Source organism: Enhydra lutris, unplaced genomic scaffold (genome assembly GCF_002288905.1).
Source record: "Enhydra lutris kenyoni isolate GAN:26980312 unplaced genomic scaffold, ASM228890v2 scaffoldscaffold13, whole genome shotgun sequence".
Taxonomy (NCBI): domain Eukaryota; kingdom Metazoa; phylum Chordata; class Mammalia; order Carnivora; family Mustelidae; genus Enhydra; species Enhydra lutris.
Genome location: NW_019154097.1, coordinates 19946108 through 20228348, shown reverse-complemented (window position 1 = coordinate 20228348; position 282241 = coordinate 19946108). Strand labels below are relative to the sequence as shown.

At 50.7% G+C, this 282241-nt stretch overlaps 7 protein-coding genes across 17 annotated transcripts; 4 read left to right on the top strand and 3 right to left on the bottom strand.

Moving 5' to 3' along the window:
- Positions 1-46484: 46484 nt before the first annotated feature.
- Positions 46485-164370, bottom strand: LOC111145677 (regulator of G protein signaling 3). Of its 6 annotated transcripts, XM_022500765.1 has the most exons (23): positions 164292-164364; positions 150314-150364; positions 148403-148461; positions 147065-147159; positions 146033-146101; positions 137272-137332; positions 135844-135937; positions 135172-135227; positions 128230-128311; positions 127351-127456; positions 126227-126578; positions 125355-125394; positions 120269-120465; positions 117985-118068; positions 112725-112836; positions 106885-106928; positions 100109-100231; positions 60581-61516; positions 52857-52921; positions 49463-49564; positions 49018-49079; positions 48235-48401; positions 46485-47433 (listed from the first exon to the last, which is right to left on the bottom strand). In XM_022500765.1, the coding sequence occupies exons 3-23, from the start codon at positions 148439-148441 to the stop codon at positions 47248-47250; spliced, it is 3072 nt and encodes a 1023-aa protein (XP_022356473.1). In that variant the 5' UTR covers positions 148442-148461; positions 150314-150364; positions 164292-164364; the 3' UTR covers positions 46485-47247. The 6 variants fall into 6 exon arrangements, with proteins under 6 accessions (XP_022356473.1, XP_022356475.1, XP_022356477.1 ...); XM_022500768.1 differs by lacking the exons at positions 46485-47433; positions 48235-48401; positions 49018-49079; ... (1 more) ...; positions 52857-52921; positions 60581-61516 and adding an exon at positions 95116-95779 and having other exon boundaries at positions 164292-164370; XM_022500767.1 differs by lacking the exons at positions 135172-135227; positions 135844-135937; positions 137272-137332; ... (3 more) ...; positions 150314-150364; positions 164292-164364 and adding an exon at positions 132261-132412.
- A 1765-nt stretch (positions 164371-166135) lies between these two features.
- Positions 166136-200377, bottom strand: LOC111145674 (chromosome unknown C9orf43 homolog). 3 transcript variants are annotated; one of them, XR_002640492.1, is made up of 14 exons: positions 196142-196292; positions 195889-196039; positions 192097-192154; positions 189966-190066; positions 188222-188288; positions 187341-187495; positions 186063-186213; positions 185628-185688; positions 185272-185342; positions 184957-185044; positions 182964-183043; positions 182214-182280; positions 178441-178566; positions 166136-166152 (listed from the first exon to the last, which is right to left on the bottom strand). XR_002640492.1 is itself a non-coding variant. In XM_022500761.1 (14 exons), the coding sequence occupies exons 3-14, from the start codon at positions 196008-196010 to the stop codon at positions 181791-181793; spliced, it is 1236 nt and encodes a 411-aa protein (XP_022356469.1). In that variant the 5' UTR covers positions 196011-196039; positions 197764-197871; positions 200352-200377; the 3' UTR covers positions 181548-181790. The 3 variants fall into 3 exon arrangements, 2 of the variants coding, with proteins under 2 accessions (XP_022356469.1, XP_022356470.1); XM_022500761.1 differs by lacking the exons at positions 166136-166152; positions 178441-178566; positions 196142-196292 and adding exons at positions 181548-182005; positions 197764-197871; positions 200352-200377; XM_022500762.1 differs by lacking the exons at positions 166136-166152; positions 178441-178566 and adding an exon at positions 181548-182005 and having other exon boundaries at positions 196142-196295.
- Positions 199964-202582, top strand: LOC111145676 (DNA polymerase epsilon 3, accessory subunit). Of its 2 annotated transcripts, none has more exons than XM_022500764.1 (4): positions 199964-200266; positions 200369-200439; positions 200668-200786; positions 201061-202582. In XM_022500764.1, the coding sequence occupies exons 1-4, from the start codon at positions 200201-200203 to the stop codon at positions 201231-201233; spliced, it is 429 nt and encodes a 142-aa protein (XP_022356472.1). In that variant the 5' UTR covers positions 199964-200200; the 3' UTR covers positions 201234-202582. The 2 variants fall into 2 exon arrangements, with proteins under 2 accessions (XP_022356472.1, XP_022356471.1); XM_022500763.1 differs by having other exon boundaries at positions 199968-200266; positions 200369-200454.
- Positions 202583-207049: 4467 nt separating this feature from the next.
- Positions 207050-222371, top strand: LOC111146046 (aminolevulinate dehydratase). 2 transcript variants are annotated; one of them, XM_022501422.1, is made up of 12 exons: positions 207050-207123; positions 212933-213118; positions 214030-214080; positions 214548-214644; positions 214980-215115; positions 215217-215300; positions 215390-215478; positions 215756-215811; positions 215910-215997; positions 216083-216169; positions 216701-216830; positions 217432-222371. In XM_022501422.1, exons 2-12 carry the CDS (start codon positions 213006-213008, stop codon positions 217491-217493), a joined length of 993 nt encoding a protein of 330 aa, XP_022357130.1. In that variant the 5' UTR covers positions 207050-207123; positions 212933-213005; the 3' UTR covers positions 217494-222371. The 2 variants fall into 2 exon arrangements, with proteins under 2 accessions (XP_022357130.1, XP_022357131.1); XM_022501423.1 differs by lacking the exons at positions 207050-207123; positions 214030-214080 and having other exon boundaries at positions 212944-213118.
- Positions 222372-227543: 5172 nt separating this feature from the next.
- LOC111146118 (haloacid dehalogenase like hydrolase domain containing 3) lies at positions 227544-230231 on the top strand. The gene is made up of 2 exons (XM_022501516.1): positions 227544-227667; positions 229000-230231. Exon 2 carries the CDS (start codon positions 229161-229163, stop codon positions 229914-229916), a length of 756 nt encoding a protein of 251 aa, XP_022357224.1. The 5' UTR covers positions 227544-227667; positions 229000-229160; the 3' UTR covers positions 229917-230231.
- A 2221-nt stretch (positions 230232-232452) lies between these two features.
- LOC111146320 (B-box and SPRY domain containing) lies at positions 232453-250984 on the bottom strand. Its single transcript, XM_022501825.1, has 6 exons — positions 250808-250984; positions 247169-247267; positions 238800-239030; positions 237644-237669; positions 234189-234313; positions 232453-232979 (listed from the first exon to the last, which is right to left on the bottom strand). The coding sequence occupies exons 1-6, from the start codon at positions 250982-250984 to the stop codon at positions 232453-232455; spliced, it is 1185 nt and encodes a 394-aa protein (XP_022357533.1).
- A 14840-nt stretch (positions 250985-265824) lies between these two features.
- LOC111146347 (WD repeat domain 31) lies at positions 265825-276478 on the top strand. 2 transcript variants are annotated; one of them, XM_022501866.1, is made up of 9 exons: positions 265825-265940; positions 266385-266514; positions 268194-268268; positions 269040-269184; positions 269902-270002; positions 271853-271920; positions 272926-273067; positions 274656-274818; positions 276318-276478. In XM_022501866.1, exons 1-9 carry the CDS (start codon positions 265825-265827, stop codon positions 276476-276478), a joined length of 1101 nt encoding a protein of 366 aa, XP_022357574.1. The 2 variants fall into 2 exon arrangements, with proteins under 2 accessions (XP_022357574.1, XP_022357573.1); XM_022501865.1 differs by having other exon boundaries at positions 266382-266514.
- The last annotated feature ends 5763 nt before the right edge of the window (positions 276479-282241 follow it).

Here is a 282241-nt window from a genome sequence, read left to right as displayed (position 1 = left end):
CCAGGGCCTCCCTGGGTCTCAGGGGCCTGGAGAGACGGCTGAGACCCAATTACGGGAGAGACAAAGGCCCGACAGGGCAGCACTTGCAATTCTCATAAGGCCCTCCCCACTCCCCCCAAAACCAGCAGCCAGGCCTGCCCTCGGCTCAGACTCAGGCAGCCAGCCGGGGCAGCCACTGAGTGACCGGGGGGCAGCTCATGGGGACAAGGAGATGCTAAGATAGGCCTCGAGTGGTTTACTCAGACACTGACCCTCAGGGCCAAGGCGCAGGGAAGGCAGGCAGGACCCAGAGGTCTGGTCCAGGCCCGGGGTGCCAGAGGGAGGACGGAGGGGCAACCTGGGCCTGGTGGTGGATGAGGGAATTGGCTACAGTGTTAGATGGACCTGAATTCAAATCTCTGAGATCTCAGATCTCAAACTAAGACCTCAGGCACACCCCTCACACTCTGTTTCCTCACCTGTAAAGCGGGATGGTGACGTCACCAAGTCATACAGCCACAGTGAGCCCCGAATAAGCCAAGATACACAAAATATCTTACACATAGAACAAGCCAAGTGAGTCGCAGTTGCTATTATTACTGCTTGTACTAGTTTTGACATTGACATTGCAGAGGACGAAGGTCCCGGTTCAACATCGCGCTTCTAACACGCTGCTCCAAATGGTGAGTTGGGCAGGCTCGCCCCTTAGGCTGCAACACAGTGGGGCGGAGCAGGAGGGCCCACAGGGACTCAGTGGGTAAAATCAGAGCTGGGAGGCAGGGGCCGGCCTGTTCCACTGATGTGCCCCCACCCGGTGGCCTCAGCCCACCAACCCTACACGGGTTCAGGACCCGCAGGCTCTGATCTTTCAGTTCTGAAACTCCAGAGGTCCTCCCTCACAAGGCGGCCTTTAAGCTATTTTAAGAGCGAATGACAATGGAGCAGAACTTGTGAATCCCCTGGGGCAGAATGGCCTGACCCGTGGGGCAGTGCATTGTGACTTCCAGGGGGAGTGTGGCCACAAGCTCTGTGAACCTCATTCCTAATGGCATTCCTAATGGCAGCCTTGGGGCTCTGGCCAAGTGTGTGGGAGCTACCTTCTATAGGACCCCCCCCCCCCGCCTCCTTTCTGGGATGTGGCACCTCAGGGAAGGGGACTGACCTCCCAGAAGCACAGTGTAACATGTTCTCCTTTCTCCAAGAAGCAGCCCTGATGGGTCATTAGTTGGTGCACAAATATTTTGAGCTGTTTCTATGTGCCAAGCCCTGGGCTGAGCCTGGAGGCACAAAGGGCACACAGCCATGGTTCCTGCCTCCCACCAAGCCCTACAACACCATTCATACACACACACAAACACACACACACATACATGAGGATTACAGGTTATGCTGGGAGCTGTTGAAGAAAGCTGACCAGGGCTGCCCCAAAAAAGAACTGGGGAAGGACTGTTGCCCCCCCGCCCCAGGATGGTCAGGGGAAGGTATCCAAGGAAAAGGCAGAGTAGAAGAAGATACTAGACAGAAAGAAGGGGCAGGGATGAAGATGCCCCCATTTTGCTCCTTTCTTTGCCCTGAAACCTTATGGCTCTTTTCACTCAAGAGACAAAAGTCTATTTCCCCACCCTTGAATCTGGGTGTGGCCACAGATTTGCTTTAGCCATAGCCATTAGGAGTCCTGACCAGAGCAGAGACTTGAAAACATGCCTGCAGGAGCCTACCTTCCTTTGGGCTTCTGCCTGCAACCCTAGCAAGCCTGCTGGAGAGATGGGAGAGGCACGTGGAGGAGAGCCGAGGTGTCTCAGCCATCCCAGCCAATGCCAGCCTCAACCAGCCAACAGTCCTTGGATCACCAATGTGTGAGGGAGCAAAACCAAGATCAGCAGAGACATCTGCTGATCCACAGCACACCAGACCCCCTGCTCATCCAAGATGCACGAGTGAGCCCGACCAAGATCAACCAAGTCCCACCCAGACCAGCAGCACCAGTTGGCTGACCCACTGGCTCCTACGAAATCATGAATGGTGGTTGTTTTAAGACACTAGGTTTGGGGGTGGTTTGTTACCCAGCAGCAGTTAACTGATACAAGGAAGAGCATTCCTGACAGCAGGAACAGCATTTGCAAAGGCTCAGAGGCAAGAGAGAGCTTTGTGGGCTAAGAGAAGGGGAAAAGGACAGCATGGTGGGAATGCAGTGAGAAACCAGGAGGGAGAGAGAAAATGAGATCCAGGAGGTGGACAGGTCTGGGTCAGGTGGGGCTCTGAAGGCTACTGGAGGTGCTTGCAATATTTTCATAAGCAGAGTGGGAGCCAGTGGAAGTTTTTAAGAACATGGGGGAGCAGGGGCAGGGCAGTCATCTGATGCATTTTCTATAAAAACTCCCTCTGGCCATCCTGGGGCAATGAATTGGAAGGAGCATTTGTGGAAGCAGAGGGCCATTTACATACACATTTGTCAAAACATACATTTAAATGGATACATTTTATTGCAGGTAAGCTATAATTCAACAAATCTTTTTAAAAGCATTCTTTATTTTTTTTTTAATATTTATTTATTTATTTGAGAGAGAGAGAGAACATGAGAGTGGTCAGTGGGAGAAGCAGACTCCCCGCTGAGCAGGGAGCCCAATGCGGGACTCGATCCCGGGACTCCAGGATCATGACCTAAGCCAAAGGCAGTCGCTCGACAAACTGAGCCACCCAGGGGCCCCTAAAAGCATTCTTTAAACAAACATTTGTTGAAGGAAGGGAGAACGGAAGAATCAACAGCATTTACCAATCATAACTCCAGCATTTACTGAGGACCTATGATGCCAAGGTCCTGTGGGAGGAACTCTGGGGGAAAGGCAGACAGACCATGCTATCAGGGAGCTTCCAAAATTGTGACCAGCAAGGTTTGTGTCATAGAGGTTAAGTAGGATCCTGTCATATATGAAAGTTGGTTCTACAGTCAGCACGTAAAAACACTGGGCATCATTAAAATCATCGTTGAAAATCCTTTACAGAGGTACGTTGAAGAACAACACTCTAGAACATCTCTCAGGACATGGACACAGCCAGCTTCCCTCCAGCAGGGATCTGACTGCAGTTTAATTGATCAAATGCAAGATGAGATAACTGGCTTGCCGGGGCTTTGTTGTACACGTTTTCAAACACTAGATTCACACCCAGCCTGGAAAGATGCTCAAGCCTTGAGTGGCTTACGAGAACTGATACCTTCAGGGAGAAACAGGGGTCAGGCCGGGGAAGTGGGGAGGGCAGACACATAAACATCTATAATCCAGGGCTAAGAGCTGTGAAGGACAGGTGCAGAAGTTCAGAAGGGTGTGTGTGTTAGCCGAATTTGAAAGGTTGATTCCAAAAAGTATATGAAGGTGCACCTGGGCGGCTCAGTCAGGTAAGCCTCTGCCTTCAGTTCAGGTCGTGATCCCAGGGTCCTGGGATTGAACTTCATGTTGTCAGGCTCCCTGCTCAGCAGGGAGTCTGCTTCTCCCACTCTTCTGCCTCTCCTCCCACTGGTTCTCTCTCTCTTTCTCTTTCTCGTACTCACACTCCCTCTCTCTCTCTCAAATAAATAAATAAAATATTAAAAAATAAAATGCATACAGAAATTCAAAGGGACAAGACACTCTTTTTTTAAGATTTTATTTTTAAGTAATCTCTACACCCAGTGTGGGGCTTGAGCTCATGACCCCAACATCAGTCACATGCTCTTCTGACTGAGCCTCCCAGGTACCCCAGGACAAGACACTCTTAGAGAAGAGTAACAAGATGGAAGACTCGCTGTACCAACTGTCAAGACTTAGTATAAAGCTACAGCACAGGGACACCTGGGTGGCATACTCAGTTAAGCGTCTGACTCCTGATTTTGGTTCAAGCACTCAGTCTCTCTCTCAAATAAATAAATACATATTTAAAAAAGAAAAAGAGGGGTGCCTGGGTGGCTCAGTCAGTTAGGCATCTGCCTTCAGCTTGGGTCATGATATTGGGATCCTGGGATCTAGCCCTGTGTCAGGATCCCTGCTCAGACCGTCTGACCCTCCTCCCTGCTTGTGCTCTCTCTGTCTCAAATAAATAAACAAAATGTGAAAGAAAGGGAGGAAGGCAGGGAGGGAGGGAGAGAGAGGGGGGAGGAAGGAAGGAAGGAAGAAAGAAAGAAAGGAAGGAAGGAAGGAAGGAAAGGAGGGAGAGAGGAAGGAAAAAAGAAAAAGGAAAAAGAAAATAAAGCTATTGCATAATAAAATACAGCTACAGGAAAATGTGATGTTGGTACAAAAATGGACACACAGTCAAATGAAATAGAATCTAGAAACAGACCCAAGCACAGGTGGACAACTGACTTATGACAAGGGGATGTAGTCAGGAAAGAACACTGTTTTCAACAAGTGATGCTGAGTCTACTGGATATTCCTGTGGAAGAAAAAAATGAACCTCGATCTCTACCTCACACCATACCGGGGTTGGGGGGGGGAACCCATCACAAAACAAAACACCCCAAGCCCATGTAGATTGCAGATCTAATCATGAAAAGCAACTATAACATTTTTAAAAGATGTTACAAACCCAATGTAGGGAAGGATTCCTTAAAAAGCACTAAACATAAAGGAAAAGTTTGATACATTTTATTACATTAAAATTTCCCATGTCTGGTCACCCAAACATGCAATTAAGGGAGTGAAAGAACAAAACTCAGGGTGGGAGAGGATATTCACAACACATATCTGACAAAGAACTCGTATCCAGAATAAATTCCAATAATCAATAAGAAAAGGAAACAACAAAAGTCTTGGAAAGGCACTTCCCAAAACAGGAAATCCACATGGCTAGCAACAATATGAAATGATGCTCAAGCTTACAGGCCAGGAGGGAAATGCACCTGAAGATCAGGAGAAGCAATAATCTACCCACCAGGTGGGCCAAAATACCCTAAAATTTGAAGGCATGTATGCTTTAGGAGACAAAAGAAAGAAAAAGTTTACAGAAGCACAGTTAAACTCTAATGGATAAATGGTGTCACACACAGAATATTCTGTCTACAGCAAAGGAAATGATCTGCCATTACACGCCCCACAAGAATGAGCCTCACATACATAATACTGAGCCAAAGAAGCCAAACACATATAAAAAAATATGTGCAGTATGATTCTGTGCACATAAATTTCCAAAAATGGGTAACATGAAACCCTGTGGTTTAGGAATGCCTATGGAGATAGCAGAACTATAAAATAAAGCAAGAAAATGATCAAAAAGCAAGGTCATGGCTAACTCTCGTGGGGACAGAAAGGCACACTGGAGGTTTGAGTTGCAGATTATGTTCTTTATCTTGACCTGGGTCAAGTGAAGTGGGTGTTTGCTTGAAAAATATTTTTTATTTTTTATTTTATTTTTCTAAAGATTTTATTTAATTATTTGACAGACAGAGATGACAAGTAGGCAGAGAGGCAGGCAGAGAGAGAGGAGGAAGCAGGCTCCCCGCTGAGCAGAGAGCCCAATGTGGGGCTTGATCCCAGGACTCTGGGATCATGACCCGAGCCGAAGGCAGAGGTTTTAACCCACTGAGCCACCCAGGCACCCCGAAAATTATTTTTTAAACTTTACACATACTTCATGTACTTCTCTACATGCATACAATATTTCAGAACAAACATTCATAAGCAAAATCAGACAAGAAAAAAAGCAAGAAGAGATGTGCAGATGAGAAAGAAGCTGTGCCTGAGAAAATCAGGGAAGACTTCATGGAAGAGGGGGTTCGCTCAGCAGATGCATACTGAGAGTTCTCCCTGTACTAGACCCTGAGATGACAAAAGTGACCAAACACACAGGCTCTCTGACCTTGTAGGATTTACATTCCAGGGAGGGAGGCAGAGAGAAATCAAACACACACTATAAATGCTTAATTTACAGACCATGGTAATGACCTTGAGGGTGAAGCCCTTACTCTATGTGAGGTGCCATCTGAGCTGAGATCTGAAGGGTGAGTATGCGTTGCTCAGGAAAGGTGGGTGAGAGGATTTGGAGGGAAGCAGGGCCAGTGAAGTTTCTCAAGTGGCAAGGCCAAAGTTTCTCAAGGCCAAAGAGCTCCTGAAAAGCTCTTGTGGCCACATGCAGAGAACCAGTAAGGAAGTGGCATGAGATGAATAGCCTGGAGAGGATATTTGAACTGGGCTTTTAAGGCTGAATAGGAGTTCATCAGGCAGAAACTGTAAAATCCTCAGAGGCTGGGATCCTATGGCTCGCTTACCTATGTCCAGTCCAAAGTTGCACTCAGTAAATATGTGATTTCTCTCGGAAAGTGAAAAGCCAGAGAACAGAAGAAGAATGCAGAGGTTACCAAGCTAAGGGCACAGAGAAATGGGGGTGCAGCGTATTCGGGGCTGGGGGAGGGAGTTTCCTTAGTATCCTGGCTTCTATCTCTTCCAGCAGCAGCATTAGTGGGCCCGTGAAGTCACTGACGGAGGAGGGAGCTGGAAAGGAAAGCTCCAAGAGAAAAGCCATCTGCTCCTGGAAGCAGCTGATGTCCCACCCCACCCCAAACCCCAGGGTCTCATGAGAGTGACAGCACCGGGGCCCTAGGACACTGGAGCCAGACACACTCAGACTGAGCAGCCGCGGCTGCGGTGGCCTCGGGAATCTGGTTGTTAGCGGGCAGCTAAGGGAGTCACGCTGTCTCCCCTGTGTTTACTTGGCTTCACTGAGGGGCTGGAAATTTGATCTCCATGAGGACTGTGCCTGGTCAGCCCCTGCCCAGAGTCTCCGCCAGAGCCCTGGCCTCTCAGAGCTGCTCTGAGAAGACGTCCTGTGATCTGGAGAAAAGGAGACCAGAGAGCAAAGCAGAGATGGGACTTGCCCAGTTGCAAACTGAATGAAAGCGGCCCCTGTTCCGTGGGGTGCTTGTGACATGCCAAGCGCTGGGCTAAATGCTCTACATCTAACATCCCTGCAAAGTGTTCTTCTTTAATAGTTGGGGAAAGGGAGCCTCAGAGAGGATAAGGAATTTGTCCAGGGTCACACAGACCTGGAGCTGGGGTGGTGTTCTGATGCGTCCAATTCCAAAGCCGGTGCTCCTACGTCCTACCCTCCTGCTTCCAGGGACATTCACTATACAACTGTGATGTGAAAGCCCAGGCACTCCAGCGAGGGACTTCGAAAGGATCCCCATCCCCTGCGAACTCCCTCTGTGACTGAACCTGGAGCTGGGGACATCAGTCCTCACCTGGCCTGACCCCCTTCCCACCTGTGAGTGCCCTCTCTGATCCCACCTTTCTCAAGCACCTGCATCCCTAACGAGGCTTCTTGCTGCCTTGAATGCCTCTGGAATGAGTCGATAGACTTTGGGTTTCCAGCAGCAGAAATTCCTCCTCTGAACCAGCCATCGAGAGTAAAACCAGGAGGATGGGGTCTGGCCTGTGGTCCCTAGAACCCCCACCATGAGGCACAGTGCCTGGCAGAGAAGGACGAGATAAGGCCCCAGTTCGGGCATCCAGCATGGATATCCGTAGCACACTGGGGAAAGCCAGGTCTACCCCTGACAGCTGTGTGGCCTTAAACATGGGATGCAGCCTCTCTGAACGTACCCCCTCTCCACAAAATAGGGAACTTAATACTATTTTCTCCAGTATTCCCTGATCTCTTGTAGACAACGTGCTTAGTGCCCAGCAAGCACTCAATAAATATTACATCCTGGATTTGAACTTTTATTGTTTTTACTTTTGACTGGTTTTCAGACCCATTCCAGTGATGTGCTGTAGGTTTCTGAGAAACAGACCATGTACCCATTGCCAGGACACCCAACACAGTACCAGGAACATGGCCAATACTAAGAACTCCACTGTTGATTTGAAAGCTTATCTTCCCTATTCTCTGTTTTTGCTCAGTTCCTGTGGATTTCTGTAAGCTGTGTTGAACCTGTTTACAACTTCCAACTGGATCGCAAATGGAGTAGACTAGAGATTGCTTTATCCGGTGGAACTGCGTGTCTAACCTGAATCCCTCTTGCTATAATTCCAGTCCATTTTCTCACACTCAGCTCTGAGGTGATGGAAACAGCTGTTCTTTTTCCTCCATGAGGTCACTGCCCTAAGCAGGAAGAAAGCACTCCCCACCCCCACCCAACCTCAAGAATGTCCCTGGTACCTTTCCTACCGGAAATTTCTGCACCGAATTGCTTTCCTTTTCTTTGATGCAATAATGTTTCTCTGGGCCCCTCATTCACCCACCAGGCCTTTTAGGGGAATACTCCTGCGCCTTCCCGGCTTGGGGAATTCCAAGGAATTCCAGTCAGGCCTCCAGGACCCTGCCCACCCTGCAGGAGCCTAGCCTAGGCCACTTCCAGATAGAAAGGAAAGAAAAGATGACGGAGAAGAAGGTCACCAATGAGTTAGTGGCACAGTGGCTTTGTGACTCATTGTCTCCTACTCCCAGGCCAATGGACCCACCTGCAGGGCTCACACTCCCCCTACCTCCTGAGGCTGGGAACCCTCTGGCGAGCCCCAGGGGACAGAAGTCAGGCGGGCTACATAAAGAATGTCAGGGACACAGTGGTCACCAAGCCTCCAGTCCTCCCCTGTCTACTTCCTCCTGGAATTTTGTGCCCATATCCTGTTGTTGACCTTGAATGCAGACTTGTGAGGTGACATCCCCAGGAAGTCTGGGGCTTTTAGTGAGGGAAAGCAATATTGATTCAGCACACACACACACACACACACACACACACACACGCACGCGCATGCGCGCACACCACCTCTGTGTGTGGTAAGGACCACGGTGGCCTTTTGGGTCTGCTTTCCCCCCGCCCTCAAACCTCATGATCCAGGCCTGGAAACTCACCCGTAAGCTCCCACAACCCTTCCCCAGGCCTGAAACTAGTCACAGAATTGACTCCTAGAGCGAGGACCACTCTGTGCTCCTGCCCAGGGCAGCAACCCCCTACCAGTTTGCCCAGGGACGGGGAACTCATGACCTGTCAAGGCACCTCACCCCACTGTCAGCCTCAGCCCCTGGAGGCTGCCCAGAGGAACAGCGGGAGCAGGGCTCTGGGGTCCGAGAGACCTGAGTTCAAACCCTGATTCCAGGGCTGGCTGGCTGTGTGGCCTCCAGGGAAGTTGCTTTCCCTCTCTGTGCCTCCACTTCTCATCTGCACAGCGGGGAGCTGAATATTTGCCTAATGGAACTGGGGTGAGAACAAATGGAGAGAACATATGGGAACCCAAATGTCAGCTGTGGTCTCCCTGTCCCTGAAGATACTGAGCAGAGTGACTATTGTCACAATAACCACTGGTATCTACCGAGAAATGTAGGTCATGGCCTGCACGCCACGCTTATGTGGATTATACGACCTACTCTTCACCACAAGCTCCGGGGGGAGCACGGACGATGCCCCCATTTTACAGATGAGCAAACCAACACTTAGAGAAGAGTGTGCCACTTGCCAAGGCCACACAGCTAACGGGAACGAATAACCTGCCTGTTTACCCCGTTATGTGCAACTCTCCACACCTGCTGTGTGTGGGTGAGCGGTCAATAAATTCCAGTCATCCTTGAATTTGAGTTACTGGATTGCCATGAGCCCCTCGATCCCAGTCTGAAGCCCTCCCCAGGATTTCGACATGAGAGGGATTCTTTCTCGCGGTTTCTCTGCTTGTCCTCTGTAACCCGCTCAGAGTTAACTCGGTGGGGATGATTCAGGAGCCCCAGAGGCACGTCTCAGGTCCCTGGTGCATCTGCTGGGCGTGACACCCAGCCCCTTCCTCTGCTACTAGGAAAAACCCCTTCCGCAGGGCATCTGTGGGTGTGCTCTCAGTTTAACTAAAGAAGGAATGTGGAAAAACGTTCACACTGCAGAACACAACTTTATATTGAACATGTGACATCCCTGTTTTAAAGCATCCCTTTCTCTCCAGTTACACATGCCCAAGAATTTTGCCCTGCTCAGTTTGCCTCGTGGGGCCCCCCGCCTCCCAAGGACCCAGCGTCCTGCCCCCTGGGAGTCTCTACCCCCCTCTTCCCCATCCTACCTCTCCTCCCGAGCCCCCAGCTCCAGCCAGTTAGGGACAGGAATGCTGCTGCCTCCCGCCCTTAATCCCAAAACTTCCCAAAAAGTGACACCCACCGAGGGGCCTTCCAATTAACTAGAGTCACCCTCTCACAGGGCACTGTGGCCTCTGATGGTTTCTTCATGCCTTGGCACCAGGCCTGATGTTCAGTGGGCTCAGTGATAACTACAATAGCTCGAGAAAAATTCTTCCTCGGATTAAACAGCCCCATGCTTTCTTCCCCCATTAATGATCCTAAAATCCAAAAGTCTCAAACCTTAACAATTACCTTAGCCAGAATTCCTCAATGAGATGTGCCCAGCGGTCATGATGTGGGACTGTCCCATGCATTGCAGGACGTTCAGAATCCCTGGCTTTCTCCCGCTCTGTTGCCAACAGCACCCCACCTCTGTCTCTGTGACAACCCAAAATGCCCCCCCATTTCCCAAGCCCCATCTCCCCCTCACACACACCTGTACATACAAGCACGTGTACACATCCACACATGCACACAGGGTGGAGAACCACTCCTCCCACTTCACATGACAGGCAGCAGAAAGGGCACCCCAGAATATGCCGCTTTGGTCTATCAATTATTTTGAGCTGTCAGCACCTGAAAAGCAGCAGCTGCAGGAAAGGCTTTCTCTGAACTTCCCTATTTACCCAAAGACAGGTCCTCCTAAGGGAACTCAACCATCCTAGGTCCCCTGGTATATGGGGGGGGGGGGGCAGGAGTGGACTCTGGGCCCAGGAGAGGATCCTAGAAAGTCAACGTCACACCCAGACACACACTGTCACAAACTGTCACACCTCCCAGCTAGTCTTCTAAGAGCCCCTTCATCTTCCCTAAAAACTGCTTCCTCTCCCCTAGAGGCCTCCATCTCCTTCCCCTCTTTCCCTACTAAGATGGTGCTTAAGCCCGAATTCTAAGATGGGGGGGTTACTCTTCCTGGAACTCCCCCCCATATCCAGGAGGTATAATATGGTAATAAACTGCTGCTTGGTTTTCTCTTGTTAATCAGTCTTTCATCTCAGCTAAGAGCTCAGGAGGGCAGAGGGAAAATTATGGGTCCTCCCTATATTCACATGGGCTCAGGAGACCCTGAGAGGCAGCCGGCTGTGCCTGAGATCACAGGGCAAGTGAGGCAAGGGCGCAGGACCCCTGCCTCTGGGGGTGGGAGGAGAGGGGGCCCCAGGAGAACTACCCCCTCACTTATCCCTAATTTCCTCGTGCGCCGGGTTTCTGCAAACCCAATTCCTTGGCTCTCCCTGGAAGGGCCGGGAGGGTGCCAGGCAGACACCCGCAGAAGAAACCTCAGCATCTCATATTTTGAGGACTCCACGGATTCTGCCTGGTTCCCAGTAAACCAGAAACATCGACGTCAAGTGAGGTTAGCATGGAGCTCTGCCTGAGAAAGGCTGAGCCAGCCAGACCTCCGCCTGCCAGCTCTTGGGAGAGGCAGCAAAGGCTTCCCAGAGCCTGGCCCTCTCTAGCCCGGCAGCGGGGGCTCCTGCTGTCAGCTGCTCGGAGATGGAGGGTGGCGGACAGAAGGGGGGATTTCCAGAATCTAAAAGCCAAACATGCCAGCAAGCCATGCTTTCCAGACATGAAGACCCACAGGCCAAACACAGCTCGAGTCCCTGCCAGAGACAGTGCCTGGGGCCGGGAGGAGGGTGGAGGGGCGGGGGTACAGAGCGCAGGCCCAAGGAGAAGGGCCTGATCTTAACTGCACACAGGGCACTTCTCCTCAATGCTCTAAAGGCTCTGAATGAATCGTTTGGAAAACCCTGCAGGGTAACCCACCACACCCCCATTCAGCAGACGGGGAGACAGAGACTCAAAGCAGGACCGTCCCTCACAGAGGCCCGCACATCTGCCACTTACTAGCTGTGTGACGGAGGACGCGCGCTCTAACAGCTCTGGGCTTTAGTTTCTCCTTCTGGATCACCAGGAGGGTGAGGCCTGCCTCTAGGAGCATCGTGAGGCTAAAGAAGGCGCACGTTCGTCCGTTGCGGTAGGCAAAGGCCTGGCTCATGGTGGCTGCTGACGATGAAGCCACTGGAGCCAGCAGGCGGAAGACACTGGGCAGGTGACGGAATCGAAAACACAGCTGGAGTTTTGTGTCTCCCCATCTCTTTGAAATGCATTCAGTGGGGGCGGCTCTGGGTTAGAGCGACTCTTCCACTTGGCCCTAGTAACCACAGTCCTTCTGAGACAATCATCAGAATGAGAATGCCCAGACCCAAGCAGAATTTTCTGGTCCAGAGACAGGGGCAGCACTTAGCGTCGTCTCCCCTCCCTGCCACAGCCCCTAGTCCAGGCTGCAGCTTGAACCCAGCCAGGGTCTGAGCGGCAGTGAGGGAAGACAGCAAAAGGAGGGAACAGGGAACTTCTTACGTGCTGCTTCTGTGTGAGGCTCTCTGAGCCCGCAGCTGCCTTTCTTCTGGGCAATCTTATGGGGGTTTCTGAGGCTCCCACTTGGGCCAGCATTCTCCCTCTCCCCACACAGAGTCTCCCACATGAAGGCTCCTCCCCATAAACACTCCCATATGAAGACCCCTCCCCTTTCTAGAAGATTCTCTTGGGCAGGTATTGGAAGGGCTGCAGGTCAGCTCTCCTGGCCCACAGCAGCTTCAGGGAACACCCTCTGGGAGCAGGGTCACTCATCCCTGATGCAGTGCCCCCCTTCCCTGACACAGGCTACTTGCACTTTCTCCAGTCCCCAGTGACCCCCAACTTCAGGGAACGCACGTCAAGCTCTCTTCAGCTGGTCCATTAAGGCGCAGGAGGGGGACGCCCCCTCACACCCCTGCCCCCCTTATGCCCCAGCCCCCACCACAAAACCTTCCTCCAAAGGAGTTTCTCACGAATCTTCTCTCCCTTTCCCTCTTCTCAAGAGTTTATAGTCAAGGGTCAGGGGATTCTCTGCCCAGTTTCTTGCAAATTCCATATTGAATGACCTAGCCCAGCCCTCCCGGGCTCTGATAGCTATTTTTTGTTGTCATTGTTTTTAATTTTATTTATTCTCTGTCAGAGAAAAATACAGAGAGAGCACAAGCAGGGGGAGCAACAGGCAGAGGGAGAAGCAGGCTGGCCGGTAAGCAGGGACCCCGATGTGGGACTCGATCCAAGGACCCTGGGATCATGACCTGAGCCGAAGGCAGACACTTAACCAACTGGGAGCTACCTAGGTGTCCCTCTGATAGCTATCGTTGAAAGAGGCATAAGGAATGGCATTTGAGCATCACTTCCTTTCACTGTGAGTGGACCTGGCCAGGGAAGGGGCAGGACTGAAGAGAGCCCGGCACTGTGGGGAGGAAAGTATGACCTTTTTTTTTTTTTTAAGATAGCAGATGGTTAAGATTTTTAAATCCTCTTTTATTTTTATTTTTTAAAAGATTTTATTTATTCATTTGAGAGTGAGGGAGACAAGAGAGAGCAGAAGCAGGGGGAGAGGCAGAGGGAGAGGGAGAAGAAGACTCCCTGCTAAACTGGGCTCAATCCCAGGACCCTGAGATCCTGACCCAGGCTGAAGTCAGATACTCAACACTCTGTGCCACTCAGGTGCCCTTAAATCCTATTTTAAACAATAAAGGAATATATGTTCATTGCAGAAAATTTAAACAAGTTTAAAGAAAAAGAATGAAAACCACCCACAGAGACAAATACTATTAAAATGTCAAGCCTTGTGCTAAGTGTCCTAGAGGAAGAGGGGTTAAGGGCTGGGGCTTGAGGACCAGAGAGGGAGGGGTAAGGAGGGGAATGGAGGTGAGCCTGGAGCAAGTACCTTTGAGGAGGTCCAGGGAGTCTGAACCCCAGACACACCCCAGTTCCCCAAACCCCCTCCACACCCCAAGGAAGCATCAGATAGGCTGGACTGAAGAGAACCTCAAAAGGCCCACCTCCCCCGCTGGTGAGGACAGAGAGGAGAGGAACGAACCCCAAAGTGACCGAGACTGAATTTCCCACAGGTCCAGGGGGCCAGAGTCTGAATCAGATCTGAGGTCATCTTAAAAATTGAGGGAGAAATGACATTTCTTACATGTTTGAGTTTCTGGTTGCATAGCTGTACCTCCTACTCTCTAATAATTTTTAGAAATTGTGGTCTGTATAAATTAATAGCACACACTGCAGCTAGACTGTGTACCTGGTGTTATCCCTTTAATTAATCATGAGCACTCTGTTCTCTCATTGAAGATGCTTTTAATTAATTTCCTGAGATGTAATTCACATAACATAAAATTCACCATTTAAAATATACATCTCAAGGGGTGCCTGGCTGTCTCAGTGGGTAGAGCATGTGACTCTTGATCTCCGGGTTGTGAGTTCGAGTCTCATGTTGGGGCTAGAGTTTATTTAAAAAAAAATTTTTTTTTAATAATGAAGTGTACAATTCAGTGGTTATATTCGCTAGGTTGTACAGCTACCACTACTAATTCCAAAACATTTCCATCTTCCCCCAAAGCAACTGGTACCTATTAGCAGTCAGTCCCTCTCCCTCCTGATAACCACCAATCTACTTCTATCTGTGGATCTGCCATTCTGAATACGTCATATCCATGGAAATAGGTCTGGCTTCTGTTTCTTAGCATGTTTTCAAGGCTCATCCGTGTTGCAGCAGGTACACTGGCTAAATATTATTCCACTGTGTGGATTTACCATGTTTCGTCTATCCCCTCCTTAGCTGATGGACACATGGAGGTTTCCCCTCTTCAGATACTATGCAGGACGCTGCTAGGAATATTCCTGTACGGGTTTTGGTGTGGACAAATGTTTTCATTTCTCTTGGCTCTATACCTAGGGGTTGAATTGCTGGGTCATATGGTAATTCTATGTTTAGCTCTTTGAGAAACTGCCAGACTGTTTTTCACAGCGGCCACACCATTTCACATTCCCATCAGCAGTGTTTGAGAATTCCAGTTTCTCCACATCCTCACCAACACTGCTTATTTCCCCTCACCCTTTTTTTTTTTTTTAAATTATAGCCATTCTAGTTGAGTGTGAAGTAGTATCTCATTATGGTTTTGATTTGGATTTCCCTAATGACTAATGATGTTGGGTATGACTATGCTTTTCAAGTGATTTTAGTGACCATGTAAATTCCATGGTAGATTACTAAATGTATTTTTCATTGGCTATTCTTTAATATTCAAGTTGTTTCATTTTCCTAATTCACTCGTAAGCCTTCGTATATTGTATTTATCTCTGATTGAACCTCATTCATTCATTCATTCATTCAGCAGCTATTACTAAGCCAGGCCTACTCTAGGAGCTTCTGCATGGCGCTGAACACAATTGGACCGATCCCTGCCTTCCTGGAGCTGAAGTCTAGTGATTTAGTGAACAATCCCACAGAGAAGTCTATCATTAGAAAGCCTAATGAGTATGATTAAGAAAATGCACAAGGGAGAAGTATGTCACTCAGAGTGAGAGGCCAGGTAGGGCCTGAGGAGGAGGACTTAGCCAGCAGTGGGGTGCAGGCAGAGAAGAGCTATTTTTTTAAAAAGATTTTTATATACAGATATATATATATATATATGAGAGAGAGAGAGAGAGCACGCGCATGTGCATGCACACACATAGGCAGGGGGAGGGGCAGGGGGAGAGGGAGAAGCAGACTTCTGCTGAGCAGGGAGGCCCAGGTGGGGCTTGATCCTGGGACACTGTGATCATGACCTGAGCTGAAGGCAGATGCCCAACTGACTGAGTCACCCAAGCGTGCGCATACACACACACACACACACACACACACACACACTATTTTTTTAAAGGAATCTCCATACTCAACATGGGGCTCAAACTACAACCCTGAGATCAAGAATCAGATCCTCTACCAGCTGCGCCAGCCAGGTACCCAAGAAGAATATTCTAGATAGAAAAGGTTTTGTTGGATTCCTGCCTCACATTTAGGTCTTTCATCCATTTTGAGTTTATCTTTGTGTTTGGTGTAAGAGAATGGTCCAGTTGCATTCTTCTGCATGTGGCTGTCCAATTTTCCCAGTACCGTTTCTTGAAGAGACTGTATTCTCTCCAACGGATATTCTTTCCTGCTTTGTTGAAGATCAGGTGACCGTAGAGCTCTCTATTCTGTTCCACTGATCTATTCTTCCATGTCTGTTCTTGTGCCAGGACCATACTGTCTTGAGGATCACAGCTTTGTAATAGAGCTTGAAGTCAGGCATTGTGATGCCCCAGCTTTGGTTTTTTTTTTCTCAATATTCTCCTGGCTATTTGGGGTCTTTTCTGGGACCATACAAATTTTAAGATTGTTTGTTCCAGCTCTGTGAACAATATCAATGGTATTTTGACAGGGATTTGACGCTGGGACACAAACTGAGGACTGCGGAAGGCGAGGTGAGGGGGCGGGATGGGGTTACTGGGTGATGGGCATTAAGGAGGGCACGGGATGGAATGAACACTGGATGTTATATGCAACTGATATATCATTGAACATCTGAATTATTTGAAACTAATGATATGCTGACTAACTGAATTTAAATTTTTAAAATTGGGACGCCTGGGTGGCTCAGTGGGTTAAAGCCTCTGCCTTCGGCACAGGTCGTGATCCCAGGGTCCTGGGATCCAGTCCCACATCAGGCTCTCTGCTCGCCGGGGAGCCTGCTTCCCCATCTCTCTCTCTCTGCCTACTTGTGATCTCTGTCAAATAAATAAATAAAAACCTTAAAAAAAATTTTTTTAAAGGCTTTGCTTATTTCAGGAACTAACAAAAGACCTGAGTAACTGGGTGGGTGTGAGGAGAGAAGGGGCTGGGGGTGAGGTGGAGCATGAACGTGGAGGGAGAATGGGCCTTTGATCCACAGGCAGCTGCAGGATGACTAAATCTGTAGACAATTGTTTTCTTTTCAATGTGTCATTTAAAATAGCAAAGAAGTGCCTGGGTGGCTCAGGTCATGATCCCAGGGTCCTGGGATCGAGCCCTGCATCGGGCTCTCTGCTCAGTGGGGAGCCTGGTTCTCCTACTCCCCCTGCTTGTGTTCCCTCTCTTGCTGTGTTTCTCTCTGTCAAAAAAAAACAAAAAAAAACAAAAAAACAAAAAAAAAAACTTAAAAAAATAAAATAGTTGGGACGCCTAGGTGGCTCAGTCGGTTAAGCCGCTGCCTTCGGCTCAGGTCATGATCCCAAAATCCTTGGATCAAGTCCTGCATCGGGCTCCTTGCTCTGCGGGGAGCCTGCTTCTCTCTCCGCCTCTGCCTGCCACTCTGCCTGCTTGCGTGCTTCTCTCTCAATCTCTCTGACAAATAAATAAATAAGTAAACAAAATCTTAAAAAAAATAAACAAAATAAAATAAAATAGCAAAGGAGAGGGGTGCCTAGCTGGCTTGGTCAGAGCATGTGACTCTTGATCTCAGGGTTGTGATTTTGAGCCCTGAATTGGGTGTAGAGATTACTTAAAACTAAAATCTTAAAAAAAAAATACAATATTGGGGGGCGTCTGGATGGCTCAGTCAGTTAAGCATCTGACTCTTGATTTTGACTCAGGTCGTGATCTCAGGACCATGAGATTGAGCCCCATGTCGGGCTCTGCTCTGGGCATGGAGCCTGCTTAAAATTCTCTCTCTCAGGGCACCTGGGTGGTTCAGCTTGTTGGGCGTCTGCCTAAAGCTCAGGTCATAATCCCAGAGTTCTGCGATCAAGCCCTGCGTCGGGCTCCCTGCTCAGTAGAGTCTGTTTCTCCCTCTCCCTCTCCCCTGCTCATGTTCTCTCTCACTCACTCCCTCTCAATTAAATAAAATTAAAAAATTCTCTCTCTCCCTCTCCCTCTGCCCCTCCCTGCCCCCAATCATACACCTGCACTCGCTCGCTCTCTCTCTCTCTCTCAAAAAACGGGGGGGGGGGTGCGCCTGGGTGGCTCAGTGGGTGAAAAACTTCTGCTTTCAGCTCAGGTCATGATCCATGGTCCTGGGATTGAGTCCCAGGTCGGGCTCTCTGCTCAACGGGGAGCCTGCTTCCTCCTCTCTCTCTCTGCCTGCCTCTCTGCCTACTTGTGATCTCTGTCAAATAAATAAATAAAATCTTTAAAGAAAAAAAAAAAAGTAAACATTCGGTCTTTGTTCCTGGTTCCTGGCACAGAGGTCCTAAATCCTTGGAGTTGATTGTCTTTTGTATGCTAATGAGATGACTTGCAGGGGGCCCCTGGATAGGTTCAGGTTGGGGGCTGGCTATTCCCACCACCACACCAACCTCCTGGGAGGGGAGAGAGGCTTGGGATGGAATTCAATCACCAATGGCCAGAGATGAAATCTGTCATGCCTACATAACGGAACTTTTCTAACAACCCCGAAACAGGGTTTGGAGAGCTTCTGGGTTGGTGAATATGAACTTGCTGGGAGAGTGGCGTGCCTGGAGAGGACAGGACACTGTGCCATCCCACCCAATCACCTCCATATTTCATCCCATCGCCTGCTTATAAGTTGCACTCTCTCTAATAAACCATTAATGCTAAGTAAAGCATGTTCTTGAGTTTTGTGAGTCGTTCCAGCAAATTAGAGAATCTCAAGACAGGTTTGTGGGAACCTCTGAATTCATAGCCAGTTGATCAGGAGTACAGATGGGCCCTGGGGCTTGGGACTGGCATCTGAGCGGGGACAGTCTTGTGGGACTGAGCCCTAAACCTTGGGGTCTACCCTAACGACGGGGTGTAGCCTCACGATTGAATTGTTGGACATCCTGTTGGTGTGATAGATGCAGAGCTCGTGTATAGGAGTGCATTTTTTTTTAATATTTTATTTATTTATTTGACAGACAAAGATCAGAAGTAGGCAGAGAGGCAGGCAGAGAGAGAAAGAGGAAGAAGCAGGCTCCCCACTGAGCAGGGAGCCCGATGCGGGGCTCGATCCCAGGACCCTGGGATCATGACCTGAGCCGAAGGCAGAGGCTTTAACCCACTGAGCCACCCAGGCGCCCCTAGGAGTGCATTTAATCCACAGCTTGTCCAGGTCAGGGACTTCCAAGCCAACCACGTCCTCTCTTTGGGGGACACTGAGTGTAAGTTGGGAGTGAGAGCTGGAGCTGAGAGATACAGGAAGGGAGGCAAAGGGAAGCCACAGGGCTGCAGAGGGCTTGGGCTGCAGAGGGCTTGAGCTCACAGGTGCCATGGGCAGCAGAAACCAGGGGGAGGCAGAGTCCACAAAGGAACAGAAACCCCGAGACAGCATGGAGAGGCCAGGAGGCAGGAGGCGACAGTGGCAGGGGAAGGATGCCGCAGAGAGGAACTGAGCAGCCTTCACCGGCTGACGCTATAGAAGGATGCAGGAGAAGACAAAGTACCCAGATCTGAACGGCTCTCCAGTTCTCCAATGAGTTTGCCAGCCCCGCGGCCCCGGCCCAGCTGCAACGGGGCTTGTTTCCCTGATATACCCGAGCATCCCACTTGCTGGAAGTGACCGAGGGGAGGGGGGTACCCCTGCTCCTTACACGCGTCTCACGTTCCAGGCACACAGGCCTGGGCCTGGCTCAAGAGTCGTGGCCCCATTTTGCAGAGCGGGAGTTTGGAAGTGGGAGAAAGCTCTGTGGAAAGGTACTGAAAATCCTCAACCAGAGTGACGGAGCAGCTACTGAGAACAAGGGTGCTAGCGGGGCGGTGCATGGGGAAGGCAGCGGGTGCCACTCGGACATGGGGGCTAGAAAGCCCAGATCTGACTCTGAATCACGGTAGGACCCTCAAGGGATCCTGCGCCCTCTCCCTCTTTTCCCTATCTGTGAAAGTAGCTGAATTCTACATCTTCTCCCAGAGAGAATATTTGGCGAGCCCAGGACATGAGAGGCAAAAATTATCTTAAAAACAAAAACAAAAAACAAAAAACTGGAATCTTAAAAATCCAGTAAGACAACAAATATTGCCATCAGTTGTTTAAGAAACACAGCATTACAAAATTTAAGATGATCCCTAGGATTTTATTTTTAAAATCTGAAACAAAAACTTGCATAAGATCAGGGTATTTGAAATACCCGCTCCAAGTGCTGGTGGGAGAAGACAGGCCATGTCTCCTGGTGACTGTCCATCCCTACACGCAAAGGGCATCTTCCACTCTAAGATCGAAAAAGCCCTTGGTTTAAATCCCACAACATCCCAGAATGTTCAGAAAAGTCCAAGATTCCAAAAGTGCTCCAGATTTTAACATTCCAAAGGTTACAAAATTTCTAAGATTTCAAGACTTCTGAAGATCCCGAAGGCTGTCATATCTCCAAGATTCTCAAAGTCCCAAAGGCCTCAACTTCCTGACTTCTAAAAGCTCCCCCCAAACCTACTTTGGACCCATGTGGGATCTGGCCTGAGGAACTTGAAAGGAGTAGGGCCGCCATCTTGATCTGCTCTTTCTCCAGCCAATGGGGATGGCCATCCCCTTTGGTTCATGGCTATCCCCGAGGATCAGGGGAGGACGGTGGTGTTTTCTGAGTTCAGAGGGGTCTCCATGACTCCTGAGCAACATGAGTTGGAAGGACCTTGGTCCTTCTCCACGTCCCTCTGAGCCCTTGCCATTCTTCCTGCCCTTGGGGTCCCTAATCCTTCTCTAGGAAAGGACAGTGTTGACTGGCCTAGGCCCCCAAGTCCCACCTCCTCATTTATTCCAAAGTGCTCTGCCCTCAGATGCTCATGCAGTAAGGAACACAGAAGGATTTTAGCAGTGCAGTGGCATGGTCTGGCTTGACTCCTTTTGGAGGGATCTGAGGTCCTGGCCTATCACTTACTGCCTCCCATCTTGCTAGCTGTACCCAGGTCCCATCAATCTCTGGTTCTTGCCACAGGAGGGAGATTCCTGGAGGGTCTAGTTAGCAGTAGGCTGGTGGGCACCCCAAGACTGTTGCCCACCTTGGCTTCCTACTTACCTGGACCTGTTGCTCTTTCTACCCACCCCAAGTCCAGTCATCCACCTCACGCCCTATCGGGGCATCTCCAACTCAACCTCAGCTCTGGTTCTGCTGCTCCCTGAACTGGACCCTCACTTCTGTCCCTGATCCTCAGGACATGACCACACCTCTCGGTCTCAGGGAGAGAAGAAAAGCTGTTCAGGCCAGCCCCTCACCGCCATCAGGACCTCCCCAAGGGGATGTCGCATGGCAGCAGCAGTGAAGGGAAGAGATCTGGAGAGAAGACACAGATCCAGAGCCCAAATTTGATTCTACACCCTCTGGCTGTGAACTCTGGAAACTTCCATCTCCTCCACCCAAAAGGGGATTTTCAATCTTACCTCACAAAGTTGTAGGGGAATTGGGCTCCTTGCTTGTTAAAGGACCCATCAGTGCACTCCACCCCTCCCCTCAGGCCCCCCTTCAAGGCACACAATCCCCCCCAACCCTGAGTCTCCCGTCAAGCAGCAGCGCGCTAAAGGGGCGGTGCTGAGGCCCAGGGGTGGAGAGCCAGAGGCTCGATTTTAACACAAACACTAATTGTGGGTCCCTGAATGGCCCTCCCTGGCTCCATTCATGAAAGTGGTATTTTTAGCTCAGGACTGGCCGCCTGCTGTCCCAGTGGGGGCAGCCAGGCCATGTGTCATGTCTGAGTGATCATGGACTCACTCTGCCCAGGAAACAGGCCCACGGGGACCAGCTGCTGGATCTCCGGGCTGCTGCTGCATCTGGGAAGAGGCAGAGGGTCAGCAGGACTGGAAGCTGAGACCTCCTCCCCCGCACGGGGTACCACAGGGCTCATTTAATCCTTGCTATGAGATAAACAGTATCGTGCTCAGTCCCATTTTATAGATGAGAAAATCAAGGCTGGAGTCATTCATGTAACATGCGTGAGCCCACAAGGTGGAGCAGGGCCATCAGCTCCAGAGTCTGTGCTCTTACTCTCTGGTCACTTAGACTCTGGACCATGGGTGGACAGCCAGCTACGGCCACTAGGTTCTCCTGCTCTAGGCTCTAGAGCCTGGCCCCACTCTCAGCTCACAGAGTTCTCTGGGACTGCAGCGAACATCCAGTCCAACCTTCCTTTGGAAGTGAGGACACGGAGGCCCAGAAAGGAGTCCAAGGCTATAGAGCCAGTTGCCTATGACGCTCAGGCCAGGACCCTTCTCTCTCAATGATTCCATCGGACCTGTTCATCTTGTAACTGCCCACCTCCTCAGCTTCTCTGTGGCTCCAAAACTCAGCACTTAGGCTCTCGAGAGCAAGGAGCCTGGATCTGGAAGTAGATCTTACTTGCTGTGTGACCTTGGGCAAGTCACCTCTCTGAGCTTCAGTTTCCTCCTGCAAAGTGGGAGGGACTGGGATATCTTCCTGACACTGTGTGGCAGGTATAGATTGCCTGGGGAGTCAACACAGGTGGATTTCCTTATCTTGGGCTTTTCAAACCATTAATCTTTCCTGTGAACAAGACACATAGTATTTACCTGCCCAGGGCTACTTCTGGAAATAGAAGAATTGTAGATGCTCTGACCAGCTTTGGGGGAGGCACTGGGAGCAAATCATGCCATGCAGGCACCTGCCTAGTCCTCAGATTCCCAGCTGATGAGACTATGGCAGAAGAGAGAGGAAACAGGGCCTGCCAGCCTCTCAGCCAGTTGCCCAAATAAGAAGCAGAGCAGGCACGGCAAGGTTCAGGTCCAGCTTAGCCACATCCCCTCTGGGTGACCTTGGGTCTGTCTCTGCCCCTCCCAGGGTCTCAGTCTCCTAAATGTAGAGAGGCTAGGGCTCTTTCAGGGCTTTCATGGCCCCAATTTTCTGTGACTTGATCCTTCACTTGTGTCTCGCCCCTCACCCCCTCCCCACTCCCCACCCCATCACCACCACACATCCTGCCCTGCATCTCTGCTCAAGGGGCTCCAGAGACTAGCTTCCGGGCTCACTCTGGGTTTGCCCATGAGCCATGAGGGCAGCTCCCCATGGCAGTCTCAACCCCTGAGTCACACAGCCTGCAAGTTCAGCTCCCCATGGGTGACTTTTTCCAGTTCTGAGTCCCAGTAGCCAATGTCCAGAGAACCTGATTGGCCCACATGAGATCGGGAGGCCAATGAGCTGGGTCTTGTATCATGTACTAGAGGTGGAGCAGTTTCTCTAAGAACAGGGTGTAGATGAGGAGGAAATGAAAGCATCTTTAATTCAGAAGCAACACAAATCCACCTGGAATGTAAATCCCTTAGGTGGAAAATCTTACCAGCACTAATTTCTCATTTATCCAGAAAATGATCAGAGGCCTTTGGGACTGGGCTTAAAATTAGAAAGACAAAAAGTGACCCTCTATTCCTAGCTGCCAAAATCAAAGTAAAAAGTCGATGCCCTCAACTCATCAGAGAATCTTCTGTTTCTGAACTCTTACCATACAAAGAATTCTAACGAGCGTGGGTTACCGTCTTGCCACTAGAGGGCGTCGTCATGAGCGTGGTAAGAAGTAACTGCCCAGGTGCTGGGAGGCAGAAATACTTCAATATAAAATAGTAATAGCAAAACAAACCTTTTATTTTATTTTTTTTTAAGATTTTATTTATTTATTTGACAGAGAGAGATCACAAGTAGGCAGAGAGGCAGGCAGAGAGAGAGAGAGAGAGGGAAGCAGGCTCCCTGCTGAGCAGAGAGCCCGATGCGGGACTTGATCCCAGGATCCTGAGATCATGACCTGAGCCGAAGGCAGTGGCTTAACCCACTGAGCCACCCAGGCGCCCCAAAACAAACCTTTTAAAAGCAAACACAGGAGTTAGCATCTTGGGGGGGGGTTATTCAGTGCCCAGAGACAGTGACCACACAGTTGAGGAGTCCCTAAAAGCATTGTGCATACAAGAGTTGAAGCTCACAATCACCATCTTTGGGCATCCAAAAGGAGTAAAATTATGTTCTCTGACCTCCATTTCAGATGATATAAATAGGTAACACATACTGAAAGACTTCCATTTAATAGAAAAAGATTTTTTTTTAAGTTTTTCACAGAAGGAACAGACCTCATCTGGAAAACGCGTTCTTGTGGAATAATGCAGTTATAAATGATGTATGACTATAGAAGGGTTTATAAGCCAATCCAACAAAAATAATAAATGGCACAATTTTGAAACCAAACTCTGTAACTAGCAGCTCGAGTTTCATCATTGGAGGAATAAAGTGCTTTACCAGTGACTTCAGTTGGATTGAGGACCTTGGCAACCCTGCCAAGAGCTTGAAAGCAGATGATTTTCAGGAGCAATGCCCAGTCCTGACCCACCACATAATTGCACTCCTCCCCTCAGCTGAGACCCTCACACTTGGTGATCAGATGGGAGACAGGAGACCCTGCAGAGCTCCAGGGTGTTCAAACTTGAGACCTGGAGGGGGAAACGTGGGGTTCTTCAGGCAGTAGATCCCCAAAGTTAAGCATACTGAAATCACTTAGATACTCATTCAAAGCTGTAGGATATCTAAGGGAGGAATCAGGAATGTGCATTTTAACTACATTCCTTAGAGGATTCTGATCCTGAGATCTGTGAACCACATGTTGAGAAACCCTGCTCCTCCTACTTCACAGATGGGGAAATTGAGGCCCAGAAAGGATCAGAGCAATGGCTCGAAGTCACACAGCAAGTCAGAAAATGAGCTGGCCTCTGGCTTGTCCCAGGGCTCCTTTCCACCAAATTCCGCCTGCCCACGGACTGCCTCCTGGGGCTGCTAACATTCCAAGCAACCTTGTAACAGGGAAGGAAATGTCAGCCTTGCCTGTTCCAATGTTCAAGCTCCCATCGTGACTCCAGGTTCCGCCAGACACAGCCCCTCAGAGCTCGGGCAGCCAAGCTCCGTGAGCCTGGTTTTTCCAGATGGGATTGGGGATGGGATTACAAGAACCAGCATTTATTTTTATTTCCCCAAGAAAGTAAAACGGCAGTTTTGCTCCAAGAAAAGTGGTCAGAGGAAGCAGTGTTCTTAGCCAGGAGGAGGTCCTGGACCCTGGCCAGTCCCCTCGTGGCCCCCTCCAGGGCCGCCTTCACATCCTGAGGGTGTCCATCATGGAGTCTAGTCCTCAGACAAAGCACCTTCAGGCTTCGGATTCCAGAACCCTCTCCTGCCTACAGCGGTGGCGAAAGGGCTGGGGAGGTGGAGGGATACTTTCTTCCTGGGGACAAAAGGAATTCTTCCCAGCCTCTCCTATTGCAACAAAGTCTATAAATGGAGGGTGGCAGAATATGCAGTTGCTGTCAGGTTCCCCAGCCATGGCACTGGTGCTCGAGGGCGGGCACTTTTGCTCTCTCCTGGGGTGGGAGGGGACATCTGGCAATAGCTGGATGTGTTTGTTGGTTGTCACAACATAGGGGAGGTGCTACTGTCATCTAGTGGGTAGAGGCCGGGGATGAGACTAAACATTCCATGGCCCATGGGACAGTCCCCACGGCACAGCCCCCTCTACCCAAAATGCTGAGAGTGCTGAGCCTGGGAGACCTTGAACTATGGGCTATTGGCCCAGGGTGTTAGGAGATGGGGTATGAGTCCAGGGTTTTTCCTCTAAATCCTGTGTGAGCTTGGGCCCAGCCCTGCCCTCTTTGGGTCTCACACTCCTATCTGCATAAAGAAGAGGAGGACAGGCTTCTCTCTGGGGGCCCTTGAGAAGGTCAAGGGGTCATTCATGGCTCTGGAAGCTCGGCCTTCTGCACCTCAGATGTGTCTTTCACGGTGTTTGTGGGGGGTGTCACCCAGCCTCCCCATGACTAAGGGGGGGTGGATAATCAGCCCTCAGGAACTCCTCCCCCACAGCGCAGTATCTGGAACTCCGGCTCCACCAGGAACGGAAAAACCATTATCTGCAGATGACATCACTTTGTAAAAATGCAGGCGGGTGGTTGCTGAGCAGAACTCCAGGGAAGGGGCGGGAAGAAAGGGCTCAGAGCGTACCAACCCCAGACAGCGCCAGCCTCCAGCACCTGTGTGCATCTCAGGACAGCCCAGGACCAGTCCCTCAACTTCTCTGCACTGCAGTCATCCCACCTCCGCCTGGAGGTGCTAGACAGGGGTTTGCCATCTTCCACTGGGGAGAGCCCAGGACCCTGTGACTCCCAGGTTAAGTCTCAGAGGGCCTCTGGGCTGCAGGTGCACACAGGGAGGCCCTCCAGGCACAGGGCGTGCAGAGTTGGGGGCTGAAAGGAGAGCAAAGCAGCCACCTTGCCCAATTGAGCCACAGAGAAGCCACTGGTGCCATCAAAGAGCTTGAAAACAGACTCCCCTCCCAGAGGGCTGGTTGCATGTCTTAGCCAACAGCCCAGTTTTTTTCTTGGTCTGGAGTTCGGAGGAACACCCTCAAACAGTAGAGTGCCAGGGGCCTGCTTCAACGGCTGCACGAGAACAATCCACAATCCACATCTTTGGGTCTTTCGGCTCCGAGGAGGTGAGCACCTGGCAGTGGGCTGCCTCTGGTGAGCACAGCAGGCTCAGCTACACTGAGGGACCCTGGGATGACAGGCAGGAGGCTGAGGGGCTAGTCCTAGTGGGGAGACGGGCCTCCATTTCTCCTCTGAACAAGGACAAGCTTGGTCCCGAGAACCTGCAGAGTCTCTCTTGGTTCTAGGATTTGGTGGCCCCAGGAACAGAAGAAGCCAAGGTCGGAGCCTCCTATAGGGGCAGAGCTCAGCAGAGCTGGATGTCTTCAGTGAGTGACAGGTCCCTCCCCTGCCCCCAGCCCCAACAAGAACAAAATTTGCCATCTAACCGGGTTGCTTTCTCAGTGCAAGAGGAAGGAGGGAGAAGGAGGCAGGTCAGCCTGGCCAAGTTCGAGGGTAGGGCTGGCACCGAGGCTGAAGGAGACCTTCCTACGCTGCGCGAGCACTGCGCACTGCCAGGAGACAGCACGGCCAGTGGCTAGAATATTCAGGCTGGCATCACCCAGACCAGTGTTCAAATCTTGGTCTGATGACCTCCAAGCTGTGTGGAATCTGACTCAGTTTCCTCAACTCTTAAAATGGAGTTAATGACAGACACCTCTTTCAGGGGTCATTCTGTTGGCCCTGCCCCTTGCCCACCAGATTCACTTCTCCCTGCCCTGCTTCCCCAGAGCCTGACCTCACCCAGGCTGGAGGTCTGAGGATGCCAGGAGGAGAGAGAGGTCAGGGAGTTTCCACACACCCTCGGCCACGCCATAGTTCTAGGGGCCAACACTCCTCAGCAGCCCCTATCCCACACCTCCTGCTCTGGGAGTTTCTGGCCAAACTGTGCCCACCTCTTGCCCCTTCATGCTGACATGTGCTTACAGCTTCCTGTTGGCACTAGTCTCTGGGTCATCCTCATCCCCAACTGGGTCCTTAACTGTTCACCACACTTCAATGAAAAATCCTTTCACTCATCTCCCAAGATGACAGAGAAATGCCTAACAAGCCTACAGAAAGATAAAGATGTTTCATGTCACTACTCATTACACGCACATCAAAACCCCAGTCGGGTAGCACCTTCTACAGGAAGGCCATTATCGAAAAAACAAAAACCAAAACAAAACAAAACAAAAAAACAGGAAATACCAAGTGCACGTGAGGATGTAGAGAAGCTGGAAGCCTTGCACCCTGAGGGTGGGAATGGAAGAGGGTGCAGCCTCTGTGGAAAACAGTATGGCGGTTCCTCAAAAAATTAAAAGTATAACTAGCCTATGATCCAGCTATCCCACACTGGGCCTCGAAAGCCGGGTATCAAAGAGATATTTGTACACCTGCGTTCATCGCAGCATTATGTACAGAAGCCAGGAAGATGTGGAAGCAACCCAAGCATCCATAAACGGACGAACAAATGAGCGCGATGTCGTTCACACCTATAACGGAACACGATCCGGTCTTAAAAAGGAAGGCTGTTCGGCACCTGCTGCAACACAGACGAACCCCGAGGACACTCTGCTAAGCAAAATAAGCCAATCACAAGACGACAAATACTATCTGAATTCCACTGGCATGAGGCCCCTGGAGTAGGCAAGTCACAGAGACAGAAAGTAGAAGGGTGGTCGCAGGGGAGGGAGGATGGGAAGAAGGAGAGTCCCTGCTTAACGGGCACACAATTTCAATTTTGTAGGATTAAAAAGTTCCGGAGACCCATTGCACAGCAATGTGAATGCACTTAACACTGCTGAACCATACACTTAAAAATGACTAAGATGGTGAAAAAAAAAATCCTCATCAAATCATATAGTTTAAGTAAGCCCAGTGGACTGTATGTTCACAATACCTCCATAAAGCTCTTTTAAAAAATCCCTTTATTACACTTTTCACAAAAGCCCGTGGTGCCCAAACTTTTCAGTACACTAGAATCTTCTGGGATCTTTTAAAAATTTCAAAACCCCAGGCCAACACCCCAGACCAATGACATCACAACCGCTGGGAGCAGGACACGAGCACTTGGATCCCAAGGCCCCCAGTGACTCAAGTCTGACACCCACTGAATCCATCCTTCGATTAGGCCCTGTGTTTCTTGTCGGGAGTCGGCACCATGAATTACTTCTCAGGCGCACCGTGAGGACTGAAGGCAAGAAAGGAGGCAAAAAGCATTTAGCACAGCCACCGGTACTTACTGCTCGATCAAATGCACCAAGAACATCTTTGGCTTTATGATTATCACATTATTCTAAAGCATTGTCATTTCTTCTCTGATTACTGTAGCTCTCCGGGAAGCTCCCGAGGAAGAGAGAGGGGGTGTTGGGACAAAAGCTAAAGTAAGACAGGCAAGCTCTCAGCAGGGAGGAGGGGTCCAGGTTGAGGCAGAGAAAAGTGGGGATTCCAAGGTGGCTGGGAGGTTTGGGGGCAAGACGGTGAGGATCCCCGAGTCAGGAAGAGGGTAGACTTGCCATGATGCCAGGAGGCACCTGCCTCTAGGGGCTGCTGCTGCTAGCAGCTGCCACCACTCAGAAGCTCCTGAAACTGAGCGGCATCTAAGACCAACGGGAGAGTTAGCCTAGGAAGCACCATGGCCTGCAGTGGGCACACATTTGCACACAAAACACACACACACCCCATAACGATGTTTAGCTCATCTGCCCCTGTGGGGCCCCTTCTAATTTTTCAGGGGTCACCAACCACTCCTGGCAGCCCCAGCAGCCTTAAGGTGACTACTGACAATCCCCTCCACTTACCAGTTTCTGCCCTGGTGTCCATGCACCTTACTGGGCTGGGCCTGGTGGGGGATGGGGGAGGAGCCCTCAGGCAGCCAGGCCTCCTTCAGTGGCTCATGGAAACTGGAGAGGACAGAAGGGCCATTGCACTGGGGCTGCCCGAAGAGGAGGCTTCTCTCCAGGCCGGGGAAGGACTCTGGCTGAGGAGGCTGGATTTCCCCCCAGGCCATCCAGCCATCCCATAATCGTTTCCTGGACCCTCCACTGTGTGGCCTTTCAGGGCCTGGGATCCCTTGATGGTTAGAGGGAGTAGGGGGTGACAGGAAGGAGAGGACGCCATGGCAGAAAAAGCTCAGGTCCTAGCTCTCCTCTGTAACTTCTGTAGGTCTTGGGGAAAGTCAATTTGCCTCTCTGGCCTCAGTTTTGTTTCCTGTGAAAGGGTGACAAACCTACCTTCACAGGTTCTGTGGGGGAATGAGACAGGATGACATGACTGTCCCTGTTAGACCTCACTTGAAGTCCTGTTCCCAGGAGGGAGGAACAGGCCTCCCCTGCTTTTCACCCGCAGCAAGGCTGATGGAGAGGCTGCTTTTTGGGGACAGCGAGCCCCAGTGGGCTCTCCAAACCACAAATCCACACCCAGAAGCCCTCCTCCAGAGGCTGGGTGCTCACCCTACTGGCTGTTGGTCTGCTGGGTGACGGAGGCCTGTCCCTTCCGCATCTGTCATCTGCCATGAGCTGGCCCACAACAGATCTTCCAGAGAAAGGGACAAATCTCATGATCTCATTTTGCAGGAAGCCTTCCTGTTCTCTATATAGGACAAGGCCTCTCGCTCTCCCTAGGCCACCAGAGGACTCTTTTAGTTTGGCTCTGGGTACGAGAGCCCATCTGCGTACCAGGAGTTGAGTACCTGGGGGCAGAATCCAAGTCACAGGTGACACCGGCCTCTCGTCATCTTGTCATCCTCGCACCGAGAGTTGAAAGAAGGGCTAAGTGACTCCCGGTGCCCTGAGCCCACACCAGGACAAACGAGTGGGGATTGTTCGGTACCCACTTGGGACACAACTCCAGGGCGGAGGTGGCTGGAGGCTGGGCCTGGCGCCCGGACACAGGCACGGACCCCGCCTCCAACGGCTGTTTTTGTTTTCCTTCTCCCTGGGCAAAAGCCGTGGGGGCCGTTCTAAGCCACAGCTGGCTTTTATTGCATCAAGGCTCAAAAAAGGTCTGAGCATATTTTTAGAGAGAAGGGGGAAAAAGAATATTTTCTTCCCTGACCCAAGAGGAGGGCTTGTTCCAATTTTCCATCTGCTCTCCCTTCTGGGTGGAGCTGACTGGGAAGTTCCTCTGCAGGAGGATCCTGGGGACAACGGTTCATGAGCTCAAAGATACGGGAGGACGAAGGCTGCCGGGCACGATGCCCACCTCCCTCCCCTGACACACACGCAAACGCAAATACACACACTCATGCACACAGCCTCGGGCCTGTGATGTGCAGAGAGAGAAGCCTGGCAATGGGATGAGGAGAGTGGAGGAGCAAGAGACGTGAAGTCCAAAGTCTCCCCAAGGGGGGCTCGAACCAGGGGCACCCCGCAGCCCTGGCATGTGTGGCCTCCCCACCGGGTGTCTAGATCCATATGACCTGGGCACTGTCTGAGACCAGAAAAAAGGTGTTTGGTGTAGCTCTGAATGGTTCATTTCCACTTGTCCAAAGACACTGTGTGGATGAATGAAGTGCCAAACCATTTTTTAGCATCATGGGGCCCCTGAAGCTTTTGTTATTTTTTTCAACAAAAGATACTAAATGGGGCCACCTGGGTGGCTCAGTCGGTTAAGCATCTGCCTTTGGCTCAGGTCATGATCTCAGGGTCCTAGGATCGAGCCCCACATCAGGCTCCCTGCTCAACGGGGAGCCCGCCTTCCCCTCTCCCTCTGCCCCTCTCTCCCCTCTTTCCCCGCTCATGCACGTGTGCTCTCTCTCAAATAAATAAAATATATTTTTTAAAAAGATGCTAAATATACTAGAGTTCTGCAGGCATCCGTGCGTGTGTGCAAATCTGTGTCTGATAGATGACTACGGCCCATGTATGGGACACGCATGGTGGAGTCTGTGTATGTATACTGTGTATGTGTATGTTTGTGTGTTTATGTGTGTTGTATGTGCAGTATGTGTTATGCACATGCGGTTCATTGGTTGTGGGCTCTGAAGAGGGCATGGTGTGTGTGTGTGTTATGTGTTTGATACCCTTCGTGTGTACAGTGGGTATTCGATGTATGCTGTGTGTGGATGCCATCATCAGGCCAGCAGCGTATCTGGAAGGGGGACTATGTTGAGGAGAGGGTCCCTGCTTCTCCCCTGGCACACTATCCAGAGTGACACCCTTTCAAGACACTTCCAGGGCAATTTGTTGGGGGAAATCACAACGGGTATAAAGGGAGAAAGACCACTGGACAGAGCTGTACCCCACGGGACACTGCCCTTCATGTCAGAACTGGACTTTGCCTCTGGGGACACCAGTCTTAAAATCCCCAGCCCAAAGGGTCACAGGCAACATGGCTGAAGTTCAGAGAAGCATGTTACCCACAGAACAGTAGCCGGAGCCTAGTCCCCTTGCCCCTCCTAACAATGGACTAGCCTTCGGTGCTGAAGAGCCAGCGAGCAAAGACACAGCCATCCCCAGGACGGTGCTCAGACTGGGCGTTCAGAGGCCTGGGGTCTCCACAAACATGGCCTCGCTTCTCTCTCACACCCACTCAGCCAGGGGGAATCACTGCCCCATTTTATCAAAGGAGAAAACAAAGCTCAGAGGGGAGATAGAGGTGAAGGCAGGCCCCTGGCAGCCACAAGGAGAGGAGAAGTCTCTGGAGCCAGGAGGACAGCCTCTTGGCTTTGGGGATCAGGCAGGGGAGTCAGTGGCAGTCACGGGATTATAGGGTTTAGCTCCATGAGGGATGCTGGCTTCTCTTCCCTGTCTGCAGAGACACAGACCCTGCCCATACGGGAGCCAGGAGGGGCACGCAGTGGCTGGACCTAGACGCAGCAGGGATATTGGCCTTCCCCCTGCCCACCTCTCCATCTGTCCCCATCCCAGAGGCTCAGCCAGGCCAAGCACCTCCCACCCATGTATCCCCTTGATCCTCAGGCAGCAAGGGTTGGTAGAAGCTCCTCCCTACTTCTTGAAACTGAGGCAACCTGGCTAGGGTGGGGCCAAGGGGATTTTCTTGGGAGATGGGCTTTTTGGATAGAAAGACCCAGATTCACGGCCTTTTGATAGGGCCCAGGTGCACTGGGCAAGTCCTCCTCCTCCCTCAGCCCTGGTTTCCTCCAGGGTAAGGTGGGGATAGCGCAGGAGCCGCCTCCTGGGATGGCTGGGGGAGCACACGCAGCTGTGTGAGGCACTGGGCCCAGGCCAGGCATGGGGGAGGCGCCTGACGCGTGCCCTCTGCCGGCCCAGCCACACTGGCCAGCGTGGGTTACAAGCGGGGCTTGCCTGGCTCAAAGGCCCGTTCCCTCCTGGCCCGAGAACAGGAGCTGCAGGGGAGAAAGAAACAGCAGTTCTTGGAAAGCCACCACCAAGCCCTCCTTGGAAGAGGCTGGCCATCCATCAAGATGCCATCCAGCAACCACACCAACTGCTGAGCCCAGAGTGGCCCTGTGCGACCTCTTGGTCCCCTCACACCGAGCTCCGGGGTCCCATTCACCACCCCCACGGCTACCCCGACACCAAGCATGCGGGATTCGGCAGAAGACATCGGGCCTTTCCCTCCCTGGGGTCACTGGACCAGCCCAGCTCAAAGCCTCTCCCACCTCCCCCAGTGCAGCGAAGCCTTCAGTCCCGACATTCCAGACCCCCTGGGGCGAGCCGGCACCCGCTCTGCTCTCCCCCGCACCTTCTCACCTGAGCCTGTACACCGGCCACTCCCCCGTGGCCACCTGCTTCATTACCTATGGGAAGAACTTAGTTGGTGGCCAGGCACGTGGGAAACAGCTCAGCAAGGGGGGTTCAGCGTCCGCAGACCACGGGCAGATGGCCTCACAGGACCCTCTGCCTGGAACGCCTTCGCCCTCCTCTGGCAATCTCTGATGCACAAAGGCTCACCTTAGTTTTGGGGCGCCTGGGTGGCGCAGTTGGTGAAGCGTCCCGCTGTTTGTTTCGGCCGGGGTCGTCATCGCAGCGTCGTTGGCTCAAGTCTTGTGTGCAGCTCCACACTTGTGGCACAGCCGGCTTGAAAATCTTTTTTCGGGCCCTCCCACCGCACTTACGCTTTCGCACGTACGCATGCGCCCTCGTGCGTGTGCATGCGCATTCGCGCTCTCTCAAATTAAAAAAAAACAAACAACCCACCCTAGTCTTCCTCCTTCAGGAAGCCTTCCCTGATGCCTACCGCTCCAGACCAAAGTAGGTGCCTTTTTCCCAAGGAGAACTGTCTGGGGTCCCCATATCCTCCTGTTATTGCTGTCCTACATGATAAGATAACTCCAGTGCCCACCCTCTGGCCTGGCATATCCTCCCCAGAGTTCCTGTGGATTTCGACAGACTTATGTCCTCATTGGTCCTCTTTGCTCTCTGCCCTCACAGCTGCCCTCTGCCCCAGTGGCCCACTGGGCACCAGTCTGAAAGACCCCAGCCCCCATCTTATCCCAAAGGCCGTGCAATGCAGACTGAATTTGGACAGCAGGGTTTACTGGCCTCCAGGAGATGGCGGAGAGCGATTCCAGTGCACCAAACAAACTGCCCTTCGGAGGCACCTCAACTCCTGGGCATTGGTCAACACTCCCTGACGCCAGAGAATCTCTAACCAGCTGGGGTGGGGGAGGGACTGCCCCCTGAGAATCTTCTGGAAACTCCTCCCTCTCCGAGTCCCTCCCCCTTCTCCTGTTCTGTTGGAGACCTTCCTAGGGCTGGCTCCTCAGAGACCCCAGGAGGGGCCTCACCAGAGACAGATTCGTTCTGCGCCAGTAAGGCAAAGCAGCTGCTGTCAGTTATTTTGAAGAGCCATTGTTCTGGGTTGAATTGTGTTCCCCACTCCCCAATCTTATCCTGAAGTCCTAACCCCCAGCCCCCAGAATGTGACTGTAGGCAAGATAGGGCCTTTGAAGAGGTAAGTCCAAATGAAGTCATTAGGGGACTGGTGTCCTTACACGAAGAGGAGATTTTGACAGAGACGTGCACAGAGGGACGATGGTGTGGACACCCAGGGAGAAGGTGACCACCTGCAAGTCAAGGAGAGAGGCATCCGGAGAAACAACTCGGTTAACACCTTGAACTCGGACTTCCGGTCTCTGGAACAGTGAGGAAATCACTTCTGTTGTCGAGGCCAGTGGTTCTGTGGCACTCAGGTATGGTGGCCCACGGAGGCTCGCCTAAGTGCTGCTGTTTTCCTGCGGGTGTCTCACTGCACTGCCATCACCGATTTATGGGCCAGCTGCCTCTTCCAGACCAAATTCCCTGAAGGCACTTGACAGAGCTGCTCTTCCCAGCCTTCAGAGCCGCAAAGCCGCCACACCTGGCCACACAATGCAGAGAGCATTTCCTGGGTGAACAGATCCTAACTTCGTGGCTCTTTAAATCATCGAATGCTGGAAAGGAGGGAGGCCCCATCAGTCACCACCACTCCCTATCTGTGGAGCACTGTCCCACGTGGCCTCTGGTTCCCCCCTCAGCAGCCCTGAGAGAGAGGCTGCCCCCAGTGTAAAGATGAGTAAACTGAGGCCCAGAGAAGGCAGGTGTGCCCAAGGGTTCATGGAGTCAGAGCCAGAAGCGAGGAAAGCCCACAAGTTCTAAGGAGGACCTGAGAGTGGGAGGCAGGGGCAGGAGAGCCTTGCAGTGTCCCGCCCACTGGAAGGAGACAGAGAGGACCTGGGTCTAAGCCCTATCTACGTCTCTTGCTTGCTGTGTGAGCCAGGGCCTCAGTTTCCACACCTGTACAATGAGGCTGATAAAGATGAGACAGCCTGTGTGGTGCTCAGCAGGGGGTCTGGCCCACACAAAGGGCTTAAGAAGTGTTCATGCTGTGGCTTCTGAGAACGGTCTTCTGGAGCACTCAGCTGGACCAGCACCTGGCCCCACAGGAAGTCTGACAAAGAGCGTTCAACAGAATCTCTTCCTGCCTGTGGGCTGGTTGGCGGGGGTGGGGGGGGGGGGGGAGGGTGGGAGGGGTGGGGAGGGTGGGGGGGTGGGAGGGGTGGGGAGGGTGGAAGGCAATTTCTGTCCTCTCCGGCCTCTGAGCCCTGCCCTTCCCCCACCACCATCCCCAGCACACACGCTGTCACTTGCCCTCCCGCAGGCCTCACCAGGCGCGGGGCTGGATAAAACTGAATGGCCCATTGTTCTCCCTCCAGGCCCAGAGCAGGCCTGGCCTGCCAGGAACCAGCCGCTGAAAATAGTCCCACCGGAGTGCTGGGGTCCAGCTGCTTATCTCACCGCAGGGCTCAGGAGCGGCCCTGCTCTTCCTGGCCACTACTCTGGGCCAAGTCCAGCTTGGCCAGCTCCCAGGTTACCCTCAGGGGAGAGTCCAAACTCACACCCGCAAAATACTTAGTGGAAAATTCGAGGCCAGTTATAATTCCCTGAGGGCAGACTCTTGGTACGGACTTTCAGACTCAGCCTGTGGCTGGTTTGGAGGAAAACCCTGGAAGAACAAGCTGTGACTGGCAAAGCAAAGAGAAAGAGGGAAGGACTCCAGGTGGTAGGAACAGCAGAAGCAAAGGGAAGAGAGATGAGGCCGCGCAGAACAGTGAGAGGCTGTGCCAAGGGAAACTTGAAGGGCAGCTCAGGCTCCATGGAGCAGGGTCTGAAATGCCAGGCAAGGCTTTCCTGACCGTCCAGGGTCTGTGGTCACCCTCACTTCTGGGGCTTCCTTTGAGCTCTTCCCTAAGGGGTAGTAGAAGTCCTGAAGGAGGAGCCCAGGGCTGAGGAGGACAGAAAGGTGCTCCTAGTAGCCCCCTCCAGCCCTGAGAAGAGGGCTGCCCACCAGAGACACATGAGGCAAACCCCAGAGGCTCTGTCTGTGGGGCTGTGGTCGCCACACTCAGCCTCCACACATTCAGGCCTTCAACTGTGAGCCTTCGAGCTCCTGCTGGGCCAGGGACCCAGACAGCCACTCTGTTCTAGCCTTTGAGGGTGTCACAGTTCAGAAAAGAAGCAGTAAGTGGAAACTCTAGGACTGAGTCACCTGAGCATTGTGCTAGGACAGCTCAGAGAAGGGTTTTCCTGATTTGGGACATTGGCAAAGAATCCCTGGAGGACATACCCTCCAAGCTGAGGTTGGAGGAGGTTAAGAAGGAGATGGCCAGGTAAAGAGGTGGCAGGAAAGCCATGAGAACAACATGTGCAAAGGTCCTGGGGTGGGGGGTTATATAGAGCAGAGATGGGTGTGCAGGTAACAGGTTGCAGAGGTCTTCGGGGACCAGATTTCATCCTTCTCTGAATTCCCCATGGATGCAAACACAGTACTTACCAACAGAAAGGCTGGCAAATGAAACAGTAAGTAGTTGGAAAAATGAGAATGGGACATTTGGGTGGCTCAGTCAGTTGGACGTCTGCCTTCAGCTTGGGTCATAATCTCGGGGCCCTGGAATTGAGCCCCACATCAGGCTCCCTGCTCAGCGGGGAGTCTGCTTCTCTTTCTTCCTCTGCTTCTCTGCCTGCTTGTGCTCTCTCTGTCTCTCAAATAAATAAATAAATTCTTAAAAAAAAAAAAAGAAATGGGAATAAACCAAATTGAGTGGATTAAATCCTGTTTTTGGAGCTCACTTACAGAGTCTGGGATTTTGATCACTGATTATTCTGTAAGGAAGGTCTTCTGTCATTTCCACACTGGGGATTTGATTTATAAGCTGTGCTTAAATTGGGAGTCCCTATATCACAGAGATAGCATCCACAAGCCCCTTCCGGGAGGTCCAGTCAGTCAGACGTGGAAGGTTCCGGGAAGGCTCCACATGCACGGGCATGTGGGTGCTTACAGCCTGGAATGAAGAGCTTTTTGGGGTGAAAATACCCCACAAGGAGGTGAGCTCCTCTGTGATTGCCCCGTTGGTCCCCGTTCTTCATCCCTCCCAGCACTCACTCCGTTTGCTGGCAGAGTTCCAGCTCTGCCTGCTGGAGGCTGACCATCCTTGCCACCCTCCACGTGGGGCAAGGCCATGTGACTTGTCTGGGCCGATGGGACAATAGCAGAGAAGTTTCAAACAGAGGCCTAACATATGCTTGCATCTGAAAGGAAAACACCCATTCTATACAATCTGTCCCAGAAAACCGAAGAGGAGGGAACACTTCCCAATTCATTTTAGGAAGCCAGTATTACCTTGATACCAAAACCAAAGACAGTACAAAAAAGAAAAACCACAGACCAATAGTTCTCCTGTAGGTGAAGTACAAATCCTTAACAAAATATTAGCAAAGACAATTCAGCAAAGTATTTAAAAAACAGATATCATTACCAAATGAAGTTTATTTCAGGGATGCAAGACCAGTTTGATACTTGAAAATGTAATCCACCATATCTACAGGCTAACCAAGAAAAGTTGTGTGATCATGCCAATTGATGCAAAAAAAGTTTTTAACAAAATTCAACACCTACGCAGGGAAAATTTTTTCAGAAGATTAGGAATAGAGAGCAATTTGCCTATAAAAAATGTCCTCTATAAATATATGTAAATATAAATACATATAAACATGCTACATAAATAAACCAGCTTAGTAAATAACATTTAAAAAACACCCACTGCTCATATCATTCTTACTGATGAAAGACTGAAACCCAACAAGATGAGAAGAAAAGTAAGTAAAAGATATATGGATCAGAAAAGAAAAAATAAAACTGTATCTATTTGCAGATGACATGATTGTTTGTGCAGAAAACTCAAAGACATCTACAAAAAAACCTCCCAGAACTACTGAATTCAGCAAGGTCACAAGCTACAAGGTCAACGTACAAAAATCCACTGCATTCCAATGTGCAAGCAATGAACATGGAAACTGAAACTTATATTCTTTACAATCATTAAAAAAAGAACGAGACACTTAGGTTTAGATCTAACAAAATGGGACTTGTATGCTGGGAACGACAGTATGCTGATGGAAAGAAATCGAAGCAGACTTAAATAAATGGAGAGACATGGCAGGCTCGTGAATTGGAATATTGCACAAATTGAAATACAGGTTTAACACAATTACTCTCAAGCTCTCAGGAAGACTGGGGCGCCTGGGTGGTTCAGTGGGTTAAAGCCTCTGCCTTCGGCTCGGGTCGTGATCTCGGGGTCCTGGGATCGAGCCCCGCATCGGGCTCTCTGCTCAGCGGGGAGCCTGCTTCTTTCTCTCTCTCTGCCTGCCTCTCTGCCTACTTGTGATGTCTGTCAAATACATAAATAAAAATCTTCAAAAAAAAAAAAAAAAGATCTCAGGAAGACTTTTTGTAGACGAGGCAAGATTACCCTAAAATTCATATGGAAAGGCAAAGGAACTAGAAGAGGTAAAACAATTAAAAAAAAAAAAAGAATAAAATGGGAAAATCAGTCTACTGATTTCAAGACTTATTATATAGCTACAGTAATCAAGACCATACAGCATTGGGGGAAGGGCAGAAACACTGATCAACGGAACAGAATAGAGAAGCAAGAAATAGACCCCTAGAAGTATAGCCAACCGATTTTTTGCAAAAGCAAGTTAATGATAACACTTTACGCACACAAGGTGGCTGAAATAAAAAAGACATTATAACAAGCATTTACTAAAAATGTGGAGAGATCAGAGGCCTCACATACTGCTGGTGGGAGTACACGGTGAAGGCTGGAACGCAGTTCCTCCAAAGGTTAAGCATATAGGGTTTGTTTACAACTTGGCAATGTGTTTAGGACTCTACACCTACATATACACCCGAGAGAACTGAAAACATACAAGGTCCACCCAAAACCTTCCACATGGACGTTCATAGCAGCACTATTCATAATAACCAAAGAGCAGAAATGACTTGAAGGCCCATCAACCGATGAATGGATAAATACAGTGTGGTCTATGATTACATGTGGTCTGTTACATCGATACAATAGAATATTACCAGGCAGTACAGAGAAAAGAAGGACTGGTCCATATCACAGGACAAACCTTGAAAATGTTAAGCCAAGTCAAAGAAGCCAGACAGAAAAGACCACATATTGTATGATTTCATTTACATGAAATGTCCAGAATAGGCAAATTGTAGAGACAGAAAGTAGGTTAGTGGTTGCCCAAAGCTGGGAAGGTAGGGATAGAGAGAAGGGAGTGACCACTAATAGGTATGGAGATTTTTTAGGGGGTGATAAAAATGTTCTAAAATTGATTGTGGTGATGGTTGAACAGCTCTGTGAAAATACTAAAAACCATTGAGTTGCACACTTTAAATAGGTAGATTACATGATGTGTGGTTACATCTCAATAAAGCTGGGTTTTTAAAAAAACAACTCAGTAGATGAAGGATAGACTTTTCAACAAATGGTGCTAAAGCAAATGGACATCCCTGTGCCCCCCCCAAAAAAACCCCAAAACAAGAAACAAACCAAGAATCTCAATTTCAGCTTCACATCTTCCACAAGAATTAATGGGGGACTATAGATTAAAAGGTAAAACTATAAAATGTGTGGGAGAAATCCTTTTTTTTTTTAAAGATTTTATTTATTTATTTGACAGAGAGAGATCACAAGTAGGCAGATAGGCAGGCAGAGAGAGGAGGAAGCTGGCTCCCTGCCGAGCAGAGAGCCCAATGCAGGGCTCGATCCCAGGACCCTGGGATCAGGACCTAAGCCGAAGGCAGAGGCTTAACCCACTGAGGTACCCAGGCACCCCAGAGAAAATCTTTAGACCTAGGGATTGGTGAAAAGTTCTGAGACATAACACCCAAAACATGATCTAAAAGAAAAAAAAAGTGAGAAAACTATAATCTCAACAACAAAATAAAGAAAGAGAAAAGAAAGAGAAGAGAAGAGAAAAAAAAAGAAATGGAAAGAAAACAAAGAAAACCTGCTGACTCAGTTGGAGGAGCATGTGACTCTTGATCTCAGTGTTGTGAGTTCAAGCCCCACGATGGGTGTAGAGATTACCTAAAATTAAAAACTTTAAAAAACTAAAAAAAAAAAAAAAAAAAGAGAGAGAGAGAGAGAGAGAAAGAAAGAAAGAAAAAGAAAAAGTGATAAATCGAACTTGGTCAACATTAAAAAACTTTTGCTTGCAAAAGATGCATTAGGAACATGGAAAGACAAGCTGCAGACCCAGAGAAATGATTTGCAAATCACATACATGACAAAGGATTCATTCACCGAATATATAAAGTGCCTTCAAACTCAAAACGGTAAAAAAAGCAAACACTCTAGAAAATGAGCCAGAGACTTAAAGACATTTCACCAAAGAGGATATGCAGATGGAGAGTACACGGGGAGATGCCCAATGTCACTAGTCATACTAGTCATTAGGGAAACACAAATTAAAACCTGAAGAGGGGGCGCCTGGGTGGCTCGGTGGGTTAGGTCGCTGCCTTCGGCTCGGGTCGTGATCTCAGGGTCCTGGGATCGAGCCCCGCGTCGGGCTCTCTGCTCAGCAGGGAGCCTGCTTCCTCCTCTCTCTCTGCCTGCCTCTCTGCCTGCTTGTGATCTCTCTCTGTCAAATAAATAAATAAAATCTTTAAAAAAAAAATAAAAAATAAAACCTGAAGAGATCGCACCCCACACCTATTGGAACAGCTACAGTAAAAAACATAGAAGCAACATTAAATGCTGGCAAGGTGGCTGAGAAACTGTATCTCTTACTGTGCAGCTCCTCGGGAAGACAGTGAGGCAGTTCTTACAATTCAACTGACACTTCCTGTACGACCCAGCAATTGCACTCCTGGACATTTATTCCAGAGAAATGAAAACTCGTGTCCGCACAAAACTCTCTACACCGCTTCCCATGGCAGTTTCATATGGAAACTGGGAACAACCAAAATGTCCTTCTATAAGTGATTGGTTGGGGCACCTGGGTGGCTCAGTCAGTTAGGCACCTGCCTTCGGCTCAGGTCATAATCCCAGAGTCCTGGGATCGAGTCCTGCATCGGCCTCCTTGCTCAGCAGGGAGCCTGCTTTTCCCTCTGCCTACCGTTCCCCCTGCTCATGCTCTCTCCCTCTCTCTTTGACAAATAAATAAGTAAAATCTAAAAAATAATAATAATAATAAACTTGAAAAAAAAATAAGTGAATGGTGAAGCGAGCTGCGGTACCTCCACACCACACAGAACACAACTCAGCAATAAACAGGATCGAACCGTTGGCCCACACTACAACTTGGACGGATCTCGAGGGTATTATGATGCGTGCAGAAAGACAATCTCGAAAGGTCACATAGTGCATGCTTCCATTTATATAACATTCTTAAAATGACAAAATTATAGAGCTGGAGAGGAGATGAGTGGTTGCAAAGACACAGGGATGGGGGGGCATGGGGGATGGGTGTGACTAAACGAGTATCCAGGGAGATCTTTGTGGTGACACGGTTCTGTGTTTCCATTTCCATAGCGGTTCCATAATCGACACATGTAACAAAATAACATAGAAACACACACTGTTCCAATGTCCGATTTTGGTTTTGAGATTGTATTATAACTATGGGAGACGTAGCTACTGGGGGAAACTAGGTGAAGGGGACATGGGACATTTCTTTGCAGTTTCCTGTGAACATATAATTATTTCGAAATTAAAAATGAAACAGAAAACCCAAACCGCTTCCATTTCAGTGAGACCTTTCCCTGGGGAGACGCTGACCCTTCTGCCCAGAGCATATCTGACCCCAGGGAGGGAGCGTGGTGCATTGAAGGACCTGAACACGGACCAGGCAGGGAGCTCACAGCCTGTTTTCATTCTCTGCAATGACCCTACTAGTGGGAACCGTTAGTATCCCCTCTTTCTCGATAAGGACACAGTGGCTCAGAGAGACGAAGTGACTTGTCCACAGCCACACGGTGAGTAAGTGTCTGAGCCTGGATTCGAGCTCTGGTCCATCAGCCTCTGAAGCCCCGTGCTCCTCGTCACCATCCCCCACTGCGTTGCAAGGGACAGATTCCAGGGAGCAAGCCAGTCCTTGCAGCAAGGGCGCTCGAGAGGGAGCAGTGAATGCAACCTAAGCTGTCATAGCCAAAAGGCTCCTCGAGAGAACCTGGAAAGCTCCCCCCCCCATCACCCATTTCGCAGATGGGCCAAGTGAGGCCCAGTGAGGGAAGGGACTTACTACATATTGGCAACAGAAGCAGACGATGGGTGTGGGTTTCCTTCCCACAAGTCCAGGGATGGTCATCTTTGCCTTTGCAAACTGAGCTCCGCGCCTGGAAGGGGCTGCTCAGCCTGGGCTTGGTCGGGGGGTGGTTTGTAGCAGAGGTCAGGGAGGTGCGGGCTTTACCTCAGAGCAACAAGTATGTGAATAACCGGCACATCCTTCCTATGTTCAGCCTGGCGAAGGGACAGGGAAGGCCGTGTCCCGAGGCCCCTCCAGTCATTTGGGGAAGTAGCTGAAACTCTCTTTTTAGTCCTAACAACACACAACACACACACACACACACACACACACACGCACACACACACACACACACACACACACGCATATGCAGACACACCTGGCCTGGATCCTAGCCCCTCACATCACACAAAGCACCATCTGCCCTTTCGGAAGGTCCTCAGACAGAAAGCAAGCTTGGTTCTCCTTGTTTTCCAGAAGAAACCAACAAGAGAAGGGAGGGGCCTCATCCAAGATCACACGCAGGTTTGGGACGAATCTGAGAGCTAGGCAGCTGCCTGACAGCATGGGGGCTATGTTCAGGCGTCCCTAAAACAGCAAGCAGGACTCTGCTGAAACCCCTGAGGCCTGGAGCTCAATCCCACCATCCTAGGGACCCGCCCTTGTCCTTGAGCCCCTGGTGGCCTTGTCTTAGAAACTGGCCCTGGAGCCGATGCGGGGGCGGCTTCCTCTGGCCAGCTGCTGGCTTGGCCTGAACTCACCTCTTGGATGCTCGGTGGTAGCCCCAGACCTCCCTGTCTGCCCCTCCATGGGGCACCCCCTCTGGGGCTGGCCCTGTGCTGAGGTTTACACCTATTTCTTATCTCACTGAGTCTACCTGAGACCTAGCAGGTGGGATTATTCCCGTTCTATAGGTGACATGACTGAGGCTCGGATAAGTAAGGCAATTTATCAAAAGCTACTGAGAACTGAGATTTGGCCCAGGAACAGACATCCCTGCACGCTGAAGTTCATGACCTTCCTTAGAAAAGCTCATCCTGGAGATCCAGGAGAACCTGTGCTCTCCACTAATTCCCTCTGAGTGGCTGGAAGGGAGGCTGCCTGGATGTTAGGGATTGGAGTCCCAGTCTCTGCTCAGCCACAGCATACTTTTCCACTTTCCCTGAACGTGAACTTTCTCACTGGTAAAGGGAGAACAACACTCAGCACCCCTCCAGGCCTGCTGCGAGGACTGATGGAGATAAGGCATGGAATGCCCTTGGTGTGTGCCTTTGTGTGGCTGTAGCAACAATCTTTTTTTTTTTTTTTTTTTTTAAGATTTTATTTATTTATAACAGAGAGAGATAAAGAGAGGGAACACAAGCACAGGGGAGCTGGAGAGGGAGAAGCAGGCTCCCCGCTGAGCAGGGAGCCCAAGGTGGGGCTCGATCTCAGCACACTGAGATCATGACCTGAACTGAAGGCAGGTGCCTAACGACAGAGCCACCCTGATTCCCCGGTAACACAGATCTTTTATCAGCAGCTGGCCCTTCCCTCCCCAGAGCGACACTCCCATCTCTGCAGAGCAGGCCTGGACCAGCCCTGAAGTTCTTCCTCATCCCCACTGTTTCCTCCGACCCAAGGAAGGAGTACCCTGGCAGCAGGGGGCCCAAGGTACCCCCTTTCCTCCTGTCCAGCCCTGCCAGGAAGAGGCTAGGCAGAGTCAGATGTTTTACAGATGTTGCTGATGGTAAGCAAAACAAGAGCCCTTGTGTGCGGCCCTGGGATTTGTTTCCTGAGGGCTAGAGAGCCCTGAGGGAGAGGCTGGGGCAGAGGGGTGAATCAGGGAGACTTTCTAGAGTAGGATGTCAGTGAGAGGGACCTACGGAGGGGACAGTAGGCAAAGGGAGCAGAGGAGCCAGGCAGGGACATGGGGGTGAGGAGCACAGAGGAGTCTGGGGTGGGTAGGGGGAGAAGAGAGGAGTGAAACCAGAGAATCAGGGAGCCTGTAGGGGGCTACCTAGGTGGGAGACCCATAGGGGCTACCGCTAATCTGTCCCCCTCACCCTACCCCACTCCAGGATCCTGATTTCACAGGGAAAGAGTTTTAGAACCCCCAGAGGCTCCCAGGCCCTCCTGAGATACCTTGGGAGAGAATGACCTTCCTGTCACAGGAGAAATGCAAGCAGGAACCCAAGAAGGGACCCAAGCACAAGACAGAAGTTTAGATCAGGTGGTCTCTTCCAGGCTAGAGAGTCTGGGATCCCATATCTGCCCCAAGCCAAGCCAAGAGGCCAAGAGCGTGAGGGACTGGACCAGCCCAGCTAACAAGGAGTCAGACAAAGTTTGGCACAGGCAGGCCAGTGCTGAGTCCCCTCCCACTGGCATCCAACCGAGCGCCACAGCCGTGCCCTCTCCCCTTTCCACCCTTCACACCCTATTTGCAAGCTGACCCCAACTGCTCCCAGCCAGGCTGACTGGGCAGTGGTGCAAGGACAGGCTGTTTCTGACACTCCCTGAAACAGGCTGGCTTTGTCCTCTAGCGAAATGTTCCTGGAAGGACAGGGAGCTGGGGACTGAGTCTAGAGGCTCCCTGCTCTCCAGCTGCTCAGCACAGCCAAAGCCACTCTGGGCCAGGGGACCCAGTGTGAGTAATGGAAACCAGGCAGTGGGGGCCTTCCAAAATGGGAATTCCATCCGCCTGACTTGGCTCTGCAAGACTGGTTTCTGTGGCAACGTGGGGGGCGGGAAGGTGGAGGGCTTGGCCCAAGGCTAAATCCCTCGCACCTGAAGAAAGGGCAAGGTGAGCCTCTTCAGGCCCACAGTGTCTCCTCGGAGGGGAAGATACCACAGAGAGGCCGGGCCAGGCTGGGACTCAAGTCCTGAGCTCCACCGCCTTCTCTGCCACTAGCCATTTTGGAAGGAACAGGAATGGTATTGTGGTCCCCTCTGGGTCCGTTTTCCCAGCTCTCAGGTCCCCACTTCTCAGGCCTAGATGACCCCTGCGAGGTGCCCTTGTTTCTGAATTAGGGGCACTTCTCTGCCCCTCGCTGTCCCTCTAGCCTCATCGAGGCTCGGGTGGCTCCGTGGTGGGAAAGTCCTTCACTGATTACAAGGCCCAACAGGGCTCAGGCCAGGTGCAGCGCCAGACCCAGCCCCACTCCTGGAAGAGCTCACACTCCAGTGTTAACAAAAAAGGCTGTAACACATACTGAGCACCTACTGTATGCCTGGCCCTAGGTTGGGCCTCCAGGGCAAACAGTGAGGGGAGGCACAGAGGAGAGCGTCTACAAAGCCCCATGTCCTTTGCATTTCCAAGTCATCGCGGGTGGACCCGAACCCAGGACCCCAGGTAAAGAATAAGATCCAGGGAGACGGAGCCCAGCCCCTCCTGCACCAACTCCATCTGGCGTCACGGAAGTCAGCCCAGCTGGGTCAGGCCCCACTCCAGGCGGCACCCAGGCCCCTGACCCCCAGACCCTGGCAGGCTGCATGTGGGGGCGGGGGGCAGGGGTCTAGCTCTGGGTCCAGCTCTGGCATCAGCTTGGCCCAGGCTCCAGGCTCTCTTCTACGCCCTCCAGGTCAGTGGTCCAGGGCCTCCTGGGAAACACGGCTTTGGACCAGGCCTTGCCTAAATTTGCATCTCCAGTTAGGCACAGAGTGGGGAGCCTTCTCCAGGGAGAGAGAGGGATTCTCTGTAAGCCCTACTCCTTGTCACCTGCCCCGCTCTTCCTTCCTTCTGACCGGCATCCATGGGCCCATCCGCAGCCTGAGAGGCTGGCCTTGTCCACCTCCACCAACCAGTCCTGTGTCACCTGAAAGTTCTGCTAGAATCTCAGGGTTCCATGGGCAGAAGAATGAAAGGGATGGAGCCAGCTGGAAGCCAAGCTAGGACTCCGTCCTGTGGCAAGCAGGGGACAGCAATCCAGAGTACAGGCTTGGAAGCTAGCGGGGGCTTAGGCAGAACCCTGTCTCTGCCACTTGCCAGTCATATGACCCTGGCCGAGTCACCCACCCTGTCTGTGCTTCGCTCTCCCAATCTGTGAAATGGGCATAACCCCCACCTCCCAGGCTGGTGGAGAAGATAAGAGGCTACACGGAACAAGCACGGCAGAGTGCCTAGGAGCCCAAGCCCCGGGATATCGATGTGTGTAGCTCCGGGTTGGGAGGCGGGAGACGGCAAGAGCGAAGAAGCCGCCCACTGACCCCCACCCCGCGCCCCAGTCCACCTTGGGAAAGCTCAAACCCAGGAACACACAGAAAGGGTCAACAATGAGAAATAACACAGGCCTTTTATTTGCTCCAGAGCTCGGCTACTGTGTGGTCTGAGGGGGCCACGCTTTCCCAGGGCCCCCGAGGGACACCTCCCTCAGTGGGGGTGCGGGATTTCTGTGCGAGGTCACACGCAGCACCCGCCCATCCAGGCCTCATCAGTCTGGAAGGCCCAGCTACCCGCCCCTGGTGCCTGGGACCAGCAAATCCCCTGAAACTGCAAAGTGGTGTCCACCCTCTTGGCGAGGTGGCTTTTCACAAGGCGTTGGTTAAAATATTGCACTTGTAAATTAGGAAAACCGATGAGGCAAAAATTTCCTATTACAGGATGACGTGCCAAGCATCCGACTACTGTTTAAATAAATAAAACTCAAGGTGGGGGTGGGTCTGAGCTGCGAGCCCCAGTGCACTCCCCACCCCGGAGAGCCCTGGAGCCCACAGCTAGGCCTCCTGCCCCATCAGCCAGTTCTTTAAGGAACTTGGTCATTGCTGAGTCTACGCAGCACGGAGCAGCAGCTCCAGATCCGGCTCAGCCGGGGCCCCTGACCTGCCAGGGCCCTCGGGTCCCCTCGTACCAGGGCAGTGGGGACCCAACAGGGCCAGTCCTTTTCCTCCAGGCTGCTCATCCGAATGTCCGTCTGTCCGTCCGTCCGGAGACGCAGCCTCCAGGGGCTCGCTGCCCCCTCCGTCGCAGAGGGAGAGAGGCAGGTGGGAAGGGGGCCCAGCCCACTTGGTGTGAACACGGAACTCTACCCCAGCAGCCCCTAGAGTGGGGGACTCATCTTCTTCTGGTTAATGAGGTCCAGGTAGAGGTCAGAGCGGAGGAAGCGCGGATAGGAGTCCTTTTCCATGAGCCCGAAGATGCGCTTCTGTGCCAGATCGAAGCAGCCGCGGGTGACACTCTGCAGGTTGACCTTGGTGTGCTCCCGCGTGTAGGAGTCCAGGTTGACCTGTGGGGGGCAGAGGGCAGTACGGGTCAGGTTCACCTGCAGGGGGGCTGACCTGGGGGTGGGGGGGTGGCAGGAATGGGGCCCTTCACTTCTGAGCCCTTCTGCTCCCCATCTTAAGTCGTCGAGTGGAGACCCTCGGGGCAGCGGTTCGAGTCCTGGCTCGGTCCCTCACTGGAGGGTGGAGAGTTTACAGGGCCTGGAAAGACCACCTCTGCCTGGTTGGAATCCCAGCAGGGCTGGACGGAGGCATGTAGCCCCAAGCAGACCGCCTAAGTGCTCTGAGGCCCACTGTCATATCTGTAGGCTAGGAAGGATGGTATACTCTTCTAAGAGTGCCACAGACTACACAAGGTCATCCATGGTAAGCAGACAGGGAGTCAGTCCATAGGTCATCCCCTGCAACTCGGTCTCCAGGGACTGGCCCTCAGTAAGCACTCCCTAGATGGTAGCGACTCCGACCTGGGCTCTCAGAGACCGTCTCCTCGTTTTTAAAATGCAGATAATAATAAGCCCATTTTACAGGCTGTCGTGAGGATTCAATAAAAGAGTGCATCCATGAAGGGCTTGGTGGGTGCCCAGCATCCCATGCCTCGATGGCGGCCATTTCTGTTACTGACGGATTTCTGTTCTTCCCGGGCCCAGCTTGCTTCCTCTCCACCCTAGACACACAGTCCCCAAGAGTCACTCTGGCCTCGCCCCTTCCTGGGCTCCTCGTTGAGGCTGCCACGTACCTGTGGTATGAGAGGCCACTGGAGCTGGGGGCGGGGCTGGGGGACCTGAGGGCCCAGCCCGTGGCCTTACCTCCTTGCAGGCCTGGATGGCAATGTACTCAGCGAAGATCTTCTTGGCCTTGGCTGTCATCTTGGACTGTGACTTGACCTTCTTGAAGTCCTCACAAGCCAGCCAGAATTCGAGGTTCTCCTCACTAAACTCGGTGCGAAGGAAGGCCTGGAACACTGCTAAGCCATCTGTGACAGAAGCCCAGGCCTTGGGATGAGAGGCAGAACCAGCCCCTTCTGCCCTCTGGACCCCCCCCCCAGCCTCCCCTCTAGGGGCCTTTTAGGGTGCAGATGTGGGGACCTTAGTAAAATTAACCACTTCGGAGAGCCAGGAGCCCCGGGATGTGGACCCACCCCCTGCACGGCCTCTCCGTGGGCCTTGGCCATGTCTCGCCCATGTCTGTGCCTCAGTTCCCCTATCTGTAAAAGGGGGTCATGAGACTATCTCCTGAAGCCCTGTGAGGACCAGAGGGATCCTGCCCATGAGACGCAGGGCACATTTGACCCAGTGGAAGCCCTCAGTACGTGGAAATGTTTATTGTTATTTCTGGGTCTGAGCACACAGGTCCCAGCGGCCTCCTGCAGGCAGTGCCAGCTCCCAGGGACAGGGAGGGGCTGGCAGAAGCCAGCTCCAAGGCCAGCCCAAGGGCCCCAGCCTCTCCCAACAGAGGGACACCTGATGGGACCCAGGAAAGAGGGAAAGGCGAGCTCTCTGGGACCAGCCACGCTCTCTGGGTCTGGGAGAGAAGGAAAGGGAAGGGGGAGAGGGGAGATCACACAGGGAGGGGAGCCGGCCCCCACTTACATTTGTGAAGCAGCAGCTTCTCCAAGGACTCACCCCATTTGAGGGCTTCCTCTGAGGTGGGCCTGAGGGGCGAGGGAAGGGGCAGAGTGAGGCACTGTGAGGTTCGGGGAAGTGCGGTGGCTGGGGCTAGAGGGGTGGGGGTCTCTGTTAGCTGCCCTTGGCCTGGGCAGTGGCTGAGCCCAGTGGAGGGGGTGCCCAGAAGGGGGCCCAGCCTCTCTCTCTGGGCCAGCATCCCTTCTGGGTCCCACCTCTGCCCCTGCTCGGCAACCGCTCCCCATGAGGGCTGCTGCTTGCCAGGTACCAACCTCCCTCAAAGCCTCCGTCTAACCCACAGCCGGAACAAGCCAAAAAACCCCCCACCTTTCCATTTAACCCCACCACCAGCCCTGCTCCCCTGGGGACCAGTGGGTGCCTGAGGGGTCCCAGGGATGCAGAAAGGACCTACTTGAATGACTTCACCATTTTGTCTGCCTTGCCCGCTGATTGGGCCCCGGGGGACTCGTTCCTTCGCCTGAAGATGCCCAGCTTGTTCTTCATGTCCTTGGCTCTGGGGGTAGAAGCAGAGAAGGGGGGTCGGTCAGCCTGGCACGCTCGGCCCCTGCAACCTCAGGGTGGGAAGGGTGCGCGCAGTGGAGGGGAGACACCTACTCCTTCATCGTGTGCCGCCTCTGTAGGTTTCCGTTGCGCGTGAGGTACATGCCTCGGAGCATCTCTGTAGGGCCCCCCACCTTGGGGCCCGGGACGGTCTGCAGGGAGCACCCCCAGCTCCTCACCCTGCGTCCCGGGGTGGCAGGCAGCAGCCGGCGTGTGCTGCAGCCCAGCGATCGCCGGGATCCCCACCGGATGACTGGGGCTCCCAGGCACAAGCTGGGCTGGGACTCAGACAGGAGGAGCCAGGAAATGGGAGGGACCAGGATGGGGGGGGTTGAAGGGGGAGGGAGGAGGAAAATATCCCTTCTGGCCAACCCAGAGAGGGAGCCCGTGAAAGGGGCAAGTGTCCGCAAGGGGCGGCCTCTGGGGCCTGCCCGACAAAAAGCCGGGCCCAGTTATTTGTGACCGGCCTCCCCGTTGCCATGGCAGCGCCAGGGGGAGGAGGAGAAAACAAGTCAGCAAATTGCTGGAAGGGAAGGGGGGAGGGCTCTGCCCACCAGGGTGGCAGGAGTGGCTATTTTTAGCTAGGAAGCATTTTTAGCCTTGCCACTCCCCCAGGAGGCAGCCCTTTTCAGGACTGGGCAAAGCTGGTGGCGAGAAAGGGGTTGAATGCCCCATGGACACGTTTGCCCCCCTTGTCTCTAGACCCCCTACCCTGGGCAGCTCCAGGATAGCTCCTGGCAGTAGGCCTGGGCCTGTCATTGGCTTTGGATACACGCATCCATGAATGTGTATGGTGTCCCACAAGTCTGAGTACGGTTCGAGCTCAGATAACTGCAGGAGTACAAGTCCTATAACCTTTCCAAAACGTCATTTGGAATTTTAATTATGTAATTTTTTAATGCACACTGAGTTTTGTGGTTTTTGAATGACACATTTTTTTATTCTTAAGTTTTGCTCTCTGTTCTTCCGATTAAAGATAAAAACCGCTGACTGTAACCAAAGTTAAAAATCCAAAATGTGTTGGCAAAAATCACAAAGCTAAGCAAGTGTAAAAGAAATCTGAATAATTCAACTTTAACATGGGTGTTTGTTGAATTTGTAGTATTTATGCTTCTGAAGTTATTCGGGCTTAAAGCTGCATTAAGACCTCTGGGATGCCCTGGGTGAGTCAGTGAAGGAGGTGGTACCCCGTGGAGGTTAAGTGTGAGGCTCTGGAGCCACACAGCCTGGAGTTCAAATCCCAGCTCCAGCAGTAGCCAACTGTGTGCTCCTGGTCTAGCCACCTCACCTCTCAGAACCAACCAACCATCCAACCCCTCCTGGGGCTGTTTTGAGAAGCAAGGAGAAAATGCGCATAAAGTGTTAGCACATTGCCTGGGGCAAAAGTGCCCAGATATCCTGTCCTGCATGTCTGGGGCAGCTTCCCAGGGATGGGGACCCTGCTCTAGAAGGTCCAAGCTAATGAGCTAAGGCTGAGGAGACCAGGGATGGGCAGTCCTCTGGGTGAGGACTGCCCCCCCCACTCCACTCCCCACCCCCCAATGCCCGGTGGCGGGGGGGGGGGGGGGGGGGGGCCTGGACTGCCAGCATCGGACTTCCTGGGGCTTAGTGGTCTGACAGGGTGGCAGAGCTCAGACAGGCCCCGGGTGTTCCCCTGTGGGTCCAGAAGGCAGAACAGCGACCCACAAGAGGAAGCTAAAGGAGCACGTTCGTTCCTCCAATCAGAGCCATGAAGAGATGGAATGAGTGGCTTCTGGGGAAAGGACTCTCATCACTAGGGGCTCAAAGCCTGCCTAGCAGGGCTTCTGTAAACCTCCTTCAGAATAGCCTACACTGAGCTTCAACAGAACAGGCTCTGAGAGAAAAAATACATATATGCATATTTATACTTTCAGAGCCAGCACTCCAGGTATCCGATCTCCACTCCGCCGCGTACTTGCTGCGCGACCTGAGACAAGTAACTTCTTTCTGCTTCGGTTTACTCATTGGGCAAACAGGGTACGTGAGAGAAAAAAGGAAATGTAAAATAAAATAACGGTAAAGATTAAATTATACAATTTATGGAATGCACATAGAACAGTGCCTGGCACAACAAATGTTAGTTATTTTTATTATCATCCCAGATTCTAAGGGTCCTTGATGAAGCTTTTAAGAATGTGAGCTTTGGGCATTCGAAAGGCCGAACCCATCCTGAAGAGAGGCTAGAGTTGGGACCGGCCAGGGAGAGCTCCAGCTTCCCAGGTGCCACCCTCCACGGCCCCCCACTGCTGCACCCCTGGGAGTGACCGCTTTGGTGATACCTGGACCCAGCGATAGTGCAAAGGGCTATTTTTGGAGCATGTCACCTTCCCTAGAAGGCGGGATGGTTCCTGGCTGCAGAGTGCGAGCAGCCTAGAGTTGCCGCAGGAACCTGGAGAAGGGCAGAGGAGATGGGGGAGAAAGAGCTTCTAGAGTAGTGGATGCTAGCCAAAGCAGGGGCCAGGGAAGTGGCTGCAGGAGGCATCTGGGAAGACTCCTGTCCTCTTCCCCCAGGCCCAACTGGCAAGTAATGATGGGCACTACACAACCACCTGGAGGGGAGGGGGGCTCCCCATGGACTCCTCTCCATCCGGTCCCTAGTCTCCAGGGCCTTGGGCCCAGGTGTACAAGGACACCCAAGGAGAACCCACACACGCTCTGTTCATTGAATTGGCACCTCTAACGAACCTCCAAACCAAATGCATAAGGCCCCAGACTCAGGGCCAAAAAGGCTGGGGAGGGTGGGATGCACTACCCGGACTAGCAGTGCCACCTCCTGGCAATGCCAAAGACTGCGAGCCTTCGAGAGCTCAAGAGGAGAAAGGGGGAATCCCGTGTCCTTCCCCAGAGGGCGCAAAGCACTCGTCAAGGTCATTTAGCCACTGCTTGGCTCAAGAGGCTGGGCCAGGGCCAAGACAACCTGGCTGGTGGCCTCTGCTTGGTTCCCTGGGGCTTCCAGGTACTCAATCAGCACGTTGCCTCGCTCTGCATGAATGCTGAGGGCAGGGCTGGATGCCCAGGACCCTAGTGACCCCACCCTGGGGCCATGGGCAAGTCTTAAAAGATCTTGCTGTTCACTGGTGTCTGTCTAGGGCAGGACTGACACAGCCCCTTCTCCCCACCCGTACCCCTGGAGGAGAGACAAGCCCGAGGACCGAGGAGGAAGGGTGGGTTCATGGGGTGCCTCCCTGACTGCAAGGTTGAGGACAGGGAACTTTCCAACGTACAGGTTTTTGCTTTTTCTCTTCTGAGAGGCTTCATCGTCATCTCCAACTGCGTCAGCCCCACTCATCTGTGGAAGAAAGACAGACACTTTACAGCCTGGGCATCGAAGGCTGCTGCCTGAACGAAGAGGGGCTTAGGGATCCAACGGTGCCTCCAAACAGCCCCACCCCCTTTCCTGCATAGCTCCTACCCTTCAGGCGAGGGACAGGGAGGCCTGTTACTGGGAAAAGTCTGTCCATGAAGTGTGGTTGGCTTGGCAGATCCTCCAGCCAAAGGGGTATCCTCCCCGTGCAACGAGGAGACTGGTTTGCAAGGGAGAAGCCGAAGACAGAGCAGAGACGGCTGATCTGGAGACAGATCGTTGCAGGCAGGAGGGCAGACTGGAGCGCGGGGTTCCAGGAGGGGTTCTGCCGTGTGACTCAGCCAGTCACCATCCCTCGGTGAGCCTCGATTTCTTAATTCCGAAATCAAGATCCTAATGACTAACTCAGGCTTCTGAAGTTTGGCAGAGACCTGGGATTGGTCAGCAGGGTGGACAGTGAATTGTCCTACAGGCCAGAGAGAACCTCTCCTGCCTAAAGTCTTCCATGGCTCCCCAGTGCCCCCAGGGTAACACCCAAACTCCGTGACATGATACATAGGGTCTGCTATCTTAGGATCTGGGCAGAAAGTTGCATTTGAAAATCAGTTACAACTCCTTCATGTATCTCTTGGCCTGACCCCTGCTCCAGCACCCTCCTTGACCCTGCCCCCCAGCCAAATGGAAGGTCTTTGCCTGACCTGCCTTGTCACCTTAGGCCTTTACCTGTGCTAGACCTTCCACGGGGGATGCTTTTTTGACCCTCCCATCTCCCTTTACAACCCAGCCTCAGGTAAGGCACTTTAATTCCTCCTCACCTAGGGAGCACTCCCAGACCCTTAGATAAAGGCCGTGCCCCCTACACCTCTTTGGAAGTCCCCACCACATTCGAAAGAGCTTTTTCTAAATCTGTCCCCTCTGCTTGACTGTGAGATCTCATGAGCAAGGCCTCTGTCTGCCTGCGTCATCCTCATAGGGTGAGCATCTCACTCTCATGACTAAAGCAAATATTTGTCAAATGAATGGAAGCGTCAAGAGAGGGAAAGCAGACTGGGAACAATGAGTCTGGAGGCCCTCGCTGCCTGAATCCCAGCTTGCGGCTGGATCCCCCCCCCCCTCCCTTGAGGTGCAGACTGCACCTCCCCCACCTCTCTCTCCCCTCCCCTTTCCTGGTGCCATGTCCCCTTCCTGGAATGCCCTCTCTCCTCTTCCCCCCAGTCTGCCACTCCTGTTCTCCAGACCACTCCAGATTCCCACCGTCTCTACCAGGGCTGTCCTCTGTTTCCCTTGCCCTGCTGGTGCTTGTCCCCTTCCTCCAGTGGAAATCCAAGGTCCCAATAGTGCCACCCTAGAGCAGGAGCCCAGGAAATGCTCCAAGATGGGAGAGGTATGGACACTACGCCCCAAGACAAGACAAAATACCACCCGGTGTGGATCTCAGCTCTGACTCCTCATGAGCCCCACCATGGGCCTCGGGTTTCCTCATTCGTAAAATAAAGATGGGCTAATTCTTAAGGTGGCCTTAATTCTGGAAAGAAAAGTCGCCTTATTCCAGATATAGTCAGCAGGGGGAGCTACTAGCATCGGTGGAATACACACCCATGCAAGAATGGATGGATGGATGGATGGAAGGAAGGATGAATTCGTACTGTAGACCAGACCCCGGGATGGGCATTATCCAGATACTATCTCATTAATCTTCAGCGTAAGTCCATATAGCAAACGGAGGTTCAGAGAAGTTAAGGCACTTGCCCAAAGATACCCTGAGTTGAAGTGACAGTGGGACTCTAGGGGTGTGTGCATTTAAAGCCCGCATCTCTCCACCAGAGGATGCTGCTACTCCAATGTAAGGATCGGGCACATTTTGAATGTTTTCAGTAAAAGACTCGGGGAAGTGCCACCTCCTTCCTGAGAAGACTGCCCTGCCAGGGTTGTAAACACGGGTGTGTACGTGCACACACAGGCACACACCCATCTATGGTGGGGACTCCAGAGCTCGGGTTTGCAGGAAGCAGGTACTGGTCCTATTTCCGCTGACTCTGGAGGAGTTCCTTAGCCTCCTAGCTTCAGCTTCATTAGCTACAGCATAGGTGGGGTGACAGCCCCCTGGCTGTCGGGAGAGTTACCACTATCAAGTCTTGGCCCCTGGGGCACAATGCTGGGGCCCTCTGTAACGAGGGCTGCCCAGGTCATTGCTCAGTGAGTCTTCCCACTGCGGCCTCAGTGTGCATACTGGCTGCGTTTACTCCGGCGGGCTAGGCAGTGCCCGAAGCCCCCACCCGTGGGAAAGGGCCACAGGCGCTGGGCTTCCTCCCATTCTAACCTCAGCTTCCGTACTTTATCGAGCCCACACAATGGGCCTGGGGGCCACTCCCGCCCCGCCCACACCCCCAGCCTCTGCACTGTTGGGAAATGGGCTCTTCCTTCCACTGCTGGGAGGGGGTCATCTTCGGCCGGGACCAACCCACACCAATCAGCCCGATAGCCCAGGCCCTGGGCGCTGACCCCCAGAGCATCTGGGGAAACCCAGGCATTGGAGGGGGGGGGCTGCAGTCTAGACAGAGAAAAAACTGAGCCAGAAAGTCAGGGTTCTGATTCCCAGCCCTATAGTGGCCCCCAAGGCTTCCCTCTCCCGGAGCAACAGCAAGGCCTGCCCAGTACCCAGCACACTAAAGACCTCTCCTTTTCATCTGCTCCCCACCGCCTTGCTACTCTATGGGGCCCTCCCTGCTGAAAGGGAAATGGAGGGGAGCCTCCCTTCACTCCAGGTAGGAATCCCTGGGGCCCACCTGGCCCCCACCCGGCCACTCCAGGCACTGGGAGCTCCCTGCCCCCTGGAATAATAACTATAATTCTTACTGTAATTATAACTATAATAATAGTTGTGGTTAAGAGTGTCACTTCTAAACTGCCTGGATTGGAATCCTACCTCAGTGATTTCTGAGCTCATTGACTTCAGCTGAGTTATAACCTCCCTCTGTGCTTCAGTCTCTGTATCCGTAAAATGAGGATAATAACCAGACCCAGCGCATCGGGGTGTGGTGCAAATTAACCAAGTGAACACACAGGAAGAGCCTAGCCCAGTGCCTGGTATGCACCAGTACTCGCTGACCTCCAACTGCAGTGGGTATGGTGCCTGGTTACTGAGCCCCCACTATGTGCCAGCGTCTGCAATGAAGGGCTTTAACGTTTTGATCTCATTTCATCTTCACCACCGTTCTGAGAACTATCTGTTGTCATCTGCCCCCATTCGCAGGGGAGGAAACAGGCCCCAGGCTCCACGAGCTGGCAAGAGGCCAGGCATTTCAGGCCTAGCTCCAAAGCCCACCCACGACCAAGGGCTCCTGTCAGCTGGGGCCTCACCTGGTTCCTCTCACTGGTCTCGACCCAACTTCTGGGGCTCCCCAGCTATGCCTGGCACCAGTCTCCCACACCCCGCCCCTCTCTGACCTGGCCCAGCCTGGTGGACCCTGTAGAACCTTGTGGAAACACTGGGTCTAAATGCAACACGTATTTGTCTAGACATTGGCAATAATTCTTCTCTAAGCATTTTGTAAATAGGGGGCTAGATGGTACTGTCACAGCTTGAAGCTGGAAGGCATCTTAGGGGTGCTCTGGTCTGACCTCCCGCCCAGGTGGGGAGCTTGTTGTGGCAGTTAGCCTCTGCCCAAGCCAGTCCCTGCAGGAGGAGGGGAGAAGGAAGTGTGGCCAGGGAGGGGCTGCAGCCTCTGTCTCCTCACTGTCAAAGGACGACCCACGACCCTGGGCCATGCCAGGCCAGGCTGAGGCGGAACTGAAGGGCAGCAACCTGGGCCCAGACACAGCTGTGCTCAGGGCTTCTCTGGCTCCCAGGAAAAGGGCAGATGAAGGCTCTGCCTGAGGGGAGCCAAGGGGCAGCCAGCAAGGCAGGGGTCTGGCAGCAGAGGGCGCTGTGAGACAACTCAACTCAGCATCCGGAGGCAGGCCCAGGGGATAGCCCAGGAGTTAACCTTGGTGGGGAAGGTCTTCTCCTCTCTGGACCTCAGGCAGCCCATTTGTAAAATGACCAGAGCGAGTTGGCCGTCTCTCAGATCTGTCTGTTTCAGATGTTCCTGCTCCCAGTAGAAAGAAATCGCTCCACGCCCAACAGGGCAAGGTGACAGGTGCGGGGAGCGGTAACGCAGGGACTGTTGCCCCGTGACAGGCAGACAGCCCTCCGGGCAGCTCAGCTTAGCCACACAGCAGCACAACCACCAGCCCAGGGCCACATCAGCTCTGTCGGGCCCTCCTAGGTTTCACATCGTGACAGGATCCCTGCCACGAGCACAGAGCTTTCCATATACTGCAATCTTCTCGAATCCCTGGGACAAATCCAAGGAAGATTTAACACTCTCACTTTATAAGAGAAAATGAAAAGCTCAAAGAAAGACATAACTTGGCCAAGGTCTTACTTGGGACCAGGAAGGAGGAGGCAGAACTGAGATTTGAACTCAGGTCTGTCTGACTTCCCCTAAAGACTTCGTCCCTCTCCTCTTCGCCTCCTGCCTGGCACAGCCTAGAAACAGTGGCCTGTAAGTAGCAGCTGACCTTCCCGAGAAAGCCAGGCCCATACCAGACCCAAGCCAGGGAGATGGAAGTCATGAGAGAGCCCACTGCCTCCCCCCTGCCACAGCCCCCCCACATCCAGTCCCTCACCAGCCTGAGATATGCAGGGTCTGGGGTCGAGCCAGGGAGGACTGGGCAGGGGGAGGCCACAGCCCCGTTCCGGCAGTACTTGCCGTGTGGCCTGGGACAAGACACTTCTCCCCCAGCCTCAGTCTCCCCACTGGAGGACGAGGACAAGGGCGCCCACCCAGTAGTGGTGCTGTGCACGCCAGGAAAGGGAGCTGGAGGCACTCTGTGAACGTTGGCATACCTGCTGTCACACTTGCCACCGCTCTCCTCCTCCTCAGCATCAACACGATTCCCATTTATGGAGCACCCACTGAGTGCCGAGAACTGGCACGGCCCGAAACGCTCCACTCACGTGGGGCTACTTAACCTTCCCTGTAGTCCCACAAAGGAGGTATCATTACCATACCCATTTCACTGATGAAGAAACTGAGGCTCAGAGAAAGGGCAGGGACTTGCCCCAGGCCCATGGGCCATGAGGGGTGGTAAAGGATCAGGCACTGGTCCAGCCTCGACCTCCAGGGCAGGGCGGGGCTCTCGGCGAAGCCAGATGGCCTCAGTGAGCGGGATGTCCACGAGGATGGACTGGCAGCTGGGCCACTGGAAACCATGGGGGCACAGCCTCTGAAGCCCCTGCCAACACTATGGCTCAAGCCCAAGAAAGGAACCGAGAGGCCCAGAGAGGGTGGGGGAGGCCAGTGAAAACCCAGGGCTCCCAGAGGAGGAAGTTGAAACCCGACAGAGCTGGTCCAGGCATATCTGCCCCCAAACAGCCCTTAGATCAGCCAGGTGGGGGGAACTAGAAGGGTGTGCGTGAAGGTGTGGGCGTGTCTGCATATAGGTGTTTGTATTTACGGACAGAACAGAACATGGAAGGGTCTTGGGGAGCAGGTGTGGAGTCAGGATCGGGAGGCCTGGTGGGTAGTGAGCCCTGGGATCTCAGTGCCCACCGGACAGGAATGGCTGGGTCTGGTCTGAGTGAGCCTGAGGCCTCACCTGGGTAGGGCAGAGTTCTAGACTTTCTCTAGTTGTATCAAGAAATGGCCAAAGATGGTGATATTCCCACTGTGGGGAACAGCACAGTCCCTGGGGGGCTGGTCTAAAATGCAAGGTTCTGAGCACCACCTGCTGGAAATCCTGATTCTAGGAGCCTGGGGCTGGAGACTCAGAAATCTATGTATTAATAAGCTCCTCCTGGTCATTACGGAGCACATTAAATTTAGAACCACACGTGTTTGCAGATAAGGAAACTGAGATCCACTGCCAGTTCTTTAGATTTATCCAATTTCTAGGCCCAAAGTTTAAGGCCTTTTTTGGTGGGGGTAGGGTGGGGTCTCCCAGCCTGTCCTTCCAGTCCAAACACCCTGCAGCAGTGAAGTCAGCCTTCTCACTAGTGCCTGAGGTGAAGAAGGCCTCTGAAGCCATGGCCCAGCTCAGAGGGAAAATGCACTGGAATCCATTAGTCATGTCTGCCCTGGGTGTGGAGGCGGGAAGGACAGCATGCGTGCCATGTCTCTGCCATCCTTGCATTTTAGGAATCCCCTGTTCTAGCCAAACACTTCTACAGACGGTATGCCCAGGTCACGTCCACTTTCACAGAACGCCTGTCTCATCTGCTCTTTATTCCAAACCTGCTCAACCGTCAAGCCCCAGCCAAGCGGCCTCTTGCTCCAGAAACTCTCCCTGATGGCCTGAGGCCCTGAGGTCTCTCCTCCATAAAATCCCAGGTCCCTGCCCTAGCCCCCCACCCCTGCCCCATGCACCTGGCCTTGGGCCAGAACTAAGGTCACCAGGCAACAGGCTCTTCCAGTTCATCCTCGACCCCCCTGGCACATAGGTGTAATTCATCTCTTTTTTTACAGAAGAACACTAAGGCTCAGAGGAGCTGTGTGACTCACCTAAGGTCACACAGTAAGTGAGAGATGGAGCCTGGGCTCAAGCTGGCCAGCAGGCTTTGGGGCCATGACGCAATCTTTTCACTGCTGGGCCAGCGTCTCCCCCCAGAGACAGCTCACTGCTCGCAGGCTGAGAGCCACTGCACACATTCCTGCGGCCTCGCAGTGGCACAGAGCACAGGGCCTGGCACATGGCAGGGAATCAATAAACACTTATTCATCTATTTATAAATATTTGTGAGAGGCAAATAGCATGGAGGGGATGCGCTCCAGCCCTGGAGCCAGAATCCAGTGCTGGGGCAGACATTTATAAACCGCGTGGCCTGGGGTGAGTGAGATAACCCCAGAGTGCCTCGGTCTCCTCATTCGTGGGGAACTACAACAGTCTCTCCTTCATAGGACTTTCGTGAACGTCAGTGAGGTCAGCTCAACTGCTTAGAATTGGGGCGCCTGGGGGCTCAGTCAGTTAAGTGTCAAACTCTTGATTTCAGCTCTGGTCATGATCTCAGGGTCGTGAGATCGAGCCCCGCATCAGGGTGGCAGGGGGCGCTCCATGCTGGGCGTGGTACCTGCTTGGGATTCTCTCCTCTCTCCCTCTGCCCCCACCCCCAAGTCATGTGCTCACTCTCTGTGTCAAAAAATTAAAAACAATAAAAAATAAGTTGCGTAGCATACTGCCAGCCCAGGGTAGATGTGTGCTATCACTGTTGGCTGATGGATTTCTAGTCTGGTTAGGCCTGGACGGAGTCTAAATTGTTCTACTACAGAAGACAGTCCTCCAGCCAAGGACTCAGACCTTTCAGATCCAAAGACCATGTCCTGGGCAAGGCCACACCTGCTCTACTTCGGTGGGGACCCCCAGTCCGAGGGAGCTGTAAGAACACAGCTGCTGGAGTCAGAGTCACAGGCTTAACACAGGCATGGCCTTCTCGGTCTCTCTGTGCCTCGGCTGGATCCTCTGTCAAATGGGTAGAAGTCTCCCTGGGAGGCTTCAGGAGGCGCCGGGGTGGGACGGCATTGTCCCCTGCAGCTCCCAGACCCACCCCCTTCCTCTCTACCTCCCCATTTATTACCCGCTCCCAGCCACCCTCAGCCTTCTTACCTTCCTGTGTCCTGTGAAGAAGAGGGAAAGGTGGTGCATGGAGCCCCCATTGCGGCCCAGTTCCTTCTTGAGCGTGCGGGGCGAAGGCATGGCCCAGGAGGACGTGGTGCCCTCCCCGTCCGAGCAGTGCAGGGTGGTGTCAGAGGCGAAGCAGGGCCCGCGGGTATCCTGCAGCAGGCTACCCTCGCTGTGCGTCCGCCGCCGCAGGGAGTTCTGCACCCGCAGGGAGAGGCCACCCTCAGCCTGGCCCGCCTCGATCATGCTGCTGCGCTTGGCCTCATGGTGCTCCCCATAGTTGTCATCGCTCGTGTCCTCCTCCTCCTCTTCCTCACCCTCGTCCCCCTCCTCAGCCTCCTCCCCATCCTCCTCATCGGCCAGGCCGTCCCCCTCGGCCCCCGCCTTCTGGCTGTAGGCACTGTCCAGCCGGACCTCAGGGATCACGAAGGTTGGCCTGGAGGCCGCAGGCGGGTCCCCGGTGGCTGCTGGGGGCTCCCCAGAGCTTTCTGTCTCCTCAGCTGGCTGGGGGACCTGGCCAGGGGGCAGGTCTTGACAGGGAGCAAGCTCCTGAGCAGGGGCGTCCTGGATGACAGGGAGGTCTTGGCTGGGAGGGGGCTCTGGCCCAAGAGGAAGGTCCTGGCAGGGAGGGAGGGCCAGGGCTGCAGGGGGTTCCTGGCATGGTGGGGAGTCCTTGCTTGGCTGCGGCTCCTGGCCTGGAGGACGTTCCTTGCAGGAAGGTGAGTCTTTGCTAGATGGTAACTCTTGGCCAGGCGAAGGTTCCTGGCCAGCAGAGGGGTCCTTGTTGGGTGGCAAGTCTTGTCCTGAAGGAGGCTCCTGGCCCGGAGAGGGGTCCTTGCTCGGTGGTGGGTCCTCGGCACCCAGCCCCTTCCCTTCCTCCAAGGGCATCTCTCGCTTCTCATCCGCCTCTGGCTCAGACATCTGGGAAACAAGAAGCAAACAAGAAAGGTTCGAGGGAACAGAACAGAGGGCTATGAGATGTTCTGGCACTGTGCGTGAGCCAACATCCTGGAGGCTGAAATAAATCAGGCAATGGCCTGAACCCCACATCCGACACCCCACAGTCTGAAAGCTGAAGTGAGAGATGGAAACAGAAGACCCCCTTGGGCTTTGCTACACATGGGTTCCCACCCTTGTCTTCTGGCTTGAATCTTCTTTCTGTTCCATCAAGAGCACGGTTGGTCATTTAGGGGAAGAAGGAAAGGTAACCACTATTATCTGGATCCTATCGCCTGCCAGGACCGCACCAAATTAAACACTCCTCGTATGATCTTCTTAAGAGCCCTCTGGTGTCTCCAGGAGTGAAGCAGGGGCTAGGCAGTCTCTGCCTTCGTGGACCAGAACCAAAGCCAGTCCCAAGCCTGAGCAATCACAAACTGATAGAACCTTGGACCTGGCCAAAGGGTATCTTCTACCTGAACTAAAGTTCTAAAAAATCCTCAAACAAGAACTTGCTCTGAAACTTAAGCATCTCTTTGAAACCAGCAAACTAGAATGAAACCAGAACTTCAAAATACTGCCCACCCTTGGGTAATACCGATGTCCCGGCACATGGGGACCTCACTGAGGGATGATCCACCCAGGGTTTTTTTTTTTTTTGTTTTGTTTTTTAAGATTTTATTTATTTATTTGACAGAGAGAGATCACAAGTAGACAGAGAGGCAGGCGGAGAGAGAGAGAGGGAAGCAGGCTCCCTGCTGAGCAGAGAGCCGGACGCAGGACTCGATCCCAGGACCCTGAGATCATGACCTGAGCCGAAGGCAGTGGCTTAACCCACTGAGCCACCCAGGCGCCCCACCCAGGGGGTTTTAAACTGGGTTTGGACGAACCTCAGGGGCTCCAGACAGAAGAAAGCCTTTCCTGCCTGACACGCAACCCTCTGAACCTCGGCGTTGTTGCTGGATTCCCACAGATTTCGTTTGCAAAGGGAAAAATAGTGCCCTTGATGAAGTCTGAGAGGGAGCTTGCTCACAGGAAGACCGGGGCTCAGAGAAGGAGGCAGGAGTATCTACAGGGCTGCAACCACATGGGGGGAAGCAGGTCTCAAGCCGGGACTGGGCCCCTCATTGCACCCAAGGACTCAGAATGCTGGGGCAAGAACTATCTGGAGTCCGGGCTATGCCCATTAAGAGGCCGTGGCCACCTAGAACTCACCAAGGGAAAAGTGGCCACAAGTCTCTGGGGATCATAGAGATGTATAGGAATGCGTGCCTGGGACTGAAAGCCTGGGCCCATAGCTGAGACTTCCTTTCAGGCCTGGGGAGCCCCAGCCGGGCTCCTATCTGAGAGTCTGCAGCCCAGCCATGGCTCAAGGCAGCAGCAGGGAGCTGCCCATATGGGGCAAGGTTCCCACTGGCATCTGGGAGCACCAGAGTGGATATCAAAGCATGGTATGGGTAAAGGCCACGGGCTGGGAGCATGAAAGGGAAAGGGGACCCCCCCCCACCCCAGCGGAGAGGATGGTTGAGTGAGGCAGCAGAGTGGGCCTTAGAGGACTCTAGGATGATCTGGCCAGAGTTCTGTTCTCAGGCGCAGACGAAGACAGGTGTCCACCCGCAAGTACTCCCTGCTCTATAAATCGTACCCGCAGGTGGGAGATGACTCCACCCAGGGACCCCGCACACCTCACAGTCTCAGCCCCTCAAACATCCATGATCCCAAATCCCCCGTGCACAGAGGGGAAGGCTGAGGCCCAGAGAGGGCCAGGAGCCAAGGGCAAATCACACAGCGGGGGAGGCAGGGAAAGCCAGTCACTAAACTCTCTGGGTCTCAAGGTCCCCACCTATTAAATGAGATAACCAACAAGCACAAGTGACAAACCAGGAGAATAAACACAGAAGGCATGAAGCTCTTTTTTTTTTTTCTTAAGTAGGCCCTACACCCAATGGGGGGCTTGAACTCACGATCCCCAGATCAAGAGGCACACGTTCTCCTGACTGAGTCAGCCAAGTGCCCTGAAAGTCTCTAAGTTCTTGAACTGGATGCTGGTGGTGGTGGCAGTTGTGGTGACTGGAACAATGGGTCTAGAGGGAAGAGCCCCAAACCTCCAACAGCAGCCCATCCTTCCCATGGACCCTTGGAAGCAAGGTGTGCCACATACCGAGAATCAAAGTTCGTGACTGTGATGGTGGGCCTCTCAATGCAGAATTCTCGTTTAGAAGCCAAGGTCTGAGCTTTAACTCCAACAGACTGTTCTCAGGGAGAGGGACAGCTCCCTTGCTAATGGACAGACAGCAAGGCTGAGGCCCAGCCTGAAGAGGGACCTAGAGACCTGCCCCAGAGCACTAGCACCAAATGGGGGTTCAGCTGGGTTTGGAGCAGGGCCTCTGGCTCCTTCTTCCAAGGCCTGCTTCTGATCTCATTCCTGAGCAGCCCAGTCCTCCGCCCCTCACCCCACCCGCCAGGGAGCATTCTCCTCTAGGAAAACAAACAGCCAGCTCCCTGGCCCCACATTCAATCACCCTCCCTCCTTAGCCAGACCCCTGACCTGGAAGAACAGACAGAAGGAAGCAGTGTAACTGGTGCCCTGGGGGCCTGGCACAGAGTGGCCCAGAGGGGAGCAGGCGGCATTTCCCCTTTCCTGGGGGGTGGGGGTGGGGCAGGGCCTGTCCCTGCAGGGACTGAGCCTGAGCCCGCCTCCCCCACTCTCTGGAAAGTGCAGCCACAGACCCAAAACCAGAAATGCAAGTCAGCCTGCCTCTGCCAATCCTGCCCCAAACTGAGGCCAAACCAAACAAAGCCAGGAGGGGAAGTGCTGCTGTCCCCAGAGGGCCCCCGCCCTGCGGCAGCTGAGAAACCACCCAGGACCCACGGGCCCTGAGAGTGCCGGGGGATCAGTGTTCAGATTTCAGTGGTGTCGCTTTCCAGCTGTGCGACTCTGGCCAGCCTCCCAAACTCTCAGTCCAGTCCCCTCACCAGGAACAGGGCCATCATATCACACCGCACTCACAGGGACCATTCTCAGTGCTCCCCACAGGGCCTGGTCCAGGCGAAACATTTGGTAACATGGTGGCTATCATTAGTCTGGTCTTATTTTACAGATGGGGAAACTGAGGTCCCGGAAGCTCAGAGAGTTACCTAAGAAATTGCAGGCTGACTTAGTATCAGCACTCATGTCTGCCGGCCAGGGGTATCTCCTGGCTTCGTTGGGCCTTTCCACACAATATGATGGACCCAGGAGTATAGAGGAAGGGGGGGTAGGGGGAGGCTGGGCACTACCTGAGGTTCCCTCATGGACCTAGGGCAGATACAGGCAAGAAGGACCCGCCAGAGCTCTTTGGCTCTTCCCTGTGCTCCAGGATCAGGCTCATGCAAGTGCCCACGTGGGTTTGGTCCGGCCAGTGTTCCTGGGTGAGCTGGGGTTGGGAGTGCCCTGGGGGGAGGGGGCTTCTGGAGCAAATACAGGAAACCTCAGAAATCTGCGGGGAGGGGTGGCCAGGGAAGGAATTAGGACAGGAAAAGAGATAAAGATGAGACTATGTCACAAGGGATGCCAGAGCACGGGATTGTCCTATGAAGAACAGAATGACACGCGCATGGCCCCACTGTGTCGACACGGCTCTGTGAACAGGATGTGGGGGCAGGGGAAGGACTACGGGGACACACATATGTCCTAACCTACATGCATTCATTCCGGCTCCAGGCACTGAGGGAAACCCTGCAGGGACAGAAGGAGACAAGTCAGACATGATCTCTGTCCTCTATTGAGCAGAAAAAACCAGAAGCTGGACAACTGGTCTTCAGGCCAGGACCCAGATGCCCATCAAGAGGCCGTGGCCTCTTGAAGCGGGTCCGGGCAGCTGACGGGCAACACCCAGCCCGACAGCTGTGCCACAGGTGGGGGTGATAAGAATCCAGCCACAGAGGCCCAGAGAGATCCGCCTGCTGGCCCAGGGCCTCTGTCCCCTTGCTGGGGGAGTCTGCATCTCTCCTGTCCATCCATTGCTTCTCTGGCTTGGCAGGCCAGTGTTAATTCTGTCCATGTCTTGCTGGCTAGGAGCACACCGGAAATGAGCCAGGCCTTCTCTATGGAGCTGCTGCGTAGGATCTAATCAAATTCTGCCCCCAGTGCAATCACGGGCTCAGAAGAGGCCGGGGAGGGGGGCAGGTGGGACTCCCAGAGCAGCTCCTGAGCCCTGCTGCCCTGTGTTGGGGGAGAGGGGATGGGCAATAAGCTGCTGGAAGTGACTTGCCCAATGTCACACAGCTACTAAATGTGGAGCCAGGTCTGCTGACCCCGGGTCATCCTGCAGCTCTCACCCCAAGATGACTCATCACACCCACCACAGATGCTGGGCTCTGCATCGGCCCTCAAAAACCACTTCCTGCACTGCAGCGGGGGGGCGGGGAGTATGAACTGAGGTTCACCGTTGTCTCTCGTCTCTTGGGGTGGCCCTCACACAGCTCAGATCTCACGGCCAGAACACCGGACAGACACACCAGAAGACCTCCGCTGGAATCCTCACTCCATCCTCTGTTGGCTGTGGGACAGGCTGTCACTTCTAGTCTCCTCCACCGTGGAAATGGGACCGTGAAGTGAGGACACTTCCTGCTGCCACCACCTCCCCTCCTCCAGAGGGTTGAGGGGACCAAGTCCAAGAAAGGACAGGAAAGTTCTCTGTGAGCTGGAATGCTGTTGGAGAGAGGCAGAGACTCTGAGAATCCCTGACCTCCGGGCTTGACTTTCGAGGTGGGGTGGCTCCTTTGAGTTTGGCATGCTCTGGGTTCCTGAGCAGCTCCTTGGCTCCCAAGTCCCTGGTGTGAGGCTGGCTTCCAGGAACCTCAGCGGCCGGGCCTGCGCTTCGTTCCCCCAGCCCAGCCTTGGTCCTGCTCCTCAGCCTCATTCCTTGACACTCAGAGGCTGGAGCCACCACCTGCCTCTGCCGCCAGCTCAGAGCCTCCAGGCTGCTCTCCTCCCCGCCCCCACAGCCCCGTCCCCAGCACGACAGGTCTGACACAGAACACGGGGCATAGGGCCAGCACTTTCCAGTGGAGAGTGCTCTGGAGACTGACCCCCTCCTCGTGCACCGGCTGGGTGATCTCAGGCAGTTCCATCAGCCACAACACAGGATTCCTAACAGCTCCTCAGTACAGTGGGAGGAGGGCGGAGCTGACGTGCCCCTGAGCCAGGAACCGTGAGGGCACATGAAGCCCCTGAATGGCAGCCACGGCCACCATGGGACAACCCAACCTCGACATCTCTCTCCCTGGATCTCCCCTCACCCGTCTGATGACCCCTGTTTCACCAGGTCCAGGGCCTCCTGGCCCAAGCATGGGAACCCATCCCAGGCCCTCGACCATCTCAGTCCTGCACACTCCCTTGTGCCCCCATCCCCTCCCCAGGTGACCATCGACACCACCTGGCCACCACCCAGCCCACACTGCCAGCCCTGACCTGTCTCCTGAGTCTAGATCCCAGGGGCAGGGGTTCACCAAGTACTCATGCGACAGCGCTGCCCCCAAACACTGTCCTAGGCTCTGCTGAGTATGACAGGAGATGAAAAAGACACGAGCCCTGTGCTGGCGGAGTTTCGAGGCCAGAGAGGAAGGACTGACACGAGCCACGACGTTGCCCACAGAAACACGTAATGGATACAGAGGGTGGTGGTGACGGACAGGAAAACCACAAGTTGCGTCGGGAGGGAACGCAGTGGCAGGTGGGAAAGGCCACTCTGTGATGACACTGAGCCCTGGGTCTGCTGGGTGGGCAGGGAGGCCAGCACCCTGGTGGATCAGAGGACACCTGTGTGGCTAGAGCCCAGACCACGAGACAGAGACCCCCTCTACACATCCCACCAGTGCCCCCAACTCAATGCGCCCAAGCCAAACATGAGTCCACTCCCTCGAGGACGCCATCACCAGCTGCCCAAGCCAGGGACCCAGGTATCATCCTCTCTCACTGTCCCTTCACCACCATCCTCCCCGCCAACTCACCAAAACCTCCTGCTTGTCCCTTGGAAAATCTTCAGAATCATTCCATTGGGGTAGGGGATGCAGGAAAGGGGACAGGGAATATATGGGAACTCCATATACTTTCCTCTCAATCCCTAAAACTGCTCTAAAAACAAAGTTGATTAACTTAGGGACAAAAAAAAAAATCTCTCCACTCCCTCCATCTCCACTACCACCACCTCCCTCCCGACGCAGTCATCTCCCACTGGAACTGATGGGGACCTCTCAGCGGTAGCCCCTCCAGTTGAAGTTCCAACTCCATAGCCCTGAGTGAGTCTGGGCTCTCTCTCCCTTTGGCTTTGCCTTCCACCATTCCCCATCTCAAGTGTTTGACGAGGGATGAATGAATGAATGAATGAATGGACAATCCAGGGAATGTCACAGGGCCATCTTGTACCTAAAATGGGGCCCCTGAGACAGCAGCAGTAGCAGCACCTGGAAGCCCACATGAAATATGGGATCTTAGCCCTCAACCCACAGCTGCTGGGTCAGAATCTGCATTTTACCAAGATTCCAAGAGACTAATTTGCACATTAAAAATAGCACTCATCCAGACTATTGGTTCTCAAAAGAGAGGTACACTTTAGAATCACCGGTGGAGCATCTTAAAAATACCCTGTATCTGGGCCCAATTCCAGGCCTTACTGGATAAGATTCCCTAAGAGTAGGGTTGGCGTCTTGACTTTTTTCTGATTTCCCAGATAATTCTGGGGAGCAGCCCCAGTTAACAGAGAGGGTGAATGAGGCCCAGAGAAGAAAGGTGATGTACCCAAGGTCATATAAAAGAATCAGGCCATGCACGCAGACCAGAACCTGGTGTGGGACCAGTTCCAGCACACAGCACTCCATCTCATGGGGAGCCCATGCAGAAGAGGCTGGACCTCGGCCGCCCCTTGTCCCCAGATGCAGAGCTAGCAAACTCACTGGAGGCAGCTACCCACTCATGTGCCCCATTCACGGAGGCCCAACTGCAGGAGAGAAAGGAAGGAGGAATTTGAATGTAGACCGAAAATTCTCTATTCCTAAAAGATCCCACGACTCCTCCTGGGTCTGCCGGGGACTCGGAAGGGCAATGCCCCACAGCAGGGAACACACCATCCATACCCCTGGACTGAAAGCAATACTGAGGCATAGAGAAGTAGCTTTTCCAGTTCAGAAACTGTCAGGACCAAGCCAGTACGCAGGGAAGAAGGATCCTTAAGGAATAGGAAGTGAGGAGACCCCTTTTAGAGGCTTCCCTACTCTTGGCACTGCCACCTGGGTAAGCCAGAAGGCTGTGTTCTCGGGCCTGGCCTTTGGAGCTTACTGTGGTGCCCTAATATCACCCTGGAGGCCCAGCTTCTCGCCAGATAGGAAAAGTAGCTCCCAACGTGTGAGTTTCCAGGACCAAGTATCCCCATCACCATCTTGCTAAGCCACTCCTCTCGGGACCCAGACACCACTGCTTCAATGTGTGTGTGGGAGCCTGGTTTGGGAGCCCCCACAACCCAAAGACCCCTTCTATACCTCAGCTCTCTTCTCTTCTGAAAGGCGTGAAAGTGGAGAGCAGTACTGTCCCAGCTGCTTCCTGTCCCCACAGGGACTGTAGCCTCCATCAGAAGGAGAACGCCAGGTCCCAGGGCCTCTCCTGCCCCAGCTGTGGGCTTTCTGCTCAGAACCAGCCCCCTGCGGGCTCTGCCACCATTCCCCTTCCCACCTGGCACCCCCTTTCTCTGCCTGATCCACTCACTGTCTCACTTCCCTATTGTCTGAACCTCTCAAGTCCACCTCCCCCGCCCCCCAGAGCCCAGCTAAATGCTCCCTGGGATGCCCTGGCTAGAGGGCTCTCTGCTCTCCTGCCAATGTCCAGCCCGCCCTGCTCTCATGGCCCTGGGCAGTCCCTGTTTGGCTCATCAGGATTGTGTCCCTGGCTCACTTATTCCCCCCACCAACCCCCAGTGTTACTCAGCAAATACCGACAGAGCCCCAATCATGTGCCAGGACCCGTGCAAGAAAAACAGTGGTAAGACACCTTCCCTTCCCTGAAGGTGCTGGTCTATGGGGCAGAGAAGCAGGCGAGGGGCCCATGTCACTCTCCCACTATACTCCCCCCCACCCCAGGGGCTATGGAAGTACAGGAGGAGGTAATGGGGACAGGGATGGGAGAGGATACCCAGGCCAAAGCCAGAGACAGCATGGAACATTCCAGGAAGTGTGGGTGGTTCCACAAGCAGAAGCATGGGTACATTCAGGAATTTGGACTTCACTCTGAGAGCTGTGTCTGCATGATGCTGTCGAGATAGGGAAGGTGGAGCCAGAGATGATGGAAACAGAAAACAGTGATAATGACGGGGGGCGGGGGCGGGGAGGAAGAGAGAAATCATGAACTGAGGGTCTCCCAGACACCAGGCACCATGACAGTTGCTCTCCATACACTCTCTCAATCCCAGCAGCCCTGTATGGTCGGTACCACAGGCCCCATTTGGCAAATAAGGAAAGCGGGACTGGGACTCAGAGAGGGTCAGCAACGTGCGGGATCACCAAGCAAGAAAGTAGAGGAGTCACATGAAAACCACAGTCAGCAGAGCTCCAAAGCCCTGCTCTTTCTACTACCCCATGGCCTCCTTTCTGGCCCCCTCACCACCTTTCCTCACCCCTGTCCCTCCCTTCCTTCAAAAGACCCCACCCAGCACCCCCCTGGGGCAGGTGCCGAGAGGCACGGTGAGCCATCCCAGACACAGGGGACCCTGCTCATAGCCCAAACTGATGGACACTGAGGGGCAGGTGTCGGACTCACCTGGTGGGGGGCAGGGGTGGTGATTGCCTACAGCTGGTGATCTTTCCAGACTGTCTCCCTCCAGGGGCCACTTCATGTGCGGGAGAGCCAGAAGCGTGTGGCTTCTCTGTGACATCCTATGCTAGACTGATCAATCAGAAAAGCTCTGCCAAGCTAGATGGACCCCAGGGAAGGGCACAAATAGCACAGTGGTCATGAGGCCGGGATTTGGAATCAGGAGGGCCTGGGGTTGCATCTCACTTCCTAAACCTGTGGCTGACTTAGTGTGACACCCCCCACCCAGTGGGGCAGGAGGCAGGGCCTGGTATACAGCAGTGCTCAGCCCGCTGAGGTGCCTCTCCTCTCCACCACCTGTCTTCCTCTCACGGCAGGTACCAGGGACCAGCCCCAAATCGAAAGCTTCACTCCATGCAACAGCTCGGGAACAGAAAGCGCCTTCAGAGCTGGGGGTGGTGGAGGGAAGCCGAATGCTGGCGAAGAACTGAGATCTGGAGACAGGGTTAGGTTCAAATCCTGCCTCTGCCACTTCCTCCCTTGGTGCCCTTTATCTCTGGGCAGGCTGCTTACGTTCTAGGTTCAATTTTCTCATCTGTAAATAGTGATGTAAGTAGCTAGTACCTACACACCACAGCCTTGTTGGGAGAGAATCTACACAAAGCGGCCTGGCACATAGCAGGTGCTCAAGAAACATTTCTAGTTCCTGTCCTCGTACTTATTACTATCATCAGAGTCATCATTATCAATCCCTCCCTGCGTCCCACCCTGGGAGACGACCCTTGGCACGTTCTGACCACAGCCCTAAGACAGGGGCACTGTTATCTGTACATTTCAAGAGGAAGAAACTGAGGCCCATACCAAAGGCCCCGGAGGCTGGAGAGGCAGCAGAGCCTGCGCTCAGTTTCCCCTAGGCTGGGTCAGTCTGGCTCCCTTGGCCTGGGCCAAATTACTCCCCTCTCTAGACCACATCTTCTGGAGGAGTCTGCCCAGCTCTGAGTCTCAGCCAGCCCAAGGTATGGCCAGGTCTCTCTCTGGGTACATCTAGGGCAGGAAAAGCAGAAAGCACCCCCTCTCCCAGGAGCCCCAACCTTTGTCTGTGTGCCCCAGTTCCTAAAATATTCTTCTGTCGGGACCTGCAGTGCTGGAAGTCTGGGGGGGTGGGGGCTCTTCCATCCCAGGACACTAGAATGGCTATCTGCCCACTGGACTCAGCCACCACCCTGTAGCCAAAGGTTACCTCCAATGCCCCAGGCATGCTGATCCATCTACCACCGCCTCCCTGAAGCAGACAAGCTCTCTGCTAGGGGGTGATGTTGAGGCTGGGGTCGTCTGGGTTTGTAGTCTGCTCCTAAGCCATCCTCCTGCCTCCTCCTGTCATGGGACTTTCTCTCATCTCCCTCATAAGAACCTGATTATATTCCTCTCTCCCTGAAAACCATTCTTTCCCTCTGGGATAGTCCCCACTCCTTATGCTGTGTGCTCTGTCCCGGCCAGCTGACCTCCCCACCACACCATTTCTCTTCCCTTCCCTCCAGCTGGTCTAAATTGTTTGAAGCTTCCCGAACACACTCTACTCTCAGGCGCCTTGAAAACTCTGCTCACTGTTCCTACTGAAAACACCCTCCCCTCTCTTGTCCATGGGACAAACTCCTACTCGTCCTTCCAAATTCAAATCAACCACACGTGTATTGACTGTTGATTTCTGACAAAGACGATGACCCATGACCCCTTACAGAAAGAAAGGATCTGGGGCGCCTGGGTGGCTCAGTGGGTTAAAGCCTCTGCCTTCGCCTCAGGTCATGATTCCGAGGTCCTGGGATCGAGCCCCATATCGGGCTCTCTGCTCAGCAGGGAGCCTGCTTCCCTTCCTCTCTGTCTGCCTCTCTGCCTACTTGTGATCTCTGTCTGTCAAATAAACAAAATCTTAAAAAAAAAAAAAAAAAGAAAGAAAGGATCTTTTTTTTAATGAATTGGATAATGACCCCGAGAAAATGAGAATTGACCTCTACATCCACCAGACATAAGAATCTATTTCAAGTGGATTTGAGACCGGAATATGAAACATAAAACAATGGAACTTCTGGGGGCACCTGGGTGGCTCAGTGGGTTAAAGCCTCTGCCTTTGGCTCAGGTCATGATCCCAGGGTCCTGGGATCGAGCCCCATGTCAGGCTCTCTGCTCAGTGGGGAGCCTGCTTCCCCCTCTCTCTCTGCCTGCCTCTCTGCCTACTTGTGATCTCTGTCAAATAAATAAAATCTTGAAAAAAAAAATTAAAACAATGGAACTTCTGGAAGATAACAAAGAATATAGCCACAACTTTGTAATAGGCAAAAAAACAGGATTCAGTGGGCACTCTCCATAGAGAAAAAGACTGACAGGTTGGGCTTCATTAAGAACTTGCCTTCTTCAGAGGATACCCTCCTCAGAAGAATGAAAAGGCAAGACACAGAACGGGAGGAGATATTTGCAATGTGTACATCCCACAGTGAAAAAACAAGCGGAATATTTTTTAAGCTCCCACAAACCAGTAAGAAAAAGACAGACAACCCAGGAGAAAGCTGAGAGGGGAGAAGCTTGAAGAGGCGTTTCACTAAGAGGTGGCCAATCAACACGGGGAAAAGTCCTGAAACTCATTAGTCACCCAGGAAATGCAAATTAAACCCACATTTAGTTATCGTAATATCTAATACCAATAACGTGGGTGAGGATGTGGAGTAACAGAGGCTCTTGTACAAAGCTCACAGACCGTGCACTGGTGTCACACTTTGGAAGATTATATGACACTATCTGCTAAAGCTAATTATATACTGCTTTATGACTCAGCAATTGTAAACCTTACATATTTACCCAACAGAAAAGTATGTACGGTGCATCAAAAGACATCTATGGGACCATTCACAGCAGTGCTCTTCATGATAACCTCCAACTGGCAACAACCCAAAGGTTCCACGGTAGAATGGATAAGTTGCAGGATATTCACACGGCAAAATACAACAGTGAGAACGAACAAAATAAAGCTTCGTACAGGAATGCTGACCATTCTCCTCATCTATCTGTGGACCTAGAGAAGTCAGCGTGAAGGAGTAGATGCTCAGTGATTCCAGGGACACTAAGTTCAAAATCAGGCAAGGCTGATCAATGAGAGAAGTCAAGATAGGGGTCACTTTTAGGGCGGTGGTGACTAAAAGAGAGTGTGGGGTATTTCTGGGGTACTCGAATGTTCTATTTCTTTCTTTCTTTCTTTCTTTCTTTCTTTTTTTAAAGATTTTATTTATTTATTTGAGAGAGAGAGAGAGAGAGCACACGCGGGGGAGGAGCAGGCAGAAGGAGAAGCAGGTTCCCCGCTGAGAAAAGAGCCTGATGCCGGCCTCGATCCCAGGACCCTGGGATCATGACCTGAGCCAAAGGCAGCCGCTTAACCGACTGAGATACCCAGGCACCCCAAGAATGTTCAATTTCTTGACCTGCAGAGTTTGTTCACTTTGTGAAAACTCATCAGCTGGATAGTTCTAATCTTTCTCTAAGGATGTTGCATTTCAACTGAAGTTTATTTAAAAGACAAACAAAAGCCCTCATCTCAGGGTCCACCCCCCCTTCCCTCCTTCCACCATGAGCCCCCATCCCCCGCCATCTCCGAGCACATCTCAGAGGCATGTGCCAAGAAGCTGCCGCACCACCTCCTGGAAAGCCGGCTCTACGTCAGACCCTGTGCCAAGTGCCTTGCTTCGCCCAGATCACCTTGTTCAATAATAGCCACAGTGAGGTAAGGTGCTAGCGGCCCTCAGCGGCTGCCTTGAGTCAGCCTCAGTGCCCAGGAAGCCCTCATGCACACACATCCTCTCCTATAACCCAATGAGGCCGGGCCCGCTGCCTGAAGAGATGGAGGCAAGGGGAGCATCAGTGTTTTGCCCAAGGGCGCCCAGCTGTCAAGCTCCAGTCCAGAGCCCACACCCCTACACAACACACACTAGGAAGCCTCCCCTGGGATTAGAACAGCACCTGGACACACACAGGTGATTTCTCCGGTGGGGCAGGAATCACATCTACGCTATGCAAGTGTGGGCAGACGGGGATAGAGACCTGCTCCTTCCACGGCTAAGCACCCATGCATCCAGACTCCACCTCACCTCCTGCAGGAAGCTCTGCTGAGGCTCCCAGGCTCGGTTAGAAGCTTCCCCAGGGTTCCCCCTCCCTGAGTCTCCCCATCAGAGCTGTGCTGTTACCATTCATCACGTGCCCATCTTTAGCCCCAGGCCCTTTTTGCCTACACCTCCAGTCCTCGGCCAGTGCGTGGTACACAGCCGGTATTTAACGCCTTTGGAAGGAAGGGAGGGAGGCAGAGAGGGCAAGTTCAGAGCTGCTATTGAGATCAGCTGGGAACTCCGTCAATCAATGTCTGAGCAGTGAAGCTTTCCGTGTCCAGGATGGGCATCGCTTGCGACCCCGACCTAAGGAGCTGCAGGGCCACACCCCCTCCCATTCCATGGTCCTCCCACTGGCGGCCCCTAGCCTTTGTCCAAGGTTATGGCCAGCCACTTGGCTCCCAGAAATCCTGCCCAGCTTCTTCTCTCCCCCCACCCTCTGCCACCTTGCCCCGAATGCCTGGGTCCTGCTAGTAGCCCGAGGCTAACCCTACCAAGAGGTAACCGAGGAGACCATAGAAAGCCTGGCTACATGGGGAAAAGCATGCCCGGTTCCAAGGAACTTACTACACCCCCTGCCTTTCTAAGTTGGGAGCCCACTGACAGTTCTCCGGCAGCAGCCTGATGTCACGGTGCCAGGTGCGTGCAGGCTGGCCCATGGCAGGCAGGGAAAGGGGACAAGCCCCAGGCCACCTGGAACAGAGAGCACACCTGGCAGCTATCCATACATCTGGAGTGATGACAGAGGCCCACTGCCAGAGCAAGAAGGAATCCTGGGACAACACCCACCCCTGCACCGCCCCACCCTCTCCTCTGTGCCTGGAGACTCTGATCTCCCCAGCGGGTCATGCATGCAGCACCCCTGTCCCCAATCCCGCCCCACCCCCACCCCCACCCCAGATGCCTGGGCGCAGCTGGCTGTGCAGGGGAAGGTGGCAGCTCCCTGGGGCTGAGCCTGGCTGGCCTGCTGTGAGTGGCTCCAGCCTCTCTGGGCTTAGCGGGCTGAGCCATAAGCAGCCTTGTTTATCCCTGGGAGGAATGACGGTTTTCCCTGGGCAATGACATCTTGGAAACGGCCTGGCTCTGCGAACAACAAAGCTCCCAGCCCTGGCCGGGGCTCCAGCTTACCGGAGAAAGCCTCTGACCAAAAATGCCCGAGTAACAGGTTAGGGGCTGCCTCCCTGTTCCGCCAGACCCTCGCCCTGACCGGTGACTCACAGAACCCAGGAAGAGAAGAGTCCACAGAGAACCAAAGAACTGGATCCCTACAAGGGACCTGGTCCAGTTCCCAGTTGCTCCAAACAGGAAACTGAGCCACGGCGTGGGGGTGGGGGACATGTTTGCCTGAGATCAGCCAGTGAGTGGGAGCTAGAATGGGTCTCAGTCTCTGGCCCGTTGACCAAGCAAGGGCTTTCCCTACAGATTTTCAGAGGAGAGCCAGGCTCTAGCTGGCAAGCCAGGGGGTTCTAGATGTCAATGTGTCACTGGGGAGCACAAAAAAGAGGGAACATCAAGATGAAAGCTAGGTGCTTTGAGTCATCTAGTTGGGGTGATAGAGCGGACTTTGGGATGGAAAATTGGAGACCTGGGTTCTCGTCCCCACTTGGCTGCTGAGTTGAATGTTCCCTCAGGCAAGTCCTTCCTCTCTGGCCTTAGTCCCCTATCTGTCCAGAAGGCAAATGGACTCAGCCCTCTCCAGGCCCTTGAGTTAGTAAATGGGAAGAAGCTCTAAGGGCCTCCAGGAGCCCAGCTGGGCAAAGGTACTCCCTCCTCAACTGTGCCCCTTCTGAGAAAGCCAGGCAGCCCAGTGGCTGAGACCCAGCCCCACACAAAACCCCGGATCCTCCTCCATGGTTGGCAGCATCTCAAGGGGGCCCAAGATGGGTTCTAAGCCACTGTAGTCCGTGAAAAGGACCATGAACATTGCATTCAAAGCAGCCGGAGTTGCCCCTTCCATCTCGATGTTGGTGTGAACACCACCCAGCCCAGCATGACCCCTGAGTAGGCTCCCCTGTGACTTCACACAGGCTGAAGCTAACTTTCTCCTTGTTTCACCTCCTGTCAAATCCCCCCCCCTCAAACACTTGGCCCTATGGGAGCAAAATAGCCTCTCGGCCCCACGCAGAAACTAGGGCTCCTCCAAAGAGACTCCTCTCTAGGCCCGCGAGTTGGTAGAGACCACTGTCTGCCGCACAGAGCTAGGAGACAGACAGAAAGAGCTGACTGGGACATCAGGGTTTATCCTTAAGGAAAGCCCATCCTGGCCCTTTCCCACCACGGCCTGGGTCCCAGGCTAGACCCTGGAGACCCAGAGATGAATAAGGCCCAGATCCCATGTAAATAAGACATCAAGGAACCACCCGGGTGCCACCACCAGAGGACAGACAGGTCCCCATGGCCGTATTTGCTCTAGCTGTAGAAGTTTGGGCTCTCCAGCATTAAGACCTGAAGAGAAGAAATGGGTTTTCTGGGCAGTGGGAACATGTGCAAAGGCAAGCAAGCTGGGGGTGGGGTGAGGGGGTAGTTGCCCTGATACCAAGTACTAGAATCAGCAGTCCCATCAAGGATGTTGGATGGTTCAAGGCGCTGGAGACTTCCCAACGGTGGGGTGGGGTGGGGTGGGGAGGGTCCCTTGCCTCAGCTGCCTCCATCTTCACCATCCCCCTGGCTGTTTTAGATGCCAGGCTGGGCCTTTGCAAGCCCTGTGGTGGAACTTGGCTCCCTGAAGGGCCCGCCCTGGGCTAAGCCATGCAACATGCTAGGGCTGGGGAAGAAAGGAGGTGCCCTTGGCTGGCCACGGAGGACTCAAGGGGCCCTGGTGGAAACTCTGACTATGGCCTCAGAGTGATTTTATGGTTTTATGATCCCTGGCTGGGATCCGCAGGCACTGCAGCTCCTTCCTTCTGAGAGATACACCCACTTTAGCCTCCTGGACAGAGGAGCCTGACAGTAGCCCCCAGCCATGGGCCTGAGGGCAGCAGAGTGTGCAAAGTTTTCAGTGAGGTGCCTGGTGGCTCTGGGCTCCACCAGGCATCTCAAGCCAGGAGTGCCAGATTCAGAGTTGAACTATGAGACTCAGGTAAGGTAATGGGACCCATGTACCCTGTCCTCACTGCTCCAGGGAGCGTAAGTCCTCCATCCTGGTCCTGGCCAAACACCTGCTGTGTGGACACAGCCCCTTCCCAACCTGGACCATGGCTCTTCCACGACACAAATGTCCCAGGGCGCCAAGGGTCTTCCCAGACAGCTTAGGATAAGAGTAGAAATGTGGGGCTTCCAAGTCGAAAAAAGAATTGGCTTCTATGCCCTCACTGTGGTTAGCTCTGTGGGGTGAGCAAGTCCCTAACATTCACCCCCCCCCCCTACAGTTCTCATCTGGAGCCAAGGGAGCAGGTGCAGGACGCTCCTCAAAGGGCTCAGGGGGCAGAGCACTCCTGCCTGTGCTTCCTGTGGACATTTCAGCAGAAGTCTCTGGAATCAGAGGCAAACACTCCCCCTGCCCTCCCCCCCCCCTGCTGGCTAAGACCCGCCTCCCCCCCCCCCCACCCCACCCCCACCCCAGACCACCTCCTTGCCTGACCCGGAACTAGGCGAGAGAGCAGCCGCCCCTGGTGTCTGGAGTAGAGTCAGCATCCCTGACATGATCGCTAGCACGGCTGGCTGAGCGCGCCTTCCCCATGCAATGTCCCAACTCGTGGTCACTAAACATTCCTTTCTCCCAGAAAGAAAAACCAGCTGACCAGCCTAGAAGTGGAGAGCAGCACACGGCGGTAGCGTGCCCCTGGCCCTGTGGGTCCCCACCCTGAGAAAGACCGACAGACAGACTGATACACACACAACAGCTATCTCAGCGTAACACACAAGATTTAGTTGCAGCGTGCCTATCAATGGCTGCCCTGGGGAAGAAACAATAGGAACAGGGGCATGGGGTGGCCTGGATAAGAGCCCCCCCACCCCCGCCTACCACACACCCACCCCGTCACCAAGGCACCTACCCAGCACACTCCAGCAGGGACCCAGGAGACTCCTGGCTGCCGCTGCCACCAGCCAGCCCGCCAGCCCGGTCTCCACCGGGCTCCTCCCGCAGGCAGGCGGGCGGGCAGGCGGGCGGGCGGCCGTGGCTGTGGCAGCTCCTGGCCGCCCGTGTCAAGCGGCCGCCGTCCCCAGACAGAGCTTCTTTGTGTCAGCAGACTATTTATGGACTTACCCAAGTTCCCCAGGGGAGCGATACCTGCTGGGAAAAGCAGAACCAAATGACCAGGTTCCACCTCCCACATCTAGGTAGCGTTTTCAAAACCCTTGCATCACTCGCCCCTCCTCCTCTTCCTCCTCCTCCTCCTCTTTGCCCTCCTCCTCTTCCTCCTCCTCCTCTTCCTCCTTTCCAAATACACACCCTGTCCAGCCAGCCACCGCGCTGCTGCTCTGGATTTCTTTCTTCCATCAAAGAAAACTCTGATTCCCCAAGTCACTTTCATCGGAGGAGGAGGAGAGCGCGATGTCTCAGGAAGCGTCCCCGTTCTCCAGCAGCCAGTCCTCAGTCCTTCCGCCGGCAAGGAGCCCCCACTGCTCTGTTACATGCTCACACTCACACGCATGCATGCACAGGTCCTGGCTCCCCCGTGCCCGGTCCCCGGGGCTGGCCTGGCCCCTCAAGAGCCGCTCTGGAGGGAGAGGCAGCCATCGCTGACGGTGGCAGCCCCTGGCGCTGGGATCCCTGAGCTGTGCACCCCATAGGCATGCTGAGGGCTCCCCACCCAGGCTGGGGCAGTGCAAAGCCACTGGCTCCTGCTCGGGGCAGGATGGAGCCAATCACCCGCCTGGGCTTCCCATCACACCCCCACCCCCATGCTGCTCACATCCCTGCTATTTAACCCAGGGTCCTGCAGCCCAGGAGCCGCTGACTGAGAATGTCACCGCCTCGGGATGGGGGAGCAGCACAGCAGCACCATCCAGTGTTGCTGGAGCTTAGCACTTGAGTGTGTCAAACTCTTGGGAATCAGATAGGCAGAGAGCGCGGGGCTTCCTCCCCCACAATATGATGGCTGGGAGGAGCACAATACAACAGCTCAAGGGTTAGAGCCGTAAGTGAAAGAGACATCCCTACCGAGGGACAGTGGAGGGGGCAGAAGAAAGAGCCCTGGACTCGGAGGCAAGAGCCCCCAGTTCCAGTTCCAGCTCCAGCACTGGGTGGCTGGGCACTCCCGATCAAGTCCCTGCCTACCTCTGAGCCCGGGTTTCCTCATCTGTAAAATGGGGCTGACAACTCTTGTTCAGGGATCCCATGCCAGGCATTATTCCCAGAATCTGCCCTTCGTAAATCCACTGTATCCCCACCAGCACCTTGTGAGGCAGGGGCTCTGACTGCCCTATTCACAGATGGAGAATCTCAGGTACAGAATGGTCGTGTCACACAGCTAGCTGGCTGTGAAGCCAGGACTGAAGACCAGTTGGACCAACAGCAGGGTGGCCACTCCTCACTCCAGCATAGCCTCTCCCCGGCCCCAGAGGCTGCTTTGCCAGCGCCAAGCTGTCTGACGTTGTGGCTATGGCTGCTGCAGTTTGTTGTCTGATCAACAAAGGCAGCCTCGGTTGTGCCTTGGGCCCAAGCTGGGGTGCCCATCCAACAGCAGCTCCAGCCCCAAACTGCTTACTACTGGAGCAGTGGGCACCCTGGGATGTCACACGGGGGAAGTGATGGGCAAAAGGAGACCCTGTGCCCCTTTCCCACCTTACCCCACCCTGGGCTGAAGTGCTTTCCTCCACATCTTAGTCTCCCTGTGTCAGTCTCACTGTCTCTGAATGTCTCTTGCTGCCCATCTCCCTGCCCCTGACGGTCATCCTGCAGGCTCCTGGGAAGCAGGGTCCATATTATCCTGGGAAACTAAGAAGATGCTGGGGTGCCTGGGTGGCTCAGTCGGTTAAGCAGCTGCCTTCAGCTCAGGTCATGATCCCAGAGTTCTGGGATTGAGTCCCACATTGGGCTCCTTGCTCTGCAGGGAGCCTGCTTCTCCCTCTGCCTCTGCCTGCCACTCTGCCTGCCTGTACTCTCTCTATCTCTCTGACAAATAAATAAATAAAATCTTAAAAAAAAAAAAAACAACTAAGAAGATGAGTCTGAAGACAGTCCAGTTCTAATGGGGCTGACCGTTTTCTAGTAGAGCTGACTGGTTCCTGGGATGGAATTTCTGCTGCTTGGGATAAGATTGCTTAGGGTGGAGAGCCTGAATGGAGGGTTTCTTGACATGAGAAGAAGCCCTAAGTTTCAGCTGGGTCTTCACCTCTCCATCAACAAATGGTTCTAGAGTGTCAACTACATGCCAGGCTTTGTGCTGGGCCCTCGGGATGTAATAGAGAATGGACAGACCTGGGCCCTGTACTCACAAAGTTCCTGAGGGAGACAGACATCAGCCACACAGCCAGAATAGCGAGTCTGTAATTAGACACTGTGCCACGATGGGCAGAGCAGCTCTGCCAGTCTGTGGGGCGGGGTCCAGAACAGATCCAGAATGCATTCATCATTGCTCTGGAGCACAAGGATAAAGAGCAAAAGGGCCCAGCAGTTCAGCGCCCTGAGGCCCAGGAGCCTGCCAGGCCAGGTCAGGAGAACACTTCGTGCCTGGGGGAGCCCACACAGCCACCGCCCTCTGCCTCTCCATAGCTCCAGACGCAAATCAGCAACGCAGGTGGGTCTCCCACTGTACTGGGGCAGGAGGTGGAGTTGCAGACACTCAGGCTATCTAAGCCAAAAGGGCCCCTGGAGATCTCTCACTGCTGTCTCCCATATATAGACAGTGAATCTGAGGCCCAGAGAGAGAAAGTGACTTTCCCAAGGACACAGAGCAACTGAGTGGCAGGGCTGGGACCCAGGATTTGCTCACTCCCAGTCTAGCGCTCCTTCCACTACACCCCAGTGCTCTTCGGACCTACATAAATGATAACACTGTTCAGCAAGAGGGAGCTGGGATCAGAGGACAGTGAGATCTAGATGGCCCACCGGCCACAGGGATCGGCACTGGGCACTCAAGGCCCGGGCCGCATTTACCAATCTACCTAATTCACTCGACACACACTTATTTGACACTTCCTATGTCCCAGCACTGGTCAAAGCACTTCCCAATCATTGACTCATGAAACCTTCACAGCCCCATCAGATATGATGTCTAATGTCCCCACTTTACAAATGAGTAAACAGAGGCAGAAAGATGATGAAACATTGTCAAGGTCACGTACTAGTGAGGGCAGAGCTATGGGTCAAGGCCAGTCCACTCTCCACTGTGCCCTGCACCACTGCGCAGGGCAGCCCGTGTATCAGACGCGCCCCGCCCCCCACCCCCACCCTCGCTGGTCCCAGCCCTGGGAGCCGCTGCTGGCTGCCTGTGTGACTGGACCACAGAGCCAGACAGCTTCCCAGGCTAGCAGGCAGCGGGGGTCAGCAGGGAACCAGTCTGTACACAACTCCCATTTCTGGGGGCAGCACCCCCAGCCAGAGCCCAAGGCTCCAGAGAGGCCCCTAGGGAGATCGGCAGAAGCAGGAGCTAGCCCAGGCAACTGGACACACCATTCCATGGCAACGTATCCATCACTCTCCCTTACTGCCCACCCCGGTGCCCCCAAGCCCCCATCACGAGCCCCGCACACACAGGAACCCACTCACCATCCTTCTTCCTGCACACTCTACCTGAGGAAGGCCACATGCTGGCAATGCCCTCAAGGAAAGGGGGGGTACTTGCCAAAGGCTAATACTTAGTAAGTTTCCCCGTCCTGCCTTCTGATCCCAAGTCCACTGGGATTTTGTCCCAGGTTGGGGAGGAGGGTGATGCTGCTAGGGCAGAAACTGGGCACAAGCCAGGGAGAGGCATGGTCTCAGGAATCCCAGAGCATGTGACAGGCTGAGACCACCGCAGTCCCCACCAGCAGCTGCTCGGGCTTTCCTTCTCCCTAGAACATTCTCCCTGGAGGATGAAAGAGCCAGGTCTGTACTTGGGTGGCAGGCAGTGAAAGCCTGAGCCCAGGGATGCTTCTCCCGACCTTCTCCAAAGCCCAGCCCCTGCTCCAACCTTCTATAGAAGAGTATGATGAGCCTGGGTTTAGGAGACTAGAATGATCTGCACATACCCACCGCAGCCCAAGCTTTAAATCTGCTAAGACACTTAGGAATTTCTGGGTCTTTACTCACTGGGTCTCACATCCCTGGTTTAGAGGTCTGCAGACTCCATTCAGGAAGGGCCTCCCCACAGAAGAGTCAGTCAAGACAGATTTATTTGTTACTTCAATAAACACTGAATCGCTACATGTGCTGGAGCCTGTGCTCAGAGCTGTGGACACAGCTATGGACACAGGAAGACGTGGAAGTAGCCCACTCCCGAGATCTGACCTTGGCATGGACACTGCAGGCAGGGGCTGTCCTGCCGTGTTCTGGCTTCCATGATCCTAATGCCAGGGTAGGGGACCTGTTCCCCCACTGCTTGCTAAGGCATGTACCTGGCTCTTCCTGGTGGCACTAGCCTTGTTCTTGGGGCACGGTCTACAGGTGGTGAGGTGGGACAGGACACAGCAGGTATCCTCAAGTTCCAGTCCATGGGAGGCTCTGGCGTCCCTTCCCCCTTACTGGTCTCTCTTTCATCCCTAAAACGAGGCCAGAGAGGGGTATCCAGTGGGTCCAGCCCTGCTCCCTTGCTTTCATTGGCCAGTCCCAGGCCCTTCCAGGCTCTCTCACTAGAGGAATTCTGTGGAATTCAGTCAGTGGAATTTAGAAAGAGCACAGGCTTTGGAATAAAAAAATAAAAAATAAAAACTCAGAGTGTGAGTTACCTTGGGCAAGTCATTTTAATGTTTCTGAGTCTCAGGTGCCTCATCTATAAAATGGCCCCACAGCCTATACTCTTCCCCTGGATGCTCTGCCCCCCCCGGCTCCTGCTCCCTAAGCACTTGTCCTCTTGCATCTTCCCGTTCTTCAGCAACTTCAGATACGATACTTAATCTTAGCCAAAGAGCCAAGAAGCGATTCCCTCCTCAGCAACTTCAGGCAGCGAGGCCGAGTCCCAGTCTGCTCCCGGGAACTAGATCTCCCAACCACAATGAGGAAAAGCCCATGGGCAGTGAAATCCAGAACATCAAATGTTCACCTGCAGAGCTGTCCCTGCGAACTGCCCCTGGCTGGCTTCTGCCCACAACCTGGGCACACACCGCTGCCGCCTCAGTGACATCAATCTGACCTCAGGCGGCTACCGAGGTACAGGGGGGCCAAGGGCTGAGACCGTCTCCCTTCCCAGCTGCAGTCCAACTGGCCACATGCTGGCCTAGGATTTCAGGCTTCGGGAGCAATCCCCAACCCCACTATGCTTATGCCAGCTTCAGGGTCAGGCTGGGTCCTGACTTCCCAAGTTCTTGGCCAGCTTCAGCACAGACCCACCAACTCAGACACATGGAGGCCAGCCCCGTGACCTTGGCTGCTAGATACAGGGCCTCCTGAGTCTACTTGCTGCTTGGCCTGCTGGACTTGGGCCCAGGCCACCACAAGAGAGGGTCAGCGGAGGAAAGACCAGACTGAGATGCTGATTTTGCTGCGGTCGTCTGTGAGATCTAGGGCAAGGCCAGTCTCCTCTCTGGGTCTCAGCTTCCTTGTTTCTAAAATGGACGCCGGGGTTTGACAAGGTCAGTGTTACTCAGCGTGGTCTGCAGAATCGTACTGATCCACGAACTTCTTGTTGGATGAGCAGCAAAATCAAGTGTTTAGAAATGTTTGTAGCCACTTGACATTGACGTGGTACACAAGCCCAAGACCGGTGTACTGGTCTTACTGAATAGGGATTGGATACAAGGCCGGTTTGAGCGTTAGCAAACCAGCAGGGGAAATCACATGCAGTGTGAGTTTTATAAAAGCATAAGGCCCTTCACCATGGGTGGTTTAAGATGCCCTGGTCTAAATGTTCTTGTTGCCATGAGAAACCACTAACTAGTCCTCCCATCACAATACCTATACTGCAGTGGGATTCTTGACCCTGTCACCCAAACTGGTCCCTCTTTACTGTTTCTGCCTTCGAGAATGGACACCACAATTCACCTGCTTGCCGGAGCCAGCATAAGCTGAAAGAGCTTGCCGGCTTGGTACCAGGAAAAACTACCCATAGAGAACAAAGAGCTCAGTAATGATCTGGTAACATTTCCAAGTTCCAAAGACTAGAAAGAGAAATGCTGCTTGTTTCCATAAAGAAACTTTAGAGAATCAACTGAGGACTGTGCTTCTTACAGCATAAACGCTGGGATGACAGAGCATCTCCCTCAAGTATCTGGAGAAGAAGGATTGCTAGCCTAGAATTCTCGACGTCGGAAAACGATGACTCAAACATGACGGCAAATATTTTCAGACTTTGAAAGGTTAAGAAATTATGCCACCCATAGACACTTTATGGAAAAATTACTCAAGAGAGCTCTCCAGAAAAAAAAGAATGAGTCCAAGCCAAGGAGTCAAGAACGAGATGGTGTGGTATCCAGGAGACGGGCGAGCAATGAATCCGGAAACATACATACACTGAACTACTGATAACATAATTGAGGAGCTGAATGCAACTTAAATAAATGACACTTAAAACAGGACGGATAGTTTAAAAATGATAATAATCAGAAACTAAAATTCCAGATGATTTCAACTATCCCTGGGAGGTGCGGAGGAAAGCAAAGAGAAGTATGGGTCAGCTGACACATTCATTGTGGGTAGTAAGAGGTGAGGACAAACTATTCTAGATCTGGTGTCATGCCCAATACGGAAATATGTCTATGGAAAAGGTAAGGGTAAAACCCCGGCAGACTAGAATGAGGGTACAGCATTCCAGAGGAAATTTTGCGGAATACTGGGAGGGCAGCCTTGGGATGACTACGGCCACTTACCATAAAGCTAAAATTATTAAGTCTCAACCTGCTGTAGGAATAGACAGTTAATGAGGAGGGGGGTAAAACTACAAAAATAAACCATACAGTTCAAGGTGGGGGGGGGGTGAATATTATATAATCCTGTGGTGAATACCACAACCCCAAAGGCAAAAAAAATTAAAAATTTATAGCTATATTAGTCATCAGAAAAATGCAATTCAAAACCACAGCAAGATACGACATCAGACCCACGAGGATGGCTATTGTTTTTAAAAATGGGAAAATAACAAGTGTTATCCGATAGAAAGTGGAACCCTCATACACTGATGGTGGGGAGGAGAAATCATGCAGCCCCTCTGGAAAACAGTCTAGGGGGTCCTCCAAAAGTTACACAGAAAGTTGCCATTTGAACCCGGGGGAGGCACATATTGCTGAGAAGTGGATACATATGTCTGCACAAAAACCTGCACACAAGTATTTACAGCAGACTTATCCACAGTAGCTGCAAGGCAGAAACAACTCAAACGTTCATTGATGGATGACCGGGTAAATGAAATGCGGCATAGCCATAGATCCACCCGTCCATGAAATATCAGACAGCCGTACAGAGAAACGAAGCATGGTCACGTGCTACCCTATGGATGAACCCTGGAAAAATGACATGAAGTGAAAGAAGCCGGCCACCAAACCCCAAATATTACAGGATTCCACTTATATGAACTGTCCAGAAGAGGCAAGTCTATACAGACAAGAAAGTGTCTCAGTGGTTGCCTTGGGTTGGAGGAGGTGGAGGCTGACAGCTGCAGGGTCTGCTTTCTTCTGGAGATTCTAATATTGATTGTGGTGATTGTTGCAAAAGTCTGGGGGATACACCAAAAAACCACAATGAATGAATGAATTCTATGACATATAAATAATATCTCAAAAAGTGGCTACTTAGGGGCACCTGGGTGGCTCAGTCATTGGGCATCTGCCTTCGGCTTGGGTCATGATCCCAGCCAGGGCCCTAGGATTGAGTCCTGAGTCGGGGTTCCTGCTCAGTGGGAAGCCTGCTTCTCCCTCCCCGACTCCCCCTGCGTATGTTCCCTCTCTCGCTGTCTCTTGCTCTGTCAAATAAATAAATAAAATCTAAAAAAAAAAAAAAGATGTACCAAAACAATTTATAGACATGACTGACTACCTATCAATTGGAAACAACAACAGTTTTAAAGAATAATAAAAAATAAACACGAATATCTTTATTATATAGAGAGCTCTTGTCAGCTAATAAACTGTAAGCAGCCCAATTTTTTAAATGTGTGAAAGGACTCACAAAAGAGGCAACGCAAGTGACTAAAGGCATATAAACAAATATTCAACATCTCTAGAAATCAAAGGCATTAACCCCCATCGAAGAGCAACAATGCAGTGTTGGTGAGGGTGCGGGGAAATGGGCATTCTCTCACCCAGACTCTCAGTTTGCTTGGGACAAAAGGGGTTTCTCAACAAGCAGGACTTTCTGTGTTAAAAAGGGAAAGTCCTGGGGCGCCTGAATGGCTCAGTCACTTAGGTGTCCAACTCTTGGTTTTGGCTCTGGTCATGACCTCAGGGTCTTGAGATCGAGCCTTTCATTGGGCTCCACTCTCAGCCCAGAGTCTGCTTCAGGTTCTCTCCCTCTCCCTTTGCCCCTCCCCTCTGCTCCTGCACTCTCTCTCACTCTCCACCCCCCTCACCAAATAAAGTAAATAAATAAAATCTTTAAAGTACAGATCATAAGTCCATACAGCCATTCCAGGGAGTCATTTAGAAATAGGTATCAAGAAGCTTTTTTACAAATATATACCTTCTGGCTCGGAATTCTACTACCTGGAATTTATTCTGATAAAATTCATTCAACAAATATTTGTAGGGGGTCAAACATGTATACTGGATGATGCTGGGGGATACCAAGATATGCCTATAAGTATTTTTATCTCAGGGTTTTGTAACAATGAAAAGTTGGAGGGGTGCTTGGGTGGCTCAGTCAGTTGGGCTCCAGGCTCTTGGTTTTAGCTCAGGTCATGATCTCATGGGTCATGAGGTCAAGCCTCTCTTGGGCTCCCTGCTCATCGGGGAGTCTGCTTGAGATTCTCTCCCTCTCCCTCTGCCCCTCCTCCCATTCATGCTCGCTCTTTCTCAAATAAATAAATCTTTAAAAAAAAGAAAAAGCAAAGAAGAATTGGAAACAAACTACATGTTGAACTATTCGAGATCATTTAGATAAACACAATGAAATACTCCCCAAGTGCTAAAAATGATGCTGTAGAAGAATATTTATTGACATGGAAATATGGATACACCACACATTGCTGAATGGAAAAAAAAACAAGTTAGAAAGTTGTGTGCACCAGTAACCCCAATTTGCAAAGTAGATACTCATGTGTATAAAAAAATGCCTGACAGGATACACCCCAAAATGTTAACAGTGATTGTCTCTGGGTATTGGGATTAAAAGTGAACTCCATTTCCTTCTTCTGCTTCAACTGTATTAAATGTTTTCATCATAATAAACACGAATCGCTTTTGTGACAACACGACAGAAGTCAACTGCCTTTAAAAAACAAAAGAACACCTGTCATGCGTCCATTGGTAGAAGCCCCAAGGAGAGGGGTTCAGAAAGTCAAGTCTGTGTGTATGACAGCTACCATGACTGAGTACCTTCTGCATGCCAGGACTTCACACAGCCCATCCCCTCAAGTGCTCCCAAGAATCCAGCGAGATAGGGGTCCTCATCTCATTTGACAGATGCTACCTACCACTAGGTAGACACACAGATGACACCTACCACTAATTGCACAGCTACTGAGAAGCAAAACTGGGTTTGGGCCCAGGCCCCTGCCTCTACCTTAGCTAGGTGTCCTTGTTCCTAAGGAAGGGCAGAGAAAGGTCCTGAGCTAGTACATCCTCCGTCCTGTAAGCCCTTGTCTGCCGTCCCCGCAGACCGTTCAGGAGGCAACAGAAGAACAAGTTAGCAAGGGTGGGGACACCAGCAAAGGGAAGGCGTGGCGCTAGAAGGCCCACTGGCAGAGGTCAGGGCTCTGGGCAGACTGGCCAGTACTCCTCGCCTGCTGGGCGACTCTCAGGAAGCCCAACCACATCCGGCCTCAGGAGTTCCCAGGCTCTGTGCACACCCTGAGGCGGTGAGAGAAAGCCTCCCAAAGCCTGCAGCTTCCCTGCTGAAACAGCAGGGAGAAAAGAACCTGCCAGCGGAGACTTTCTCCCTGGGCCCAGCCACTGCTGGCCAGTCCATTCCCCTCTTGGGGCCCGCGGGGCCTCCTCTTCTGTGCATGAACAGGGTGTGAAGGATGATGGCTCCAGGACCCTCCCAGACTTAAATTCTCTGAACCTACGGCCCTTCCTCACATAGAGCCTGGCAGGAAGAGGAAGGGGGGGAGGCGCCCCACCCAGCTCCCAAAGGATCCCCCCCTCCTCTTCCCCTCAGCTCCATTCCCACCACTATTTTTAGAACAGAGCACAGGGAGCATCTCCACCAGTCCTGCCAAGCTCAGAGCCCCAGGTAGAACAGCAGCCCCATTCATTCTGCTCCAGCAGGAACACACCAGGAATTTATAGACCAACCAGCCGACTAGACAACCTCTCCCCACACCATTAGCCAGGCCGTTTCTCAATATTTCCATTACAGCCCAAAGTGGTGACTTACTTTTTCTAATGACAACACAGCTGAGTGAGACAAGGAGGGCGTCTCTAGGACATCTGTGCCCTCTCCCACCCCCAACCTGGCCAACTATTCAAAAGTCACGGAAGAGGAACACTGTACTAGAAGCTTAAGTTACGGGGCCTAGTTTCAGTTCTAACACCAACTGCTTGGCCCTTGGCCAGGTTCTTGCCCCTCTCTTGGTCTTGGTTTCTATAAATCAGCTTGTTCATCAACCCATCTTGGTGTAGGAGGAGGGAGGATATTCAGTTCCCCATTCAAAGGTTCAGTGGTTCCATCAAAACTCTAGTCATTCAAAAAATAAACACTGCACTCATTGGCTCCTGGGTATGTATTGAGTTGTGTTCCCAAGGTCTATCTGAGAGTTGATGACAGGTCTCAGAATGCACTCTCCCACTGAAAACTCTGTTATAAATGGTGGTCAGCTTCTTGGGCTAGCCTACTTAACCTTAATGTTCTTCCACGAGGAGCAACAGCCGAAAGCTATCAGAGAAAGTCATTCCCATTTGAAAGACACTGTTTTAGGAAATTTACCTGGAATAGTGTTTGAGTAAAAGAAGATATACATTAAAGGCAATGAAAAATGTCAGGGGTGACTTCTGGGGAAGAGTCTGAAGGAGATTTCTGACTACACGAGAAATGAAAGGTACTGAGTATTGATTACCACAAATTCCACTTGAAAGTCAGCATAGGCCATAGACCCAGTCGTGGGAAAGGTTAAAGAACACATATATGTGAAGTTCAAACAGGAGTCTGGTGAGTAGAAAGGAAGAAGGAAGGGGTGAGGATTTGGGGTTGGAAGCTCTTTGTACTGGCTTCCCGGGGGCCAGCCTGGAAGGAGGTACCTTTGGGTGGGAGGAGGCAGGTGTGTGTTCATAATTTGTGTACCTATGATAGGGATCCCTTCCAGTACGAAATCTGTAAGTATATCGTGAGTACATGATGAATATTAACCACATATTAATGTGAATATTAACCACATGATGAATATTAACCACACATTTGCATATACCCACCATGCATACACTCTTGTTCCAATGTGAAGACCATATTGTCTGTTTTCTTTCTCCCTTTAACCTGCTACTAAGAGTTCTGAGGCTTTGAAGATGACTCCTGGAGCTCATCTAGTCTCAACTGCCTCATTTTTCTTGGTAAAGAAGCAGATAATCAGAGAGAGAGAGAGTAATTTGCCCAAAGTCCACAGTGAGTTACCGGCAACATCAGGATTTGAACTAAGATCTTCAGAATCCTATTCTGGTTTTCTCTGAGGGCAAGAGTTTCAGTGAAAGGGGAGCCCCACAAATCTGGGGACGAGAACCATGGGAGCAGCTCTGGTCAGTTCTCCTTTGTCTCTGAGGATGCCAGGAGTCAGCATAGACTATGGTAGTATCCATGACCCTGAAGTGAACCTGGCCAGATTGTTTAGTAAAACACGTGGGGATCCAGGCTCTGCTCTCACCAAATGGAGGCACAACAGAGAAAGCTCTCAGCCAAGACAGTCAGGAGATTTGGCTTGGCCACTAACTTGCCCATGACTATGGCCAGGTCACTTCCCTGGTTTGAGACTCAGTTTCCTTATTTAAATTCTAGAACACGAGAGTCTCAAACCATAGGACCCAATTCAATTCTACAACATCTCCTGAGTGCGTACCAAGAATAGGGCAGTAACAGAAAAAGAAACAGACAAGATAGGATGGCTACTGGCTGCCAAGGAGCTCACAGTCTTGCAGAAGAGACATACCTGCCTAACGCACTGTTAAGGGTGAATGCCATGGGGGCACAGAGAAGGAAGCAAGGACTTCTGATGCACTTCTGACGCACGTCCGAGAACAGTGTCTCAGGAGTGGGGCTGAGCCCTAAAGGTTGAGGACTGCAGGGGCCACAAAGGGAGGCAGGCAACCCTAGGCGGAATGGCCGAAATACGAATGCACAGAGTTCGGAGAAGGGTTGAAATAATCCAGGGCGGCCAGACTGGAGCCACACAATGAGAGTAGAGCGTTCCCAGTGAGAGCCTTGAGAGCCGAGCGGAGACCCGGCCTTTATTCTAACAACAGCCTCCCTCATGGTCTGAGGCTGCTTGGCTGGTCTGTGATGGCCGGAAAGCAGTAATGCAGAGCGATCCAAGAGGCCCTGGCACTGGGCCACCACGGTCCAATCCTTGCCACCCCAGCTGTGTGAACTTGCGCAAGTTTCTTAACTTCTCTGAGACTCGGCGTCTTTCTCTACCAGTTGGGTGTAAGGAGAGTAGATGTGTAATGGGGATAATGAACCTCATGAGGGCCAGAGTGAGGATTAAAGAGACAACACAGGTCACAGTGTACATGCTCACCCGACCACCCCATGTTATCATTCTGCCCTTAAGCCAGGAATCTGGGAACAAGGGCAGGATGGTGGCCCTGTTCGGAGAAAGGCTGGAGGGAAGATAAGGTCAAGACAGTATGGAGGGTCAGGTTGTGCTGTCTTCCTTAAGAGCTAAAACAAGGGGACGCTTCGGTGGCTCAGTGGGTTAAAGCCTCTGCCTTCGGCTCAGGTCCTGGGATCGAGCCCCACATCGGGCTCTCTGCTCAGTAGGGAGCCTGCCTCCCCCTCTCTGCCTACTTGTGATTTCTGTCTGTCAAATAAATAAATAAAATCTTAAAAAAAAAAAGAGCTAAAACAAGAAGACCACCATGGCAGAGGAGAAGAGCAAGATGGTGAAGACGGCAGTCTGTCCAGAGCCAGATGGGCAGCAAGAGGGGGAGAGGAGAAGGCTGCAGAGACTGGAAAACACTTGAGCCGTTTAGGGAAAAGAGCCTGCTTCCTAGGGGGAGTGTCTGAAATCCAGTCCAGCTGATTCCCAGTCACTTGGCGTTGAGATTTAGAACTAGTCAATTAGCAAAATCTGGGCCCAGAGTGCAGAGCCGACTCTCTCCCTGCCCTTGACAGGGCCCGGGCCAAAAGCCTATTTCCAGGACTCAGGTCCTAAACCTGCAGCTATCCCCTTCTGCCTTTGGCCCCAGTTCCATTGCTGCTGGGTACCCAGTACTGTGTCTGCTGATCCTCTAGAATGCCAGAGTCGAAAGGGAAAGGGCCATTCAGCGACCGTTCCAGCGCTCCCTGACAGCCTGCCTTTAGGAACTCTCCCTTGTCCTTCATATCAAATCTGGTGTGAAGCTCTTGCGTTTTTCTGGGCTACCCCTCGGACACATGAACTCTGGGAGCTTAGTCTCCACTGTGCGGAGAACAAGACATTCATTTATCCTAAGGCATCTCCTCTAGAGCTGAAAGGGCCACGGCTTCCGCACGCACGATATCATCCTCCTCCCTCTTCCAGAAGGAGATGATTGATTTCTCTGCTTCCGCCCGCAAAGAGCAAGCCTCTGCATCTGGGACGAGCAGTGGGTCAGATGGAAAGGCCCTGGCTTGAAGACCAGCTCAGCCTCTTGTCAGCCATGTGACCTGGGATTAATCATTTAGCTTCTCTGAGTCCCAGGCCCTTTTACCCGTACAGCGAGGCTGCTGGTGGTCTGGGGAGATAATGCCTGGGACCCTGGCTGCCACCCCGGAAGGCTCCGCTGTCCCTGTGAGGAACCCTCCCAGAGATGGCCTCCACCCTCACTCTGCAAACCCCACCTGGGGCTATGTGTGAGAAAGGCGGGCTTTGGTGGATGAAAAATGTTTAAATAAAAGATTAAAAAAAAATAAACAGACAAGACATACATGAAGAAATGTCCTTATTTCCAACAGGTCCCAGCTCCCAAAGGGTCAAAAGGCCAGGCCAGCTGAGACCCGGCATGGCTCCTTCCAGGAGAGACAGAGTTTCAAAAGACCCAGCGCCTGAGAACTCAGAAAACACGGGATCTGAGGGTGTGAGGAGAACTTAAAGGATCACTTTGTATTCAAATCGCACAGATGGCCTTTTTAACAATAAATGGTTTGCTCCCATCCTCCCGGCTCCCAGGCCCCAGACACCAAACGAAGACAATTGGACCATCAGGAAAGAGACCATTGTGTAGGCTTCTTAGCATGATTTATGTGGAGGGCGGGGCCCAGCCGTGTTTCCCGTGATTATGCCTCTCAGATGCCATTTCCATAGCATGTCCATCATCCCGCGCTGGGACGGCCAGGGACACTGAAGAGCGGCAGCCGCTCGGTCATGTTTCATCTTCTCGAGCCCGTGGAGCCCAGGGCATTGTTTCATCCATCTGAGAGGCAGAGCCTCAGTGGTGCTGTGGCTCCCCACGGTCCCCGGATGGACGGGCCCAGGCCCTCCAGGAGCTGATGTTCGCTCCCCCAGCGGCCGGCTGGGCCTAGGACCCCAACGGGAGCACCAGTCAAGTCGGCAGGTTGTCGGGGACAAGCTGGGAGGAAAGCCCTGTCCCCAGGGCTCCAGGTTGTGTTCTGATTCTCCATTTTCTGGTAGCCAGAGCTCCTGTCCTCGGCAACAGTCTGGGGACGGAGGTTGGTCACCAGGTCCTGGAGAGTCAAGCTTGCTGCCTTTCCAGACAGGCGATCCTCCCGGGCCTCGCATTCCCCTTAATGTCATTTTATAAGGGAATCAAATGAAATCCAAGCGCAGCTTGCTGTCTCTGCCGAGGCAGCTGCTCAGCCTCTCAGAATGAACCCTGCGGGCGGAGTCTAGGCCCCCAGACACGGGTATCGCCAGGCTGCGAGGCCCAGCCTGTTCCCCTGCTGGGCTGGGACATCGGCACGGTCACTGGCAGATACATGCCGTTCCCTCTTCAGGAGGTGTCTGATCTTGCCTACATGGGAGGTGAGGGACATAGCATTCCCTTCTGGGCCATCCTTCGTGAAGTTCAAGTGGCCACGGCAGCTAAATAACCTCACCAGGCATAAGAGCCCTCTCTAAAGACACTGAGTTCTTATAGGACACGAGGCAGAGACCATCCAAGGTCCAGGGGCTTCTCTGGCCTGAGCCATCTCTCCAGCCTCTTTGATCCCCTTTTTCTATGCAAGTGACTGTGGTCCTACATATACCTCTTGTGTCTGACCTGTGTTACTCAGACCTGTGACCTCTGGCTTCCCTCCCTCTAGGTCTTGGCAGTTAGAGAAGGGTAGGAGAGCTGTCCAAGCCTGAACTCCAGGCCGTGACCAGGCTGGGCTCTAATCACTCTCCCCCAATTGGTCTTCCTTTAGCTGAGCCACACCTAGCCCCAGTCCCTGAATCTTGGGAGCTCTGCAGAAAGCAAACCAATCTGTTTCTAGAGGACTATGTCCCAACTTCCTGTTGGGCCATTCAGCACAGGATGGGCAATCTCTACTGAGGCCTGGGGGCTGTGAACTTTCCCACCTGGGCCAGGCGAAGCCCCAGCTGTTCCCACCTTCCAGGGCCATTGCTAGAACTCAGCACTTTGCCCACCCAGGCACAGCCAGGAGGAGGCTCTGTGAAGAAGGCTCCAGGGCTCACTTGCATCACTGAGAGAACAAGACAAAGTGGAGAACAAAGGCGGATGGGGGCCAGGGAATTCTCTCCTCTCAGCCCAGAGCCTCTACTGTATCCCAAGGTCTGGAAAGTCACATATCTACCTCCCCAGATTATCCAGGACAGGCCACCACAGCTATTCACCCAGAAGACTGAACGGACCCCTTAACTGATCCCTTTACACCCACTTGGGTGCCTCCTTGGGCTCTCTGCTCTTCTAGAAATGTACCTGAGGCTGTCCCTCTCTTGAAAGCCTTCAGTGGCTTCCCACTGTATCTAGAGTGACATCAGCAAAACATTAACCACCGTGGCCCTGCGTGATCTGGCCCCAACCACCCTCCTGGTCTGCCTCCTCACGCAGTTCCAGCCACACTAGCCTTTGCCAGCCCCAGCAGGCCAAGGTCTTTCCCATCTCAGGTACTGTCCCCAGGCTGTTCCATTTGCCTGGAACACTGCTTCCAAAATCCTTGACTGGCTAACTCCTTTCTGGCCTGCAGGTCTCAACTTTAAAGTTATTATATTCCCTACCCACTGACCCCACCCCCCATAGCAATCTAAATAATATTCTCTCTTAAAGGAATCCTTTTCTTCATGGATGATCAGTTGGTCATCTTGTGCGTGTGTGTGTGTGTGTGTGTGTGTGTGTGTGTGTGTGTGTGTGTATCTATTTAACGCTCACTCCCCCACTAGGACTGGTATCTTGATAAGAGCAGAGACCATATCCACCTCCTTCTCCACAGAATCCCCAGCTCCTAGCCTAGAGCCTGGCATAAAATATCTGCTGGATGAAGGAATGAGTGAATGAGAATGGATGAAGAAGTGATTGCGTAGAGATGTCTTCTGGCAGCGGAGGCCGATGACATTGCTCTCCAGCAGGGCTGACCTCCGCCAACCTCTCCTGTGCCCCCAAAGCAGGCACTGGCACCACGGGAAGCCCAGATGCTCTTTCTTCTCCTTTCTCCTCGTAGAGAAAAAGTTGGGAGTCTTCTCCATCTGGGGCTTTCTGATGCCAGTTGGCACGTGCCCACAGAGCCTCTCACACCACTGTGGTCCTTCTGAAGCCAGTCCACACACACACACCCGTGGGGCCACTCCCTTCAGATGACCCTAGGCCCACCATCTTGGTCCTCCGTTTTGGGTCCAGTTGAGGTGAGGTTACTGTGTGGTAGGGGATGCCCAAGAAAGGGTTAAGTTGCCAGAAGCAGAGTCCCGCCCTTGGGTTTGCTCAGCCAATCAGAGTCTGTCCTGATGAGGTAAAGCTTCTATCCTGGGTAGCATTGGTTGAGTTGGCCGCCCCCATCTCCTGCTGGAGGGAGCCATAGGGGTGGAGTTTCTGTGGAACCAGACAGAACTGGAATTAGCTCGCTGCCTACTCAGGCCAGGGCTGCCTGTCTCCAAGACCTGCCCCTGTTCCTTCCTAAGGTGCTCGGACAGACCCTGGCATCTCCCGGGTCCCGCCTCTAGCTGACCAGTGGAGATGACAAGGCGTCCCATCTGGGAGAAGGCTCAGAGCCAGAGGAGACTCGGGAGGCCTCAGTTTCCCTGCCTGGGCCCCAGAATACAGCAGCTGGTTAGCAGGCAGTGACCTGGAGCACGCATCCCATGTGCTCAGAGCAGCAGCGTTCAGCTTCAATAAGCAAGGCCACTAGATGAATCTTCCTATATAAACATAGCTTTCAAGTGATAACAAGAGCGGCTAGTTCACAGAGCTCTTCTTGTGTGCACATGACACGAGCTTAATCGTCCTGAGAACCCCGTCAATCCGTCCACTTTCCTGATGAAAACACTGAGTCTCAGCGAGGCTCGGTGCCTCTCCTGAGCTCATAGGGTGGTCAGAGTTTACGCCTCCCATATCACTTGCCGGATTATTTCTGAGCAGTCTGTTGGCATATCTGTCTCTGCCCCTGGACTGCGATCTTGCAAGGCAAGAGCGTGGCGGATCCATCTGTGCATTCCTACCGTGGAGTCCGGGGTGCACCCTAAGAACGGAGCTGTTCCTGCTGTCCTGCACCCCTCTCCTACCTGACGGCCATCAGCAGCCTGCTCTCCTCAGAAGCTTCCCCTGGCCCAGGCCCGTGCCGTGCAAGTGGTGGGGGCTCAGAGGAGGTTCCCAGAGTGGACGGTGAATGTGCGGCCCAGACCCAGCCAGACGGCTCTCAGGACCCCAACAGGCTCACCTTTAAACTGTGGCTTACCATTCCTAGTCGCCTCTGCCCAGTGAAAGGAAAGTTCCATAGGATAGGTCCCATCCATCTCTGGGACCCCAAAGGACCTAACCCAGTGTCTGGCACAGAGGAGTCATCTGTTTTGTGTGTTTGATTGAATAACCAAAGAAAGATGCACCTATTTGCCCCCGTTGGCCCCAGGCAGGACTACCTGTGAGTTATTCTAGATTAGAAGCATCCCAGCTTCCCTCCCCATGGGGGGCAGTCTAGTGAAAGTTATCCAAGGCAGAAGAAAGGCAGGTTCCCTCTAGGAATCCATACTGAAGTAAGGAGGGAGAGTTCTGATGAGAAAGAAGGGTGTGGGGAGCGGAAGGAAGCTGGGTCTTAACTGTACAGAGAGAAGGAGAATTCACGTGGGTGACCCAGGGCAGCCTCTTCCCTAACCGCGGGCAGCTCCAAGGGAGCTGGAGAAAGGCAAAGGAGCCCCCAGAGAAGGGGTACATGCTGGACACTGCCTGCCTCGTTGTGTCCACACTGCCCCAGTGGAGGGCCCCAACCCCAGCTGCAACCCACAGGTGCTCCAGGGACAGCACAGAAAGCCTGTGACTGCCCCAACAGACCTGGCCCCTACAGGCATTAGAGTTCACGGGCAATCCAGTCCTATGGAAATCTGTAGGACAGGGTTCCCTCATGGAGACTGCATACTCCCAGGTCCTCCATGATAATCTTCCCTGGGAAGCTTTCAAGACCATCCCAAAGTTCAAAGAGCTAGAAAGAGCCACCTGACCAATGCATGAGTAGGACCACTGAGGAAACTGCTGCAGAGGTCACACACAGGTGGTGGCCCATCTGTCTCTCTGTTGTTCTTGGAATCCATCTTCTTCCACCACCCTCTGCTTTTCCCAACAAGCATTTCATGTTCAGGGCGTCCCGTTTACGGTTTACAAGCTTGGGAAGAAGAACTTTGCGTTCCTTGAGGTATATGAAGGGTCCCCCCCTTCCAAGGGATCAGCAAACACGGTTGAACAGGGTGGAGAAGGGGCAGCATGGGACTCCGGGGAGTACCCCCTGCAAACCCTTCTCTCCCCAGAGAGGCATCTGGGGTGGGGCAGGGAGCAGCCTGGGCAAAGCCTTCCCTTTTGCCGGCAGAAGGCGGAGCATTCTCAGAAAGAACAAGGAAAAGGCATTTAAAATAAATAAATAAATAAATAAATAAAGGCATGCTACTCAGGACAAATTAATGAAGCAGGACTCTTTCTGCCTGAAAAGCAAGAAGCTGGGGCCTGAGCTCTGCCTGGCCTTCCCTCTTCTCTCTCCCTGGAGGTCAGCAACCTTAGCAGAAAGGCTGTGGCCTAGCCCTTGGCAAAGACGTTCCTGGTCACCTCTGAGGCTGCCAGGACCTGGTGGACCTGAGTGCAGGTGGTTGACCAGTCGGCTGGATGGCCACCAGGCCAAGTTGTTAAGGTTGCTAGAACGCTCCTGGAACTCCATGGGCCTGGAGAAAAATCATATTTACCAGAATTTTTCTCAAGGAGCTTTTTATAATGGACCAGAAGGAGTAAGTTGCTAAGACTCTTGAAGTGTGTGTGGTGGGGGAGGTTGGGCCTGAGACCCCAAGGGGGCTCGCCTGCCTAACAGAAGGTGCTTCCATAAGTCCCTTCTTAGGATGGTGGGTATGGGGTTGTGCAGGGCCACTGTAGGGTTTAGTTCTCAGGCAAGGGGGCAGTTCTGAGGTTGTCCCAGTGCTCTTTCTTTACCCTTCTCCCCCCAACACACAGCTGCTCCAGTAAACACACATTTAAAGAGCTTTGATTTGAAGAGTTACCTAACTGTTGCCAGCCCAGGGCGCCCATAGGTCTGGGCATGGCCCCAAAGCCGGGCCCCAAACTCTGGGGTCCTTCCAGTGTCCGCCAGCCAAATCCACAGCCGGCAGGGCCCAGAGCCTGTCTCGGAAACTCGGACTACCTTCAGCCACTCACACTGCCCTCCCAACCGGAGATGGAGAGACCACCCCAGGCACCGAGAAGACATTTGTCAACACACTCCAGAGCCTGAAAACACTGAAGTTGAAGCAGAAAGAATTCTTCCCCATCACCCACCAGAAGGAGCTAAACCCAAAATATAAGAAAGCTGGGGGAGGGGGGCATGAGTTCAACCATGAATCATCCCAGGGACCGCCCCAGTGCAGAGAATGGCCTGGTTTCTGACCATGACCAAGTCGGGATCAAGGATACCAGGCAGCCTACAGTGTCAGCGACAGGTCTCGGGTCAGCAGAAGAGCCTGACAATGGGAGAGTAGCAACAAGGAGCTGGCGGGTGTGGGGGGTGCGGCAGTGCAGTCCCCACCGCTGTGGTTGAGCAAGCGTCCAGTGCATGCCAGGCACTGTGCCAGGAACTGCGTCTGTACCATCTCATTTCCCGCTCCCAGTAACCCTTTGAAGGAGGAACTGTTGTTCCCAGATGGGGACACCAAAGCGTTGAGCAGCAGTGAGACTTGCCTAAGGTCAAGTGACTTGTCAGCCAGTGGCAGAGCGTGAGTCAAAGTCCATGCTCTTCCCACTGTCCTCCTTCATCAAGTTACTCTTGTCTCTGGCTGGTATAAAACAAAATAACTTCCAAGTCTGAGATGACCAAATTCTCAGACTGTTACTCCCTTCATGAGGGAATAGTCGCGGGGCTGCTATCTGCCACCACACCAGGCGCGGCTGCCCAGAAGTCCCCTGTCCTCGGCAGGCCCGTCCCGGCAGCCCCCACCGTAAGCCTGCCAAACGTATGGGGAAGAAGACCTGGCCACCAGCTTTATTGGCTCAATCTCTCGCCGCGAGCCAGCTTACCTGCATGACTCACAAATGGGAAATACAGCTGTGCCCAGTGGCTGGCCTCCGGCTGACAAAGGGGAAGGCCATGACCTGGCTCCCATCCCCTCCACAGGCGCTGGACCAGCTTCGGGGCACCCATCTCCAGTCAGGCCCAGCAGGGAGGCTCTAATCTTCCCCGATGCTCCAGCTGGCTGGCCCCCCATCCCCAGCCAACTCTACTTGGCTCCACTTGGCCATGGCCTGCATCAAACCAGAACAGCTTCCACTGCGGACATTGCCTCCCAATGGTACCAGCCCTCGGCCAGTGTCAAACATCCAGTGCGCTACCCCTAGGCACGACCTACCCCGTGGCAGAGGGCGCCTCCCTGCCAGGCGGCAACAAAAGGCCAACCCCAATTCAACCTGGCCAGAGGCAAACCATCTAATGGAGCCGAGAAGCGATGGCCATGCTCCCTTAGGCACCGTCGCTCTACCTGAGCCAAGCAAACCCACTCAGTGGACCCCGTGACATGCCGAGAGGGAGAGACATTCAAGCACGGGCTTCCCTGCCAAGAGCTTGTTGCTCAGGTCCAAGTCCTAAGCTGGAGCTGGTCCCAGGCTCAATGCGGAGGCTTGAGGGTCCGGGCTGGGGAAGGGAAGCCGGGCAGCCAGGGCCACGGCCGCCAGCAAGGCCCTTACCTTGCGCTCCAGGGGCGAAGCCGTGAGCTGTTGCTGCTTAGCGATGTTCTCCGACAGGCACCAGCACACTCTCTTCTTCTGCTCCTGTGAGTGCGCTTCCAAAGTGAATAAGCACTCTGCCTTCTGACGTCAGGGCAAACAGAGGAGAGGATGGTCAGGGCTGCTCCCTGGTTCAGGGGGCTCCCAGGCCCAAGCCCGTCCCCGGATTCCAGAGGGTGAGGCTGCAGAGGGAGGGGAGGGCCAGGTGAAAGCCACAAATGCACACTAATCCCCAGTGACATCGAGGCAGCCCGAGGAGCAGGGAAGCTGGATCGGGGGCCAGCTGGCGAGCGCGCGGTGTGTGCCCGCGGGTTGTGTGCGGGGGGAGGCGTTAGTTCCCAACACAGTGGAGGCCTGTGGAGAGCCACAGGACAGAAACGGTGAGGTCACCCCCGGGGACAGGCAGCACAAGGCGGCAGCTGGGGGAACACATGGGGGACCCAGAGGGCCACGGTCTCCAGCCCTCTGATGCCCTATGGAGTCAGGACCCCACCTCCCGCTCACAAACCCCCTCCCCCCGACCATGGCGCAGGATCTGATCACAAAGCCCAGGTTAGATGGGCAGTTGGACAGACATAACAACAGAACTCAAACAGAAACTCAGGTCCCTTCAGGAAGTCTTTGGCAGGCGTAGTCACGTGGCCACACCAGTGCCTGGCACAGGAGCTGGGTCTGACCAGACCTGGGGTCTTTCAGCCCAGCCAAGTGCAAGGACAGACACCAGCACGGCCACTGCTGTCATTCCCATCCCGCTTTGCCATCTAACTTCGTCAAGTGCCATCTTGTCCCCCCAACTAGACTAGAAAATCCTTCCAGGAAGGCCTTTTCCATCTGCACCCAGCACAGTCCTTGGCAAGTAATGGCCTCGGTAAGTTCTGGCTCCTGGAGAGACTTCCGGGACGAGGTCAAAGCCAGGCCAGCTGTGGCACAAGCATCAGGGCACTGCCAAGACCCAGGGAGGTGGCCCTGGGGAGCTGGAACATGTTGGGGGGGAAGGGCAGGGGTGGGTTTGGAGGTAGTCGAGCAGGCCCAGGGCTATCATGCACTCTAGAACACTCTGGTCAGGGGACTGCAGGCTCTTTCCGACTCCGCTGGAATTTGATTATAACCTCACAGGGCTGTGATTACATGAGCTCAGCCAGGGAGCTGAGAGCAGGAGCTGGATGGCTTGGAACTGAGAAAAAGACAGTGTTTCTATGCAGTCCTTCCTTGTTTTGCAGTTGGACAGGCCTGGCTTGAATTCCAGCTTTGCCACTTCCTACCTGTAGACCTCAGGAAAGGCTGTCAAGTGGGAACGGTAACGACATCACCCCCTCTCAGAGCTCGTGAGCGGGTAAGTCAGGAGAACAATCGGAGGCCTCAACAGACAGCAGCTACCGTTGTTATCACTCCACACTTTGCTCATTTAATAAATATTTATTGAGTGCCTGCTACATGTCAGGGACTCTACTAGGTCAGGGATGAAGAAGCAAATAAGAGAGACTGAGCTCTGGCACTCAGGTTGGGGCAGAGACAATAAACCAATAAACAACGAAATAATATAATTACTAATTGGGAAAAGGCCAAAAGGCAGAGGTGCTGCTTGATTGAACCTGGTGGTCAGAGAAGGCCTTTCTACAGGGCCAGCTCTTGGGTGAAGGCTGGAATACTAAAGGCCAGCAAGGCAAGTGCTTGGGAGAAAATCTTCCAGGCAGAAGGAACAGCACATGTGAGGGCTCTGAGCCGAGATGGTTACCAGCATCATCAACTACCACATGCAACAGTCTCAATTCTGCCACTACCCCGCCAGCCTTCAGGGATGCCACTCTTGGGGCGGGGCCGGCTCCCATGCTAAGTGTTCCCAGAGCACCAGCCACTCCTCTCCTGCCCCAAAGTGCTCAGAAGCTGATCTTCCTAAACGCGCCGGTGGGAATAAATTGCCTCCTCTTAGCTTCAGGGAACTGGGCGGATATGGGGAGGAAATCCTCCCACTTAACAACAGATTCCTCCACTTCTCAGAACCCCCAGCCCACTGCAGGGGAAGGACAAGCTCAGCAAAAAAGACCCCAAGATTCCCCGGAGGGAAGCCAGCTAGGGTAGGAGCTGACCGGAGGGTCCTGTGTTCCGTCTCATCATGTTCCCCTGCCAGGTGAGGGGAAAGGCAAGGACCCTGGTCCTTTCCAGCTTAGAAAGGCCATTTCTCCACAAAGCTGGCCCTGCCTTTACCTAGCTCTTTTGGCTTCAGCAAATCCCTTAATCTCCCGGAGCCAGACCTCCTCTTCCCTTTCTGTGCCAAAGCAGGAATTCTGCCTTAATAACAATTCATTTTATCTAACTCATTTTAAAGAGTATTTTCACACCCATCCATGCTCTCATTTTGACCTTGACAATCCCACGAAGAGTTAGGGAGGGCTTAGATGGTTACTCCCAATCCAAGGAAGAGGAAAACCAAGGCTCGGAGTGGCTGAGGGCTTCCTCCAGCTCTTAACGTCAGTGAGCAGTGGAAGGAAGGCTCAGAGCCTTGCAGAAACACCCATTGAGATTTGATTCCCCCAAACCGAGGAGGCCCCCTCAGAGGCTGCTGGGCTGCTGAGGGCTGGCAGGAATGCTCCCCCTTGGCCCTAAGCAACCCGAACACGAAGGCCTTCAAAGAGCAATGCCAGCCAGCGGCTCTCAGAGCAGCTACAGAGCTCGCTGGAACCGTTTTGTACTATTCCACATTGCTCTGTGTTCGAGGACAGTGGCCCCTTCCTACAAGACAGCAGGAGAGCCTCCCCTCACAGTGACAGGGCTGCCAGGGTCCTCATCTTGAGACACCCCCCGACATGCCATACCCCTCACAGCACTAAGTGCTTCACCAGTGCAGTCTCAGCCCTTCTTCCAACAACCTTGCCAAGTAGAGGCTGTGATTCTGTCCATTTTACTGACACCCACAAGAACCACTTCCTCTTCCCTGCCCTGTGGATAATCTCTTTTTAGAAAATCATACTTCCCTCTGCCTGGGATGATGACCATATGACCTGATTCAGCAGGAGAGTTCGGGGCTGAATCTCTGGCCCTGAGAGCTTGAAGCGGAAAGCCTCCTAAGTCTAGGGAATCCAGAAGCCTTCTGAGCTAACAAAGACCTAAACCCAGGCCTGGCCAAGGGTTAAGGGTTGGCTGTCCTAGATGGGCAAACATCTGAGGGGCTCCTTGCTCCCCAGGCTCCTCTCTAGGTGCTTTGGAGGTTGGTCTGGTAAAGAGAGAACGCACAGAACCAACTCCCTCCAGAAGCTGAACTCCCATCTGCATACATCTGTCCAAATCAGGGACCCCACTGCCTGCCTGGGGGCTCAATATGAATGTTTTCTCTTAATCCCCACGTGATTTAACTCACTGCTTCTGATGCCACTGCACACTGAGCCCTCACATCCCAGAATCCAGGGCTGTGGCCCTAAGCAGCCTTGAAGGCATCCTCACGTCACTCACCCAGAGAGAGGGCTCCTGATGGGGCAGTACTGGGCCTGGGCCTCTGCATTCAAACATCCTCAAATCCAACCAGAAACCCAGGTCCTCCTGGCCTCCTTAAAAACCCTGTCTTGCCTTACCTCCTCGTTCTTGAATGAGTATTATCTTTGTAGGAACCAAAACCCCTTCTGCTACTGTTTGTTCACTCGCCTTGACAAGCCTCTCTTTTAGTTCTAATGACCTGACGACCCAGGTAGGACGGAAAGGCACAGCTGTTAACCATTTTTCAGACGAGAACACTGGGGCTTGGAGAGGCTAAGTCAGCGGCCCCAGGAGACCTCAGGAAAGGAGAGTCAAAGTCTGCCTTCTGCCTCCTCCAGAGCCTGTAATCTGACCACATTTGTATAACTCTGTGTGTACATTACAAGGAACATGAGATATTCCTCTTAGCTTTCTTTTTAAAAGGTCAATAAATCATTAGTGATGTCTCTAATGGAGAACAAATGAATACGAAAAGCTCTCCCCCCGTTATGAAGCTGACAATAATAATAACTCCCATTTACGGAGCACTCACCGTGTGCCAGACTCTGTGCTAAGTGCTTTGGTCAGGGTATCTTATTGAATCTCATTTAATCATTACGACAACCCTGCCAGGTAGGCCCTGTTTCAGCCTTGTTTCAGAGAGGCGTATGTGACTTGCCCAGATCACTCAGTTAGGAAATGGCAGAGCCGGATTCAAGTCTAGGACTTCCTAACCCCAGAGCACAGACTCTTCAATGAATGGAGCGCGGGATCGGATTCTAAGCGAACGGTCCTTGACCAACATGCCCTTTGTCCCAGGGACCCCAGTGCCCTCAAGCTAGCAGGGGGCTGCATCGGTCCCCTGGGTTTGCAGGCGCTGAGGGACACCTGTCCAGGAGAACAGAGGCCCCAGGGCCGAGCATGCCTAGGACAATCACACCCAAGACCTACTGCGGGGAAACACCCAAAGCTGGGGCCAGCCAGGCAACTGAGGCTTTCTGGATTCCATGGAAAACCCTTCAAACTCCTGACTCTCCTGCCACACTTTCTTTTCCAGGAGCCAACTGCGTGTTAGACAATGAAGATACACCACTTGTCAGAAGGTCCCGTGAAGACGTGAGTTTGGGGCTCCCCATGGGATCCAAAACCACAGGACAAGCAGGCACCCTGGCTTCCTGTTCCAGACGTGCCTCTCCCCACAGCTTCTATGGAGAAAAGAGAGGCCTCTGGCTGCCTGTGAGCTCGCATCTTCCAGCCCCTCTGGCTCAGAACTCCTGGCACTTTAACTGAACTAAAAGGCCGGGGATCAATACCCTTCGGCAGTCTTTGGAGAGCCAGGAGGTCCCAGGTCCCTGGAAGCCAATGAGCAGAAGTGCTTTTCTCTGGGCCGCACAAACCAGCTGGCAGGAAGGCCCCCCCCCCCCGGCATTAAAGAACCTGGAGCTTCATCTCAGGCCCTGCCAGGGACAACTGGAAGCCGGAGGGGCAAGGCCGAGGGGCCAAAGCTCTGGCTTTCCCCAGCCTTGTTCACAGCTGCTAGGCTGTTTGCAGAGCTCCACGGACTTGAATCCCCACCAGCTCTGCAGTGCCTCTGCTGGCTGCTTCCTGGGCCTGGTAGAGGAGTGCCAACATGGGGCAGGGGGAGACAACCAATGCCTTCCTGGCCCTTGGGTCAGGGGGCAGCCAAGGTCCCCAGCTCAGCTCCGACAATGCCTGCTGCCCTTTGGAACTCTCTGCCCTCCCGTGAAGCTAACTGGTCAACTCTGTCTTCTCCCCCAGGTGTCTGGTCCCCGCAGGGGACTCTCTCGGAGGCCTGCATCTCTTTTCATGGCCAGGAACCAGAGGAATGATTTTCAGTCACAAGCGACATACACACTCCTTCTCGAAAGGGTGTATTCCTCTTGGCCAGCTAGTGTAGACCATGCCCTGCCCAGAGCGTCTTGTCCCAAAAGACTGGCCGGTTCCCAGGACTGTTATGAGGGATGGATGTAAGCAGAAGCAGAGGACAGAAACGGGGTTAATGAATCCTTGCTTGGAACAGATACTGCCCCTGCTCCTAGGAGCAGACATGAGATTGGGAACAGAAAATCTGCTGAAAATATAAGAGTCTAGATGGCTCAGTGGCTCTCAGCCTTGTCATCACCACAGACTTCTGTGATCAAACCCTTGATCTGACAATACGCATCTCCCAAACTGTATCAGGCAGTAAGTGGTTTGCCTGATTTTGTTCAACAAAGGCATAGCACTGCCCATATGTGTTTCTGATCAGACCAAGACAAGCAGGAATACCAGTCACACTGAGTGGGCGTCCTTGCAGCCCAAAATACAGACGCTTAATGTTTTCTTTAGCCTGCGTTAGCGGGCCCAGGTAAAGGTGCAATTACCTTCCGACACTTTAAAATACTTACAAGGGGCGCCTGGGTGGCTGAATGGATTAAGCCTCTGCCTTGCGCATTCGTTCGGGTCATGATCCCTGGGTCCTGGGATCGAGCCCCGAGTGGGGCTCTCTGCTTAGCAGGGAGCCTGCTTCCCCCTCTCTCTCTCTGCCTGCCCCTCTGCCTACTTGTGATCTCTCTCTCTCTCTGTCAAATAAATAAATAAAAATCTTAAAAAAAAAAAAAACAATAAAATAAAATACTGACAAGATGCTGTAGGAGGGGTCATGGGTGGGACTACCTGGAAAAAGAGGAAGAAAGGCCGGCACAAGAATCAGGGCAATTTCCAGAAGAAAGACTACCAACCAAGTAAATCAGGTGAGGCATGGGTGTCAGGCCACACCCTCAGGATGACCCTGCCAGGTGCTGGAGACCAGGGTGTCCCGAGTAGGGGATCACAGTGTCCTTCTGTCCTCTCTAGGCACTTTTTAAAAGATTTTTAAAATTTATTTATTTGGCAGAAAGAGAGAGAGAGAGAGCATGCGCACAAGCAGGGGGAGCAGCAGGCAGAGGGACAGGGAGACGCAGGCTCCATGCTGAGCAGGGAGTCTGACACAGGCTCGATCCCAGGACCCCAAGATCATGACCTGAGCCAAAGGCAGACGCTTCATTGACTGAGCCACCCAGGCATCCCCCCTTCTAGACACTTCTGTGCCCACTGCTCCTCCACACAGAGGTGAGAGGCACTGAGGCAGGGACTGCTATCCCCATTTCACAGGGCAGCAACCCTGCCCAGGACTGCGGTATGAGATGCTACGGAGCCTGGCCCCAGAGCCCCGGACTATACCCAGACCAATGTCTTCTCACCAGTGCCAGGCCACAGAGCTCTCTGTGGATCTAGAGGCAAGGACTCACCTCTGCTAGATACAGCACACAGAACTTCAGGTCTTCTGAAGAACCTTGGAGGGAACAAAAGTGAGACTTGAGTTAGCGTCGGCCCCAGAGACCAAGCAGCTTGCCCTAGCACCGCCAGCTGCCTCATCCAGAAGCCCATATGTGGTACCTCCTGGAAGGAGAAGGAAGAGCCAGGCACAGGGGATGGGGAAATCGCTGGAGGAAAGCCCACTAAGTAACTAAGCAGATGGAGACATGGCAATAGGGCCTTGGCACGCAGGTCAGTGTCACCCAAGGAATGCTGTGGTCCCACCCCCAGGACAGGTATCCAGGAGCACCTCGGGGCCTCAAACCACCAGGGGCAGGGAAGCTGTCGTCCATCTCAGGAGGCCTCCCTCTTTCCATGCTCCCTGTATTAAGGGACCCAGAGGGACACAGATTCAAGATCTCCCTCCAGTCATGGGCTGGATGTTGCCCCCAGACGGCTTCCCAGCCCAGGCCCGGCTCCTTGGTGTGTCTTCCTAGAGCCCCGGTCTCGAATCCCAAATTCACCCATTCTTCACACCTCCCACCTGGGAGGCCGCTGGGTGGGAGCGTCAGGCTCCCCGCTCCTCCCGCAGAGGAGTGAAGGCGGAAGAGCTACAGAAGCTGTATTTGCTCAGACTGCTTCGGAAACACACAGACCAAGAGATGACCTTGGCTGCCGGAGAAGGCTTCTTGCAGGAGGATCCTTTTGAACTTGAATGCAGGATGGGAAGAAAGGAGGAGGGCATGGGCACAGCATGGGCACAGGCAACGAAGTACAGAAGCACAAGGTGTGGCTCGACGGCTAGCAAGCATGTGGAAGAAGCCCTGAACCTCCTCTGACTACTGCGGGCTGCTCCTGGGAACCTGACATCCCTCCCCACCGGGCTTCATTCTTCTGGGCACAGACCAGGGACGGTTAGGGACTTCCTGAGTTTCAAGCAGTTGACCTCACTGGGCAGGTAGTCCTTTTCAAGACCACTCCACCTGTAGAAAACCCCACATGCTTACTGTGCCCCGTGCTGTCCGTGCATAAGCCCAGCCCTTGCCACAACCCCTAGGACACAGGGGCTGTTATCGTCCATGATTCATGTGAGGAAATAGGCTCAACACACACTGGAATCAAAGAAATGGTCCAATAAACCAAAATGTGTTGCCAAGTAAAGGTGACAAAGTAACAGAGACAGTGGGTCAAGCCAATTCCTAAGAAAAGTCGTGAGTGAGGACCCTCGTGTGGGTGACAGCCAGGCCCCCCACCTGGAGCAAGCACGTGGGCAGTTCCCTGGGCAAAACGAGGGCCAGAGGTGCCGGCAAGATCCAGAGACAAAGAGGCCAATAGTAAGTTGGGGGGCGGGGTGTACGCTCTGGACTTAGAAGAAATCCTTCTACTTCTCCCCACCTACAGGAGGGTTGGGAGGGAGAAGTCCCCACCTACGAAGTCCATCATGTTTGAGAAACTCTGACTTGGAGGTTTCTGCCAACTTCTTGGCTTGCTGAGGGTAGAGACAAGGGGAGGTGGTTTCTTTTGTTTAAGAAAACGTACTGGATGTCTCCTTGACTTTCCAGAACCAGATCTTAGTGCCAAGGGAGAAACAAAAAGATCTATGTGAGAAAATAACAGAAATGTGGGTTTTAGAAGCTGGCAGTGACAGAATAGAAGGCTCTAGAAGGGGTGGGGGGAAGCCAAGGAGAGGGGAGCCTCAGGGAGACAGGAGGCCGAGGTTGGGGGGAAACTCAGACATATTCCCTACGGCGAGGGGTGGTTGACGACTGCTTGACAACTTTCTTGGGCCGTGACACCCCCTGCCCACCACATTACCCCGAACCACCCCTGAAATCGGCTCCGTGTCACAGCCTTGTGCTGGCCGCACTTGAGAGAAGGACGGAATGGGGGCAGTGCTCAGCATGGCTTGGAGCCTCATAAAGGGACAGCAAGCCTCGGGAGCCCAGGATGCCAGGAAGGAGCCACAGCTGCAGAGCAGCAGGCCACGAGGTGGCTGAGCCAGGCAAGCAACCTCACCCTTTTAGGAGCCCTTCTGGGACACAAGTCTGGGCTCTGGGCTTTCCAGAGTGTGGAAATGTGGGGTGAGTAAAAAGGGACACAGAGGTAGCCCACATTTGGGTTTTCCATCCAACAGTCCAACTGCCGTCACCATTTTGAAATTCCACAGAAGTCACCGGCCCCTGGGTGAACCCTGCTTCCTACCAAGGACTGTGGGCTGTGCAGAGAGAGTCCCAGAGGCACAGAGATGTTTTTCCCCTCCTAAGTCTGACTCCTCTGTCATGTTCCCAGAGCCCCCTCCAGCCTAGTCTGAGGTCCCAAACTCAACCATCGGCCAAGCCTTCCCTATGCTGTGTGACAAGCCAGGAGGCATGTTGTTCCCATTTTCCAGTTGCAGAAACTGAGACCCCGGGAGAGAAAACAAGCTGTACAGGCATGCAGTGAGTGAGGGGCAGAGCTGAGATTTGAACCCAGGATGGCTGCCTCTAAAGCCCGTGTTCCGACCCCTGTGTCCCATTTCTGCTCCCCCTCCCTCGCACCAGTTTACACATCTGCACGCCCCCAGAGGTGGGACCGTGACTCTCCCCCTGCTATCACCTGGCAGCCAGCTCTCAGGTGGGCGCTGAGAATGCACTCAGCACATGTCAACTGACTAAATTTAACTCCAAGCGTTCCAGCAGCTGGGACCTAAGCCGCTGGGTTTCCAAGCCTGCGCACCTGGCTCCCCAGGGTGGATGGAGAGCCCAAGAATCAGCTGGACATCTCCAGGCCATCCTGAGAGACCAGAGCAGGCCAGAAAGACACCCTGTGGGCGGGATGCTGGCCACCCAGGGAGGGAGAAACAAAAAGACCAGCAAAGCCAGTGGGCGACAGAGACAGGAAGAGGTCACAATGGGCCCCGGACAACCAGAAATGTCCCAATTGTTAGTGCGAGCTCTCCGCCTGTTCCCATTACACTGCCGTTCAGACCTGCTGAAGCTGGGGGGATGCTGGGCAGGAGGAGGGCCGGCTTAAGGTTTAAGTGGCCACCAGCAGCTGGGAGCTTTGGAGAAGGGTGCTTTCCAGCCCCCAAGCTGGGCAGCGCTTCTAGTCTCCTAGTCAGTTACACATTCACTCAGTCAAGCAACATTCACTGGGCACCGGCAATGTTCTGAGCCTCGTGCTAGACCCTAGGAGGACGCTTGGCCGGGAGAGCCAAGCTCCATTCAGGCAAGTCACACACAGGAGTCATCGGTCCTTGGGTGGGGTAGATTCTCGCCTTCCGGGGAAAAGCCCTCACCAGCCCTAGCCCACAGGAAAGGCCACGTGTGCTCCTCATTCCCATCCTCTTTGCCCCAGACTGAACTTTTCCCACATGCTGACTTGAAAGGGACATCGCTGGGAGGCATGAGCCACATTCATCAGGTACCATTCTGCCACGAGAAGCTCCAGTGGAGGCCCCACGTGGACCTCTTAAAACCCTCACTCAGGTGCTGGCTGCGGCGGCAGGTGTCTGTGGGGGCCAGGGACATGGGCCAGAAGACGGGCACCAGGACTCAGGACACTGGGTTCCACCACTCCAACTCTGACTGCAGGAGAGGGGGACACTGGACCCACAAGCCTGTCTCAGGGGAGGAGGCAGGGCCTGGAGCAAAATCTCAGGGATGGGACGTGCACCTGACTGCTCAGTGTCACTGAGCCATGTCCCCGAGGAGCCACGTTCACTGTTGGCTGGCTGACACTGACCGGGAAGGGCATGACAATGTATCCGCACCCAACTGTCCCAACAAGCCCAGGACACGCGCCTACTCGCACACATGCCCCAACACCCGTGTCAGTCCAGGAGGCTCAGGTGGCCGTGGTCATCCCTCCTGAGGAGAGCGGGCCTGGGCCACCCTCACCCCACCATTGGCCCAGAGAGGATGTGGCCCCCACCTCCAGGAAGCCATGCCTGCCCAAGGCTATTGCTCACATAAGCTCAGCATCTGGAAGGTTTCTCTGCAACACCTCAGGCCCCGCACCACCCACTCTGACCAGCTGCTACCCAGTGGAAGACCGAGCTCACGCTGACTCTAACTTCAAGGCTTGGGTCTGAGGGCTCCAGGAGGGGAAGATCCAGCTAATTCCCAGCCAAGCACCCCCAACCGCACTCCAAGGGGTGGAGGTAGGACATTTGGGCACCGTCCAGCATCTCACAGCAACCTCAGGGTCCATGTGGAGGTGTCAGAGCTGGGAAAGAACATCAAGGGCTCGTCCAAACCAACTTCCACAGTCCAAGACACCAGAGCCCAGAAAAGGGAGAGAACAGCTGAAGTCACCCAGCGCGTTAGCTGCAGAGCTGAGCCCAGAGTCCCAGCTACTACCCTCAGCTCTTCCACTGCCCTCTTTCCCCCCCCAAACCCCCCCAGCAAAGCATAGCCAGGTGGAGCCCCTCTTCTTTCCCCTCCCTCCTTCTAGCAGGAGGCTGAGCAGATGAGGGTCCTGGGCTTGTGGCCCTAGACTGGGCGATGAGCACAACTGGGTAAGGGTTCGGTTCTCATAATCAGTCAGGACTTGTTACCGATCAGCCCACCCCTGCCTGGGTCCTGACTGTCTGAGCTGGGGTGAGCAGGCCACAGAGGAAGGGGCTACACCGCATGAGTGTGCATGTGAGGACACGTGCAGGGGTGCAGCAGAGACAGGGGATCGGCAGCTGCAGGGGAATCTGGGTCTGAGGGAAACTGGGAGGGGCAGTGAAACCCAGGGAAGAGTCGCTCTAGCTCTCACCTGCCCCCCACTCCCCGGGTGGGCACCGGGGAGCCAGGGTCAGAGCCGCATCTGCTCAAAGGGCTGCTCCCCGCCGCCCTGTGGGAGGGGCCAGCTCCAAGAGAGATGACTGGCTTTTTCCCCTCAGGAGCCGCCCTGGTCAGTGGGCAGGAGAAAGTTTGAGGCAGAGAAGGAGAAGTTATAAGTGACTTCCTGTGGGGCAGCCAGAGTGGAGGTTCTCACACTCCCTGGGCTTCTGAGGAGGAAGAACAGCGGGGGCGCCCAACACTCAGGAACCCGGGACGGGTCCGCAAACAGGCAGGAAGTTTTCCTGGAGCAAAACCCGTCAAAACAGAATTCTTTCACTGGGTAATATTTTCCTCTCTGCCCCTGTTGCCCGTGCTTAAACAGGTCTGTTGTTGTTTTCATAATATGGGAGAGGAAATCAAGCCCCTTTCGGCAGAGACTTCAGGCGCCAAACCAAACCGCTCAGCAGATACTCCCAGCAGGCTTCCCCGGTCCCCGGCCGAGGAGGCACTGTGGAAAGTCTGCAGGGGACATCGGCTTCAGGCTCCCCCTGCCCCTGCTCCCTGGGGCTCTGGCCTGGGCGACACAGCTGGGAGGAATACGAGCGGTGCTCTCGGGTCCTGGCTGTGTGTGGTAAGTGGGGTTGGGGACCTGGCGTGGCCCAGGCCCTCTGCACACGACCTTCCCAAATCTGTACAACTGTCTTCCCCACACTGGGAGCCCTGCTTACACGTAAGCAAAGGCAAAGGGGTTAAATCAGATGTGCCTAAGGTCACAGATGGGGGGGGGCAGGGCCAAGATGGAGACATGGGTCTGTCGGAAGCCAGAGCTCAGCCGGCTCCACCCCACCACCTCCCTGAAACATTGTCTGGACCAGAAGCCTCCAGCGAAGCTCAGATTGCACAGCCTAGCATGGAGCTGGCCTCCAAGAGCCCCACAGCCCCAGGAGCTGGACATGACCCCACAGCATATGCTCAGACGCCCCACTGATGGCTGGAAGCCCCGGGGCATCCATGCCACTGGGAGGAGTGGGACTCGGGGCAAGTAGGCAGGAGCCCAGGGTGTCCCTGGGGCACACACTTACCTTCCTGCAGCTTCACGCTCTGGAGGTAGAGGGGGTTCCTCAGGACGTCGCAGCGGCCCGGCTCGTCCTCCTTGGTGAAGAGCAGCAGGTCGGAGTAGGCAAAGAGCGTCACCTGCATCACCACGGAGCACACTGAACTGGCTGCTCTGCTGGCCCAGAGCCCAGCGGCCACAACCTCCCCGGGAGGTCTGGGTAAGGGGACCTCGTCATCTCGGGCAGAACGAGGATCAGACTCTCTGTGTGGCCTCCGCCAAGGACAGAGACACGATGTGCAACCAGGACTTCCCTATTGCTCTAGTATTTTCTACACTTTCACAGTGGGCGGGAGGAGGGGCGGGGAGATGGATAAAATCCGACCCTCACCTCCCGTGGCACATGGCCCCTGCAGGCCTCTCCACCGCCCACCTCCCGCCAGGCCATCTTTCTGACTTCCCAGAGCCGCTGGCTGGGCGCCACCCTCGAGCTGCGGGGTGTTGGCACATTTGCTTGTATTCTCCTCTACACGGCTGGCTGAAAGAGCACTGCCCTTGGAGCCAGAAGTCCTGAGGCTCCCCACACCGGAGCCATGAACACTTGGTTAGGGACCCCGAACCCTCAGCTTTGGTTTTCTCGTCTATAGAGATAGGGGAGTGTCGCTGTCTCGGTCCCTCACAGGCTTCTGTCACCAGCCCTGGGCAGACTGAATGGAAGCATTGAGCAGTATAAGGTCTTCTTATCACATTCCTCGAGGATAATTTTAACTGCATTAATGCATGATCAGCCTGAGAAAAAGCCAGTTACTTACACTCCAAAACGGACATGTATGTGACTTTTATCTCTTTTATTCACTAGCTGCTCCAAAAATAAAAGGCAAATGCTATTTTTAGACATTATAGGTAAACCAACAGGCATGCTTAGCATAGTTTCAGGCCAAAAAAAAAATCTGCTTGATCCCGTAATGCCACTGAAGATCACACTGTTCTTTGTTTTGTAAATCCTGCAGTGGCCTTTATCTAAAAGCAATAAAATCCAATTTTAGAGTCTCCAAAGAAAACAAAATGTTATTAATTCTGTGGACTTCCCTTTGAGGTGTCAAAACCTGACACTTCATCTCCTCTGAGGTAAGAGTCAGAGCCAGAGGGCTCGGCGTGCACCCCCAAAGGCCACAACGAGCGTGTGCGGGATGGTTGCTGCAGTTTCGAAAGTTAACATGGTGACATTTAGCTCTCCGACTGTTCCAGGTGACCTAAGAAGTCCACCTCTAATGTTCTACTTACAAGGATATGTAATATGAATTGCACATGAAATTAATATGAAACTATAAGGATGTTCTCAACAGCATCTCATCAGCATCTACAACCAAAGAGCGCAATGTGCCAAAATGCCTACAGCTCAATCCAATTTTGCCTAATAAAACTGTAAATGTGTACATTTTTTACATGTCTATGATACCACTCTTCACGAGTACAATTTCACTTCCTACATTTCTGTTTCATTTGCATCGTATGACAAGAGAGTCTATTACTTTTGTAATTTAAAAATATATAAATTTTTTTCAAAGGACCCCTTGGCTTCTTGAGCACAGTGCAAACAGAGAGGTTTGAAGGAAGCTGGGCCCCAGAGACAACAGGGGTGTCGTTGAGCAGGAGGCTCTCAGGAACTCTAGCTTCTCCAATGGGGACCAAACACAAGAGCTCCGAAACTGGGGGCTCGGAGGGATCTTGGCAGTGACTCTCTCTGGACCTCTTCCAAACCACAGTCCTGTCCCAACACGGACTAAAAGAAGCCCCCATCTGTTAAGTTCTTTCTTTCTGCTCAGTGGGTTCTTACTTATAAATAACATCGCTGCCTTCATTTATAGATGTGGGTCCTGCAGCTCAGAGAGGTTAAGTGACCTGTCCAAGGGCACACAGCCAGGGACCATTGCCCAGGTCTGGCTGACCCTTAACCTCTCCCAATATGAAGGGGTAGCAAGATGCCTACAGCCGTCCTGCCGTGAAACAATCTGAGCAGGGACCAAAATAGGAACACAAAGGAGACCCAAAGTGAAGCTAAGGGAAGAAGCTAAGGGTAGAAAATGATCTAAGAGCTGAGAAGGATCTCAGGGGTTGATTCTCTACGCAAACCTGTAGGCTTTCCCACTCAAAAGAAACCTGGCAGTCACCTCTAGACTCATAGGGAAGCTGGCAGGGGGCGGGGCGGGGCGGGGCACAGTCTGCCAGGAACCTAAAATGTCAAAAAATGTCCCAGGCTCAAAGAGAGCTAGGTGGACAGCCATTGGGGAAGAGGCATGGGCAAGGTGAGAAAAGCTCTAGGCCCCTCTGGCCCCGATTCCCAGAGCTGAGAATGTGGTCTAGACAGGAAGTGATTAAGGCCTGAATGGAGAATTTCCCCAAGGGTCGGGTCAGGGAAAGGACAGAGCTGGCACACAGATGGAGGCAGGGCAGAGGGGCAAGCGTGCCAGGGGGGCCCCTCTCCTGTGTCACCAGCATCCTGCTGGCCTTCCTCCACAAAGAGCTGTAGCAGCCCACAATGGCGTGACGCCCTTCTCCACCACCCAGTTATGTGCTGTCTTCCCCAACAGACCACGGGAGCCACCAGGTGTCTTCCCCACATCTGCTCCTAGGATACATCTGCTTTCGCAGAGGGTCAAGGGTTTTGCTTGGTTAGGAAATCTTTGCAACTTGGAGGTTCACCTCTCCCAAGTAGCCCTAACCAAGCTTCCTCTGGAGATCTTGCCTAAAGGCAGAGTTTGCAGAAAAGACCTTGGTGCCTTAGTTAATGGTAAACTCAGTGAGTCAGTGCATAAAGTAAGGGTGTGTCCATCTTATGCCCCATAATGCCCCTGTGACCGTGAGTTCAGGGCCTGGCTACCCTGAAGATACTCAACAGCTATTGTTTGAACATGTAAGCGAGGGTAGGCCATAATCCTGTGATCTTAGGGCATGTTACTCAAGTGTGGTACTTCTGGGAGGGGGTGACGTGGGGCAGCTCATGGTGAGACTGCATCTGCTCGCAGACATGAGCCAACTGGAGCACGCTCGGAGAAGAGAGGGGAAGAATAAGTGGGGAACATTCCAGGAATAAAGGTTTCTGTTACAGGTAAGGGAAAACTGACAATTTAGCACTCTCTAGTAACAAAACCCGTGCCTGGAGGGGCTGCCTCTTCCAGATCAAAACCTGGCTGGAACCATCATCTAGAAAGTTACAGGAACACAGGACTTCAGAGGTCCCAACTAATGCTGTGGTTCTACAAACTTCTCCAAGCCCCTCCTGAACTGGTTCATGTTTTTGACCTGAAGGCCCCAAGATCCATGCCTTGGCTTCCTAGCATATCTCATGAAAAAGAAATATATTTACTTGGTTTTCTTTTTTCTTTTTTTTTTTTTAAAGATTTTTATTTATTTATTTGACAGAGAGAGATCACAAGCAGGCAGAGAGGCAGGCAGAGAGAGAGAGGAAGGGGGAAACAGGCTCCCCGCTGAGCAGAGAGCCCGATGCAGGACTCGATCCCAGGACCCCGAGATCATGACCTGAGCCGAAGGCAGCGGCTTAACCCACTGAGCCACCCAGGCTCCCCTATTTACTTGGTTTTCAAATCACTTCTTTCAGTCCTCAAAAAGGATATCTTATTTCTAAGACTCCGAAGAGCCCCTAAACAAAGATTTGGGGGATGGATTATAAATGTAATCAGGCTATGGCTCCAGTCTGGGCTTGCCAGGCCGTTTTTCAACAAACATGCCAGAGGCAGCATGGGAGAGCAACTCCAAGCCAAAGAGCCAACTGCTAAGGCTGGCCCCGCCACTAATGAGCCGGGAGGCCCTGGGGTTCCAGCCAATCTCAACAGAGCCTCAGCTTCCTCATCTGTAGAATGGGGACAACTGGGCCTCTCGTGAGGATGCCGTGGGAGCGAAGTGAAGATCTGCTCTGTAAAGTGCACACATTATGAGAACACACAGTGTGTGCGGAGTGTCTGAGCACCCAACGGTGAGAGGATAAACGAAAGAGCAAATTTAGACAGACGTGTGTATTTCGGAGAGCTGCCATTTCTGCCTTCCTCTCGGTCTTGGGAATTAGCAGCCACACCTCACTCTCTGACCCTTGGCCACCTGACTTAGCTCCATCACACACTGACTCATCAAGCACCGCTCCAAGAAACTTTTCCTTCCTAAAACTCAAATGCTCCGCACCAAGATGAAGTCTTTCTCTCTCAGTAACATATGCCAAGGTTCCTAAGAAAGCTCCTCAAGAGGACGTCCAGAAATGTAGTGAGCAATGCCAGCGTGGTGGGAATAAGCATGCGGTCTCTCCAGGGAGAAAGAGAGATTTCTGGTCCCCTTTTTGAGAAAAAACACAAGCAGCCTCCCGCTTAGCCACCACTACACATAGGGCCCCAGAAGGCTGAGGCTGAACAGGCTCTTAGTGATCCACTAACCTCAGCTACCTCAAAGACACGCACCCCCGCTGGCTCAGATGAGAGCACTGAGGAAGGACAGGGACGTCACAGTGAGCCAGCAGCAGAGCAGAAACTGGCTGTATGCTTCCTGCCTCCAGGTTTCCCGATCATTCCTCTACCCCCAAGCTGCCACTCAGCTCTGCCAAGCCTCACAGCTGACCTGATCAGCAGCAAGCCCCCAGATAGGCCACTCAGATTCCTGGGCTCCAGCTTCTGCGCCAAGAAGATTTCACAGGCCTGAGCCAGCTCTGGGGCTTGTGTGGGTGAGGGAAATTCCCCTAGTTAGAGATAAGCAGAGGCCAGCTCCCAGGCAGATCGGCGTGATCTCCACACCCAGGCCTCTGCTGGCAGAATGAGAGCCCAGAAGAAATCACAGGCTTATTCCTCAGAAGAGGATTTGGGATTTGGTTTAATACAGACCCGGAAAAACCTGAGTAACTGATGCTCCTTCAAAAAATTCTCTTTGGCTTACAGCTCCAATCTTCTTATCTACAAAGTCATTCCTCACAGCCGGGGTGAACTACCACCTCTCCTGCTCCTTAGGGGAAGTTGGGACAAACAATGGGATGTCTTGCAGGGCTGGGCAAATGTCCTAACCATCAGAGGTGGACTAAACAGCTTTGAGAGGTGGTGAGTTCCCCATCACTGGGAATGTACAAGAATAAGCTGGATAGCCAATCGGTAAAGAGGGGGATGGCAGGGGAGGGAGGGGGAAGACTTCAGGATTTTTCTACCCTGAGACTGTACAATTCTAAGACCACAAGGAAGAGAGAAGGCAGGGGCCTGGCGGATGCTGGTGAAGCCACATGTGTAAGTAAGCCTTACCTCGATGGCCTTGTTCCTCCCCTCGTACAGCAGCAGCTCCTCGGACAACAGGAGAGTCCGGGCAGGGTTACAGAGATCTAAAGGCTGAAAACAGTGCGGGCAGTTCAGAGAGGCCAGGGGGAAATGAGGTGTGGGGCAGAGGCAAGCTTGCCAGAGCCAGCCACAGAGAACCTTCTCAACCGATGGAGAGAAGCCTCCAGCCTCCCCCCAGCCCGAGAGCCCACACGCCCCCTCACACACAGGTGGAAACAGAAAGACAGATGCTCTTGTGCTGGGTGGAACTGTGGCTGCCACCTTCCCCACCAAGCCCTCCGTAAGAGCCATGTTCTGGCAGGAAGAACAACCACACGTTTAGGTCTTGCAGTCCGACTCCACTGGGCCCTGGGGCCCTCCAGCCCCCACTCTCCTCCATCTGTCCCATTCTGGCCTCATGGGGAAAGTCCCTACTGCCAGGGATCCTGAGAGCCTCGTGACAGATTTGGTCTCTCCCGTCCCTTCAGAGCCAGGCCGGTCCCTGCTCTCCATGCAGAACACGATTGCATTAAGGGACTCCTTCCTGGCAAGCAGTCCCCAGGGACCGATTTTCACCCCAACTTCTCACCCACCCCATCACCCTACCCTGTGTCTGCTCTGGAGGCCCTGCCCCCTGCCCAGCCCAGAGAAAGCTCCCTAGGATCTGGATGGCCCAGCAGGGCTTATCCTGGGGCATGCGTATTTATAACACGGCTTCTAGGAACCCAACACCAAGCAGGTTCTGGAAGAAAGATAATGAAACAATGTCCACTATGCGCAACCCCCTGGGTGGATATCACCAAGGATGTGAGGCTAAAGAAGCAAGGCCCCAGAAGAGACCGAGAAAATATGTTCCCCAGGAAAGCACATGGAGGCGGTCAAAGTAAAGGGAAGCAAGGAGATGACCATCCAGGAGTCGGGCTCATGGGGAGGCCCGGAGCTGGGGGAGGGCGCTGGGATCAGGAGGAAACGTGGCCTCCGGAGGGGCAGCGCGGCCTATGGCTTTATCTCAGCGGATACAATGACTGGTTCACCTTTACAATGAATGGTTCACCTGTACATCCATTAGGCCATTTCGGGTTTACATATGCTGCAATTTAAATGTTGTTATAACTTTCTGAAAACAAATTTTCATTTTGTGTAAAGATTTTAAAAGGAAAATGAAAAACAGCCCCCGTGAATGCCAAGAGTTTCGCGGTCCTGTCCTGAGAAAGAGAAGAGACTAAAAGAAAGGCAGGAGCCGTCCAGGGCAAAGGGTGTCACCCACCAAAGTTTCATGGAGAAGGAAGGTGTGGTCAGAAATGAAGCCCCTGGGACCATGTCTCCTCTATGTAGCTGATGAGAGGACCAACCAACATGGTCTTTCTGGAAAGCCATTTGTCAATATATATAAAGAGCCTTTGACATGTTTATGACCCATGACCCTGTCATGTCAGTTCCAGGGCTCTCTTCCAAGGAAAATAATCAAAGGGGCAATTCATGCACAAGGATTTTCATCACAGAGCTGTTTGCAGTAGCAAAGGAAGTAGCCAGAAGTCTATCTGAACAGAGAGCTAGTTAAATAAATACATGTCCGTGAGCTAGAGCCGTGTGTGGCCGCTACAGATCAAAGGCTGGAAGAGTATTTAGTGACGCAGGGAACGTTCCTGTTGCAACTCCAATTTGAAAAAGGAAAAAGGATAGAAAATGTACAACAGGGGGCTGTTTGGTTTTCCTTCTGAAGTGTGTACACGCACACAGACAAGACACCTGTATGTTCACACCGATGGCATCTGGGGGTGGAAGACACAGAGGTTTGGAAACGGGGAGGAAGGGAAGGGAGGAGCAGAGGGAGGCATAGGAGAGGGGCATCGAAATGAATCTCAGGCACCAGCTCATACTGGCCAGACTTGCTGGCTAAGACCAAGGAGAACACACAAGACGTCAGGCTTCAAGGCTCTCCCTCGGTCATTTACAAACAGCAAACCACTGGACGAGCCACGAAGCAGGAGCCTCAGCAAGCAGGCCCCGTGGCAGTGCCAACAAGTAGCTGTATCATGCCTGCCCTGTCCCCAGAGAAAGGGAAAATTGAGAAAGGTGTCGGGAAGAAGAGCCCCTCATTCTCCTGGTCCTCACCCTGGGAACCTCTGCTCCCTCAGGATAACCCCCAGAAGCCTGTGCACCTGAAGTCATTTCTTTCCCCAAAGGGAAATCTTCTGGAATGATCCTGGGGCAAAGGACTTTCCTCTGTCTCATCTCCCAAGGGAGCCCTTGGGACCAGCCACTAGCTCACCTGAACAAAGACCGGGAACACCAGGACCTTGGGGGCCAGAGTGACATAGGTCCCATAGCTTGAATGTGGGGTGTGCGGCCTCATGACCGGGCAGTTCTGGTAGTTGGCGTGGCCCTTCACGGTCTGCACTGTCTTCATCAGCCGGGACTTCTTCCCCAGGCCTGTGTAGGACTTCCCTTTACTGGGACTGCCAGATTCTGTGGAACAGAAATGGGGGACCATGATGCATTTCCATGCAAAGGCAGCCCCTCTGCAGAAACAGAACATGGACGCTGCCGGTCCCTCACTACTTACTGAGCGTTTGCCACGTGCCGGGCCCTGCGGGAGGTGCTGAACAGGGAAGGGGGCCTCAGGAGGGTCTCAGGCTGCAGGGAAATCCCTCACACTCTGGTGGGAGGTACTGACCCATAGAGAAGCAACTCTGGGACTCAGAAGGAGCCGGGAACCACCAGCTGGTGGAGGCAGCAGTCCCCGCCTCCTGTCCAGAGCCCAGATCAGACCTATCAGTTTGGCCTCATACTTTTCAAAATCAGAAAATCTCTCACGTTCGAAAAATCAGAAGATCTGACGTCACCGGACCTACAGTCCCACATAGAACATCAGTCAGCTGGGCGGCCCTGGGTGTCAGACATGCCGCCACCAGCCCCACGGCTCCCTCTGCAAGCCCAGCGCAGCTCACTGGTTCCCTCGCCTTCCGGGTCCCACAAACAGAGGGACTGGAGGTCCGGTGGTAGCGGAGACAGGGGGCTTTCCTAGGCTGTTTTGGAGACTGCCCTCTATTAGCGGTGGGAGGTGGGGCAGCCTGGCTCACCTGTGTCGGTCTAAAATAAGGAGCGGCGCCTACTGGGCCAGTTCCCAGGAAAGAACCCCAGCTCTGAGGCCATGTGGCTGTGCCCAGATTCCACTCCTCTGCTTACTAGCTTGGTGACCTTCAGCTACTCCCTTCGCCCTCTTAGAGTCTTGGTTTCCTCAACTGCAGTAACAGAACCGAGTTCAGTGGGTTGCCGTGAGAATTCAGTGAGACGTTCCAAGCAAAGCCCTAGAACAATTCCTTGGGACCTGCTATGAGCACAACAAAGGTTAGCTGCTAACTTATTGTGGCACTTGTTGTGGTGGCTCCTCTACTCGGAAAAGCAAGTGAATCGGGCACCCCGCAGAGTCTGAAAATCCCAGGCTTCACTGCCAGCCAGAAGGCACTCTGGTCAGCCACCAACTCACACATTATTCTAATCAGAAAAAGGAGAGAGAGAGAGAAATGCTTCAGGGAAGAGAGCAGAAGGCTGCACGGCAGGGGCTCCTCTATCAGGGGACACTGCTGGACACACCCCCCACGCTGAACAAGAGATAGCGTGCAGGTCTTCATCGGGTCCTGTCCACTGGGCAGAGGAGCAAAACACAGAGTAGCTAAAGCGTCAGGGATTCTTGGGTGTAAGCAGGTAGGAGGCCAAGTGCATCGCATTCAGGCTCGGCAAATACCTGGATGGCCTTGGCTGGAGGGTGGGGAGGGTGGGGAGGTGGGGGGGGTGGGTGGAGGGAGGCGCTGCTGCCAGGTGGGCAATTGGCCCACATCCTAGGACCTAGGCCTCCTTCCACCACCACCACCAACCCCAGTCCCGGCAGCCAGGGGTGAACAGGTGGTCCGAGCCCAGCAACATCTCTGGGAAGCTCCCCACCAACGCGAGGTCCTGGCCTCAGAGGAAAAACTCAGCTCAGAAGATCTCACACTTACTTCCTCCGCCCACGCCCACCGCATGCCCCTTCTCACCAAGCCGGGTGAGAAAAACAAGTCAGATCCCCATCACAAGTGACCACTGATCACAGCCATATCTTGGGGCAAGACTCAAACCACTTCCTGCCTCTTCAAGGAGTGGCTTAGAGTAGAAAGAATGTGAGCCCCGGGGCTGGGGGAGAGAGCAGGGACAGAGGGACAGATGGATGGAAGCAGTTCCACAGCCCCTCCTCTGATCTGGCCCCTGACCCCAGCCCCAGAGAGGGGTATCTGCTGCCAGGCCCTCTCCCCTTTGCTGAAAGAACCCATCTTGGGTCTCCAGACCTGCCCTGGATTTCAGCTAGACAAGACACATGAACGGGAGCACTGGCTCCCCCAGACGCTGGCTATGTAACCCTGAACAGGTGCCTTCCCACTATGAGCCAGACTTTCCCCCACTGTTAAGTGGAGACAACACACAGTGCCACCTTGTCTGCCCTGGGGCTTATAAGAGTGGAGTGAATAAGGGATTATCACAAACCCAAGCTAACAGACCATCCACCCAGCAGGGCCAGTGTGAGGACAGGGCTGCTGGGGCTCAAACCATACCATGAGTGAGGTCACAGGGTCCAGCTGAAACTAAATAGTCTAACGGAACATGACCAAGCCTAGACCAGAGAAGGCAAAACCACACAGGACTGACAAGTAGGGGACTGCGACAGACCAAAATTAAAGGGCACCATTTGCCGAGGCCAAAATCTGGGGCCTGTGCATTCAGTCTCAGACTTGGAAAAGAATCCCCATCTTCCCTTCCCCTAGCCCAGCGGCATGGGGCTGTCACAGCCTCTACGTCTTGGGCCTGCAGAGCCATAAATAAGCTGTACGACATACCTGTGCCTTCAGGCAGGAAAAGTGTGCTTAACCCCATTTTATAGACCAGACAACTGAGGCCTAGACTGGCTGGGTGACCTGCCCAAGGACACTCAACCAATGTCAGGTATAAAGTAAGATCAATCCAACCCATGCAGTGGTCATGCCTGAGAGCCCCATCTCCACGCAGCCCTGGATAACTTGCGGCAAGTGGGCGTGGCCCTCCAAAACGGATTTTCTGCAAGTATCTTTTTTTAAAACCAGCCCAGGTTGCAACCCGGCTACTGAGCTCTGGGAAGTCAAACTCCTTGGCTTCCCACCTGCTACCTCTTAACATCCTCCGGTCCAAACCCCCACGTCAACCCTTTTGCTACAACACCTGCTCCACTGACCAAACACAGTAATTGCTCAGCTTTGCTCTGGCTCCCGAGGTGAGCCCTGGCAGCCATCCCGGTCTGGCACTGGAAAATCTGAGGCTGGGCTCCTTAGCAGGGCAGGGGACAATTATGAGGGGACCAGCAGCCCCAGAGAACATGCCAACTACAAGCAGCAAACGCCCGAGGCCTCAGAAGGGCACCAGACCCCAGACAACTCTGGATGGCTCAACTCACCCTTCCCTGCCAGAAGCCAGGCGGCCCAGCCAGAGGAGGCAGAAGTCAGCACTGCGGTGACAGCCCCAGACTCTGGAACCCCAAGTGTGTTTAAGAGAAGGTTCAGTTCCACCCCTTCCTCTGAACTCCAGGACTGGGAGCTGTGAAGACTTGATCACTGATAAAGACCCAAGCGACACTTGCATACCGAAGAAAGCCATTACCAATGAAGAATAAACAAAGGAAAGTCAAGTTCTTCGTACAATGCCTTCAAAAAGCTACCACTGTTATTAACCCAGTCACATCTCCTCACTTGTCCCTCTCTCCACAGCTTAGATGACTGTGTCCTTGGTCCACTTAATACTATATTCTCAGGGCGCCTGGGTGGCTCCGTGGGTTAAAGCCTCTGTCTTCAGCTCAGGTCATGATCCCAGGGTCCTGGGATCAAGTCCCGCATCAGGCTCTCTGCTCAGCAGAGATCTCTGTCAAATAAATAAATAAAATAAAATTTAAAAAAAATACTATATTCTCAGAGGGGAATCAAAACATGGATCCAGGATGGGCAGACTTCTGGAAGCATCTGTCAGGCCAAGAAGGGCTCAATCTCACTCCACTAGCCCACCAAAAATGGTGCCCTCTCCAGCTCTGGGGCTCCTCAACAGACCTGCAGACCCCAGCAGCAACCAGCCAGGGTCATTTTCCTTCACTCGGTCACTCGGCTGAAGTTCTGAGTACCCGCTGCCTGCCACACCCCAGGCCCAGCACCGGATGGGCAGAGAGGAGCCAGCCTAGGCCCTGCCTTAATGAAGTCACCATTTAGCAGAGACACCCCGCTCTACCCTAATGCGCTGACTAAAAGCTTTTTAAGAACTCAGTGTTGAATAACTATCAGACTCCTCTCCAGAAGGAGCACAGACGCATTGCCAAAAGACCAGGCTCACCCATCCAAATGGCCTACCCTGGAGAGAATGAAGATGCCTTCCATCAGCAGCTCTGAGCCTGATGGGAGCCCTTCTCCCCCCAAAGGCATAGGCGCTCTTCCAAGTCTCCGCTCGAAGCCAGCATCGACTTCACACTATGGATGGGGAGGATGGCAAGGAAGCGAGTCTGCCAGCGGCTGGGAAAAGGCCCCTCTCAAGGAAGGAAGTCCCCAGGCATTCTGTAGGCATTGGAGAAAGGGCTCGAGCATGGGACCACCAGGCAAGGCTGGTGGCCGCCTTCCAGATACCAGTGGGACTTGAGTCGGCTGGACCCCGCCAGGCACGTGGAGGGCCTTCTGGAATGCCCCACCAGCTCCAGCAACCAAGACTGGGATCTCGGGCATCCTGGGAGGAGGCCCTGGTTTTAAGCTCAGCTTCTCTCCCTGGCTCTTAAAACATAGGGCTAGGATTCAAAAGCCAAAGAAGAACCAGTCCAGAGACACCCTTGCAGGTCGAAAATTAACTATCTTCTGCGTAGCCTCCCTCAGTAGACACGCTCTTGCTCACAGCCTGTCTCTCCTTTAACCCTCCTGACAACTCTCTGAGGTGAGAACTGTCAGCCCCATTTTATAGATGAACTGAGGTTCAGTGAGGGGACAAGGATAGTTCACCATCATGCAGCTCCGATTTGAGCCCTCCACGCCCCTCTTCTGGGCGGGCCTGACTGGGTGGCCTATGGCACCTAACATTTTGGTTTCTCAGTAAAACGGAATGAGTCCCAATCGAATGCCGGAATCCTGAACACCATGTCCTAGACTGCTGTGGGAAGGTTCCTTTTTCCTTCTCAGTTCAGGCTCCCAGGAGGAGAGACACTGGTTCAGGGAGGGACAGCAGGCATGGAGGGGAAAGAGAGTCTGTGTCAATGCGCTGGGGATCCTGACAGCTGAGCTCACATCTCTCTGGGGCTTGGCGGGGACGGCAGCAGAGGACAGACCCACCTTCGGGGATGGCATCCTCCTGGTACACAGGCCGCAGCAGCTGCAAAAGAAGACAAGAATCACCTCAGCTCCAGGAATGGGGAGGGATAACCAGGCAGGAAGGGAGCACCTCAGGGCACAAAACCCAGCCACCCAGGCTAAGGAGCAGAGGGAAGTGCTTGGAGGGATTACACAATCCAGAATCTTCTAGAATGTTAGAGTTGAATAGAGCCTTAACGTTCATCTAGTGTAACCCCTAGTCGGTGTCCCCAACTTTCTTGACGGCGGCTTGTTCCAAAGTGCATTCGGGGGATCCGTGGCACTGTGGGACCCTACCAGCCCGGCCACGAAGCGGGCGCCATCAAGGTAATTGGGGAAATGCTGGCTTAAACCACCCTCTCCCATAAGACACCCTCAGAGCCTCGAGAAGGCCACTATGCGCTGGGAATCTCCCAGAAGAGGAGGAGAGTTTGGGGTATTTCTCAAACTTATTTGACCTCGGGACACTTTTTCCCCAGAGTGTCCCATGGGACTAACGTTTTGGTGCACGCACTCCTTGACCCACCATGCCGTCATATCTGTCGGCGTTCCCACCCGTGACAGGGGCCGCACCCCTCTCACCACAGCTCATGCCCCTCTGTAAACAAAGCACAGACCTGCAGGAAGCTCTTCCTCCTTTTGAGGTGAAGTTTTCCTCCCTGTGACATCCTGTGGGCCTGGAGCTGTGCCCTGGGCCGCAGAGACCCATCTGCTCTCTCTCCCCAAAGCAGCCAAAGCTAACACATACCCGGCCTCCTCCCTGAACCCTTCCAGCCCGGTGCAGGCTCCTCCCTACGCAGCTTTGTGCAAGGCTGGGGACCCATACCCTTCACCTTCCTCCAGCCAGTCCATACCTGGCTCCCAGGGTTCAGTGGGGCCAGGATGATGTAGTTGGGGTCAGTGGAGGTGGTGGCACGGGACAGCGCGGGCAGGGTATGCTGGCCCCCATGCTTGGCCACCTCTGTGTAGCGTTCCCAGCCCCCGAGGAGCAGCCCGTCGGAGCTGTCACACACCAGGTGGCAGCTGTGGCGCTGCTCGGGCCGTGCCTGGGCCCCATGGGTGCAGTTCTTCTCCCGCTTGTTGGGGGGTGACTGGAGGTCATGTGTCGACTTGCAGGAGGCCCGCCGCAGGACCCCGCCGTCTGGTCCAGGTTTGACCTGGGGGACCATGCGCCACACGAGCAGAATGATCTCACTGGGACAGCTCCTGCAGTGGTGGGGGGTGACACCAAGAGGTTGAGTTTGGGCCAAGTCAGCCAGGGCAGGGGCCTACAGAGCAGAGAAGAGGGGTGGGGAAGGGGAGAGAACCCCTAGCGGGTGGGCAGGAAGGGAGATAAGGGGCCGTCTCAAGCTGAGACAGCAGAAGTGTCCCTCACTTAACCAGTCAAGTCTAGCTGACTGGCAGTGGCTGAGAAAGACCCCAAGGCCAAGGCCAGGTTAAACAAGAGTACCAAACTCAACTAGTTATGTGGGCCACGGGCAGAGTCTAAGCAAGGATGAGCAAGCCAGCCACCTCCGTGCAACCCCACGGTCCAGTCATTCTAGAAGTATACCTAAAATGGTCAGGAGAGTTTCATCCCAGGGGGCCAAACTTAGGGGACCCAAACATTCTAAAGAATAATTTTTCAAGTATGCACTTGAAACATTTGCAACATCTATCCGCCCTTTAAAAACAACGGGGCTGAGCTCTGAAGTCACAGAGACAATGAGCTGGAGTAGAAAGGGCGGCCGCTGGAGCTGCAACGGGAACCACAGGATCCGCAGGACCCCCGTGAGAGTGTCTTGCCCACTGTCTGCTCTGGGATGCAGAAGTGCTTGGAGCCTGCACCTTCCATTTGCAGGCTGAGACATGGTTCCCTGCAGAGCAGAGTGAATTGCTCACAGCCCAGTGGAGGAGGGGAGGGTGAGGCCTTGTGCCCGGGGCTGGGGGGAGGCGTGCCATTAGCCCGAGGCCCGAAGCCCCCCACGGCCCCTGTCACCGGATCTCATGGGCCAGCTCCACGCATTTCCAGTGTTCCACAGGCCTCTCGTTGAGCTGGAGCACCGTGTCCAGCTGTTGCAGGCCTGCCCGCTCCGCCGGACCTCCTGCGGGGACAGAGAAAGGCCACACAAGAGCTCCCGTGGGCCTAGAGTCAAGGCTTCCACAGTGACCTCACTACGGGGCAGACCGGCCTCTTCATTTCCTCATCTGTGAAATGCCAACCTCGGTGGCTCTCAGGGACCTTGGAGGAAGGCACCCCTTCGCCCTCTCATTTGCTTTGCCTGCTCACTCCTCAGCTGTTCGCCCTTCCAGCCTGGTCCTGCCTTGGTCTCCCCAGGGCCTCCCGTCCCCTGGAGAACCCCTTCTGGTTGCCCCATACTTCATTCATTCCTTCAACACTGTTCACTGAGCACCAGTCCTGAGCCCGTCCACATGCAGGCACGGGGGGGCAGGGGGGGCACCCAGATCACCAAGCTCTGACTTCTCCACAAAAAGGAGAAGTCTTTGTGAAAAATAACAGACGGAATACCTATTTTTAAGTGCTAATCAGGCTGGGAATAGAGTAAAATACCAATTCCCCCTTAAGTCCATAAATGACTCTCATTTTCCCATGCAACCTTTACTGAAAATATAGGTTTAGTTCCCATTTAATGTGAATGGGAAACAAAACATAAAAATCTATTTTCATTTTGATAAAAAGAAAAAAAATGTGGATATATTTTCATAAACCTCAGTTTCTTCTGTGGTCATTTAAAAATATTATTCTTTTGTTTTGAAAAACCAGAACACCACTCCAGTTTGGGGCTCCCCTTTTAGGTCCCACATGAAACCAGGCGCGCCGTGGGCAAGCGGGGCTGGCATCCGCGGATACACTTACCAGAATCCACAGCCTGGACTCGAACCGGAGAGTCACAGCAGATGGTGAAGCCGAAGCCGTCCTTCCCCCTTGGGATGGTGATCTAGGACACAGCCCTGCACAGTTACTCCCAGAAGCCACAAGGCTGCTGCCTCTGCTCCAAGGTCGGGAAGCCCACAGGCCCTGCTCAGACCCACCCTCCTTTCCAAGGGAGCTGGAGCCAAGAAGGAGGTTGGCCAGCCCTTGCTGTCCCCATCTTGGCCCAGGCATCCTAAGCACTGGGTTGTGGGCCAAGCAGGAAGGCTGGGAGCTCAGGAGGTAAATCCAGGCTGAGGCAGAAGGGTCCAGGACAGACAGAGACTTGGCGGGGCAAACCTCGTCTTCCTCAGACCCCGTAGACACATGGTCCAGTCCAAAGAGCCCCCTGGACCTGCCTACCTCCACCTTGCCAATACCCACTGCCTCCTTGGTCCCTTCCTTCTTTCCCCCAAGCGTTCACAGAGTATCAGCCCAGGGCTGGCCCTGCGCCGAGGTCCCAGGGACAAGGCCCACCAGGGTGCTGCCCTCCCGGAGCACAAGGGAGGGAAGACGGAGATGCACATACAACCTCAGGACAAGGGTCAGGGAACAAGTGCTAGGTTCTTGGGGCAGTCCATTGCTGGGGCCTCAAGGCATCCAGTGAGGGAGGACTCCCAGGGGAGGGGGCAGGCAAGGGCACAGACAGGCCCCCTGGTGGAATCTAAACTAGCCACCGGCCTTGCAGTGTCTGCTGCACGGCAGATCCGCAACGCTACTTCCAGAAATTCCCTGAAAGAGCCCTGCCACCTGGATCTCTTTTCCAAGTAACACGCAATTATCGAGCCCCTACTGCATGCATGCCACGTTCTGCTGAGGTATAGAGGCACAAGGTCTTGATCTCTGGTTCCTAGAGGGCCACAAGAATCTGCAGCTCTCTCCGAGACAAAGGATGCAACATGCACTGGAGCAAAGTACGAGAACTGAGCTGGAAACAGTTCTTCGTGTCTGACTTTGGATGGCAGGCTTGGAAACGAGCAAGTGCTTCGCACCGTCCCACCAGCAGCAGGAAACAGCAGGGCGCAGTGCCGTCTGCTGGCTCAGTTCAGTTCAGCCTTGTTACACTGGCCCTCTGTGCACTGCCTTTCAGGCTGTGGGTGAGGTACAGAAGGCCCAGGCCCTGCCTGCCCGACGAGGGATTCTAGGCTGCTCAGAGCAGGTGTATGAGAGCGACAGACCTAGGGGAGGGAAAGTCAGAAGAAGGGTTCACTGGGGTCCCAAGAGACTCCATAGGAGAAGTGGACACAGAGGGGACCCTGGTGAGGCACGAGGGAGGGTGTCCCAGTTAGGTTGTGGAAGAAGACAGCTCAGCAAGCTGGAAAAGGTCAAAGGCCATTGGCCTTGTCAGGAGACTCCTTCCTCTAGAGGTTGTCTTCAAGGCTGGGCACCTGGCATTCAACTACCAGTTGTCCCAGAGGCCGGGCATGAGGAAGGGGAGGGCCGGGGGACGCAGGGTGACCAAGGCCCTCAGAGGCTGTCGGGGAGGCCCCTGAGGCCCTGCTTCCCACCAGCCCTGGGCCTGGATTCAAAGCGAGTTTGTAAAACAGGAAATCTGACAGACAAGGGGAAGGGGGAGGGGGCAGGAAAATACCCTGTTCCCATAAGAATTCTGGGAAAACATGCGGCTAAGACAGGAAGTGAAAAAAATGGAAAGAAAGAAAGAAAAACAAACTGTGGAGTGACTGTGGAAAGCCCAGGCTGAGGCCGAGGGAAGCTGTCAGGAGCCCCGTCCACTACATGTGACCAGGGAGGACTTCATGGGGCCTCTCAACCCACCCTTAGCCCAGGCAGAAGCTGGGACTCCAGAAGCTTTCTAGACCTCTCCCCATCCTACCCCAGCAGGGGCCACAGCCCCCCTGCCTGGGGTGCCAGCTCCACAAACCAGGCCCTGGCACCCATGGGCTCAGTGCTAGCAGTTTGGGGACTGGCTCCCAGAGTTGAATCTGGAGAGAAGAGATGTGCTCCCACAAAACAGCCTCCTCCTCCTACACCCTGGTCCCCTTATCCAGGTGGGACTGTGGCCTTGAGCTCCCTCTGCCTTCCAAGGCACCAGCCTCATTAAGAACCAGCCCAGACAACGGTCCAAGTCAGCTGGGGGCTAGGAAGGAAGGGAAGAGGAAAGGGTGCCAGGAAGCAAGCTCCCCTTCTGGCTCCATGTGAGGGCTGGGACCACATAAAGGAAGGAGACTACATTCTGTCCATCACAGCACTCACTGCATTGAGAGGAGAGTGCCCAAAGAACTGGACCATCGCTGCCGCCCTGAGTGGAATGCAGGACTGGTTTTAATACACCCATTTCACAGAGAAGGAAGCCGAGGCCTGAAGAGAGGAAGTGGAAGCCCCCAGCTCTCAGTCCTCCTCTGTGACCCAGGGCGTCAGTGTCAGGAGGTGAGGGGAGCAGCCCAGCCCAGACTCTGGGACCTCGGCAGCTCCTGGCAGAGGCCGTCCTTCCTGGGGGTGGTCCCTGCTCTTTCCTGTCCAGGGCAGGGACGGTCACTGCTCCCAGATCTCACCCAGGCCAGTACCTCACCTCCGCCCTCATGCCTGCTTTCTGCTCCTCTGTCACACCCAGGCTTCCATCCCCCTCCCTACCTGAGCCTGTCCTATATGTATGTCCCAGACCCTGCACCAGGCACTTTTTACACAGTGTTCCATGCCCTCCAGAGCACTCTGGCTGGACACCGCCGTCCCTTCTCTTCCGACGAGGATACTGAGGCTCAAAGAGATCTAGTGACGAGCTCAAGGGCACAGCTCAAGAAGGCCCAAAAGCCGGTGCTCAAAACCCAGGGCGGGTTCCTAGACTAGGATCTGTCTTGAACTTCAGCCCCAGGCCCCGCCCGGACCCATGCCTGGAGGCCCACAGGCCCAAGGTGACCAAATATTTCCCCACCTCCCAAACAGAGCCCTCCACCCCATTTCCCTGCAACCAGCTGCTGGTGTCCTGGGAGCTGTTCTGCCAGGCTCCAGGGGGGCGGGGAGCACAGGCGGGGTCCCGAGGACTAGGGAGGATGCCAGGGAGAACAGGTGGGGGTCCCAGGGCCCCAGGGTCCAATGGCAGCAAGCCGAGGTGCAGGAGGCCACTCTGGGCATCTCCCTAGGACCTAAGGCTGCCTGTCTGCAGGAGTTAGGACCCATCTTCCAGTCTGGCCATTACAATACACAGAGGGGTTTCTTCATACTTTTAAAATCAGAACCATTCCTAAGCTCCCATCAGCTTGGACACTCCCCAAATCTGGGCATCCCTTGCCTTCACCCTCCCTGACCCCCTTCCTTATTTATAAGAAAAAGTGCCCAACACAGTTCCAGAAAAGCCTTGAAGCCAAGAGATGGTCACTCCCCTCCCCCCACACCCCACATCCCAGCACTGGAGACTGAGAGCCGAGCCCCCTCTGTGAGGATGGGCTACGGAGCCGAGGGCTCCAGCCGAGGGCTCCCTCACAGCTACCGAGGAGGAAGTCATATGTACACACACACGCAGAAACACCCCATCTTCACATGTACGTGCACACCAGCACACGTGGGAACACATGCTCCCACACAAACGGTGCAGGACAAGGCATTCCTGTCCCATCCGGTGGAGAGAAAGTTCATGGAAGTATAAAGTTAGGAGAAACACAAAACCCAGCTGCTCAGCCATTTCCAATCTCAGGCTTGAGATGCTTGTTTTAAAACCCACACTGCCCCCAGATAAAAATAACAGAAAATCAACTAGATAATCTCCCCAAGGACACCACCATGTCCACGGTTAGGATGAGGCTGGGCGGGGCCTGGGCCCCCCTAGAGAAGGTCCGTGGGTAAAGGGTGGACCTCCGGGCCCACTCTGGCCTCTAGCCTCCCCGCCAGGTTGCAGTTAACCTACAAGGAGCAGGAAGAAGCAAGGAAGGCCTCATGGGAAGAGAAGGCCTGCTCAGGTGAGCCCCTACCCCGACCCCCCCCCCCGGGCACCCCCGGGTACCCCCAGAGGGCTGAGCACCCACCTGTCGGTAGCGGCGCTCCGAGCACACCTTGCAGAGCCCACTGAGGCGGCTCATGGCTGCGGGTCCCGCCTCGGCTGCCGCCCCATGAAACCCCAGCTCTCCCCCGGCAGTGGGAGCCCGCACTGCGCCCCGTCAGCCTGGCATGACCGCCCTGGGAAGCCCGCCCCGCAGAAGAATGGCAGGAAATCACCTCTCACCTCCCCAGGCCCTGTCTGTACTGTGTGCCTCTGCACGATAAGCCCGAAGGCTTCCTGAAACCTCAGAATGACAAGGAAGAGGCAGAGTTTTATATTAAAATTCCTGTCAACTAGTTAGTATTCCCCCGGCCCCCGGCGGGGAGAGGGCGCCTTTGTTCTGGCTGCATTCTCCGCAGTGGGCCACTTTGTGATTCCAGTGTTCTCACAAACACCCCTGCCTGGAAGAGAACCCAGGCAGAAAACACGGCCCCCTCTAGAACAGCGCCACCTCCCCCCTGCAAATCCCAGCATCCCCCGGGAGCAAATCCAGGGGACGAACACCGTCTGAAGAATCCACGGATGCCTTAAGGGGTCACATTTACAGACATCCCATCTCAAAACAGAGACCATAAAACTTGTGGGGTCTGAGGAACAGCCTGCCATTCACAAGCTACTTAAAAGTCAGTTTCCTTGGCCATGCAGTGGCCATCTGATGAGGTATTTGATGACACGCAGACCTTAAAGGCCCATCAAAGAGGGAATTCCAATCACCATCTACCCTTCAAGAAGCTGGGGACCACGGTGGTTAAGGTCACACAGCGGGGTACAGTGGAGCTGGGACCAGAGAGCCCCAGTCTTGTTCCCTGCCTCATAGAGCAGTTCCTGGTGAGCCCAGCACCCCTTATACCCACCTCACCGTCCCTCGGGAAACCCACCCAGCCGCTCGTGTCCTTGGGGCCACAGACACAGAGTGTCCCTCAGTACAGCCCAGCTTTGGTTGCTGTGACAGTGGGCAGGTCATGCAGGTTTCTGGGCCTCCCTCTGCCCATGGGCTCAATGGGGGAGTTGAGCAAGGGATCTCGAGAGGCTCTCCCCCAGCTCGACCAAGCCTCAGACAAGCACTCCCACTGTGCTGGGTCCTATGGACATCTCCAAGTGTGTAAGCCCAGGAAGATCAAACGGGCCTCAGAACAACACGCCCATAGGTCCGGGCCTGTGTGCAGATCCAGAATGAAGCCACCTGGAAACTAGTGGTGTTAATGTCCATGTCATGTCATGTCATAACCAAAAATCACCAGTAATGCTCTCTGGTCACTGTCCTCCCTGTGCTCGGTAAGCAGGGAGAGAGGGAGCAAGGTCTTTGTAGCTCCTCCAGTGAAGCTAGAAGATTCTTTAAAAGATGTATTTCTTGGGTGCCTGGGTGGCTCAGTGGGTTGAGCCTATGCCTTCAGCTCAGGTCGTGATCTCAGGGTCCTGGGATTGAGTCCTGCATCAGGCTCTCTGCTTGGCAGGGAGCCTGCTTCCTCCTCTCTCTCTCCGCCTGCCTCTCTGCCTACTTGTGCTCTCTCTCTATTGGATAAATAAATAAAATCTTTATAAAAAAATAAAATAAATAAAAATAAAAATAAAAGGTGTATTTCTTCATTTGAGAGAGAGAGAGAGAGGTGCATGCGTTTGCAAACAGACAGAGGGCGACAGAGAGAGAGAGACTCTCAACCAGGTTCCACGCTGCAGGTGGGGCCTGATGCGGGGCTTGAGTCCATGACCCCAAGATCATGACCTGAGCCGAAACAGAGTTCGATGTTTAACCCACTGAGCCACCCAGGTGCCCTTGAAACAAGGTTTTAAGCTTCTAATGAAGCCACAGAACACAGTAACCAGCAAGTTATTTTAACAACTTAATAACCGTGCTATCCAACAAGGTAGTGACAAGACACATGTGCAAGGTAAATCGAATTAATTCAAGTGGAATAAAATGAAAAAGTCAGGCCCTCAGTCACACCAGCCACATCTGAAGGGCTCAGTGGCCACAGGTGGCTAGTGGCCATCACACTGCCCAGAGCGGGCCCCGCCGACTTGCTCACAGCTATACCCCCCTCACCCGGCACAGGGTCTGGCCCAGGAGAACGTTCAGTAAACACTGAGTGGGTGGGCGAATGAATGAACGGAGTAGATGAGAGGGAGAACACTTTGTAGGATATACGACACCTCACGGAAGATATCATAGGGAAATAGCACTATCGCATCTTCCCAAGCAGACCTCATGCAGGAGGCTCTGTGGCTCAGGGTACTCAGGAGAGTGAGCTAACCTCTCTGAACCTGACCTCTGTGAGATGGGGAAGTAACGACTGCCTCGGGGGTGGCAGTGAGGGTTAAAGAGGGGACCAGCAGGACTTGGCACAGGGGTGTCTCAGTCACGGGGAGTTCGCGTCTCCCTCTCTTGGTCCCGCAAAGAGACAGAATGAACTTGGGGGAGCGCCCCTAAATCCCTTCCTGAAGGTTCCTCTCTCGATTCAAAGCCCTAGTGGAGTACGAACCCATGGGTCTCAGGTTCTGACTCACGGCTGTTCCCTGACATCCAGCAGGCCTAAGCTGAGGGCGATTCAGCCACAGTGTAAGAAGCAAGCGGTCCGAGGGGGCCTGGAGGGAAGGGGGGGCTTGGATTCGAGAGACTGAAAGTCAGTAAGATTCAGACTCTTCCATCTCCAGAGGCCGGGGCCCGGCTCTCTCCTCACTGCTGCCCTAACTATGAGTAACCTGAGAAAAGCATAAAAAATAATCCCTTAAAAATGCATGACTTGCTGAGTTTCCGAGCTCCGAGTGAACCTGAGTCTTGGGCACCAAAAACAGTCCTGTTTAGGGATCTCCTGGGCCAAAGGATGGACCAGGAGCAAGTTAGAGTCCAGGGCAAGGCCCAGGTCCTGTCAGTCCTGCCGGAGCCTGTCCCCACCTACCTTGAGTTTCTCCCCATTCTCAGTGTCCCCACCTCCTGGTGTTCTCAGCAGTGGGTCTGAAAGATGACAGATCAGAGTCAGAAAATTTCTGTTGGCACATAAGAGTCCATTCCAGAGACCACCCAGAGGACAAGGCCAGGGTGCCGGACCCATGTGTCTGTCCAGATCACTGCCAGCCTCCAAGATGTGGGCGTGGCCGAGCTCAGGCTCAGCAGGGAATCCGGAGCCCGGTCTGTGTGTGAGAAGGACAGAACAGAAGGGAACCCAAAATCCAAGCAGGGCCCCCTTGCCCTACCTATCAAGGTGGACACCCCAAGGCCAGCGAGGCAACCCAGGGAGGATCCTGATCACAGAGGAGCCATGCAGAAAGCTCCTGAAACCCAGTTCTCCATAAGCTAGAGTGGAGGGAGCTGAATCACATAGGGTCAGGCCTCTAGTTCTCTCGTGGGAAAATCCAACCACGAAAACAAGGTATGGTGGGCAAATGCTGCCTGCAGCCTGCATTCCAGCAGGGGCTCGTGAGAAGCCCCTGGACCCCTGACCTGAATGCAGCCAGTGGTGACAGACGCCACAAAACACAGGGGTGGTGCCACTACTCAGGAAGGGAGGGAAGGGAGAACGCAAGGGTAGAACAGCGTGTCCAGGCAGAAGATGAAGGTGATGTCCACGCACCTCTCAGGGGCCGCAGCCGCCGCCGCCGGGCCACCTTCAGGTGCTTGGTCCGGCCCAGGTCTTCCCCCAGAAGGTAGTACCAGCCGCTGACTTCCTGTCACAAGGGAAGGCATGACATGCTCAGACAGAGGAGGCAGAGGCCCCAGGTCAGACTGTCACCAGTCCCCACCACCACCAAAAAAAAGCAGCACCTGGAGAGCCTCTGTCAGGAGCATCATCTCAGCAGAGACAGACACTCCAGCCGCACTGACCCAGAGGGAGCTGTCATCCCTACACCTCCAGGAAGCTCTCCCTGATGCTCCAAGCGGAGCTGGTCTTCCTCCCTGCTGAATCCCCACAGCCTCTTGTCCCTGGAGGACTACGGTCGACTTGCCTGCCTGCCTCCATACTGGGCTGTGCAGAGGCTCTCTGATGGGACTAGCCCTGTGCCTTGTATACAGTAGGAGCCCAATGAATGTTGACAGAACAGAAAGGTGGCAGTGAAAGAAGGATGGAGAGGCCAGAAAGTAGGCATCCTGAGGATCCTGAGCAGTCCCCATGGGGGGTACTTCATTCCCAAGAGGGAATGAAGCCAGCGCTGCCGTCAAGAGAAGATATTTGGGACCTACATGCAGTAAAGGGTCCTCAGCCACCTGCCCCAGACTCCACTCCAGGACACAAAGTAGCAGGGCCACCACATCTCTCTGCCTCCCCTGCTCAAAAGCCTCCAGTTTGGGGTTGGGGGCAGGGATTGCAGGGGTGGATAAGGAACTGGGTACCCAGAGGAAGGGTCTTAAGATTCCACAGTCCTCACACAGCCAGAAGGAAAGCTCCACAGACGATGGTGCTGCTCCCTCCCTCCCTGACACTTGCTCGACCCAAAAATATGAGAGCCAGTAGATAACGTTAAAAGATTGAGAAAATTGGAAGGGGAGGTGAACAATGAGAGACTATGGACTCTGAAAAAATAATCTGAAGGGTTTGAAGAGGTGGGGGTGTGGGAGGTTGGGGGAACCAGGTGGTGGGTATTAGAGAGGGCACGGACTGCATGGAGCACTGGGTGTGGTACAAAAACAATGAATACTGTTATGCTGAAAATAAATTTTAAAAAATGACTAAAAAAAAATAATAAAAGATTGAGAACCCCCTAGCCTTCCTCCTCCAGGGTAAGCCCAGGAGGGCTCAGAACTCCAAGGGATCTGCCAGCGTCCTGGTGTAGCAGACTCCAGGCCCAGAGCCCCCTGGAACGCTTTGAAGCTGCCTGACAACTGATCTCTGACAAGCACCAACCAAGAAGAGGACCCAAAGCCTGGTGGGAGGAGCGATCAACAGTGTTGTTATTCAGGCCGTGTCAGAAGCTCCACCCAAGGGCTTCCAGACAAAGAGCTCTGGCCGTGCTAGCCCTGACCTTGATGGGATGATCCTTCCAGAAGCTTCCCTGGGGCTCACCTTGTCCGGAGTCAGGAGGGACTTCACCCCAAAGCTCATGCAGCCAATGAGTCCGCTCTGTCTGGGAGAACAACGGAGGCTTGAGTCAGCACCTTCTCGAAGGGTTCTATCAGGAGACCAATTATCGCATGCAACATAGGTCTGCCTGATTCCCTGTGAGCACTTTGACCCACGTCATCTCATCTGATCCTTCCAACTTTGTGAGTTAGGTTGGAGAGGGCTGAGTCTCCCCATTTCACAGAGGAAAAGGCCGAGAGGCTCAGAGCTGGTCCCCTTCCCAGGGTCACAAAACAAGTGAGTAGTCAGGTCCTGCGGGAAAGCCATGCACCCTAGCTTGGAAAGCCATACTCCCTCTACCAACCACAGAAGCTCAAGGCTACTGGGCTTTAGGGACTTTTTTTTTCTTTAATTTTAGTAGAATTAACATACTGTATTATATTAGTTTCAAGAGTACAGTATAATGATTCAACAACTCCATGTCTCCCAGTGCTCATGAAGATAGGGCACGGTCTCCCCTCCCCCTCCCCCACCTCTCCCCTGGCAACCAGTTTGTTCTCTGTACTTAAGAGTCCAGGTTTTTTGTCCTTTTTTTTTTTTTCATTTGCTCATTTGTATTGTCTCTTAATTCCACATAGGGTGAAATCGTACAGTATTTGTCTATCTCTGCCTGACTCATTTCACTCAGCATGAACTATTCTGGTACTGAGGAGATCTGAAGAGCCATGCCTCACCGGGAATTTCAGCACCCAACTCAGCAGACTGACGCTCAACTGAAAAGCTGTGGGACCTCAAGTTCAAGAAGGTTTTCTCAGGTACAGGCAGGACCTTAGCAGTTCCAGGACAGGTTCAGGTCACGGTCCCAGTCAACACAAAAATTGTTGAGACTAACCTGACCTGGAAAAGTAGGCGTGAGCCAGGGTCAGGCCATGTGGGCGGGGTCACACTGTGGCCAGAGGCTGAGTTCAGTCAGTTCCTCCATGGCTAAGAGTAATTCAAAGTTCTGGAAGACCGATCACCATTGAGTCCCAACGTCCAATCAGGGACTGACTGATAGAAGGCCTCTTCCAGTAATGATGGCATACGCTAATGCTAATGAAATTCAAAAAATAATCTTGCTGGGTGCCTGGGTGGCTCAGTTGGTTAAGCAACTGTCTTCCGCTCATGTCATGATCCTGGAGTCCCGGGATCGAGTCCCACATCGGGCTCCCAGCTCCACGGGGTGTCTGGTTCTCCCTCTGACCTTCTTCCCTCTCATGGTCTCTCTCACTGTCTTTCTCTCAAATAAATAAAATCTTAAAAAAATAATAATCTTGTCACTGGGAGAGAAAATGAAATAGTTGACAAATCTGTAGTTTAATGAGAGGGACACCCACAAAAATATTAACAATGGTTGTCTCCGGTAGATGGGGTTAGAAAGGTTTTTGTCTTCTTTGGGTTTTCAGTGTTTTCAAATTTTCATAGGGAACAAGCACTACTTTTGTAATCAGAAAAGAAAAACAATATAAAAGCATTTGAAAATACTTCTACTCTCCCATATCTTTCTCTAGCCTAGCACGAGAGTCACTTTTTCATTTTTCTGTTCTCCTCTTTCTTAGCGCATCCCCAACTCAGACTGCCCCAGAGACTGGTTTGATAGCTGTTAATCAAGAAATGACATGAGTATTTAGATGGAAGCATAATCAACCCTTCAACATTGGAGGGACCCACAGAGAGGAGGGACTGAGCAAATACTGTGGAAGACACAAGAACAAAGCCAAAGATGGAAGAAGACGCCCAGACGGATAGTGAACTCCCTGGAGACATGCCTCCCAGAACCTGCTCTAGGGCAGCCTAAGTGAGGCCAGGGGATCTAGCCGAGGGTTCAGCCTAGAACCCTCTGAAGAGCCCACCCAAGTCCTGTGCACCAGAGCCTACTCCCGGGGACCAGACACAGCAAGTCCAAGGTGGGATCCGGACATGCAAGTCTAGAGGAAGCTATCCTGGACTCCTGCAGGGCTCCTGCCCATGCCTGCTCCAGTCTAGGACCAGTGGGCCAGGTCTCAATGAATACATACTGTTTGCATTCTCTGGAAAGGGTAGCAACTCATCACCAGACTGTCCCAGGCAGAATAAAACTAACGGCTTCTCACAGGCAGCCAGGTCAAGTGGGGGCGGGGCTGCCAAAAGGCAAGGGCTGATCCTTGGAACCGGTGTCCCTGCCCAACAGAGGCACACTCTGCCCCGACCCATGCCTCCCCACCTCCTGTTACTTGGCTACTCCCCCTGCTCCCTCTCCCTGGCCTCATTTCCTGCGGCCTGGGCACCATGGTTCCCCTTCTTCCTTGCCCCCTCCCATCAGAAAAGATCAGATTAATAATCTACCCAAAGAGGACAGTGCACACACCCCCAGTAAAGGGACCCTTCCACATCCCTCTCCCCAGCCCACCCCCAGAAGCAAGCACTCCTCCCTCCTGGGAAGTGGCCAAGTAGGCACTACCAGCCATAGGGACCATCACCAGCAGCAGACACTAGTCTGAGTTGCCATTCCAGAAAAGCCTTTTCAAGGCTTCGCCAAAGTCCTCACCACGAATTTAATTCTATTTATCAACACATTCAAGGGCAGCCTGGCTGGTATCTAGGTGCTCACACCTCCTTGGTGCACACTTTCCTATCACACTGGGTATGGCTCTAACTTTCTTTTTTTTTTTTTTTTTTTTTTAAAGATTTTTTTTATTTATTTGACAGATCACAAGTAGGCAGAGAGGCAGGCAGAGAGAGAGAGGAGGAGGAGGCAGGCTCCCTGCTGAGCAGAGAGCCCGATGTGAGGCTCGATCCCAGGACCCTGGGATCATGACCTGAGCTGAAGGCAGAGGCTTTAACCACTGAGCCACCCAGGCACCCTGGCTCTAACTTTCTAAACGTCCAAGCACGATGCTTTAGCTGTAATAAAGGCTGCCTCTCCCCTCTGCTCTTCAGTAAGTGGAATTTCATTCCCTGAGGCTTAGAGAATGCTACATGGTTAATAGCTTCCCATGAGCTTTGCTTCCTGTTAAGGGGCCTCCAATGAGTTCATGCTAATTCAGGCCAAGTAAATTGTCACAATTAATGTCCATAAGCAGGAAACTCTCTCTAAGTGTTCTTCAATTAGCTACTCCTTAAGCCCGCTTTTGAAAAATCTTTGGAGGAAGAAAGCCTTCTTTTACATGTAATCTGACCTGCAATGTAGTGGTCGGTCAGCTTATAAACTTGGGAACAGGTGCTTACCCTGGAGACTGCCTGAAAACTTCACGAGCACCAAGTCTCAGGGCCCAAGCCTTGGTGACTTCTGAATGCTGAACCCTGAGCTCAGGGCTCTGTGCACTCAGTGAAAGCTTGACGAATGAATGAATCCATCATGCCTGTGGTTGGTTGGCAGGCACTGGGCAAGGAGCCGCAGCATTAAGGAAAGAAGACAAACATGCAGGGATTGAAATAGCATTTCAAGACAGCAATACAAGGCCTCTCACTGACAGGGCGAGATTGACAGACAGATGAACAGTGCAGGCAACAAATGCTGAAAGCTCTGGGAGGGCTGAGATCCTGGAAGAAGGCCTGAAGAGCTGAGCCAGGTAGAGGAAGAGGAAGGGCAGAGGGAACAGCCAGTACAAAGACTCAGAGGTAAGGCTTCATGGAACTCTCATGGGAAAGAGTATTTGGCTCAGTTACCTTTTGAGCAGAGGGCACAAGACCCCTGCAAAATGAAAACGCATTATTTTCAGGGAATGCTTTTCCATTCTCTCTGCAGGGGCCTTAAACTATTTCTGTTGCCGGGTTAGAGCATTTAATCTCCATTTATTTTTACTTTGGTGGCTTAAATTGAACACATATTTTTCCATTCATTTTTTTTCTTCATTCCCCGTGTCTGGTCACAAGCTTTCTAACATGATGGCACTGTGCTTGGCACTGAGATCCTGTTTGGGAAGTAGATTAAAGGTGGGAGAACAGGACAGGGTATGACACACAGCAAAGAGACTCTCCATAAATATTCCTACTCTTTGCATAAAGGATTATGTGTTTAGAGCCTATGTGTGTTTTGTTCTTTTTTTAGCGCGGTGCGTGACCTTACAATCCTAAGACTGTTCTCTGGCCACTGGTTCTGAAAGCGCTATGACTGATACTAGAAGCTTCAGCGTGGCCTTCACCGTATCATCAAACAAAACTTTTAAATAGCTGAGTTCCAGAGTCAGTGATATCAAGGAGTTACTGTCAATTGTCAAGCATGATAATGGCACTGTGGTTGTTTTCTTAAGCCATCTTTTAGAGAGATATGTAGAGAGGACATGAGATGATGTCTGGGATTGGCTTTTAAAAAATCCACTGGAGGGACGCCTGGGTGGCTCAGTTGGTTAAGCAGCTGCCTTCGGCTCAGGTCATGATCCCAGCATTCTGGGATCAAGTCCCGCATCGGGCTCCTTGCTCATCAGGGAGCCTGCTTCTCCCCCTGCCTCTGCCTGCCATTCTGTCTGCCTGTGCTTGCTCTCTCTCCCTCTCTCTCTCTGACAAATAATTAAATAAAATCTTTAAAAAAAAAAAAATCCACTGGAGGAGGGAGAATGTGTGGGGGCAGAGAGGGAATTAGAATCGCCATATAGTGCTGATTGATGAAGCTGGACTATGACTCTATGAGGGCTTATTATATGATATTTCCTACCTTTGTGTATGTTTGAAAATGTCTATAATTTCTTGAAAATTCACAGAACTTGAAAGCTGAAAAAATCTTAGCGTCTTTCACTGAATTTCACAGTTAAAACTGGGGCCCAGAGTGGGGAAGGGACTTACCCAAGGTCTCCCAGTGATGCTGGCATGAAGCCAGATCACCTGCCCTCAGGCCTGTTTCCCCTCAGCACCCACTTTGTCACCACGATGAGGTGACATCACCCAGCATTTCCCCCAGAACGTCTTTGTAGACCATCTCATCCCCCTAAAATGAGTTCACAGCCGTCACTGGCAGGATCGTGAGAAGTCATGAACAGAGGCTTCCCTTTTATCTCTTATCAGTTGCAAAGTGCAGCTGCCACAAATTCATCTGGATGATTTATGTAAAACCACACGACAAATGCCGTGGGAAACAGCCCAGGCCCCAAGGAACAAGGGTACCGACACAGTGTGTCACAGAAAGAGTACAGCTTTGGAGCCATTTACCGCCTGCATGAGACGGTCACTGGGGCTGTAACATGGTTATAATTACACAGGTTTGGCACCAAGCTGCCTGAATTTGAATCCTGTTTCCACCACCTCCCGGCTGTGCTAGCGTGGGCAAGTTACTTGATCTCTCTGTGCCTCTGTGTCCTCACCTGTCAGAGAGCGACAATACCATTACCTATTTAGACAGCGTTGTGAGGATTAAATTAGACAACGCGTGGAGCAGGCTGTGCAATGTCCACACACAGTGGACATTCGGTGTCTAAAAACCTCACACAAGCTCCTTCGCCTTCTTCTTCTCTGAAGGGAGGGACGGTAAGAATTCCTGCCTCCCGGGGTTGTGATGAGGATTAAATGAGATAATGTATGTCGAGTGCCTGGCACAGAGAAGAGTTCAGTCAATGTTTGTTTCCTTCCTTCTGTGATGGTCTTTGATGTTGCTAAGTCGCATGTCTGTCCTTCGTCCTTCAGAGAAGCACAATGCGGTGTGAGTGTTCCGCAGGGCAGAAGTTTCCTGCAATTGCTTGGTCTGCCTCCCCCAGCTCAGAGGCCTTCTGGCTCGGAGACGGATCAACACCACGCCTCCCCATGGCCCAGGGGCCTCTGTGGTGCTGGCAGCTTCGGAGGGGCCATCTGTCCCCCAGTGGGCCTGCCTGTGCCTGCTCTGTCCCTCTTGAGCTTTGGGTTGGGACCGTGACCACGAGTTCCACTCTGTTTGGTTTAATAAGGAATCTCACTTTCCCAAAATAGGCAACAAGTGGAGACACGGCCTCTGTCACGCTGCCCCGCTGGGTGCTGACTCACTTTCCCCCCAACCTCACTTTCTTTTCCAAAAACCGTGAACTGCCCTCTGCTGGGCTCGCCCTGGTCTCACAGGAGGGCAGACCTCTGTGGCAGATCCCTACATGGCGCCCGCCTCTAGCACCTGCTCTCCTCCTTGCCTCCATCCTGTGGGCTCCCCCGATGCCCTCCTCTGTCTTCTTCAGGTTTTCCTGTCAAGATGGGATTCTCACCCTTGAGCCTGGTCACTCACATCCTGGGCAGTACCCCCTACCTCACCTACCACCTTGGTGGTCGTGGCTCCCATATTCTTGTCACGGACCTCTCTCCCTCTGGGCTCTGTGTCAGCAAGGCTCCCCCCACCGCCACAGCTCCATCTGGCTGCTCTCCAGCCCCTCCTTCCCAGGGGGCCCAAAGCTGGTTCCCTTCCCCTCCATGGCATGCTGGTTTGCTTGGGGACACCACCTGATACTGGGAATGACCCCTGACTTCACCTGCTGATCTCACAGCCAAACCACCACTAAGTACTATTAATCTCATCTCCTAAATCTGTCCTAGGTCTGTTTCTCTCCTCTCCATCCCTAAAGCATCTCTCTCACAGATCACTCCAAGATCTCCTAGCTCCTCCCCAGCCTTCCAAAGCCCTACCAGATGACAGATCTAGAACACGCATCTGCCTCTCCCCTGCTCAACACCCATCAGTATCTCTCCACCGCCAACTTCCCAAACACCAAGCTGGCGGCATGAGGGTCCCCTGAGAACTTGCCCTGCCCATGAAGATCAGACTGAATCCATCTGACGTGGCCCCTAGGAACCTGTGTTCTCTGCAAGCATCCCAGGGAATCTGATGCAAATCTAGGACTGAGAACCACCAGCCTTAGGAGGCAACCCACACGCCAAAGAACACCTACAGAATCATCTGATTTGGCTTACACCAACCTCTTCATCTTATCTCTAACTGGTCCGTACTTTGTACTTGACCCTCCTGCCACACCGGGTAGTTTGGAGACCCCTCCCCATTCCCGCCCTGTCCTGCATGCTATACTCTGCTGGTTCTTTCTTCTGTCCTTCTGCGTGCACCCCAGGAGGCAATATAGTGAGAGTGAGACTCTGGGGCCTAAGTGCCTGGATCCCCAGCCCAGCTCTACTGCCCACTGGCCATGTGACCTCCCTTTCTTACCTTCCATTTCCTCTTCTGAAAACTCAGTCAAAACCCTACTCCTCTTAAGAGTTAAGAATTAAATGAGATAACGCACTGTCAACCCCTGGCTTGTGGTCAACCCCCAATAAACTGTTGTTCTTATTATCAACGTGATGTCCTCTTCCTCACCCACACCTCTAAGTCCCTATCAGTGATCCTCTCCAGAGCAGTATTGTCTCTGATTGACCCCACGTGTCCCCAGCATCTAGAACAACGTAGTCACGTGGGTACCCAGGAAATGGCAGCTGAATGAATGGAGCCTACAGCACCATCACTTCCATGAGACAAAGCATATGCTCCATTAAAAGAAATATCCTTCCTTATGAAGGCTGAATAAGGCTCAATTTTAAAAAGCATATCAGCTATAACATTTAAGATACTAAAAAGCAACCCCAAAATGTCTTCCCAGTCCAAGCTGATGAATGGAGCTGATTTTCATTCACTGAGGCATTTTTCCAGTTACCACTTGGTTCTATGATGGTTCAACAAAAGTATGACCACAGGGTCTCCCAGATCCCTTTGGCTGCACCAGGGGAAAGAGCTCCTGCTGCTCACGGTAGGCAAGGCACTCAGCCCAGCTGCTCTGACCCCTCTGCCGGACAGCCGATTCTCTCCCTCGCCCCACACTCCTCGCCTGTGCTGGACTAAACCCCACACTAAGGACCACGTCTGGCCTCCCACCTCCTGGGCAGCCCCCAGACCCACCTGTTTGGCTCCTCCCACAAAAGACCTCTGCACCTGCCATGCAGCCTCCTCATGGCAGCCTGAGCCCAGTATGCATAACCCTGCCTCTTGCCTTTGCTCATGCAAAACCTTCTCTCCTTGTCTTTTTTTTCTTTTCTAAGATTTTATTTATTTGACAGACAGAGATCACAAGTAGGCAGAGAGGCAGGCAGAGAGAGAGAGAGAGGAGGAAGCAGGCTCCCTGCTAAGCAGAGAGCCTGATGCGGGGCTCGATCCCAGGACCCCGGAATCATGACCTGAGTCGAAGGCAGAGGCTTTAACCCACTGAGCCACCCCGGCACCCCCTTCTCTCCTTGTCTTATTCTTGATCTCTGCCCCAAGTACACAATCCCATTTCTTTCGTGAAGCCTTCCTTGATCACAGTGGCCCACGAGGAACTTCCCTCTTCCTATACTTATTGTCCTTATTACTCATTCAGCCTTGTATCCATTCAAGCAATATTTACAGAACATCTATGTGCTAGATATTGAGTATAGTGATGTCTAGGAAAGAAATGGGCCTATTTTTCTAGGAGCTTCCACTCGTATGGAACTGAGCCTGTTTATATGTTACTGTAATCAGTGTCTACGCAGCACCTAGTATCCCTTCCTGCAAGTGGGCACCTTGAGAACAGAATCCACAGGCAGGCTGGCTGGTGTCCCCAGAGACCAACGCAGTGCCTTGTTGATACCAAGGGTACAGCAAATACTACTTGGTAACACGGTCCTTGGCATTGTCTGGTGCTATGGGGACTCAGGGAAGGGCTAGTCTCTCAGGTTGAGTGTGGCCACTACTACTCAGTCATCTCACAAGATTTAACTGTTGCCTGCTGGCCGCCTGTCTGCCACCTGCAGGCCAAGAGCAGGCTCTCCCCTCCAGCTCAGCGCTTCCCCTCACCTGGAGTCACACGCCCTATTCCACACAGTGACCAGAAGGCGCTTCTGTTCATCTTCCTCTTGGACAGGACTGCAAAGCAAACCAAATGATCAGGGTGTTAGTAGGGCCGAGCTCCGGGCTGGACCTCCAGAATCCATCATAGTTGCAAAGTTTAGAAATAACTTAAACAACCATAAGGAGCTGGTTAAAGAAACTCCCAACAGGGTGGGAGGTGAGTATTCACACACACAGAAGAGCTTACATCACCTTGTTTAGGACAAAAGGGAGCTTACCGCACACTATTATAGAACAATCCCATTTTTGTAAACACCTGCACGAACGCACACACATACACACCCACACAAATCAAAGACCCAAAAAGAAATAACCCGAGGCATGTAGGGCTCAAGGGGTTTTCTCTTTTCTTCTCTTTGCTGATCTATTTTTCTACAATAAACAAAATTAGTTTGGGGAAAAAAAAAAAGTGTACTTCATTTTCAGTAACAGAATACCAAACGGCCATTCCTTCCCATTGGTCCAGGGTTCAGGGAGGGGGGAACAAATAATAACAATACTACTACTACTTCTACTACTAATAATAATAATAAACAACTGACCATGCATTACATGGTCTCAGTCATAGGTCAGCTCTCCGAGGTCGGTACTCTCATCAGCCCGTTTTACAACTATGAAAGTTGTGGCCCGGGGAGGGTAGCAAGTTTTACAAAGCGGAGGGATTCCTCCACTTGGAAAATTTCTTCTACCCAAAGAAAAGCCTTGGCCTGAGGCACGGTGGGAAAATGCCTACTTGTCAGGGGCTGCCAGCCTCAGGCTGGGCACTTGTTGTGAGAACCAGCCAAGAGGCACCTTATCACCATGGACCTCGCAGCCGGGCCCGGAGCCAGCGATGCAAGGACACAAGTGAACGGGAAAACACAGACATCCTTCAGAAGTCACTGTTTTTCTGCTCAGATCCACTTCTAGATTTGACAGACAGAGCTGTTTCCAGATAAACACTCCTTCCCTCTCCCCTTGAGGCCCCCAGACTCTTACAAGAAGAAGTGCTCGCGGAAGACCGGCTCTCTGCAGTCTGGGACGGTCTGTGTCTTCTGGCGACGAAGTCGGTTATCTTCAGGGATCAGAGAAATCTTGAATTGGAGAAAAGCAAGCATGAGAAGAGGGCTCATGGCCTCCTAAACACCGAAGCCCAACAGCGGACTTTGCCCATCTCCCAGGGGAAAGGCTTCCCGGGTGTCCTTCAAACCGGCCTCTGCGGAGGAGGACAGGGTGCTGTCCTCAGTCAGAGGCCAGGAGACAAACAGAAGCTACTGCCGAGGCACTAGAGTCAGAGGCGGGGACAGGGAGCGGGGAAAGGTCCCCACAGCGTGACACCACCAAGGCAGCCACAGGCTTGGCCGTAGATGGGGTGTACTTCGGCCATCTCCGGTCTTCCTCTCAGCACTGGCCTCTCTCCTGAGTTCCCCGCAGCTGCTCAGTGCTCCCTTCCCCAGAGGCTCTAGGTCAGTCTCCGCTTAAGGTCGCAAATCCATGTTCTCGCCCTCGAGCTGCTCCCGCCCTGCTCCTGACCAAGTCCTCACCGACAGGTACCTCTGACCAGCCTGGGGGCTTTGGGAGAGAAGAGAGGGGTACATCCCAGCTGCCACACTCTGGGAGGTGGCTGGCCTTCGGCTCTGGCTGGAAGTAGGCCCTCCGCCCTGTGGGGCCTCTGTCTTCACGACAAAGGCCCCACTCATTTGGATCTTCTAGGCCTCAGAGACACTCCCTCTCCTCCACCACCCAGACCTGGCCATCTTGCTTCTGGTTTTGCCAGGGAGAGGACTGAGAATACTGCTTTTCATGAGAGGGTTTGGGATTATCTGTGGGTTTCTGTCACACACACATTCACGGTGCTCACTCATGGGGATGACCGAGCTCACCCATAAGAGACCAGCTCTTGGGGTGCCTGGCTGGCTCAGTGGGTTGAGGCCTCTGCCTTCAGCTCAGGTCATGATCCCAGGGTCCTAGAATCGAGCCCCACATCGGGCTCTCTGCTCAGCAGGGAGCCTGCTTCCTCCTCCCTCTGCCTGCCTCTCTGCCTACTTGTAATCCCTAGCTGTCAAATAAATAAAATAAAATCTTAAAAAAAAAAAGAGTCCAGCTCTTGCAGGAAGCCATAGGAACCAAGCTGGGCTAAGGGAAGGGCCTATCCTAGCTCAGCGTCTCATCATTGGACCTAATTAATCCCTAAGGACCAAATTAGGAGGTGGTCCCTGCCACCTCGAATGGCCCCAGGCCCACAGATGTGCTGAGACCTTGGGACACAGTCTAGTGTCATGGCTCCCCACTACCCCCCACCCCACCCAAACATACCCCCCCCAGCTCATCAAATACCTTCACGTAGGGATCACAGATGCCAGGGTCTCTGCTCATCAGGCCTTTTCCTTCTATAACTAAAGAGAGAATGAAAATGTTGGGGTAGGTAGCTAGGTGGGAAGGATTATCACTAGCCCCTAATGTGTGTGACAGACATTGGTTATTAACCCCCTCCGGTCCAGTCCATTCCCACCATCTCCCACATGCAGACAGCACTCTCACTGAGACGATGCACGATCCCTTCAATTCCTTGAATCTTACAGCTGAAAGAGAACCTCAAATTTATCAAGTTGAACCCCTCATTTAAAAGGAAAGATGAGACTATCAGGGGACCCAGAAATAGTGAGAAACCTGCCCAAAGTCACAGAGCAATCAGAGCGATGGGAATGCCAGAGCCGGGTTTGGATCCCTATCTCCTGACTCCCAGTCCAGTGCTCCTTCCTCCACACAAGACTGGAGAACTCATTCTGAGCGGTCTGCCGCGCTGGGGCTGCTGGACGGTATAGCACGGCAGGCAAAAGTCCAGGTCCAGAGACGGGCCCCGGGCCCTGGGTCTGCAGACCAGCACCAGTGCCAGTCCCACTGCTTACTAGATGGGAGAGCTTGAGCAAGTGGCTTTGTCTCTCTGCAGCTGAATTCGCTGTTTTTCAGTGGAGGAGTGATCATAATGGGTTAGGGATCACGACATCCTCTCCACATGGTAGGTCTGCTGCATAAAGGCAATAATGTGTCTAAAGTGCTTAGGAGAGGGTCTGGCAAGCAAGTAATTGCTCCAGGGGCGTTTGCTAGAGAAAAAAATAATAATAAATAAAGGCAAGGGACAGGTGGCGGGTGAGGCACAGGCTTGATCCTGACATAAGCCCCTCCCGTTTGCCTGAGGTCTGCAGAGACCGGGCAGCCTCTTGGCTCTTTTTTTTTTTTAATGTTCAGTGGATGGAGCCCTAGGGTTTGGCTTGGACGGGGCTCCCATAGTCTGAGGCATGAAGCCTGAGAAGCCAAAGGAGAGAGAGAACAGGCTGGAAGGGATGAAGAGCCCCAAGACTGGGGCGAAGCCAAAGCAAACTGTGCAGGACAAATGAAGTGGTGGAGGCCAAGATGCATTTTGCAAAATCTGTTTGCACAGCTGGAGTCTGGCTCTGGCCCACAAAGAAATCCCCTCTGCTGGTCCTTGGGAACGTCACCCGGGCCCCCCCGCCCCGAGGCCAGGACCGGAGGACCCCAGGCGCCTGCTGGTCTATGCTGCCTGGTGTCCTAGCTACCGTTCCTGTGTGCATCCTTCCTCTTGAGGGCGTGGTCATAGGGAGTGGGGCAGGCTCCCGGCCTGAGGAAACCCTGGGTCTCCCTGCCCCGCCCCCTCCTGACCCTGTGCAGGTGCAGCAGACATGGCTGCTGTCCCACTGTACTCCCGGGGCAACCCAGAGAGAACCCATGTAGTCAGGGCCGTGAGAAGGACACAGAGGAGGAAACAACATACTCAGGTAGGTCACGGGGGTGATTCCTGGAGGGGAAAAGGTAAAGCAAAATGAGCCTTCCTTCGCGAGTCTTAATGATGATGAAGGCAGGCATGTTTCTTGCAAAATCAGAGGGAAGGAAAGTTATTTTTCAAAAGGAATTCAAAAACAAGGCAGGCGACTCCAGGCATAAGAGACCTTGGGAGCAGAGGCTCAGAGGCATGGCAAGCATGATGCCCTCAAGGGGGTACAGGTAACTGGCCAGAAAAGGGGGTACAGGGAGATATTAACAGCAAGAGCCACGCAGGCTGGAGAGATAGGCAGGGCCTGCTGGGATAAACAGAAGAGTCCAGGCAGCAAAGGCCATGGCAGAAGTTCAGGAACTACGTGTGTGCTGGGTGGAAGGACAAACAGATGATTAATGGACAGGTAAAGTGTGAGATCCTCTGGGTGGCACCTTCATCACCCGGATACTCACTGTGGAGCAGCAGAACCCGGTCCTGGGCGTCAATCGACAGCTTCAGCTGACCTAAGGAAACAACAGAAGCAACTTCACTTTGACTCCTTGTTGGCTGAAAGACAGGGTAGCAGTGACAGGGCTGCTCTTTTGTTCATGTGAAGTGATTCAGACACCCAAACACTCTCTGGGTTGGAAGAGAGCCCAGAAGCCACCTAGTGCAGCCTCTTCACAACATCAGGAGTCCTTCTTTCTGCAATACCTCCGCAATGGTTCTCTATTCTGGGCTTGCACCCCTCTGGTGATGGGGAGTTCACTACTTTACAGGGCAGCGCAGGTTAACGCCGCAGAACTCTCTCTGTTGGACAGCTGCAAAAGTTGCTGTATCCACATCAAGACAAGCCCAGATTGGAGAGTTAAGGATCCTGGGCCTTGGTCAGAAGTCCATGGGAGTCAAGGGGTCAAGGGGGAGGACAGGGAAAGCCCACCACTGTGACAGACAGCTAGCTGTGTTCTGGAAAGGCAATAACAACACAAGGACAAGGAACAAATGATCGGAGGAAAAGCAAAAAAAAAAAAAAAAAAAAAAAATATCAGGGCAGAGAGATCCTTCAAAGTCAATGCTACCAGCCTCCACCGTTGCACAGGATCCTGATCTCCCTAAAAAAAAAAAACTGGCATGGGGCGCCTGGGTGGCTCAGTGGGTTAAGCCTCTGCCTTCGGCTCAGGTCATGATCTCAGGGTCCTGGGATGGACTCCCACATCGGGCTCTCTGCTTGGCAGGGAGCCTGCTTCCTCCTCTCTCTGTGTTTGCCTCTCTGCCTACTTGTGATCTCTCTCTGTCAAATAAATAAATAAAGTCTTAAAAAAGAAAAGAAAAGAAAAGAAAAGCTGGCATAGAGCCATGCTACCTGTGGTCTGAGAACCTCCAGCATCAGAAGCATCTGGATGAGAGCTAGAAATGCAGAATCGTGGGCCCCCATCCCAGGCATGCTGAATCAGAATCTGCAATTTAACCAACTCCCCAGAGAGGAAGTAAAAGTTGAGGAGCCCTGGACTAGAACACGCTGGAGGGCCTCTGAGTGTGTTTATAAGCTTGGAAAAGGCCTTCTGAGCAAGGCACAAATGCAGGGACACCAAGGGAAAAGATAGACAACTCTAACTCCATACGGTTTTTAAATGTCTACTACAATTAAAGATATCATAAACAAGGTTATGAGACAACACAATAGAAAAATAGACAAAGGTCATAAACTGCAAATTCAGAGAAGACAAAACAGCCAATAAATGTACGAGATGATGCTCGACCTCACAGAGACCTGGGACATGCAAATTGGCCACAAAATACCATTTTCTATCAATCTGCTTGGCAGATCGTTTAAAGATCATGTTGGGGTCCCTGGCTGGCTCAGTGACTCTTGATCTCAGGGTTGGAAGTTTGAGCCCCACCTTAGGTGTAGCGATTACTTAAAAATAAAATCTTTAGGGGTGCCTGGGGGACTCAGTCAGTGGGGCGTCCAACTCTCGATCTCAGCTCAGGTCTTGATCTCCAGGGCCATTGAGTTCAGGCCCTGTGTTGGGCTCCACACCACTTAAAAAACAATAATAAAATAAAATCTTTTAAAAAAGAGATGGATAATGTCAAATATTGGTTAAAAATGTAAGAAAACAGGTACTCTCAAACCCTGTGGGAGGAAGCATAACAAAGGGAAATTTCTGGTAGCAGTATCTATCAGAATTCAATTGTGCATGTCCTTCAACCCAGCAATTCTACTTTGACGTAACTATCACAGACAAAAACCCACACACCTGAGCTGAAGGCTGGAGCTCCAGCACTGTTTAAAACAAGAACAAAGTGGAAACACCTGAAAAGTCCGTTAATATGAAAATGGTTAAATGAGCCATCACTAGCTGTGCTTAGAATGGTAGGGGCTATTAAAAATAAAAATAATAATAATAATAACTGGGATGCCTGGGTGGCTCAGTTGGTTGGGCAGCTGCCTTTGGCTCTGGTCGTGATCCCGGGGTTCTGGGATCGAGTCCCGCATCGGGCTCCTTGCTCGGCAGGGAGCCTGCTTCTCCCTCTGCCTCTGCCTGCTACTCTATCTGCCTGTGCTCACTCACTCTCTCTCTCTCTCTCTCTCTCTCTCTCTGACAAATAAATAAATAAGATCTTTTAAAAAATAATAAATAATAATAATAATAATAATGGGGATGACTGGGTGGCTCAGTTGGTTAAGCGACTGCCTTTGGCTCAGGTCATGATCCTGGAGTCCTGGGATCGAGTCCCGAATCGGGCTCCCTGCTTGGCAAGGAGTCTGCTTCTCCCTCTGACTCTCCCCCTTCTAATGCTCTTTCTCTCTCTCTCTCTCAAATAAATAAATAAATAAAATCTTTTAAAAAAATAATAAAAAAAATTTTTAAATGGGGGAATTCTGTATGTCCTGGCAGAGGGAACGCTGTGATAAGTTTTTAAGAGAAACAAGAAAATTGCAGAACAATACAGATGACATATATTTCTACGCGTGTGTGTGTGTGTGTGTGTGTGTGTTGTAAAAGGGTACCAAATGAAAAACAGGGATTGTGTCTAGGATTGGAGGAAGGGAAGTCAAGAGAAATTTAATTCTATCACTTGTTGTTTCAACAATACAAATTATATGAACTATAGCATTTCTATAAAAAAAAAAAAATAAGAAGAGGAGGCATGCCTGGGTGTCTCAGTCAGCTAAACATCCAACTCTAGATTTTGGCTCAGGTCACGATCTTGTTGTCATGAGATGGAGCCCTGAGTCTGGCTCCGTGCTCAGTGGGGAGTCTGCTTGAGATTCTCTCTCTCCCTCCCTCCCTCTGCCCCTCCCCTCTGCTCTCACTTTATTTATTGATAAATAAAATATTTTAAAAATACAAATTAAATTAAAAATATGAAGAGGAAATGAAAAAAGAAGGGAAGAGGTGAGAAAGAGGAAGAAGAGAGGGAGGGAGGGGTCCTTCATAACAGAAGGACCAGGGCTGGAAAGCAGGTGAAGAACAAAGAGTTGGTTTTTCCCCTGGCTTTTCTAATTTTTTCAAAGACAACATAAAAACAAAACAAAACATCAAGCCATCCTCACAGATGCCCAGTAGCCCTTCAGCAAGGACAGAAGAGAGAAGGATCATACTCCTCTTCCTCAATGACATGCTCAAAATTTTTCCTCACTCCAGTGGACTCTTTCTGGAACTTTAAGAAACCACTGAACTCAATCCACCTGGTGGACAAATACTGGGGAGACAAGGAGGATAGGGCAGGGCCTCCCAGCCTGCAGCAACCCCACACAGCAACCAGAAAGCCCTTGCATCCATGACAACCCTGTCTTATAGTCATCTGCCTCGCTTGATTACCTCTAGTGATGGGGAGCTCACTTTCTGTAATGGGAGCCCTTTTTCTTTTGCAATGACTCTGATTGTTCAATACTCCGTCTTATATTGAACCAGAAGTGGCCTCTCGATAGCTTTTATTGCCCAGACATGGTTCTGCTGTCAGTCTCCGGGCTCTCTTCTTCCACCCCTCCTCATGGCACAGTGAGACATCCCTTCATCATCCCAACTATTTATCTCTGGACATGCCCCCATGAAATTGGGACTGTGGCTGGGGCTTGTGCATTGCTGCTGGCTGGAGGAAGGCCAGGCAGGGGTCAGAGAACAGAAAGGAGGGGGAAATTCTGAGCAGCTCACCAACCCCTGGGACCTGGAAACCACTTGCTCTTCACACTTTGGGGGTGTTTAAACTGCAAATTCAGGTAACCCAGACTCCAGCAAACCCTTGTCCAGCTCTTCACCCACCAGAAATTCCTGCTGTTCTGCTGCCCAGAACACAGATCTCAGAACCCTGGAGGCCTGTTCCAGTTCCAGCCCTGACTACTGTCCTCTCTCTCAGAGCCACTTTGTTCCTCAGCTGCCAGGTGGAGCTAATAACAGGGGCTACTGCACTCGCCAAGTTGTGTTTAGATCAGATAATGCTGGAGGGTGAGGAGGTCCTTGCATGAAAGGCGCCAAGAGAATCCGTGGCATTATAAGCTCAAGATCTGAACAATTACCACTTTGGGGCCCTCTAGACCTGAAAAATCTACAAAAAAATGTGCCGGACCCAGTGTCGGGTAGGAGAAGGCTTTGAAACAGACAAAAATGGCCAGCAGTCACGATCCCATCTCATGAACCCAAAGCCGACTGTGTTTAATGCCAAACATCTTTTCTGAAACTATTACCAGTGCAAAGGCAGCTTTAGCCCAAACATATCTGGCTTTCCAAAGCTGTGGGAGCCAGTGAGCTGCATGACACCATCACCTACCCAATGGACTGTTCACAGAAATCAGGATGGACAGGGCAATACAAATCAAAACCACAGCGAGATACCACCTCACACCAGCCAGAATGGCTCAAATCAACAAGTTGGGAAACAACAGATGTTGGTGAGAATGCGGAGAAAAGGGAACCCTCCCACACCACTGGAGGGAATGCAAGCTGGTGCAGCCACTCTGGGAAACAGCATGGAGGTTCCTCAAAAAGTTGAAAATAGGACTACCCTACGACCCAGCAATCGCACTACTGGGTATTTACTCCAAAGATACAGATGTAGTGATCTGAAGGGGCACATGCACCTCAAAGTTTATAGCAGCAATGTCCACAATAGCCAAACTATGGAAAGAGCCCAGATGTCTATCAACAGATGAATGGATAAAGAAGATGTGGTGTGTATATATACATATGTATATACATACATACATACATACCATGGAATATTACTCAGCCATCAAAAAAGAAATAAAATCTTGCTGTTTATAACAATGTGGATGGAACTAGAGGGTATTACGCTAAACAAAATAAGTCAATCAAAGAAAGACAATTATCATATGATCTCACTGATATGTGGAATTTAAGAAACAAAACAGAGGATCATAGGGGAAAAAAAATAAGACAAGACCAGAGAGGGAGACAAACCATAAGAGACTCTTGGTCATAGGAAACAAACTGAGGGTTGCTGGAAGGGAGAGAGGTGGAGGGATGGGTTACCTGGGTGATGGACATTAAGGAGGGCACGTGATGTAATGAGCACTGGGTTATATAAAACCAACGAATCACAGACCTGAACCTCTGAAACCAATAATACATTATATGTTAATTAGAAAAAAAAAAAAGAAAAGAAATCAGGATGGAGACATCTCCCAGCACAAATGGTCACTAGTTCCACTTGACAAACATTAGCCAGGCACCTGCACAGGGCCGAGTCAGAAAGGACAGATCTGAATGCCCGGGTGTTCAATGGCAGGGAACCGGCAGCCCAGTGACCACCAGCGCAGGAGCGTGAGCAAAGCTCAAAAGTGGAGCTGGAGCACAGGATGGGCCTGGAGCAAAGACTGACTCGGAAATCAGAGAAGTCTGCCTAGCTCCCCTTGCAGGCCTTGCCATGCGGGCCCTCTGGGGGACAGCAAGAGAAACCAAGCCCGGCAGACCAGATTCAGCGCCCCCCTCAAGGGACACACGCTCCCCCAGCCCATCCGTGGGCTCACAGACAAGGGCAAAAAGAAGAATGTGTCTCCCCCCCACCCCCCTTGACCACGCTTGTCCCTCCCCTCTTAGCCCATCCCATCCAATGAATGCATCTCCAGGGCCCTGGAGTCATCTTGTCCCACCTCCTCAATTGGAGAATAGTCACGCCCAGATATGGAAGGTGACTTGCCCTGGGCCCAGAGTGACATGGGTAAGACAGACCAGAACGAGAGACCAGAATGCTGGCCTCAACTCCAGAACTCTGGCCTGTGCTCTGAGCTGGTCTTCCAGAGCCATTAATATGCACCACTGCATTTGCCAGTGCCACCCTGGGCTTCAGGAGCCCAGAAAGCCATCAGGCACAGGACCATGGCCACAGCTTTGCTTCGGAAGCCAGGAGGAAACCAAAAAGAGGGCAGGTTCGAAGAAATGTCCCCAAGACACCACTGGCACAGGACCTAGGGGGATTCAGACTCCCTGGGACCTGCAGGAAAAAAGGGCATGGAAGCTGGCTAAAGAAATTCAATCTGGCAGACCTTACTCTGTGGAGGGCCACGGGAAGATGAACTCGGACTCTCAGGACACAGCCAGGGAGAGACACACTCAGAACACGAAACAAGAAGACGGGGGCTGCCCACCACAGCTGGCCTCAGGGGTCAGCAGAAGCCTGTCCTAGAGGGAGCTCATGGCACCCTGGGGTGTGCAGGGGATACATCTCTGAGGGACTTGCCTGGCTGGCAGGAAGGAGTAGTCATCCCAAAACCCAGTTCACCTCAAAAACAATTCCCCACTTAGGAGCTATCATGTGTTGAAAGCCACAGGAAGGGGTAGGATGTCAGGACAAACATACAAAGGAGGCTGGATCTCTGCAGAGCCTGGCTGGCCACCAGCACTCACAGATTTCCCCTGAATTTGTGGGGACGAGTCTGTACCTCAAAGCTGTGTGTGCAGGAGAGAGGGAGGGAGACAACCAGCTGCTGGCACCCCTCTCTCTGGGATCCTGGGCCTCCTGACCCACAGGGCAGCCTGACCGAGGCTCCAAGAGGGGTACACCTGTTTACCAATTTTGCTTTCTCCCCTCTAAAGGGCAAATGGCAGGCTGCAGGGGTCTTTCAAGTGTCTGTTCTTTTGAAGAGGGAGAATCTTGAGTTCCCTTTGGAGAAACAGCCTGGCTTATACTGGTGCCTGCTGGCGGGAGGAGGCCTGCAGAGCCCAGGCAGGGTAGGTTGGGGGCTGAGTGGTGAGATAGAAATGATGGCGGGTCAGTGTGACTCTTCTCTTCTGACTCTCCACTTCCTTTGCAACCTGATATTAATGGGGCCTCCCAAGCTGCTTTTCCTTCCAGGAATACGTTGCTCTCGCCAGCATATATCAGCTAAACTCTTGGCCGCAGAGACCCTGAGCAAAATCCAGCCAGTAAAGCCATTCCCAATTCCTGACTCACAGGAATGGGGAGATACCAAATATTTGGGTTTTTTAAGCCAACAGGTATTGGGATACTTTGTTATGAAGCAATAGATAATTAATACACCCCCATATTGCCTCCACAGCCAGGGGACATAAACTTGATCTCAATTCTGGGACAATTTTTCAATTTTTAAAATTGTTAAGAAAATATGGTTCTAAGATAAATATGACTAAGGGAACAAAAGGCCCTCCATTCGTGAGGTCCCTGATTGTTCTCCCTAAAGAATTTTGATAGATTCAAACCATACTCGTTACCAATTCAACTATAAAATCTGGAATTGCCCCATATTAACCCACCAACGGCCCAGCATGTTCATGAACATGCTTCACCCGCAGAGCAAATGGTTTTCTTTTACACACATTCATGTGTCCCGTACCACAATATATAGAAAATTCACATTCTTCTTTCCTTTCACAATCTCCCTTTTAGTTGACTTTAGTTCCAAAATTGTCAGTTTCACATTTTATATTTTATATTTTATAAATGACTCGCCACCCTTAACTATGTTATATTATTACAGACTTTTTCTCCATAGTTACATATCTTATAATGATGAGCACCTACGACATCCTTACCGATGGCTTGAAGCCACACCACGAAGTCAGTGATTTATTTTCATCATGTCTTACAGTGTGTTATTTTTTTCACTACCAAAGTTTTCCAGCAGAACAAGTCTAATATGGAAAACACAAGGGTGGAAGCCAGAAGGAACCATGAGCAAAGCACAGGTTTTGGAGTCAGTAAGACCTGGCTTGGATCCTGGGTCCACCACCGATGGTGCTGAATCACTGCACCTCTGTCTCTTCATCTGTGCAATGGAAAGAAGAAGAATCATACCATTCCGGTGGGGGCGGGGAGGGGCTCTTGTAAAACTGAGCTCTAACGTACATGGAGAGCCTGGCAAATAGTAGGCACTCCCACTGATAGGACAAAAAGAAGGATGGAGGGAAGTAAAAGGGAAGGAAGGATGGAAGGGTGGAAGGAAAGGAGAGAGGGAGGAAAGGAGAGGAAATGAAAAGAGTAAAAAACAACTCAGAAAAATTAGAAAACACGCATAGGGTCTATTTCTGAGATGACAGACCCACTGAGGAAATCTAGAAGAGCTGGGCAAAATATTTAAAAGCAGCTTCGTGGGGACGCCTGGGTGGTCCAGTCAGTTAAGCATCTGCCTTTAGCTCAGGTCATGATTCCAGGGTCCTGGGATCGAGTCCTGAATTGGGCTCCTTGCTCAGTGAGGAGCCTGCTTCCCCCTCTGCCTGCCACTCCCCCTGCTTATGCTCTCTCTCTGACAAATAAATAAATAAAATTAAAAAGTTAAAAAAATACTCTCTGTCAAATAAATAAATAAAATTTAAAAAAAAAAAAAAGGGGGCGCCTGGGTGGCTCAGTGGGTTAAGCCGCTGCCTTCGGCTCAGGTCATGATCTCAGAGTCCTGGGATCGAGCCCCACATCGGGCTCTCTGCTCTCTAGGGGAGCCTGCTTCCTCCTCTCTCTCTGCCTGCCTCTCTGCCTGCTTGTGATCTCTCTGTCAAATAAATAAATAAAATTAAAAAAAAAAAAGTTAAAAAAATAATGTTTAAAAGCAGCTTCTTAGAGATACAAGAAGACAGAGAGGAACTATAGAGCAGGATCTCGGGAGAGGGAGGTTCATGGAACGAAGTTTAATGTTTTCCTGGGCTAATTCTCTCCTTGGGGTGTTTTCAAATTCCAGAGAGATGACGGAGAAGCTGAGAGGCTGAGCAGAGTTTCTGTCTGCCTCACAGAGCAAGAGGAACAGGAGTTGGAGACCAGAGCCTGTCAAGAGTGGGGTCCTTCTGAGCCCTGACCTTTTGGATCAGAACCCCAAAGAGTTGTTCCTCAGGAATATGTGAGCCGCAATGAAATGCAGTTCCTCAAGGGCCTGCAGCTTAACCTCAAATAATCCCAATCCCTAACATTAGGATTATTCCAGAACACTAGTGACTTCAAGCACCTAACAGAAGCAAGTATCTTTTTTTTAATAAATTTTGAAGATTTTACTTATCTATCTGACAGAGAAAGAGAGAGAGAGAGCATAAGCAGGCAGAGAAACAGGCAGAAGGAGAGGGAGAGGCAGGCTCCCCGATGAGCAAGGAGCCGGATGCGGGGCTCGATTACAGGACCCTGGGATCATGACCCAAGCATGACAGACAGACACTCAACCAACAGAGCCACCCAGGCTCCTGAAGCAAATATCTTTTTGAAGGAAGACATCATCCTAGGTCTGCACCAACAAACAGAACAACTCTGCTCATGGCATTTGTAAGGGACACAGTACACCCAGAACATAAAGAAACAGAAAGATTGACAGAAATAAGATGGGAAAAGATACGCCAGGCAATTCACTATTAATCAAAAGAAGGCTGGGTGGCTATGTTAACGTCAGGAAAAGTAGACTTTCTCTCCACTAAAAATAAAGAGAAAGTTTAATAATAGTTTCAATTCACTACTAAGGTAACAGTTGTAAATTTGTATGCTCTAGCACTTCAAAATATATAAAAGAAAGACAACTCTAATGACAAAAAGACAAATGTACAACCACAGGAGGAAATTTAACACAACTTGTCTTGATAACTGATAGCACAGATGGGGGAGGGCGGAATCAGCAAGGATGTAGAACATTTGGACAACATAATTAGCAAACTTGACCAAAATCTGACACATACAAAGAACACTACACTCAACCACTGCAGAACTTTTCAAGGACACACGGAACATTTATAAAAAACTGACTGTATCCTGGGCCATCAAAGGAGGGAAAGGATGGGGGTGCCTGGGTGGCTCAGTGGGTTAAGCCTCTGCCTTCGGCTCAGGTCATGATCTCAGGGTCCTGAGATCGAGCCCCACAATGGGCTCTCTGCTCAGCAGGAAGCCTGCTTCCCCTCTGCCTGCCTCTCTGCCTACTTGTGATCTCTCTCTCTGTCAAATAAATAAAAATAAAATCTTTAAGGAAAAAAAAAAAGGAGGGAAAGGATGCATAGTATATCCACTGATCAAAATATAAAACAAAGAATAAACATATTACCAGAAAATCCCCACTGTTGGGGAATTAAGAAACACACTTCCAAATCATTTAAATTCTTGAGAAAGTAGGACTATGAAAATTACAAACTATTTCGAATTGAATGATAAAGAAAAAATCTGCATGTTGAACATGAGGTCTCTGGATACTGGTCATCTTGACTGCCCGCCCCCTACCCTGTGAAAGTCACACAGATATTTGCTTTGTGATGAGTCACTCAGCTGCACGTCATTTGGGGGGACACTTTTCTGTCAGTGTGTTATATTTCAAAATAAAAAGTTTTTTTTTAAAATTGAACAGAATTGGAAAAGAGAACAAAAGGACTCTCGATAGGCCAGAAACTGAGAATTTCTGAATGCTCCCAAGCAAACAGATCCCCAGATGACAGGAAAGCCAATGAATGCTGAGGACCCCAACCAGCAAATCATAAGCCCCTGAGAAATTGTTGGAGGGGCTTCCTGGCTAAGCCCAGGGCCTGGCCCAGGGTCTGAGCAGCACAGCCAGCCAGGGGCAGCTGGCCGGGCTGGTCACAGCCTCGGGTTCAGGGCCTCTCTCACCACTCTCCAACATGCCAAGCAGCAGGCTGGCATCTGTTCTATAGAAAATACACTTGTCATCTCTGGAGGAGCTGGGTTCTAGGACCGGTTTACATTCTCCCCTCTCCTGGAGCCAGAACACCTCCTTAGAAGGCAGCGTGTGGACAACTAATAATGTTACTTGAATGTGTCTCTTACTGGGGGACAAGGTGGTGTACCCATATACTTGCGCACGCGTGCGCGCGCGCACACACACACACACACACACACACAATACATAAACCTCAACAGTACTCTCCCTGGAAGGAAAACAATTTTGTCTCTTTAGAATTCCAGAGATCCTGGAAATTTAGCTCCCTTTAAATGTTTGTGCTCGGGGTAAACCACCACACCAGCTAGGCAGGACTTTCATCTGGTTCTACCAGGGCAAAGCCCACTCCTGAAGGCCAGGGGCTACCTGCTATGCTGGGGAAAGGCCAGCAAACCAGAGTAAACTCAGCAAAGACCTTCATGTTAAGGGAGTTCACACTGGCTACCGAAGCTGCCTAAATTCATAGCTTCCAAACCAGGCTAATCACCAAAATACTTCTGTGGCTTCTTATAATTATAGATTCTCAGGCTCCAGGCTAGACTTATCAAGATCCTAGGAATCTATGGTAGGTTTTTTTTTTTTTTTAATTTATTTACTTACTTTGAGGGAAAGAGAGAAAAAGAGAGCTGGGAGGAAGGGGAAGAGGGAGAGGGAGTCTTTTTTTTTTTTTTTTTTAGATTTTATTTATTTATTTGAGAGAGAGAGAGCATGAGAGGAGAGAGGTCAGCGGGAGAAGCAGACCCCCTGCCAAGCAGGGAGCCTGATGAGGGACCCAATCCTGGGACTCCAGGATCATGACCTGAGTGGAAGGCAGTTGCTTAACCAACTGAGCCACCCAGGTGCCCCGGGAGAGGGAGTCTTAAGCAGACTCCATACTGAGCAAAGAGCCCCATACAGGGCTCAATCTCCCAACTCTGAGATCACCACCTGAGCCAAAACCAAGAGTCGGACGCCTAACCGACTCCAGGCACCCCAGGAATCTGTGTTTTCAATGGACTTGCCAGGTGCTTCTGCCAAGTGACCAAGTCTGGTAACCACTGATACGAATCTTCATTCATGAGCAGACAAGCAAAGACCACTCCATGTATGAAAAAAATCAGCAGCCTCAAAGAGGGGCAGCATTTGTCAAGGAAATAGGATTTAAGCAGGAAACAGGGCAGAACTTTCCAGTGTCGATCTGTGTCCTCCCTCAGAGAAATCTGAAAGGAGACTGTAAGAGCAGGAGGCTCCCCACCCCACCAGGTTCCTCCCTGTCCGCTGCACACTCAGGTCACAGTCACTGGTTCAAGAAACAACCTTCCCAGATAACCATCCGACCCACCCCTGAGGCCACCGTGGGGCCAAGGATCCAGTCCCTGCTGGTCTGGACACTCCCGACTTCCCAGATCTGGCAAGATGATTAATTCAATAGAGAACATAGAGTGATGTTAGGAAACAGTCACACTATACCAGTAAGGAAAAGTAATAAGTTCTAAAACTGTACAGATAATATGATCTTGATACTTTTCAAATCATTAATGCACCACTACACACACACACACACACACACACACACACACACACACACACAGAAGTAAGTCTGGAAGGATATAAACTGTTAACTGACAACTATCTTTACTAGGAGTCAGAGAACAGGGGATTTTTTGCTTTCTTCTTTTCACTAAGTTTTCAACAATGAAGCCATCTTACAGTGATAATAAGGAGGAAAAAACAATGAGCTATATTTTTAGCTTTTTTCAAAAAAGATTTTATTTATTCATTTGAGAGAGTGAGCAAGTGAGCATGCAAGAGAGCATAAGCAGAAGAGGGAAAGGGAGAAGCAGACTCCCCGCTGAGCAGGGAGCCAGAAGTGGGGCTGGATCCCAGGACCCCAGGACCATGACCTGAGCCGAAGGCAGACGCTTCACCAACTGGCCACCCAGGTGCCCCGATATTTTTACTTTTAAATCAGGACACAGCTAAAGTAACAGAACCTCAAAGCTCCCGAACATTCTTTCCCGACGACCCCAGCCCCACCAATTTAGGTCACCCCAGAAGCCTCCTTGGTCTGGTAGGCTCCCACATCCCAGCGGGATTAACAGGAACTGCCTGCAAGGGTCAGGGAGATTAAAGGACATAAAAAACTTGACATAAGGCACGGCACATGGTAAATGCTCAACAAACGGCAGCGGCTTCATTCCTCCCACTGTGGCGCTTCACCTGTGCCCGGGTGTGGGGGGCAGGCTGTCCCTCCAGTGACTTCCAGGATGCCACACCACAGGCCACTGCTGGGGTGAAGCCACTGCTTTTCTACCACTCCCTCTGCTCCTAGAGAAAAAGGGAGTTTGTGTGGGACCAAGTGTGCTGATAGAGGTAAGCTTGAGAACAGAAGAGCCAGAACCCCAGGGAGGGCCTAACTTCTGGGCTGTTCTGTCAGTGAAACCTGGGCAAAGTCCTGCGTGTTGCAGTAACGACCCCAACTTTTATAAAGAAAATGGTATACAAATTTAAGGAAGGATTAAAAAAAAAAGCAGTGCTGGCCAAATCCTCTCAGAAGGCTTGAGCTCAGGTACCAAGTCTGGCCCTGGCTCCCTGGGATCTGGAGGATCCTCCACGGAGGAACGGTTACCCGCTCTCCATACGGAGTGCCAGAACCAGGGAGGACACACACAGCCGTGAAGGCGGCGGGGATCCCCGACAGGGCTTTCAGCCTTATCATGGCTTCCTGGGAGGCTGGACTTGCCCAGACCGTTGGGGCAGCTGCTGCCCGGTTGCTATTGGGGGAACGGAGGTGAGCTAGCAAGGGGTTTGGGAGCAGGGGCCTACTGACCATTTCTTTCTACCTCAAGCCCTCCAGGGCAGGCCTGTGACCCTCCTGAGAGGCTGGTCACTCCTGGAGAAGAGAATTCTCCTATATCTGCTGTGGGTCAGTGATCCACGGTGCAGTCGCCAAGGTGCGCCCCGCACCTGTCCTAAAGGGAAAGAGGATGGAGGAAATCTCCAGATGTAGTAACAAGACGGTGATTCAACCATGAGCTGCTGGCTAATGGGAAACCAGTGGGGCAAACCGGGTCTCTGAAAGACGGATGGAGCTTTGGTGATTCCAGCCCAGTGAGGCAGGAGCGGCTGCACTTGGCACCACTGGCCAGGCAGCAGGTGGTGGCCCGCGGCTTGCTCAGCCTGCCCCGCCCCCCCCCCCGGGGCACCCCTAGAGGAAGGGGCCAGAGGAGGCAGCCACTGCTGCTAGCCCCACATATCAGGAAGGCGGGGGGGCGGGGGGGGGGGCGGGGGGGGAAGGGGGCTTTCCGGGCGCTGGGAGTAGGGTGAGGCAGCGCTGGCAGCCAGCTGTCTCGGGCACTTACCAAAGGTGGTGAGGTAGAAGGACAAGTCTGGGTGGGCACGCCGGCTCCCGAGGGAGACACGGTGCAGGGAGCGCTCCATGGCCGCCCCGCCGCAGCCGGCCAGGACCGCCTGCAACCCGAGGCGGCTGTGTTGCTCCCCTGTAACCGAGGCAGCAGGTTCACCCGCCCCCGCCCCGCGCCGGTGTCCCGGAGGCGGGAGCGGGAGGCTGGCTGCGGCGAGCGTTTGAATGAATGAGCCGGTGCGCCGGGCCCTGATTGGCCCGCGCCGGTTTGAATGCGGAGGTTTCCACCTGACCGATCCGACGCCGGCCCCGGGGGAGGAGGCGGCAGCGCCCCGACCGCGAGGGCAAGGGCCGCAGCTGCAGCCCGGGTGGCCCCTCCTCCGAGCTCCCTACCGTACGTCTCCCGGAGGAGCCAGAAGGAACCGGGCAGCCACATCAGGGCTCCCGGCTCCAGGCCGGAAGTCCCAGCCCCAGGTGAGGCCCGCGGCCCCTGGCGTGTCCACGCAGGTGGGCTGGCCTGCTCGCCCAGCTCCCACAGGCCAGCAATTAGCCAGGTTTGTAACACGCTTTGAAGCTCAGACCTGTAATCACCAGACTCAAGCAAGCGCAAAGGAGCATCTTCCTGGCCTGGCACAGTAGGGTTTGGAAAAGTGTTTTCCGTGCTTGGACTGGCTGCCCCCACCAGGCTGCAGCCCCTTCCCAAACTCTGCCTCCTCTTGGATGGGAGCAGCCTGGCACAGGTCCAGGCCAAAGCAGCTTGCTCCAGCCAACCTCACAGGCCCCCATCTGCAGCCTGGCCCCGTGGAACAGGAGCACAGGCCCGCAGCGTCCGAGGGGACCAAAAGCACGGGATGCAGGGAGGGTAGGTGCTTTCAGTCTCCAGAGCAGGTGCCAGGAGGCAGAGCTGGAAGGAAGGTCAGTCCCTACATGTTTCTGTCAGCAAACATTCGTGGGACACCTCCTGGGAACAGTTTCACACCAAGACATCTGCTCTGCAAATCTCTGACTGTTGCTGCTGTGGGAGGGAAAGCTGCTGGTCTTATGTAAATCTAAAAATGGGAGGTGTTGGAAGTTGCCAGATGGATATCTGGCCCAGGGATCCACTCCAGACAAGGTTGGAGGATGCAAGAGAGAAAGTGGGGAGAAAAGTTATATGTATTGTGTACCAGGTGCCAGGGGCTGAGCTGGGCAGTTTACACATATCATCTCATTTCATCTTCACAGTGATCCTAGGAAGTATCAACCCCAGTATACCAGAGATAAATCTGAACCTCAGGCAGAGAGGGTAGGTGACTTGTCCACGGTTGGTAGAGCTTAAATTTGAACCCAGGCCTGCCTGCCCCAAATGCCATCCTCCATCCGTTCTTCTTTGGCCTCTATCCTGCCTCATGGCCAACAGCAAGTACGGGCTGCAGACTTGCCTCCTTGAGGCAGGTAAGGAAACTTGAAGCCACAGGGCCAGCTGGCTACCAGCAGGGAGCAGAAGCTAGAGAAGGAGCCCCCAGATCAGCAAACTGGTGGTCAAGTGCAAAGGAGCCACATAAAGGCCAGTGGACTGTTTGAAAGCTGGCACGTTGTGAAGCCCTGTTCTGCCCTTTTCCCAACCCCCATTCCATGAGCAATGCCCATAGCAGGGGCAAGCCTACTCCCCTGGCCCTAACCAATGACAGGGGACATACCTGCGTGCTCGACTTGAACGTGCCTGATTCTCCTCCTGGCTGGGGGAATCTGCATCCAGGTATCCTTTCTGGGCAGGGAGGCATGCTGGCCCTGCCGCTCCATCTAGCCAAGGATAAAGGCAACCTCAGGCTCAAGCCACAGGATGCAGAAAGGACACTGAGGCTGGAGTTGTTCTAGAGCTGCAGGAACAAGATAGGAACATGAGTTAGGCATGACCCGAGGATGCCCCCTGAGAGGGGTGTTTATTCCCAGTAGGAGTTAGAAAGCGTGGCATTCTGGAGCCAAGGCAAAGTAAGGTCCATGGGGAAACGGAGAGCGATATGCCCAAGATGGCAGTGGTCCCTTTCCAGCTATGCCAGGGACCACTGTGGAGCACAATCTGGGCTCAGGAAGCCATGAGCAAAGTACAGACACACCTTCAGGCAGGTGGGACCCCGAAGGGCAGGATGGAGCTGTACTATCTGAATGTGGCCTGAGGGGGGAAAGACTGAAGCCCACACTAGCATCTCACCCCCACTCAGGATAAAGGCCCACTCAGCAGCTAACCTATTCAGTTGGAAGAACCCAATGCCATTCTGATCCTGAGCTGACCCCTCTAGGGGCACCATCTCCACCACCTTCACCATCAACATTAAGGGCCCTTTTACTTAGTAGAACACTAGACACTTCCTTCTCTTAAAGAGGGAGGTCACTCTTGGGGCACGTGGGTGGCTCAGTCGGTTAAGCAGCTGCCTTCAGCTCAGGTCATGATCCCGGGGTCCTGGGATTGAGCCCCGCATTGGGCTCCCCGTTCAGTGGGAAGCCTCCTTTTCCCTCTCCCTCTGCAGGCCGCTCTGCCTACTTGTGCTCTCTATCTCTCCATCAAATAAATAAATAAAATATTTTTTTAAAAAGGGGGGGTCACTGTTTTCTCAGGAGAGAAGAGGACAGAAGTGAGTGGGAGCCTGGGCAGTGCCGCTGCAGGAGAAACCGGGCCTGTTCACCCACACTGCTATCCAAAGGGGACATCCAGAAAGGGTGGTAGTTGAGGCCCTGCTTTCCCCAAGAAGACAGGCAAGTTTGCTGACCAAGTCTGTCTTTCTGGCAGGCCCTGAGCACCCCAGCACACCTAGGCAGTGGGCCTCCATGTCTCCCTCACACCTTACTCACACCCCACACATACGTAGTATACTACAGACACAACACAAACACATGTTGCACACACTCTACACACATACACATACATACCATAACACTGCCCATGTATACCCGTGCACAGATACACCATAGCGGGGCACCTGGGTGGCTCAGTCAGGTAAGCACCTGCCTTCCACTCAGGTCATGATCCTGGGGTCCTGGGATAGAGCCCAATGGTAGGCTCCCTGCTCAGTGGGAAGTCTGCTTCTCCCTCTCCCTCTGCTGCTCCCCCTGTTTGTGCTCTCTTTCTCTGTCAAATAAATAAAATCTTAAAAAAAAAAAAAAAGCTGGCAGTATATTCATGATCAAGTGCTCTTTATTCTAGGAATGCAAAGATCATTCAAATGTAATGAGCATATTAGTGTAGAGGTTGACAAACTATGCCTACAAGGCAATCTGGCCCACCCCCTATTTTTGTACCAGTGGACAAAGAATGGATTTTACATTTTAAAATGGTTGAAAAAAATTAAAAGGTTTTCTATGGCCATAAAAAATTTCTAAATTTTAAATTAAAAAATGAATTTAAAATATTTACAAAATATATGGCAAATATGCATATATGAATCAAGAAGTCTTACAAATCAGTAAGAAAAACATAAATGTACCAAAAGACATGAATAATCATCACACAAGAGAGGCAGTGTAATTGACTAATAATGCATGAAATACTGGTAAACCAGAGAAATAAAAAAGAAAAAAAAATCATCTGCCTCCAGGAAGTTCAAGTGTTTCTATTAATGAGGCAACTAAGGGTCAGAGTTGTTAACTGAATCAGGTTGCCAAAGCAGTAAGTAAACAGTGGAGAAATCAGAATCCAGCCAAAGAATCTCTATAGAATGTCGTCTTTCCTACCAGTCCTCCTGCTCAGGATGGCTCGGTTACAAACAAGAGGACTAAGACCTCTGTGGCTACTGATGCATTAAAATTCAATTCAAGGGGGGCTCCTGGGTGGCTCAGTTGGTTAAGCATTTGCCTACAGCTCAAGTCATGAACCCGGAGTACTGGGATTGAGTTCCAGCATCGGGCTCCCTGCTCAGTGGAAAGCCTGCTTTTCCCTCTCCCTCTGCCTGACACTCCCCTTGCTTGTGCTCTCTCTCTCTCTCTCTGTCAAATGAACAAATAAAAATCTTTAAAAATTAAATTAAATTAAATTCAAGGGACTCCTGCGTGGCTCAGGTTAAGCATCTGACTTTGGCTCAAGTCATGATCTCAGGGTCCTGACTTCAGGCTCCCTGCTTGGCAGGAAGTCTGCCTGTCCCTCTCCCTTCCCCCACTCCCCTGCTAGTGCTCTCTCAAATAAACAAATAAAATCTTTTAAAAATAATAATAAGGGGCGCCTGGGTGACTCAGTTGGTTAAGCGACTGCCTTTGGCTCAGGTCATGGTCCTGCAGTCCTGGGATCGAATCCCACATCAGGCTCCCTGCTTGGTGGGAAGTCTGCTTCTCCCTCTGACCTCTTCCTTCTTATGCTCTTTATCTCTCTCATTCTCTCTCTCTCTCTCAAATAAATAAATAAAATCTTTTAAAAAATTAAAAATAATAATAAAATAAAATCCAACCAATGTTTATGAAGCTAAACACTATTTTGTGCTGAGCCTCACACTTGTCATCAGGATTCTAGAAGTGAACAAGATGGAGCGTATGATCTAGTGAGAGACTTGGGTGGGCATTACAATAGAGGAACCATCTTGTTGACCTGTGGCAACACAGATTAACGTCTCATTTAGCCTGGGGAGCTGGGTGGGCTGAGCTGGTAAAGGAAGTCAGAGAGGACTTTGCAAAGAAAGCAACCTGAAGGATGATTTAGCCCAGCAAAGGAAGTGAAGGAAGGGTTACAGGCCAGGGGAAAAAAAACAAACACACACACACACACACCCAAAGGCCAGCAAAGGAGAGCAAAGCATTGTTCATTTGAGGAACTCAAGATGGGAAACATGGTGGCAGGGAACTTCAAGTGTGGGGGTGGAAGTAATATGCAAAAAGGTAAACAGATACAAGCTTCACATATTATTAAAAGGAGCTTGGAAGGTGGTTCCCCAGATGAAAATCAGAGGCTGATCCCCCACCCCAAGAAAAGCAGAAAGGATGCCGGGTGAGCAGAAACTCTAGACATCACCCAGAGGAACTATCAAATACGTACCTCTTGAAAGTGTCAGAATTTGAATTTTTGTAGAAAGGAAATGGGTTTGGCCCATGTGCAATTATGCAATTTTATCCCTGGAGATTTAAAGACTGGGTTAAACTTGAGCCTAAAAAATTATAGGTCTCTAGAGCAGTTTTCATCTTTTTAACTTCAACCCATATTAGGAAATCCATATTTATAATGGGAATCCAATGATATGCTGGAGACAATTCATACAGGCCTACGAGGGCAGATAGTGAAATTTTTAGGATTTTGCAAGCTCACTGTTAAACACAGCCATTATTAAAATTATATTATGCAAACTAACAAATTCAAAATAAACTCTCAAAACCCATCATTTCCTAATTATTTTATTATTTTTTTATTATTATCCATACACTACTGTGTAACTCTCCCCAGCTCCATGTGCGGTGATGTCACACCGGTAGCTGGAAACCAACCATGGCGGAAATATTTGCACTAAAGAAATTGGCAAGTACTACAAATTGGGGCTTTATTTGGTTTGTTGATTGACTGTCTAGATTAGGAAGCAACTCTATTTGCCAAAATACCATTTAATTAAAACTATAGGTTGGCTACGGATGCAAGAGTTAGGAAAAAAATCAGTGGAGGCATCCTGTGACAATTGATTCATTATATGGAATTTACAACAAAGAATTTTTGTATATTTATCCAAAAAAAAAAAAAAAAAAAAGGAGCTGGGGCTTTGTCCTAAGCGCACAGGGCAGCAGTCATCGAAAGATTTTAAGCAAGATTCCAGAATAGGGCTTTAATTCATGCTTTAGAAAGATCACTCTGGCCAGAGTGGGGGGAAAAAAAAAAAAGGATGATGGGGAAAAGGGATGGCCTGAAGGTTGGAAACGTGGAAACAGAAAGTACTTTAAAAAAAAAAAAAAAGGGGACACCTGGGTGGCTCAGTGGGTTGGGCAGCTGCCTTCGGCTCAGGTCATGATCCCAACGTCCTGGGATCGAATCCCGCATCGGGCTCCTTGCTCGGCAGGGAGCCTGCTTCTCCCTCTGCCTCTGCCTGCTGCTCTGTCTGCCTGTGCTTGCTCTCTCTCTCTCTCTGACAAAAAAATAAACAAAATCTTAAAAAAAAAAAAAATTCTGACAGAATTTACATGAAATTATATTATTAAAAAAAAAAAAAAAAAAAGGAAACAAAGTCCTGTTAGGTGAAGTCTTCTCCAGGAGCCCAGGTAGATGATGATAGTGTCTGGAAGGCATGGAAAGAGGTAGAATCTATAGGATTTGGTGATTGGTTGGAAGATAAAATGCAAAAATGGAATCCTGGCTTGAGAAATTCAATGTTTAGAAGTACACTTTATGGGAGTGCCTGGCTGGTTCAGTTGGGAGAGCATGCAGCTCTTGATCTTAAGGTTGTGAGTTCAAGCCCCATGCTGGGTGTAGAGATTACTAAAAATATAAATTTAAAAAAAAAAAAAAGGTGCCCTTTACAGAGATGGAGAATGTGGAAGGAGGAGCTGGCATGAGACTGAGTGACCCACGTACCGCCAAAGTGGAGGTATCGAGTGAGCAGCTGCAGATACTAGACAAGAAGCTCAGGAAAAACATTTAGACTAGACATATGGATGTGGAAATTCCCAGGAAAGCTCTGGGCATGGATAGGAGAGTCCAAGGAGCACGCTTAATATGAGAAGAAGGCTCAGGAAAGAGCCAAGGACTGAGAAGACAAGCAGAGGAAGAAAGGCACAAAAGGGGTAAGGAAAGCCAGAGAGCGTATTAAGAAGGAAATAATTGTCAACCACGTCAAATACTGTTGAGAGGTCAAGTAGGTTAATAACTGAGAAGTGTCCATTGGCTTTAGCAACAAGGCAGTCATTTTTGACCTTCTATCCCAGAATAAAATGCTGGGAGGCAACAGCTCCACATGAATGAAAATGTACCAAATTCACTCTAAAGGGAAAAATACCCTGGGCTCAAAGCCAGAGAATATTCTCGGGTCATGTTTTCTTCTCATCCTAAATTTAACCAGCTGGAATGCTTTGTAAAGTGGTATTTTATTCACCCTTGAAATGCAGGATTTGCTTTTTAAATGTATGTCTGCAATTCATCTTCAAGGTAGAACACAGTAGCTTTGGATTAGTGGTTCTCTACAAGAGGAGCCTCTGGTCGCTGTAAGCACCACTGAGAAACTGTAATTTGCCTCAGATGGAGAAGACTTTGGTGCCCTAAAAACACAAACAGTGTCTATGTGGGAACCAAGTAAAAAACTTGAGATTCCAAGTGAGCCAAGAGGTGCTGTTGCAAAGTAGAAGAAACCAGGATGTGAAGGCCATCTGGCTGTGGCATCTGTCACACCACTGGTCTCCAGGGTTGATTCACTTGGCCTGGTTGGCCATGTGGGTGTCCCCCTCTTCCCTCACTGTTCCGTGTGCCATGTGCATCCCCCCAAAGTTGCACATTTGGGCAGAGTGGACCACCTTCCTTGATAGAGGAGGGTCGGGATTCGGTCAGGGGTATAGGAGTAGTTGTGTTCCGTTGCTAGAACCTTCAAACAAGCTCTCAAAGTACAAGAGACCAAAGCCCTCACCACCAGAGAATTGTAAAATAGTAGGTTGAATCCAAGGATAAAATCTAGAGATTTAAAGTCCAGAGAAGGAAAGCAGGGTCCCCAGCCTCTCCTAGAACAGCTCGGTGTCCTTGTAGTGATATTGAAAGCCCTTTCCAAGAGGCAGCCTCTTCCTGGCCTGCCAATAAGCAGGTTGGCCTGGCACAGTCAAGAGGTCCATAAGGGCCTCCAAAAGTCTTCTGAACTTAACATAAATCTCTGCTTCCGGCCAAGATGGAGTAACATCTTGGGATTAGAGCCAATCCAGGGATTGGATTTTCCCTCTCACCTGAAACAACTGAAAGACTGGACAAAAATATGAAACAACAATTTTTAAGATATTATTAGACCTCAGACAACAAGGTCTCTGAGAAACAGAAAACCAACAAGGTGAGCCCGGTGATTGCTCCAGTTTACTGCCTGGAGAGACTTGCAAAAAGGGAGAGGGAAGCTAGGCCAACTCCAAATCCCTGAGTTGAGGAGTTCAGGAGGCCAAGGCAGGTAGAGTTCACAGACTAGTGTGTTGGAGAGGAAGAGCTGCACAAAGAGAGCCCCAGAGATCTGCAGAAGGTCTCCCTTCAAGTCCTCAGATAAGTGCTTATAAGCTCCTGGGTGTGAGAAAAGTACCCCAAGGCTGGGGAAAGAACCACTCATAAGGATTAGAGGGAATCATCTTCGAGGCTCACCAGGCCAGGAAGACTTCTTATACTCATCAGCCACACTGGAAAGACCTCCTAATTCTTGGGGCACTGGGTAGGGACTCAGAAGGGTTTTGCTTCAGTTGTGGGGAGTACTTAGCCCTGGACTGAATAACACTCTGGTCCTATCCAAAAAAGCTTAAAAGAAAGACCCCCAAAGGATCAAAATGTTTCTAAGTAACATAACAAGCTGAGGAATATTTAGAGGAATACAAAAATACCCAACAACCAATGAGGTAAAATTCACAATATCTGGTATCCAATAAAAACTTACAAGGCATGCAAAGAAGCAGGAAAATGTGGCTCATACTAAGAAGAAAAATCAAGCAATAGAAACCAAACCAGGAATGACACAGATGATAGAATCAGTAGACCAGTACATTATAATGGTTATTACAAATCTGTTTTTATGTCTAAGAAGCACCTTAAAAGCATGTTGAAACATAGAAAATATAAAAAAGCCTAAATCAAACATCTGGAGTTGAAAAATATGATGTCTCAGAGGCAAAAATACACAGTATAGGGTAATAGCAGATTAGACACTTTAGGGGAAAGAAAGATTAGTGAACTTGAAAATAGAGCAATAGAAACCATCCAAAATAAAACATCTGGAGAAAAAGGACCCCCCCCCCAAAATAAACACAAAGAGCATTACTGAGCCACAGGACAACTTCCAGCACACTGATACATATATAATTGGAATCCCTGAAGAAGATAGGGTCCAGAAATAGATTTGAGAAAATCATGGGTAAAAATTTCCCAAATCTGATGAATATTTCAAACCCACAAATCCACAAAGCCCAATGAATCCCAAGTGAAAGAAATATGAAGAAACCTACACCAAAGCACATCATGATCAAATTGCCTAAAACCAGTAATAAAGTGAGTCTGGAAAGCAGCCAGAAAAAAAAAATTACCTACAGAAGAACAAAGATGATATTAGCCTTCTCATCAGAAACACACACTAGAAGACAGTGAAGCAGCACCTTTATTGAAAGAAAAAAACCTGCCAACCTATTTTACCCAGCAAAAATACCTTTTAAAAAAACAAAGGTGAAAAGGAAGATCTTCTCAGACTTCCCAAAACTGAATGAATTCATCATTGAGAAAACCTGCACCACAAGAAATGTTAGTCTTCCAGGCAGCAGGAAAATGATACCATCTGGAAGTCTTGATCTGCACAAAGGAATGTAGAGAACTAGAAATGGTAAACTACATGGGTCCATACATTTCCTCCTATTTTAATCTCTTGGAAAGAACAATATAACTTGGATAAGGAACCAGTGACTACAAAACATCCAGAGCTCCTTGCATCCTGGAACAAATGGTTTTATGCTGCCTTGTCTAAATTCTGACAAAGGAATTGTAAGAAGCCAACTCCAGGGGAGCAATTTGCAAGCTAGCATTTGCAGTCACATGGGAGTGTGGATCTTACTTAGGGCAGAGAGTCGTTTAGATATCAAATACAGCAAACACAGCTGAGGGCTGTGTCTCAGCTGGACTGCACTCAAGCTGGACCGGGAGGCTTGTATAGAGCAAAGCCTACGTCTGGATCAGTGTCCTGTGATGGGGAGTACCCTTCCCATGGACAGTAGCAGAGCATACTGGGAAGAACTCTAGGGACAGAGGTTCCAAATATTCTCCAGAGAAATTTCATGGGGAACTTGGAAATAGATCTAGGTGGGTTTGACTGGAGCTGTAACTGGAAGAAGGAGCATGTCTTCCCATCCTGATCACTCTTGAACCCCGTTTTCTGCCTCCTACCACTCTACTGAAACTGTTCACTCAGAGGTCACCACTGACTTCCTAATTATAAAAAGCATGTGCCTGTTCTCAGTCCTCACCCACCTCCGTAGTTTTCCTCCCACTTCTCTGATAATTCCTCTATTCTACAGCTCTTCCTGCATTCTAGGGAGGCATGTTCCCCAGCCATGCCCTTTAATCCCCTTCCCACCTCTAGATTCCCTCCCTCCAAGATTTCCTCTCGTGCTGCTACTCTGGGCTGTTCTGATGAGGACTCAGATCTCTCTCCAACCCCAGGCCCAGGACCACTTCCACTTTGCCACACTAAGCAACACTCTTCTTGCTCTCTGCGCCCACTTCCTCCCTGACTGCTCCCCTAATTTAGCCCTCATTGTCTGCTTCCACATCTTTCCACCCAACTAGATCATGTGCAATGTTAACACAGTGACTGAGATATGTCTTCTTAGTAGCTGCCTCCTACCCACCCTAGCATCTGGCACAGAGTTTAAAAAGTGAGCTTGCCAGGAAATTTGGATCTAAAATCAACATGCAAGGCATAAATTGTGAATAACCAAATTACCTTCAAATAAGCCCTTCATCACCCATAAAATACACATGGTATTGTAAATCAGAGAGGGAATGGCATATTTGCCTTCCGCACCTCGCACTCCCTCTGGGCTGTTTTTTCCCTGAGTGGCAGAGCTGGAACAGCCCCCGCCCATTGCATTATACTCCCCTGTTACTCCTTCCCACTTGCGCTTCATTTTTTGGCCCTGTACATGGATTTAACTTCCATAAATGAGAAGCATACAAAGCCATAACTCCATTGTAAAGGTCTGATGGAGGAATTCTTTTATCTCTCCTTAAACTGGTTTTCCCTCTTGGCCTCCAGGTTTCTGGTAATGACAGACCCTCTCTGACTCGGGCTGAAAACTCCTTGGCTCCTCCCTCTCCCTCACTCCTGCTTTCTAGTTTCCAGGTTCTTGTTAATTTTTCCATCGGGCCAGGCCCCTTTGTCTCTGTTCCATTGCCGCCTGCACACTCCAGGCCCTGGTCACCCCCCGATCTCGAATTCTACGGATAGCCTCCCGACTGATCTTATCAGCTTGCTGGTCTCTCTCCGATTCGTGTTTTGCTGTCATCAGATTAACAATGTCTTTTTTTTTCCTTTTTTTTTTAAAGATTTATTTGTTTATTTGAGAGGGAGAGAGAGAGCACACAAGTGGTGGGGGGCAGAGGGAGAGGGAGAGAGAATCTGAAGCAGACTCTGTGCTGAGCATAGAGCCTGACATGGGGCTCAATCTTAGGACCCCAAGATTGCAACGAAAGCCAAAACCAAGAGTCGGATATCCAATCGATGGTGCCACCCAGGTGGTCCAAACTGACACTTTGCAAAGCACTACTTTAGTCCTATCACTCCCTTAGTCAAAAGCCACGGATGGCTATCACACAGAGCCCACTCTCTCCAGCCCAGCATTCAAGGCCTTGAACAACGGGGACACAAGCTGTCTCCAGCCCTACATTCCCCTCTTTCCAGACTGGAACACAACAGTCTTTGCTTGTCCCCCCGCCTTCTCTCGCCTGTGTCACTTCCCTCCACCTACCTAAAGGCCACCTCCACAAATATCTCCACTTGCCAAAACCTAATAGCTTCAGATGGTAGCATCCAAAGTGCCCCTTTCTCTTCTCATTACTATAGCTCCTTCTCTGTACCACTCAGCTCCCACTACTACATTGTATGTACCCTGAAGAAAAGAGATGTGTCATCTACGATTTTTATTCATTTGCTCATTCAGCATACACTACTGAGCATTTACAATGTGCCAGGCACTCAACTAGGTACTGAAGATACGCAGTGAAGACAGATGCCACTCACAGAACTCACCGTCTGGCTGTGGAAGGTGGCGATGGATAAGCCGTGAACTCCACAGAGGCCAGGAGAGGAAAGGTAGAGAGAAAAACCTCACCCTGCTGGTGATCAGGAAAAGATTCCCCAAATAAGTAGCAAGTGAGCTGAGATCTACAGAATGGGTAGAAAGTAGTCAGGCAGAGGGGGGAGAAACGAATTGTACAGGTTGAAACTGAAGTACAGAAAAAAAAAATTTTTTTTTAAGCCTGAAGTTAAGAGAGGACATGACTCATTATAACCTAAAGGAAAAAATCATGGCTAGAGCACCCAGCACCAGGGAGAAGTGGGGAGAACTGGGACTGGGGAGACAAGCAAGACCCACCCAGGCCTCAAACCTACCTTGTAAGGATTGTGAGACAGGCAAAAGGGGTTGGGTTTGATCCGGAGGCTGAGAGAGAGTTTTAATTATCTGTGGAGATCCCTTCCAAAACAAGGCCATCCTTAGAAATAGTATAGATTAAAGAAAAAAAAAATCTGAATTTGTTGGTTTCACCCTCCCTGAATTTTTTTTTTAAGACATCTATTTATTTGACACAGAGAGAGAGAGAGATCACAAGTAGGCAGAGAGGCAGGCAGAGAGAGAGAGGAGGAAGCAGGCTCCCCACCGAGCAGAGAGCCCGATGTGGGGCTCGATCCCAGGGCCCTGAGACCCTGACTTGAGCCGAAAGCAGAGGCTTTAACCCACTTAGCCACCCAGGTGCCCCACCCTCCCTGAATTTTTAAGAGTCTCATGCTCTACCAACTGAGCTAGCCCGGCGCTTCACCCTCCCTGAATTTTTAAACAGGCAAAATCTGATCAAGATAAATTTAGGAGACGCAAAACAGCATAAGACCCTCAGATAATTTTTTATTTTTCTACCCGTCAAATGCTGCCTCCCTCAGTCTCTGCCCAACGAATAACTGTCAGGATCATCAATAGCTCCCGGTTTTCCCAAATCCTAGGCCTCTGGGAATGTTCCGGAATTTGTCACACCCTTGAAATAGTTCTTCCAATGACAATGTAAAGTGTTCAAAGACTGATTCATTCATCGGAGCATTTAAATTGTATCATATATCTCATTGGTGAAGTGTGGGGGGTTTTCTCCATGTGCTCAACAAGGAAATCTCTTTGGTTGTGTAGACCATGGCCTCAGAAAAGTACCAGAGGCCTCCAGTCGCGGAAGAGTATCATTTTCACAATGTAATATCACCACCTAGTGGTCTCAAACAACTTCACCAAGTGATCCAGAAAAATTTCTAACTATCTTCCCAGGAATGACTCTTCATCTCCCCAGAACTTTTAGTTTCTCTATCAAGATAACTAGGGGTTGACTGTCATGTAATATGTATTCAGGGTTTGTTAAATATATGCATAAACAGAAGGACAAAATAATCTCATACCTTCTGGCAACTGAAAGAGACAATTTAGAAAGTCTTTCCCAGATTCCCTTGGATTCCCAAGGGCCTCTAATCATTCTTACCTAACAGCCAGAGGTATTTCTGTCTTTAATTCAGCAAATAATTCCTTTAGGCACATTTGAATAATGGATTTTTTAAAAAGATTTTATTTATTTATTTGACAGACAGAGATTACAAGTAAGCAGAGAGGCAGGCGGGGGGGTGGTGGAGCAGGCTCCCCGCCAAGAAGAGAGCCCGATGCGGGGCTTGATCCCAGGACCCTGGGATCATGACCCAAGCCGAAGGCAGAGGCCTTAACCCACTGAGCCACCCAGGCGCCCCGTGAATAATGGATTTTTTTAAGAGTCACTGCTACCCTGGCTGAAATCCGGACTCCATCCCATCAAAGGGAGCTTACTGTAACCCAGAAACAAGGAAGAACAGAGTCTGTTACCCCAGATGTCAGGACTGATACCAAACAAAGGAACCGCTGACCCTACAGGGAGGAGACTGTGGACACAGACTGTCTGAGGACTCTTTCCTTGACTCTACTTTCACGCACAGGTCAAACCAAGCCAGGTGTCATTGGGAAGTGTGCTCAGAAAACATGGTGATCCAAACAAAGTGGCCTACCTTTAGTAAGAATCACAAAGAAAGAGAGAAAAGAAAAGAAGCCAGAGCTTTTTATAAAGATCCTAGGACAATCCTAAGTCTTAAGACCTCTTGTCTGCTTAAATGTATAAAGTGGATCTCCAAGCAATTCTAGCTAGATCCTCCTGGCTGCTGGGCCTTCCTTCTCCTGATGCCCATGGCACAGGTGGTGAGGAAATGGCAGTTAGCAACAGTTACCTGTTCCTCTTCGCTCAGAACATTGGGAGGCTAATTCAAAGTGTTCATGAGTGCTCCTTCCCCTCAGTCCATTCTTCTCTACATGGTCTCATCTTTCCTTTCTGATGAACACTGTCCCAGGCTCCACTGAGAGGGAATCAAAGAGGTATCAGAGTTCAGGGAATGAGAGAAGCAAGGACCCAGGTTCTAAGCCCAGCCCCCTCTCCTTGCTGGCCTTTGATTTCTGGCAAATGACTTAACCAGGTCCTGTGGTGAAGGTTGTGGACCAACTCTAGGGGTACCGCTCATAATGTAATCATTGTAGATTTGTATATTCATTGAGAGAATTTTCAACAGGTGGTAGTAAAGTGTCTTTAAGGATGCCTTTTTTTTTTTTCCTCCTAATTCACCAATTCCCAAATGAGTTATCCTCAACCCTGGATTCTGAGCCTCAGTTTTCTAATCTATAGAATGGAAACAATCCACATTTATCTATAGAGTTGGCCAGAGAACCAACTGAAATAGTGGGTATACACTGCCTTAAAGACTGTATTGTGGCATGCGGATTATACTGCTCTAAATTCTGTTTGCGATTGGAGGGATTGGTGTAAGAAAGGTGAAACAGGTTTCAGCCCACAAATGGTTTTCCTCCCTTTGAAAACAGAAGCAAAGTTCAGTGTTCAAATAGCAAACATCTTCTCATTCAAAATGATTTAAGGAGTGCCTGGGTGGCTCAGTGGGTTAAAGCTTCTGCCTTCGGCTGGGGTCATGATCTCAGAGTCCTGGGACCTTCCATCGGGCTTTCTGCTCAGCAGGGAGCCTGCTTCCCCCTCTCTCTCTCTCTGCCTGCCTCTCTGCCTGCCTCTCTGCCTACTTGTGACCTCTGTCAAATAAATAAATAAAATCTTTAAAAATAAAAAAAGAACACTAATTTTTAAAAAAATGATTCAAAAAGTAACTTTGTACTCACCAACAAAACTGAAAAGAACGTGCCAATTTCTGAGAGTTGCTTAACTAAGTGTGTACTTGGCTTGGTAATAGAATTTCTCTTCTGAGTCTTCAGAAAGAACAAGCAAATGAAAGCTCAGCCCAGCCCTGTCCTCAGCCTCACTACTGACCACTGGAAATCGGGGTTGCCTTTGTGGACAGGTGCGAAAGAAGACCAAGGAGTTTAAAAAAGGTGTAATTTTTAGGTTAACCCACACAAGTCATTCTACAATATAATGCACATTCAAGAAATAATTCTTTGCAGAAAAACAACCCACGTGACACCTCTCGGATTCCTCTCACTCTCAAGATTCAGCTAAGTATAGTTCAGTCTAGTAACACAAATGATGTCATAGAATTTTGATTTGGCTTGGGAGAGAGGAACGAGTAGACAGCAGTTTCAGCTTTCTAATTTGGTGTGTTTTGAGACAACATTAAGAGTTAACATTTGAAAGAAAAGAGTTAACATTTAATATGCCTCTTTTGTACAAACTGTGCTTAGCAGAACCAAATAATTGATGAGGGATAAGTTTGTCTTATAAAAAACTATTGGGTTGGGGGGCCCCTGGGTGGCTCAGTTGGTTGACCAGCCGACCTTGATTTTGGCTCAGGTCATGATCTCAGGGTGGTGAGATGGAGCCCCATGCTCTAAGCTCAGCCAGGAGTCAGCTTGGGATTCTCTCCCTCTCCTTCTGCCCCTCCCCCTGCTTGTGTGCTCTCCCTCTAAAATGAATAGATAAATATTAACCAAAAAAAAAGATGTCAGGCCCAGTCCTGAGTTCCACTTCCGTCATAAGAGTGTGAGAAGTTCACAGACTGCTATTCAGTGAAACTAGTGAAAATTATTTTTAAAAATATGTTTATGCCTCTGAAAATGACCCTAAGAGCACAGAGCAAATTGTTTAAGAAAATCTACAAAAGCTCGGTAGGAACTGAGTCTATGCTTTGTGACCCTAGAGCCATGCTCTCCCCGTCCCCACCCCAATTTCAACAAGACAGAAACTACTCCAGACCGCTGCTGCCCAAGAACAAAGGGCTTCCTCCCCTGCTCCAAGGCAGAGGGGTGTTCTCCCCAGGAGGGACAGATGTCATCATAGCGCATCCTGCCCGCCACTACTGGTGGCTGAGGCTAAGTGCTAGTGATACCACCAGTGGTCAGGGCTCTCTTCTTCCACCCAGTTCCCACTTATGGGAAGGAGACTTGACCCTACATCCAGAGCTGGTGAGAATAATGGGCTCCAGCTGCCTTGACCGCAGCTCATGGGCCACAGGCCCGGGTCAAGAGCCTTCATTGCCTGCATCTAACCTACTGGGTATGTGAGACTTCCATTATATTATTCTCTTGACTTTTAGGTAATTTTGAAAAAATTTTCTATATTAAAAACTTCAAGGACAGAAACAGGGAAAAAAAAAATCTTTCCAAAAAACAAATCCGGGGGTGCCTGGGTGGCTCAGTGGGTTGAGCCTCTGCCTTCGGTTCGAGTCGTGGTCTCAGGGTCCTGGGATTGAGCCCCGTATCGGGCTCTCTGTTCAGCAGGGAGCCTGCTTCCCTCTCTCTCTGCCTGCCTCTCTGCCTACTTGTGATCTCTCTCTATGTCAAATAAATAAATAAATCTAAAAAAAAAAAACAAAATCAAAAACAAAAACCAAATCCAAGGTCTCCTGAGACTCTGAAATGTTGAGTCTTTACGAGCATCACTGAAACATTCCCACAGACTCAGTAATGTGGAAGCTGGAGCTTCAGACTCTTTCGGGCTAATACAAATACCATTTGATAATGATTATTGGGTGCCAACCTCGAGAGAAGCCATTTCCAGAGACTGAGAGGAAAAGCTAGGAACACAGTATGGGTTCCCACAGGACAAACTCATCTTTCTTTTTTTTTTTTTTTTTTTTTTTTTTTTAATTTTCCAGTAATCTCTATGCAGAACCTGAGGCTTGAACTCACAACCTCAAGATCCAGAGCTGCATGCCCAATGGAAGGAGCTAGCCAGGTGTCCCAAAACTCATCTTCCTGTGACTGGAAACCTTTCAGAGCTCCAGAAGGGAGATAAAAGTGACCCAGAAAACACATCCACAGAAATATCTCTCCCATCCTCCCAGGAACAGAATGAGCCTTTTCCTTAAGCAGTGGTGTTTAATCACTAAAATTTTTCTGCCCTAATGAAAGAGAAACAACCTCAGTTTAAAAAGGGGGAGGCTTTTTCTCCCTCACTGATTTTAGAGGTAAGGAGAAGTGAATGAAGAAAGCAGAGTCCCTACAGTGAGGCCCTCATGAAGGCTCCCAAGAGCAGAAGTCCCCTCTCTTTTCTCTCTGTATGTCCAAGGTCTCTGTCCCCAGGATTTCAAGCATCTTTCTCTGGAATAAGGTTGTCCTCTGAGGTCTAGAAAGACTCTTCACTCTGTGACTCGGAGAGCTGGTCCTCCTCATCCTCATTATCAGTGGCCTGAAGAATCCTCAGGAGCTTGAGCTCAGGGTTCCACCTTCTAGATGTATCGTCTGAGAGGTCCTCTGAGTTCCTGTCTTGGGATTCCAGCACAACCCACTCCTGAGCGCTGATGTCCTTGTTAGAGGGTTCTGTCTTGGATAACTTGGGATCTAAAAGAAGACCCAGCCATTAACTGCACCTGCAGCCTCTCCCAACCACGACAAATGGAGGACAGAGAAGGAAGGGCTGCGTGTCTTTAGGACCCTTCTGAAGGAATAGAACTCTGGCGTCCAGGGTGGTGAACCATCCTTGTCAACACAGGTTCAGCTCTCCCTGGCCTGAGTGACTTACTGAGGTTCCTCCACCCTAGTAACTTACCATCTTTACCGGCGAAGGAATCCAGATGATTCTCCAAGTATTCCATCTGGGGCCTCTTTGTGGAATCCTGAAATCCAATGGAGTAAGTGTAAGGAAACTTGAATCAAGACTTTAAGAAAGAAAAGATTTTCTAAGAGATGCTTCTCTTAGAAAAATTAACATCTACGACAGGACAAAATGCCACCTCTTGAGACGAAAGAGAGAAGGCTGTATCACAGATTCTTTGTCCTCCAGGCTGACCAGACAAAGCCAGAACCCACTTTCCCCCATTACCAGCTGTCAACTGAAGGTAGATGGCCTCCAGATGTGGCCACCAACAATTCTTCTCAGTCCTGAATGCACATGCTGCTCCTCCCACCAAGAGATGGAGTCTGTTTTCTCTCCTCTTGAGTCTGGGCTGGACTTGGGATTTTTTAACCAATATAATGTGGCAGAAATGACATTGTTTCAGTTCCAGCCCTCTCTCTCAAGGAAGTGCTTCCATGAGATTACCACACTGTCAAGAACCCCAAGTGAGGCACAATGAAGAGACCTCATAAAAGAGAACTCAGACAATTTGGCTAACAGCCCCTCACCCCCAGCAGCCACCTGAAGGCAGCTGCGTGAGTGACATCAAGAAACACTAGAAAATCTGGCCACTCACCCTTCAGAATCCGAAGAACAACCCGCTACAGTGGTGTCAGCTTTGAGGTGGTGTGCTATACAGTAACAGGGAACTGAAACCATTCGGAATGGCTCCAGTGCTCTTACCTTTCTCAAGGTGGGTCCTTCTGACTTTGTCTGCTGTGGCTGCTTTTTGTCACTTTCTTGGCTTCGTAGAGTTCTGTGACCTAGTGAGCACAAAGTCAATTCAGTTCTCTTCTTACTGGTACTTCATATCCCACCGCTGGGCTTCTAGTTGAGACCTAGCCTGCAAGTGACTCCACATCCAGGACGAGACAGGTTAGAAGAGGTGAAAGGCAGTTGGGCCTCTGAGTTCTCTTTGTGACTCTGTTCACCTGAGACTGTGAACACATGTATCACAGAATTAGAGATTAAGGTCAAGTGTATGTTAAAACACTTAGGAAAAAAAAAAAAGAGAGAGAGACTTAGGATTTCTCCAAGAAACTGAGGGGGCAGATATCTGTACATCAGGGAACCAAAACAAACTCTAATCCTACGTTTTCAGTTAATGAAGACTTCTCTTACCTTCTGGAACCAACCCAAATGTCCCCATACTGACCTCTGAAAATGAAACCCCTTCCTTTCAAAAGCTCTGGTTCTCTGATTCTTCTGCATCGGCTGTTTCCCCAACTAGTCCCTAAATGCATTCATCCTCTCCTTTCTCAATTCCCTTTCTCTAAATGAACATCTTCCCGGGGTGCCTGGGTGACTCAGGCAGTTAAGAGTCTGTCTTTGACTAAGGTCATGATCTGGGGTCCTGGGATCTCTTGTGCTCTCTCTCTTACTCTCAAATAAATCAATAAAATCTGATGAGGAAGCAGTAAGCAAGGTCCACTCTGAGTAGAGCCAAAGAAGCTTCTAAGGTTTCAGGGATCCTTTCTCCCCACTTTCTTTTTTTTTTTCTGCACTCAAACTGAGCAACATCATGGACACCTGGGGGGCTCAGTCAGTTAATGTCTGCCTTTGGCTCAGGTCATGATTCCAGGGTCCTGGGATTGAGTCCCACATTGGGTTTCTTGCTCACTGAGAAGCCTGCTTCTCCCTCTGCCTGCTGCTCCCCCTGCTTGCCCGAGCTCTCTCTCTCTGACAAATAAATAAAATCTTAAACACACACACACACACACACACAAAACAAAACCTGAGCAACATCAGAGGGACCAGAATAAGTATATCTGACATGGATGGAACTAGAGGGTATTATGCTGAGTGAAATAAGTCAATCAGAGAAAGACAATTATCATATTATCTCTCCGATATGAGGAAGTTGAGAGGCAACATGGGGGCTTGGGGGGTAGGAAAGGAATAAATGAAACAAGATGGGATCAGGAGGGAGACAAACCATAAGAGACTCTTAATCTCACAAAACAAACTGAGGGTTGCTGGGGGGAAGGGGGTAGGGAGAGGGTGGCTGGGTTATGGACACTGTGGAGGGTATGTGCTATGGTGAGTGCTGTGAAGTGTGTAAGCCTGACGATTCACAGACCTGTACTGCTGGTGCTAATAATACATTATATGTTAATTTAAAAAATTAAAAAATTAAAAAGAAAAAGAATAAGTATATCCTTCAGCTCAGATGCATGATAAAGATTCCAAAAAGGGGAGCTACCTATTCTGGTCTTCAGCATGAACACCCGAAGAAAAGAATTGCCTGTCAAGAATTAGCCTCCTGCCTCCAGAAGGGATCTAGATACTGTGCTGATCTCAACCGGAGCCCCCAGAGACTAACTTGTGGCTGGGGTGGGGGTAGGGGGGGGCTGGACTCTTTCCTGTCTCATTGCTTGCTCTTCATTCTCAAACCACTCTGCCTTTCCTAAAGTAAGACCTGAGGAAAAATGACTCTGACTCACGCTCACGGTCATCTCTCGAATGCCCACATGAAGCAGACATCTGGCCCAGCTTGCTTCCTTAGTAAATGTTTGATGGAAGGATGATGCATGGTAGCCCAGGCAAGCCAGAACATTCCGAGAAGAATTCTGAATGCCTGATGAAGGCAGGTCCCAAAATGACGGATGTGTCCGGCTTTTCCTGCCCTCAGCTACATCCTGGGATCCCGTCCCTCCCAAGCCCGTATTCTCCTTACCATAGCGTGGGCCATACACCACGGCACCAGAATGTTTATGCAAATTGTCCTGACTCCCCAGATCACTCTCGGATTTCTTTTTAGCCTCCTGAAACCCACATGAGAAGGAACCGAATTAGGATATTCGGAAGTGAAGAAAACATTTCAAAAAGAGTCTAAAAGAAGGAAGTTAGTGTCTTTAAGCAGACAGGAACTCTGGATCTAGAACCAGGCAGAGAACTGGGAGACTCGCGCCTCATCCACCCCTTCCCATTCAGGCTGCGCCCCCTGACCCCTTCCCAGCCGGACCTCCAGCCTCCCTCATGGCCTCTCTACCTGACTCTTCGGCGGGGTTTTCACCTTCCTCTGCGGCTGCTTCTGCTGCCACTGCTGCTGCTTCTTGTGACCTGGTGACCAGAGCACCGGCTCGGTCCTCTTCTCCCTGACAGCACCCACCTTCCCCGGGGCTGCTTGCTGGGCCCTGATCCACAGTGGTGACACCCTCTCTGACAGAACCAAGCCATCTGTGGTGGGGAAGGGGGGCTGCCTCCTGAACCCGCGGTTTCCCGAGTCCTGCACGGGAGCCTGTATGACTCTGGCCACAGACATAACAAACTGAGACCCACACCAAGTATGAGAACTGCAGGCTGACAGGACAGTAGCTGAGGACCTGGCAGCACCAGAAGACCTACCTTCTGTGTTCAGGTTGTGATATAATTTCTTTGAATGTTTAGGATATCTCAATGCTGGTCTCTGGAAGGGGAAAAAAAGAAAAAGAAGAAGAAAAGCTCTACTAAAGGTATTTCCTTTTCCCAAAACAAATCCCTCAAATGCAGGTACCCACGTAGCCAACCAGAACTGTCTAAGAATCAGGTGCACGCAGCCTTATAGCAGGGGCTCTGGAGAGAGGAAACGGAGAGGGGAACAAAGTGCAGGAGAAAGAGAACGTTCCTCAAACCTCTCCTCGCATGTTTGCTTTCACCTACATATAGCCCAGCCCTTCCGTGGGGCGTGGGTCCAGCATGGAAGAGTAGAGAGAAAGAAGAAAGTGTTAACCCCTCCAGCCTCAAAGAGAATTGAGTTTGGAGTAACATCTAGACCTTTCTCTGAGGCTCCCTAGCTCTCACCTGCAGCGTGAGGCGGTGTACGGTTAAGAACATCTTAGCAGAAATGGCATTGTCGGGTCGACTCTTTTCCAGGGGAGCTTTCTTCTTCATCATGGCCAACTGTGTCCTCATCTCCAGAGAAGGCATGGTCTTCCCTTCATTAGGCAAGAGGCTGAAGGGGACAGAGACAGCCAGTCAGCAACAGTTCCTCCTGGAGAGCGTGGCTGAAGAAAAAGGGATGAAAAGGGCTCCAAATTTGAATAAATTTCCACTCTGGGCCTGAAAAGGTCTATGCCAACAGGTGCTCATTGGGTAACACCTTTCAGTTTGCCAAGGACAGGTGTTCTTATCCCCATTTTGCAAACAGTGCATTAAAGCATTAAAGATGCTAGATTACCAAAAAGCACAAAACCAGGAAGCTTCAATGCGAAGTTCAAAGGCTAGCTCACTCCAAGCCACGTTTCCTCTTTTTTTTTTTTTTTAAGATTTTATTTATTTATTTGACAGAGAGGGAGAAAGAGAGCACAAGCAGGGGGAGGGGCAGAAGGGAGAGGGAGAAGCAAGCTCCCTGCTGAGCAGGGAGCCCGATGCGGGACTTGATCCCAGGACTCTGGGATCGAGACCTGAGTCCAAGGTAGATGCTTGACTGACTGCGCCCCCCAGGCACCCCCCAAGCCACATTTCCCTCCTGCCTCCCACTTATCCAAAACTCACTTAAAAAAGAAGAGCGTGGGGACGCCTAGCTGGCTCAATCAGCAGACTATGCAAATCTAGATATCAGAGTTGTGAGTTCTAGCATAGAGCTCACTTTAAAAAGAAGAAGGAGAGGCCCCTGGGTGGCTCAGTGGGTTAAGCCTCTGTCTTCAGCTCAGGTCGTGATCCCAGGGTCTGGGATCGAGCCCCACATCAGGCTCTCTGCTCAGAAGGGAGCCTGCTTCCCCCTCTCTCTCTGCCTGCTTCTCTGCCTGCTTGTGAACTCCTTCTCTGTCAAATAAATAAATAAAATCTTTAAAAAAAAATAAAAAGAAGAAGGAGAAGAAGAGAGGAATAGCAGCTACTGGAGATTCAAGTAAGAGAACAGATGTAATGTGTTTCTATAGTGCAGGGCCTGGCATATGATAAGCACTTGGTAAATAGCAGTAATTACTGTCACCACTGTACATTGGTAAGTCTAAGACCTCATTGAACAAGCGGGGGAGTGGGGGAGTTTTTCTCCCCTCCTTCCTCGGAAAGAGCATGCTACTTAGTGGTGTCTCTGCTTCAGAGAAGAGCAGGTACCCTTGCTCTCCCAATACGTACTCCTTCAGTAGATCCTGAGGTAACATGTCAAATTGGTTCCAGAATGGTACAGACTGTTGCTCAAGAAATTGTATGGGCGAGGGGGGAGGCACAATCATCCCTGGAGGCCCCAACTGTGTCTCTGTTTTCTGCTTTCTGGAGAGCCAACCATCTTTCTAGAAAGGAACAATGGAAATGAAGCAATCTCTTCAGTGCCACTCCTTCCCATCAACATCCCAGCTTCCCAGACATAACCCTAGCAGGCTAAACTCCCTGCTTCCAGACCCACTCCAGCGGCAACCCCTCCTTTGCACTAAGAAGGCCGCCATATTTTCCCTCTCTGGCTCCCCACCCCATGGTTGAATTTAGATCATACAAGCATTCATTCTTTGGGGTTTTTTTTCCAAAAAGGTTATTAATTCATTCACTGAGCAAACTGAACAAATATTTGTTGGCCAACTATGTGCCAGGCATAGGGCTAGGACTGGGGATTCAGCAACGAACAAGTGGACCAAGACACTCCTCTCATGGATGTAGCCACCTCCCAGCTCTGTGACTTACCCAAGGTTACATTTACCCATAAATGGTGGCAGGAGAATGAGAAACCCAAGTCCACTATAAACCCTAGTCCACTGAAGCTCTCTTTCTATCTCACGGGGAATTTGTCTTTAATTTGTTGAAAATTCCTCCTGAATATCCAAGGGCTTCCTCCTAACTTTTCTACAGGGAGGAAGTAGGGAAGAGAGACCCTGGATAGAAAATACTTCGGTAATTCCTTAAAAGGGGTTTCTCTTGCAAATTTTATTCATTTAAAAAGAATGGAGGAAGGTACCTGAAAGGAAAAACAAAACAAAATTCTACAGAGTAATCTCATAAAGGTTTGACCAAAACATGGAACTTACCGTTGTAGAGATCATTCTCCTCTTCATCCAGTCCTGGCTGGGAAGAACAGGCTTCTTCTCAGCGGGACTTGAAACAAGAACAACCACAACTTATTCCCCGACATCTCACATAGAAGCACCGAGGATATTTGTGAATGATGATCATGGAGATGTCTTTCCTCTCTTCCGTGCTCAAAGATGGCTGTTTGAAAGCCTGGAGGAACCACCTGCCCAGAAGCTGCGAGAAACAAGACCTGACCTCACATCTACATGAGGTTCCCTGCCATTCTCTCCTACAGTCCGGTAACTTGTTTTCACAGCATTAATCCAAATTAGTAATTATATACTTCCATGTGGTGATGTTTGTAAGGCCTGGATCCCCCCACACACTCTAGGACAGGGAGCAAGTCTGGTTCTTCACTAGATTCTCACAGCTTAGCCCAGAGGAGGTGCTCAAGTTTTTTTTGCTCTGTCATCTTCCCGGGTAAGAGGGCTGGAGCTCTAGCTGTCCACTTAGACCTTCAAAGCCCCCATGAGACACCCTAGAAAATGAAAGCCACGGGCTAAGGATGATGACCAGAGAGCCAGAAAGAGTTCTGTTTTCTGATGATCTTGTGGAGCTGAGGTGCTAGCTGTGACCCACCCAAGTCTGGGCTTTTTTTATTTACATGAAAGGAAATAAACCTTTAGGAGGTTTTTTTTTTTGTTTATATCATACATATACACACACATGCATATATGCAGAAGCACTGACAGGATCATTAAAAAATAAAATAAGGGGGCGCCTGGGTGGCTCAGATAACTAAGTGTCTGCCTTCAGCTTGAGTCATGATCCCAGGCTCCTGGGATCAAGTCCCACACCAGGCTCCCTGCCCCTTGGGAAGCCTGCTTCTCCCTCTGCTTCTGCCTCTCTCTCTGTCTCTCATGAATGAATAAATAAAATCTTATAAATAAATAAAATAAGAAGAAATTCTTAAATCACATCATATCTACATAGTCACTTAACAAGAATCCAAAAGCCTCAGCATTCAGGGAAGAAAAACCAAACACTTTCTTCCAGTGGTTCTCAGTAGGAGCAAGCCTCTGGGCCCTCACCAAATGCTCCTCCTCCTTTGTGCACAAGTTCTACACGCCGTTCATCTTGTGCCACTGTTCTAGGCCTTGGGGCTGAGACCGAAGATTCAAGTGCTTTACTGAAAATGTTTTCAAGAGCTGGGGATGGCTAATAAGAGAAACTGAAAGGGGCGCCTAGGTGGCTCAGTATGTTAAGTGTCTGCCTTCAGCTCAGGTCATGATCTCAGGGTCCTGGGATCTGAGTCCCACACGGGGCTCCCTGCTCAGGAGAGAGTCTGCGTCTCCCTCTGCCTCTGTCCCTCCTCACTGCTTGTGCCCTCTCTCTCGCTATCTCAATCTCTCTCTCGAAAAAATAAAATTTGAAAGACAGACAGACAAACAGAGAGACTGGTAGGAAGCAACTGTTTCTTAGAGCTCACAAATACACAGGCGCGACCTCGAATGCTATTTCCTGCCATGGAGGATTTGATGTGGAGAAGCCCCGCTGCAGGAAGCACAAATTGCATTAACTCAAACCCCAGTGGAGCAAGAGGCAAATATAAGAGACCATGACCTTCTTCTCTAGTTGGCCTCCTATTACTTGCAATGAGGCGGCTAAAAAGGAGATCACAAATGGGACACCCACACGAGGCAGGAGGGACTTGCAGAAGGCAAGGGTGGAAGGCCCCCAAGTTCTGGACACAATACTCACCTCACGTGCCTCTCTGGTTGTTCTGGGATCCAGATTACAACCATATTTCTAACATCTTGAGGGCTGGGAAGTTGTGTCTCATTCAAATTCAGCACTGAAAGCTAAGAGAAAGATGGAAAGCCTATGTATGGCTTGAAGGTACCGGCTCCTGATGGTATTCAGAATCGGCCTAAGAACTGAATCACCACGCTAATGAAAAAGACAAAAGGACATTTCTCATCCCCAGATTGCCTTCATAACAACTCCCCAAGAAACCAGACACCGAGAGGTACTCTGCAAGAGGGAGCATTTTAAGAGAATAGTGTCCCCTGCCTCCCTGTGACATTAGGGCGGTGCTGAGCGACTTCCCACCCCATCCCCTAGAGGGGAGCTTGGGCTTTACCTAAGGGAACACTACTCATTCTGCCTCCTCCACTCCAAACACTTAGATCCCATGCAGATAACACAATACAATTTGGGAACAGCGAGGGAATTGGCAGGGACAGAAGCAAGTTTTCTGCTTTTACAGACTGTCTACAATTATAGGTGTCTACAGGAAAGTTAAGGTCACAACACTTCTCATGCTCAGTCATTTAAGATTTCAGAACAGTGGTGCTCAAGGAAACCTTATAAATTATCTAGTCCCTACCCATGGCAGGATATAGGGAAGGGGGGAAAAAAAAAAACTAATAAAAATAGGGTTGTGGAGCGCTTGCGTGGCTGTCAGTTAAGTGCTCGAATCTTGATTTTGGCTCAAGTCATGATCTCAGGGTTCTGGGATTGAGTCCCGCTTCAGGTTCTGAGTTCCTGAGCTCAGTGGGAAGTCTGTTTGAGATTCTTTCTCTCTCTCCCTCTCCCTCTGCCCTTCCCCCGTGCTTGCATGCTCACTCCCCTCCCCCAATAGATAAATACATTTTTTTAAAAATAGGGTTGTCCTTATGAAAAGGAACTGATTGGCTTGGAGGAAATAGGGGAGACTTCTTTGAACTGTAAACCCTTTTATGCTTTTTGAATTTTGAGCCATGTGCATTCAAATAATGATCTTAAAATGAATTTAATCTAACCCTTTATTCTAAAGAGGCCAAAGAGCAGAGTGATTTGTTCATTCGTCCATTCAGACACATCTACCCTCTCTCTCTCCGTCCCTTACACTCTCCACCAGGTGACAGTGAAAGGTGAAATATCTCTTGAAACAAATAAAAGGCATCCGTAAGATTGCAAAGAAGAGTACATCTCCCTTTATTGTAGATAAGTGGAAGGGTTTTTCTTCCTAAACTTTAACTTAGCTCGGCCTCTAACTAGCTATGTGCTTTAGCAAATCAATTCCCTATCTGGGCCTCAGTTTTGTCAACTGCAAGACCTATGAGACAGACCACAGGAATGTCCTTCAGTTGCAACTCCAACTAATTCATAGGTCATGGAATCAAATTTTGTGAATTGTAGCCTACGTTGCTTAGACGTAGAACAGAGGGGCGCCTGGGTGGCTCAGGCGGTTAATTGTCTGACTCTTGATTTTGGCCCAGGTCATAATCTCAGGGTCATGAGATCAAGCCCCGCACTGGGCTCCATGCTGAGTGTGGAGCCTTCTTAGGATTCTTTCTCCCTCTCCCTCTGTCCCTCCCCTGCTCACATGCACACACTCTCTCTGTCCTTTAAAAAAAAAAGGCAAAATAGAATAGGACAGAAAATATCAGAGTGCATTACTCGTAATTAGGATAAAGATTGTTCTATGCTATTTTGTTGTAAAATGTATTTCTTACTGTAGGTCATAACAGAAAGACTGACAGTCATCAGAGTAGATGACCTGAAGGCCCACTTTTGGTGTTACATTCCAGCGTTCTAATTTCCCCATATGATGACAGGGTTTACTTAGCAGCTGAACATGCTGTATGCAGAATACAGACAGAAAAGTCTTAACCTATGCCAAACAGGCACACATCAGTGCCACCGGTATCTGGGATTTCCGGAAACAGTATAGCACGTAAAGACATTAGGACAGAGCCTAGCATACACTTAAGGGCCCGATGTTAGAGAGTTACCATTATCCTTATTCAGATTATAGTCATCCTGAATGTTCAACAGAGGCAAATGTTTTATTCCCATCAGTAAAGAGGAAATGCTGAAGAAGTACCTTTTTTAATCTGTGACTTACTTTAGGAGATCTATCGGGACGGTCGATTAAATCTTTGTCAGGTAAGTCCTTCCGAGGCCTAAAAAATGAGTTTCCGAACATGACACGGAGACACAAAAGAGCTATGGGGATGGCAGTTAGTGCTATGAGGAAAAGCCTTCTGCTTATCCACAGAAAACCTGGGGCTTAATACTTTCCAAATGAATGTAGCATCTCCCCATTTGCTTAAGTTCTGCCTGTCTGTTCTGGAATAGCTCCCAAACAGACACTGTACACTGCAAACACTTGACAACTATTTGTTGCATCAACCTGAATGCAGGGCCTGTGCCTCTCTCTCTCCAACGACAGACAGATATGTCACCAAGACAAGCTGACAGAGTACCTTCGCTGCAGACGTGCAGAGCATGTTAAATAAACCAAACGTAGTATTTACATATAATGGAATATTTTTCAGCCTTAGTAAGAAATTTAATTCTGATATATGCTCCAACACAGATGAAACTTGAAGCCATTATGCTAAGTGAAATAAGCTAGCTAGACACAAAAGGACAACTATTGTATGACTCCACTTACAGGAGTCATACAATAGAATGGGCAAATTCATACAGACAGAAAGTAGAAGAGACATTAACAGGAGCTGGAGGGAGGAGGGAATGGGGAGTCACTATTCAATGGATATGGAGTTCCTGTTTGAAATGATGAAGAAGTTCTGGAAATGGATGGTGGGGATGGTTGCACAACACTGTAATGTGTTTAATGCCCCAGAACAGTATCCTTAAAATCAATGAAAATGGTAAATTTTACATTATGGAAAAAAACCTGTCTCCTTACATTTCATATCACCTGCTATTATATTTATTTTTTAAAAACCGTATTAAGTGTAGGAATAAATAAATATAGCAAAGAAGTATAAGATAAGGATCCAACTCCTTAGCCTGATTTATGTGCTTTTTACTCCAGCTCCCCAGACTCAGCTCTGACCACTCTCCCGTTCCTGCTCTATGTTCCACGCACAAGGAACTCTTCTCCTGGCACCTAAAGAACTTCCTCTTTCCTCCAGGCCTTGGCATATGCTCTTTCAATAGTCTAGAACTCTCCTCACAGCCACCTCCCACCTGCAAGTCCCCCTTCACCAGACCGCTCCCACTTCAGTACACAGGTTCATGTGCTACCGGCGCTCAGGACAGTGGCCTGGGTGAGGACTCCATCCCATGTGCTTCCACACACCTGGGGGGGGGGGCCCTCCCCTCTATCCACGCTCATCACATGGGACGGTTCTCTGCCTCCCCAGCAAGGCTGAAAGCCCTTTGGGGGTAAAGACTATAATCCGTTTACCACAGAGCCCAGCAAAGTGATCCCCACCAAGACACATTTGTGAATTCAATGAGAGATGACACGAGTGAAGTCATGGTCTTTGCCTTCATAGGCCCTGACTGGGAGAAGCCACCTTCTTCCCAAGGTTCAAGTCCAGAGAACCAGAAAGTAGTCCTACCCTTTCCCATACTGTCTTTAGCCTAGCGGAAACCACCAAAGGCTGTTTATATCAAATGGGAGAAAAGGATCCGTTACAAGGGCCTCTAGGTGTGCCTTGCTTCCAAACTACGTGGGTTCCAAATGTTTCAAGTCTAAGTTTTCTGCAGATCCCTGTCCCTTAGCTTCCCATATCAACGTGCTCTAACTGGATGCCTAGGCTTTGTAGGAGATTCAAAAGGAAACCACTGCTTCTGCCTTCAAGAGCTTATGAATAGTTTTATACCTAAAAATAAAGGATAAGAAAATAGTGTGTGTGGACACCATGCTCAGATGACCTGCAGAGGCTGATGAGATACCCCCTGTGGTGGGCTGAATTGTGCCCCCCACATTCCTACATTGAATCCTACCCCTCAATACCTCAGAATTTGAGTCCCATTGTATTTGGAGATAGGGTCTTTAAGGAGGTAAATAGTTAAAATGAAGTCATAGAGACAGGCTCTAATCCAGTATGACTGGTGTTCTTGTTAAAAAGAGGAAATTAAGGGATTAAGAATACACTTGTCATGATGAGCACTGAGTAATGTAGAGAATGGTTGAATCACTCTATCATATACCTGAAACTGATATTGCACTGTGTGTTAACTATATCGGAATTAAAATTAAAAACTTTATTTTTTTTATTTTTTATTTTTTTATTAACATACAATGTATTATTAGCCCCAGGGGTACAGGTCTGTGAATCACCAGGTTTATACACTTCACAGCACTCACCATAGCACATACCCTCCCCAACGTCCATAACCCAACCACCCTCTCCACACACCCCTCTCCCTGGCAACCCTCAGTTTGTTTTGTGAGATTAAGAGCCTCCCTCCCGATCCCATCTTGTTTCATTTATTTCTTTTCTACCCCCAAACTCCCCACGTTGCCTCTCAACTTCCTCATATCAGGGAGATCATATGATAATTGTTTTTCTCTGACTGACTTATTTCGCTAAGCATAATACTCTCTAGTTCCATCCACATCATCACAAATGGCAAGATTTCATTTCTTTTGATGGCTGCATAGTATCCCATTGTGTATATATACCACATCTTCTTTATCCATTCATCTGTTGACGGACATCTAGGTTCTTTCCATAGTTTGGCTGTTGTGGACATTGCTGCTATAAACATTCGGGTGCACATGCCCCTTCAGATCACTACATTTGTACCTTTAGGGTAAATACCCAGTAGTATGATTGCTGTAGCTCTATTTTCAACTTTTTGAGGAACCTCCATGCTGTTTTCCAGAGTGGCTGCACTAGCTTGCATTCCCATCAACAGTGTAGGAGGGTTTAAAAGATTTTATTTATTTATTTGACAGAGATCACAAGTAGACAGAGAGGCCGGCAGAGAGAGAGAGGGAAGCAGGCTCCCCGCCGAGCAGAGAGCCCGATGTGGGGCTTGATCCCAGGACCCTGGGATCATGACCTGAGCTAAAGGCAGAGGCTTAACCCACTGAGCCACCCAGGTGCCCCAACAGTGTAGGAGGGTTTAAAAAAAAGAAGGGAATGGGATGGTTAGGTGGCTCAGTCAGTTAAGCATCTGCCTTCTGCTCATATCATGATCCCAGGGTCCTGGGATGGAGTCCCACATTGGGCTCCCGGCTCAATGGGGAGCCTGCTTCTCCCTCTGTCTGCCATTCCCCCTGCTTGTGCACTCTCTCTCTCTCTGACATAAATGAATAAAATCTTTTAAAAAAAAGAGGAAGGGTATCTGGGTGGCTCAGCTGGTTAAGTATCCATCCGCCTTTGGCTCAGGTCATGATCCCAGGGTCCTGGGATGGAGCCCCACATCCACTGGGCTCCCTGCTCAGAAAGGAGTCTGCCTCTCCCTCTGCCCTTCCCCCAACTCATGCTTCTCTCTCCCCCTCTCTCAAATAAGTGAATAAAATCTTAAAAAAAAAAAAAGGAAAAGAGGAAATTAGGACAAAGACACACAGAAGATAGTCCATGTTAAGACACAGGGAGAAAATGGCCACCTACAAGCCAAGGAGAGAGGATTCAGAAGAAAACAACTCTATCAGCACTCTAATCTTGAACTTTCAGCCCCTAGACTGAAAAAATAAATTTGTGTTGTTTAAGCCATACAGTTGAGGGTACTTTATTACAGTGACCCTAGCAAACTAATACACCCTTATTCTAACAACTCCTACAACACAACTAATGCTTTCCTTTTGCTCTAACTGAACCACTGTTTTTAAATACAGCTCTCTCAAAGTCTACTACATAGGTAAAGGAAGTCAACCCAGAATTTTGAGATAGGAGGCTCAAAAAACAAGATTCCATGATTAATTTACCTGCTTTGGAGTTTGGAGTCAAACTTAACACCTGGACATAGTAGAGCAGGTGGTCTGGTGAAGGTAAATCCTGATAAATGATGATGAGCATGTCTCTTGGCCCAGAGGCAGGAATCCGCCATGTTTACAGTGGTGAGCACTGGAAGTTTGTCTGAGAAAACAGACCAGAAGAAAACACACAATTGGTCAAAAGGAAGCCAAACACAAAGAGTTCAAGAATCTCGTAAGGGAGAAGTAGGGCTGACTAATTCACCTTCATCATTCAGAGCTGTTTTGCATGGAGGGCCCAGGATTCGAGGGTGGCCCCTCTCAATCCGGCGGATCGTGGCCCAGCATTGTGGATGCTGGCAAACAGCCAGCTGGCAGGTGGTTTCATCCCACTGGCTCTCCTCTGGCAAGTCCATAGCTATAAATTGTTTAGTACAAAAGCCATCTCGTAGCTTTCTAACCCTCTAAAGTAACAACCATACAATTAGAGTGTATTATACATCAGTCATGCAGTCCAGATCTTGATTTGAATTCAAAGCATAAAATATTTCTAGTGAACGCATATAAATAAATTATGGTCACAGGATAATTAAGAATTGGGTAACAAGCTACTCAGCCATTAAAAAGAATGAAATCTTGGACCGCCTGGGTGGCTCAGTGGGTTAAGCCTCAGGTCATGGTCGCAAATCATGATCTCAGGGTCCTGGGATGGAGCCCCGCATCAGGCGCTCTGCTTGGCAAGGAGCCTGCTTCCCCCTCTCTCTCTCCGCCTGCCTCTCTGCCTACTTGTGATCTCTCTCTCTGTCAAATAAATAAATAAAATCTTTAAAAAGAATGAAATCTTGGCATTTGCAACAACATGGATGGAGCCAGGGGGTATAATGCTCAGTGAAATAAGTCAGTCAGAGGAGAGACAAATAAAGGATTTCACTCATGTTGCATTTAAGAAACAAACAAAACAAACAAACAAACAAAAAAGATACAGGCCAGACTCTCAACTATAGAGAACAAACTGATGGTCACCACAGAGGACGTGGGTGGGAGGAAGGGTGAAATAAGTGATGGGGATGAAGAATGTTTTTATTGTGGTGATCACCAAGAAATATATAGAATTGTTGAATCACTAAATTGTGCACCTGACACTACAATACTATATGTTGACCATATTGTAATTAAAATCTTTTAAAAACTGGATAACAAGCAAGTATGAAAACATCTCAGCATGAAGTAGAATAGCAAGTTTTTGGAACAGACTAACTTCCTTTTTTTTTTTTTGGAGCAGACTAACTTCATAAAGTCTCCTGCTTGGTCATTTAGTAGCTGAGTGACCAGGGTCTTAAGCAATCTGAGTTATAGGTTCCTTGCCTGCAAAATGAGGATAAGCCTATTTCACAGGATCATTACAAAGATTAGTCAATGGGGGTGCCTGAGTGGTTCAGTGGGTTAAAGCCTCTGCTTTCGGCTCGGGTCGTGATCCCGGGATCCTGGGAGTGAGCCCCGCATCAGGCTCTCTACTTGGCAGGAAGCCTGCTTCCTCCTCTCTCTCTGCCTGCCTCTCCACCTACTTGTGATCTCTGTCAAATAAATAAATAAAATCTTTAAAAACAAACAAACAAAGATTAGTTAATGAATATTAAAAGGTCTGGCATATAGTTCAAAATAAGTATTAGCACCCTTTTCCTTTTCCCCTTCATTAATCATTAGGGAGAACATACTACCATCTCCAAATCAGAACTAATATAATCACAGAATTTAAGATGGCTTTAGATAGCTCACGCCTTTGGAAAACATACTTCATTTTTCAATACGCTCCAATTCTCACACAGGCAGCTAAAATACCCACAAGAAATGAATGGGTTTGCTCCAACAGTAGATCAGTAGACTTACGCTGACATTAGAGGCCTCTGGCTTTTCATCTACTGGCTGTATGGTCGCAGGCAAGTGATCTCCCCTCTCTCAGCTCGTTTCCACATATAAAGAGGGGACAGGAAATCCCTAAGTAGAATTGTAGAAGCATTAAGAGAAATAATGTACTTTTATGTATAAAATATGATAAGGGCGGGACGCCCGGGTGGCTCAGTGGGTTAAAGCCTCTGCCTTCGGCTCAGGTTGTGGTCCCAGGGTCCTGGTAATGAGCCCCGTGTCGGGCTCTCTGCTCGGTGGGGAGTCTGCTTCCCCCCCTCTCTCTCTGCCTGCCTCTCTGCCTACTTGTGATCTCTGTCAAATAAATAAATAAAATCTTAAAAATAATGATATGCGCTCAATAGTATCATCTTTGTCTCTCTAGAAATAGTTTAGGCAATCACTACCACCTGCTCCTTAATGCAATTATTACAAAGTTGGGAGGGGAGAAAAGATTAAAGGTGGACATCAGGTCCCTTTTTAAGGACAGTATCCATTTCTTCTTCTTTTTATTCAACACATTTATTGACTACCAAATATGAGATGGGACCTGTTGCAGGCATAGAAAACAGTAACGAACAAAATAAGTCACTGTTCTAAACAACTTATAAATTAGACCAAAGATAACGAACTACTGGTATGGCACCACACCTACCCTGTGACTTGTTTTGTTTGGCCTGCATTTTCAGCTATTTTTTTAAAGTGGACATAGTCCACCGTGTTCGGATTTCTGGTTCCTCTTAAAGATCAAAATATTTGACAATGCAGGGGTCCCAATTCCAACTAGACAGCAATTGCATAGAGGGGAGTGTCTCCTGGTATCTTTAAACCAGACTTGTTTTCTCCAAATGGAGAGTTCCCCCACCAAACCCTATAATCGCTAACTAATGCAGTTTCAGTTGCCCTTTATCACCATGTTTGCTGTTGTTTTTCTCCTAATAGGGAAGAATTTGTACTCATATCTCCTGTCAAAAGCTGGAAAATTGGGATGCCTGATTGGCTCAAAAGGTAAAGCTTGTGACCCTTGATCTCTGGTCCTGAGCTCCAGCCCTACGTTGCCTGTAGAACTACTCAAAATAAGTAAATACTTTAAAAAAAAAAAAGGCAGGAAACGGGCGCCTGAGTGGCTCGGGTCATGAGCCCACAGTCGTGGGATCCAGCACCACGTGGGGCTCCCTGCTCCACAGGAAGCCTGCTTCTCCCTCTCCCACTCTGCCTGCTTGTGTTCCCTCTGTGTGTGTGTGTGTGTGTGTGTGTGTGTGTGTGTGTGTGTGTATGTGTGTGTGTGTCAAATAAATAAATAAAAATCTTAAATAATAAAAATAAAAAGCAGGAAAGTTAAGGGTGACACAAGACAGTATGTTTCAAGAAAAAAAGCATTCATGCTCAGTGGGGTTAAGGACAATTTCTACCCACATACATGAAAATGATACAACTCCAAAGCCACTGCAAAACCATGCTAATGCTTTTGACTGAGACGTATGATGCATTAAGTCAACGAACTAAAAAAACAATTTTAACAGGGTTTGCTTTTTAATGGAATGCAATGTCGCGTTATCCTTACAACCAGCTGCTTGCTGCCCTTTCGCTACCTGACCAGCCCGAACTGAGGCCCGAGGTCTAGTCATGCCCATTCCTGTCACCAGCATTAGCGCTGTACTGGCAAAGGAGTTTGCGTTAACCATTCTAGGCGACAATTATCCTTAATGCGACTATTACGAAGTTGGGAGGTGTGAAAAGATAGATGGACGTCAGTTCCCGCAGAACTGAAAAAATATACCCGCTTCGTTCCAGAAGCCTGAAGTGAAAAAGAGTTCGGCCTCGGCGGGCAGCGCCAGCAAGGTCCGAGCCAAACTGCCGGAAAGCCCAAACCCACCGGGAAAACGAGACCGCCGCCACCCGCCACCTAGAAGAGGTGGTGTAGGTGGTGGGATCCCGCCCCCGCCCTACGTCGGAAGGAGCCCCGCCCCGTCCGCTCAGTCCACGCCTCCGTCTCCCAAGCTAGCCGCCTGGCAAGTGCCGTTGCCAGGCAGCGGCGCAGAGCACTGTGGGGAAGGGACGGAAGCTCCAGTGAGCCATACTTGAGCTGATGCGACGTCTCCAGACGTGGTGGAGGCAAAAAGGGAGAAAACGAGCTTGGGAAGGGATGCTCGCTGGGTCCCGGTGGGATCGGACGGAAGCCCGGGAGGGCCAAATCCGTTGCGACGTGGAAAGTTTGGATGCATGGGCGACTCGAGGCGGAGGCGGGGCTGGGTGAAGAAGGCGGCTATGGCGCGCGGTGCACTATGGGACACAGTGGGGGCGACGTGGGGCGGGACGGAAGCCGCTTTGGGTCAGACTGTGGCGACGCGGGAAGTCCGGACGCCGTGGCGGCCTGAGGAAGAGGCTTGAGACGGAGGCGCGGGCCTCGGCTCCGTCGGCAATGGCGGAGAGGCCCGAGGACCTAAACCTGCCCAATGCCGTCATCACCAGGATTATCAAGGAAGCGGTGGGCAGCTGTAGCTGGCGGATGGGCCAGGGGCGGACGGGCTGGCCGCTGGGGAAGCAGGTCTTGGGCTGGTAGCTTTACTCACCCACGCTCTTTTCACAGCTCCCGGACGGTGTCAACATCTCCAAGGAGGCCCGCAGCGCCATCTCCCGCGCCGCCAGCGTCTTCGTGCTGTACGCCACTTCGTGGTGAGGCGGGCTGAGCGAGCCAGAGCTTAGCTGGGCCTGGGGCATAAGGGAGCCGCAGAGACCCCCCCCCCGGTCTGGAATCCCTCAAACCCCGACAGTTGTGCTCTACCTCAGTGCGGAGGGTTCTCTGGTGCCCCCTTCCTACCCCTTACGGGACAAGAGTGGGTCTGACAGGCCCCCAACGGCCTTTCATCTTTTTTTTTTTTTTTTTAGTGCTAACAACTTCGCGATGAAAGGGAAACGCAAGACCCTGAATGCCAGTGACGTGCTCTCGGCCATGGAAGAGATGGAGTTCCAGAGGTTCGTTACCCCGTTGAAAGAAGCTCTGGAAGGTAATGACCCTTTCCTTTGTAGAGCCAAGTAAAAGATGTTCATCCTTTGTGACCTGCTCACCTAGCCCTGAGTCTTCTCAGCTTGCGTCCTTGTAAGAACAGGAAGCAAGTACTGGATGTGACTCAGAATCAGTTCAGGTGGTGCCGCCTCAGAGCTGATCTGTGATGCTGAGCAGGTTATGTGCTCTTCTCTGCCCCAGCCTTTCGGTGGCGTTGGCTGCTATGGTCTGTTGGGTTCAGCCCTGCCCCCTCACCCCCACCTTCCTCCTCACAGCATATAGGAGAGAGCAGAAAGGCAAAAAGGAAGCTTCAGAGCAAAAGAAGAAGGACAAAGACAAGAAAACAGATGCAGAAGAGCAAGACAAGAGCAGGGATGAGGACAATGAGGAAGACGAGGAAAGGCTGGAAGAAGAGGAACAGAATGAAGAGGAGGAAGTGGACAACTAATGGGACGGGAAGACTGTGGCACCTTGGAAGGTACCACCCTGAAGTGTGGTATGTTTGTGAGAACCTTTTCCCCGCTGGGAAGAGTAATCTCAGCCAGAAGAGCCTGAGAAGATCAAAATAAAAACTGACTAAAATTATCAAAACCAGCGCTTCCATCAGAGTAGCGGAATCCCATTTTGCCGAATCCGTTTGAAGGTAATGACTTTTGGCAAAAGGGATTCTGAGTGGCTAATTTGATTAGTCAATTTGATCTCTTTTGTTTACTTATATGGTTAGGCGGTTTTTGAGCCCCAGTTCCCTTCCTAACATCCCCCCAAAAAGGAGTAACGACTTCCATGCCGCCTTCTGTGTCCCAGATCACGGAGGTAGTCAAAGCTCAGAAAAAGTTGGGGCTTTGAGCATGCTCAGCCTGTTTTGATTGTACAAGATTTGGCAATACTGGCTTATTAAAGTGGTCAGAATGTGTTTAGCTTTAGGAAACTACTAAAAGGTTACGGGGGAAGAATGAAATCTGTTGTCTCTTCACTTGACAGGAACATTAATAGAATTTTTATTTCTCCAGACCCACTTGGCTCGGAGCTCCTCTGTCTTGCCTGATAGGCATTTGACCTGCTGGAGTGGCTGCGCTCTGGGCACATATGCTTTTAAATCAGCCGTGTAGAATGGAATTAGTCAAGCAAGTGTGCCAATATCTTACTTTTACCACAAAACAAAACAAAAGATGGCTTAGTCTTAGGTGCACCTCACTGCCTACCACTATATGACGTTAGGATTTATGGTCACCTCCTGGAAGGTATAAAATTCCAGACTTTTCTCTTCTTGTAGTCCATTTCCCAGGCTTGTGGCTCTCGTTTTTCATTCTTCCAATTCATGACAAGTTTCAAACTTTATTTCTTCTAGGCACAACTTTCTCCCTGTGTGCTTCTCCTTTCCTCTCTTCTGCCTCTCCTCTGTTCCCAGTTCCCACTATCTCTCTCCCTCCGTTTCTCACGTCTGCCAACCCAGGAACTTTGATAAACTGCTTAACGTCCCAAAGTGCAGAAATCTGATGGTGCTCAGGAATCTAATCCTCACCGCAAAAAACCATCCTGTTTAACTGCTTCTGAAGTGACTCTGTTGACCTTTCTCCTAGTTGTTTTTTTTTTCTTTTTCTTGATATTTGGTGCTCCGAGCACTTTTTTGTTTGTCTCTAAGTTGAGCGCTTGGAGGGTGACAGGTAGTCAAATGTGTGTAGTTTGACACTGTTAATTTGTTAAATGAATACAGTCAAAACTTTGTTGACAAATGAGTGAAGAATGTTGAGGAAAATTATGCTTTGTACAAATAAAGAACATTCTTGTTAAAAGTAATGACTCCTGCTTCATCCTGCTTGTTTATGGTAGGCGTTTGGGGAGGATACACTGATCATCCCTGTATATAGTTTTCAGAATGTGGACTGAGCCAGATCTTTGGAAATCTGGGATCCTGCGTTGCCTTGGATGACCAGCAGATGCCGCTCTTCACACACAGCAAGAGCTTTCCGTGTCTCTGCTGGGCACTCTGCGTTACTAGTTGCTCTATGACTCAACGTTTATTGAGTACCTACTATGTGTCTGTACTGTTTAAATGCTTTCAAGTATGAACTCTGAAATCCTGTCAAGGAGAACTACCTTTACCTTCATGATGTCAACTACAATGCTGTATTACCTCTAATCTACAAAACTTTTTCAAATCATGAATTTATAAATAACATTTCATACAGTTGCAACCCCAATAGTCATTAGATCTGGTGGCTTTTCCCTTCTCCACAACAGAAACATCCATTCTTAATTCCCATAAGCACCACTCAGCTAAGCTCTCAAGTCCCATCTTGATTCCTGTGGCTTCCTTTGAGCTATTTCCTGCTACATCTCTGCTTGCCCCAGCTTCCCCTGTGTACCATTTGCCGCTCAGATCTTCCTGGAACTTTGCTATATGCTAGTCCCTCACTGCTTCCCATTAAATCCATACTTAGACCCGGTATGCAAAACCTGTCTGAGGAGGCTCGCCTTCTCATCTACTCCAGTCTGTTTCTACTTCATTGTTAAGTTTCCTGTCAATGAATCCCGAAAGAACTCTCCCTCCATATGGCTTTACGTCTTCCCAAACTTTGTCTACCTAAGAAAACCATGTTTCCTGAGAGTGGGAAGTACAACTTAAAACTATAAAATTTAGGAGGTGCCTGGCTGGTTCAGTTGGTGGAACCTGTGAGTCTTGACCTTGAGGTGGTAAGTTTGAGCCCCACCTTGGGTGTAGCGACTTCTTATCAACAAACAAAAAAACTGGGAAGAATCTGAGGTTATCAACCAGTCTTTTCCAAGCACACCTTTATCTTTCCTATAGTGGTATCTGAAGTTTTTGAATGTTGCCTACTAGGTTAAGGCAAAAATATCATCTTTTATAAGCCACAGCCCTTCAGGCCTAGAGATTCTGATCTGGATTCGGAGAGTGGGAAGGTTACCATTTTTACCCATGCAAAATTATGTTTGCAGGAGCATCTGGCTGGTTCAGCAAAGCATGCAACTCTTGATCTTGATGTAAGTTTGAGCCCCATGTTGGGTATAAAGATTACTTAGCAAAAAAAAAAAATTACTGGGGCATCTGGGTGGCTCAGTTGGTTAAGCACCCAACTTTGGCTTAGGTCATGATCTCAGTGTCCTGGGATCTAGCCCTGTATGGGGTTCCCCACTTGGTGGGGAGTCTGCCTGCTTCTTCCCCTCCCTCTGCCCCTCCCCCAACTTGTGCACATGTACTCCTTCTCACTCGCTCAAACGAATAAATAAAATCTTCTTAAAAAGAAATTACTTTTGGAGCCTAATCCTATTCTTGCTGATGAGAGACTGAGGCTCATCAGGGAGAAGTGACTTGCTCAAGATCTTACCACTAACTTATGAAAGCTAGGATCCTGTTCTAGTGGCACTAGGCCTTGCTTCTCATTTTTTTCTTTAATGAACTTTTTACTTTGGAACGATTTTAGTTTTCAGAAAAGTTGCAGAGTGCAGAGAGTTCCCGTGCAATTCACCTAGCTTTCCCTCATGTTGATGTCTTAACGTAACCACAGTACATTCGTCAAACCTGAGAAAAAAAACCACCACATACCAAACTGTTTGTATTTCACCAGGTTTTCTGCTAACGCCCTTTTTTGTTCCAGGAGCCATTCCAGAATACTACATTGCATTCAGTGAGCCGATTTTATCTTTTCTTTTAAATCAGGGTGGTTGTTGTTATTGTTTTAAGATTTTAATTTATCTGAGGGCCTGTGGGTGTCTCAGTTGGTTGGGCAACTGCCTTTGGCTCAGGTCATAATCCTGGAGTTCCAGGATCTAGTCCCGCGTCACAAGGAGTCTGCTTCTCCTTCCACCCTCCCCCTTCTCCTGCTCTCTCTCTCTCTCTCTCTCTCATTCTCTCTAATAAGTAAATGAAACTTTTTTTTTAAAAAGTCCCAAAAGAGTGAAAAATTTAAGAATGCTGCTGTTTGGTGTAACCTGTGTCAAAATCTGTCTCAATCTATTTCAAAAAAATAAAATCTTTTTTTTTTTTGAGAGTGCAAGCAAACGAGCAGGAGGAGGAGCAGAAGGAGAGGAAGAGAGAGAATCGCCAACAGACTCCCTGTTGAGTGTGAAGCCCGATGCCAGCCCTAAGATCATGACCTGAGCAGAAACCAAGAGTCAGCTGCCCAACTGAATGAGCCACCCAAGCACCCCCCAATTTGATCTTTTAATTGAGATGATATTCACAGAACATAAAATTAACCATTTTTAAATGACCAATTCAGGGCATTTAGCACATTCACAATGTTGTACAACCACTACTTCTATCTAGTTCCAAAACATTTTCATCACCCCAAAATAAAACCCTGTACCTGTCAAGCACTTATTCCCCATGCTTTCTTCCTTCTAGCCCCTGGCAACCCCTCATCTCTATTTTTATACACTTCAGAGCATTTAGCACAATGCCCTATATCTACCTGGGAAGCATTCATAATAGTTCAGTAGTTTTTTTTTAATTTTGTGGGTTATTTTGTTTGGTTTTTCACTTTTTTATTAAAGTATAAATACCAAATGGTGCAGATAAATGTAGAGCTTGATTAATTTGCACAGGCATCCATGTAACTCACACTCAGATCAATAAACAGCATGACCAGCACCCTAATAAGCCCCTGTGGCCTCCCATCTGGGCACTTCCTGTCTTTCCCAATGGTAATCGCTATCCTAACTTCCAACGGCACAAGTGAATTTTGCCTGGTTTGTATTTCATATAAACAAAATCATACAATATGTATTCTTGGGTCTGACTCCTTTTGCCTAACATAATGTTTAAGATTTATTCATATTGTTGCATTCACAATACTTTTTGTGGATAAGACTGAGAGACAAAGGTAAAATTGTTTTCAACAGCTTGGGGTCGGGTAGAGAATGGAAACAGGTCTTTCCGCCAAGAATAAGAGAAACGTGAAAAACATTACACCAAACAGCAGCATTCTTAAATTTTTCACTCTTTTTGGGTTCTCTGAGGTAGATGGTCCTAATTACGCTTAGTTACCAATAAACTCAGATGGAACAGGTGTCATGAAAGAAACGAGCAGGGAATCCAAACTCCCCCTATGAGTTGAAGGAACCTACTAGCAGGCATTGCAGAGGAAGTCCAGTGTGACATGGGGCAAATTATTTAATCTCCCTGGAGACTGTCTTCCCAGTCTGTAAAATGAGGATAGTAACATTGTTGTCATCAAAATTAAATAAGTGAATGTAAAACGCATGGTACTGTCCCTGACTCAAACGCACAAAAAATATGACTTCATTTCCACCATTTCCCTTATTTGACCACAGATCAGAACTCTAATAGCTGGAAATTACACAGGTCATATTTCCCTAGCATGCATTAAGCCTTTGTGCCGCCTTAACTTGAAATATAAAGAGGTATAAAACAGGTTTGGAGTACCAATTTTGATAAATAAAATTTTAGAGGAAGTGTAATAACCAGCCCACTGGCCTCCAGCAAGTCAGAGTCAGTTTTTCTCCAATCCCTGATGCATCTTTATAAAGGCATTCCTCAGCTAGGATACTGATCTACACCCCTACTTCACCCCCCAATACTACTAGGTCACCAAACCCCAAAGCCTTACCAGTTCCCTCCGGCCCCTGCACAGACTCCGCCCAAATCCTGCACAGACCTTTAGTCAAATTTTGCGCTGTACTCATCCTAGGTCGGTTTGATGCCCCTATCAGACTCAAGAGCTTTTCCGGAGTCTTTCATATCACATCTCTCAATCCATGGCACAGAGCTGGCCCTGAGTAATTACTCTGGAATTAATTTTCTCTGAAAACCTGGAAGGCAGCCTGGTGCTGAACTCAACAGCTTTAAAATACTCAGTCTGCAAAAATGAACTTAGCTATTGTGTTAGGCATTAAGGTGTTGTTTTAATGTCCTTGACACCCGATTATTCTTTCAACAATTAACCACCGCCAAGTATGCGCTAGGCTGGGAAGAGGAGGACGCCAAAGAGTGTAATCGTCTCGGAGCCAGACTCACAGGGACGCCGGCCGCACCGCCCCTGCGCCCCAACGTGGGCTCGGGTGGGCCTTCCGCGGCTCAAGTTCTGGCCCCTAGAGGGGCTGGGCGCGGACCCGCCCGCCCTTCCACACACCCGATTGGCCAGGCCTCGAGGGGGCGTGGGCGGAGCCGCGGCCAGAGTAGACCAGCCCGCAGGCAAAGTGCCCGCAGGGGGTGTGGCTTGCACGCTGGTCGGGGCGTGCTGCAAGGGGGGGGAGCTGTTTCCGGGTGAGCCGCCCCGCCCCCACGTGGGCCCCGGGAGAGTAGAACGCGCTACAGTGGTGGCGGGAGCAGCAGCTGGGAGCCCTTGAGGAACCAGGTGAGTGGGGAGCGGACTAGGGGAGATGGCGGACTTGGAGGAGGGGACTGTGGCACCAAGAGTCCCTTGTCCCCAGGTCCCAACGTGCCGTGCGCGCCTGAAGCGCCGGCGGTGCAGCCGGGGACAGAGTCCTTGTGGAGCCCCCGTTTGGAGTCTTAGATTGTCCTGCTGCAGCCGGGATTGGGGTCCCCGCGTAGCTGTACGTTTGGGGGCTCGGCTCTCGGCTCTGCCTCCCCTCTCTGGGGTCCAATCCCTTGGAGACGCCTAGGGCGTTCTCCATCAGTACAGAGCCCAAAGTGCCTCGAAGGACGGGGGAGGGACGTGGAGGCAGTAACAGCCGCTTTGTGCTAGACTTAAACATAGGTCACATCCATTGGCCCATTAAGTCTACAGCAGACCTTGAGGTCCGTTCAAGTCGCCGTTTACCAGGTGCAGAAACAGATCGCTCAGCTAGAAAGTGACAGAATCAGGATTTGAACACACGTGTGCAGAGTCCAAAACCTATATAAACGCTTAGCCATCATGATGGCTGCCAGTTGCAGCCAAGTCCAGAGTCAACATTCTGTTTCCTTCCTCCCCTACCCCCCTTTCAGCCAGAGTTCTCCACAAGCCCACCTCTGCTGGTAAGCACAGCTTTGAAATCTACTTGAAGTATCAAGGTGGGTACCGAGAACTGGGCTTCTGAAGACCCTGATTCTAGCCCCAGATCTGCTGCTGACCTCTTGCCTGATCTTGAGCTCGTGTCTGCCTTTCTCTGAGACCAGTTTCACCATCAATTTCAATGATGTAATCAACAAGCTTTAAGGATCCTCTTAGGATGTTCTAGGAGTCTGGAACTGGCAGATTCTCCCTATAGCTCCAGATGGCTAAACCCAGAAAAGGTTGGGCTCTCTCTTCAAAGCCCTAGGTGAAGGCCTGGGTCTCACGCTTCTCTTTAACCGCTGTATCTAGCATTGGGGCAGACCCAGGGTAGAGATTCAGGAAGTTAGTTGGTCCCCTTTCAGAACTTTCAGAACTGCCTGACAGCTGCTATCCTGGGCCCTTCTGGGGCTTTGGATTTCTCAGCCCTGGTCACCTTCTACCATAGGTGGCCCTCCTGACTGCCTCCTCCCCAGCTAGCAGCTGGGCCTTCCAGAGCTGGCAGCAGCTCCCAGCCGTCTGCACCAAGAGCACAGCCTCTGAAATCCTCAGCAGGGAGCAGCATGATAGTGGTGGTGGGGGGGGGGGCGGGGGTGTCGTTCAGGCCTTGCAGCTCCTTCTAACCCTCCTTCCCACAGTGGCAGCTCTTGGGGCCCAACGTAGTTACTCCCAGATTGGGGAAGTTGCCTTCTAAGGAAGGAGATACCTTCATAATCACTCTGCACACCTGCCTCTCTCACGAAGCCATGCTTGATCGCTGGAGACACAGGCCCCTCCCATAGATAGCATCTAGTCCACCCCTCTGCCTCTGCATCTATCCAGATTAGTTCTCACCACAGAAGCTGCTGGAAGGCAGGGACCCCACCTGAGATATCTGGGAAGACCCTGTGGCGGTGCAGGTTTGAGTGAAAGTTCTCCCTCCTGGGAGTGGAGCAGAAGGCACAGCTGTGTGGACTTGGGGTAGGGGGTGATATTTCCAGCTCCCTTCTGCTCCTTGTGATAAAAATAGCTACATGTTCACTGGGCTGCTACCTGATGCCAGGCACGTACCTCCTATCTCTCATCTGATTTCCGCAGCTTTGCAAGTTGATAATATCATTCCCATTTTATAGATTATGAAATAAAGATTCTGAAAGGCCAGCAGCCTTGCCCAAAGTCACAAAGCACAGAAAAGACGTGGGATTGTGTGACCCCGAAATAAGGTTCTTTCTGCACCGCCCTGCCCTGCCTTCCAGCTAAGCTAACCTGTTCTCATGTGGGTGAGCATAGGTGCTGGGTCCCATGGTGACTTGCTGCTGTCTTCAGTGAGGTGTCACAGGATTGTGGCTTGGAGGCTCCCTTAACTTGGAAGAAATGCCCCCCGAACCCAAGTGTGTGGAAATCTCCCAGTCTTGAGGGACTGTTTGCAGAGCAGAGCCTTGGCGTGGATTTGGCTCTGCAAACAGGTATCTCTGGCTCGGGAGCCATTTTTTTTATTTTATTTATTAAGTGCCTGTTGTAACAGAATGACTATGTGTGGTTGAGGTGACAGGGCACTGGACTAGAAGGCAGGAGACTCATGGTCAAGGCCAGCTCTGCACGTGACTGACCGCTCAATGTCAAACAAGTCCTGTTGCCTCTCTGCACCTCATTTTCCACTTGAAAATCTAAGAGATGAACAGGATTGGTGATTTTCAACGTTTTAAAATTTTTCTCAGCACTGACAGCCGTTTCTCAAAGCAGATCTCTCCCTAAACCCTAAAATTAAACAGATGCAAGTAGAATTGCCCTAATCAAGCCTCCTTCTCACTCTCACCCTTCTCCCTTGCCCCCCTCCCACCTCCATGGTAAAATTGGGGCTGCGGAGCTCCTAGGCAGCCCTCTTCTGCTGCTTCTGATAAGCAGGAGGCCTGTGCTTGCCCAGCCTTCTAAAACAGATGGGGAGCTGAGGCCACTAGAATGCAGCTTTGGATTCCAGAAGCCAGGGTCCTGCTATAAAGGTTGTTCTCTGGGAAGTAAATCAGAGGCATGTTCAAAATCCAACTTGACTCTCCAAAATGACATGGAGCAAGTCACTTAACCTCTCAGAGCCTCCATTTCCTTATCACTGAAAGTTGGAACGGTCTCTGCAGTGAAATGAGATAATACATATAAAAGTACCTAGTCCTGGGGCATCTGGGTGGCTCAGTGGGTTAAGCCTCTGCCTTCCGCTCAGGTCATGATCCCAGGGTCCTGGGATTGAGCCCCACATCGGGCTCTCTGCTCAGCAGGGAGCCTGCTTCCCTTCCTCTCTCTCTGCCTGCCTCTCTGCCTACTTGTGATCTCTGTCACATAAATAAAATTAATTGATTAATAAAATCTAAAAGTACCTAGTCCAGTGCCCAGCACATAACGTCACAGTATGTTTTTCTCTCGTGTATTCTCCATCTCTCCCACCCACAAGGCGGATAATAGAGGTAGAGAGATGCTTGTGGAACCAAGTGGTCATCAGGATTATGGGGTATGGTAGATAAGACCCTGTACTCATTGTCTAGAACAGATTCAATTTCGGGCTCGTTTGCTCACCAACTGTGTGGTCTTGGGCAAAGGACTTAACCTCTCTGAGCTGAGCTAACCCCTAGCAGACCCGACCACCAACCTTGCACAAAATGGGCACTCAGGACTTTCTGTCTCCCAGATGACTGAATGCTCATCTGGGGGTTGAGACACCTTTGGGGAGGCCTGACTTGCCTCTGTGTCAGATGATGTGGCTGGCGCCGGGAGGGGGGTGTGGTAGGAGGGTGGGTCCCTGTGTGTCTCCTGATAACACCAGCCCTGCCAAGGAGGAGGATGGATAAAAATGGGCCCCTGAGCTGCTTGGGAGGGCGCTAAAGGGGCCGAAGAGACTGGAGAGAAAGGCCTTATCAGTGTGCTAGGGGACCCCCATTCCCCACTCCCTGCCTGGGAGATGACACATCAGGCTCACAGGCCTGCTGTTTTAGCCTCTTAACTCACTAAGTGTAACCTCGAATAAGTCCTTGCCTTGAGGTCCCATTCATACAAGGAGACACTGGTGGCTCCTTTCCCCCCCACTTGGCTACTGGGTATCTCCCCAGGCACCTCCAGAAGCTCAGCTCCCAACCACCCTCTTCCTGCCTTGTCTCTGTCTCCATTGCCCTCTGGGTCACACAAGCTCAGAGCCTCTGCCCCAAGAGACTGTCTCTTGGCTGCCTTACGATGGCCCTTCCCTTTCCTCCCCTCCCCACTCCTACTCTAGTGTCTGTGCTCCTTGGCTCAGCTCTGCTCTCCCTGCAAAAATTATCTTCCTAAAGCCAGGCCCTGAGCAGGCCACTCCCCCACCCCCTCCTCATCTTCCCTGTCCTCAAGTCTGGCCTCCTCTTGTCCCCTCCCTCCCTGGTGCACACATCACCTTTGCCTCCTCAGTCCTCACAGTAGCCCACGGCCTGTTCCTCCTTCCCCACCTTGGCCCCCTTTCTTCCCTTCCTGAGGGAACACTCTCCCCTTTTCCTCTGCCAAGCCGAACCCACTCATCTGAGAAACAAAGTTGAAGCCACCCCTCCCATACCCGGCCTTCATCCAACAAGCTTCTTCCAACCTCCAAACTTGCCTTGGGACTCATGGTTCACTTGGGGCAGCTCCTGTCTGAGACAGCCTCCAGCAGCCCTACCTGCCCAGGCGGGTAGGGCCTCGAACTCGCGTGCACGGGTGCCTGGCAGGGCCTGGCACGCAGTAGGTGCTCAAGAAACACATGCACGCCCCAGCTTCCTTCTGTCTTACATTCGCTTGTTTGGCACTTAGGGTGCATTGTCTTGTACTTCATGTAGTTAAATAGTTACCCCGTGGGCAGGGTTGGGGGGCAGGGGAGTCCAGGAATGAGCTCACTGTGGACCATGCCCTGCAGAAGCTCTGTCTCCTGGAATGAGCTGAAATGTATCCACAGAGAGCTGTTATGGAAGGCAGCTATGCTCACCACTATACCGCCAACGCTGCAGCACAGAGAGCTATTATGTAAGAGAGATTATGATCTGGGCAAGAGAAGCTTCAGCAGGAGAGGGAAGGGGGCACCAGATAGGAGTTAGGGGTGAGGAGGTGGAGAGGAGAGCTCGAACCTTTTGGATAAAGGGCGTGGGGGGGTGGGGCGAACCAGAGAGTGGCCAAGTGTGGCTGGTGCTTGGGGAGCGGCAGGGGACGCTCAGGCTGGAAAAAACCTGCCTGTGGTCCCCCTCTAGGGGGTCTATCTGTCTGTCAGGCCCGTGCTATTTAATCCTCTTAGTGTGTGTTGTGCGGTACAAGAAGTCTCTGTACCAGGTGTTAACAGTGCTTTTCTCTAGAGGTAGAATTATCGGCGATTTTTCTCTTGCTCCTTATCTAAAATTCCTGCCAAGCACACACACATTTTTCATGGAATGAACAAAGTTTAAGTGTCAGCTTCTCATACTAATTTCTAACCCATCACAGATCGATTTTTTTTGATAGAATATTTTTTAAAAATTGTATTAGGGGCGCCTGGGTGAGACAGTCAGTTAAGCATCTGCCTTTGGCTCAGGTCCTGATCCCAGGGTCCTGGGATCTAGCCCCACATTGGGCTCCCTGCTCAGCAGGAAGCCTGCTTCTCCCTCTCCCACTCCTCCTGCTTGTGTTCCTGCTCTCACTGGCTCTCTCTCTGTCAAATAAATAAAATCTTTTAAAAAAAAATGTATTGGGGCACCTAGGTGGCTCAGTGGGTTAAGCCTCTGCCTTCAGCCCAGGTTATGATCTCAGGGTCCTGGGATCGAGCCCCACATTGGACTCTCTGCTCAGTGGGGAGCCTGCTTCCCCTTCTGTCTCTGCCTGCCTCTCTGTCTACTTGTGATCTCTCTCTCTGTCAAATAAATAAATGAAATCTTTTTAAAAAATAAAAAATAAAAATGTATTGAATTGCTAGAGAAATGTCATTTTAGAAAAAGAGACCATAAAAAATACAAGCTAAAATCTTAGATTATTTGATTCTGATAGCTAAGAAAGTTTCCAGAAGGGCCTATGTCCCTTCCTGTACTTAACCTTGTCACAGACCAGCAAGGATTGGCCAGCGCTGTCCAGAGAGCGGTGGAGAGAGGAGTTGGGAGGAGCACAGGCGGGGTATGGGACCATCTCCTGGGGACAGGGGCCGTGTCTCACATGCCTCTTGTTGCTCTCTGCCCCTTCACCCCAGACCTGAGCGTGCAGCCGACGCCCCAGGAGCCCACAGTGCCCAGCAGCCTGCCTCCGCGTTGCCCCTATCCGCCATGCAGCCCCAATCAGTTCTGCACAGCGGCTACTTCCACCCGCTGCTTCGCACCTGGCAGGCAGCCGCCACACCCCTCAGTGCCTCCAATCTCATCTACCCCATCTTTGTCACGTGAGTCCCCAGGAATGGTCCAGGCCTCTGATCTGCCAGGGGTGTGTGTGTGTGTGTGTGTGTGTGTGTGTGTGTGTGAGAGAGAGAGAGAGAGAGAGAGAGAGAGTGAGTTCAGGACAACAGTCTTCAGAACCAAACAAACCTTGAAGAGATCTCAAGTCTTCCCGTTTGAAAAATAAGGATTGTAACCCTGGCCTGCCATCCTGAGCTTTTGCGAGAAGACAGAAGCTGAGAAGGCATTCTGTAGATTGCAAAGAGCTATGTACGTGCCCACAGCGGCAGTCATGATTATTCATAATAGCAGTGGCTGACACTGAGCGCTTGCTGTATACCGAGTACTGTGCTAAGCAGCGTACGTGGATTCTGTCTTTCAGTCCTGACAGTTGTCATGGGAAGAAAGTATGGATAGTGTCCCCTAGACTGTCCTCTCCAAGAGGGCAGGGATTTGTGTCTATTTTGTTCACTTTGTGTCTCCAGAGAGTAAATAGTACCTGTGCATCATAAGCGCTCAGCATTTGTTGAATGAATGAACGAACCCATCCAAAGACAGATGAAGGGCCCAAGGCTCAAAGAGATGGTACAACTTGGCCAGGGTCACCCAGCCAGAAAGTGGCTGGGATCGCAGGCAAAGAGGGCCTTCTGGCTTCAGAACCCCAAGTCCGTAGCCACTTGACTCCTTCATATGATTAGTGTTCTTTCGGTCCTGTTGCCTCTGTTGTCACTGTCACTCTTGTTGTTCCTATTATTTCAGGCCCTGGGCTTGGCCAGGCAGGGAACCAGACACTGGACCCCAACCTCCTCCTTCCATCCACCTTCCCATCTCCCCAGCCATCCCTCCCAGTCACTCCCTCACCACTGGCCCTTCCCACAGCTTCCAGTCCATAGCCCACCCCTACCCCCCGCTCTTGCAGGGATGTTCCTGATGATGTACAGCCCATCGACAGCCTCCCAGGAGTGGCCAGGTAGGAGATGTGGTGGGGAGGGCCAGGGGAGGATGGAGGGAGAGAGTTCCCGCTGGAGGTGCCAGGAAGCAGACCCAAGAGGTAGAAGATCTGGAGAAGCTCACTTGAGCTCCATAGAGAAAAGAGTTTTCTCAGGGTCACAGTTAGAAGAGGCAGCCACATAAAGGAATGAGCTACCCATTCATCACCAGAGATGTCATAGCAGAGTCCCTTGCAAAGGAGAGCCGAGCTGCAAATGGGAGTTCAGTAAGAACCTTACACAGCTAAGTTCCATAGCTCTGCTTCTGGGGGCCTCGGTTTTCCCATCTGTTTGGTGGGTGCATTCCCACCCCTCTCTGTACTGTGAGACTTGAGCCCTCCTGGTGCCGTGTGCAACTTGGCTCTTAACAGCGTGGGGGGTGATGAGGTGCGGGGAGCCTTGCCTGCCACCTGCTTCATTTCAGCCCCTCTGCTCCCCCTCCACACAGGTATGGGGTGAACCGGCTGGAAGAGATGCTGAAGCCCCTGGTGGAAGAGGGCCTGCGCTGCGTCCTGGTCTTTGGAGTCCCCAGCAGGGTCCCCAAGGTGGAGAATCAGAAGCAGAGTTCGAGAGGAAGACAGGGAGGGTCGGGTGAGGGTGAGCTGAGCTCACGCACTGACAGTGGCCTCATTACAGCCTTGTGCTAGCCCTGGGGCATGGGTGAGGGGACATGGCCCCTGTCTGATGACAGCACCCGTGTAGGGACAAAAAGCTAAGTAGGGGTGTGACACCCTGACTGGACAGGTCAAGTGCCCTGTGCAAAATGGGGACAGTCCTTACTGCGTCCTCGTGCAGGAAGCTGGTCCCCGTGAGGTCTGGCCCCTGCTTTTCTAGGGCCTCACATAGCAGACGTACCTCTTTGTCCTTCCCCTGCCACTAGGATGAGCGGGGTTCTGCAGCCGACTCTGAGGACTCCCCGGCTATCGAAGCCATCCGCCTGTTGCGCAAGACCTTCCCCAGCCTCCTGGTGGCCTGCGATGTCTGCTTGTGCCCCTACACCTCTCATGGCCACTGTGGTGAGCTCCCTCCCTGCACCCCCCATCCTGCCTAGTCCTCCTCTGGGGGGGATGGGCCAGGGACTGAGATGCTCCCCCAAAGCCAGCTGTCTGTCCTGCAGGGCTGCTGAGCAAGAATGGGGCATTCCAGGCAGAGGAGAGCCGCCAGCGGCTGGCAGAAGTGGCACTGGCCTACGCCAAGGCAGGTGAGTGAGCCACGGTCAGAGAGGAGGAACTCCAGGTCAGAGTGGATAGCAGGCTCCCAGGGTTCTGAAGGCCACCCTCTGCCCCTCAGGATGTCAGGTGGTCGCCCCGTCGGACATGATGGATGGACGCGTGGAAGCCATCAAGGAGGCCCTGATGGCGCATGGACTTGGCAACAGGGTAGGGGGGGGGAGTGTGGCGAGGGGTCGGGGGGAAGGCACAGAGAGAGTCTGGACCATCCCTGCCCCTACGCCTGCCTAGAGTCACGGAAGTGAAAACAGCCCTGGACGGGGTCTTTGAGATCCATCTCAACCTCCGTATCTCACATGGGAAAATCAAGGCCCAGAGCTTTAATGGGACTAGACCACAGGCCTTCTGCTTCCCAGCATACAACCTTCCTCCCCCCATCCCTCCACCCTGGGATGTCTGAACCCTGACCCCCGTTGTCTCCCCATAGGTATCAGTAATGAGCTATAGTGCCAAATTTGCATCCTGTTTCTACGGACCTTTCCGGTGAGTGGGGATTGGCAGGGGTCTGCTTTCAAACCCCTCACCCATTCGCCCAAAGCTGGACCACCCCCCACCCCCTCACTGATGCCTCCTCTTCCCAGGGACGCGGCTCAGTCCAGCCCAGCTTTTGGAGACCGCCGCTGCTACCAGCTGCCACCGGGAGCACGAGGCCTGGCCCTCCGAGCAGTGGTGAGTGACCAGAGCTTGAGCCCACTGGCTGGGCCATTCCCATCTTGCCTCCTGGGTGCTCCCTACACAGTATTTCAACCCTTAGGCCCGGGACGTACGGGAAGGAGCCGACATGCTCATGGTGAAGCCCGGAATGCCCTACCTGGACATCGTGCGGGAGGTGAAGGACAAGGTGAGCAGGCAGAGCAGAGAGAAGCCGGGGCCCAGGGAGAGGAGTAAGTTTGTCCGCAGGCTCTGGGGTCTCAGACTCAGAGACCACAGACTCCCTGGGCTCCTGAGCAGGAATCCTACCACCGCATCCCTGCCCAGGAACCACTATGGGCATCTGCCCCAGGGCTGGCCAGAGCCTTTGAGCCACTGGGCTTTCCCAGTTCAAGAGTGGGGAGGCCTGGAGTGCCTGGGGGACTCAGTCGGTTGAGCATCTGACTCTTGGTTTTGGCTCGGGTCATGGTCTCAAGATAGTGGATTGAGCATTGGGCTCCGCACTCAGTGGGGAGTCTGCTAGGGATTCTCTCTCTCCCTCTGCCCCCACCCCTCTCTAAAATAAATAAATCTTTAAAAAAAAAAAAAAAAAACAAAACACTGGGCCTGGCTGCCAACAGTAGTGACACCGAGCACGGGGCCCCAGAGGCTCACAGGTGGGGCAAGGCGGAAGGGACACTCCGGAGGTCCCACCTGTCCACCCACCCCTGCTTTTCGGCAGCACCCTGAGCTCCCTCTTGCCGTGTACCACGTTTCCGGAGAGTTCGCCATGCTGTGGCACGGAGCCCGGGCCGGGGCGTTTGATCTCAAGGCTGCTGTTCTGGAGGCCATGACCGCCTTCCGCCGCGCAGGTAAACAGTCTGAGCCGGGGTTTTCTGACCCATGTCATGGGGCTGATGGGCACTTTGTGGGGAAATAAAGTCATGAGACAGCCTGGAGTCTTGTGCCTGGAAGTACCAGGAGGGGCCGTGGAGCTGCAGGAGCAAACGTGCAGCAGTGAAGAAAGCAGAGCCCTCGGTGACTTTTTTGGTGTTGAGACCGTAGCCACGCCAGCTGCGTGCACTCAGTGTCCTTGTCTGCAAACCGGGGATCGAATAGCCGAGGCGTGTTGTCTGGAGGACTGCGGGCGATGATACGTGTCACGGGCATATGCTCATCACTCCACAGACAGGAGCCAGTGGTGCTGGCGTGCACGCAGCATGGGAAGGGCCCTTAACGACCTACTCATTCCTCCCACTCTGTGTTTTATACATTGGCAAACTGAGGCCCAGCAAGAGAGAATGACCTGCCCAGGGTCACACAGCACGCGGGCTCAGCCTTAACGTTGTGACGCCCGTGGGCTGTGCCTCTTCGTGGTAGCCGCCTGCCCCCTCCTTGGCCCTGGACTCCCTGAAGGTGTGCCCAGAGCTGATGCCCGGCCCCTCCCCGCTTCCTGCTTCTGTCCCCCCACAGGTGCCGACATCATCATCACCTACTACACGCCTCAGCTGTTGCAGTGGCTGAAGGAGGAGTGATGGCGGCCGTGCACAAGACCAATAGCTAGAACTGTTCAAAGGTCCCGGGGCATTGGAGATGTGAAAACCAAAGTAAATGCTGCTTTAGAACTGCCCTCACACCCTCTTCCTACTCCCGTGCTGACCAGCACCCAGCAGCCCTGGGGGCTTTCTGCCAGCCTGCGCCCTCTCACCACACGAGCCTTCTGGGCTCTCCCAGCCTTCCCCATCCCTCCCCTGGCTCAGCCCTGAGGCTCACCTCCACTACCCCAGCTCCTCCTTTTGGTGTGGCCTCAGCTTGAAAGCCACCAGGAGGTAAGGGCTCAGACTTGGTGGGGCCTCACAGAGGGGCTTGGAGCATTAGGGTAGAGGAGAGCAAGTGGCGTCTTGTATCATAAAAAGCTCCAGAAACCCCGAGGCCTCTGGCACCAGAGCTGGGCACCGGGACAGAGGCCTAGAATGACATCTCCAGGTTTAGAGTTTAGATGTGCCTTGATTACACTGGAAGGTGATTCCCACACAGGCCCATGTTGGCAGGCTGCCTGAGCTCTCCTGTTCTGTTCTCAGCCATAGACCCAAAGAAGAGTTACTTGTTAATGAGCAGAAACGTTGCCTGAGGATCAAAATTGAGAAGCAAGTAGAGAGTTCCTGACTGTTGGAGAACTAGAAGCCAGAAAGGCTTTTCTCTTGAAGAGAATTTTTGAGAACATCTGCTCGGTGCCTCGACACAGTGCTGGGTACTGGGATATAGCAGGATGGATCTCAGCCTGTCTGTCTGTGTGGAATCACTGCAGGGAGAACAGGGAGACAGATGACAATAAAACAAAGCAATTACAAATTGTAATTTGTGCTTTGAGGGAAAGAAAGGGGCTTGACAGAATAACCAACCAAGGGTGTCTCTTGAGAGGATGGTCCAGAAGCCCTCTCTGAGGTTGAGGGACGAGAAAGGATCCTTCCAGAAAGCAGAGGGAAAGGCAGAAGAAGCCACAAGAATGACACAAACTGTGCAAAGGTCCTGTGGTGGGAGGAGCTTGGCAGAGCTTCTGGAAGCAGGGTGAGGAAGCAGAGGGGGGTTGATAGGACTGGAGGTTGGAAGGGTAGGCTCTGCAGGCCTACCTGTAGGAAGCTTGGTCTTGGCATTAGGTAGAAAACGATCTGCAGGATTCTTAACTAGAAGTTATGTGTGTTCCACTTTTTCACGCTCTGCTGCTGTGCGAAAAGGGAAGGGTAAGCAAGAAAGAGACTGGTTGGGAGGCTCTTGGAGACCCCACAGAGCATCAACAGTGGCCTGGACTGGGGTGGCAGTGGGGAGAGGAGGAAGTAGATGTATTCAGGATATGTTCTGGAGCCAGAATGAGCAAGTTTTGCCCGAACTGTTAAGTCCAGGGAACAGGAAGAAACAAGGATGGCCTCATGGGTTTCTGGCTTGAGCCCCTGGATGAGTGCTTTCTTCCAAGACTCACATCATGTCTCCCGTAGTAAAAGTTAAGGCCCTACCTAAAGGGCCCACCTGCAGAGTGACAAATCCCAAATCTAGGGCCAAAGCAAGCTCAAGTCCGACCTTAAGCAGTACAATCCATTTTAAAATGTAGAGTTCTTAACCCCCAGCAGAGCTCTAGTGAGACCAGTCCCCTCTGACTCCCTGTTGTCTTCCTCGGAGCTGCAGCTAACTGGGGACCTGGTCTCACCCTGTCCTCAGCATTTGGGGAGGTAGCCAGTCAAAATCAGGGCTTGAAGAGGCATAAAGCTTCACCTTCCAAGGAGCCTGAGCCTGGAACTCCCACCAGGAGGCCCAACACTAATTGGAGATGAGCCACTGATGGGCCTCAGGGCTCTGACCAGACCAGAATGTTTGGTCATTTTAGCTTAGCTTCTTGTCTCCTGGCCCTTCGGTCCCCTGGTTCCTGAGCTCATTTTTGGTTAGTGTGGAAGGGAAGATTCTTCAGGGCCATCCCAGACTCATCATTGCCAAGGTAATGTGCAGCCTGGTTCTTGTAGGCATAAAGAGGAGACAGACCTTGCTCTTTAGGTATAAACCCCATGGGAGGCAGACAGCTGCATGTGACCAGACCCCCAGAAGTAAACGTTAAGTGGACTGAGGAGGAGTCTCCCTGAGGAGAACCAGGAGGCAGATTGTGTCACCAGTGACGGGATGACAGGTGCTATGAAGGAGGTAACCAGGACCTGACTGGGTTTGAAGGATCAGAAAATGCTTCCCTGAGAGGCTGTCATTTAAGCCTTGACCTGAGGGATGAGCAGCCAAGCTAAGAGCATTCCCGGCAGAGGGAACTCTCTAGAATGAGCTGGAAGAACACAAAGCAGATGTGCCTGCAGCAGAGTGAAGGATGAAGGAAGAGATGGCCTGAACTGGAAAGAGAGACCAGGCCCAAACCAGGCAGGGCTCAAAAGCCATGTTTATGGAAGATGGGGAGCCTTTCCAGATTTTATTCCAAGAGAAAAGCCATTTGAAGGATTTTAAGCAGTGGAACAACTCACTTTGATTTTGTGTTTTATGAAAACATTTGACAGCACTGGCGAAGTGCAGATGGGAAAATGTGTAACCTGGACTAGAGTGGTGACTTTCGGGTGGGAGGAGGTAGATTAGATGGGAAGGATGAACTTGACTTGAGTCCTGGTGGCTGGTAGGACATATACTAAGATGGGAAAGCTTGGAAGAGGGTAGAGTGGGAGTCCTAAATTTAGCCTGGGTCTGCAATGAGGGAGCTGTATCTAGAGAGCTTATGACTCACCTAAGGCCCCTCAACTAGTTTATGGCAGAATTGGGTCCAGAACCCTGTCACTGAGCCATCAGAGCTAAGATTTGAACCCACATAGTTCAACTTCAACTCTACACTTAACCACTGTGCCATACCATCTCCCAATAAACGGTTGCCAAATTAGGGACCTAATATGATGCTGTTATAATGGGGTATACCAAGGGCTGAAATGCCTCAGGCATCATGGTCTGTGTGACGTGGCGTCCTCTGGAGTCCGGATTTGTCACTGGCAATGCCAGTCAGTGTTCCAGCCCCCTGTTTTGTGTACAGAGACAATGGCCAGGCAGGCAAGCTGGAAGGGTGTGGGCTGTCCTGGGGGATCTAGTTCCTCCTCAGTCCCTGTCTCCTGCTGCGTGCCCTCTTCTCACTAGTGGTAATTTTATGCTTGTGCAGAGAGAACAGAGCTTCCGCAGTTGGCAAGGCATGTTCTCAGAATTCCAAGCATCACAGACAACTGGGGAGCATTCAGGGCCTCTCAGTGAGACTTGACTAGTTCCCTGTGATGTGCCTGCTTAGACAGTAGCTTGTCTGTGTCTCATAGGACCTTCCTGGAGGCCACAACAAATAGCCATTACGTTCCACCGACCTTACTTTTTTACTATGACCCCTAAAACTATAGCCTCGGTGGGCATACAGCTGAGGGTCTCAGCAAACAGGCATTTTAACCACCACTTTACTACCAATTTCCCAACTAGGAAAGGAGGAATCCTGACCTGCCCCATACCCCACATGGACTCTGCCGGTTCCATGAATTAGGGCCTGTGAGTGGCCATACCCCATATTCTGTCATTCCACGTATTTTGCAAGTTGCAGAAATCCAATTCAGTAGCAAAAAAAGGAAATGATTGTCTTTATAACTGGACTTCAGCAAGGTCAGGTGTGGTGGGGTCTAGGGCTATAGGCTGTCATGGAGGCTGGTCCCTTCTTAGTTCTTACATGTTTGTCTCAGCTTGGCTTTATTCTAAGATGGGCTTTTACCACTTGACAGCCACATGATCTTTATGACTTAGAATCCCAAAGAAAGATCATTTCCTGTCTTCATGACAAATGTCTGGAGGTCTCTGACTGGCCCTGCTCAGGTCACATGACCAGCCTCTTCAGTCACTGTTAATCCTTGGCCTGTGAGATACGGCACCATAACTGACCAGGTCTGCCTCATTACCTCATTACACAGAAGTCTGGTGGAGTCTCCAAGCTTTGCAGATCCCCTTTTCCTGGAGTGCCTTTCCCCCAAATCTGTGTGGCAGTCTCGTTTTTATTGCTAAGATTGTGGCTTCCTCATTGTTTTCTCAAAAACCCTACCTGGTCAATTTAAAGTGATTCCCCAGTTACTCTGTGTTAGTCAGGATTCAAATTCAGTAAGTCGTAACAAGCGAAAATAATGATAGTTAAGAGGGAAATGTTTCTCTCCAAGCAGTCCAGACCGTGTCAGCTACATGGTGTGCTGGTCCTGGTCCTGCCTTGTTCTGTCCTCCTCAACACATCTTGGCTTCCATCTTGTGGTCAAAGATGGCAAGTCCAGTTCCCACCATTAGCTCCTCTCTTCAGTCAGCAGAAAGAGGAGATTGGCAAGTGGAGGGTATGATGCTTCTTTGTAAGGTCACAACCCGAAAGTTGCACATAACACTTCTGTCCATATGCTCTTGTCTGACCTTAGTCACATGGCCACACCTAGTTGTATAAGGAGTGTTGGGAGCTAGAGTCTAGGGGGGCAGCCATGGGCTCAGCTAAACTCAGGGGTTCAGTTACGAAGGGAAAAGGGTAGGATGGAGATAAGGCCAAACGGCTTCCCCACCACATGAAGTTTTGTAACCTCTACAGAAACAATGGTCAGAACATCAAAGAGGTCTTCAGAGATGTCTAGTCCAACACTCAACACTCATTGTAAAGATGGGAGACAGACCCAGAAAGGGAACTTGTTCAAATTCACACAAGCCAATGACAAACCAAGTCTGGAATTCAGGTCTCCAAACTCCATGCCCAGTGCTCAAACCCGGGGAAGGGATCAGTTTTAAGGGGACTTCAGCTTTTCATGTGTTATCTTAGCTTCAGATGCATTTTTATAATCATATATCTAACAAGGATGTATTCATGCGATTTGTGTCAATAAAAATAAATGAAAACATGACCAATGCATATATGAAAAAGCATTCTCTCCATTAGTCAACAGAAATTCAAATTAACACCGCAATGAGGGGCCCCTGGATGGCACAGTGGGTTCAACGTCCAACTTGGTTTCAGCTCAGGCTGTGATCTCAGGGTTAAGAGGTTGAGCCCTGGATTGGGCTCCATGCTCAGAAGGGTGTCTGCTTGAGATTCTCCCTCTCCCTCTACCCCTCCTGCTCACTCTCTCCCCATCTAAATAAATAAATCTTAAAAAAAAAAAAAACGGGGGGAAAAAAAAAGTCAGGGCATCTGGGTGGCTCAGTGGGTTAAGCTCTGCCTTCGGCGCAGGTCATGATCTCAGGTTCCTGGGATTGAGCCCCACATTGGGCTCTCTGCTCAGCAGGGAGCCTGCTTCCCCACCTCTGTCTCTGCCTGCCTCTCTGCCTACTTGTGATCTCTGTCAAATAAATAAATAAAATCTTAAAAAAAAAAAAAGGTACAATGAGATACCACCATACATCCATCAGAGGGCCTGAAGTTCTAAAAAGAAACAATGCCAACAGTTGAGAATGTGTAGCAACAGGAACTCAGGCATTACTGGCACAACCACCTCAGAAAATTGGCCCTGTCCACTGAAGCTGAACATACGTGTAGTTCATGACCCAGGGATTCCACATGCAGGAATTCATCCAACAGAAATGTGTGCCTGTGTTCACCCAAAGATACACATACCCGAGAACGTTCCTATCGATGTTTTCTGATACTTGCGATAACCAAAAACTGGATAACCCAAATGCCCGTCAACGGTAAAAGGTGGTGGCAGCCTGGCTGGCTAAGTTAGCAGAGCACACAACTCTTGATTTTCGGGTTATGAGTTCAAGTCCCATGTTGGGTGTAGAGCTTACTTTAAACACACACACGGGGCACCTGGGTATTGCAGTCGGTTGAGCATCCAACTCTTGGTTTCAGTTCAGGTCGTGATCTCAGGGTCATGGGATCAAGCCCAGCACAGGCTCTGGGCTCCATGTGGCATCTGCTTGGGATTCTTTCTCCTTCTGATTCTCCTATTTGTGTTTCTCTCTCACAAGTAGATAAATCTTTAAAAAACACACACACAATATGCGGCACCTAGGTGGCTTTGTCGGTTAAGTGGATCTTGGTTTCTGCTTGGGTCATGATTTCTGGGATCAAGTCTGTGTGGGGCTCCCCGTTCAGCAGGGAGTCTGTTTAAGGATTCTTTCTCTCCCTCTGCCCCTCACCCTACTCATTCTTTCTCTCCCTCTCTCTCTCTCTCTGAAATAAAATTTTTTAATAAAGCAAATTCTAAAAACCACACACAATAAAATGTGGTATATTCACATAATGGAATGTTATAGGTAGAATGACCTACAGGTACACATAGCAACATGGATAAATCTTTTTTTAAAAGATTTAATTTATCTATTTATTTGACAGAAATAGCGAAAGAAAGCATGAGTGGGGAGGAGAGGGAGAAGCAGTCTCCCCTCGGAGCAGGGAGCCCAATGCAGGGCTCAATCCCAAGACCTCGAGATCATAACCCAGGCCAAAGGCAGACGCTTAACTGACTGAGCCACCCAGGTGCCCCCATGAATACATCTTACAAATAAAATTTGAGTAGAAAACAAGACGGGCACGCCTCTCTCTCAAATAGAAAAATAATTAAAATCTTTTTTTAAAAAGCAAGGCAAAGGAGTGTATGCTGTATTATTCCATTTATAATCCATTTAAAAACAAGTTAAACTATGTAATTAGAAGTCAGGATGGTGGTTACCCTTTGTAGGGGTAAAGCAAGTAGAAGTGGACCAGGTTTCTAGGGTTCTAGAAATGCTTTTTCTTGGTTGAACTACTGGTTGTAGGAGTATGTTCACTTTGTAAAAATTCAAGGATATGTAAACTTGTTTGCACTTTTCTCTATGATATATTTTAATATGTTAAGTAAATGAAAATTTTAAAGTAAAGGGAGATGTGTCTGCTGGCCCCAGCCCATGTTTACTTATATATGAGTATGAGATTCTCAAGGGCAAAGGCCTCATATAAGAAGCTTGGCTTCCTCAAAGAGAAGCGGACCGAAGGCAGTGTTCAGTAAAATGACATGGCAGGTGTCTCCAGGAGCAGTCATGAGGTCAGAGGCCACACAGGGTAGATCAAGGGATGAAAACCTCCAAGGAGAATTCCTGTCATCTGACTTAGGGATAAACTATACCCATTAAGTGTGCCCATTTTTTTTAAAGTAAGCTCTATACCCAGTGTGCACCTTGAACTCATGACTCTGAGGTCGAGAGTCACACACTCAACCAACTCAGCCAGCCAGGCGCCCCCAGTGTACCCATATTTGAACTGGCAAATCAGAAAGAAGCTTTTGTTTTCAGAATAGTGGGGACCTGTCATTGGCTTTCCTGTGACAGTCAAATCAGGGTCACAACTCCAGAGGGCACACTCGCATGGATTATGATGGACTCGCCCGCTGTGTGCAACAGGAGCCTGGGGTTGAGATAGTTATGTGACCAAACCAAACCCTTAACCTCTCAGGAGACTTGACTATCTGAAAAGAATCATCTTCCAGAGCTGGGCAGATGGACAACACAGGTGAAGGGACATGGGAGATACAGGCTTCCAGGTATGGAGTACGTCACAGGGATGAAATTTACAGCACGGGGAATACAGTCAGTGCTACCATAATAGTATTGTATGGTGACAGATGGTAGCTATACTTGAGAGCAGAATGTATAAAAGAGGTTGAATCACTATGTTGTACACCTGAAACTAATGAAACACTGTGTGGCAACTATACTCACATAAAAATTTGTTTTATTATTACTGTTTTTAAAGTAATCTCTATGCCCAGTGTGGGGCTCAAATTCTTGACCCCGAGATCAAGAGTTTCATGCTCTATCGACTGAGCCAGCCAGGTGTCCCTAAAAATTTTTCTTAAAGAATCATGTGGGGTACCTGGGTGGCTCGGTTGGTTAAGCGTCTGCCTTTGGCTCTGGTCCTCACCCCAGGGTCCTGGGATCCAGCCCTGGCAGGCTCCCTGCTCTGCAGGGGTCTGCTTCTCCCTCTCCCTCTGCGTGCTCTCTCTCTCTCTCTCTCAAGTAAATAAAATCTTTTAAAAAATAAATAAGAATCATCTACTTCTCAAAGAGCTTTTTCACACGCTCTCACTTAACCTTGACGTAAGGATGCTCTATTTATATATGGAGGAAATTAGTTTCCACGGACAAAGTTAATCACATTTGGAAATTAACTTAGAAGCTGCCCTGGACTTCAGCTGGAAGTTATTTTGTTCAATCCCCCCATTTTGCAGATTGGAGACTGAGCCCCAGAGAGGAAAAGAATTCAGTGAAGGGTGCACAGAGAGTCAGATGGCAGAACTGGGACCAGAATCTGAGGAGTTGGTTTTAGATGACCCTGGAACCTGAACCATCTCAAACCTTCTGTTCTGTGAAACGCAGCTGGACCTCTGACCTCCCATTCACCCTTTCCACTCCCACTTGTAGGAATCCTGCTTGAAATGAGTTTTGGAGTCAAGCTCTCCTTTGCTGGCTTAAGGTCTGTGACTCCACACTTTGTATTTTCTCCCAGGCCTGGGCCCACTGAGGATGAGGCAGTTCTGAATGAAATGAACAGGCCCGTCTTAGAATATAGGAGGAGGTTTTGCTTAAAAGGAAGGGAGGGGGGATGGGAAGAAGGAAGAAAGAAATATATGCATGTTTGCGTGCTCCTAGGAAAATGGCATAATGACCCTAAGTGCCCCCTGCAACAACCCCTGCGGAGTGAGTTGGGGGCCAGAGGTCCGCCCTAGTCTCCCCACCTCCTGGGTCCACCGCCCTTGCTCAGTAAGCAGGCTGGGGCCCCAGCACCTTTGCTCTTCTCATTTACTAACCTGCAGTACCCGTCCTTAATCCTCCTCACCGGCTGCCGTTCTGATCTTTGCCCCTCCCCTAACCTTCTGATCCAGAGGCGCCACACTGCTCTCGGCGCCATTCTGATTTATTGCCTTTATAGTATTCATCGCTATCTGAAATCTTGTATATTTCTTGGTCTTTTTCTACCCCTCTCGGGTTCCATGAAGGCAGGAATCCCGTCTTTTTTCCCACCCTCAGGCACAGAGCAGACAGATGCTCAATGAGAAGTGAGTGAGATTGGGCTTTCGCTTTTCACTTTGTATTTTTTTTTTAAAGATTTTATTTATTTATCAGATAGAGAGAGGAAGAGAGAGCGAGCACAGGCATACAGAATGGCAGGCAGAGGCAGAGGGAGAAGCAGGCTCCCTGCCGAGCAAGGAGCCCGATGTGGGACTCGATCCCAGGACTCCGGGACCACGACCCGAGCCGAAGGCAGCTGCTCAACCAACTCAGCCACCCAGGCGTCCCTTCACTTTGTATTTTAAAACATTTTTGAAGATGATTATTTTCATATCAAAAGAAAAAAAAAACAGCTAGATTACTGCAGAGGACTCTACCCTCAGCAGAATGTCTTGGGTTACTAAGTTTCCAAATGAAAGCAATTATTTCCAATACTAACTGGAGACTCAAAACTGAGGGGCAGCGCCTTGCCCAAGTCCACACAGCACTCAGCAAGCCAGGCCGGGACCCCGATTCCCTCGTTCCCAAGTCAGCCTAGGACTTCTCAGGGGTGTCTGGATTCGAGGAGGGCGGAGGAGTCTGGGGGGAGAAAGGAGAAAGCGCAGAAAGGAGGGAAAGAGAGAGACGGCGAGAGCGGGGCAGGCAGAAAGGGAGGGGAGGGTGCAAGGTAACCCAGAGATACGGGGTGCAGAGCGGAGGAGGCGGGACAGGCAACAAGAGGGTGTGGGTCTCACGCTCTGGCAGAGAGGGAGACGGAAAGGACCGGGAAGGCGGGTGACCTAGGGCGCCAGGGGCGGGGTGGCAGGTGAGGGTGCGACGGGAGCGAGCGGAGTGGGGAAGAGACAAGGGAACAGGGGGAGGAGGAGAGGGGAGGGCGGGGCCGGGGCGGGGCCATGAGGGGAGGGGCCACGAGGGGCGGGCCTCCTGATTCGTCCGGGCGGCAGAGCGCCGGCGCAGCTCTCCCGAGCCGGCGTGCGGCTACGGCTTCCTCCGGAACCGCTTCCTTGCGGTCCAGCTGGGCCCTGATCCCGGGAGGCTGGGGGCCAGGGGTCGGCGCGGAGCGGTTGGTGCGCGCCGGAACTGGGAAGGGGCCCCAGGAGGCAGGACGCAGCCACGTTACGCCCAAGGTCACGCTGCAAACGGCAGCTGTAGAGATGTCGCTCTAACAGCGGGCTACCTGGACTTTGTCGCCATCGAGCCCTGGAGGTGAGGAGGAAGGCCAAGAAATTCAGGCTTGCAGCCCAGAGGCTCAGCCCCGGCTTCCAGAAATGGAAAATGCCGTCGGTCGGGAGCCAAAGCTCTTTGCTCTAGTCTTAGCTGTGCCAGTGACTCCCTGCGTGGCTTTCGCTGGGCCTCCATCTACCCACCAGGAAAGTGAGAGGGTTTTTGGATGGCTCTCCCTAATTTCCAGATTGACTTAAATTCATTTCCCTGTCAGACTTCCCCCACGGCTTGCCCCTAGATTCACCAGCCACTTCCTTTCCTTAGCAGCAACTTGGCTGTGTTCTGGACCCTCTGGTTTCAACTAGTCTGAGATTGACTGGAATTAACTGTGTGGGACAAGAAGCTGCATCCAGTCCCTGAACAACAGGCTGAGGACTTGTTTCTTGGGCGTTGAGTCAGTAATCGTTTTTACTGGCTCTCCACTTAGGCAGACTTTGCTACCTCCCGTAAAGACAAACCTGAGGCTTAGAGACAGGACCTGGCTGCTCTGTCTGCCTTTGGCCCTGTTCTGTGCCGATCTACCCAAATCAGATTGTTTTAAAAACCAAATTTGTCTAAGCATGATGCAGTAGAAGGGAGCACAGGCCAATCTGGAAGTTTGGGATCTGGTGCTGGCTGTGCACCTTAGGCTAGTATCTGCCCCTCTCTGGCTCAGTCTTCCCTGATAAACAAGGGATCTGTCACATGGTCTGCAAGGACCCTATGTCTTTGGTATCATAACAATAGAAATAACAATCATAATTGTTTCCTTACTTTGACCAACAAGGCCCTGCCACAGCAGGTCCTGTCTACCCAAAGCAGCCAGACTTGCCATTGACCTACCTCAGGGCCTTTGCACTTGCTATTTCTAGTGCCAGTAACACTTACCACCTCCATTTTCTGCATAGTCGTTCTTCAGATCTCCACTGAAATTTGACTTAGGAAGTTCAACACAAATTAGATGGGATCCCTGGGTTTATATCCTTATGGCACATGTTGACTTTGTTATACTTCAGTGTTTATATAGTTCTTTGTCTGATATCTCTGTCTCTTATTCTTTAATGCGTGTAAATGGCAGGAGGGCTGGAAATCTATCCTGTTCCCTAGCATCTGGCACATAGTAGGTGCCCAGAAATTTGTGGAATGAATGGATGATCTCATTTAATGCAACAATCATGTGAGGCTGGCACATTGTGTTCCTCTTCAGTCAGGAGGCAGAGACTCAGAGAGTGACACTCCTAGGGTCACACAGTGAGTGGGTGGTGCCAGAATTTGAACCCAGTCTGTCTCTGACTCCAAAGCCTGAACTTCCACCTCACTAACGTCTCCTTGCAGGATCTTCTGCTGTGAGGAAGCGCCACAGCTCTGACCCACGAGGCCTGGAAAGAGAGGACCTTTAGGTTGTGTGTGCTGGGTGGGGGCGTGGTCTTGTCCGGCTCAGTTTCTCTCTAGCCGCTGGCAGACTCGGGGTGGACTTGCCCCCCTCTGATAGGCTCATGGCACATCGGCTACAGATACGACTGCTGACGTGGGACGTGAAGGACACGCTGCTCTGGCTGCGCCAGCCTGTGGGAGAAGAATATGCCACCAAGGCCCGGGCCCACGGGCTGGAGGTGGAGGCTGCCACTCTGGGACGCGCCTTCAGGCAGGCCTACAGGACTCAGAGCCACAGCTTCCCCAACTACGGCCTGAGCCAAGGCCTCACCTCCCGTCGGTGGTGGCTGGATGTGGTCTCACAGACCTTCCACCTCGCGGGCGTTCCAGATGCCCAGGCTGTGGCCCCCATTGCTGAGCAGTTGTACGAGGACTTCTGTAAGCCCTGCACCTGGCAGGTGTTGGAGGGGGCCGAGGCCACCCTGAGAGGGTGCCGAAAACGAGGTCTGAGGCTGGCGGTGGTCTCCAACTTCGACCAGCGACTGGAGGGCATCCTGAGGGGGTTGGGCCTGCGGGAACACTTTGACTTTGTGCTGACCTCTGAGGCCGCCGGCTGGCCCAAGCCTGACCCCCGGATTTTCCAGGAGGCCTTGCGGCTTGCTCGAGTGGACCCGGCAGTAGCAGCCCATATTGGGGACAGTTATCACTGTGATTATAAGGGGTCACAGGCTGTAGGTATGCACAGCTTCCTGGTGGTTGGCCCAGAGCCTTTGGACCCTGCAGTCAAGGGTTCTATACCCCAAGAATGCCTCCTCCCCTCATTGTCCCATCTCCTGCCTGCCCTTGACCGCCTGCAGGGCTCACCTCTAGAACTTTGAGTCTGATGAGGGAAGTGGCTCCAGCAAACTCTGGAGATTGAGAGTGCCTTCCTTCCTGAGATCTGGCCTTTGCCCCTCTCCTTCCAGCGTCCAAATGCGCTCTGACTATAAAGCCGTGGATACAGGCCTTTGAGCCCTGCTTCTCACCTCTGCCGTGGCTTATTTATCACACCTGTGTCTTTCCCACCCTCCTCGCCTACAAGATTCACTGAGGGCCCAATGACCTTCAGAACCAGGCGCATTCAAACTTTGTTTTAGCAGCAGGGCCCTTTTGTTATGGGAGATCTTACTGGAACCCTAATATATAAAACAGCAGGGACGCCTGGGTGGCTCAGAGGGTTGGGCCTCTGCCTTCGGCTCAGGTCATGATCTCGGGGTCCTGGGATCGAGTCCCATGTCGGGCTCTCTGCTCAGTGGGGAGCCTGCTTCCTCCTCCACCTCTCTCTGCCTGCTGCTCTGCCTACTTGTGATCTCTCTCTGTCCATGAATAAATAAAAATCTTTAAAAAAAATAAATAAAAAAATAAAACAGCAAAAGCAAGAAACTTTTAGGGTTGAAACAGGTTCTAGAGCCCCGCAGTCGGGCTCTGAAGGCTCTTCAAGTCCCCCCGGGGAAGCAGGAGATCAGAGGAGCTTAGTTTGGAAAACTTAGTTTGGAGAGCTAAGCTATGCTGTAGGGATATGTCCTCTAGGACCATATAGTGTAAGCAAGGTTTCAGACAAGGAGCACCCCAATTACATCATGAGAAGAAACATCATTTATGTTGGCCATGTTTTAGTCCTTTACACACATGTATAACCCTCAGAGCTACCTAATGGGCAGAGGTAGTGGGACTCGCACTTCATAAGTGAGAAACAGATTCGGAAGTGAAGGAGCCTGCCTGAGGCCACAGCTTGTATGGGAGAGCCTGGGTTCCAGTTTAGGAGTGCCGGACTCCAAAGCCCTTGGCTTGAGCACTGACTTGCAAGGAGAGAGCTGTGTCCTTGAGACAGTGCAGTGGAGATCCTGGGAGACCAAGGGAGGTGTTCTACAGGAGGCTAGTTTTGAAGGGCACCCCGGTCATAGGTGTTAGCACGGAGGTAGGAGAGCACAGGGAACAGGGACCGGAGCTTGAGGTGGCAGGTGTAGGACACATGGGGGGAATGACTGGAGACCCAAGAAGCAGGCTGGGTTTTAAAAATTCTGTGTCACTTCCTGCCTCTCCCCTCTTCACACTCTTGTCCTCTCACACCTGCTTGGTGTTTACCAGACTCTTCTATTCCTTGCCTACTGCCAGGGACATAACACGGTGTTGTGTTCTGGTGCCAACAGCCGGGGAGGGCTTCAGAGTGGCCCCGAACTGCAGTGACATTCAGTGGGCAGAGGAGTAAGACGCATTCCTGACAGGAGGGCCATGAACTACAGACTGAGGGGTGCCTGAGTTAGATGGGCAGTTTGGGGAGCAAGGCATGAGGGGGCCTTCAGGTGCCGAGTAAAAAGATGGGCTTTGACCCAGGGTTCTGGGCAGAGACTGCCCACGTGAGGGCAGGGAGGCTCTTCTCAGACTTGGCCTCTCTCTTCCTTGGGCTTGGTGCAAAGCCCAGGTGACATTAATTCCCAAGTACCGGGCAGTGAGGATGTGGGTTGTGAGCTGTGCTCTCACAGCTGCAAGGGCCTCAGAAGTCATCTCAACCAAAAAAGCTGCTATTCGGTCTGTGGACTGGATTTGATCTACCCAGCGTTTGGAGTAAATTATTGAGCAAACTGAAGAGTGGGGAGGGCTCTGGCACTCATCTTTGAGCCCAGGGGTCTGAAGTTGTAGGTAAGATTGCCTTTGTTCCTAGATAAAACAGGAATGGTGAGGATCACTGTTGTAATGTGACCTCAGAGAGCAGGAAGGGGCTTGCCCTGGGTTCCAGCAATGCAGGGCCCAGAACCATCTTAAGGCTCGTCTGGCTGGGTGTGCTGCGCTGGGCGGGGGGAAGAGGGTGAGGAAGGGCTCTCTTTCCTAGCCGTTGCATCTCTTAAGATGTGAGCTAACACTTGGGGGATTTGTGCGATCACCCACAGAGGACATGGAAGACACTTCAACCTTTTACAATCTTTACTAACATACATGTTCCCTACGTCGGGCCTTCCTACTTCATCAGCTGTGTGGGGCCTGAAGGCCTCACCCCAGGTCGCCCTGCAGTGCGTCTCAAAAGACTCTACCACACACCCAGGCACCTTTCCATCCAGCCGCTCGCTCGCCAAATATTTATTGCACAACCGGTAGGCACCGGACCACGTGCTGGATGCCAGACACGACACAGTGAACCAGATGCCCTCAGAGGGGCAAATGCCTGGTGGATTTGGGAGCCCAAGGCCCAGGGGGTAGCAGGCTCCCCACAGATAGCCAGCAGGTCCCCACTGAAGCCAGACCTGAAACAAGACAGAACCCTCCCCCCTCCGCAAGCGGCCCCCTGGGCAGAGGCAACATCTGGGGAAGAGACCGCTGGGTAGGAACTCGGCCTGGAGGCGTGGCAGGGGCTAGACTGGGGCTCCTGGCGGCCACGGGTCAGCGGACGATGGAAATGGTCTGGTCGGCCACCGCGAAGACTGGGAAGAGGGGCCCCGAGAAGGGCGCGCGGTGGACGTGGAGCACCGTGCCCGAGGCTGGCTCGTAGAAGAGCAGTTCCTGCGCCTGCAAGTCTAGAAGCACGCCCAGCTGGCTGGGGCAGCGCAACAGCCCCAGGGGCTGGTGCTGCCCGTCGTGTGAGAAACGGAACTCCTGGTCGTAGCGGGAGAAGACCCAGGAGAAGGTGTTGTGGCCCAGACGAGAGTCACTGCCGGAGCCCTTGCGGGGCAGCTGGCCCAGGGCCACACCCACCTTATAGGCGCAGCTGTTCTGGACGTTCACCATCCAGGTGTGCAGCCCAGCCTGGAAGGACGTGGCCGCGAGGGCATTGGGCCAGTGGTCAAAGCGCTCGGGGGCATCTGCACAGGCCTTGGACTTCTTGGCGTTGAAGGTCAGGGTCCTTCGATCATCTGACAGTTGCAGGAAGGGGCTGACGGTCCTTTCGTCGATACGCACATCCTCCGTGCCTGCCAGGAAGAAGTCTCCGAGTCGCCCAAGGCCCACCCTCAGCCCTAACCCGGCCCTGTCAGGCGCAAAGGGCTTCCTCCCCACTCCCTGGCAGTGAGCTACCTCGCACAAGCCCCTTCCTCTGAGCCCCAGTCCCCTCATCTGTAAAATGGGGATCAGTCGGACTTATCACAGGGTGGGCGTGAGGATCTGAAGTGCCGAGCATTAGTAAGTGCTCACCAGGTTGTGGCCATGACAACAATAGTTCTTACTAGTCTGAGACCCTCATGTGTAAACTCGAAAGAGGGCCCAGAGGGAAGCAAGTTGCCCAAAGTCACACACCTAGTTGGTGACAGGGCAGAATGAAGACCCAGCATTTTGTTCCCATATCTAGCATCCAGCACTGATCAGAGCGCATTCCCATTGAGCCTCTCTGCGGCCCCCAGATCGGATCTGTCCCTGGGGCACAGCCCCAGGGATCTAGGAAGCATCAGATCCTACTTTCCAACAACTTATGAGATGGGACTGCTGGCAAATCAGGCACTCTCTGATAACAGAATCCAGAGCGGACGAGCTAGAGCTTGAACTCAACATTGAAGGCTGACACACAAGGGAGGAGGGCTAAAAATTGAGGAACAAGTCAACCCATTACCCTAACCTCTCTGTGAATTGTGCAAACACTCCAACCAGGGGCACAGAAGCTGCCACCTAGCTTGGGGGGTTCTGCTTGGAGAACTTCCGCACTGAGTGGGAACTCCTGCAGGGAGAAGGGCAGGCTGCATTCAGCCCCATGGCCTTAGCACGCAGCCCGGGGCCAGGCCACAGCCGGCCTGAGTCAGTGTCTGGTGAGGGAGTAAGTGAGGCAAACCTAGGCAGCTCAATTCTCACTCCACATGCCCTCCAGCACTTGTACCTTCTTAAAGAGAAACTCGGTTTCCAAGAAATAATACCAAGCTGTCCCATTCGGGCAGGACAGAACTGGGACTTACAGGAACCAGATTTTTCTTAGAGCCCACAGAGCAGTTTGGTCTGGACGCAGGAAGGACCCAGCTGCACCAGGCCTGTCCAGCACCTTGGCTTCACGAATGACAAGCCTCATCTAGTGTCACTGTTTGCTTTAGCTGCCGTGCCAGATGTTCTGCTCCCCGGTGTGACCCAGCAGCACACCCCAGCCAGTCAGCCAGCCACCCAGTTGTTCCCATTGGCGCTGGGCCCTAACAGTTCCTAACCTGAGAGGGACCCAAGAACCGCCGTCACCCAGAGCTGGGTAAGGAGTGGGCTCCGAATACACTTCTCATTGAAGTTTAACTTGTCTGACTCCTGGGGATCCAAGATGCCCTCTGCTTCCTCGGTCCTTGTGGAGGGGAGAAAAACAACAAAAAGCAGGTTCAGGAAGGTTCTGGAAATGGATCTGGATCAATATAGGATGATGGAAAAGGGACAGAAGTAAAATCATCTTCCCATGAGGGTGATACCAGGATTGGCAGCCAGGCCCCACACAAGAGCCCCCTAAAAGGAGGCCTGAGCCAAACAGGAAGCTGGGCTTTCCCCTTATCCCCCCCCCCCCCACAGGGGCCTTAATTCCAGTGAGGCAGACAATTTCCAGGGAGGTAAATACTTGGTGCCAGTATTAGAACTTGGAGTTGGTCGGCTCTGTGGGAGAAACAACCTGCTGGGTCTCTTAAGTTAGCAGCAGAGCAGGGACGGGACCTGAGCCACTCATGCACCAGCCTTTCCTCCCCCATCCTATGTGGAGAAAACCTTGCCTCCTTCCAAAACCTACTGGTTCAGTAAGAAGGTACAGCCACTCCTCTACTCTTAAAATGCAAATATCCTTGAGGGATCCCACAAGTAGGGACTATCAGTTATCATCCAAACCATAAATTAGTTCCAGTGCTTTGCTCCCAATAGCCACCTCTCCTCAGCTCACAGGGGCACTAGGTTGGGCTGGAGGAAATATGGGATCAGAAGATGCCTAGGAGGGGAGAATGACCATTTATTAGGTATCCAGTTCCCTCTGTAGAATCTCGCGTAATCTTTGCTTTAACCTGGGAGAGGGTTGTTATCCCATTTGACAGGAAAGAAAAGAGATTCAAAGAAAGCACTCAGCTAAAAAGGGGAGCTGCGTTCAAGTCCTGACTCCAGGCAAAAATAGAACAAACCCAGCCTGGCATCCAGGCACTGTTCAACATAAGTTTCCCCTTGATCTAAAATGAAAATGATCAAAGGGGTATAGGGCAAAATAAGGGTTTGCCAAGGAGCTTTGCAGATCTCTGAACTGGGTTCTGAGAGCACACTCTTCCCCTAATTTCCTGACTCTGCCCATAATGAAGGAGCAGGGAGAGAGAGTGGGGCACATCTCATGGATGCAAGCCCTTTGCAAGACTGCCAGTGGCTGGCCTGGATTGGGAAGTGCAAGGTGAACAGAGCCCTAGAAAAGCTGAGAGCAGGCTCTGGTAACAAAGGCTCTTTGTGGTCAGAACAAGAGAGGGTCTGTTGCCACTTTCTCAAAGCACTGCATCTAGGGTTGGAGGAGCCCCAGCCATCAGGCGGGGAGAAAAGAGGAACGCGTGTTGGCAGTGCTGAGTCAAGCCGAGGTAAATCTGAGGCCAGTTGTAGACGCTACAGTCTAGACAACCAGCTGGTCCAGCACCTCATGGTTCAGAAGGGAAAACTCGTGGGGATGCCTGGGTGGCTCAGTCGGGTAAGCATCTGCCTTCGGCTCAGGTCATGATCCCAGAGTCCTGGGATCGAATCCTGCATCTGGCTCCCTGTTTGGCGGGGAAGCCTGCTTCTCCCTCTGCCTGCCGCTCCCCCTGCTTATGCTCTCACTCTTGCTCTCTCTGACAATTAAAATCTTTTTTTTTTTAAAGTATTTTGTCGTTATTATTATTTTAAAATGCTAAGGAATAAATTCCAGATTAAATCAGGAATTCCAGATGGATTAGGAAACAAAAAACATAAAACAAAAACACACCAAACACTGTTAAGAACTTTGCAGGCACAACTGGCAACATTTGAATATGGACTGTATATTAGATAATAGTATCACATCAACAGTAATTTCCTGAGCTTAGGTGACACTGTAGTTATGTAAGAGATGGTTTTTGTTCTTGAAAGAAAGATGCTGAAGTATTTAGACCTAAAAAGTCTCACTTTCTGCAACTTACTCTCAAATAGGGTAGAAACAATAAGTGCCACATATTCATTTGTTAAATAGATAGGAAGGAAGAGACAAACAGACCAAGAAAGAGAGCAGATGTGGCAAAATACTAACAATTAGAATTTCTAGGTGAAACTCCTTATACTATTTTCCAATTTTTCTCTACATTTGAAACATACCAAAATAAAAAAAAATTTAAAGATTAAGTTTTTTTTTTTTTTTTTTCAAAAACCAGAACAGCTTAAAATTGAAAACAGGATGAAGAAGATAAAGGAGAAAGAGAAGACTAGCAGAAGTGTGGAAAGATTAAAAGAGGGGAAAAGTAGGAACAAGCCAAGCCTTTAAAGGAAACCGTAAAATAAAGCTGGGGGCATCCACACTGGGGGAGCCTTCACAGACTTGCCAAAGAGTGAGGTAAATCTATACATACTGACACGGAGAGATTCCAAGAGAGTCTGATAAGTTATAGAACAGCAAGTAGTAAATCCCTAGTGTGTTAAAAATATATATATATATTTAGAGGTCGACAAGTCCAATCATACTCTCCCGCGACCCTGTTTACATAGGGAAGTCCCACAAGATACATCACTGACTGTTAAAGCTGATCACCTCCAGGGAAGGGGATTGGGAAGGGAATGGGAAAAAAAAAATTATTTTAAGTTATCTCTACGCCCAGTGTGGCGCTTGAACTCACAAACCTGAGACCAAGAGTCACATGCTCTACCCACTGAGCCAGCCAGGCGCCCCGAGACGTTTTAAATTTTCAGTGGTCTTATACTGATGGCATTCTTTTCTCTTTCTCCCATGCACATGTATTACTGTTGAAATTTAAATATAAAAACAGCTAAGAAGAATGGGTTGTGCTCCCCAGATAGAGCTCTGAAATCTCTCACAGAAGCTGCAAGAATTTAATTATTTTGCCTGGCAAATTACATCCTCTTGGCCACTTCCTCGGGCTCTTGCTCCCAGCCTCTCAGGACCTAGGAGAGCCTGGTGAAGTGCTTTTATTACTGCTTCATTAAAATGCAAACTGTGAGTGGTGGTAATGCACACCTAGGTTTCAAAGATTCTTTTCTCAGAGAAAGGGGGACTGAGGCAGAGAAGAGGGTGATGGGACAGGTGTGGGGTGTGCGTCTGCGCCCCAGCTATGGGGCGTAGGCAGGTCCCTGCCCTTCTTTGAGCCTCAGTATTTTCATCTGTAGACGGCGGGGGAGGAGTGAAACACTCCAACAGGGGGACTGGAGGTTTTGTAGCAGGATAACATTTCAGAAAGCCCTTGGCAAGCCTCCCATTGCTAAGTGTTTCTTTTATGACCCCGGCCCAGGGATCTAAAGCAGGTCTCCAAGTTAGACGCAGGAAGACCCCTGTCCAGGGAGCATGGCTCTGGGACAGGCATGCAGCCAGATGGCACACGGTGGGCTTTCTCCCCAGATCAGCGGGGCCTGAATGCCACGGACTAGTTACAGGCCTGCGGGCAACAGTCTGCACATCTGCCCAGGCAAATGACGGGGCCATACTCACCTCTCAAAAATCTCCTGCTCCTTCTGCTGTAAGAAAAGAAAACAGAGTCAGGCTGGGGACCAGGAACTCAGCAGGAAGTCAAGACTTGAGTATGTTCGACTGGCATGGAGGGTGCCATGTGGGCAGACTCTGGGACAAAGCATTCTGTTCCTGCTTTAAGACCCCAAGCAAAGCTCTCTGGGCTCTTCTTCACACAGCTCTCACCGCACACTGGGAATGGATCGCCCGGATCACTGGCTCCCACGCCCCGGGGCAACCTGCGGTTGCCTCACAGGACCCCCGTATTTACCAACTCCTCGCCACCCTCCCCAGACTGCCAGCTCTGGGATGGCTGGGACGCTTACTGATTCTTCTCCTGTGACCGTCCCAGTTTGGGACAGAATGTGCTCTGATGTGGAAGCAGTAGGACCCGGTGAAGGCACAATCTAGGGCAGCGATGGAAACTGCCCTACTTGAACGGCAGAACAGCTCTGTTGTTCCACATTCTGATTTCTCTGCTGGCATATTTCCTCACACGTCAGACTGTCCCATTAAAACTGCAAGCATCTGCATCTCTATAGAAAGTACTCTGCAGGGATATGTATCAAAGTATGACCCACGGTCGTTTCTGGGCGGTCCGATTTAGGGACACCCGGGCCGCTCCCTCCCTCCGCTTATGAGCCCTGTCTCTACCTCCCCACTTCCTTCATCATAGTGGCTCCTCTTTACCTGTCAGGCACCAGCTTCGAAGTTACTTCATTCAGGAAGCTGCCCCTGACCCCTGCCACCCGCAAGCCTGGACTGCGGGGTCTCTGGTTCCCAGTGATGTCTTCTACCAGAACACATAACCCTCCACTATCAGTTTAGGTATTCATCTGCTTCGTAAGAGGTAATTCATCTGCTTCGTAATGAGGCGCTAACAGCTGTATCCTGTAACCCCACCCCAGGGCACAACGGCTCATAGTAGACACTCAGCAAATATTTGCTCACTATTGAAAGAATGGTTAGCAGGTGCAAAAAAAAAATCCATTTAATTTTATTTCTTTTTTAATTTCCTTGCCTCATCCCTGCTCTGAATTATCCTTATCCACCCAACTCCTACCAATACACATTCTAGATGTTTTAGACTTCGGGGTGTCTGGTCCACTGGCTGTGTCCTCACCCCTGCCTGACTTACAATCAGCTGGAGGTCATCCAGATGGGTGAGCATGGCCACCAGGCTGGTCCGGATGCTGTCGAGCTTCTGCAGCGCCTCAGTCCAGTGGACTCGCTGTGTCAGGATGCTCTGGTGGGCCCGCTCCTCTTCATCATGCACCTGTTCCAGCAAACGCTGCTCCTCGCTCTCACACAAACTCCTCACCACACCTAGCCTCTGGATGACCAGTTCCCGTGCCGAGCTGGCCGTGCTCTGGTGAGGGATAACACAGGGAATTGGGTCCTAGCCAAGCCCCAGTCAAGATTAAGAGGATCTGGGCTCAGTAAGAAGGAGTGCTGGGATTGATTAGCCATGTCTGGCACAGGCACAGTAATGGAAGGAACAGTGCTTATGCCATCCCAGCTTTAAGAGTTCCCAAATATGGAAGAGAGGAAAAAATGAAATGGGAGGAAACCAGAGAGGGAGACAAACCATAAGAGACTCTTAATCTCAGGAGACAAACTGAGGGTTGCTGGAGTGGAGGGTGGTGGGAGGGATGTGGTGGCTGGATGATGGACATTGGGGAGGGTATGTGCTATGGTGAGTGCTGTGAATTGTGTGAGACTGATGAATCACAGACCTGTACCCCTGGGGCAAATAATACATTATTTGTTAATTTAAAAAAAAAAAAAAAAGAAAAGAAAAGAAAAAAAAAGGAGAGTTCCCAAATATGGTTTAAGGTAAAGAAATGTGAGATTCAGACATATAGGTCATATCTTAGATTTAGGATCACAGAATGGAAGAGCTGGGCACGGTCTAGGGACCAACTAGAACTAATTATTTCATAGTTGAGAATACCAAGGCCAAGGGATCAAGGTCAGAGAATAAGAGAATTACAGCATGAAAGACCCTACAAAGTCTTCCCCATCAATAGGATCCATGCCAACAGTAATCCAGTCGATATTCTGACTATGTCTGAATGAAAAAAATCTCCTTCTTTCCTAAATCTGTCCATTCCAATGGCTTCCGTGGTAGACTTCTTATTCATGCCGGGGGCATGCCATCCCCTCCAGGTTAGCTAATATGGCCCTCCTAGTAGTCAGCACAGGGTCTAGCACACAGGAGGTCCTCAAACAGTCACTGAATGACTGAGGGGAAAGTTTCTTCTGATCAAATCAAAAATCTCTTGGTAGCGCTCACAGGCCAAGTCAGGGACAGAGCTGGGACTAGAACCCAGCTCTTTGGACTCTCAGTCCAACACAATTCTCTTTCCCCCAGTGCCATCTGACAATTGATCCTCCCCAAATGTTGCATGAAACACCTGCAGTCTTGCCAGACAAGAGAGTAGAGCAGTCTCTTTCATGCCGAATGTCGGGGAGAGCCAACAGCTTTCTCTGTGCCCTGCCTGTGCAGACCTGCTTTGTACAGTGAAAGGGGTAATGACCCCTGCTTTACAGAAGAAACTGAGACCCACGATTTGCCCAGAGGACAGGAAGAGAGTGAACCTAAGTGGCCTCAGTGAACCCACGAGTTAGTTCTAACTCCAACTTCAGTGTTCCCTGAGCCAACATAAAACACTAGTTAGGAAGTTAGGCTTTATTTTTTTTAAGATTTTATTTATTTATTTGAGAGAGAGAGAGACAGAGCATGAGGGGGAGGGGCAGACGGAGAGGAACAAGCAGACTCCCCACCTAGCAGGGAACCAGACATGGAACTCCATCCCAGGACCATAAGATCATGATCTCAGCCGAAGGCAGAGATTTAACCCACTGAGCCACCCAGGCGCCCCAGGAAGTTAGGCTTTAGAGACAGACAGTGCCTAGATTTAAACCTTAACTGATCCACTTACTCTCTGTAGGATGCTGAACACATTACTGATCTTCCCTATGCCTCTGTTTTCTAATCTGCTAAATGAGGGTAATAATAGTACCTACCTTATGAGGTTATTGTAGAAGATTAAATGAGTTAATGTATACAAAGTAAACAGAACAAAGCCCAGCACAGAAGTGTTCAACAACATTAGCTATTGTTCTCTCTATCCCACCTTGCTGCCTTGCCCACAGGGGTGGGTGTCCGTAGTTACGTCTGTACTACGTCTGTGAGCAGGACCAAGAACAGATCCCGGCCCAAGATGCAGCAGACACTCTCTCACTAGAAGACTGTAATCAATTTCAGCACATTTCTCGACTCATTCCTGGTAAAGCGCGGCAGAGAAAAAAAAATTTCCCTTTCCAAAGATATGCCAGAATAAACTAAACAGTATCCTAAAACAAAGCACAGAAATGCTGGAAAAATAGCCCAAAGCATCCTTTTAAAAGTTAAGCTGCTCTGGCAGCTAAGTAAAGGAAATCCCCTGGAGTCCAAATGTGGAAAGGAAACTAAAAACCGGTGTAATCCAGGGCTCAGACTCTATTGCCCTGAATGCAGCTTGGCATTTATTTTAGAATTTTACACTCCTCTAAACTTAAGAGCCCAGTAAAGACAGAATTCTATGGAAAAATAGACAAATCTACAGCATGATATGAAATTATAAATGCTCCCTGCCAACAATCAGTAAATATGGTAGATAAAAAAATTAGTAAGTATGGAAAAGATCTGAATGTGAAACATTTATGTAAAGTGACCGTGCCTTAGGGTATAGAGCAAGTGTCAACAAATTTCAAACAACTGATATGCAGACTACAATGAAGTTAAGTTAGAAATTACTGGAAAAAAAATAACAATGATAATTTAAAAAGTAAAACCATATATTTGGAGATTTAAAAGCCTATTTCCGATAACACATAGTAAAATAACAAATCATAATGGACATTTAAAAATACTTATAACTGAATGAAAATATCGCATCACATTTGTGAGAGGTCTGCTAACAACACCTTGATGAAAATATATGGCTTAAATGCTGACCTTTTTTTTTTTAAAGATTTTTTTAAAAATATTTATATTTTTATTTATTTGACAGACAGAGATCACAAGTAGGCAGAGAGGCAGGCAGAGAGAGAGGGGGAAGCAGGTTCCCTGCTGAGCAGAGAGCCAGATGCGGGCCTCAATCCCAGGACCCTGGGATCATGACCTGAGCCGAAGGCAGAGGCTTTAACCCGCTGAGCCACCCAGGCTCCCCTTAAATGCTGACCTTGAGAAAGAAGACAGACTAAAATAAATAGACTGTGTTCAGCTGAGGGAGTTAAATAACAATGGCATCCATCCCCCCCAAAAAAATTAGAAGGAAAAAATTATAAAGATAAGAGGAATGGATGCATAGGGGCGCCCTGGTGGCTCAGTCGGTTAAGCATCTGCCTTCGGCTCAGGTGGTCCTGGGATCAGAGTCCCTCATTGGGTTCCCTACTCAGCAGGAAGGCTGCTTCTCCCTCTCCCTCTGCCTGCCACTCCCCCTGCTTGTGCTTTCTCTCTGTCAAGTAAATAGTAAATAAATAAAATTAAAAAAAAAAAAAAAAGAAGAAAGGACGCCTGGGTGGCTCAGTCAGTTAAGTGTCTGCTTTCGACTTGGGTCCCGCATCAGCTCCTTGCTCAGTGGAGAGCCTGCTTCTCCCTCTGCCTGCTGCTGCCCTTGCTCGTGCTCTCTCTGTCTCTGTCTCTCTCTGACAAATAAATAAATAAAATTTAAAAAAAAAAGATAAGAGGAAATAATAATGAGATTTTTTTTTTTTTTTAAGATACAAAAGAGGGGCGCCTGGCTGTCTGAGTTAGAAGGGCATGTGACTTGATCTTGGTGTTGTGAGTTTGAGCCCCTTGTTATAAGGTCACTAGAAAAAAATAAACTTTAAAAAGAGATACAAAAGAGAGGATCAACATATTAAAAGCTGGTTCTTTGAAAAGACTAACAAAATAGACAAGCCAGTGGCAACCTTAATCAAGATTAAGAAAAACTTGGGGGGGCACCTGGGTGGCTCAGTTGGTTAAGCTTCTGTCTTTGGTTCAGGTCATGATCTCAGGGTCCTGGGATCGAGCCCCACGTCAGGCTACCTGCTCAGCAGGGAGCCTGCTTCTCCCTCTCCCCCCTCTCCCACTCCCCACTTGTACTTTCTCTCTCTCTAAAATAAATATCTAAAAAAAAAAAAAAAGATTAAGAACAACGTTATGCCATTAAATTTAAAAATAGACAAAATACATAATTTATCTAGAAAAAAATTACTAAAACCAAAGAAAAAGAAAGAACCCTTTAATCATGGTGGGAAATGAATCAGTAGTTAAAATTCACCTGCAAAGGGGTGCCTGGGTGGTTCAGTGGGTTAAAGCCTCTGCCTTCAGCTTGGGTCATGATCCCAGCGTCCTGGGATCGAGCCCCTCATCGGGCTCTCTGCTCAGCGGGGAGCCTGTTTTCTCCTCTCTCTCTGCCTGCCTCTCTGCCTACTTGTGATCTCTCTGTCAAATAAATAAATAAAATCTTTTTTAAAAAATTCACCTGCAAAAATAACACCATCCCGGCTAGTTTCACAGGAGGTGTCACCAAATATTCAAGGCACAGATAATTCCAGTCTTAACACAAACACCTCCAGTGGAAACAGAGAGCTCCCAACTCATTGAGTAAGATTTATAGAACCTCAACACCAAAATCTGATACGGACTACGCAAAAAATGAAATTCATAGGCTAATCTCACTCTTGAGAATAGACACAAAAATCCTGAAACACACACCCAAAACTCAAAACTAAGATTAGCAATCCAACCTTAGAAATTTTGTATAAGGGTGACACAAGGGGAAGGAGAGGAGGGGGCTCGGTGATAAGAGGGTAGCACGAGGGATCCTTACAATGGAACTGTTCTCTATCTTGGCTGTGGGAGACATCACACGAATCTACATTAGATAAATCTGCACAGAACTAAATACACACACACACACACACACACACACACACACACAGAGATGAGCGCAGGTTAAACTGCTGAAATGTGCATCAGGTGGGTTGTACGGATGTTGATGTCCCGGTTATGTTAGGTAACATGTTATCATTGGGGGAACCTGGACAAAGGGCACAGGGGATATGGCTCTATGATCATTTCTTACAACTATATGTGAATCTATATATATAATGAACCTTAATCTCAAAATTTAAAGTAAAAAAAAAATACATATGATAAAGCTTACTAGAAGGAATTCAAGATGGTTTAGTATGAGAAAGTCTTATTAATGTATTGCCATGTTTGGCAATTGATTGATGGGGAATAAAGCATATCTATAAACTGACCAATGGCATCATTAAGAACCTGCAGCAAACATGATAAATAATGGAAAAATAGAAGCAATCAGAAGAGAACTTACACAAGCTCTGCCCATCACCTACCCACGTACCTGCATGTGCGCCCCTACGCTCTGCCTTCCGTTTCAGCATGTGAATGCCCAGGCTCTTACCTCCAGCTACCTCTCCATTTGTCTACTAGATCCCATCCCCCTTGTTGTACCTGAGTATCCCCCTTTCTCCTTCACCATTAATTGTCTCCACTCTACCAGACGATGACTACCAGCATACACAGAATAGTTTCTCCCACCTTAAAAATACCTTCTTGATCCTATACCACCCCCCCGACTATCATCCCATTTCTCAGCTACTTTCTTACAGCAGAGCTCCTCAAGTGTTGGCTGTGCCAACTCTTCCAAATTACTCTTCTGTTCTCTCTGAAACCCACTCCGATCAGACTTCCACTCCACCACTCTACAAGACACTCCCTCCATCATAATCTCCACTGATGAACATGTTTTTCAATCCAATGGCCCACTCTCATTTCTCACCTTACCTAACCTCTGCAACGTTTGACATCCCACCTCCCTGAAACCTCTTATGTGGATGCAACGTCTTAGCTTGACTCCTATCTCATTCGTTGCGCCTTCTTGGTCGACTTTGCTGGTTCCTCCTATCCTCATCTTCCTCTTCCTCTTTTTAATTTCAATGTGGGGCTCCAGCTCATGACCTTCAGATCAAGAGTCCCAGGCTCCTCCGACTGAGCCAGCCAGGCGCCCTCCTTTTATCCTTCCATCTTCTTAATGGTTAACTGTGCTCTGGAGCTCCGTCCTTGGATCCCTGCTTTATTCTTATCTATTCTTAATCACTTAGTGATCTCATCCCTTCCTGTGGCTTTCAGTTTATATCACTCATTTATACACTCATGGAATCTGTCTTCAGCCTAGCCCTCTCCCAACTTACACATATCCAGCTACCTCTTCAACATCTTCCCTTGGATATCTAACAGGCGTTTCAAATTTAACACATCCACATCTGAACACCTAATCTCCTCCCCTGTCAACCATCACTCTACATGTGGTCTTACCCCACCTTGGTAAATGGTTACCTCATCCTTCCAGTTCTCAAATCAAGGCATTTAAAGAAAAAAAAAAAAAGTTAACAGTTATCCTGCCCCCCTCCCGTACCTTTCTCTCTTGCCTACATCCAATCATCAGCAAATTCTGCTGTTTCTCCCTTCAGAATAAACACAGAATCCAGACACTTCTCACCATCACTCATGTCCAAACCACTCTTGTCTTTCACCTGGGTTATGACACCAGCTTACTAATCATTCTCCCTGCTTTTACCTATGGTCACTTCTCAACATAGTAGCTAGTCTTCCTTTTAATTTTAATTTTTTTAATTTTTAAATTTTTATTTATTTTTAAAGATTTTATTTTATTTATACGGCAGGGAGAGAGGAAGAGATAGTGAGAGGGCTAGCAGGTAGAGAGAGAGGGAGAAGCAGGTCCCCCACTAAGCAAGGGGCCTGATGCGGGTTCAATCCCAAGACCCTGGGATCATGACCTGAATCGAAGGCAGACATTTAATTGACTGAGGCACCCAGGTGCCCCACTGTGTTCCTTTTTAATCTTAAGTCATATCATCTTACTGTGCACAGAAATATCGAAAGACTTCTGACTTTACTCAAACTAAAGGCAAAGCCCCTGTGTGGCCAGTGGGGATACTATGCAGCTCCCCCCATACCCTGCCTCTCGGACGTCACCTCCTGCTGCTTTCTTTCACTCTGCCTCCAGCTCATAGGCCCCCTTGCTGCTCCTCCAATGTGCCAGGTGCGCTCCCACCTTCGGGCTTTTGCACTTGCCATTCCTTCTTTCTAGAACTCTCCCTCAGATATCTGGTCCCTTCCCTCACCTTCTGTAAATTTTGTGCAAATATCAACCTTTACTTAGGTCATTCCCGATCGCAGCATATGCAATCACAAACCCCGTTCCCAACAAGGACGTCCCCCTTCCTGTGTTGAACTTCTCCATAAAACCTTCGACCTTCTGACATAGCATGTATTTAATTATTGGCCTTCCCCTACCCATCCACCCGCCCCGGCTAACGATGTAAGTTTCAGGAAAACAGGAATTTCCGTATGTTTTGTTCACTGTGGAATCTCGAGCACAGAGAACAACAGTGCTTGGCACGTGGTGGGTGCTCACAGATTTGTTAAACGGCGAAACGCTGTGAGTGTACCCTTTGAAGTCAGCATCTGCTACACTCGCTTCTTTTGATATTGTACTGAGGCCCTAGCCAGCGCTGTCAAGGCGAGAAAATAAAAAGGATGAAGAAAAAGAGTGTGAGAGAGAGAGAGAGAGAGAGAGAGAGAGGAATGGTCATGCTAAGAGCCACAGGACTGAGCACAGAAGAGCTGCCTGGCCTCCCGGAAGCTTCTTCTTTCCTTCAGGTTCTTAGAGGCTTCTGTATCCTGCCAGGAAATTTCCTGTTTTTGCTCAAGCTAGTTCAACTGGGTTTCATTCTACACAATCAAAAGAACCTTGACTAAGACCGTGCCAAGCCTGCACCATTGTCCATGCTGGGGAAGGAAGGATGGCATGTCCTGAAAGAAATCCACAGTCCCGACCTGTGAGGGGCATAGCTGAGAGTGAAGAGGTGGCAGTGGCAGTGGGGTCAACTGGATAAAGGATTGGCAGAGGGGGGTCGCAGAAGAAGCCCTGGCCTGGGAGTCAGAAGATCCAGGCCCTGGATCTGACTCTGACAGGAGGTTGTGGACCCGAGGCAAGTCAGTTAACCTCTCGGTGACCCATTTCCCCATCTGTCAACAGGACTGTAACTGCCGCCTACTGCATAAAGATTGTCGTAAAGAACACTCCACGTCCAAGTCCAGAGGTTATTTTCTAATTTAGGGGCTGACCACTACACACTCAGATGGTGTTAGAATGCTACCCTTCCTGATCCTTTACCCCAAAAAAGTCCTTTTCCAGCAGTATTTGCCCCAGTGTGGTACCAGGAATAGTCTTCTCTGCCCAGATGGTAAAAGCACAGCTCGGAGAGATGGGAAACCGACCTTCCCGGGCATCCAGCTTTGCTAGTAGCACAGTGAGTCTGTGAGGTTGGGAAGGGATCCCAGACTGGTCCACACTCTCGAGGCTGGAGTCTTATCCTAGGAGGGGTCCAGAGCATAGGAGAAGGAAAACTACCTACCACTGCTCTCTGGTTCTTCTCTGGCAGGACCTCGGCGACATACTTGGTGATGCTGGCACTCAGAATCTGCAGCCTCTCACACTGGTCCACGATCCTGTTCTGCAATGCAAAGGACACCCATGGTGTCTGGTTCCATGTTGATCCATCCACTCCATCCCACCATCCCAGTGATCTCCCCCCTCTTATCCCACCTCAGCCACTTGCACCCAGGGTCACATCCCAGACCTTGCTATTACTGAGAACTATAGCACTTTCAAATTCTTCATTTAAGGGGCCCACACCCTGCCACTTCTATCCTTCCAGATGACTAACTCTAGATTCCCCAGTCCAACCATTCTTCAGCTCAGCTGAGGCCACCCAAACGTTACTCTTACCACTTTTCTTTGTGTTTTTTTTTTTTTTAAGATTTTTATTTATTTATTTGACAGACAGAGATCACAAATAGGCAGAGAGAGAGAGAGAGAGGAGGAAGCAGGCTCCCTGCTGGGCAGAGAGCCCGATGCAGGGCTCGATCCCAGGACCCTGAGACCATGACCTGAGCTGAAGGCAGAGGCTTAACCCACTGAGCCACCCAGGCACCCCTAGTCTTACCACTTTTCAATGTCCATCACCCACTCTGTGGCTTCAGTTCCCTCCTTCTCCTGAAATCCGTGGTCCATCACCATAATCACTTGCCTGCACATGCTCTCAGCGTTCCTTCTGACCCAGCTCCCTGGCTTTCCACACCTCAGCAGAAGAACATGGCTTCTCAAACTGCCTTTCCCTAAGATGTCCCCATTCTTTAGCAATCATCAACCTCCTTACCCCAACCCCACACCCTGGGGTTACTCTCCAAGCCGGCATGTATCTAATCCCTCAGTGAGTCCTATCAGCCCTGACTCTGCAGTTCCTCTCTCTTCCTCTCTCTCTCTCTCTCCTCTGGCCACTTCTGGTCACCTCCACTCCTATTATTCTGCCCAGACAACCATTATCTCTCACAGGAGAGAAATTAGGTCCAGTCACGTCCCCTCCACACCCTCCAATGGCTCTCCAGCACACTCACAGTGAGATCAAGCGTCCCACTTTAGCCAACAAGGCCCTGTCTGATGGGACTCTGCCTACTGTGCCAACGTTACCTCCTAGCACTCTCCGCACTGGCCTTCTTTCTGTCCCATGAACACACCAAACTTTTTCTGACAACAGTATCTCTGCACCTGCTGCTTCCTCTGCGGCCAGCAGTCTTCTGGATATATAAAGGGATATAGCCCTTTATATGCAAGTCCCCTCCCCCACTCCATTCAGGGTCACCTCCTCAGAAGCCCTCCCTGACCACCCCCACAGCCCATTCCCTTACTTTGCTTATTTTTCTTTCTTGCATTTATCACACCTCTGTCTGTATATTCTGGGTGTGTTTCCTTGTTTTGTATCTTTCCCCCCACGGCTTGACTTTGACTTTGTTCGCTACGGGCCACTACCTAGAAGAAAGTTCCTTCTACACATAGAGGCCCTGGATAAATATTTGCTGAATGAATGAACATCCACTTCTGAGACCACAAGAGGTGCCACGGTTCACATCGGCCAGAGCTGGGAGCGTCCCCAGGGGAGCAGGGGAGCATTTTAGAAACAAAGATGCTGAAGCCCCCAGAGAGGTGACTTGCCAGGCCCCTGCTTTTCCACTCCATTTCTCCAGGTACTTGAACGTGACTCCTTCCTAGCCAACAGCTCCTCCACGGCTTCCCCTTAGAGCTCTGCCCTGGTTCCGTCTGCCAAAAGGCAGCTGGGTTCCTCTTCTAGCAGACCCTTGCAAATTCTCACCCCCCACAGTCAGGAATTCCATCTGACGCTTCTCTGGTCCAAATACTGAGTGAACGAAGCTCTGATCCAAATACCGAAGAACGGAGCTGCTTCGAGGAAGCTGTGATCAGCACACACCAGAGGACGAAGGAAACCCGGCGAAACTTATAAAAAGCGAGAGGACAAGAACCACGAATGTGAGAGAGAAGTTGTGAATGCTAACCATCTTGCCCTGGGGCAAAATTTCTTTGACACTAGAGGGATCACAGAAGGAGTATGAATCACATATATGATCACAGAAGGAGTAAATGTCATAAGATACTCAAAATTGGAGAAAGGCAAGAGAGAAAGAAGAGAAGGAAAGAAATTCCTCCCTCCACGCAAAGAAGTGAACATACTTAGGACCTCAGTAGGGTTCGGGGAAGACACCCCGGACAGAGGCATTCCGAATCAAGCACCTGCCCCGACACTCTGCCCCAGCCTTCATGCCCTTCCACCACTCGGATTCGGCTCTGGTAGCAACTTTTGGGGTTTGTTTTTTTTTTTAGTTTTTATTGCATTCTCACACCCATTCGCACCACTTCCTCCCTCCGATGAACCAAGAGGTGGTTTTGTCTGACCAAGTTAATGATTCCCTTGGTCCAGTTCCTGAATATTAGAAACCTTGGAGGAGTTACCGGCCTGCTCTGGGCCTCAGTTTCCTCATCTGTAAAATGGAGGTAGGATATCACTTCCAAAGTTTGGTCCGGATGGAGTGAGATGATGGACATTGAAGTGCTTTGGCGCTTGCAAAGTTTCCACTATTTCGCAAGTTTATCACACCACATTATCTGAGCTTATTTTCATCACTCCTATGGATGATGGGTAGCGGTGACAGGTAGGACCAACCAGGAGCTTTCGGGTGTGTCACTGAGTAAGCGAATCCCTCCTGGCCAGTCAGCTAGGTGTGTTTATTACCCTGCAGTCTGAGTCCCCAGGGAGAGCCCTCAGGCCTCACAGAAGGGCAGAGCACTCGGGTGAGGTTGGGGAAACCAAGCAGCATAATCAAATTGCAAGGAAATCCCCAGGGACCGCAACTAGGATGGAAGGAGGGAGGAAGACGCAGGGTAATTTGGACTCCCCAGTCTCAGATCAGGGGCAGGTGGTGATGAAGGTGACAGCTTGGAGGTAACTGGAGTGGAGGTGAGGAGGAACTCCAGGGGAAGAGATCCAACAAGAACCTCTTGAGATCCTCCCCACCCCCTCCGTTTACCCAGGTCGAGCCAGTTTGGAGTACAGTCAAGGCCAACCCCGAAAAGGAAAAGAAATCACCTCACCGGGAAACCTGAAGGGTGGACGGGGGAGGGGCTTTGAGCCCAGGGGCTGAGGCGGGAGGAGGGCGGGCTTTATCTCAGGTCAGCTTCCACCGGGGCGGGACGTGGGGCACACGCGACGTGCAGCGGCCTATGGCCCAAGGCCAGGCCTGGCTTTCACCCCTCAACAGATGCAACGAACGGAGGAAGAGTGGGCAGCTGGATCCGCCACTATGTGGTAGACTACAGAGCATTTCCCCCATTATCTTGGGTCTCTCGCACAACCACCCCAATAAATGCGCGCTATTATTGCCCTACAGATGAGGGCGCTGAAGCTCTGAGACTTACGAGACTCCGAGCTAGGTGGGGAGGAGGCGGGATTCGAACTCACGTCCCCACGACTCCAGAGGCCCCACCCTTAACTGCCTAGTTCCACGGCCAGGACCACCGGGGGGCCTAGGCCCCGGACCTGCCGCCGGGTCCCCGCCGGGTCCCCCTCGGCGCTCCGCCACGGCGTCCCCTCCCTCCCCTCTCCTCCCCCCCGCCCCGCCTTCCGGCGCCCCCGCCCGCTCACCCGCAGCTCTTCCGCGCGCTCCTCCGCCCGGCGGATGCGGTGGTCCCGGCAGCGGCCGTCGGGCCCCGCGCAGGCGGCGCACACCGGCCGTCGCTCGGAGCAGCAGAACCAGCTCAGAGCCTGGTGGTGCTCGGGGCACAGCGGCCCGGACGGCGGCCCCGCGCTCTCCTCAGACATGGCCGAGCGCCCCGCGCCGCGCGCTCCACCTGCCGCAGGTGACTGCGGGGCGGGGCCTCCGCGACCCCGCCCCCGGGCCGCGACAGGCGGCGGGGCGCGCTGGCCACCCCGGCTTCCTGCCCGCCTGCCCTCGCTGCGGCCAGGTGGGCGCTCGCCGGGACTCCCGCGCGGGGTCCGCCGGCCTCAGCCAGCTCTGTGATTTTTCTGCTGAATTAAGTCGCCTTGTATGCGTGTTAGTTTTAGGACAAACGTAAAACACCGAGTATTGTGACCGTAGCAAACTTAATTGAGCACTTACTAAGCTCCAGACTTTTGGTAAGCGCCTTAAAGCGTTTTATAATGGGCTACAATAGCCCTTTTTTGACAGGCAGCTCTGAACGAGTAGCTTGTAGATAGGTTCTGGTGTTAGGCTGCCTGGGCTCGAATCCCTGCTCACAGGCAGAGCACGCTCGGTGGCCTCAGCTGTAAAATGGGGATAGCGTCGGTACCTGCCCCCACAGACTTGTGCTGTGGCTTAAATGATTAAACAGGACCCGGAGCACACACAGCGGCTGCAATTGCTGAGCGTCTGTTAATAACGCAAGGAAAGTACTAGTATGATCCCCATTTTTATGGAGGTTAAGTAACTTGCAAGGAGTCACAGTTGCTAATGGGCAGCAATGAGACTGGAATTCAGGCAGCTTGATTTGTAGCTAATATGGTTAATATATATATATATATATTTAGATTGTATTTATTTATTTGACAGACCGGGATCACAAGTAGGCAGAGAGGGAGGCAGAGAGAGAGGAGGAAGCAGGCTTCCCGTGGAGCGGAGAGCCGGATGCGGGGCTCGATCCTAGGACTCTGGGATCATGACCTGAGCCGAAAGCAGAGGCTTTAACCCACTGAGCCACCCAGGCGCCCCTGGTTAATATTTTTTAATTGCATATTAAAGTCCAGTGAGGAACATCTGTATTAGGCTGATTTCCCCAAAGTATTTACAACCAAATTTTCCTCATTTGAAACTTTTTAAATAACGAGTATTGATAAAAACTAATGCATGTTTATTGAAGAAAAGACACTATGCAAATAAACACATCCATGTAACACCCATCCCCAGAAAAAGCCACTGTGGATAAGTGCTGGAGCTGCCTTGGGGCTTTTTTTCTTAGGATCTCGTAAATCAGTGTAAGCCCAGATTAAAGCCTCTCCTGGGGCTCCATTCCAGCCAGCCTGGGCATACAGGGAGAATGCTATTTCCCAGCCCCCAAATTCCATTTTAGGAGGTCTTGGCAGAGGCCTGAGGAGAGAACTCAGCCAAAGGGAGAAGGGGCCAGGCCTTGGGGGTCAGAAGTTATTCTAAATTCACCAGGAGTGGACAATTGTGAAAGCCCAACCATAAAGAGAAGCAGCAATGCATCCTGCAGCACTTGGGGGCCGAGGCACCTCTACCACAAGGTCCCTCTAAGTGACAACTGCACAAAGGGTAGAGAAAGATTCCCTTCTGTCCTGCAGCTTCAGCCCCTGAGGGCAAGGGCCACTGACAGCCCCAGAGCTCCTCCCCTTAAACTACAGGACCTGGGTCTGATCATTTAGTTCCTCTGGGCCTCAGTTACCCCATCTCTAACATGGGAGTGAGAATAGTATCTACCTCTGAGGGCTGCTTCAAGAATTAAATGAGGTGTTGTCTGAAAGTGCTGAGTTTGGATGTATAGTATACAGAAGGGGCTAAAAAATGTTTTATTGTATGTGTGAGGGTTTGTAGCAGGGTTTCAAAATATAAACAGTGTAAAGTTCTTTGGCAAGGGGAGGGCAGCATTCCTGGCATCAAAAGTCATTTCTAGTGGGAGGGTGAAGGCTTCATACTCTCTTCTGGGGGTGGGGCTGGAAATGGGCCACCTTAACCAGCAATTGTGGTTAGAATTTTTTGTTCTAAGAGCTGGGCATAGGAAGGGCTCTTAAACCTTCTGGTAAGAACAGAGAAAACAGAAGTGATTTTGTGTGAAGGAAAAGAGACTGTGGAGAGCATGGGGAGGAGCAGGAGTTAAGGTCCTCAGGGAAAGCAGGGCCCCTTCACTGGGTGTACCCCTGGAGCAGGCAGTGGCCCTCGAGGGCTGGAGTCAGGCAAGCAGGAAAGTCACCAGAAGAACTTCCGGGCAGAGGACTAGGAATTGCCAGGGGCTTAGGTGGAAAAGAATTTACTTTTATAAAGTGGGGATCATTGGTGGCTGGGTTGGTTAAGTGTCTGCCTTCAGCTCAGGTCATGATCCCAGGATCCTGGGATCGAGCCCTTGCATCGGGCTGCCTGCTCAGTGGGGAGTCTGCTTCTCCCTCTGCCCACCCCGCCCCCGCCACCGCTCTCAGGCTCGCTTGTGCTCTCAAAAATAAATAAATAAAATATTTAAAAATAAATAAATAAAGTGGAGGTCATCTGTACTGCCACTCAGGACTGAAGCATCAGCCCCTTCCCTTAAATGTGCATGTGCCTGACACAAGTCGCCACCAGAAGCCTCTGGATACTCAGAAACTCCCAAAAGATGGCTCTTGGGCTTTATCAGGCTTTGGAATCACCCGGAGTCTAGGGACTGTTGGGGGAGAGGAGTGGTTAAGCATTCACACTTTCTGATAAGATTCTCATCCACTAAATCTGGGGTGGAAGGAGGAATCTGCAAGTGTAGCAGTTGCCCTGAGGCTAGACCACGAATGAAGTCTCTGACCCCTCCTGGAAATGCTGTAAGGCAAGGGGGACCCTTTAGCAGGTGGTGGAATCTATTTCAGGAGTGAAGAGCAGCATTAAACAAAAGGAAAGGGAAAGAAAGGAAGATAGAAAGAAAGAAGGAAGGAAAGGAAAAAGAAAAGGAAAAAAAAGAAAAGAAAAAATTGCTCCTTGTACAGGTTTTTTTTTGTCGGTTTCATTTTCATAAACATGTACACATGTGAGCACTGGGGAATGTATTTCCTATTGAGAGGGTCAAAAAGTTTAAAAGCTGATGCTCTAAAGTGACCCCTGGATCCTTGGTGGGAGTTGGGAGGACTGTACTTGAATTTAAGGGCTTAGGCGGAACACCCCGAGCTGGGGACAGAGAATGGACACTTTTGTTACATTTTTTTTTTTAAAGATTTTATTTGTTTATTTGACAGAGATTACAAGTAGGCAGAGAGGCAGGCAGAGAGAGTTGGGTCGGGGGTGGGGGGGAGCTGAGCAGAGAGCCGGAAATGGGGCTCCATTCCAGGACTCTGGGATCACGACCTGAGCCAAAGGCAGAGGCTTAAACCCACTGAGCCACCCAGGCACCCCTCTTTTGTTACATTTTAGTCATTCAACAGATTTATTAACTGTCTACTTATGCGCCGGGCCATATTTAAGACGCCGAGGATACAACCGTAAAGAAGAACAAAGTCTACTCTCTTGAGCAAACAAAATTAACAGACCAGTCATATAATGCTGGTAAGTGAGAAGAGCTGTATGAAACATACTCGGGCATATAGACAGAGGGCTTGAGGGAGGCGCAGATCTAGAAAGGGCGATGGAGGTCGTCTCTGGGAAGAGTAGCACTACCACAGGAGAGAGACAAACCGTGAGAAGCAAACTGTGAGAAGGTCTGGGGAAGGAGCTCTCCAAGCAGATGAACTAGCAAGGGCAAAAATTTTTGTTATGCCCTGAACCCTGCTCGCGCCCTCACCAAGGAACCATACACAATTTGCGTTCTGAAAAGGTGCTACAAATATATAGACCCTCACAAACATGGTAGAGGAGCCTTTAGCCCCTACTGTATGACGTAGGTGGAACGTGTCTGGAAACACGTCCAGGAGGCTGTTAGGCTGCAGGCTTGAGCTGTAGAAACCTGAGCAAGGCAGAAGGCCCCACAGTGACCACAAGCTGAATGCCAACAGGCTCCGTAAGCGACCCACCTCAGGAGACCCCTAGGCCCTAGCTGACCAATGGGCTACTCACAAGTGGGCCCACATTCCCATACCTTCTTGCGTCCCATTAACTGTAGCTCCCCCTCCCACCACCACCTGCTTGCTGTTCCCTGCAATGTATTAAAAAAACTTCTATCTCCTTTGTTCTGCCCTGGGTGAACCCTCTCACCACCCACCTCCACCCAATCGGTCACCCCACAGAACGTGTTTATTTTGACAAAATTGGGACTATCTGTACATTCTGCCCTGTAACCAGACTTCTCACACTTGTCTATTTATGCTATTTAGTTTGGGTTGTCCTTTTTTTTTTTTTTTTTTAACTTTTTTGGTAGTGAATATTTGGGAAAGTCTGTTGAAAAGGACTGTATCTCCCTGGCCTTTACTCTCCCTCAGGCCTGCTCTTCAACCGCAGACCCAGCCCTCTTCTGCCCACCTGGCCGGAGGCCCGTGACTATTGCTGATCCCACCTCGCCCTGTCCCCATGCCTCCTTCCTCCTCAGACCCTGAGGCCGCCAAAGTCTCCGGTGACAGGACTGGAAGTCATCTGACCTGGGCTTGTACCGGTTCTTGTAAGGAGTAGCAAGAGGACTATCAACGCTGTGGCTTCTTTTCTGTGTGACCTTCTATGGCAGAAACAGCCTCAACTGTCACCTTTAAGAGGGGCTTGGCAGCCTGCCAGTGTGGAGAAACTTAGACCGCACAGTTCTCATGTGATTAAGTCCAGGCCCCCGGGGAGAGAGTCCTCTCTGCTTGGGTCTGACCAGTCTGGACGGAATGAGATCAGTCTCCATGGGGCTCTTAGGACCATCCCATTTCACAGGAAGGACAATATCAAACTGGGGAGGTTAGGGAGAGAATAACCAGCTCAGGAGGTAAAGAGCCGATAATTAAGATTATACAAGGCAGGGTTGGAGGTACTGGCAATGTTAGGCCGAGTGAATGAAAAATGAGAGTTATGTTGCTTCCATCCATACCAATCTACCTTGTGTCTTAATTGGCTGTCTATGATTGTCATCTTTTTGGCTGTTTATTCAGAAATATTCAATGTGGGGCACTTGGCTGGCTAGGTTGGTAGACCATGTGACTCTTGATCTTGGGGTTATGATTTGGAGCCCCATATTGGGTGTAGAGATTACTTTAAAAAATAAAATATTAAAATTTTATTTATTTATTTTGACAGAGAGAGATCACAAGTAGGCAGAGAGGCAGGGAGAGAAAGAAGGGGAAGCAGGCTCCCTGCTGAGCAGAGAGCCCGATGTGGGGCCTGATCCCAGGACCCTGAGACCATGACCTGAGCCAAAAACAAAGGCTTTAACCCACTGAGTCACCCAGGCACCCCTAAAAAAATAAAATATTAAAAAAATAATCAATGAGCATCTACTGTGTGCTAAACCTGCCTGGTCCAATACCATAGTCACAAGCCGCAGGTGGCTACTAAAGTTACATTCAAATTAAATACAATTTAGGGATGCCTGGGTGGCTCAGGTGGTTGAGTGTCCGCCTTTGGCTCAGGTCATGATCTCAGGGTCCTGGGATCGAGCCCCACACAGGGCTCCCTGCTCAGCAGGGAGTCTGCTTCTCCCTCTCCCTCTGCCCCTCCCCCCTTACTCGGTGCTTGCTTTCTATGTCGCTATTGCTCTCAAATAAATAAATAAGTCTTTTAAAAAATTTACAATTGAAAATTCAGCTCCTCAGTTGCTCTAGCCACACTTTAGGGGCTCAATAGCCACATATGACTTGGGGTCAGCTCATCTATAGACAGTGCAGACATAGAACATTCCATCATACCAGAAAGTTCTATTGCAGTGCTGTGCTAGACCCTGTATTAGACACCAGCAATAGACACGGGTGTAAGTAAGACTCGGTCACTGCCCTTATGGGGCTCAGAATCAAGTTAGCGAAACCAGTAAATGGAAAATCACACCAAGTTAGGGTAAGAGTGGAGGCCTTGGAAGTGCAAAAGAAGGGTAGCTAACTCAATGTGGAGGAAGAGGGGAATGGTTAGGGAAGACCTGAGGGTAGAGGGGGAGATGGCCTCTAAGCTGTGGTTAATAATTAGACATGCACGTGTGGGGATGTAGGGGAGATGCCCTGGGCAGAGGAAACACCGTGTACAAGGATTCAAAGGCAGCAGAAGGGGAGCCAAGAAACTCCAAGTAGTTTAGACCATTGACACCTAGAGTGTGGGGGCCAAAGGGGGAAGATGGACTAAAGAGATATAGACCAAGTCTTACTGACCTAGGGAAGAAATTTGGATTTTATCTTGAATATCAGTTATCTATGGTCCATAACAAACCACCTCCAAAGCTTAGTGGATTAAAATGACAGCTCTTTCTTTGCTCACAGTTCTGTGGGTTGGCAAATTGGGCTGGGTTTGGGTGGGCTATTCTTCTGATGGTTACTCATGTGTTTGCAGTCATCTGACAGCTCATTTAGGACTGGATGGTCTAAGATATTCTCACTCACATGTCTGCCATGTGGTGTTAGCTATCGGGTGGGCCCTGTGTCTTAAACAGATGAGACATGTTTCTTCCCATGGTGGCAGTGTTCCAAGAAGATGAGAGAAGAGACTACAAACCTCTTTGTGGCTTAAACTCAGAAGTAGACAATGTCACTTCCACCACATTCTGTTGGTCAAAATAAGTTACGAGATGAGAGAAGCTACAGAGAGCTTGTGGCCATCACACTCTGGCATGATGTTGGCCTGAACCAAGATGGTGGGTAGAGAGAAGTGGACAGATTTTTTTTTTTTTTTAAGGATATTTCAGGGGCAGAATTAAAAAGTCTTGGGGTTTGTTCTGGAACAAGGAAGAGAGAATAAAGTTATAGAAGACTCCAAGATCCTTGGCATGGGTGACTGGTGAGTGCCCAGCATTCAGAGGGAAAAGAGGAAGAACAGGTTTGGGGCAAAGATGATATTTTCAGTATGAGTCACAGCCAGGTGGAGATGGACAGAAAGCAGGTGGATATACAGGTGTAAGGAGAAGTCTGGCTAGTGATACCAGTTTGGGAGTCTCAGGTGCCTTAAGCCTAAAGCATCTTCCATAAGAGCTGCATCCTCAGAGCTGGGAAATCTTGAGGACAGGGATCAGACAAGTCGAATCTGTAGCTGCACTGAGCCTAGCCCAGTGTCTCAGGGCAAAACAATCACTCTCTCCTGGCTGAATGTTGCCAGGTTATTGTAGGCAAAAGAGATTAAGCTAATAGGGTGAGCCCTTGGCTCTGAACTAAGATCAGTGTTGTGTGGGGGTAGATCCCAGCTCCTGTCAGAAACAACAGGACACTGACTCAGAAAGTAATGAGTGAGTCATCAACGAGGGAGATCAACAGGAGCTAAAATAACCCCCATCAGGAATGCTGTGGAAGATATTGCCTCTTTGCATGGGAAGACAGACCCAGTAGCCAGCCCTAATATTCTGTGAAGGTAATTTTCTCTTACCAACCCTACTCCTGTTCCCACAGGCACCCGATTTTCAGAAACTCCATAAGTCTTCACTGAAGGCAATTTTGGTGGGAGATCAGCCCTGCAGCAGGTCCCTTCTAGGTGCAAGAGAAATGTTGGCTCAGATCCCATCCATCCATCCATCCATTCATTCATTCATTCATTCATTTCCTCATTCAACATTCAACAAACCCTTACTCTACACCAAACCCTGTTCACTAGAAATACAGAAATGAGTAGACTTTAGTCTGGAAGCAATGTACCCGCAGCTGCTGTTGGTTTCTGGGACCATCTTCCCATTGGATGTCATGAAGGCATTGAGGGGTCTCTGCTGTGGTCCTGGGCTGTAACAGTATGATGAAAGAAATTAAGAAAGAAGGAGAGAAGAAGAGGAGAGAAAGAAAGAAAGAAAAAGGAAGGAAAGGAGGGAGGGAGGAGAAAGGGAGAGACTGGGGCTCCGGGGGTGGGTGTGGACTTGGGGAAGTGTCCAAAAGAGGCATCACGAGGTAGAATCACAGAAAACTCCAAAGAAATATAACATTACTCCATCTGAGCGAATAATTATTTAAAATATGGCATTTATTCAGTACTTCCTTGGCGACTATTACGGTGGTACCGATTTTCTTGCATTACATAGATTCCCCGGGGGCACGGTCTGGGGGCACAAGCGTCCCCTTTTCTGGAACTTCACCACCGCATCGTTCCCGTCAGAAAACAGAGCTGGGCTCTCTGGGCCCGGCCTCCGGGAGACGTCCCCCGAACGGAACTGGGGCTCGGGGGCGGGGAGAGCGTCCGGAGGCTTTTCGCGGGGACTCCTGCCCTAGCGACGCGCGCCTCGTTGCTAGGGGCGGAGGCGCAGGAGGCTGTGGTGCTTGGTGCCTACCGACGCCCTCCACTCTGCGCCCCCGCCGGCCTCAGCTCCCGGCCCGGCCAGCCCGCCGGTGGGTATGGAGCACAAGGTGGGGGGTAAGGGGTGCAGCTGGGGGTGGGGGCGGGCGGGGAGGTGGGAGCCCTCGCGCACCTGCAGCCGCGCACCTGGTCAAAGCGGGGAGTTCGATCGAGGGCTGGCCTTGGGTTGGGTGGTGCTACGCCTTCTCCCCCCCCCCCCAATCCTCGTCCCAGCCCCGTCTTGGGTGAACTGCGCCCCACCCTGCCTCCCCCCCCCCACATAGAAAATAAGCTTTGGTAGTCCACATGGATAGGACGGGGGACGTCTGTGATCTAAGAGCCTGGAAGGAAAAACTACACAGACTGTCCCCCAGCTTGGGGTAACCTTGGAAGTTCTAACCTCGTGCTGATTCCCTGGGAGACTCTGAGCCTCAGTTTCCCCATCTGTACCATTAGAGTGTCGAATCAGACCATCTTCCAGTGCTTCCAGAGCGGCTTTGTTTGTATCTGAACTTTGGGTTTGATGCCTTGTGCGCAGAAGGAGATTTGGGGGGAGGGAGGGCTATATGAAATCAGCATTTACGTGAACACTGATTGGACCAGGAGTCTAGGGAAATGAGGTCTGGTACTCTAGCTCGGCCTCGTGTGATCTTTAGCAAGTCACAACCCTCTGAGTCCCACTTTCTTCGCGGAAAATAACATTTGGGTTTATGCTGGAGTATTTCGAGGAATACGGCACTGGAGAGTTAAAAGAGGATCCTCTGAGTTATGTTTAAAGTGACCGCGGGGTATCTTAAGGTGTATGGAAAGCAAATTCGGACAGAAATGGGTCCTGGGATTCAGATTTAGGCCAGGTTTCATCTGGAACCAGCAAGGATATTCCAGAGCCATAACTGAATTTACGGCTTTTCTAAGTCCTCTTCAGCCTTTCCTGACCTGAAATTTGGGACAGAGCCCAGGTAACTGTTCCCTGAATGATCTGTTGTTGGGCAATTTTGAAGGACCCTTATATTGTTGGGTCGTTCAAAAGCTGACAGGGTGCCTGGCTGGCTCAGTTAGCGGAGCATGTGACTCCTGAGCTCACAGTAGCTTGAGGTCAAGCCCCAGGTTGGGCATGGAGCCTACCTTATTTTTATTTTTTAAAGACTTGTTTATTTGTTGTTGAGAGAGAACATGAGTGGGGAGGGGAGGGGTGCAAGGAGCAGAGGGAGAGGGACAAGCAGACTCCATGCTGGGTACTGAGCCAGACCCCTGGGGCCCCACTTGGGCCCAGTCTCACAACCCTGAGGTCAGGACTTAAGCTAAAACCAAGAGTCCTATGCTAAATCCTACTAAGCTACTCAGGCACCCCTGGAGCCTACATTAAAAACAAGAAAAAAAAAAAACCTTCTTGCCAAACAGACTCTTTACCTTAATATACCATCCATTCATTCATTCCACAGATATTTGCCTTGCATCCATTGTCCCAGGCTATGCTTTAAGCTCAGATACAAAAATGAATAAGACCCCATCCCTCCTCGAAAGTATATTACGTGTTCACAGTATGAACAGTGGAAAGATAACTGAGTAGAATTTCACTGCTTAGATTACTCATAAGAAATCACAACTATAGGGGCCCCTGGGTGGCTTTGGCTCAGGTCGTGATCCCAGGGTCCTGGGATCGAGCCCCGCATCAGGCTCCCTGTTCGGCGGGAGGCCTGCTCCTCCCTCTCCCATTCCCCCTGCTTGTGTTCCCTCTCTTGCTGTCTCTCTCTCTGTCAAATAATAAATAAAATCTTAAAGCAAAAATCACAACTATATGAACATTATCCAAGTATGTATACTTTGTTGTTGAGATTTTAAATTGCCTTGGTATATAATGTATAACTTAATGAATTCTTAGCCTTAGTGTGATCAATCACTCTGGCCAGGAGACATAATTGGCTTCAACTTGTCCTTCAGACTCATAAACCCATTTGTAAATATTCTCTGTGTATATTTGTTACGTATGTTTAATATGTGTGTGTTAACCATAGTATTAAGGGTGAAGTTGGCAGAAATTGCTCCTTTCAGTGCTGTCACTCATGCCAGTGGCCAGGTGCAGCTGAGGGCTGTCTACGCACAAGCTTTTGCAGAGATGCAGTATACTATGCTGATGGAGAGCAAGCTCTTCTTGCCACTTATTTGCAACTTATTTGTAAATTCGGGCAAGTTATGTAACCTCTCTGCACCTCACTTTTCTCATCTGCAAAACAAAGATAAGGACAGCATCTAGCTCAAAGGCTTGTGGAATAAATCAGAAGAGTTAATAAATATAAAGCATTTAGAATAATCCTTGGTGCATGCTATCTTTAATCCTTCCAGAAGCCAGTGAGAGAGATTATTCCATTTTACCTAGACGAGTCAGACTCCAAGAGGGTCAGCAATTTGCCGACTGCAGTGAACTGTTCCCGTGCCGAAGCACTGAACCAAATGTTACCCTGACCCCCGCCTTTTTTTAAAAAGATTTTATTTATTTATTTGACAGACAGAGATCACAAGTAGGCAGAGAGGCAGGCAGAGAGAGAGGAAGGGAAGCAGGCTCCCTGCTGAGCAGAGAGCCCCATGCGGGGCTCGATCCCAGGACCCTTGGGATCATGACCTGAGCCAAAGGCAGAGGCTTTAACCCACTGAGCCACCCAGGAACCTCTACCTGACCCTTCTGTATTGCTCTTCAGTTTTAGAATAAGCTACACTGTCAGTTGGTGATTAGAATTTATTTATTCAAGTTTTTAAAATAGATTTGTTAAAATGCACTAGAACTATGTTTCTTCTTTGGAGATGTTTATAAGGGAAACTCTAGACTAGAAGTCAAGAGATGTACCTAGTTAGAATTTTGAGCAGATAATGTTTCTGCCCTGGTTCTTCAGATCTTTGAATTAAGGGTTTAGAGTGATGATTTTGAAAAGCTCTTCCATCTCAAATTCTGTGATTCATACTTATTGAAGTACTATTTTAAGCAGGAGAAATTGGTTTTTTTGCAGAAACAGTAACAGTCAGCTCTGAAAATTTTTGAACAGAAGCACTATAAGTAAAATAAAAATGTTTAATGATATATTTAAGTATTTAAATATATCCTACTTTGGAGGCACCTGGCTGGCTTAGTTGGTGGAGCATGTGACTCTTGATCTTGGATTTGTAAGTTTGAGTCTCATACTGGGTATAGAGATTACTTAAAATAAAATCTTTAAAAATAATAATAGGGTGCCTGGGTGGCTCAGGGGGTTAAGCATTTGCCTTCAGCTGGGCTCATGATCCCAGTATCCTGGGATTGAGCCCCACTTTGCCATTGGGGCTCCCGGTTCTACTGGGAGTCTGTTTCTCTCTATCCCTCTGCTCCTCCCCCAGCTCATGCGCACAGGTCCTCTCACTCAAATTAAAAAAAATATATATATATAAAAAAATAAAGTAGCACATGTATATACCTATACCTATACATATATACACAAATACACACACACACACACACATATATATATATATATATATATTTTTTTTTTTTTTGGTTAAGATTTTCTTTTTAAGGGGAACCTGGGTAGCTTAGTCATTAAGCATCTACCTTTGGCTCAGGTCACAATCCCAGGGTCCTGGGATCGAGCCCCGTGTTGGGCTTCCTGCTCAGCAGGAAGCCTGTTTCTTCCTCTCCCATTCCCCCTGCTTGTGTCCCCTCTCTCGCTGTATCTCTCTCTGTCAAATAAATAAATAAATCTTAAAAAAATATTTCTTTTTAATAATCTCTACACCAAATGTGGGGCCCAAACTCATAACCCCAATATTAAGAGTCGCATGCTCTAATGATCAAGCCAGCCAGGTGCCCCCTTACTTTGTATATCATAAATAAATAGATATATCTGGGCACCTCACTGGCTCAGTAGGTAGAGTGTGTGACTCTTGATCTTGGGGTCCTATGTTCAAGCCCCATGTTGGGTGTAGAACTTTATTTATACTTAAATAAATGAAAATAAAAATAGATGTGTAATTAACATTATGGTATACTTTCCCTAATTGTTGGAAATGTGCCCGTTATATGACCTTGAAATTTTGTAAGATATTACTTTCTTTGTGAGAGAAAGCTACACTTAACAATCTCTTTCATTTAACAAGGTCTTTATTTACCTTGTGAATCTCCTTTCAGTGCAAACATATGCTCAGAGAAGAGATTAATTTAAGCGTCTTTTCAGTAATGACAGAGATCAGGAAGTTGCTGCCTAAACTGTTTTCCAAAGGATAAACATTACAAAGCGTTAAATATGGCAGCTCACCAGAAGATCCTATTGGTTTGGGGGTAAATAATTCTAAAAGTTATCTTTTGCTTAGAACGTCCTGTGAGTGCTCTTCAGAAGGAAAATATGGCTGTCTGAAGATATCAGCTAAGAATCCAATCAGTGTTAAGTAAAGCCAATCCATTTATAGCATCTGCTGTTTTTGGTGACCTAGATCTATGGATGGCACCTGTCCTTAGTTTGATAGTAATGTTGAAAAATGTGCTATGCTTACAGATAGGCAGCCCAGCAACCTCCATCTGTTTATAAGCAGTACAACATCCCAAGATTTTTGAAAATTATCCTGGAATTTTTTCTGGCAGCATATCATATACTTAGTACAGAGAATTTTAGACTGTCTGAACTGGAAGGGACCTTAGATTCACACTACTTACCAAGAAATGTTTTTGCCATACTGTGCAAGCCACTGGAGGTACAAAGATGAGTATGATATGACAGACTCCTTCCTCTCATGGAATACACAGTCTGCTAAAAAGTATTTAGTCTGGTGTCATTTACAGATGGGGAAGCTGAGGTGTAGAGCAGGGAACGGAGGAACCCAAGGACACACAGTGGGATGAGGGAGAGTTGGGGCTGGAGCCCAGGGCTCCTGGTGCCCCCCACACACCGTTCTTGTCACTGCACTGTGCTTCTGTTTGGCTACCTGTCTTGTCCGGACGTCGGTTCCGGCAGCTTTTCAAAATGTATGCTGAAATTCTTCTGGAATTTTCATGGTATCACTGAGAATATTTGGTGAGTTTTCCCTGCTGTTGTTCCTGTAGACCATTCTGGTCATTCCTGTAGAGCCGGGCTGGTCAGGCCTATAAGACACTCGTTTCCTAGGGGCGTCTGGGTGGCTCAGACAGTTAAGCATCCAACTCTTGATTTCAGCTCAGTCATGATATCAGTGTTGTGAGATTGAGCCCCGTGTCTGGCTCTGTGCTGAATTTGGAGCCTGCTTAGGACTCTCCCTCTCTCTCAGGGAGTTTGGGTGGTTCAGTTGGTTAAGTGTCTGCCTTCGGCTTAGGTCATGATCTCAGGGTCCTGGCATCAAGCCCCACCTCCACCTCCTATCTGCAGGGAGTCAGTTTCTCCCTCTTCCTCTTCCCCACCATCCTCCCACCCCTGCCATGCTCTCTCTCACATTCTCTCTCTCTCAAATAAATATAATATTTTTTGAAAAACGTTCTCTCTCTCCCTCTCCCCCTTCTACCTCCCCAAATAATAATTATTTTATTTTTTTAAGATTTATTTATCTGAAAGTACACACACACACACACACACACACACACACGAGAGAGAGAGAGAGAGAGAGAGAGAGAGAGAGAGAGCGCGCGCGCGCACCAGTTGGGGGCGCAGGGAGAAGAGGCAGAGGAAGAGGCAGACTTCTTGAAAGGGTCTCAGGAATCCATACTGGTCTAGATCATTACCTGTATCAGCTCTCACATCTCTCTCTCTCTCTCTCTCTCTTTTTTTTTTTTAGTAGACTCTATACTCAACATGGGGCTTGAACTCATGACCCTGAGATCAAGAATTGCATAATCTATGGACTGAGCCAACCAGGTGCCCCTTTAGCTCATTGTTACTACAGAATAACCCCATGACCTGGCACACTGATTTAGAGAAGTGTCACATGAAATTATTTTTAAAAAACCCAGCAAGCTAGGAATAACTAAGGCTCTTCCTTTCCAAGAAGCTATACTGGTAAAAATTATTTCTTAGTTTCAAAAACATATTCATAGTATTTGTTGTGGTAGAATACATATAACATAAAACTTACTCTTATTTAGTACATAGACAATGTTCACTGTCTAGTTCCAGAACATTTTTGTTGTTGTCCAAAAAGGAGACTCTCTACTTATTAAAGTAGCCACTCCACACAGGCACCCCAAGAAACCGCTCTGTAGTTTTAAAATTAGTTTTGTTTTTGCTTTTGCTGATCTGCTAATGCTTTGTGGGAGGGTACATTCCCGGGGCCATGAGAAGAGTCAAAGAAAAGAGGAAAAGCAAATGAGTACAATGGATTAGTCTTTAAAAAAAAGAAGGCTTGCAGGGCACCTGGGTGGCTCAGTCAGTTGAGCATCTGCCTTCGGCTCAGGTCATGATCCCAGGGTTCTGGGATCGAACCCTGCATGAGCAGGGAGCCTGCTTCTCTGTCTCCCTCCGCCACTCCCCCTGCTTGTGCTCTCTCGCTCTTTGTCAAATAAATAAATAAAATAGGCTTTATTTTTAGGTCACCAGACTACCATTGTCATGCCTAACGACATTAACAGTATGTATTCTTTTCACTAAGCAGGGACGACAACTTCCAGCAGCCACAGGGGATGCCACTGCTTGGCTGCCATCTGAAACGAGCTCCTTCTCACAAGGTTTTGTGTAGGTTCTGTGCAGCGATGGGGAAACTGCAAAGCAAACTCAAACACAGTACTTACAAATACAGGTACGGCCATCTGACACTGGGATCCCAAGTTTTATCATGTCGCATTAAAATTCTCTACTAAAGACAGAGAAGGCCCAGAGCGATTACTGATGACCTTCCTTGAACAGTTCAGTCTGTTTTCTTTTGGATGAGAAGCAGCTGATTAGCTAGTGTCCTCAGCCCCACAGAGAGGGGCCTGGTATCTTTGGGAATAAGCTCCAGGTGAGCAAAGACTCCTGGCTTCTTGGCCTCAGGATTCCCCTCTATGGGATTCTAGTCCTTCGGCTGTTCTGAGCGTGCTCGGCATTGATAATCCATTTCTGGCAATGGCCTTGGGTCTCCCTTCTGTACTCCTTTCCCAAATTTCTCCTCCGCCTGGCCTCTCCCATAGCCTGCCCCGTCTTCCCCTTACCCCACTGCACTCCATACCCCGGGGACTCTCATTTGCCATCCTCTCTTTAGCAGGCCTGACGGGATTATAGAGGAGAGAATTCAAACTAAAGCTTGTCTGGAGTATAGCCCAGCCCACGCGGGGAGTGTCTCTGTCGTTGCTGCTCTGAACTCAGACCTGTGTGTCTCTGGAGGAAAAGATAAGGTGGGTTTGCTGTGCTTCCCAGGGAACCAGCTAACTGTGGAGAAGGGAAGATGTTGGGGAAGGAAATGCTGGTTCTGCGTTTCTGGCAGCAAGGTTGAGTAGTGTAAAACCATAGGCTTTAGACTAAGGAAGCCTGGCTCTGAGTCCCTGCTCTGCCTCTTCCTGTTCCTCTGGGCAAGTCATTTACTGCTCGTGAGCCTCAGTCTCCACATCCATGGAATGGGGATGAGAATGCCAGCCTCCCAGGGAAGCTGTGAGGGTTTGGTGGTAAGATCTTCAGAGATGTGCCAGACCTCCCACATGCCTCTTATAATTGACAAGTATTATTCTGACCAAGCCATTTTCATACCCACACACAGACAGAGGAGCTAGTTGTCAACAAAAGGAGACTTCCTTGGGGTGCCTTGGTGGCTCAGTCGGTTAAGCATTTGCTTAACCCTAGGATTGCTTAACCCTAACCAACCCTTGATTTCAGCTCAGTTTGTGATCTTAGGGTGGTAAGATCGAGCCCCGCATCAGGCTTCACGCTTAGTGGAGAGCTGGAACCTGCTTGAGATTCTCTCCCCCTCTCCTTTTGCCCCTACCCCTGCTTGTGTGCTCTCTCTCTCCCCGTCTCAAATAAATAAATTAAATAAATAAATAAATAATTTTTTAAAAAGGAGACTTCTAGTCTTTTTTATGCTGTTCTTTTGTCAAAATTTCAACAGTGGTGAACATTATGATTTCTCCCTTTTGTGTTTCTGTCCTTCCTCCCAGTATCAGCTGCATCTGGTTGCTTCTCCCCCCATATTTGCATCGATCACAGGACTCACAGCTAGGACATTGGTAGCAGAAATGTTAATTCTTTTTTTTTTTTTTAAGATTTTATTTATTTATTTGACAGAGAGAGATCACAAGTAGACAAAGAGGCAGGCGGAGAGGGAGAGAGGGAAGCAGGCTCCCTGCTGAGCAAAGAGCCTGATGCGGGACGCGATCCCAGGACCCTGAGATCATGACCTGAACCGAAGGCAGCGGCTTAACCCACTGAGCCACCCAGGCGCCCGAAATGTTAATTCTTTTAATTCCTCTCATTTTCATACTGTATTTCGTGGATTTTTTTTTTTAAGATTTATTTTACTTATTTTAGAGAGAGAGCAGGGGTTGGGGGGAGGAGGAGAGGTAGAGGCAGAATCAGGCTCCTTGCTGAGCTCGGGGCCCACTGTGGGGCCCAATCCCATGAGCCATGAGATCACAACCTGAGCCAAAACCAAGTGTCGGACGCTTAACTGACTGTGCCACGCAGGCACCTGACAAATCTTTTTTTTTTTTTTTAAGATGACACATTTTTTAAATACACAAAAATAGAAGTACAATACAATTAGGAGGGAAAACGCTAATCCCATGTAGACAACCAGAACCTCAGGCTGAGTCTGTTCCCCTTGGGGAGTGTCCTCCTGAACCCATCAATGAGGCTCAGAGCAGTGGCCCATTGCCTTGGAGAGAGACAGAGCACTAGCCAGGAGGAAAGAAAAGAAAGTCAGTGTAGGGGGACAGGATAAGGGTTACAAAATAAAGCCCTAATGCAAGACCCTTGACAGAGAGAGAGAGAAATTAGGTAGATAATGAAGTAAAGGATTGTTTTAGTTAAATAAAAATTTAACTGTAATAAATATTAGAGAGATTCTAATGACTCTCCACAGACAGTGGTGGCCTATAACTGGAAGAGCGGGGATGTGGTGAAAAGGTTCAGAGGACATGAACGAGAGGTCACGAAGGTAATTCTCAAATGATCATTATTGTGGAGGGAAGTTAGAGTGATTGGATATTCATTCTTAAGAAAATGCAAGGGCTTCATCTGATGCGGTAAAGGAAAAGCAGAGTGAACCATTCCCTTAGCTATTGCTAGAGACATATTAGACATGATTTTTATTTTGTCACTGGGCCCTTAATAGCTCGGGTGGTAAATAAAGAATTCTCCCTGTCTATCCTGACTCAACGGGGACAGGTGCTGAAGGCAGCCCGCGTGTTTACTGTAGCTAGAAAATAAGAAATGATAAAATTTATTCATTTATATAATAAATATACATTTATGATAAAATTTATTCACTAATAATTTATTATATATAATAATGATATATGATGTATATAATAACATATAATAATTTATTTGTAAATAAATAAATTGATAAAATCCCTATATTCAGGAACCTTCTAGTCTAGTTGGGGAATTTTTTAAAAAGCCAACAACAGTTAACTAAAAATTAATTTGTTAAAAAAGCATTAGGGGGCAGAGTAAGCTTCCAGCGAAGATGATAGCGAATGCCGGTCCCTACAACTCCCCTCCCTGAAATCCACCCCAAGAACTGATTCTGTCACCTGCACAGCTCCCAGAGCAGGGCAGGGTACTGATGCCCACACGCAGTGCATTCCCACCCCAACAGGGCCAGGGGAGAGCCTCAGGTTCTGACACCCGCAGCCCCAGGCCTGTTGCCCATTTCCAAGTCCAATCCAACAAGCACACCCGGGCTTTTTTCTCTCTTGAGCAGATAGCCTGTATTCATGGATCCAGCCTGTTCTTTAGTGCCTCTCGAGACAGGACAGCCATGATGTGGGACCTTCGTGGCCCCGCCCAGCCAAGGCAACAGTTCTCTGGCCATGCCATGGTGGTCACTGGATTGGCTGTGAGTACAGGTAAAATCAAAGAGAGCCCTACCCAACACTGTTGTATTTTCTTTCGTTCTTTTTTCTTTTTTAAATTTATTTATCAGAGACAGAGAATACAAGCAGGGGGAGTGGCAGGCAGAGGGAGAAGCAGGCTCCCCACTAAGCAAGGACTTGGATGTGGGACTCAATCCCAGGATCCTGGGATCATGACCTGAGCCGAAGGCAGACGCCTAACTGAGTCACCAGGCACCTCTTTTTTTTTTTTTTTTTTTAATTAAGATTGATTATTTTTTTTAAATTTTTTTTAAGATTTTATTTATTTATTTGGCAGAGATCACAAATAGGCAGAGAGGCAGGCAGAGAAGGGGGGAGCAGGCTCCCTGCCAAGCAGAGAGCCTGATGCGGGGCTCGATCCCAGGACCCTGGGATCATGACCTGAGCTTAAGGCAGAGGCTTTAACCCACTGAGCCACCCAGGTGCCCCAAGATTGATTATTTTTAGAGAGAGAGTGTGTGAGCGGATGTGGAGGGGTGAACAGTGGGAGAGGGAGAAGAGAAGCAGACTCCCCACTGAGCATGGAGCCCAACTCAGGGCTCCATCTCACCATCCTGAGCTCATGACCTGAGTCAAAACCAAGGGTCAGACACTCAACCGACTGAGCCACCCAGGTGCCCCCTCGTTGTACTTTCTGAAAAGCCCCATACCAGGCCCATCTCATGGACCATCTTTTTCTTGTTCCCCCAGACTCGTCACAGCTGTGCACTGGCTCCCGGGACAACACCCTGCTCCTATGGGACGTTGGGACTGGACAGTGTATGGAGAGAGCTTCCATCTCCAGGAACCTGGTAGGAACTCAAAGTTGGTAGAGAGTGGGACAGCAGAGGGTCTCTCTGTGAGAGAGATCAGGAGATACACCAGGCAGTAGAGGCTTGACGCCTCATTACTACTTACCCTGAACTCTGTCAGACTCTGGCCTCTCAGGGTTATCAGGCTGGATGATCTCTTTAAAGTCTTCTGCTTCAGGGACGCCTGGGTGGCTCAATTGGTTAAGCATCTGCTTTCTGCTCAGGTCATGATCCCAGGGTCCTGGGATTGAGTCCCACATCCAACTTCTTGCTCAGTGGGGAGCCTGCTTCTCCCTCTGCCTGCTGCTCCTTTGCTTGTCCTCAGTCTCTCTCTCTCTGACAAATAAATAAATAAAATCTTTAAAAAAAAAAAAAAAAAAAAGTCTTCTGCTCCAGAGAACACCTCTTCTAGCTCATACTGGAATTTTAAGTGGTATGTTCAAAATGTGTTTTTCCATATCTGCTGTGCTAAGAGCAGGGTTAGTGGCCTAAGACACCATCCCTGTCCTCTAGGATCTCATAGCTGATGTGCAGAGAAATAAACAGGACCCTTTGCTTTATGTATAATTTGCTGTGTTTATGAAGATCAGTGTTTTCTGGTAGTAGGCTGGTAGATAAACTCCACAGCCTTTGAGGTCAGTCATGCCTGGGTTCAAATTATGGATTCATCACTTTAAAAAATATATATTTGATTTATTTATTTGACAGAGAGAGACACAGTGAGAGAGGGAACACAGCAGGGGGAGTGGGAAAGGGAGATGCAGGCTTCCTGCAGAGCAGGGAGCCTGATGCAGGGCTCAATCCCAGGACCCTAGGATCATGACCTGAGTCGAAGGCAGACCCTTAACAACTGAGCCCCCCAGGCGCCCCCATCACTTTTTTTTTTTAAGTAATCTCTACACCCAACATGGGGTTTGAACTCACAATCCTGAGATCAATAGTCACATGCTCTATCAACTGAACCAGCCAGGCGCGCCCCAAGAGCCATCACATCTTAGCTGAGTTACTCTGAGAAAGTCAGTTACAGTGTCAGTGTCTTCATTTATAAAATGCAGAGAATCCCATGATTTGGCATGACAGGTGTTCCTTTAGTGGGCATTAACTATCACTCGTGGTCATCTTTTCCAGTTTTGAACACAACTGTCCATGGCAGGGTATGGTATGCTCACTCTAGGCCCTCCATATTTGTGGAGGTTGCTAGAAGAAAATTGGGTCGCCTTGGGTTATTTTGAAAACTGTTTCATGTCTGCCCAGCAGGGGGTCATAGGGATGAAAAGAAAGAATGCATCCTGAACCTTGTGAGGCCTTAGACTAGGGTTTCAGTGGTCCCACCATAGAACGGGGGGCTGCTTTCTGTGGCTGCCAGTCACCAGCAGTTCTCCACAACGAGTGGGGTCACCCACATGCATTCTGGTACTCACCACTGGCCCGGCCGCTACCATTGCTGCTGCTGATCCAGGGGCGTCCAGTAGAGCATGAGTTGGGGGCATCTGCAAAGCACAGCCTGGAGCGCCTGGGTGGCTCAGTGAGTTAAAGCCTCTGCCTTCAGCTCAGGTCATGATCTCAGGGTCCTGGGATCAAGCCTCGCATCGGGCTCTCTGCTCCGCGGGGAGCCTGCTTCCTCCTCTCTCTCTGCCTGCCTCTCTACCTACTTGTGATCTCTGTCTGTCAAATAAATAAATAAAATCTTTAAAAAAAAAACAAAAACAAACAACACAGCCTCCCTCCAAGTCGAGTGTACAAGTCAGCATCCTTGAGAAGTGGAGACACACTATTTAGCACGGTTTACAGGAGTTGCCATAGAAGAGCAACTTGGTATGGAGAAGTTTTGAAAATTTTGCTTTTTCCAGGTCACTCACCTGTGCTGGGTCCCCCAAGAACCATATGTACTACAGACTTCTGAAGATAAAACCATCAGGTGGGCTTACTGAGCAGCGATGAAGGTGTTTCTGGTGAAGGTTTGTGGTTCCCAAGCTTATATGACTCCCTTTCCCCTCTGCTTTTCCACACTGCTGTGCCTTCCCAGGGCCTTCTGCACCTTTGCCCCTTGCTGGGGCTGGGGACTCTGACGTGGATCCCTGGGCCGTCTGGGTAGAGGCTGAATGGCAGGAAGTCAGGCCAGGAAAGAGGCCCTGTCCTGGATGGTTCTGAAGCAGCTGACTCTGACCCCCCCCTTGCCCCCCCCCCCCCCCCCACCGGTGTGAACACAGTCAGACTGAGCTCAGTCCCGGTCATGGCTTGCCCCCGTTTTGAACTGACTGCCCGGCTCCATTTTCCTCCCCTACTGGGGGCCGGATGTTCTCAAGCACCCAGCCCTCAGGGGAAGCCTTGTCTGGGCCAGTGGGGTCGGATCCCCGTCAGGAGAGTCAAATAAAGTGAACTGTTGAGTGGAAAGCACAACAAGAAACTCTGGATCTCAGAAGAGATTCACTCTACTCAGAAAACAGGAAGAATGAGGTAAAGAGGTGGAAAATGAGACGAGAAGCTGAATAAAACACTCTGTGGACCCCACGGCCCAGTAGGCCAAGGCCTGCAAGTCTTTTGTATCTGATTCTGGAATGGTGATGGCTCCTCTGGATCCTAATAACCATCTTTTAAAGCAATTAAGTCACAGGCACAGAAATATCCTCTTGTCCTTTGAAAGCAGTATCCTAAAGGGCCAAATTAACAAATTAACTTGTACGGTAAAGATGCTTGGTCTAAATTCCTATTAAGTGGGTCTCAAAATAGAAAGAACTCAGATGGCATTGTTTGGTTATTTCCTGGCAGCTTTGGTGTCTCCGAGGTCGATCTGGTTCATCCTCCTGTTTTTAGGTGAACCGTGACATTCCATCTGACTGGCCGGAGCCGCGGAGAGCCGCGGTTTACTTTCATGGGTCTGTCAGATACATTTACCACAGGCTCATTGCTTCATTTCTTGCAGGTTATGGGATAGCCGGGGGCTACAGGTAGCTCACGTATTTCCCGCAAAGCAGCATATTCAGACCTACTGCGAGGTCAGTGAGGACGGACACAAGTGTGTCTCCTGCAGCAACGGCTTTGGAGGGGAAGGCTGTGAAGCCACGGTGAGTGATTGTCGGTGTCTGGGGGTCTGGTTGCTGATGAGCAAAGTGCTTCCTCTGACCTCCCGTCTATCCTGGGCTCCACCAGGCCAGCTCTGCTAATAGCTCAGGCCTATTCCGAGTGCATACTGCAAGTGAGCCTTTGCACTCCAGATGCATCTCTCAAGAAACCTCCATTAGCTTTGGGCTCTCTGAATTGATAGTAGACAGAGGCATGGGATGAGAGTCAAGATAGGAAGGTGCTAAACACAGAACCAGCTTGCTAATGTCCCTACTTCCGGCAGAGCTTAGAGAGGGGAGGGACTATTTGAAGAGCCAAGTGTCTTCTCACTGTACTTGTGGTCATGGTACAGGAGGCTCAAGCTCTTCAGGGAGTCTTAGGCACCAGTGTTGGTCAACGGCCCATCCCAACCCTTACCTATATACCTTTCCTTGCACGTAATTTTGGATTACATTGCATTGTATCTCTAAAGTACCTCGGATTCCTCACTGTAGAATATAGGCTAAGAGGGGCATCTGGTCCAAATATAACAATTAGAGCTCCCATTGAACCAAACAGTTCATGCTGGGCACTGGCCTGAGCACATTACATGCACTGTCTCATCTAATCCTTACAACAACCTCGTGAATTAGGTTCTATTATAATTCCCATTTTACAGATAAGCAAACAGAGGCGTGGCAAGTTGAAGTCTCTTGCACAAGACCACACCTCTAGTAAGTGGTGCACTGAGGCACTGAATCCCAGGCTATCGATGTAGCACCTCTTCCCCAAGCTAAGCATTTCCAGCCCCTACAACTGATGCGGTGTCCTGTGGTTTCATTATTTTTCGGATACAGTTCAGATCACTCTCCTCTCTGGATGTTGTTCTCCTGAATTAACATGGTGCCCAGTGACTTCATTATATTTTGGACACAATTCGGTTTGCTCTCCTCCCTGAACCTTGTTCTCTAGCTGTGGTCTGATTGTGTCAACAAGAGTGTAATTGGCAGGATTGTCACCTCCTTTGTTGGAGGGTCTCATCTTCATATACCAAGGTTCAGCATGGAGGCCATCAGTCAGAAGGTCTGCGCCTCTGTGTGCTTATGAGAAGGTGCTCCTAACTATGGGGTCTGCACAGAACCCACAGGCCAAGAGACCGAGCTGTGCTAGAAAGTAGGCACCCCCTGGGTGCCTGGCCGGCTCAGTCAGAAAAGCATGAGACTCTTGATCTTGGGATCATGAGTTTGAGCCCCACATGGGGTGTAGAGATCACTTAAATAAATAAAAAACTTAAAAAAAAAAAAAAAAAGTAGGCAATGCCATACTGTCCCATCATGCTGTAGGACTTGGAGCTTTCACTTCCCCAGCCCTGACATTAATGAGGAAGGCAGCAACCCTCCCTGCACACCCTTACCCAGGGTTGTTTGAGATCGTTGATGTTTAAAATAATTACAGATGGGTGGGTGATTTGGTGTGTGGATGGGATGGATGAAGACGAGGGGTAGCTACATGAGGAGGTAAGTGGGGGACACAGGTGGATCAGTGAGGGCAGCATGTGTGAAGCTGGGGAAATATGTGTGTATGAGCTAGCCTATGTCATTCCTCTAACAGCTGTGGGACCTAAGGCAGACACGAAACGGAATATGTGAATATAAGGGGCATTTCCAGACTGTTGCATCCTGTGTCTTTCTACCAAGAGCACTGGCCTCGATGCCTATAATTGCTACCTCATCCCATGACTGCAAAGTGAAGATTTGGAACCAAGACACTGGAGGTAAGGAGCCTGCTGGTGGTGCTTCTCAAAGACACATGGTGTCCTAAAAGCATCCTTGAAACTCTCTCTTTCCATTGCTCAGCCAATACAAAGACAGCCATGTTCTGCCACTCTCCAGGCCCCTAGTGGTTAAGAGATGACACTAAGATACCAGGATTCTGTTGAACCTCTGGCTAGAGGCCCTCACTGCCTGAGCCCCACTACCACATTGTACAGACTCGCTCCTGAGAGCTCAGATATATTTGGTTCTTACTGTTCTTGCTACCCGAATTTCTTCATCAGGTTTTAGCGTGTGATGCTCAAAATGCCTGGCAAAGGAGACAAGGATTGTCATTTTCAAATTCATTTTTTAAGGACTAAAAATGAGAGTCTCCGCTCGTGGTGGGGGTGAGGTAGAGTAAGCATTGTCTACCCAGACTGCCCTGTCTTGATGCTACAGGTCAGGTTTGAGATCCCAGTCAGGTCATGAACTCCAAAGATCCAGAAAAAAAGATGTTTTAGGGAACACAGCTCCCCCAAGTCCTCAGTGAAGTATGCCAGAGCCCACTGCTACTGGCTGATTGTTAAATATTCAGGAATATCTAATATGGTCATAGTGAGAATATTTTCACCACAAAAGGTGGCAAATGCTATGAGTAAAGGTGGCTGGTTTTTTCTTCCAGAAAGTTGCCTTACCAGCACCCCACTGCCTTCAGACTATTTTGTGCTGGACCTGGGGTTCTGTTGGACATAGGAATAGTGTTAAAGAATCTCACAACAAATCCCTCCTATAGTTATGTTCCAGAAACTCAGCTCCCAGCAGGGAAGGATAGGGTAGCCCACTCAGAGAAAAGATGTGAGATCATGTCTATGGTTCGTGAGCCATACCTCCCTAGGGAGGACAGCCCTACTGTGCCCCAGCTGCCCCGTGGAACAGCTGTGGGAGGTGGGGAGAGCAGCTGCGTGTCAGGTTCAATGTTGATAAGCCTGACACCAGGGAGAACAAGGTCTGAAAGTGTTGCCCTGCCCTCCAGCTGCGCATCTGTAGGGTTCTCAAGGGTGACAGGGACGGACGGAGACCGGGGCAGCTGGAAGCCCCCAGACTCCCCTTCAGGTCCCAATCTCCTTTGTCGTGAAGGGAGCAAGACCCCAGAAGCCAGCAGCTGAAGATCAGCATTGTCTGTTTTCCTCTGCTGTGGTCCCCACTCTGTTCTCTGGGCAAGTGGGAACTGAGGGCCACGTGTTCCCACGTCTTTGCAGGCGAGGCCCCGGCTGTCTGAACAGGCTTTTAAGGGATACACACCTTGTTTGGGCCACGTGCCATTCTCTGGAGTTGAAGCCTTGTGGCTGCCTGGACTTTCACCTCCCCACAGGTACACAGTCCTCTGGAGCAGGCGATGAGGCTCTTACCTGGGTTGGACACAGAGCACATGCTTTGCTTACACGGGTTTCTCAGAGACCTCATGTCCCGTGACCCTGAGCCCTTGGTCTGAGCTGCTGGTTCCCTCTTCCCCCCACAGCCTGCCTGTTCACCTTGTCCCTGGATGGATCAGGACCCTTGACTTCCCTGGCTGTTGGTGACACCATCTCCTTACTGTGTGCAAGTTTCAGCAAAGGAATTCACCTGCTCAGAGTGGAGCGCAGCCGAGGGCTGGAGCTGCAGGAAGTGGCAGCCTTCTGAGGCCAGGAGGCACGCACTGGACAATATCAAACGTGGCCCGTCCTCACTCCATGTGGCTTTGTGTTTCCCTGTGATCTTGCAGGGAGGGCTATGTGGGATTCTCTGCTTCCGTCCACTCAGAAGGTCTATCAGGGTTCGAGGCCAACGTAAGCCCAGGTGCAGCTTAGAAACACAATAGGTCTCTGTCTGAGAGTCCGAACATGGGGTGGAGTGTATCAGACTGACCTATGTCTCCACAGAAGAAAAAGCTGCTGGGGGAGAGACTGTTTGGGTGGCCTCGCAGTTACCCAGACGGGAGAGGGGAGCGCCGCTCCATAGAGGACATGGGTTGTGGACGTGACATTCTGCTCTAGTCACTGCTCCTCCGCAAGGTGAGGAAGTCTAGGCTTCTGCTGGGAGGGGCCGCGAGTACAGGTGGCGTGTCCCAGACCAGTGCATGAAAATTAGACCCCAGGGGGCTTGAAAAGGCTGACCACAGCAGGGCCTTGCCCTGAAGCCGAGTTGTCTCACTTGTTTTGTGCACAAGGAAGTGGAGAGGTTCCAGAGATTAAGGCTAAAAGAAAGTCATTTGTACATTTTAGTATTTTTTATGTCATTTTATATAAACTCTCTTAGGGATGGCCAGTATGAGGCCAATGGAAGTCTTCGACAACCGTAGAATGTAGATGGGCGCCTGGGGGGCTCGGGCAGTTGAGCATCCAACTCTTGATTTCAGCTTGATTGATGATCTTGGGTGATGGGATCGAGACCCACATCGGGCTCCATGCTCAGCAGGGAGTCTGCTGGAGATTCTCTCTCTAAAATAAATAAATAAAATCTTAAAAAAAAAAAAAAAAGAATGTAGAACAGTGGGACAGACTCAACTGTAGGCCAGCTCCTTGGTGAGGAGGGACTCGGTGCTCAGGCCAGCCTGTGCGGCCCCCAGGACATCTATCCCCGGCATGGTGCTCACATGCCCATTTTCCTTCCAGGAAGTTAGAGTCCGCCCAGTCTTCAGGAGATCCCACACATAAAGCAGCGAGTCCTAGCCAAAGACTTCCGCACTTTTGTCTTCTCTGGCGCCTGCCTGTCCCTGATACCAGCAGCTGACAGCCATCGTCCTTGTATCCCTCCTGCACCTCGTAGGGCTGGCTTCCCTGTAGGAGGATCCGAGTTTGAATCTCCACATTCAGCTGAATGATCTCGGCTGTTATAAAATCTCAGTTTCCATACTAATTAAATCGTATGTTCCTCATAGTGCTGCCCAAGCACCGGGTAAAAGTGTTTTTTTTTTTTTAATTTTATTTATTTGACAGAGAGAGATCACAAGTAAGCAGAGGGGCAGGCAGAAAGAGAGGGGAAAGCAGACTCCCTGCTGAACAGAGAGCCCTACAACGACAACATGGGGCTCCGCAGGACCCTGGGATCATGACCTGAGCTGAAGGCAGAGGCTTAACCCACTGAGCCATCCAGGCGCCCCCTGGGTAAAAGTGTATTGAATGCCAAGCGAGGAAGTGGGTGCTTACAAAGGCTGGTCATAGTCGTTTATTGCTCTCTGTCGGGACTAAACACTCCTCTTCTCTCACTAAACACATTCCTTCTCACATTCTCCTTAGATCTTACTTGTAAAGCTTTAGTCCTTGTACGGCTTCCCTTTGATTCCTTAGGTTATGGATCTTTGAGCTCTGGAAGGACAGGGGAGTGGTGGGAGAGGAGCTCCTTCCCAGAGAAGCTACAGCTGGCTGAATACGCTTATTCTCACTACAGTCTTCGTTATCCCAGGAGGGGAAGGAGGAGGCTGAGGCCCAGGGACATTCAGTCCTTTGCCCAAGGTTACACGGGGAGGTGGGAAGGGGGAAGAACTGAGATTTGACAAGCAGGGATACCACTGTACTAATGAGGAAAAGAGAGATTTGAATTAGGGACTACCTGACTCAAAGCCAGAATATCTTCCTTCCCACTCCTTTGTCTTCGCATGATGTCACAGAGTTCATTTTAGAAATTCGTAGGCCATGACACTGTTTGTGTATTTTCTAGACCATTATTAACTTTTCCATCCCAAGGAGATCCTTCTGGCCAGGGGCCCAGAAACAGTACACAGATATCTCCGGGAAAATCCTAGCATATCCTGAACCATTAGTGCTACAGCTGACCCTTGTAGCAAGGGGCAGGCGGTAATCAGAAAATCCAAGGGAGTGGGTTGGGAGGGCGTCCCAGAGAAAGGGAACAGAGGGAATGTACATGTGAGAAAGGGTTCTATTAGCAATGAAATTATTTCCCTAAACTCTACGCATTTGTTTGATGTAAAAATTCCTTTTCTGGGCTTCTTTTTTTTTCTTCTTTTTGAGATTTTATTTACTTGACAGAGACACAACGAGAGAGGGAACACAAGCAGGGGAGTGGGAGAGGGAGAAGCAGGCTTCCCATGGAATGGGGAACCCAACAGGGTGCTTGATGCCAGGACCCTGGGATCATGACCTGAGCTGAAGGCAGACCCTTAACGACGGAGCCACCCAGGTGCTCCTCCTTTTCTGTGCATTTTAAGTGGAAAACAGATTAATAAATGCAAATGTTTATATAGGTTTTTTCAGGCTTACATGCCCCAATCAGGTACTCTCAGCACCTAAGCTACCAGCTACTGAAATGCATTAATTTGCTCACTGGACATTCACTGAACACTTCATTTTAAAGTCTGCCCCTGTAAAATCATATAGAGTTACTTTCCAAAGGCAGTTGACCTTTTTTCCCAGGAAAGTATATAATCCCTTGGAATCTGGCCAATTATATATTTAAAACTTAAAGAAATTTATGTATTTACTTATATAAGTTAAATATATTTGCACCTGACTGGCTCAGTCGGTGGAGCGTATGACTCTTGATCTCGGGGTTGTGAGTTCAAGCCCTACATTGGGTATAGAGATACTTAAAAATATAAAACATATATACACATATATATTTCAGGAAAATGTTTCATGATTATTCTTTTTTTTAAGATTTTATTTATTTATTTATTTATTTGACAGAGATCACAAGTAGGCAGAGAGGCAGACAGAGAGAGAGGAAGGGAAGCAGGCTCCCTGCTGAGCAGAGAGCCCAATGCGGGGCTCAATCCCAGGACCCTGAGATCATGACCTGAGCCGAAGGCAGTGGCTTAACCCACTGAGCCAGTCAGGCGCCCTGTTTCATGATTATTAACACCTTTTTTTGGGTGGGTGAAACTATCTTACAAGAGGATCTTTGATTTTACCAAAAGGTTAAAAATGATCTGGAAAAGATACAATTTTGAATGCTACTTTTTCACACATAATCCAGGCTGTCTATAATTTAAGTCCCAATTTGTATTCAAAATATTTTTTTTCTTGAAAATAGCTACCAGCCGGGGCACCTGGCTGGCTCAGTCAGAAGAGCATGTGACTTGATTTCAGGGTCCTGAGTTTGAGTCCCACACAGGGTGCAGAAACTACTCAAATAAACAAAACTTTAAAAAACAGGGGCATCTGGGTGGCTCAGTTGGTTTAATGTCTGTCTTCAGCTTAGGTCATGATCCTAGGGTCCTGGGATGGAGCCCCATGTTCGGCTCCCTGCTCAGCGGGGAGTCTGCTTTTCCTTCTCCCTCTGCCCCTTTCTTGTGCTCCCTCTCTTGTTCTCTCTCAAATAAATCAATAAAATATTTAAAAAAAAAAGAAAAAGCTTTAGGGGCGCCTGGGTGGCTCAGTCATTAAACATCTGCCTTCGGCTCAGGTCATGGTCCCAGAGTCCTGGGATTGAATCTCACATTGGGTTCCCTGCTCAGCAGGAAGCCTGCTTCTCCCTCTCTCATTCTGTGTTTGAGCTTGTGTTCCCTCTCTCGCGGTCTCTCTCTCTGTGTCAAATAAATAAATAAAATCTAAAAAAAAAATTTTTTTTCAAAAAATAAAATAGCTACGAGCTATTAAAGTATTGTGATACAGTGGGTATCACTGGTATCACAAAAGTATCAGACAAGTCGCCATTATCATTCTCTTTCTGAACAATGATTTTTAAAGATTTTTTACTTAAATTCTAGTTAACATACACTGCGATACTGGTTTCAGGAACAGAATTCAGTGATTCATCACTTGATATCTGAGCAATGATTACTAAAGAAACTTCCCCAGGGGTTTTGAGTTCACAGTCACTAAAGAAATACTTCCTGATCTCCCAGTTGACAGTAGCAGAAATTTCCAGTCTGTAACAGCCTTGATATTGACACAGGAATTACAAGTATAGAACTCAGGTCAGTTCGTGTTTTTAATATTTCAACACTGTGAAAAAAGAACTTAGCTATTTCTAGTAGCCTTGTGAAAACAGAATGAGTGAAGAAAAGCTTCATCGTGAAAAGTGCAGCAGACGGCAACCCGTTTCCTGAAGTTGGCCCACTTTGGCCCAGGCTGCCCCGCTAAGCCTCCATTCCCAGCTAGGCATGGCCATGAGCATAACTTCTTGTCAGTGGATTGTGAGTGGAAGTGATGTGTGTAACTTCTCTTTTATTAGCTCCAAAGGAATGTGTTTGTCTGGGATTAGCCCTCTGGGTCCCTTCCCACTAGTTGGAATGCAGACCACCAGTAAGAGCTTCAGCTGTGCAGATAAGGACAAGATGATGGACAAACAAGAGAGGAGCCCTGAAGCTAGACTGTGACCTGAGAGAGAAATGGGGGAGGGGCAGAGGGAGAGGGACAAGCAGACTTCCCACTGAGCAGAGAGCCCCACATGGGGCTCGATCCCAGGACCCCGAGATCACGACCTGAGCCGAAGGCAGACGCTTAACCAACCAAGCCACCCAGGCGCCCATGAACTTCATTCTTTTAAAGCCACTATATATAATTTTAACTTTTCACTCAACGATCACAATCATAAACAATTTCAGATGCCTTAAGTTTAGAGCTTGCTGATTTTCCACAAGCTGAACACACTCTAGCAACCAGAACCTAGATGAGGAAGTATAATACATCCTGGAGCGCAGATGGTCTCCCTCATCTTCCCCTCCAGGCCTAGTGGCCAAGGAATCTATAGCAATGTAAATCGGTTTTGCCTGCTTTTCTTCTTTATATACGCGAAGTCATACTGTATTGTGGCAGATGGGAATTAGAGCCACAGATTTCTTCCTTCCCTATACGTGTGGACTTTCACAAGGTGATTTCTCATCACTAGGTTGGACCTATTAGCCCACCCTTTGAATCTGCACTTTTGGCTCAGTTTGACCAATAGAAATGCAGAGCTCTGAACAGCGGCGCCTGGGAGGCTCTGTCAGTCAAGAGTCAGACTTGAATTCGGCTCAGGTCTTGATCTCGGTTGTGAGATTGAGCCCCACATTGGGCTCCATGTTCATCAGAGTCTGCCTGAGATTCTCTTTGTCCCTCTCTCTCTGCCCAACCTCCCCCCAGCCCTGCTCACACTCTCTCTCAAATAAAAATCTTAAAGATAAATACATGCAGAGAAACAAACACTGTGAACTTGTAGGTGGAGCCTTAGCAGGCCTGTGGCTTCCCTTTGACCATCTTGGAAAGCTGTTGCATGTCAGGGAGGTGACCCAGGCCACGTGGAGAACTGAGCACCGCCATGTGTGTGATGAAGGTCACCTTCGGAGCCTGCCAAATGCGCAGCTGAATGCCACCGCCGATGAAATCAGAAGAGAAACTGCACACCATCATGAAAAATAGCAAGTCAGTGCTGAGGACAGTTAAGTTTTGGAGTAGCCTGTTATGCAGCAATAGATTTAAGTGAAATGAATCATGTGCTCTTATTCTGGCTCGGGCTTTTCTTGCT

Coding starts and splice junctions, on each gene's coding strand:
- LOC111145677 (XM_022500765.1), bottom strand. CDS start 148,441: ATGAGCAGAGACCCTGGCATCTGTGATCCCTACGTGAAG. Junction 52,922..60,580: donor TCTTCACAGGACACAGGAAG/GTAAGAAGGCTG, acceptor TTTCTTCCACAG/ATGAGTGGGGCTGACGCAGT. Junction 49,565..52,856: donor AAGAGAAAAAGCAAAAACCT/GTACGTTGGAAA, acceptor TTCTACCCCCAG/AGCCAAGGACATGAAGAACA.
- LOC111145674 (XM_022500762.1), bottom strand. CDS start 196,292: ATGGACTTGCCAGAGGAGAGCCAGTGGGATGAAACCACCTGCCAGCTG. Junction 185,045..185,271: donor AAACCCCGCCGAAGAGTCAG/GTAGAGAGGCCA, acceptor TGTGGGTTTCAG/GAGGCTAAAAAGAAATCCGA. Junction 182,281..182,963: donor AAGGACCCACCTTGAGAAAG/GTAAGAGCACTG, acceptor ATTGGATTTCAG/GATTCCACAAAGAGGCCCCA.
- LOC111145676 (XM_022500763.1), top strand. CDS start 200,201: ATGGCGGAGAGGCCCGAGGACCTAAACCTGCCCAATGCCGTCATCACC. Junction 200,267..200,368: donor CCAGGATTATCAAGGAAGCG/GTGGGCAGCTGT, acceptor CTCTTTTCACAG/CTCCCGGACGGTGTCAACAT. Junction 200,787..201,060: donor GTTGAAAGAAGCTCTGGAAG/GTAATGACCCTT, acceptor TCCTCCTCACAG/CATATAGGAGAGAGCAGAAA.
- LOC111146046 (XM_022501422.1), top strand. CDS start 213,006: ATGCAGCCCCAATCAGTTCTGCACAGCGGCTACTTCCACCCGCTGCTT. Junction 214,645..214,979: donor TCCCCAGCAGGGTCCCCAAG/GTGGAGAATCAG, acceptor CCCTGCCACTAG/GATGAGCGGGGTTCTGCAGC. Junction 215,301..215,389: donor ACTGGCCTACGCCAAGGCAG/GTGAGTGAGCCA, acceptor TCTGCCCCTCAG/GATGTCAGGTGGTCGCCCCG.
- LOC111146118 (XM_022501516.1), top strand. CDS start 229,161: ATGGCACATCGGCTACAGATACGACTGCTGACGTGGGACGTGAAGGAC.
- LOC111146320 (XM_022501825.1), bottom strand. CDS start 250,984: ATGTCTGAGGAGAGCGCGGGGCCGCCGTCCGGGCCGCTGTGCCCCGAG. Junction 234,314..237,643: donor GAGCAGGAGATTTTTGAGAG/GTGAGTATGGCC, acceptor CCCCTCCACAAG/GACCGAGGAAGCAGAGGGCA. Junction 232,980..234,188: donor GGTTCTTGGGTCCCTCTCAG/GTTAGGAACTGT, acceptor TCTTCCTGGCAG/GCACGGAGGATGTGCGTATC.
- LOC111146347 (XM_022501865.1), top strand. CDS start 265,825: ATGCCACTGCTTGGCTGCCATCTGAAACGAGCTCCTTCTCACAAGGTT. Junction 265,941..266,381: donor CACAGTACTTACAAATACAG/GTACGGCCATCT, acceptor TCCTCTCTTTAG/CAGGCCTGACGGGATTATAG. Junction 266,515..268,193: donor TCTCTGGAGGAAAAGATAAG/GTGGGTTTGCTG, acceptor GACTCTCCACAG/ACAGTGGTGGCCTATAACTG.